Raw genomic sequence first — 282139 nt, forward strand, 5'->3', positions numbered from 1 at the left:
ATTTTCCTGTACACGGGGGAGTCAAATGAGTAGAGTTGGGGGGAATTATCACAAAGATCTCTTTAATGGGGGGAACGGGGAGAATCAAGGAAAAAAAATGTGGTCAGGGAAGCCACAAACCCCCCCCACAGTTGGGGGGAGAAAAAAAATCTGACCTAAAACCGTCTTTCCCAGCTCACTTTAACACATTCACTGCCATAGACGGCTTTAGACGTCAGATTCATTTTTTTCCTGCACACGCAATAAAACAATGTGCAAAAAAGCTTTTTCGTTATGCATCAACTTGGTATTAAAGCAACAACAGTAAATTGCAGCGTTTACTACACATAGTTAAAAAAAAACAACTTTTGTGTAGTCTCCAAGAATATTCAAAACATACGGACATCCAACTTTAACACATTCACTGCCATAGACGGTTTTAGACGTCAAACATTTTTTTTTGTCCTGGACTGGCAGTGAATGAGTTAAAGATTGGTATAAGATAGCCACAGATGCATTATGTCATTTTTCTTTTACTCAATCATATTTAGCAGGCAAAAGAAGTGAGTGACATTTAGGCTCCATTCAGAAAAAAACAAGTCCTAAGAGCACAAACGTTTTTCCGAAAACTCAAAAGGGCTTCAAATGTCCAAAGAGAGCCAGGCTAGTTGTCTGTCTTCATCATTTCTCACTTTCAGCAGATGGGCAAGAGTAATATACAAAAATCAGCTTCACCTAATAAAATCTCTTTCGTTTGTCTGTTTATTTTCCACACATTCTGCTTAGAATGTCATTCCTAATTTCTCATGGCCATAGAGACGTTTTCCCAAAACATTCCCAAGGAAATGTCATAAACTGCTCCAGCAAAGGAGTAATTACCCAACGTTCCGTAACATACAGCAGCCCCTACATGTGATTTGACATGCCCCTGGGTGCTACACCGAACATGTGGTTGCTATGTCACGAAGCAAATGCTTGAACATAAACAAATACGTCGATTGGTTTTGTCGGGAAGAGGGAATTTTAGTGCTACGCTCGCTTTTATCACATACAAACTCGTTTGGCAGCATGAAGTAATGGGTCCTCTCCGGCAAAATACGTCAACATGTTGTATGGCTTGACTTGACAATGCCAGAATAAACACCAGATGAAGAGGCGGCTATAAAATATGTAGAAACACAAGTCGGGCCTTACTATTTAGTCTGTGGGGTTCTTTTCGTCCAATTTACCAGCGTTGCACTGCAGGAGATAACCGGGGCTCGTAAATACTTGGCTGTCATCGTCCCTGCTGTTGGAAATAGAATCTGTTACGACCCTCTGACCTCTTTAGATGAAAAATTAGCAAGGCAAGAACGTGGCATAAAAATACATACGGCAATGAATCAGCACATTTTGAACTCAAACCATACTCAAACTTTTCTTTGGCTACATTTTGTTTTGAACTAAATAACTGCAAAAACACGTCTGCTTAATATGAGATAAAAAATACACTTGTTCTTAGTGTAAATTTACGAGAAACAAGTGAAATTGTCTGCCAGTGCAGTAAGATAATTTTACTAAAAATGTGTAGCTCTATATTAATCTTAACAACAGCAACAAATCAAGGAAATTAAATCTTAAAATTAGATGTATGCACTTCTAAGTAACAAAACAAGCAACTGAATCTTAAAATAAGCCATAAAGACTTGAAAGTTTTTATTTGCATTTGGTTTGACTCAGCCTGGGATCGAACCCACAACCTCCGTGTCTACGGGTAGACACTCCACCACTAGACCACAGAGCTGCTAACCTGTTCACTGGAAAGAGGGCTAATGAGCTTAGTAAGTATGACCAGGAACTTACAATAAAATATAAGAGTATGTTGTAGGGTTGTTTTGGCTTATTGTGCATAAAAATTTACCAATTTTAAGATTTACAAACTAAGTGAGAAATGAGACAAATAATCCTAAAACAAGATTAATAATCTTGGAAATTCTGCTCTTGCAAAGTATATAATTCTCAAAACAAGTCAAAGAAGACTATAGCTTGATATAAGCATTTAAGTCTCGGTTAGATATCTGATTTTTTTTTTTTTTGTGAACATAGACTCTTAGAGCATTTTAGCTTATTATGCGTAAAAATTAACTAATTTTAGGATTTACAAACTAAGTAAGAAATAATAGACAAATAATCTTAACACAAGATTAATAATCTTAGAAATTCTGCTCTTGCATAGTAAATAATTCTCATAACAAGATCAATAAGACTTTATGGCTTGATATAAGTGTTTAAGTCTCGGTTAGATAGCTTAAATTTGCAGTGCTGTCGTAAAGTTTCATTAACGAAACAAGCAAAGTTTTATGTTACATATTCTCAACATATATTACTAGAGGTCACAATGTCTTTTGAGGACCAAAATAAAAAAATCAATTTTTTCACCATCCGCCATTTTGGTTGTTTACTTTCACCTGGAACATTTTCAGGTCGAAATTGGGAAAAGACAACCGAGATGAATGCGACTTCCGACCAATCGGTGCCAGGGAAAGAGGCCTGATGAGCAAATGAGCTGCAGCAGTGCCACCGCACCAGCTGCACGAACTACCACCAATACCAATACCAATTTAAAAAGGCCCTTTTTGTCTTTGACAGGGCTGTGAATTGATGTGCAGTCAGTCCCTATTGCCTCTTGTGTGCTTTGTACCTTCTGTCTTTTGTAAACAGTGCAGCGTATTTGTTTTTTGTGTAACTTTATTAAATATGTTTGTTTTTTTGTGTAGCACTAGCAGACAGTGGGGTGGTTCGGGAGTTTTAACTCCATTTTGCTGAGCTCTTTTTTTTTTTTTTCCTGAAACTTGGGCACTCGCATGTGTCAAAAATTCCTATTAAAATACTGTTTTGTTAACATCAAACTGTTGATTCGCTAGCAAAAAAAAAAAGGGTCATAACAAATCTCCATAAACAAACAGTGTTGTATAATACCACTTGTCTCAAAATGTAGCTCGAGGCTTGTGAGAGCCTTTTTTTTTTGTTTTGCTCCAGGCCGAGTAATCCCCGGGATCTTGCAGCCACAATGAACACACAGAGTAAACAGCCAAGTATCCAGTCCCAAGGCTAACGCTGTCAGCTCAAGGTGCACATCTCCATTCCGTAGAAAGTCACGCTGGCCTTCTGCCAAGCCGAGTGGCTTTGTGGAAGCTATTATCATCGGCCCCCAGCACGCACGCAAGCTTTGGGAGGTCACGACGCTTCTGGGTGCCCTTCATCCTGCTCGTGATGCGCGTTTATCAAGTTTACAGTTGTTCGGGTTGCCATGGTAGCTTTTAGTTTGGCGACAACGTTGCCAAGTATCAAACCAAAAAATGTGCTTAAAAATCTCAACTATGTGGTCTCACTAAATCATTCTCTTGGAAGAACACTTCTAACTTTATTTCACTACTTATAACTTAGCAGGAATACAAATTGTTGAATTAGCATGTTTCTGACAGTGTCAATCAAAATGGAGTGTAAATAAGCCACCGATTGAGGCATGATTTATATCTCGCTGTTAACGGCATTCTGGGGTAAATGTTTACATGGGCGGGATGAAGTAAATGAGGACGTGCACTGAAGAGGTGCTTTTATCCATTGGAAGGAAGTGAATTAGCTAAATATTTAGAGCATATCCTCTTTCGGCGGCCATCTTTTTAAGCAGGAAAAGATTTCTGCAGTCATGCAATATTGACGTAAAACAATAAAGTAGCCTGCTTTATGTTCCCCCGGAGTTGCAAGCTGTGTTTATTTCCTTGAATTTTTTTTGTTTGTTTGTAACTGGGACTAGCTAAACAGCCCGAGAGTATCCGTGATATTATTTATGCCACAGATACGTCACACGAAGCCCTCAATAGATTACAACCATTGTACCAAATTAGTGTGGAGGTTTTTCAATTCAACAACCTCAACTTACTTATGATGATGTGCAAATGAAGCCATGACAGAGATTGCAAGCTGGTGTACAATTTTTAGTATTTTTTTTTATTTTTTATTTTATCAGTGCATCTCAATTATGTTTGATTGTTAGCCGCCCCAAAGGGAAGAAGAAAATATTTTGCGCCCATTCCCAACTCTTCACTGCGACTATGAATATCCTTTTTGAAGTACGTACCTCTGCTGAGCTAATACTCAACAATGAGAGCGCCACTGCCACCTACTGTAGTGGATGTGCAATTGCAATTACGCTTTATTGTTGTATTGCAAAAAAAAAAAAAAAAAAAAAGAGCTAGAAAAATCAACAGAGTTTCAACTTCAGGGTACTAAAGATCTGTTTGTGTTTTACAATATATAAGAGAATGTATACTACACTTTACAACTAACTGAACTTGAATATAACTGTTTGTATCATTCAAACTGTTCCATTCAGGTCAAGTCAAAAGAAAAATGGCTGCGCCTACAGTGGGAGGTACACCCATATATACGTGTTAACAGGTTCCATGTGTGTTTACACCTCGTATTTTCTTCCCCAGTCCTGGTCCTCGAGGGCCGGAGTCCTGCAGGTTTTAGACGTTTCCATCCTCAAACACACCTGATTCATGGACAGAACGATCCTGATCTTTAGAATCACGAGTGTTGGAGAATGGAAACATCTCAAATGACACAAAAACAAACAAGTGAGCTGTGATTGGTCATTACCTGAGCAACTGTGATGTCATTTTCAGTCACGTGGCAAAATGGCCGCCTCCTGAGATGGATGAAAATGGGTGCATATTAGTTTGATTAATCAGAAAATCGTGTGTACACTATAGTGGGGGTGCATACAACATATTCCAAAGAACATTTTTGGGGTGACTTCCCTTTTAAATCAGTCTCAAGTAAAATGACAACAATGGAGTTGTCCCATTTTAAGTTCTCACTGGCTCAGTTGGAGTTGAAAATGTGCATCCATGCAAATTCAGTGATGAATTGCCGCGCTGCTGAAAGTGGTGGGTAACAGCGCAGTGTCACTTCGAAACAAATTGGGGCTCTTTTGACCGCAGCCGGTTGGCTACCTCATTAAATTTGCATGTGAATACAAACAGCTTGACTGCCTAGTGTTGCACAAAATGGCCGCTGCTAATGACCTTTCCGTTGCTGCTGGCTTCGGCAACAGTCACGACCCAAGTGACTGCTGGAAGTCAGTGAGAGAAGAGTGCGCGTGTGGAGTGATCTCGTGGTAGGTGTAACACAAAACCAAAGTGAATTTTAATATATTGGATGCATGACACCTGTAAATTTGAGTCACGTGCACATTATTTAACAGCAAAATGATTTTCTTCAGAAATGTACTTCAGAGATACTTTTTAGGCACTAGTTATTTTTGCCGTGCCCGGCAACTCACTTTCTAGCGTAATTTTGCCGTGAAAGGCTCTGATTTGGTATTCTTGGTCTGTCATAAATCGGCTATATTTATACTACAAGCAGCTAGCTTAGCGGTTAGCATCGCAAAGTCAAGTCAACATAGTCACTACGAAAGCCAAACTTCCGCTCACCGTGACGCCTGTTTTTGTTTTTTGTTTTTTTCGCCTGAAGGTGAGACTTTTCAAATACACAAAGGGAAAAAATAATTTGTTTTAATTAGGTGTTGTCATGTAAACATACCCCCCAGCTTAAGGTAAACAAACACACTCATTGTCTCGTCTCAGTGCCACCTAAGACTGAGCAAGCAAAGTGGACAAGCTAAAGCAAACAGCAGTCACATTAGGCAGGGCGAGCCGGGGACATTGTTATGATTACACGTGCAATAGTCCTGGGGGAGCTGCTGCTAAGTGGTTATCTGCTAATAGAGTTTTTCCTCCCTTAATGGGAAAAAACAATTAAGGGTCAATTCTCAGCACAAAGAAAAACTAATCACACTGAATGACTGACAGATCCTTAAGTTATTTTTTTTCCTCCTTTTCAATTTATTACACTATTTTTCTCTGTTTTGTTAAACTATTGGTTATGGTACATGACTTATGGCTGAACCTCAGTTTTTTTTCTTTATTTTTTAAGACAACAGGTTGTGGTATTTTTCCAAGAACATAGCAATATCCCCTGACAAGCCGAAAGGTACACTTGTAAACTGAAAAATCTCAGCCTTTCTCAGTCAAGCTTAATGTTTTAAACTGAAGCTGATGGTCCTTTTTAGAGTTGCTAAATAAATACACGTGTAGATGAGAAATCAAAAACTCTTTTAGGGTCATTAACATACAAGTTTGTTCAATGATGTCCAATTTATAAATCATCATGTGGTGCGACCAAAAAGAAATAACCAATTTGGGGCTTTCATTTTGAAATACAGACAGAATTTACTTTGTAACATCCACAAAACCATGTCAGGTTTGTACTGTCTCATAACTTTGATGAAAACAAACAAATAAAAGTGAATCTTTTAGCAACTTGTATGTAGTGGTCACATTTGTAAATCAGGTGGTATGACCTGAAAAAAAAATATTAATTTTGTCCAACAAATATACAGTATTTTTTCATTATCATTTTGTGTGGCTAGCTAGCTAGCTAGCTTGTTTAGATGGCTAAATGTTAGCCTCATAACTTGGATTTAAATTGAAAATATGTGGCCATTGTAGAAAACTTAATGTCCAAAACTGAAGAAATTTTCATTATAATTTTACTTGTGGCTACCTAGCTTGTTTTGTTTTGATGGCTAAATGTTAGCCTCATAACTTGGATTTAAATTGAAAATATGTGGCCATTGTAGAAAATTTAATGTCCAAAACTGAAGAAATTTTCATTATAATTTTACTTGTGTGGCTACCTAGCTTGTTTTGTTTTGATGGCTAAATGTTAGCCTCATAACTTGGATTTAAATTGAAAATATGTGGCCATTGTAGAAAACTTAGATGTCCAAAACTGAAGAAATTTTCATTATAATTTTACTTGTGTGGCTACCTAGCTTGTTTTGTTTTGTTTAGATGGCTAAATGTTAGCCTCATAACTTTGATATAAATGCAGGCTGTTTGGCCTGTAGTCAGGCTAACATATCTACCAACACCAGAACTATAAGCGGTGCAGAAGGAAAAACCCTTGACCTCTGAGAAGGAGCAGCTCAACCCCAGAACAAGGCCTTACTGTTCAGTCCCCAACTCCACCCCCCAACACACATCCTCCTGCTAGGCACACCTTTTGCATCCTGCTTTACACACTACAACTACTCAAAGAAATCAGTTACAAGACAAAAAAAAACTCCATTAAGTCAAATAAATAAAAAGTCACTTTTAATGAAGTCTTTCACGCTCACAATCAAGCTTATAGAACATTCATCTAAAACAAGACAACACTGGTCAGTTTTGAATCAGACAAAAAAAAAATATATATTTTTTTCAAAAATCTTTACAATGAGGAGTGTGCTCACCTACAGTCAATTTTAACTCCTCAAACAAGTTCTTGTACCCTGGTGTCAGTGTAAAAAGTATTTTCAGCAACAAACATTTTTTTTTTTTTTATACAAATGTGCAAAATTCGGATTGATGTGAAATCCTTCAGCGCTCAGTGTACAAGTCCAGGATTCTCGGGTGCCCCGCGGTCCCGCCCTCTCGGGTTTAAACGCGGCTCCTCGCTGCTTTGCCTTTTCATTTTTCAAGTAAAGTGCTCCTCTAGCAAAAACCACACGGCATGAGATCAGTCTCGTATTTTTTTGCCACTGGTAAAAATAAATGAAAACACAGACCCAACAGTCCAGCGGGAGAAAAATATGGGAATGTTTTTTTTCCAGAGTAGAAAAAAAAAAAAAAAAAAGTCTGCAACACTTGAGGGGCACTCCTGGGCAAGGAAGTCATACAAACTCCAGTTTGCCGTGGCCGCTGTACATCCCCCAGTGTACGAGGGACAGTATCTTATCATTGCTGATGTCCGCCTGTCTCATCTTATCGCAGGTCAGACAGCAGTTTTCGTGTCCCGTGACGGGCACCATGCACTCCAGGTCCAGCTTGGCCACGTGGCCCTTCTTGGTGTGGTGGCCGTGGAAGCTGTAGTGAAGCCGCGACAGCATCTGCTGCCGCTGGTCCTGCAGCCGCTTGTTCTCGCTGCGCAGCATACGAAGCGCCAACATGATGAGCAGCACCAGGATGAGGCCGCCCGCTATGGGCACGGCGATGACCGCCGCTCGGAACCACACTTCCTTGGCCGACGCCAGCTCCTGAACCCGCGTCACCAGGTTTCTGTTGTTGCTCTCTGGCTGGTACCGGGTATGATCTGTACACAGAGATTGAAAATTAATATGGTAAACACCCATTTGTTACTTGATGAAAAGCTTTTAACTCTTTGAACGCCAAAAACGTTTAATGACGTATGCTAAAATCCTAATGAATGCTGCCAAAAACGGTAATTGACGTTTACTAATTTTTTCTCTTTCCCAATGGGCAGTGCAACGTCTTGTGCAGCACTACCTTGTCATTGGGGCTGTGAAATCCCAAAACAGCCACTAACTATGGCCTACAATGGCAGCATTGTATCTTTTCAATGGGCTAACGGTATATGAAATTACAATGAAACATGACAAATCTGATGAAATGGAACGTTTTCAAGGATGACGTGAATGATCAAAGCCTTTGTCACGTTAAATCTAATACGCACAGCGTCAATACCCCCCCCCCCCCCCCCCCCAAAAAACAAAAAAACAAAACAAAACAAAAAAACGTCAAAGTCACTGTTCTTCTATTTTCACTTATGTCACTGAAATTACATATTTTCGAATGGTGATTATTAAAGAACGGAATGAGGTAGAAACATACTTTTTTCGTGTTTATGTAATTGTAGCGCACAATATTTTGTTGAAAGATAAAACACTTGAAAATGCTCGAAATCGGCTGGCACTTTCGGGGTTGTTTTTTGGATAATGTTTGGCAGTCAAAGAGTCAAGGTGACACTTTTCAAAGGGGAGTCAACCTAAAAAAAAATGACTCTAATGAAATATGAATTAAATAGCAAAATCAACTCGTTTTATCCAACTGAGGGCGGCCATTTTGCCACTTGCTGTCGACTAAAAATGACATCGCAGTTGCTCAGAGATCACATAATGCCCAATCAGGGCTCGGCTTGCGAACGTCACATGACCGACGTCAGACAAACGGTGAGCTGTGATTGGTTGTTAGCTGAGCAACTGTGATGTCATTGTCAGTCGACAGTAGGTGTCAAAATGGCCGCCTCCAAGATGGATAAAACGGCTGGATTTTAAGTCATATTCCACACAAACAATATTAAAGTCAACCTTAAACATTTCTTGACAATAATATGTTCTATGTGACCTCACTAGTCTAAACATGACATCCTGATTAATATATTTGTGGAATATAAGTTATGAAGCACAATTCAGCCACTTTTATCCATCTTGGGGTGGCCATTTTGTCACTTGCTGTCGATTGAAGATGACATCACTCAGTTTAAGCTCACTCAATTTTATCTAAGTGATCAATTTTACCTGTTAACTCATATTCCACTCATGTAATATTAACCAGAATACTGTATTTAGACTAGCTGCATAGAACATATTTTTGTGAAGATTTTTTTTTCAACTTCCCCTTTAATCAGAATGCTTTGTTTACACTAGTGGGGGCACACACAACCTATTAGAATAAAGAAAGTTTTTGTTTCTTCTCCTTTAAAGGAATACCGGACTCACTGAGCCATTTTTAACAGTAAAAACATATTTTGTCTATAATTAATGTGATAACTTTATTTATATCATTATTTTTCGTCATTATTTTTCATGAACAATTAATACCTTTAAATTGACTGAAGATGACATCACCTATGCCGAGGAAATCGGCAACAGCCAATCATGGCTCAGTTTCGCTAACCAAACCCAGAAAACAGGTGATTGGTTGTTACCTAAATTCTCAGCGCAGGTGATGTCATCTTCAGTCAACAGCAAGTGGATTTTTTTTTTTTTTTTTTTAAAGGTATTAACTGCACGTGAAAAATAATGAAGTTATCAGAATAATTCTGGACAAAATAACTTTTTACTGTGTCCCTTTAAATTCCAAATTGAATTATGCGGAGGCATGGTTAAATGATTTAGTTTTATTTTTAGTTTATTTTTCCCTCATCCCTTCAGTGAAAAAAAAAAAAAAAGTATGAAAACCAGGAACGGGGGCAAAAACAAATGAGTCACCTTGTCCCTACTAAAAGTCAAAATTAATTTTGCTTGATACAAATGGGTTTTGTCCAAGACAGGGTCATACTTAAAAAATAAAATAAAATAAAATCCCTCCCCTCTCTGCTTCCCAGAATTCCGACATATCCAGTCCTTCTCAGTGGGAAAACTACAACAAGAAAACTGGCCTTCTCAGTTTTCTCCTAAAAGTCAACGTGAAGTTTTGTAAAGCGAGGAAGTAGAGGAAAAAAAGTAAGGGGGAGGGCAAGGCTGGGCAATGAGACCATAAACCAAAATGTTTGAAGAAACCTACAGCTGAACTTAACGCTTTGTGGATAGAAAGACAGTAAAATGGAAATAAATAAATAAAATTCTGCCAGAGAAATTACTTTTTAATTCACTTTTATTTATTTCTCCCTGAAAGGCAAAAAAAAAAAAAAAAAAAAAAAAAAAAAAAAAAAGATTTCTACTCCTCTTACCTGTGGAGTCCCTTGTGTGTGCCAGATCATGCAGGCCTCTGTAGTTGCACATGTCGTCATGGCAACACTCCAGCGCGGCGGCACCAGCGAGGGCGTTTTGGCCCCTCCGGTTGCTACAGACGTCGCCGGCGTTGGCGACGGGGTCTACGCACCCGTGCGTGAGCGGAGAGTTTGAGCTGAGCGGGTCCAACACCTTGGTGAAGCAGGCGTTCAGCTCGGACTTGCACATGTAGCCCGTGGCCACGCAGTGCGGCGCGTCACAGTAGCACCTTATTTCACCTGGTGGCCAAACACATTCGAGATGAGTTAGTTGCGGTTTAACACATGTCAGGGTTTTCAAGCCCAAGTTGTGTCATTTCAAGATGATATGTTTGGTTGTGTGACTCCAAGCTCCAAGTGCCAAAAAAAAAACAGTGATTCTCACTTGCCATCCCCTCCTCTTTGAATGCAACAAGTTTCAGTGCAGGGGCACATTCATTAGATCAGTGTTTTGCCTGGGAATGATTGGAGCAGCAGGGCCCGGCAGGTCATTTGGAGAATATTTCATTAGAGAGGAGAGGCCCCTTTGTGGGCTGAAGGGAGGGAGGAAGAGGAGGAGGAGGGGGGGGTCAACCTGAGCACGGAAGCTTTTTGGCCCAGTTCACTTTTTATATGAATGGCAGCTTTAAACCGCAGTAGGAACCCTTTGGGAGACAATGCTAAATTCTAACTAAATGCTACATTGATGTCTTAACGTAGAAAATTGTCAGGATGTAACAAATGTACAGTTAGCTAAACTTGTACATAGTTAACTGTTACGTTTGTAGCAGTTGTGCGAGCTACAACTGTTGAAAGTGCGTTTGTAAGTTTTCTACATGCTACTTCGGCACTATTTAAGCATTTTATGGCGGATTTGAGATGTTTCTTATTTATTTATTTATTTTTTAGTGGCAAGCGGCAAAGAAAAAACGTAACACAGACACAGTGCAACATATTTACCTTTCGTGAGAAGAACAGCCATGGCACAGAGTTCCAATTGGAGCCAAATGGAAATAAGACTAAAGTGGCGATCCATTGACGCCAAGGTTGACGCGCAACAAGCGCTTTTGTGTCCACAACTCGCAGCACTCTCGTCCCCTGAGCCAAGAGCAGGACGTGAAAAAAAAAAAAAAAAAGAACACGCTTTACATGGAGCTAGGGAGAAAAATTGGCCATTCCTACTCATTAAAAAAAAAAAAAGTCAACTCGCAATTCCGACACAAGTAGAAAAAAAAAAGCTCCGGGATTTAAAAGCGACCCCACATTACAGTAGACTCAAAAAGCTGCACGTCTACTTCAAGTCCCATGAAGAAAAAAAAAAAAAAAAGAGGATATAATAATCCTGTTGTGAAGCATGTCAAGTTATCAAGATGAAACTGCAACTCAGTCGTTGGCTCTTTCTTTCGCTGCTACCGATGATGTTGAAGCATCATCCAAGTATTCCAATGAGGAGAATTTGTTGAAAATGAGGGACAATCTCGTTTTGTCAGACAGTACGAGCGGACTCGAAGTAGTCGAGATATAACAGAAGAAATAACTGTGGTCTGCTAGAACTCCGCCCCCACTTCGAGCTGATTGGTCAGTCTGTCAGGAAAGTTTGTGACAATCCTCGTGGTTTACGTCCTTTCAAAATAAAGCCCGTTTACTTATGAGCGCGAGTATGTACACCTCGGCGTGTATGTATGAATGAATGAATGAATGAATGAATGAATGAATGAATGAATGAATGAATGAATGAATGAATGAATGACGCGTTTAAAATATTTTCATGGGGGAATCCACTAGGAGTCAAGTGTAGATTTGTGAATATCATATCCTAGGGCACAGCGCAGTCCCTTCAAAATAAAACTATTTTGGTAGCAGTCCTGTGGGTGTTGTACTCAATTTAGGTTCTGATCACAAAAAAACAAAGCAAAAAAACAAAACACTGGGTTTAAAAAAAAAATGATGAGAATGAGTAATCTGAGTTAAAAATGTGATAATTTACGTTCCACAAACATACATATAAACTTCATTGAAGACTATAAATTGTCCATAGGCATAAAAGAAAGTGTGAATGGCTATTTGTCTAAATGTTTCCCTGGGTTTAATTGGTGGACTTATTTATTTATTTATTTATTTATTTATTTAAATATGTAAGCAGCATAATTTAAAAAAAAAAATGTGTTTTTGGACATGTTATCATGTTTTTCTCCTCCAAGGGTTGATTGAACCAAATGTTTAATTCAATAGTAACAATTTCCTTGTGGTGGAGAAATGTGGTTAACCTTTATGAGTTTATTTATCTCAAGTAAAAATAAAAATGAATCATCTGCCAAAAGTTTATGCACTGTGATAGCCTTCTAATGACTTGACTTGGCATTGCAGAGTGAATCTGGCCCTCCAATATGCATGCATCTGGAAATTAAAACCGAATTCTGTTTTATCGTCATTGGTGGACTTTTTTTTTTTTTTTTTAATTTCAAAATAAAACAGTGGCTAATTTGGCCTGATGTTTTCGGTCATCTCACTACATCGCTGAGCTATTGTTACTAAAGTGTGGCCAGTGTTTGTACCTGCAGAGTCATCCTGCTTTGGCAGCCAGGTTGACGCCGGACTGAACCTTCAAGCCTTCAGGCGACCAGGGAGGAGCGGAGCGGACCGTCGTTAAGAGAAATTAGCAATCCAAAAAGGCTCATGGCGCCAGTGAGGCGACAAACGCGCACACTTTACACTCAATTACATGTCACCATCTGCAATGCAAAGTCGAAGACACGGATGTAGCGGTAAAAATGTAATTTAATATCTACAAAATGTTTTTCAACTTAATTAAAATTGATTAAAAGTGATTTGCATGTACTATGAATAAAAAAATGAAGCTTTCACGCGATATGCATGAAGCCAACAGCCAACTGAAAATGAATGAGGATACAGCTTTAGTGCAGAAAAAAAAAAAAAAAAAAAAGTACACATGACAATTACAGCAATTATCTGCAATTCACAGAGGCGCCAGTCCGGGGCTGTGTCAGCTATGCAAGGAGACTGCTGCACATAGAAATGTCTGGAGTCCACCAAATACTACTTTCCGACTTAAAACTATAATTTCTAGTATATTATTCCGTCTCATAATAGATCATATATATACATATATAAGTCTCGACGTATTAGAACGTGGTCATTTTTCTACAGCATACACGTCAGCAAATTCGCTGCATTGTGGTTGCGTTCTATTTTAGTAGGTAATGTTTTTCTACCATCTAGTGGTGAGAATTGGTAGCGCACCATCAGTGTGCTTAACCACTTCTTCCGTTCACAAATTCAACTACAGTATACCAGTGATATAATGCAGATGGAATAGACCATATATTATGTTTATATTTCATGAAATCATTTTAATGTCTCAGCATCTAAAGATTATAGGCAGCAAAATCGACAGTTTAGTGTTTTAATTTCCCTGCTGAGAGGATGTGCGTTAACAAGCTTTCTGCTTTCTGGGGGGTCGTGATGCAAATGACCTTTGCTACCTGTGCCTAGTTTCACTCATTAGGCATCACTTGTAGGTGTGAACCAGTACAGACGGTGAGACCTTGAGAAACAAAAGCCCCCCCACTGCTTTGTGTCTGTTGACATGGTTGGTCGGGGTCTGCAAGGTAACATCTACCTTAGATTACGAACAAGCCAAAACATGCCTCATTCATAATAGACTAAAAGTGGCCATATGTTGATTTCTATCTCCTCCACTTTGAAGATGGAGACACCCCAATGCAAACAAACTTCCTCCAACACCTCTTTGGCTTCCACTCCTCACCTTTGATGTGAGCCATATCAAGGCTAGAACCAGAGACAGGCAGACTGTCTCCACGAGAATAGATTGAATATTTCCTACATTAGACCCCACACTATTGTGCATGCAAACAGTTTGTGGGACAGGAAGATGCTTCATAGCAGCTTTGATGATAAAGACTGACTTTTAAGGTTCTGGATACCAAAGCTTTCATGCAGACTTTATCTTTAATGTGCTTTGTGAGAGAGCTAACTGATGGCACTACTGGTGTGTTTACGTTCACGTAAAGAACTCAAATGACATTGAGAACACATTTAAGGTTCAAGGTCCAATAGTTATGTCCACTTTTTTCTTTTTACATATAAAAATCGGACTTGTTTATGAGCGGCTAACAAGTAGGTCTCCTAGCTAGAGCGGCTAGCGTAGAAGCTAGCAAGCTAGCTAAATCAAAGCTAACTACGGTTGCGAAGTTATTCTCCTTCGGGTATTCTGTAGCAGAAAGATGATTACGTACCATGACGTCATAGAAATCTTTCTTTTGTAACTTATTTATATTTGTTTTTATATAATGTGTTTACTTTACCACTAGATGGCGCTAAATGCTAACGGTCAATATTATCTATCTAATCTATCTATCTATCTATCAATTATTGATGTTTTGTGGACACCTTGCATTTCACAAGCGATCATAATGTGGCTCGTTGAGATATACATAAATGAAGCTCATCAAGAATGCAAGACGACATGACCCTGGAGAGACATATTTTTATTACATCTGTCATATACTTCAGGAAACAATATACAAAGCAAGGATGTGATCACCTGTACTGAATGTGAGGTGTAATTGAGTTATATGCTTGAAGTTGACAGCATGGCGGAACTAAATTTTGCAGCTTGGGGACCCTGTGATTGAACAGTTGGAGGGCAAACAATAAGGATGGGACATGCTTGTTGAATATCTTACTTTATTTAGTCAAACAAAAGCCAACAGGAAAGGGATGTGTAGGCGAATGAACTTTCAACAAGGCACTAGCATCATATCAAACCAAACCCAACACTCCAATAAAATAATCAGGGCTCTCTTTAGCTTAACATGGTTACTATGATACACATAATTCACATTTGAACCTTGTGACCATACACCTCAGCCCAAACCTGCCTGTTTTGCTTCTTGTCCCTTCCTACATAGAGTGCAAATCAAAGTGTAGCTCTCTACAACTCGTTTATAAATAAACCCTTTGAATGTTGTCCACTTTGTTGACTGTACAATGGAATGAACCTGCATTTCGAAAGGGGAAATAAAAACCACGGAACCTGGAGGATGTGGCTCAGAAGCCAGTCAAAGGATGTGGGAATGATTCAAAACAGCCTTTGCGATTGGCTGGCAACCAGTTCAGGGTGTACCCCGCCTACTGCGCGAAGCCAGCTGGGATGGGCTCCGGCACCCCCGCAACCCTTGGGAGGAACAAGCGGTTCAGACAATGGATGGATCGATGATTCAACAACATCCCATCTATTATTTTTATTTTTTTGGAATCGCACGCAACCACACCACCAGGCACTATTTTTCATCAAGACTGGGAGATGCAGGGCCACCAGAAGCTGCAAATACACCACCCGACCATTAAGAGCAGTTGTGTTGGATTTTGCAGGAAGGGGATGTTTCACCATGCCTGAGTGCACTTCAGCCCAAGAGGGCTGAGGAGGGAAGTTCATGGAGGTTTGACCAGGAAAGGAAAGTGAGACCAGTGTCATTCTGTGTCAATCATTGACTCAAAATATTCTTCTGTGATCTATGAAGTGACAACAGGAAGCTGCAGATGAGTTCATGAAGGAAAAGCGAGCTAAAGAATGTAGCCGCCTGGGCGCTGATTAGTTTGGATGTCAAAAGCTTTGATAGACATGGCTTTCCATGGCTTCATTCTACAAAACATATTTACAACATAGATAACATCTACAAGAAATCTACATTTACTTTTTTGTTGTTTTTTCTTTTAAACAAAGCAGAATTGTAAATCACCCCTTCCTCTCCAAACTGCTCCTTTTCCTTCTTTCTTGGCTCTTTGCCGCTCAAACGGTCCAAAGCTAAACCAACAACACCTCCTGTGTGCATGTGTAAAGATGGGCCTCGAGAGTAGGGTGACCATGTTTTCAAATAAAAAAAACAAAAAAAAAAAGAGAGAGGACACTCGGCCTGGCTTCGATCGTGGTACCAGTCACGGTAACACGGTGCACTCCACCTTCCATTAGTCGTGCAATTTTCATGAATTTATAAAACCCCGCATGCCCGGACAGGACATAAAAAAAAAGTGGTGAGGACATTTGGTCACCCTACTCGAGAGAAACCGAACCACCGCTCCGCTCGGGCTTCCAACTATGTGCAATGGGTCTCCCTCCACCTGTACCCTTTTTTTCTTTAACTCTCCTCGAACGCCCGCTTCGACTTGTGACAAAAATTTCTCAAACCATGAAAGAATTCTGGTTCTTCAACTTTTCAAGTTCTTTGATTTGCTGTCTTAGAAACAGTATCCTGTGGGGGAAAAAAAAGAAATGAAGAGAAATGTGTGGATTACAAGACTCACTGCTTGCGCGCTAAAGCATTCTTACCTTTGCTCGCGCAACGTGGCTTGTATTTCGCTGACTCGGACCAAGGAACGCAGGTTTTTGAGCTCAGTGCAGTTCTCAGACATGCAAATGCTGCCCATCGTGTGAGCCTCTTCACGTAATCTTGATGCCTGTAACAACAAATGGTTCATAGTTCATTCACTCGTTTTACTGGATTTTGACTGATTTTGCAAGGCCCAACAGAATATTGTGTTGTGTTGCTATAAAAACGTGGAACCTTCCAAAGTAAAGATTAAAGTCTCTTCTTTCATCAGGAAAAAAAAAAAGTAAATTTGTATCTGTTTCCGTTTTGCAGCAATTAGCATTAGAATATAGCTAACTTTCATCATTATTCACAAACCTGTTGAAAAAGAGCTTGCTGCAACATGGCCCCGGCTGATCTCTTAAAATCTGCTGCCACCTGCTGGCCGTTTTTGTAATAACTACCATTGCTTTAAGTGACCACTTCATGTCAGAAGCTGTATCAAAGCCTTCTGTATGCTCTAGAATTAATTAAAAAAAAAGTATAAATACGTTTTTGGGAGTGGACAATATCAAAAAAACGTATTTATACGTTTTTGGGTTTGAATGAGTTGACAACACACTTCTCTACGGTGTGTCAAATTTCTACATTATAAGAATTTGATTACATTTGAGCAATCGGTACAAACCTGTTTCTCGGCATGCTCAGCAGGCCAACCTTGGACATGTTTGATAAGATTCTCGTTGAAGTGAGCAGCAAGGGCGGGTGTGAAGGAGCAGGCGGGCCGGGATGTCGAGGAGGTGGGCGTGGCGGAGGCAGATGTCGGGGCATTGCTGCTGCTGCCAGGTGCGACGTGGTTGGGACCTGGGGAGGGACTCCGCTGGCTGCTGCGGTCGACAACAGAAGCACATAAGAGAGTGTGAATTGAGATCAGCCTCAAACTAGGTGCAGTTTAGGATGCTCTGTCTGCATTTATCATTGTTAGATGCCACCTTTTGTAAGTTTAAAGGGAAAATGATTCATATCACGCATTTCCCCCAACTACCAGCAGATGGCCACAGAACCCTGCATTGCCTGACAACAGTCACTGCACAAAACATCTTGTGAGCCAACAGAATTCACAAATGTTAATAATGATAATTTTAAAAATAATAATGTATTTTATTCTGTATGGCTTCTGCAAATGGTGATGTAGGCGAACTCTCACCCTTGGCGCTGGAGGGTGCGTGGCGACGCCGTGGTAGCATCATGAGTGTGCTGCTTATCACTGGGGGGGGGCTGCTGGGGTGTGTGCTGGGGATGAGATGACTGCTTGACCGCTGGCGTGCTCACCTAGAAAATAATCAGCAAATGTGCAATATGACAATTTTTATTTTAAGATAGATTTCACTGCAGGTTCAAATGCTCAATTCTGATTAAATACTTCCTACCATTTTTGTGTATTTAACCCCCACAGTTTATGATGTTTATAAACATTTCAATTCAGTGGACACATTAAACAGCCCTTATGCCCAAATTTCAAGTAACTCCTTAATTAAGCAGCAACTAGCTGTTGGAACGGGCTAATAATAGCGCACCTCTGCCTCAATTTGAGCCAGGAAAAACCCTGAATTTGCTATGGCACTTTGGTAGCGGAATCATAAGTTTCATCGTTGCAAGCGAGAGCATCTACTGCAAACAAGCACGCCTCCTAACTGCTAACTTGCCTCAAGCAAACAACTGTAAACTACTCCAATTATCTTGAATCCAAGAAATTCCCGTTCATTATGTACAGCAACATTTGTATTTGCTACCCACCAATCAGCATTTCCCAAAAAGCCAACCAAGGAAGGAACACAAGACCAGATGGAAGTAACTGACCACTTATTCCATGCACATTGTTGACATATTAGTAATGTATTTAAGTAATGTTGTTCATACCATTATTAGCATTCACTATCAAAATTGCAATTGTCACCCTACCTTTGACAGCGAGATGACTTGCTGTGTGCCGAGTAGGGGTTTGAGGGGACCAGCGTTGGCTTGTGGTGTGCTGATGCGAGGAGAAACATAGGATCGGGGTGATGATGCATCGGACGTTAGCGACATTGGTGACTGGTTTGACTGCTGCGCTGCTAATGACAAACCAAAGAAGAAGACCAATTCAGCAGTCGGAAAATGTTATTTTATTTTTGTACAAATATGAGCTTTCCATGGGTTTCCCTTACCTTGGCTGGTGAGTTGAGCCGCTTGCGTGAGAATAGTAGTAATATTGAAAGGTGACGGTCCAGCAGTGAGGATCTTATGAAGCATCGACTGTAATGAAGCTTGTGTGACAGCAGCTGTCAGAACTAAACAAAGGAAAACAAGTTACAACAAGTTATCCCTAGAACACAGAAAAAATAGGACCTCCAAGTTTCGGCAACTCCGCACCTTCGTTGATTTTTGCCATGTCCACACTGGCGTTATTGAGCTGCAAGGCAGTCTGAAGTGCAGGAAGAAGCTGGCGTAACAACGTGGGGTCTTGGAGAAGCGGAGGGGCGGGCGACTGCAGGACCGGGGAGACGGGGACTGTCGAGGACGTTGACGTTCCGGGGGTGCCTGATGTGGGGTTCAAGCTCCCCGAGCCAGAAGATGACGACTGGCTCGCATGAGTTGGTGTGGGTTTCTCCACCTGTGCTGACTCTGAAGTAAACACAAAGTAGGTTTAAGGCTGCAAAGTGCTAGCAACCCTCCATTTGCTATTTAAGGTAACAAAACATATGAAAATTATATTAGTTCCTGTAGTTCCTACTTGTTGCTGAAAATCCAGGGGGAACTGATGTCTGCATCGCCTCCCTTCTGTAGTCCCTGTCCTTGGGGAAACTGTTGACAACCGCAGTCTGTTTTGTCGCCTCTTTTTGTCGCTGTTCTCTGCCAAATAGGAGTGCATACATTCATAACATTATGGATCCAAGAAACCATTAAAAAAACAAAAACAAACTACTCTACTCTAGGGCTGCTCGATTATGGAAAAAATAATAATCACGATTATTTTGGCAATAATTGACATCACAATTAATCAAAGGATTAGTTATTTTTTGGTACAAAACAAGAAAATGTTTAAACAATAATTATTAAACAAAAATCACTAATTATGCAAGTTCCTTTTGGATTAAAACAAAATTGATTAAATTACTTATTAATTTTTTTTTTTGAAAAGGTGCAAATATATAAATTTAAACAATTAAAAAAAATTAGTATTTTTTTTTTTTTTACGATTTATGCTGATTTTGTAATTGTGGAGTGTAATAATTGAAATTGTTACTGAATTTCAATTAATTGCACACAATCAAGCACTCTGGTGAATGGATAACTGCTACCTCTCCAGCCATTCCTTGGGTTTCTCCCACTGGGACACCTCGGTTCGGCAGTTGTAATAATATTTCTTCCCAGATGAGCTGATGTGCTCCGACCAGTCATCACCTGGTTCGTGAGTCTGAGAAAAAGAATCGAATTAAGGAACAGAATCAATCTGACAACAGAAGTGAGTGCAATTAATGATTCTAAAGGGTCTGATGCAAGAGGTTGTAATGTCATTTGTAATCCTGGCAAAGCAGTTCTCACAGATGCTTTCTGAATTTAAGTCAAGAACGGTATACCTTTTTTTTCTTTTTTTCCCCCAGAGATGCCAACACCTCTCAGGAACATTCTAGATATTTTGTCAAAACATTTGCATCCAGCCAAACAAGAACGACCGAACACGGGCAATTGTTTTCTTTATAGTTCAATATTTTGAATAGATTTTATTTGTCTGAATAGTTTAACAATTTAGCTACTTCAACCACGGCTAAACCAGAATGCTTGGCATCTCATTGGTGTCTTCTTTTACCCACATTTTATGATATTGATATGATGTTCACTACTATTGCCACAAACATCAACTTTATGCTTCATGTTTCAAGTGATATTGAATTAAAGTCATCTATAAAGTTAACAATGTTACTCAAAATAACTTCGCAGATTCACAGATGAATTTAAGTAGTTTCGCAAGCACTCTCTCGCACCCGCATGGAGCGCACATTAGGCTTGCTTTTGGCGCAATATATTTAGGCAAATGCAACCCAAATCAGATTTTTGGTCCATATGCGTCATGTATCAGATTTTTATTTTTATTTTTTTAGGGTAGTCTCAACAGCTCAATTTCTGATTTGATCAAATCCGACATGGGTCACTTTCATATGTGGTCCTCGATCACATATTTTTACAAGAAACAATCCAAGCACTTGTATTCACACATAGGTTAGAGGCAACTTACTGTGTCGGAGGGTTTGCTTGGATTTGAATGCGAGTTGGAGCTTTGAAGTGCACCGTGGTTGTGGGAATTTTCATGTGGTGAAAAACTGGTCCCTGCAACACAAGAATTTATTTAATACAAAAAAATCAACATTTCCTTGATGGCTGATTTTTTTTCCCCGCTTGATCATGTTTGTCAAATGGCGTGTGGAATTGTCTTTGCTGTTAATCAAATCATCACAGAACCTCGAGCATATGCCTGCTGAGTTGGCTGACTCACCATGCACCAAAAGCATGCAAGAAATTAGTACGCAAAATGAATCAAGTTAACAGCTATCGGGGCTGCCCAGCTTGCTTGAGCAGCTGTGTGTGTCGTGTGTGACAATGCTCGCAGCTACAATTTCTTAAGTCGCCGAGATTACTTCACCTAAAACTGAGACAAAGCCAGCAAACTGAGGACATAAGCAATTATTACATTTAAGCATCTTAGGGTGCTTTAACAAAGAGTTGCTGATCAGTTTGTGGTTTTGTAAACGATGCCCTTTTCCGTCATACACTGGTTCATACAGTAAAAATTCCAATATTATAAACATGCATCACAACAACAAACCATGTGACAGCACAAGAATGCGAACAAGTTTGATGTGCATACTATGACAATAAAGTGACACCTTTAAAAGAGCGACTCTAGCAAATTATCCTCATTCAGTTTCCTGTTTACAAGCCCCTACATTTACATCACCATTACGACCTTCAAGTTATGTTATTTTGATAACTTTCTTCTTGCATTTTCAGATGCATTTAAAATCACACACACAAAACACTTTGGGCCTTCCTCCTGCCGAAGTTATTGATAATGTTGTTACACTTGTATGGATATGTCTGGTTATAGTGAACCGAGGTTAGATTCCTTTCACACCACACAAACAGTGTTGAGAGTTCCTTTGAATAATGCCTCATGTGAACTACATCAAATGGAACTTTGTTTACAAGGGATTTTTGCAACGTAACAATTCCTCTTGATGAACTTCATGACAGCTTTTAGGAGTTAACAATATGTAATAAACATTATTTATTCATTCAAAAATATTGCTTGTGCACAAAACACTCGTACCCGCGAAAGCCATTTCAAACTATAAAAATCTTTATTACAATGCATAGCTGTACAGTCCAGTTGCTGGTAATGTTCTACGTTTTGTACCGAGCACGCTGGCATAGCAGAAATGTGAAGCTGATGTTTATCTAGTTATGTAGCACAATTTTAAAAACAACAAGATATGATTTTCTGTCATAATGACAACCTGTACAAGAGGCAGGGAAACCAGAAATAAACCCATCCAAAAAAAAAAAAAAAAAAAAAAGTATTTTCTCCATTGGATATTCTAGAACCAGGCTGTCACATTTTATTTTCAGCACAGTATATATTGTCAGCATAGTTCAAAAATGCAAGATAACATCGGTGCATGTATGTTAAGGGGGAAAGTAACAGAATATATCATAAATGTGCCTCAATCGCAACAATTTGCACCTGTACTTTGTTATAAAGTGACTCAAACTGCATAACGATACTTATCAATACAGGCAGCGGTCTCACTTGCTCTCCTATCAGAAGTTCAACATGACTATTTAAAATCTAAACTGTGGATGAATAATTTCTCACCTCCATCACGTTCCCTGCCCCTGGGTGCATGGACAGCCTTTGCTCTGCTGTCACTGTGTTTGTTTTCTGGGCTGTCAGACCTCCGAAGCATTTTGCAGGGAGGGGTGACGTCTGAGTGCTCTCGCATCTTTTCATGCCGGTGATCACCTCCTGGATGGCTCTTGGATGAGTATTTGAGAGTCTGTAATAAATTAAATGAATAAATGATAATAAAAAAACATCTTTACTGGCATGCATCACAGATTGTTCGTATGTTCGTAGTTATCATCATCATGTGTATCTGTTGGAAAAATCTCGCTGCCTGTCTCATTCTGCAAATGATAATATTGCATTACTTACAGGTAATAACGTGAGAGGACAAAAAAACAACAATTCGGATTACGATGTAATATGAAGTAAAGAGTAGGGTGTTGGTTAAAATTCATACAGCTGTTCAGCGTTCTCACACGCATACTAATGTTTATCCGTGCATGTTTGGAATGTTGAAACGTTTGAAGTCGCCTGCTACATTAAAAATTACGGTCGGGCCTTTAATCAGACTGGCTAGTAGGCTAGCTAACGGTAACAAGCTAATTCATGTACGACTGTAAAACTCGCCTGAATCTTCACTCGTCGTCAGGCTGCAATTAATACATTCGTTATAACCTATTCGTATCTGTCGTTGGTCTCCATGAGGTAACGAAGCCGCAATTTCCAGCAAATATCTACTTTTCACTTTTCCGCACTGACTGGGGCCTGTTGAGCTCCCCAGAAGCCTGAACCGGAGTTTCCATTTTAATCTGATTTGCTGCTAGCTAAGCTAGCTTCCAAGTACCTGATAGGGCTGAGAATCTCTTCGGTCGCACCTGTAATAATAAAGAAACAACATATGAATAACAAGTGTCAACGTTGAGAAATGCCTCAAAGTGAACGCGCAACTTTCCAGACACTTATTTTGGTTTCGGTAAAAGAAAAATGGCGGATTATCAAGCGTAGCTATAGGCGAGAGGAAAATGTGAAGTAACGTGAAAATATGTTTACCCATCGCCGAGTCTCGGTTGTTTCCTCGCATACATTACCATCAATGCCGTGTTAGTGTGTTTAGAGTGGGATGTGAAAGACTTGTGACGGCACTGTATTTTTCTCGCTAATTCGGCGACGTGAAATCGTCAAATTGAGTCTAGCTGGTGGGTATTTCGATGCTATAGGCAGCAGCGGTGGAAAGAGCGCCCTCCTTCACTCAGTCCAATCCCCGCACAGCCGCGGTTGTCCGGATCACACGACAAAACGTAGCAGTGCGGTGCTAGCCGGGTTGCCAGATATGACAAATTCAGGGACACTACGGTAATAATATAAAACGTAAAGGGGGCTCACAATGAGCAGTTGTAAACATGTAAAGTACCTGGCACAATATGTTTACAATTTAGGTGCATATTTTATTTTTTAATAATAGCGAACGGAGTAGCATGTATTCGGCACAATGAGGGTATAAATACATCAACCTGGCAACCCCACCAGGAAGCGGCTCTCAACCCGCACTCGAAAGCAACATGACTCACACACTTGAGTCAAACCCGTCAAAAACTCTACATGTGTGAGTTTTGGAAATCGAAAATAATTTAAATCATGATTTAAATAATAAAAATAATTCAATATTAACCTGTAGGCATAGAATATAGCTACGCCTGCCTAGTTTGCGCAGTTACTTGTTGTACACTGCCATCTAGTGGACACTGTTTGACTTTGCGGCAAGAATTCCATTGATTCCTCTATTATTCCACTTTTCTAAATGAAACCATTGAGAATAGATGAATTTATTGTAGAAAATGTTCAAGAGTGATATTGATTTGCTTACAACATAGTGATTGTCTGGATTTCTTTCGCACCCCAGGTGTCCTTTCTTACACGGCCTTTAGGGGGTGGCATCTTACCGCATTGACATCTGTTTGAAAATTAAACATGGTTATTTAGCGTACGTGTTATTTTAAGCATCAAGAATTATGTAAGCATGAATTTGATATTTAAATGGTATAACTGAATAAAGTAATATGTTTCACAAATTCGCAATACATTTTTAGGATTTTAAAACATCATAGTGCGCTCGCGAACAACTCTATCAAAGATCCTGGGATTGGCTATACAGCGCACCAATGAAAATAAAGTATTTAAGTAAACAGTCCGCCTTTTAAAGGTACAGGCCAATGAACGCACGATTGGGGCGGTCCCTGTTGTCAGCGCCTCATAGACACAGACCGCAGATCAGCGGTTGTTTCCTCATATTCGTCACACGCTTTAGTATCAAAATAAACAAAACTGCTTCCAAATCAGCAACCGAAAGATAATAGAGTTTCACGGCCAAGAGCGAGCGTTTTGGGAGGTAATTTAGCAGAAAACCCGCGTTGCACTGTTGTGTGAAAAGTGATGAAGGACCAAAGCACATTTTCTTCAAGTGGAAACTGAAAACTTTTAGATTTCTTATCAAAAGAATGGTTGGACTCTACCGAGGCTAGCGAGAGCGCATGTAAGTCCGATTTCAAATGCAAAGTAAGTAGAGCCGCATTGTACATTGTATTATATTTTCCAGTATCTTCCAATTAAGAAACTCGATGAGAGAAAACGTTTGTCGTTGGTTTTGTTTTTTGAAGTACAATCGTTTGACAAGTATTGAATTGTTTGTTGAATACAGAGGAAATAGACGTTCATGCTTACCCCTTTCATATCATCCTTTTCACGAATTGAACTGATTTATAACGGCTAAAACCGTCAAATCACAAGACGAACGAACCCCCCCATTGCAAAGCATTCGTGTCTTTTATTTGTATCAGCTTTTAATGCGAGTTGAGCTATATTATATAAAGTCGTAACACACCCTTTAACTCACATGCATACAACCAACTAAAACAAGGAAGGTGGGAGTATTTTGAAAAAGTAACTGTGCCCAACAAAGTCAAGTGTAGTGACTGGAGCATGACACGCCAAACCACAAGTGCTGAAAACTCAGCACTTGGTCAGCCTCCCCCACATCCCAACTCAGTCATTTACATACTTTGAGTTCGTATGTAATAATTAAACTTTGTGGGTTTGTCTTACACCATTTTTATAACTTTGTCTGGTGGTGCAATATGGAATGGGTCAGCTTTTTCCTCTACATTATGTTGTATGTGCCCCCACTAGTATAAACACAGAATTCTGATTAATATTTCAATTGTGGAATATGATGCGTTTATCCATCTCAGGAGGCCGCGGCCATTTTGCCACTTGCTGACTACTGAAAATGACATCATAATTGCTCAGGGTAACACCAATCACGGTTCGGCTTCAGAAAACAGGTGAGCTATGATTGGTTGTTACATGAACCTTGAGCAACTGTGATGTCATTTTCAGTGGACAACAAGTGACAGCATTTAAAGAATTGTCATTAGATAAAATACAATGATACTTTCCATCAACTTATGACAGTGTATTCAATAATGTAAGTCAAAAAAAATTCTGAGCATTTTTTAATATTTGTTGCACATTTAAGAGAGAGGAAGAGGAGGACACTTCCAAAACGATATTCCAAATATCTGACATTCTTCTGTCATAACTTCAAAATCTCAGTCGTTTGTCAGTGAGGACTAGTTTTCATACCTCGGTTTGAAGTTGAACTGACCATTCTCTGATCCTCAAGCCAAACCAGCCAAAACAATTACTCTTTCAATGTTTGTTTTTTTTGGATACCTCAGCCTGACAGGAATGTTATGTCATTAGAGTTAATGATGGGAACTAGACAGAAGGGAGGAGCTCAGACGATGCCCAAGTTTTGTCTCATGTTTTGGTTGCCTCACCAGGTGTCTCCTAAGCTCCATACATTGCTCACATTCCAAAGGTTTTATTCCCATTTTAGAGGGTCACTAACTTGACAGAGTATTGTGTCGGAATGCAGAATTCTATGAAGTTCCAACTACTGCAGGAATGCAGTCGTTCGGGTACAGAAGTGCGGAAAAAGACAAGAGTACAGATTGTGGGTTTCAGATGGTAGCTTGGCATCTCTCCATAAGCTTTATTTGTACCATGTAGTACACTAAGAATTCATTGTATTTTCATCGTAAACTGTCCTAAAACAGCAAAGTAAAACTGATTATCATTATTATTATCAAATGACCAGAATGGCATACACAAGAGGGATATGGTAGAATGATGTTCCATTCCATCAATTTCCCTGTGTTTAGTGTGTTTCAGTTACCCATCCTGCTTAATCACTTTTTGTAAAAAAATTCTGATAAAAGGCAGTAAAAGAACAAAAGAGACAATCATTGCATGTTGGGCGCTTCATGATTCATTCATGGAGACCAGGGGCCTCTCGAAACAGTGCCGATTTGTCTGAGAGCGTTTTCATTAGTGGCCTGTGTTTTGTCAGTCAGTAGAAACTCCTTCATGGTCTAAATTCCGAATTGCCGTGTGGCATCTCAAGGATCGTCTTAAAGCTTCTTTGACTCTGATACTGTTTGTACACATTCTCAAGCTGCTGTTTTTGTCTGCTTTGATATTGACTGAAGAACCCGTGTTACTGCCCTATTAGCCATTAAATTGTTCTCAAAACATTTTTTTTTCTGTTGATGCACAATGCTTGAGTAAAAGCCTCAATGTGACCTCCCAACACAAAATCAGTGGGATTCATTTTCTGTTGCCAGATGGCGCTACTTTTAAATTGTCACTACTAAGGTAAGTGCCTTAAAATTGAGTATTTTTCTGGCTGTGGTAAGTTAGTTAGTATGTTCAGTTGGGTTGTCTGTAATAATATGAAGTTGTTAAATGTTTATATTCAGCAGGGTGGAGATGAGGCTAAGCCAAAGAGTTAATTGATGGTACATTGTATGTTCAAAGATGCAAATGACAAAGCTACTGTCTCAGGGTATGATAGTATCATCCACGTTTTTGCTCAACACACCATGTTACGATGCCGGGTGGAAAAAAGTATGTGAACCTTTGGATTTAATAACTGGTTGAGCCTCCTTTGGCAGCAGCAACATCATCCAAACATTTCCTGGAGGAATTTTGGAGTAGTCCTCTTTCAAAACTGTTTCAGTTCAGTAATATGATTGGAATGTGTGATACGAATTGCTTGAATGCTTATTTGGAGACTGTGAGGTAAAAACTGACTTGCCTTCTCCACGGGGCATATTGTCTTCTGTTCAAGAAAAAAATTGAGGTAATTCCAAAACGTTCCCAATAGTTTTTGTTGTCTTTGCAGTATGCCGTGGTTTATCTCCATTTTGTTGCAATGTTTACGCAGGGTTCCTTGACCTTGACGTCACTATGTCACAGACAATAAAGGTACAGATTTAAGGATTACACAGTCTTTCTTCAGAATAATAATTAAAAGAAATTATATTGCAAAAAAAAATCCAGAGACTAAACAATTGGTTTGGAATTAAAATCTTTGACTTGGGAATGTCACCGCCCTGTAAAGCCTTGAGGTGGTTTCCCACCACAGGGACGTAACCGTTCCAATAATGTGCCTTCGTGTAGACAATGGTTTCTTTTTACACGCTAAGCTCTTGCAAAATGATTTTTGACAAATTGTTGTCTAGTCTTGTTTGGGCCGATCGCTATCAAACCCATCTGGCAGCTGTTGAATAGTGTATAACCAAAATCAGTATTTATTTCTCCCCCAAGACACATTGCCTTGGCGGAGGTTCTACTTGCATGTGTTGGGCTGCTTTTAAATGGGATAAATGCATCATAACAAACTGTTTTATTTTCTTGCACAAAAATCCAAATAAAGTAATATATACGCAATCACCTAATGCCAGCACTGTTGTTAGAAATGATGTCTTCTGTGTGTGTAGCTCTGTGATCACCTACATGTATCAGCACAGTGCGTGTGTCAACAACATGTGCAATCACTGAACATTTGAAATCTTTCTGTCACCACCAAAGGTTGCTTCGAGGTCAACTGGGATTAATGGAGTGTGGAAAATGTATCTATAGTTCAGGGTGATGTAGCCAGCTACAGCCATAAACTTCACAAGTGAATAAGTTGGTGTGTCATGAAATGTTCAGTGGCTCACTGTTAGTATCATTCACAGAAAAAAAAAAAAAGTATCCCAGGTAAGGGCTGTGTTAGCCTTAGTTGCTTTCCTGTCAGAAAGTGTGTAGGTCAGGGGTCGGGAAAAAAACAAACAAACAAAAAAAAAAAAGTACAAATTTATATATTTTTAACATATTTATTTAATTTTTTAGATAAAATATTCTATTAATAAATGAATGATTTAAATATAAAAAAAAGAATAATTAAATATTCAAAAAATGTCAGAATCCAAATTTGTAAGTTGTCGGAAAAAGAGACAAAAGGTAGATGAAAAACTTTTTTAAAAATACCTAATAATGTCCAAAAAGTGACCATAAAATGTCCAAAATGATCCTAAGATTAGAAAACTACCATATAATGTACACAAAATTGCCAAAAAGTCAGAAAATTTATTTTAAAAAGGTAGAAAGGAAGATGTTCAAAAAGTAACCAAAAAAATGTCCAAAAATAAAACAAGAAATCCCAAAAAATGAACATAAAATGTACACAAAATTGCCACAGGTGTCAGAAAATTTAGAGCAAAAAAAAAAAAAAAGCAGAACAAAATGTCAAGAAATAACCATAAAATGTCCAAAAATGGAAGAAGGAAGGCAAAAAAAATTACCATAATATGTCCATACTGATTTGGTCATCAGAATGGAATGTACAAAGTTTTTGCGGCTCCAGACACATTTTTTTGTAATTTATTTGGCCTAAAATGGCTGCTGACCCCTGAGCTAGGTAAAATGAGGTCATAGTGTGAGCAAAATGTTTTGTGTTCTTGCATTCTTAAATGAATTTCAAAGTTGAAATCTATTTGGCTGTCACCTTTTTTTCTTTTTTTTTCTTTTTTTTTTTTTTTGCATCAAACATATTTCCTGTATTTTCAATATACTGGGAAAATGGCATCTACAAGTAAGTATAACTCTTAACTTTAAATCCATGCAACTGAAGATGGGAAAACAGTTGCAGTCTTTTGTTTTTTCCACATGAATCATTCATGACAGTTAAATTAAGATTAAGACAAGATTTCCGAAAAATCTGTCAAACTGTAAAGTCGAGGTGAGTTGCAATTGGGTTCCTGAAGCGTGTGGTTGCATTGTTGTGTCTTGTGAGTCCCCTTTGGCATTTATTTGGCATTTAAGTAATGTTAGTCATTTAGATTTTGGGGCATAATTCAGGGATGCACAATTGCCACTTTGTTGTTTTTTTTGCCCCGTCTTTGCGCCAATTCTCAATTTCCTAGCAACCCATATAAAGCCCATGCAAATGATTAGGGATACCAGGAAATGGGGTTACACATACAGCCTTGCTTTCAGTTTATCATGTCCACTTCATGGAAAGGTGGTGGAATGTGTTAATTGGCGTGTTAACAGACAAGAGGCCTTCTGTTGGAGACATTGAGCAGATAAATGTTCCCTTTCCTGCCTTTTAAGTCATTGTTTCATCCTGTTCACTTTTTTTGTTTTGTTTTGAACTACCAATTTCCCTGCGAGCTTTTAGTATGTCTGTGCCTCTTTGCTAATACCGTATCATGTTTTAACCTGCTCCAAACGGGTTATCATCAGGTTGAAGTTCAACAACCGTGAACTTCAAGCTCCATAAAAGAATAATACGCTTGGGTCTTGCCTCACAGAGTTCAATGATAATGTTGTGAAAGCTTCTACAAGAGGTGATACATTGTGAGTATGTTAACATGATGACCTAGTAAAAAATGTTTTTTATTTTTTGCTTGGTTTTCCACAAGTTTCACAATGACTGTATTGTTCCATCCCTGGTGACAGGGACCTGTAAAATGATCTTGAAACGCTGAAATATGCATACCAGTAGCAGTGATGGGGAAAATGAAGCCTCATGAAGCTTCATGAAGCACTTGAGGTATTTTTTATGTTTTTATTTTTTACTCCTGTTGATGGTGCTCTTCATTTAAATACAAGGGCCAATGCAATGGAAATTGATTAATTTCTATTGCATCTTTAAACCAAGAGTGCCATCTAGATGAGTAAAAAATATCACAACTGCTTCATGAAGGTTTCATGAAGCTTCACTTGTACATCACTAACCAGCAATAGTTGAAGATTCGAACAATTTTAACAAATAAACTTAAATCACAGTAAATATTTTGGTCCTGATGTTATACTAGAGTATTTGTGTGTTTGCTATAACTGTATGGGGTGGGTTGTTTTGGACATATAGCTTTCTATATGCTGCCCAATGTTGCTGTGTCAGTGTGTCTTGAAAGGGTCAAGTCTGCGTCATTATGACTTACTTTCGTCATAACTCCCTCGAGTATCAGATGTCCGCCATGGGGTGGAGCAAAGCAGCGGTGGTTTAAGAATGCAGACGGCATGGGGTGAAATAAACAGGCACTTTTGGTATTAGTTATGGGTCAGGAACCACAATTCTGGCGTAGGCTGACTGCCTACGTCAAACTGCCTAAATTATCTCTTCATTCATAAACACTGTACAGCAATTTTGGCACCCTTGTTGCAAAGCCCCTTTTTAGAGGAACAAAGAAGCAAGTGTGCGGAAAATTCCACAAATTCTGCATTACTCATCAGCTCTGTATATACTTGTCGCCCCTAGCATGGTTTCATTCTCCTTTTTTTGTTTTCTTTTGGTATAGTTTGATTATGCGACTGTTAAGCCTAACTTATGCACATCCGTCATACCCCAGCTCTTTCACTTGTGATTCTTAAGAGCAGTCCAACATTTATATCAATTCTGCATATGTTAACTCATTAGCTCCCAAAAACGTATAAATATGTCATATTTTAAGTGTCCCAAAGACGTATTTATACGTTCTTTTGTTGTTGTTTTTTATGCCAGAGCATAGAGAAGGCTTTGATGCAGTCTCTCTACTGCAGAAAATGGTTGAGTGGCAGCAGAGTATAAGAGATCAACCAGGCCATGTTAAAACAAGCTGATTTCCCCACAGTTCTAAGCAGAATTGTGAAAACCGATGAAATTTAGCTATGTTCTATTGCTAATTGCTGCACAGCGGAAACAGATAGGAATATACTTTTTTTTTTCCCTGATAAAAGAAGAGACTCTAATCTCTCTTTTGGTATGTTCCATATTTTTATAGCAATAGAACATAATATTTTGCGGGCCTTGAAAAATCAGTCAAAATCCAGGAAAACACTTAAGTGAAAATGGTTTGGAATGAATGAGTTAATGAACTACACAAAATCATGCTGTTGTGTTTACACACAATACAGATTCTTGTGCATGTGTGCGTAAACAAACATGCAACTTGGATAACCCCACCTTCATATCAATGTACGCACATTATGCACGATAGGTAAATACATATCTTCCCTCGCATCCCATCCTGTGCATTCCACAGGTAGTATAATTCACTCTATTAATAGGTTGGCACCGCATGAAGGTTACCAAGCAACGCTGACATTTTCTAGACCTGCAGATTAGTGAGGCTTATGGCTACCTGCTGTTCTCTCCCTGCATTGCTGCACAAATCCACTATCCTCTGATTAATGTCAGGATGCGTACAGTGTGTAGACGATGTGTGTTCTGATCTCGTAAATAAAGCAGCAAAGTGAATATTGTTTCATTGACTGCATCACCGTCCATGTTTATTTGTCCTCATATGATAACAATCCCCCCCCGTAGCTTTTGTATGGGATGAATGAAATTGCCCATTAATCCTCTGACAACCGATCATGCTGTTAATGTGTGTGAGAGAGGAATGTGTGAGTGGTGACTGACACTGACTGTGGCCTTCTCTCCTTGTTAGTGGGTCAGTGAGACAAAGAGCTGTTGTCCTTGTATAAAAACCAGAAGGACATGGGCCAGGAGAGTAGGTGTAAAACAAGGATGCTGCAGACCATAAATACATTTCTTTTTGAATGGCACATTGCTTGCTTGCCCTACTGTTTGCATTTCCTCTTTGTGGGTTAAAAAGACCACAAATATTAATAATGTCAATGTACGTAAAAATGTGTCTGGGACCAACATTATATTCCTATTTATAATTTTTAAAGGGGAAGCCCAAAAATGATTTCCCAAGAGTCTAAACACAGCATTCTGATTAATATTCCCTTTGAGAAATATGAATTAAGCAGCAAAATCCACCTGTTTTTATCCTTCTCGGGGCGGCCATTTTGCCACTTGCTGTCGGCTGAAAATGACATCACAGTTGCTCAGGTAACAACCAATCACGGATCAGCTGTTTTCCGGAACAGAGTCGTGATTGGTTGTCACCTTTTGGTTGACCAACCACAGTCAGCTGTTTTCTGAAGCTGAGCCGTGATTCGTTGCCTGATTTCTGAGCAACTGTGATGTCGTTTTCAGTCGACAGTGAGTGGCAAAATGGCCGCGCTCTCACGTGGCTAAAAAAAAAACAAAAACGGGTGGATTTTGCTGATCAGAATGTCGTGTTTAGACTAGTGGGGGCACATACAACATTCGAAACATCTGTTTACATGTTAACCATACCTTAGAGATAATACTAAATTACTACTATTTACTACTATTTCAAGCTGTTGTTTTAAGATGACAGCTCTATTTGCTGGTCATTTTAGGTTCTACATATCAAACAGTATGTTTACTGATAGTGTTTGTCAAGGGTTTAAGCATAGTCATTGTATCATTTTTAACTGTGTTAGCTTAGCATTTTCTTATATATCTACCCTCCCCAATTACAGTCTGTTTGGTAGAAACTGCAGAAACAAACAATTGGTGCCAGTGACCAACGTAGTTAGCGCTATATTTGTAATCATAATAAAATTATTCTAATAAGAGTAGGTAAATCCAAGTTGGAGATCAGCAGGCCCTTTGTGAGAGGAACTTGCCTTTCTGGTTTGATCAGGTGAGCAGATCTACCTGGTGGGCAGGCCACTTCCTGTATGGGAGGATTTTGTTTTCATGCACTGTAAGTTGAGTGGGAGTGCCCGCACATGCGTGTCGAGCTGCATTTCAGTTGCAGGAAGAACGTGATCGGGTAGGTGTTGTGTTGTGCCTTACTATTTTGTTTTCCTGATCGCTATCATGTTTCTATTCACGCATTTCCACAATCTTAATATCTAAGCTTATCGGTTTGTGACTGTTTTGCGCCGTCACTTGTTTTGAAGCATGCTCGCAATTGACCTAATTGATCTTGCGTTGCATTGTTGTAACACGCCTCTTTCTGTGACCACAGAATCTTGTTACGCCAGTGTGTCACTGATACATTATTTATTACTGTGTGTTGTCAGACTTTCTAAAAAGCTGATTTTATTTGTTTGGTTGTTTAACAGTTTAATACAATGTGAGTATAACATCTTACTTTTAAAAAAAAATCAGTCTTGTAAAATGTGAAAAGTGATTTTCTCTGTGTCTTTACTTTGATAAGTGACAATTCCTGTGGTGACTCTCGTCTTAATGAGTGAAATGAGTTTGAATGTTTTTAAGGTGTGTAGTTAACCCCTCATGAAGGGAGAATTACGCCATTATGCTAATAATTAGCTGGTGGCCAGTGCTATTCCTGCACTAACATGATGCCTTAGAAGGTCCAGGGAGTTTGGGTGGCATCTTCAGACCACCATTTGTTTCAATGGCAACAGGTTAAGTGTAATTTCTTCCATCTAGTGAAAGAACATTTCATTTCTCTGCTTGTTGTTGATAAATATCTGGCATAAAAAATGAAGACAAGAGCAGCTTTACAACAGTTAATGTGAAGGTTTAAGTATGGTTACATGTGTAAATGGGTAGCGTACATAATATAATTGGTTTCATAATTGTGATTGAGCAACTGTATTCCATGTAGGTTATCATCTCAGTTAGGATTAGTACAAGATAAACCAATCGGAGTCGAGTGAATGTGCTGATCCTCAAGATGGTGAATTACTTAAAGCAAGCTTCTGCTTTGAGATGTAACGGTGAGATCGTGGTGCCCTTTAAAAGGCTGCCGTCATGTGATCAGGATATCAGTTTCATCCATAGTGGCTTGTCTGCTTCTCAGAAAACAAGGCAATTTAGGATAGAAAACCCAACACCCTGATGTCAACACTGGAGGGGTATGTTATAGTTTTGTTGCTCTGTTTTCTATTTATTTATTTTTAATGAACCAATTAACAGTCCAGTAAATCACTGTTTTGTTTTGTTTTCATACTACAACATAATCAGCCCGTCGATTCCAACCTTTTGCTGCTTCTGTCTTTTGCCCAGTCAACTTTACCATCAACCTGGGATGTTATACTGGCCAACTTCTTCGGATTGACACAATATTATTTTTTGGGGCAGGATATACATACATAATGCATTGATAACAGTGCAATCTTTAAAAATGATGAATATAGCATTAGATCTATTAAGGGCTGCTAATTGTAATTGTTGAATTAGGCATGTTTTCAGCCTTTGTTCAACTTTTCCTAGCAGTCGCTGTGTTGTAATAAATCCACTAGATGGTGGTAGAGGCTTTTTAAGACCTCTTGATTTGATGCCCAGATAAGCGTGTCAGACAAGTGAGCAGACAAGTGAGCGTCTGAACCACATGGAAAATGTCCATTTGTATAAATAAATTGTATAATCTGTACTGGCATGATGTTATTTATTTATTTATTTATTTACTGAGACATGTTTCTTTATGTCCCTATGTTTTTATGACCCTTTTTGGCCTTTTAAAAAATTCCCAGGTATTCCTGCACTGTACCATCACTGGCCATTGGAAGGCTTTTTGAATGGAAAAACACCATGTATAATATTGGACAATAAGTCAGGCCTCTTTCCATGCAACAAAAAGGAACGCTGCTGCTCATATTCCTTTGTGGACTACCTTTAGACTAGACAAGAGGATGCCTTCAACCCTTTTCCCATTGTCTGTTACGAAGCACTACAATACTTCTCTCTGAGATAGTAATGGGTTTGGAATGTAATGTACGTATGCAATTAGCACAATTTTGCTAACCACAATACATTAAACAAGACATGTTTCAAGTTTGCACATGCACGCATTACCCGATCATTGATAGAAATGCCAAGGATACCAATATCAATGAGACAAAAGGGTATACCATATCTTGGGAAACATCCTGAACTACTATACAGTAAAAGAAATAGTTAAAGAAACACTCAAACGATACACTATAGATATTAAAAACATGTTAGCGGCTATCGCACTCTGTGATTATGCTCTAAAATCTCCTCTTGCAGGTTTCCATGGCATAAAACCCGTCCGCAAATGCAGTTGGTCTTTGAGGAGAGCTGCTGAGGAACTCGCAGCGCTGTTGCCTCGCTGCCATTTTCCACAGCCCGAGGGGAGGTAATTGGCAGGAGCAATGCCTGCCCTGACCACCGCGGTGGGCCACGAGCCAGGTACCAACAACTACAACCAACCATCCGATACGCCATGGAATGTCATGCAGTTTTGCTTAAGTGTCTTAAAGTAGTGAAGTGTTGAGCTTACGTCTACAGTGATGGCAAAATGAAGCTTTATGAAGCACTTGCGATATATATTTTTTTGACTCCTGTGCTTTTGATTTAAATACAAATGCCTGTGCAATGGAAATTGAGATCTTTAAACCAAAACTGCCATCTAGAGGAGTCAAAAAATATCACACGCTTTCATGAACCTTCATTTGTCCATCACTGTTTCTCGTACTTACAGGGCTGTATGAGTTGCTAGCAGCACTGCCTTCAAAATTGAAGCCCCATGCTAGCCACCCAGAGGAGAGCACCTTCCTCCAGGGCATGTTTGGGGAGAAAAGCCTCCATTCATTGTTCATGGTAAATTCATACAGTAATATTGTGTTTGTATGTTAGATAAGATATACATTTCCGTCCCATTTGAACTGACAGTCCACATCCCTTTCACTCTCACCTCCTAATAGACACAATCTGTCTTTTCAGATTCATAATCGACTGCAGAATTATGAAGAGCGCAAACCCACTCCTGTCTTGAACAATGCTGCAAGTCTGTGCAGTGAAGTAAGTGGTTCAACAGCAAGTAAAGTGGATGCAAGTATTCATGTAGCACAAGTGTATGCCTTTAAAATGTTAGTCCAGACATCTCCAAAAAGGCTCATGGGGATGTAACGATAACAGCAATATCGCAATTTTGAAATTGGCACAATGTCATTGTTGTCATGTCACAATATGATTTAAAAGCTGGTAAAAGATGGTAAAAAGGTGAGGTGTTATTCCATTTGTGCAGTCCTAGCACCCTCTGGTGGTTCATTTATTAGTACGGTTTAATTTGAATTAGGATTTAGTTTTTTGGGCCACTAAAGCAATTATCACTCCCATAAATCACTCATAACTGAAAATATTTTTCAGCATCTCCATCAAAAACAATTACTTTTCTCCACTTCAGCCCAACAACAGCATTGTGAGCTACATAGACTGTGATATTTTGCACCACTGAGCAAATAGGAGCACATACCATGTGACATAGCCAAGACTATTTCTTTGTCACTGCTGTTTAAGGGTGTCACGATTTCGATTTTTTATCGAAATCGATCGAAATTACGTCACGATTTCGAGCATCGAAATAGAAGAGAGGACACACGATTCGATGCCCCCCCCACCCCGCGCCCGCCGCCACCGCCGCCACCGCCACCTCCCAGGAAAGCAAATGAGACGCAGCCATTCAGCTACTAGCTAACGGCACTTGTTAGCTGACTTCTCCTGCAGTCATGATGGCAAGCGCGGACAGACACAGCAATGGTGCTTCAAGCCGCTCCCGCTTCTCTCGTCACCAGTTTGGAAACATTTTGCGTTCCCGGTGAGTTATGTCGACAACGTTCACGTTGTCGATAAAAAGACCACAGTTGCAAGATATGCTATGTGCGCGTACTGTACTCGGCCACGGTGTTACGCCCGGCTCGTCAAGGGGAAGGGAAGTAACACAATAACAGAAAATATAGAGTAGATAAACACGGGTCGACTTTAACATCTGAGTAGTTTTAATTGAAATTTCAGGCAGGGGTTTGACAAGGGAGTGAAAGTGGAAGGTGAACAAATAATAACCGCATTTGACAGAACTGACAGAACGGAGGAGAAACAACAATAACCAATAGGGGTATAATACACGGATACACAATAGCGTCGCGCTGGCACAGTCGTCCAATCGGAGTGTCGCGCTGGCACAGTCGTCCAATCGGAGTGTCGCGCTGGCACAGTCCTCCAATCAGAGTGTCGCGCTGGCGCATTCAAACTGAAGTACCATTATACGGGCACCAGCCGACACAAACACACACATACATACTAGGGGAGCGGAGCCGGCGGCGGGCCCGAGCCGCTAGCCGTAACAACGGGAAACACGACAAACATGACGGGACATTTACGCAGGCATCACAAAGATTTAGATTTATCAAATTCAACTAGAAGTGGGAAAACAACGGTCCAACCAACTATTTCATCCTCATTTACAGTGAAACTTCCACACACTTCAGCTCGCGCGAAACGCCAGATCCATAGGTCTATTTATAGCAGCAGACCTGCAGCCTTGGAAAACGCTGGATTCAAACATTTAATTAGTGTACTTGAACCACGCTACAGTATGCCCAGCAACTGTAAATGTTGGGATATAGTTTGTTCAGGCTGTATTTGTTCCATGACTTTGGTTACAATATATTTTTTGTTGTTGTTGCACATTGCACATTATTTTAAGAGGAACGCACAGCACACTGTTGTAACCAAAAACAGTCAATAGATGGCAGGCACCCACTGTGACTTTTTGTTTTTGTTTTTTTATTTTTTATTTTACACTTCAGTAAGAACAAGACGGTTAACTTTATATTGTAAATAAATTCTTTGAATTTGATCATTCCTGCCTAATGTCAATTATCATATATTACATAAATTTACACAAAAATAATATGGAAATTGCATCACCTATATGTAGCCGATCTTTTGAAATAAGATTTACTGTACAATGAATAGAACCAATGATCATAGACTAGCCTTAGCCTACAGAAGCATATGCCTCTGTGTTATAAAGTGGGGGAGCGGAAAAAAAAAAAAAAATCGAAAAAAAAATCGAATCGTGACCCCAAAATCGAAATTTAAATCGAATCGTGGAGTTGGCGAATCGTGACACCCCTACTGCTGTTATGTACAAAAACACAAAATTGTGCATCCCCCCTGTGGTATCGTTACATCCCTAATAGGTAGATTGCTATAGCTAGGTATAGCCAGCTGGCAAGCTAGCCAGACAGCTAGTTAGCTAGCCAGGTATCAGATAGCTAGCTGGCCAGATTGCTAGCTAGCTAGCTATCAGAGCGCTAGCTATCTCTCTAGATAGATAGATAGATAAAATAAAAATGTTGAATTTATGTTCTCAAAAGATGATAAAAGGTGAAACTATTTTTTCCAGTTGTCCGAGGAACTTAAAGGGCAATCAGTTCCAAAAGAAGTGAATGAGCTCCTCAAGCTATTGGCCAAGCCCCATTTGAAGGTGAAGATTTTAACCTGTGATGTATTATTTTCCAAACTGCTTGTTCTAAAAACCCATAATGCTCAATTTGAACATCTTTATGAGGATATATCTGCATACTGGGATAGTTTTGCTTTTATTATTCAATCTAATATTTGGTTGTTTTTTTTGCTCTTGCTGAATTTGTGTGCTATTTCTCCACGTCTTCTTCTAGAGCCTTCTGTCAGTCCATGACATAGTTGCACAGAAAAACTATGACCCTGAACTACCTCCAATGCCTGAAGACCTCAACGATGATGAGGATTCTGTGAAAATCATAAGACTAGTTAAAAACAAGGAGCCCCTCGTAAGTGACTCGTTTTATCAAGTCGGTTACTTTTGGTGCTGTTTCAATTGAACTATTTTTGACAACTGGTAAGTAACAAAAACACGGAGACCTCATATATATTTAAATAGCAATTCTCCTTCTTCATAGGGCGCTACGATAAAGCAAGACGATCTCACTGGAGCCATCCTTGTGGCCCGAATCATGAAAGGAGGGGCAGCAGACAGAAGTGGTTTGTTTCAATAATTAATAACATTTCAATACTATAACACAGAGTAGTCAATTTCAATGTTTTTTTTTGTTGTTGTTTTTTTTTTTATAGTAAATTTGCTCAAATTTCAAAGTGTAGTCTGTGATTTGTTTTGTGTGTAACAGGCCTTATTCATGTCGGGGATGAGCTGAAGGAGGTCAATGGTATCCCTGTAGATGACAAGAAACCAGAGGAAATTATTCGTATTCTGGTACGTCTTTTTTGTTGTTGTTGTTGTCTTCTCCACTTCCTTTATCAAAATAACCCTTTGTCATTTGTGAGACAAATACTTCCTTCCACTCATCCAGGAATCTATGACTTCCATATCTGTTCTTTCTTGGCGCTTTAACCGCTTGCATGGCTCTATCTAAACCGTGCTTCTGGAAAGTGACGCTATGTCCTGATGATTTTCCAGTAGAACTGAATTTCAAATTAGTAGATATGTATTAGTCACATAACCCACTGTATTTTGTCTCTTCGAATATTCAGGCTCAGTCACAAGGGGCCATTACCTTCAAAGTCATTCCTGCGGTCAAGGAGGATGTATTAATCAAGGAGCCAAAGGTGGGTACACAATTCATAATAGTCGATCTTTCTAGAATACTAGTTGCTTTTAGACTTTAAAGAAAGTAACAACAACCCATTTTGTTTCTGTTTCCTTTTCTCTTCATTCATTCAGATGTTTGTGAAGGCACTCTTTGACTATGACCCAAAAGACGACAAAGCCATCCCATGTAAAGAGGCCGGACTGGCCTTCAAAAAGGGCTCCATTCTTCAGATCATGAGCCAAGATGACGCAACCTGGTGGCAAGCCAAACATGAAGGGGACGCTAACCCCCGAGCTGGCTTAATCCCGTCCAAACAGTTTCAAGAGAGGTGAGAATTACCAAAACAAACAAACAAAATCACCATCACGACTCCGAACCCTCTCTGATCATGTTTATCGTCTGTTTTCCAGGAGACTTGCTTTACGAAGTCCTGCTGCAATTCTCCCCCCAATCCACAGGTCTTCAATTCGACGATCCAGTAAGTTTTTATTGTATAAGATCAGGAATTATGCAACTTTGTAAAATTAATCCAATGTTGTTTCCTGCCTCATTTGGAGGATTGCATCACCCTATAATGTAAATGCAATAAAGCACAATAATGTAGTATTTTCACCAATAATGTAATAAAAGCCTGACTGATATTGTAATAACATAATAATAACAATGTAATACCTTATTACATTATTGGGGATACTATTTTTAAGACTGTTACTGTTACTGACTGTTAAAATTTGAATGGTAAATGTTTCAGCATTGATTTCAACCCACAAAGTGTATTTTTAACACTGTCTGATTAAAATGCATTGAAGTGTTAGTTATTAGCCAGAGTTGATTCTTATTGTGTTAAACCAACTCTGCAGAGAGTTAATCGAAGTACGCTCCGCCCACTTGAGAGCCACAAGAGTTCTGAGAGTGCGAAGTGTTCCAGTTAAATGTACCTGTTCTTTTTTTTCTTTTTTTTATTCATGTTATGTTGTTAAATAATCAAATGCGTGTTACGTTTACTGTTACATCATTGTTTTGGTGTTGTTTTATGTAATAAGGTATTATTACATTCTCGGTTAAAACATTAATCAAAGTAAGCTCACCCAATTGATTAGAACTGCTCGGCCGCGAAGACTTGTGGGATATGTTACAATATATGATATAATAATGTAATAATGTATTACATTGTCGTAAATATGTTATTACAATATCAGTCAGGACTTTGTTATTATGTCCTTGGCGACATTATTACATTATTGGGTTTGATTACATTTTTGATCACGTTAAGTGGAAATTACATTTTCAGGTAATTATTACATGATAGGGTGCTACTATATTTGTGTTGAACAGAATAATGACATATGGAAGAGATTCCATAGCCGAAGTCTGTGTTAATGTAGTTTCCGGTTGTAGCAATGTGCACTTAGTTTGGGTAAAAAAATAAAAAAATAAAATAAAAATAAAAAAAGACAATAAATCAACAAACAATCATTTGTTGATTGGCCTGTGAGTCTCTGTCTGTTCTCGTGTGCCAACATCAGCTCATACTGTGGTTACATAGAAATCACTTTGTAGAGACAATTATTTTGGGAGTAGGTGTATGAGCTATTAATAGTATTTTTTGCTTTTTTAAGATGATGTGCCTGTAGAGTGTGGTAGGTATTTTCCTCTTTTTCCATTTCCCGCAAATCTTATTATGTTTTTGAATTGTAATCCAACCTTTTGGCTAACCTGCTTAATTTCATTTCTTGCTTCATTTGCTGTTTCTCACAGTTGAGGAAATTGAAGGTACAACTCAACTAACACAACTCAGTGGATAGGGTTTTAACTAGGGCCCGGCCGATTAATCAGCCGACAATTATAATCGTCGGCCGATTATTGGCCTTCAAACATCGGCCAATTGGGCCAAATGGCCGATTATTTTCCCCTTAAAATTATACCGAAGAAAACTGAAGTTTCCGACGCTGTGAAAGTGCCCTGAATGCGCCATTTTGCTTGTGTAGCATTAGCAACTAGCAAGTGTGTAGCCTATGTTATTCTGGTTATTCTGTTGTCCCTATGTGTCCTTTAAGCTGTTTAATGACACCCCAGTTGGAGTTAACTGTAAAACTAAATACACGTTAAGAATCACATCCACTGTATAATTAATACATAACTTGCTTCGTTTTTAAAACATCGCTAGCCTAGTGCTAACAAGAAGTTAGCAAATTCTAACAGGAAGTTACATTGACTTCAGGAGTGTTTTTCCTTCAAATAACAAATATCCACACACAAATTTTGTGGGAACACATACCCACAGATGAGATAACACTACGCAAAGGCACAAATTCCCAATGTGTGAAAAATGAGTTATTTTAATATAATTCAATTGCAACTTTCTTCTGTACTCACTTTAAGTGTGTACGGCGTACACGGCACCACACTGCCCCCAAGAGGCCAAAACGCACACGAACAGTCCGTATTCGTTCCTACTGTTTTTTTTTTTTAATTTCAGTTGCTATTATTTTAGTTTATTCTATTTTTGTTTCGCTTTCTTATTATTTTTATTTTGTCATTGTCCTTTCAAGTATGCATTATTTATATTCTTAATAAATAACCGGCGGGCAGATTTATCGGTAATCTGTATTTTTTTTTCTGCCAAAAATCGGTATCGGCATCGGCCTCAAAAAATGCATATGTGTCGGGCCCTAGTTTTAACTAGTGTTGAACAAATGAAGCTTCATGAAAGCTTCATGTGATTTTTTTTTTTTTTTACTCCTCTAGATGGCACTCTTGGTTTAAATATGCAGTGGAAATTTTATCGAATTACACTATACTGGTTTTTATATTTTAAAGCAAGAGCACTACGGGAGTAGAAAAATATTACAAGTGCTTCATGAAGCTTCATGAAGCTTCATTTTTCTCATCACTAGTTTTAACTATTATCATATAGTGGTCATGCAATAAGTGAAACATAACACTTTTTTCTGTAATATAAAAATGTTTTTTTCTTCTCACGTCATTTATTTCTTTATTTATATTGCTCAAACTAGTTATTAACAGAAAACTAGTCAATAACAATGTTGCCCCCTTGTACGCAAATCATCATATTTCCTGACCAATTTTTAACTGCACATTATTTGTAGAATCAGTCCGCATTATTTTGGTCATGTATTTTTTACCCTGCAGTAATCTTGTGATTTTATTCATATTTCAGGCTAGATGCATTGTATGATAATTTTACTGAGGCAATCCCATCAATTACTCAGATCAACAAGTGTTATAATTTGTTGCTCCTATTATTTATTTATTTATTTTTTAATGGGATGTCTTGTACGCTTTGAGCAGGAATCTCAATAACATTGAGTGCGTTTCAAAAAAAATAAAAATAAAATAAAAAATACACTTTTCTTTCAACAAGCCAGTGTTTAGTTTGGAGGGCTGCTCCCTAATTCCGTCCCTTCTGCTGACTTTTCTCTTCCAATACGACACTGTGCCTCTCTCCTGGCCCCTTCTTTCTTCCTTTTCTCATCACCAGAGGATGCTGATTTTTTTAGCGGATCCCGCGGAGGTGAGAGATTTACTGTTCGCTTCTTCTTTTCCTGTATTCCCTTTCCCTTTTGTTCCTCTAACTCAGTGCTTCTCAAATAGTGGGGCGGGCCCCCCCAGGGGGGCGCGAGGCTCCATCAAGGGGCTCCTCGGGGAACATGCTTTTTATTTATTTATTTTTATTTTGTATTCATTTATTTATTTTTTACTGTCCTAGAATAAAGTGCTATTGCACCTCCACTACATTAGGGGGCAGTGGCGCTCTCATTAATGGCAGAGTGTGCGCAGGGAGCTTTCGCTCGGTGGTGTAGAGGTTTTGTTTGCACTGACGTGCGCTTTGCACACACTTTTTTTTTTTAATTCTCTTATACGTTAACTCATTAGCTCCCAAAAACGTATAAATACGTCATATTTTAAATGTTTTAAGTGTCCCAAAGACGTATTTATATGGGGTTTTTTTTGTTGTATTTTTATGCCAGAGTATAGAGAAGGCTTTGATGCAGTCTATCTACTGCAGAAAATGGTTGAGTGGCAGCAGAGTATAAGAGATCAACCAGGCCATGTTAAAACAAGCTGATTTCCCCACAGTTCTAAGCAGAATTGTGAATAATGATGAAACTTAGCTATGTTCTATTGCTAATTGCTGCACAGGAGAAACAGATAGGAATATACTTTTTTTTTCCTGATAAAAGAAGAGACTCTAATCTCTCTTTTGGTAGGTTCCATATTTTTATAGCAATAGAACATAATATTTCACGGGCCTTGCAAAATCAGTCAAAATCCAGGAAAACACTTCAGTGAAAATGGTTGGGAGTGAATGAGTTAATACGGATACAGTGTTATGCAGAGGTGTGCTTATAACGATTTTATAGACAAATGTTACTATTTATAGTTGCGGGGGGGGGATAACAGAAAATAATTGAGAAGCACTGCTCTAACTGAAAATAACAAAAACTGTGTTAGTATGAAATTGCTATTTGAAATGTTTTTTTGTTTTTTTTTGTCATATCCCTTCAATTCTGGAAGACTGGACCTTACAGATGAATAGGATTTATTCTCAGATTTTTAAAAATCTTTCTTTTTTTGTTCTCTTCGTTTTGATGACGATAGTTGGGTTCAGAAGAAGCTTCCGTCTCAGCAGGAAAGACAAGAAGACCAACAAGTCCATGTACGAGTGTAAGAAGAGTGAAATGTACGATACAGCTGACGTTCCCACGTACGAAGAGGTCACCAAATACCAGAGGCAGGGCCGAGCCAGACACCGGCTGGTGATCCTAGTTGGTAAGTAGAGTGCTGACAGACGGAAATGTTCACATCAGCGGACTTTAGAGATGGATCAGCGGTGTGTTTGCGTTTCGACAGGACCGACTGGAGTTGGTTTGAACGAGTTGAAGAGGAAACTTTTGATTTCGGATCCACAGCACTTCAGTGTGACCATCCCACGTAAGTTGACTTGATTCCGTTTATAGAGAATATCCGTCTTTCAAATAAGGAACAATGTCCCGTGACACACAAAAGTATGAGTAATCAACTCTTAATTATTCACCGATACCGATGCCAAGTATTGATACCACTAGTACTTTTGATACATAAGATGCCCCCCTCCAAAAAGAAATGACAGATGATTTAAAATAAACACCTATATATGCCAATATGGCATTTTTCTTTAGATTTGCATGAAAATAAAGGACATTTTCTATTCTTCTTTCTTTTTTTTAAATTATATTTTATTATTATTATTATTTTATTATTATTCTTTCTGATCATATCAGCAGCCATCATCATGAGTACTGATACCTTGAAACCTCGAAAGGCAGGGTATCATCCAGATTCCAATACCTAGTATGGGTCCTCACCCCGCCCCCAAAATGACATTTTTTGTGTATGTATTAGCATTTTTACAAGAGTAATTGATAATTTTATTAAAGTTGTTATTAACTCATTTGCTCCCAAACACGTATAAATACGTTCTATTTTAGATATTACCATGCTCCCAAAGATGTATTCATACGTTTTGTTTTGGGGGGGTTTTAAAACACGTTTTATGTTTTATTCTAAACTGAAGAGAATGGTAATGGCAATGGTTGTAAGTGCAAAAACGGCCAGCAGGTGGCAGCAGAGTATAAGAGATCAAGCAGGGCCATTTTGCAACAAGCTCTTTTCCCCACTGTTTTAAACAGATTTGTGAATAATGATGAAACTTTGTATATATTATAATACTAATTGCTGCAAAATGTGAAAAAGATAGAAATATACTTTTTTTTTCCTGATGAAAGAAGACACTCATGTTTTTATAGCAATAGAACACGATATTCTGTGGGCCTTGCAAAATCAGTCAAAATTCAGTAAAACAGTAAAGGGGGTTGCTTCAGTGAAATTGGCTGGGAGTATGAATGAGTTAATTGTTATTTAAAAATGTTTACTTTAAATTGTAGAAGGGAAATTGACTGTGACAAAAAAATCATATCAGTATTCATTAACCATCTGTTTTTTAAATTTATTTATACTGTGTTACTGTATGTCTATATATGTAAAAATTAGAACAAAATATTGTGCTGGAAAAGCTTTCAAAAATTGTCATAACTATACTAGAAAAGAGTGAAAATTGAATTTGATCTTTCGCCTTATTGTCAGGCAACACTGACTTCTGTAACCGCATTAGAGACAAAACTAATGTCAAAAATCTACACAGGTATTATGCAATAATACATAAAGGGAGTTATTGGAGCCTTCCAGCAATGTTAATAATGACTTACTGGTTTCCTGCCCAACCGTGAGTCAGAATCTTAGAATGAGGTCATCAAACCTCTCTCTCACTTTTTGCTCGCTCTCATGCTCTCCCTCAGACACGAGTCGGCCCAAGAAGAACCTGGAGAATGATGGCGTGGAATACCATTTCATATCCAAACAGCTCTTTGAGACGGATATTCACAACAATAAGTAAGCAAACTCGGAGCTGACATCATCACACCATGGAAACATCTACTAAAACTAGGGATGTTTGATAGCACTTTTTTGCAGAACGAGTGTTCAACTCTTGAGTAGTCACCGGTACCAAGTAAAATTTCCAAAAAAATAAAAAATAATAATGATAATTTTACATAGTTTTTCTCTTAAAATTACATTAAATTAATTCTACTCTTCTAATTTCTAGTTCTTGATTAAAACGGCCACAAGATATGGAGGACCAAAACTGCCAAAATTAAAAATAAATAAATTACTAAATAAATACATAAGTAAATAAAAATGGTTCTAAAAATATGTTTCAAAAATTAAATATAAAAAAATCTATAAATTGAAATAAAAACAAAATATATAAATAAATGAATGAATAAATAAATAAATAAAATAAAGTGAAAATAAATACACAAATAAAAAACGAGATTCAAAAATTAAAAATTAATATGAAAATAAATGTTGAAATAATTACAAAATAAATATATAAATACAATTAAATACCAATCTATAAACCCAATAAGGCCAACCCAAGACGCGCTTAGGACCACCCCCTCATTTGAATAACATTTCGACCTGACAGAGCATCTGCAGCATGAAATAAATAAATGTGAGAGCAGAGCATTTTCATTTGTTGACTGATATAATTCTCTTTATATATTTATTTTTGTATTTATCTCAACATTTATTTTTATTTTTTGAATCTGATTTTTGTATATATTTTTACTAATATATATATATATATATATATATATATATATGATATATTTATCTCGAGTCATATTTATTATTTGTATTTCATTTTAGAATTATATTTTTTTATATCTGTTTTTATTTTCACTATTATTCATTCATTTATTTATGTAGTCATTTATTTATTTTTTATTTTGCAGTTTTGGTCCTCCATACAAGAGGGCGTTCACGACCCTGAAACAAGGCCGGGTAGCTGTCCGTCACTAAAATTATTATTATTATTATTATTTTTTAGCAAAGAAGAATGAGAGAAGAGTCAATGACAATAGATGCTAAATTGCGCCTTTTATGTAGCAATTCAGATTACATGTGTTTATTATGACTGAGCTGTTCCCAGCAATATTCTTATCAATCTACTTTCCCTCTCACCTCTCAGGTTCATTGAGTTCGGCGAGTACAAAGGGAATTACTACGGGACAAGTTTAGACTCAATACGGTCGGTCCTTTCCAAGAACAAAGTGTGCCTATTGGACGTGCAGCCTCATGTGAGCAGCCAATAGAATTCCTCTTACGTGCTCGTCTTTTTCTTCACCGCACATACAGTCACGCACGTTTAACGCCATTTCTCGTGGTCTCCCTTTTGTCGTCCAGACATTAAAGCACTTGCGGACGGCAGAGTTTAAACCATTTGTGGTTTTCGTCAAGCCTCCTACGGTTGAGAGACTGAGGGAGACGAGAACGACCGCAAAAGTCATTTCGGGCAAGGATGACAAGGGATCCGCTAAGTCATTTACGGTGAGTGCGGAATACATGGAGAGAATGGAGTGATTTTTATTTCATTTACATTTTTTTTAATCCCCTTTTCACGCGTGTCCCAGGAGGAAGACTTTGAAGAGATGGTGGCAACTGCCCAGACAATGGAGAATCAGTATGGACATCTATTTGAGAAGGTCATAATTAACGATAACCTCTCGGAGGCCTTTGGCGAGCTGCGCGTGGCGCTCAAGAAAGTGGAGATGGACACGCAGTGGGTTCCCGTCAGCTGGACTCACACCTGAGACTGGAAAAGAAGAAAAAGAAACATGAAGGCTTTCGCAGGTTGCACTTGAGGCCGTTTCCAGGATGCGATGGTGGATGCAAGATGGAGGAGTGCTTCGTTCTTTGGCGGCGTGTTCAAAAGGCCAGACTGTTCCAAACCAAAGCACCTGTCGCATTTCTTCTTGGTTTGACAACTTACATGCACATTTTTGTAAAATAAATCCAATTAGGAGGGAAATGGCGGGTGAAGAGTTTGAGCGTATCTGTTTTATATTTTTATGTTTCCGAAATTATTTCCACTTCAAAGCATTGTTTGGTACATTCTCGTAAAGGGCAGTACATGTTGATTTTTTATTTTTTTTTTATATGAAAAACTTAATATATTTTCTAATACTTTTTAGTTGTATTTTTTTTTCAAGATTTTATATGCATATCGACAAACCAATTTCAGAGCAACATGGTCTGAATTAACTATTACACAATTATATTTATGTTACCCGCCCACAAGCCATATTTTTCTAGCCTCCTAACCGCATTAAATTGTATACGATGACCCCCATTTTGAAACGTCGTACATATTTCACCTTTTACAAGGCAAGCGGCTTCAAACACTTGATAAAGCTCCACAAGTTAAAGTGAATGTTGTCGTCGTACGTAGAGGATATTTTAATAAATACCACTTTAGTGCCTGGTTAGTCATCAGCTCGTTTTCTACGCACATTGTCGTGCTTTCGTGGGATTTTTCAGGCTTCCACAATCCAAAAACATTCATGGTAGTTTAATTGAAGACTCCAATTTGTTTAACAGCAAAAAAAAAACCTATGCATTTTATGTGCCACGTTATGTTTTCTCTAAACTTTAAAAGGAAAACTGAACTTTACTTTGGTTACAGATTGTTTACAGCCTTTGTGCTAAGATTTTGGTCTTAGTTTTGGATAAACTGTACATTCTCAGTTTGTTTGTTTTTTCAGCATACATATTATTCCCACAAGAATTTGTTTGAAAGGGACTTTTTTATTTTTATTATTATTATTATTTTTACTTATTTATTTTTAAGTTTTCTTTTTGTTGTTCAGTAGGCCTAATAATCACACATAAAACTAAAGGAATGTAATCACATTTCCGTGTTGATCCGTTGGATCTGGGTGACTTCTTCATATCTGTACATAATTGAAACTGTTCACACCAGAAAACATTTCTTGCCATAAATATATTGTTCATTGGACTGGGTAATGGCTACATTTTGTATTAAAAGAAAATCCAACCGTTCGGAGTGCCTTGTCTTGACTTCCTGTGTAGAAATATGAAAGGTCATGTCTTGTTGATGCTGTCTGCGTTATGTTAGCTTGCGTCATGTAAATAGCAGTTCTCAATTTGACTGTCAAGGTTTTTAGTCTGTAGGAGGATGTGTATTTTTTTTTTTCCAATTCTGAATTGCCTACAAAATTATGGAGGCCCAAAATTAAAAAAATAAATGACAAAAAGTGTAAAGTAAAAACGGATATAAAAATGTAATTAAAACAATTAATTACAATATATATATATATATATATATATATATAAAATGAAAAAAATATTTTAAAGGAAGACCTATATAGTTTTCCTCTTAAAATTACATGAAATTAATGGCAATTTTCTGCTGTTCTAATTTCTAGTTCCTGATTAAAACGGCCACAAGATATGGAGGACCAAAACTGCCAAAATTTAAAATAAACAAATAAATGACTAAAGTGAAAATAAAAACGGATGTAAAAATATAATTTAAAAAATTAAATACAAAATAAATGTAAATAAATCAACAAAATATACAAATACATTTAAAAAATAAAAAAAATAAAAAACGAGATTCAAAAAATAAAATTAAATATAAAAATGAATATAAAAAATAAATACAAAAATAAATGTATAAATATCACTGATGAATCAAACATAATGAGCACAACCCAAGACATGCTTAGGACCACCCCCTCATTTGAATAAAATTTCGAACTGACATTTTCATTTTTTTTTATTTAATTGTAATTTATTTATTTAGGGACATAGATAGATAGATATGTTATTTCCATTTATATTTATTTTTTGTATTTAATTCACTTCTAGTCATTTATGTTAGTATTTATTTATTTAGTCATTTATTTTTAATTTTGGTAGTTTTGGTCCTCCAAACAGATAACCACAAGATGTGGGAAAAGTGTGTCCATACACCTGTTGAGTTGACATGTTTCCCTTCTTTTTTTTCCTCAACACAGGCTGACAACTCATTTCTTTTCTGCATTCATGCCGCCGTTATCTGTTTCCATTATTATTATTTTTTTTACTCAAATGTATCCAAATTATTTTTGCCACTTCAACAAATTCTAGCTCTGACCCTCTTACCTCAGCCATGTGAGGCACTGATATATTTCACCAAAGCAGCTCAATATCCCTCGTAAATCATCATGCGGACATCTGTTAGTGAGAAGCTGCATGGCACGCGCCTGAAAACACAACCATCTCCCTGCAGCCTTCCATTTAATAGGAACGGACGTGGTGACATTTTTGGCAGTGGCGTGTTGAGGCAGGAGGAAGACATTATTCAACAATGTGTTTTTCCACAGCAGACCCCCCCCCCCCCCCCCCCCCCCCCTTCCCAAATGGCCAGCATTAGGGGGGGATGTTTAATTTGATTTTCCCTTGAAGCTTGTATTTCCATTTCAAAAAAATGTCATGTCAATGAACAGTGGCCTCGACCACAGTTTAATACTCTGCAATTATGCATAAACCACTGAAATAGAGGTCTACTGTTTGCTTATGTGCAAATTAATATTCCCTTTACCACACTTTAATACACTGCAATTATATTCTCATGGCGGTGTGCATTTGGCTGTTATTGTCGCTAGTTGTGTCTTTCTGTCGCTTTTTCAGTCAGCGCCCCCTGCATTACTAAACATAGCCACTAGATGGCACCAGAGCCCTTTTAAACTTTTCTATTTGCACCAGGCATGTGCTGTGTTGTGGCCACCTGGCAAAAATATATTTACTGACTCGTGACTATATTGTGTATTTTTTTTTGTATTTGACATTGCCGAAGATTTTTTACAGAACCGTCGTTTCTTTAAGTTTGGCCTTTACGATCCATATTGTAAAACATCCCAGGCCTGGACATTGAGAAGTACTGTCGAAAAATAGTAAAATACAATTTATCACATGGCAGATATAGCTCATATTACGCAGCAGACGTTGTGGCAACACTGTACTAGCAAAGTGCCAAATATAAACAAAGCAGGCTCAGGTAACAACCAATCACGGCCAGAAAACAGCTGAGCCCTGCAGTAAATGTGATGATGTCATTTGCAGTCAACAGCAAGTGGCAAAATATCTCCCCAAAATGAGAGATGGATTAAAAACGGGTTAATTTCGCGGCTTCGGAAAATGTTTGGGTTGACTTCCTCGTTAAAACTATCTTAACAGAAATCGACAAGGAGTTGGATAGCAGTTACATTTTGATTAATTGACACTAATTAGCTCCACCTTGGGAGAACCGTCATTTGACCTCAAGGCATCCTGACGACTGTCGGTTACCAAACTCTGCGAACAGGTAATGAAAGTCAGTCTAGTAGTTTGTTTATTTTTTATTTTTTTTTTTTTTTTGCACAAGTACCATTAACTCACTGCTGTTGTTTGTATGAAATCAACAACATGGATAGAATGACACCTATGATTGTTGGAAACATGAAAAGCAAGAGATAGAGAGACACTGTTTGGTAAGGCAGACGGGATAAAATTTACAGGTGCTCTATTTGATTGACACACACGTGCTGAGAAGCCCGTAATGCTAACACTCCCCTGACATTTTCCGCAGCTTTCCTGCGACTAGGAAGCTCTTGTCGGAACCAGCACCACCGCAGTACGTGGGCCACAAGCTAACAACAAGCCACATTAAGGTAAGGTAAAAAGGTAATACATATAGTGTTGTTTTTGGAGTCACATGTGGGTGCATACGTCATCATCCCTGTACCATCAAAATATTGGAGAGATTTTGAAAAAGTATATATGTGAGAAAAAATGGTTAATCTTACAGTTGATCCAAAAGCTGTAATCACAAATAACAAATCTTTAGCCTTTGGGATCAATCTTATGCTCCTATTTTGGCAAATTTTATTAGCATAAAACAAGAATTTCCAAATCCATTCCCAAGTTTCATATATTTCTGGTGGAATTTAATTTGGATATTAACTCCTTAAAGTTGACAAGAAAAGTTTGTATTCATTGAAAACTCTTGGTGAATTGTCTTTTGTTGACCTTAATTGAATTTTTCTGTGCCTTATGTTATTTTGTTTCATTGTGTATTTTTTTTCATTAAGAATTGTTGATTGATGTTTGTTCTCAATACTGTGGGTGTAAACATGATGGGAACTTTGATCTAATGTTGTGAATGTTAAAAGCAAAGTTTCAACAACAACAAAAATGAGGGTAGAGAATATGTTCACTTCTTCGTAGGGTTGTGCAATTAATTGAAATTCAATTACAATTTCAATTATTTTACTCCACAATTACAAAATCAGTATAATCGTAAAAAAAAGATTAATACAATTTTTTTAGATGTTTAATTTTTCCATTTACACTTTATTTTTTATTTTTAAAATAACAATTCTATCTATCTATTAAAAATATATAAAATTTTGTTTGGTCTAAAATAAATGTATATAATTATAGTGTTTTTGTAGTGTTTTTTTTTTTTTTTTTTTAATTGGTCTTAATATTTTTAAAACGTTTTCTTGTTTTGTACAAAAAAAGATTGTCCTACTTCACAGTGCATCAGCTGTACTCTAACTTCAAGTTTTTGCCAACATAAATAAATATGTTTTGTAAATATTTATTATTATAAATTCTCTTTGGTCCAAAAGGAACTTAGATAATTATAGTGTTTCTATTTTTTTTTTTTTTAAATGGTCTTTTATATTTTTAAATGCTTAACCATTTTCTTGTTTTGTACCAAAACATAAATAATAGTTTGAATAATCGTGATTTCACTTATTTGTATGTATGTATTTATTTATTTATTTATTTTCCCCCATAATTGAGCAGCCCTACTTTTTCGTGTGAATTTGAACTCCGGGCTGGAAATTTGGTGAAGACCAAGTAAGAAGCCAGACCACCAATTACGATTCGAGTCATTTTCAGGCAATTACCTCGAGGGTTTCTTGTTTCCAAACGAAACGTGTTAAGCGTTTACGTGCCTTTCTTAATGATTGCTGTGAGGCTCTGTGCAGGTGCAAACATCAGTGGTGGCCAGTGTGATTTTATTAAAAAAAAATATTATTATTATTATTATTATTATTATTATTATTAATGTGAAGAAAAATTAGATACTAAAATTTTCCCTTAGATATGGGGGTGGCCAGAGAATGATAAGGGGTGGCCATGGCCACCCCTGGCCACCATGTAGCTCCGCCCCTGTCTGGTAACCTTTTCCTGCGACACACCCGATGATCTCTCACAACACACTAAAACACGCTACGGCACATTGGTTGGTAATCACTGAGTTATGGTTTTACCGACTTTCAGTCTAAAAATCCATCTCCTTAAACCTTTTAAAAGACTCTATGCCCCTTTAATAACCCTATTAAAGTAACATTGTTTTTCCAAACTGTACCTGCATGTTCTATCAAAGTTAACAGCCCCAGCACAGCACTTAAAAATGGAGCCGTGCGCAGCTGCGCAGGAGATGAGCGACGCTCGCACGAAAACACCACGTATGGATCTCTTTTGATCGGACAATGATTTCGCCAGATCTGCTTAATAACTTCCTGGCTGCATGTTGGCGCATTAGCCTAAACGTGAAGGATTTATGCCATCTAATCCTGTCGAAGCGTGACTCTTTCCTGTTGGATTGAGTCCACGTTGACACCGGGCTAATGAGATGAAGATATGACGGTGAAACATTCACTGGGTGCGCATGAAATGGACGAATACTGTACGGTCGTCGTCCTGAGCGTAGCTGTATTTTTTTGTCGGTGAGTGTTTTGAGAGTGACATCTGTTCCATCCTAATTTCAAGAATCCCGAGCATCTTTACCCAGATGTTTTGGAGTTTTGTCGGAGACTCAAGGGAAGCCTGGGGGAGGGTGTTGCCAGCAGTCTCCGTACTGGACACATTGATACAGAACCAAAAGCCAAAAGATTTGTTGCCATTGGACCAGATCCTCATTTCCACTTAACATCAGGAGTGAAATTTCCACTGTATTTATTTATTTTTTTTATTGGCAGAAAAAAAATGGAAGCAGCAGTATGTGTGACTGAAAGACAAATTATGACTTATTTGTTGGATTACAATGAATTTATCTGCAGTTCAGCCTTTTTATTGTCTAGCAGTGACTGGAACACTACATTTCTCAGTGGGAGGTTCAAGTGCAGGATTTACCATGTGTCAAATATACTGTATATCATAAACATGAAGATATCAGAGTTTTTGCCTTGTTTTAATTGTTTCTGGTTCTTAAACTTGGGTTCCATTTAACCTGAAGAGTTTCAATCTCGGGGTGAGGCAGAGTTCATGTATGACGGAACGTTTGGTGTACCACAGGGTTCAATTCTGGGACCACTGTTGTTTTTATAGTATCTGCTGACCCTGGGTTCCATCTTAATAAAACTGCGGTAGATGTTTTAAAGTGTCTTCTTAAGAGTTGAGTTGAGTGATGGCATCCTAACTGAATGATGTGCAATGCCAACTCGTTATCTAGCAAAACTACATACATACTACTACTGCCCATAGCCAGCTGGGATAGGCTCCAGCACCGCCCGTGACCCTTGTGAGGAAGAAGCGGTTCAGAAAATGGATTGGATGGATGGATGGATGATGATAATGATAGACAGTAGAATGGTTGTTATTATTATTATTATTATACTGCAGTGAATGTGGACCAGTAAACCCGCTGTCCAATGTACAATTTTTTTTTTTTTTTTTTTAAGTTAATCTCCCACACAGACCAGAGACCAATCGGATATTCTGTCATGAGGTCTGTTGTGTGTGCTACACCTGAGTGATGTTAAATCCCATCTGTCCCACCCACAGTCTGTGGAGACTGACGAAACCGGTTCGGCATATGTGTGGGAATCAATTTAACCGGAAATGTTCGAACCATGAGCCTCTGTTTTTGTCATGGTGTTTCTTGTGTGTGTGTTTTTTTTTTTTTGTCATGATCCCATTCTTCCCAGGTACATGAGTTGAACAGCCACTCATTTACAGCAATAGTTTTTGTTGATAAATTCTCTTAAATTAATATAATGATAAAATTAATTCTCTTCTTTAACTGACAGTCATTCTCTGGATAGATTTTATTTTATTTTATTTATGTATTTATTTTTATTAGAGTATATTTGCACCCAATGTTGTGCCCAGGCTGGGTTAAAAAAAAAATAAAAAAATAAAAATATTGAATTGATTTTACTTTTTGAGCTTGATAGATTCATAAAACCATTTACTGTTCACATAAATACAATTTAAGTCTCTTCTTACATTTATGAAAGAACCTGACTTTGAGACAGTTCAGAATCTTTTTTTTTTTGAATTTATATTTACAATTATTGAACTCGAATTAAATAATTTCCATCTCCTCCTTGCTGATGTCAATGTTTGTTACAATTTAAGTGATTATAAACGTGCATTATGTTCATTAATAACCATTTAAAGGGATACTTTACTTATTTAGCCATATTTTGCAGTCAAACATTTATATTTTGCCTCTAAAAAATTTGATATTTTCATTATTTTCACGTACAATTTGTACCTTTTTAAAAACACATTTTGCAACTTGCTGTCGACTGAAAATGACATCACAATGCTCAGGTAACCAATCACAGCTCAGCTTGTGAATGTCACATGACCAAAACGAGAAAACAGGTGAGCTGTGATTGGTTACCTGAGCCCTTATGTCATTTTCAGTCAACATCAAGTTGCAAATGTGTTTTTAAAGGTGCTATTTGTAAATGAAGGTATCGAATTAATTACAGACAAAATAACTTTTTATTGCTATGATGTAAATAAGTGAAGTATCTCTAACAGTTCCCTCAGCAACATTGTTTGGAATTTAACTCATTCACTGCCATTGATGGCCAAACATGTCAAATATCCATTTTTCCTATGCTGGCAGTGAATGAGTTAATGTTTGTGGTGTTTTTCTCATGTCCTTGATATTTAAGAAGAATTGATGTTCCATAATTGATCAATATTGGATTGAAGTGAATCGAATCGGGAAATAAATCAAAACCAAATGAAACTGAACTCTTGTGAATCGAAATCGACTCAATTGAGGAAATTAGAATCGATACCAATACCCAAGTAGGTCATCAAAGATGTCCAACTCTTCCTGTCGAAAAGCTCACACAAAAAGTGTCATATGAGTACGATTAATTGTCTGTCAACATTCAAGACCAATTATTTCAATGTTAACAGTTCACGTTGGTGATGTGGTGTTCAGCATTTCCAATTAGACATAACAAAATGATAAATCTATTTCCCAGCTAGTCCGCGTGCCCTTGAGGTCGTGCGCGGCTAAAATTGCCGATGAATCATGTCGCTGGTCAAAATTTGCATTGTAAATTTGTTTTTGTTAGATTAGTCCCTGTAATTTGCTCTTCTTTCTATGCTCCAGGAAAGCCTCAGATGTTGTTGACCTGGGCAACTAGCAATTAGAATCATGTTTAATGTATTTTAATTGTCTGGGATTTTTTGCGAGTGTGTGTTACATTAAAGAAAATCTGTGGAAAACAGTTATTTTCTCAGTCCGATTGGGCATGAAAGGGGAAGTGCTGTTTGGCAATTCAGTGCAGGATGTTTTTTTTTTTTTTTCCCACTTGATGAGACTTTTATGTACAACGTCGCGATGGTCATGGGGAACACTGGGTTGGGCCGCTCCGGTTGCAGCCACAACAAAACATCGTGGCCCACTGCGAGCCAGCCCATCCGCTTCACACGGCCTCCACGCGATGGGTCCAGAATAGTCCAGGCAAAACAAATCAACTGAATCGTGGATGGGCACAGCACGAAACAAGTTGGCTCGCGCTTTCGCGGTGAGGATTTGGCCCAGTCTTCCCGTCTTTTCTTTCCCTTTTATATGTTTTATTTCTGTATTGGATAAGGGTTCTGATGTTACAGATCCATACACGTTTCCCTTCATTTGAACCTGGATTTATATTTATAACCTGCACACACAGTGGTTCCTACCACAATAGTTATTTGCTTCTCTCATTCTCAGACCGTTTGAATTTCCTCTCCTTGCTTTGTCGCACAAACATTCTTATATTTAATTTGAACTGAGAGGCATTCTTGTTTCGCCACTCGCTCACAATCCCTTTTTCTGTTGTTTGAAACTGCGTGACCCCACTGGCACGTTACCTCTTTTAGTGTTTTCGATGGTGTTTCTGCTTTGACCATGGACTGCTCACAAGCCGATCGAGAGGGCTGGAGGGAAAAAGAGGTTTTGTGTTTAAAAAAAAAAAAATATATATATATGTATGTGTGTATATATGTCAAGTAATTGCATAAAGTATATGTCAAGTAATTGCATAAAGTATATGTAAAATAAGTGTGTATATATATAGAGAGGGAGAGAGAATTTATTTTATTTTATTTTTTTAGAGGGTGGCAAATTTGAGAGAAAAAAACTGGAGAATTTGCAAGTTTATAAAGTGGCAAATTTGCGCTGAAAAAAAAAGGCAAATTTGCAGGTTTATAAAGTGGCAAATTTAAGAATTTTTTTTTGAAAATTTGCAAGTTTATTAAGTGGCAAATTTGCGAGATAAAACTGGCAAATTTGCCACTTTATAAAGTAGCAAATTTATGAGTTTTTTTTTTTTCTTAGAATATTTCCCCCGCTCGCTTAAAAAAATTTTTTTTATACGTGGCCCTAATTACGCCTTCGTATCCTATAACAAGCCATGGACACAATAAAATTATTCAAATTTTCCCATCAGAAAAGTTGAGCGGAACTGATAAAGAAAACATCCAGGTATCTTTTTGTCTTACCGGCGTATTAGCACTCCCAATGGTAATGACATTACCTTGTATCTTCCCACTCACTTCCTACATCCATTAGCCGCATCCTATGTTTCTTTAAATCTTTTATTAATACATTCTGCGAGATGTTCTGCGGGGAGTTGCAATCTGCAAACGACCGCGGGGACCAGCTGACCTCAGGCAGGCTTGCATAAGCCAGAAAGTCAGGTTTAAAGTAATGAGGATCCCAGATTCTGTCGCACATCGTGGGGACAAGATCATCACTTTGCTGAAGTTTCATGTAGCAAGACTGCCACTTTGTACTCTGTGGAAAATAAGGAGGCATTAGCTTGTACAGTATTTATAGTCATTCTTAAGGCAGTAAGCATGTCACACTTATTTTAAGTATCTTCTAATAGGCTTGCAAGGGGTCTCACCTACTGGAATGTAAGGTAGGAAACAAATATATATGCAAAAAAAATAATATACAAAAATAAGAACTGAGAGCAGGGCTGGATTCAGGTTGCCTTGACGAAAACATTTGACGCAGAAACCTCGACCAAGAACCTTGAGCAGGCTCAAAAGTACAAAGTAACCACAGCGAGCAGAGCTGGATACAGAACACATGAAAGAGCTTGCATGGAAGAAACTTCCCCATGCTGAGAGAAACCTCGGCTAAGTCACCTCGGCGTGCTGACAAAAGTGTCATTCAGTAACTTTTGCTCCGGCAATGCACAATTTTATATGACAGAATAAAGGCCTATATGACAAAATAAGAGTGACTCTGCAAACTTAAGCAGGGCTAATAATTAGGGATGTAACGATATCCAAACGTCACGATACAATATTATCACAATATGAAGGTTACGATACGATAATTATCACGATATTGACTATTTAAAAAAGATCACAATATTCTAAAAAAAAAAGTTCATTGATCGCTTCACAAGAAAATTGGGTTCCCCTTCATCTGACAATTAGCCTAGATTTTAAACATTACATTTTAAACGTAGAAGGCCAAAATATCCCTAATGAAAATTAAATTGCACTAAAACTAGCCACTAGAGGGTGCTAGAGCTTCACAAATGGAAATCAACCTGACTTTTTTTTAACAATGTGTTCCTTTTAAATATTGTGAACATAACGACGACAATATTGTGGCAGTTTTAATATCACGATATTGCCCTGACAACATCAACATTATAACACAATGACCGCATGAACCAACCCAAAATTCATTCATATTTTGTTCAGTAATCTATCCAACTGTTTGTAATGATTTCTAGCCATTAAAAAAAAAAAAAGTGCATTTTCATATGCACTAAGAATATCTCCCTCAATCAGCAGTTTTAGTTGCTGTTGAAGAATACTTCACTTTGTAAAGCAGAGTTCACACATGCTGATTTTTGACATTTTTCTTAATGTAATTTTTTTTTTTTAAACATGTGACCCCACACATTTCAATGACAAACAAAAAAAAGAAAAATTGGTCTTATTCCTGTTATGTTGTGTGGTGTACCAACACAGCACACCACACACAAAATTACACCAGTAGTTGTACTCTGACAGTTATGTGTGTGTGTGTGTGTGTGTGTGTGTGGCAAGTGCGACAGTGTCACAGCACATCCAAATGAGGGGGGGTGGGGGGGGGGGGTTGACTTAAATAAGTAATAGAAAAAGCCAGGCAAATTGTTAGCTTTTATTAAAATAACACCTTGACCTTTAAAACTTTTAAAATTCAGTGAATTGATGGAGTTTAAAATATGTAATTCCCATCATGAAATTTTACCAATTAACATGCAAATCCAATAAAAAAAAGGGAAAAAAAAGAGAGGGAAAGTGAGTACAAATGAAGAGAACAGATATTTTTTTTTTTTCCCCCAAACCTAAAATACAGAACAAAATAAAAAGAACGATGTATTTCAACTCAAGGTGTCAGTTTGTGGAAGAATCTGGAATATAAAACTAAATCATCTCAGGCCATTTGTAGTTTAAAAAAAAAAAATGTATGAAAGCTCAATTATTGGAAAAAAGTATTTATAGCACAAGGTCATGCTGTTGAATCATTTTGTTTAATTGTTACCATGAAAGCATCTTGACTGCTTACTGTCATTTATTTTGTGTTGATAATGATTATTATTATTTTATTATATTTTTATCAGGGGCAGATATCACAAGTTTCACTTCTTTCTGTCCCCTTTCTTTTTTACAGAATGAAATGAAAAAAATTTAATTGAACCGAATTAAATATTAAAAAGTGAAAATCTAAAAAATAATTTGTAACTAGTATATGTCATCAAGTCTGCTATGTACTGTAAATTGTGGATTTCAAATCTTGCCTAAAATATAAGGCACAAGGGCTCACTTGATGATGATGATGATGATTGTTGATGATTCCAGTCACCATGTCGTTATTCAATCTAGCACCTGAGGGACATTTTCCTTGATTTCTCGAGGGTATTCCATCACTCCAGAATCTTTGAGAATCGATGCCAAGGCAGACGGAACGCTGAGACGAACACACCTGATATTTTTATTTGTTTGCAGACAGACGGAGAGAATGAAAAAAACACATTTTGTCTGTCTGGCCTCATCTTCACAAGGGAATCTCCGCAATGTGTAGCCAGCATCCTCACTTCCTGATCTAAATCATATTGTTTGCTCATCATTCATACAGTAAATACATGATCAAAATGAGCCCCAGGACCCGAGGCCTCACCTGTAACGTATTTGTGGTTCACTCCCGTCTTTAACTCTTTGACCGCCATAAACGTTTAAAAACGTTCAGTATAATCCTAGGATTGGCCGCCATAGACGTTAATTGACGTCTACTATGTTTTTTTATGGAAACGGGTGGAGGAAAGCCTTGGGCAGCTGTGCTCCAAGCATCAAGCCGATCGGGTTACTATATGAGTATTCCTGGCCACTAGATGGCTGTGATGAGTCTTTTGGACAAGATCGGGTAGGAGACAACAGTAGAAGAAGAGAGGCTGAGCTCGAGTGTTGAGGGGGAGAGAATGGCTAACTTGGCTAAGGGAGTCAAAAAGGCTACAAATGGCAATCAGCTCACGCTTGATCCTTATTTTCAAAGCTCAAAAGCATCGACCAGTGCTCAAGAGCACAGTGATGACGGGGTTAAGTCATAGTTGAAGCGGTGACGCGGCCGTTTGAATTTTTAATCGCTATTGCCATCTGTGGCGGAAAAAAAATGAATCTGCATTTTCCCATCTTCACATGCACATCGTGCATATGATGTCACATCTGCAGACAGAGGGCGAGAAATTCATATTTTCTTTGAAGTGCGTAAGAAGTATGTAGAAGAAATGGAAGAAGAAAAAGTAGTAGTATGGGCAACTAATGTGTGACGATGTCGTTAGTTTGCTGCCACCTCTCTCAGAAAAAATGTAGGGACCGTTTCCCTCGCTAGCTTGTAGTTATTTTTAATTTCCTTATTGACAAAAAATATTTCCTTTTTAATAATGGAAGAAGTTTTTAAATGATTTATATCATTTATTTATATCACAAAAAAAATGGTATTTCAACAGGGTTTTATATTCACTGTTTTTTCCCCATTTAAGTCGCTAAAGCTTTGCATATTAATTGATCAAGTAGAATGTAACGAAGAAATTTAAAGCACAGTAACCCCCCCCCCCCCCCCCAAAAAAAAAAAAAGTTTAGACACATAACCCACGGGCCGGATCAGGCCCAAAAAAGGGCTTAATCCGGCCCGCGAGATCATTTTGAAAAGTAATAATAATAATAAGAAGAAGAAATTGTAATGTCGGACTAATTAATCAGCCAACCAGTGCGACCACAATCTAAACATATAAATTTGTAATTTTCACAAGCAGTCCTCAGATGAGCAATGCAACTTGTACGGGGGATCGTCCTGGATGTCATTTTACACACAACTTAGTTTTTTTTTTCTAATAACAATAATAATAATAATAATAATATTATTATTATTATTATTATTATTATTATTATTTTAAATCATAGACCGGCAAAAAAATCTATTATTAGTAAGGATTGGTGTCCTTTTAACGTCATTAATTTAACTGCGCCACACAATGCATTCTGGGAACAATATATATGCAAAACAGGGTGGATTTAACACGTCCGGAAAGTGTTTCCGCGTTCCGTTTGCATTTGTGTTATTTTTCGGAACAATATGATTACAGTTGAGCTCCGTAATGTTATGGCTGGTCCACAAAAATCTGCGTATAAATGACGGCAAAAGTTCTATACCGTTATTTTCACCGATGCGGCCCACCTGGCAATATATTTTCCTCCATGCGGCACCTGAGCTAACATGAGTTTGACACCCCTGGTTTAGACCTTCATAAATATATATATTTTTTTTTTTATTGTCAAAGTCATTGTAATGTATTATATCACTGATTTAGTTTTTGACTTCTGTTATTGCTATTCCATAAATAGGGTGCCTTAGTCCAAACAAGCAGAACAACGTTTCCTCTCGTTTTTACTTGATACAGAGACATGAGGCAGCCTGTCGCATTGTGAGCCAAATGGAGCGACTGGCAAATGCACAAGGGTATACAACAACCATCTCACCTTACTCCAAAGACATTCGGACAAACATGGCTAGCATCAGTGACACATCATTATTAAAACGTTTGTCGTCTCCTTCCTCGCGTCTCACCACAAATTCTCGGTTTTAATACACAGACCATTCCTTTCCGCAGGATACTTCCCGGCGAAAATAGACACATCACGCACAAATATCATGTTAATCTGACAGGAACCGCAATGGAGGTGTCCCGGACGGAATGACAGACAAACGGGAAAGAAGATTTCGGACTTGCTTGAGGATTTAAACCAGACTTCTTTTCAGTCTGTCTGCAATCATTTGAATTCGTCACAACATTAGCAGCCGTTCGCTTCTTGTAATCTGATGACGTCGCGGAAATGAAGCCGATATGTTCCAATACAATCTTTCTGTGACTCCAAATAAGTCCGATCAGAGTTTAAACGACAAAATGATCCTGTATTGAATGAAAGGCGTTTGCTCTAGTGATCTTTATGCAACATTCACTGTTACTTCGCCAAGTTCCAGCACGAGAAAACCTCACAGGAAATCTTACCCAATATTCAATTTCCACCTGCCTCAGGTGGGACTCTGCCCGAAGACCAACTTTCTGTCAGCAGGCCTTTTACCCAGACCCCAACATCACACATTTTGTGGTTAGTCAGTTTTCCTGTCTGCTCCTGTTAGCCGCTAATAGGCTTGGCGCTGCGTCGTTACACTGCAATTACGACGTGGGGCTTGCCAGTTCGTACGACAACTTCTAAAGGTGCCGCATCCAACACTTGTGCTTTAATGGAAGGCTTTTAATAAATGAGCTCATTTTCAGACAAACTGGCAGACATTCGCTACGTACTAAACTTGTCTGGATAACCGCATTGCAGTCTATGAAGCATTCTAGGTTTTATGAATCACAGCAACATTTTAGACATTTTATCCTCTGCCCAAGAAGGGCTAAAATAGTGAAGAAAAGTTGTTTTAAACCTCATCGTGTCGTTGCGATATCGATGGACTAAGGATTGCCGAAAGTGTTTTTTTTCGTCAGTATTAATTAGGTTTAGGATTTTAGGGTTAGGAGTTTTTTTGTTTTTTCCAAGGTTAGATTGTTGTACTCCAGCTCCGTAGACTCGGGCTGGGTATTGCCGCCAACCTCACGATACAATACGTATCACGATACAGGGGTCACGATACGATACGGATCGCGATATATGATCTTCAAGGCGATACGTAGCCCGATATTTTACATTCAACAACAGTCATATGTACACCTAAATATGTTCATTACGCTGGATGGCGAAAATGTTTTTGTTCGTAGCTCTTCTGGTTTACCACCAAGCGGCATGCCTGGTCGAAATGTGTACGCACTTAAGAGCAAGGAGCAGTTTTCACAGACACACCGGGAAAATTTATTAATAGGCATGAGCCTAATACAGCTCTAAAATGTGCTTATTTGAAATATTTGGGGAAACAAAAACAGATTTTTTTTTCATGCAACACATTTTATTCAGTTTTTTTAAAAAAAAAAAAACAAAATATAGGAAAATTGGTACATTGAGACACGTGCCATGTTAAGTTTAGAAGTAAATAAATGTTGATATTCTTCCTCTGCTTTCATTTTTCTTAGCAGGACACATCGTACAATCACCGGTGAGCTATTTTTGCATTAATTGAAGGCAATTAACTTCAAAGACGCTGCTGGTTTTTATTTTTTTAGGTACAATGCAAGCTGCAAAGGTTAACTGCCTATTTCAAGTTAACGAGCAATATCGATTCTGACGCCTGCGTATCGATACGCGTATTGTAATGAGGCCCGCAACGATATATTGCCGTATCGATTTTTTTTTAGCACACCCCCTACTGTAGACGTTACACTAAAAAACAGAGTCACCGTACCGTACTGCATTTTTTTATGCCCTGAAGATGTGGTTGGCGTAATCATGAAATCATCTGAAGCTCTGGCCAACTGTGAGTCAGAAAACAACACTTTCATAGTTTAGGTTTTACCAGATTACACCAAGGGACAGAATAGATGGATAACGAACGGTCTGACATTGGACCTGCGGTAGTGGGTAGACGTAGTAGTCTAGTCAACAGGCAGAAGTCATTTGATGTGAAGTTTTCTGGGTGGTGGACAATGAGCAGATGCCTCAAGGTTTCAGACACTGAAACACTATCTAACCCGGTGATATCCAGACCATTTATTCTCCTTCCATCCATCAAGTGTTTAGTCACTTGCACACACTTTTACTCTTTGCCACTCTGTTTCCTCAAGTGGGTCTGCGGGTTTGCTTTTTTTTTTTTTTTTTTTTTTTATAATTCCTGTTGATCAAGGCCCAAGACTTAGATTGATCTTGCTGTTACTGTTTTGTTTTTTAACCACTAAACAAAAACAAAGACAGTTTGAATTTCCTGAACGTTTTTAGTGCGCTACCAGCCGTCAGTATGTTTTTTTTTTTTTTATTAGTTGTCTGATGGTGATAAAGATGGATGTTATGTTTTTCTTTCAGCCCTTTTCTATATTTCTTTTGCTGTCCAAACCCACGTTAGTGATGTTTTTCACATATTTCCTCATAGTGTTGCGTGTATTTTAAGTCTGTGGGGTATTTCTGGTAGCAAACATAACACGCACGGAGGCCTTGTGGAGACGGAACACACATTTCATTGTTGTAGAATGTTTTTTTTGTGTTTTTTTTTTTCCCCCAAAGTCATAGCAAAGTTCCATATTTATACATCCTCTTGAACATTTTTTGCGTGCTAATTCGTTATCCTCAAATCCTCTTCTTTAATTTAGAAAGTCATCACTCATCAGTATTCCAGTTTTCGATACGGTCATGCCTCCTGAAGTCATGGTCTGATTAGGACGAAGCACTCGTTGGCCGCAGCTCACGGTTTCGAGCCATCTTTTTTTTTTTTTTTTTCCTTTTAATTTTAGTTCCACAAGGCCACTTCTGCTTTTACGTTCCAGGAGCACTTCTTGCTCACCTAGAGGACAAAGAACTTTCTATGCAAAAAAAGTGGAGAAATAAATTAAAAGTACATTATTACTACACGGTGGGACCCACTCTTGGAAAGTGTCCTGAACTGTAAATAAAAGTAATTTCAATGTTGCGTTTGCTCATTGAGCACCAGATAAATTCCACAGTTCCTAAGTGAGCCGTGTGCAGCTACAACTACCAAAGCAGATGTGCCACATGGTATGTTCTCATTTGTTTCTGACGTTTTTCTTACAAAGATGAACTAACCAGCACTGCCTGCCTGTCCTTTTACACCCATATGTTACTGAAGAAAAGACCCGGAGTGCTGGGTGGAGTTTTTGGTACTTCATGAATAGTGGAGAGTAACTCTTGAAATTTGTCGCGGCTATGTGAAGTCAAACAGACGATGATGACATTTTCCAAGAATCGCTATCGGCTGGCGGTTTTACATTTGATGCCATAAAACATGCAAGCCGGAGCAAAACTCAGGCCCGCACATCAATGTCGGAGTCCAATCTTGGAATCCTGTCAGCACCACTTCACGCTCTTGTCTCGTGTTTATCTTCAACTCTGGCCCCATCGCCACTCTTGTGCAAGTTCCTGTTTCTCCCAGGCCCGTTGCTCGCGTCGCATTGCAGGGTCCTCGAGGTTGAGAATTTTTTTGACAAGTGAACAAACCATCACCATTGTCTTAAGTAGTCCATCAGCTTGACTAAAATGCAGTATGTAAGGTTTATTATAGTGTAATTAGAAAAAAAAAATAGGGGTTTCAATTAGTTAATGTAAATTTCCTTTAATGCCACTAATTTTTTTTTTTAAACGCACGATTCACTCATTCACTCCCATTTTACTGGATTTTGACTGATTTTGCAAGGCCCACAGAATATTGTGTTCAATTGCTATAAAAACATGGAACCTATCAAAAGAAAGATTAAAGTCTCCTCTTTCATCAGGAAAAAAAAAGTATATTTCTATCTGTTTCCGTTTTGCAGCAATTAGCATTAGAAGAGAGTTTTCACGAATCTCTTCAAAATTGTAAGTAATTTAGCTTTTTTTTTTCTAGCTGGCCCTGGTTGATCTCCTTTACTCTGCTGCCACCTGCTGGCCGTTTGTGTAATAACTACCATTTCTGCAACCGTTCTTTGCAGTTGAGGCTGCATCAAAGCCTTCTGTATGCTCGAGCATATATAAAAAAAAAAAAGAAAGTATAAATACGTCTTTGGGACACTTAGAACATTGGAGAAAAAAAACGTATTTACACGTTTTTGGGAGCAAATGAGTTAATGACCACCATTTACTTGGAAAGCCTGTACTGCAACATAGCAGACACATCCACGTCAAAATTTTGCAGTAGTAAATTTAATAATAATGCATATATTTGTGGAGCCCGCGGTCAAGTATTTTACAATTTAAAAGTGTGCAGAATTTCACAAGTTATTTCTTGTTAACGATTAGCTAGCTCTTAATACGAAAAGAAAAATGTGCTGAGTTGTCACCAGTGTCTTAAAAATGCAACTATGCCATCTAGTGACAGAAAAATGATCAACACAAATCAATATCACACTCTGTTTTTACAATAAAGCACATCTTTTTAATTTGAACTCAATTTTATGAATAATTAAACTACTGTATCAATGACTAAAAGCCATATTTCTACTAGCTTAACATTTCTTCCACTTTTATATTAACAAGACTTAGAAAAAGTAAATACATTTTATTGTATGTTTAAAAGTTATAAAATTTGTGATTGTGAGTTAACTATTGAAGTCATGCTATCATGCTATCAGTTACATTTGGAAACATGGTTGCCCCACAGCGCTCTTGACCCGAAACTGTTCATATTTCAGCAGGACAATGACCCTAAAGCACTAATCCAAGATATCAATGGAGGGTCTGTGACACAATGAACAAACAGTAGCTCTGTTCGATTTTTATCAGTAGACATGATTTTCCTACTTTTTATTTTCATACTGTGTGTGTGTGTGTCTCCTTCCCTCAGCCAAAGGGCCTTCAACTACCATTGTTCTGGAATGCTTAGTGGGACATCAAGCTGAAGCTTTAGGCCCAAAGCCCAGCGATCATTCAGACCTTTTCGCCTTGCCGCTTGTCCCTGTCTGTTCTGTGATGAGATTTGACAGCAGCCTGTAGGCTGTCACAGCATTCCTGCGCACAGCTGCTCTTAAATCACAAAAGGGGATGAATCAAGTGGTGTTGTTGTTTTTTTTGTTTTTTTTCCGCCTGGCCTGGCTGTGGACTGCAGCAAGTGCGGCGACTGCGCACGAGGCCATGTGCTCTGCGGTCTTGCGCGTAAATCATTCCAATTCTCCGTCACTTATCAGTTTTATGTAATGATGTGTTTTTGTGTATAAATGAGCACACTCGACACCAGTCAGGCCCATTTTCCATTTCCTGCAGTTCCCCAGAGCTCCGACTTTGTATGTCAACATCGTGCAACGTATTGAGGCCGATAAGGAAACGTTGAGCCAATTTGACTTGACTGTTGAAGTGGTTTGGAATCATCACCAGGCCGCTGGGACATATCAAATGTCTGGTGGAACATCTGAATTGTTGCTCTAGTGCTTAAGAGAGCTGAAACATTAGAGGAGACACATTATCTTGATTCTTAAGTAGGTTTAATATTGCGTATGCGGGGGAGCATCAAAAGTGTAACTGCTTTGTTTTCTTGCTATGCAAATACGAGTTCAGTAAAGTTAGACGTACAGTAAATATTTGTATGAAAATCACTTAAACCACCCTTTGACTCTCATCAATTGCTAAAGAAACTTAGTCCTTTCTGATCCATAAATCCTGTCCATTTTTACCAAGCTCCACCCTTTTGAAGTTTTTTGAAGATTTATTGACAATTATATGTTCTGTAAAGCCCCTACTAGTATAAATACGGTATTCTGGTTAATAATGCATTAATGGAATATAAGTTAATCAGCAAAATCCATATCCATATCGGAAGGCGGCCATTATGCCACTTGCTGTCGACTGAAGATGACATCACAGTTGCTCTGGTCTCAGACAACGATCAATCACAGCTCACCTGTGTTCTTGGAGCTGAGCTGTGATTGGTTGTTACCTGAGACCTGAGTAACTGTGATGTCATCTTCACTCGACAGCAAGTGGCAAAATGGCCGCCCCCTGAGATGGATAAAAATGGCTGGATTTTGCTTTTTAACTCGTATTCTACAAATGCTATTCATTATTTTTCATGTACAATTGGTACCTTTTTAAAAACACATTTTGCAACTTGCTGTCGACTGGAAATGACATCACAAGGGCTCAGGTAACCAATCACAGCTCAGCTTGTGAATGCCACATGACCAAACCTAGAAAACAGGTGAGCTGTGATTGGTTACTTGAGCCGTTGCGATGTCATTTTCAATCGACAGCAAGTTGCAAAACGTGTTTTTAAGGTACTATTTGTACGTGAAAAATAATGAAAGTATCTAATAATAGACAAAATATTAACTTTTTATTGCTATAATGGCGAAATAAGTGAAGTATCCCTTTAACTCATTTGTTCCCAATAACGTGTAAATACGTTTTTTAAGTGTCCCAAAGACATATTTATACGTTTTTTTTTGTTTTTTTGTTTTTTTATGCTAGAGCATACAGAAGGCTTTGATGCAGCCTCTGAACTGCAAAGAGCGGTTGCAGAAATGGTAATTATTACACAAACGGCCAGCAGGTGGCATTAAATCTCTTCTAATGCTAATTGCTGCATTTGCAATTGCTACACGTGACCTCCAAATATCAGCCTCCATCCCGAGCTGAGATTTTCTTTCTTACGCTTCTTTTCAAATTACAGACTTCCAAATTTATGCTTCCTGCTAAATGCCCCGCAAAGCGTCTCCCCGGGATTATCAGGTAACAGGACAAAGCCCAGAGATGGTGTATCAAAGTCTTTCTAAAGGAGGATTGTTTTTCAACCGAGCCGCCACTCTAAATGAGCACTATTGAAGTTGAGGCTGAAGAGTTAGATGAAATGTATTTTGGTCTCAGGTTGCCCCTAATGGAGGAGGCCCAATTTATTGCTTTAACATAAAATGACATTGCGCTCCCACCGTGCCTCTGGCTGCACTGTTAAGCTCACAGCAGGTGACTGCGACAGATCAATCAAACTCGCACTGTCAACACCGCCTCGAGACAATTCAGACACAATGAGCGAAATGAAGTTCTTTCCAAATAGTAATGAATATATCTGGGGCACCACATCTGTCATTGATCTAGATTAAAGTCCATCACGTGAAATTAATACAGTAACACAGAACCATGATAGTGTTTAACACAGTTTTGTACATCCTGGTGGCTGACTGATGTTCAGAAGTGGCAAATCCAAAACCAGAAACTGCCAGTTTGGCTTTAGACATTGATGCTAGCTAGCTAGCACCCTAGCAGGTAAACGAGCACAATGGGAGCTATAGCTAGCTAGCTAGCTAGCACCCGGGGCTAAAGTCAAACTGTTGTTGGTTAACTGCCCCAAATCAACTTCAGTGAGTAGATTGACTGCCAGGAACCACTAGAGAGCACTGTTTTGTCGTTCAGACTGTCTATCTGCTGACAGAAATATGCTGCCACAGAAATAAGTATTTTGCTAAGAGAAAAGGAAAGTGTAAATATGTTTGGAATCCTTTAGTTTTGTATGTTTGCAGTATTTTTATTCCACACAGTATTCTATAAACATTTTGAATCAATAGAATAATTTTGCAGCATTTATTGCAGTAAGTATGCTATAGATGCAAACAATTACTTGCCTGCACAGTCCCAGGGGAGACCGGCATCATTCTTGCACTCTCTTTGTATGAATTTCCAAGAGTGGAAAATGTGATGCTGTCAGGTGAGCAACAACAGCAGAGACGTGATACATTGTCCCATCTGTCATCCGTGCTGAGATATAGAACACGATGCATTAACACGGCAACACGGGGGGGGGGGGGGGGGGTGCTCGCTGTCTTTCTTTGCTTCCTCTCCACCCTCCCATGCTTTAAACATCATAGCGCTGAAATGACGGATGATGTAGCAGGTCAAAGATGTTAACTTACTGAAGAGCTTGACATAGTGCCGCATTTACCTGCCTGGATGATTTTTTTTGTTTTGTTTTTGTTTTACTGTAACTTCTGTTACTCATTTTCATATCCACAATATTCATTTCCGTTCATCTGTATCAGGCATAGTGATGTAATTCAGAGTCTAATGTAGTTCAGCTGCAGTGCCTTGACTGTTGTGGCTTTTCGGGGTCTCTCACCGGTGGTTCTACATTCGTGGAATGCCCGACCCCCCCCCCGCCAACCACAGGTCGTTACCTCTGATGAGCCTCTGGTCCCTAATTCCCCGACCACCTGGGTCTTTAGTCAAATACATTTATCTACCTCTGTCAACGTCTGCCTGACCACATAAAGGAGAACTATCTGTTCAGATTTTCTGTGAATAGATTTCACGCCTGGGTTAAGTTTGAGTAGAGTTCATTAGCGTGCACCAGGGTTCACGACCCGTTACGTGTCTGTTTTGGTATTGATGTAACAGCATCCAGTTTCAACTAGTTTTAGGCTATATGATGTCTGGGCTATATGATGTCAAAATCTTTTATGCTATATGATGTTTGTTGATGTCAGGAACTAACTGTAATTACGGAGTCAACAGCCAATCAGAAAATTCCATGTCAGTACTGGTACTCACATGTCTAGCCACAACCAATGAGATTGATTGACTGTCTATTTAAGGGTCCGAGAATTGTGCGTGTTTTGCCGGATTATTGTCCACCTGTTCCTGTGTACAGCGTCTCTGAGTTTCTGTGCCTCTCGATGTGACTAAAAAGATAAAATCCCATCACTTGAAACTTCAGTAGCCAAATGAAGTAGTGCTGCTCTTCTAAAGATGGTGAAATTCAGCAGAGTGCAAAAGAGAGGGCACCTGTTGCTAATTATGCCCATTTTTTGTTGTTCACTGTCAACTTGATCAACAACCCTTGTAATCTGTCAGCATTTTTTGACATCTTAGTAAATCTTACTAACTTGTTGACCAAACTGGATCTATCGTGTCGGCTGTGGTAATGAAGTATTCCACTTTCCTCTCTTTCAGCCGTGCACGCGCGACAGTTGATACCTTACCAGCCAAACCCAGTTTAAATAACAGAGCACGGGTTTCAAAACACAAGCAGATGGCTTCTGCCTTTTGAATGTCGTCTCTGTGCGATAGTAACTCTATCACTCCTAATTACGTCTCAAATGCGCCATTCAAATGGTGGGGGATATAAATCGGGTCTTTAAAACCACCCTTCATTCCATTCTTCTCTGTCTGACCTCTCTGCCATAACCTTTTTTCATTCTTTCTATGATTTGCACATGAATAAACAACTTTTGAGCATATTATCCGCCCCCTTCAACAAGACTAATATCGACAGTGATTAAAGTGCCAATTATTATAGTCAGCTCTTTAGGTTGTAAGTGGAAGAGGTAGGAGAACGTTATTGACTTTGAGTAATGTATGCTGAGGTTCAAGATTCAAACAAGAGTACGTGTTGTGGCCCTTAGAGCCTGAATGCTCACAGCATGGTCCCTCCCGCCCCGGGGGAAAGCGGTTGCCTGCTGATCCGGCGCTGCAAACTGAAAAACGAGCACGTTGGTGGCAGAGCTGGAGGCCTTAATTTCAATTAGAGGCCATTGCTAGGAATGTACGAGCAGGTTTATTTAGTCAAGCTCGGTGATCTGTTTTTCTAAGATCTCGATTATTCCCTAATGAACACAAACACATGGGACCATACAGGAAAGGATGCCTGGAAAAAAACAAGGGTGGGTCCTCTTGCACCTGTCTTTCTTGTTCAGGGCCCGGTTGTTCAAAACTGTTAACTTTAACCGGTAAAGTTAACACACCTAAGGACCGCCACTATCTTTTTAACAGTGTGGTTAACTCTGCTAATGATGTCCTTTTGAGCGCAAGACAAAAAAAAAAAAAAAAAAAAAGTCCGATGGCTTGACTTTGACATTGGCGAGTATTCTGATGAAGAGTTGCGAAAACGCTACACCGAGTCAAAAGAGAAATAATAAAAATGTATTTTTCAAAGATTAGTTCTAAAAATGGACAGAGAGGGGCTTGCCCAACATTTAGTGGGCGGTGATTCTGTGATGTTTGCGTTCACGTAAATAATCAAACACTAAATGGCTGCTCTTTATTTAATTGAAATTAATTTAAATGTTTTTTTTATTCATTTGAATTTAAAACTAATTACAAATATTCATAATAATTACAAAGATTAAAAATACATACATTTTAGATGTAAATACAAAAACAAGACACATAATACTATTAGCAAAATATTACACAAAAAATAAAAATCAGTCAAAAATACAAATGTTAGACAAAAAAAAGATAATATAAAATCAGACAAAAGCATACAATATTATGCTACACAAATATTGGCAAAAATATTGCACAAAATATTCACTGAAAATACACAGTAGAAAAAATATTTAAAAAAATTATTTCACAAAAATTCATAAATTGCTTCAACCATTGATTGAATGTTTTCCTGTTTTTTTTTGTTTTTTTTTTTTTGTTTTTTTTTTGCGATTGCCAGGGGTCGTTTGGATAGTATCCATTCCACTTTCTTTCGCCGACCCGGAAGTAAACAAAAGAGGAATTGTCGGTGCTAACCAGTGGCATAAACGGCCCGGTTAACTTTGACGTTAACAAACAGCGCAACTAACCATGTTTTGAACAACGCATATTTATATTTTGTTAATAAAGTTGCTTTGAATCGCAAATGTCTTCAGTATACTACAAAAACAAAAGGATCTGAGCTTTACATACATTCCATTTTATTTGGTTGTTAGGCATGGCTAAGGGCGGGGGGGGGGGGGGTTAATGTCAAATTTAAGGAAGTGCCATCGACGAGAGGACGCTCACAGGTCAGGACGTTAGGCCTGATGGATCATGTTGAGCGGTTTCAGTGGAAGCAGTAAGCGGCACGGCAGGGGAGGAAAGGTTGAAATCGGAATGTGTGCTCCTAGACTGCAGCCCAATAATTCTTCACTGCGGAAGCATTTAAAAAAAATAATGGCGTGATAGCAAAATGACTTTAAAAAAAAATAAAAATAAAAAATGCGTTCAGTACTGTACCTTGAAACTTAAAGTGCGTGTTTGCCCGTGGAAAAGACAGCCAAGTGCACAAGGTCACGTGTGTTATTGTATGTAAGATGGAAAAAACAAAAACGGATGCACTTTGGATTCAGATGAAAATAATGCAATAAAACTCATGAGTATGCAAACTCGGAATTTGAATATTTATGAGATTGACATAACATGAAATTAGTTAGAGAATGTGAGTTGTGCCTCATTGTCATTTTGAATCTTTATTCCCAGAAAAGAATGGTATCAAAAAATATCGATACTAAATCAATCTGGGATTGATATTAGTCAGTTTTGCTCCTGTACGCTTTGCAATTTTGCCAAACAAGCAACAATTAAAGGCTTTGGGGAATTTTTGTTTACACATAATTTATTATATTTTTTATTATTTTGTACAATGAAGGGGAGAAAGTTTTGTTTTTGTATTAGATTGCCTGAGCACTTTTGTTCATATACTTGAAAAAGAATTGTTTTAGTATCCTGAATGTTTTTTATCATATTTTTGTAAAGCGATAATTGAACTTTTCTTCTAAAACAAAAAACAAATTCAGAGAAGTTTAAATGAGGGATACATCTTATTTTTTTATTTTTTTTTTTATAATAGCTTCTGAACAATACATAGAAATTTGATTTGCGCTTATCACTTTGCACTTTGCTTAAAAAAAAAGAAAAAAAAGACATTGACCATGTGTGTAGGGAAAACTAGAATTTGCTAACCAATAAACTTTAATCGTAATTATGATCCAACTTTTAATGGTTTTAATAAAAAAGCAAATGTCACAAAAATGTGTGAAGGTCATAAAAATTAATTTAGAAGTGGAAATTTGTTGATGGTCCATCTAGCTTAATAATTGTAAACTTGCGATATTGATATTGATACTGGTCCTGTCTTTACTCAAAAATAGTCACAAAGGAAGACCACTATTGATAAATAGAAATTGTGAAATGGAATCTTTTGGTGAGAAGTGAACTGAACTGATAACGTATGATGCAATGTTCAAACATTGTATTGTGTATATGTGTGAGCGCGTCTCGGTGAGCTTTCCTTCTCATCTTCAGCGCTCGACTTGCGTCTCCTGCTCTCATCTGCTCCCAGTTAACATCTTGAACGATCTACTACAGCGGTGCTCTCGTGTCATGAAACACACACTACTCCCTTTTCTCGCCATAGCCTTCTGTTGTTCCTTTCTTTCTCTCTCTCTCCACTTTTGTCTGGCACACGAAGTGGAAGATGGTTTTTCACTTTCTCCCCCTCCCCTCTCCTTTTCAACCACGGAAAAAGCCCCACGCGTCCAGCTGCATCTCGGTCAGGCCACGGAGTCGTTAAATAGTTTGAAAAATGAATGTCTCAATGGCATCATTCTTGTCTGCGCCCCATCTCGTTTTTTCCATGTCTACTTGTTAACTTGTGAAATATTTGAGGTGTCTGAGAACTTCATTACGCCGAGCATGCCAACAAACAGTGCAGAACATCTTTTCTCTGATCTCCAGCTTGCCCTGGAAAGCGTCAGTATTGGAAAAAAGGTTCCTTCCACAAAGCAGTCTTCCAATCCCGTGTAAGTGGTGCCCCAGGATGGAGGCTGGTTGCCCTCTTGAGTGACTCATGTTTTATTTTATTTATCAGTCGTTTTCAAAATCCAGTTTCAATGTCACTTGTGATGCACGACATTGAAAGTGTACATAGCGAATTCCCACTACTTCATGATGAAATGAAACCTCACCACTTTTCTATGCACATTCACTGAACCCTTCTTCATTAAAAAATAAATAAATAAATTACCGGTGAACAAAATGCACAGCGAGAGTAGCCTTCAGATACAATTAAAAACAGCAGAGGCCCCAGAATTGAACCCTGTGGTACACCATACATTCAATTATACATGTGAATTCATATTGCACATATTTGTCCAACCATTTTTTTTGCCCGACCATAGTATGAAGTCATTACAATAGAGCTGTCAAAATTAACCGATTAATCGATGATGAAATTAATCGACAACTATTTTAATAATGTAATAATGTTCATTTTCAATAAAGCCCTTTTTTAAATTCAAAATTATCCATATCCGATGAGTTCAGCATATCAACAGTAATTGTCCCCTGCTTTCTATAGTCCTTCACAAAATCAAATCAAATCTAATCAAAATACATTTTCAAACATCTGTTTTTACTTTGAAAACAATGACCCTACGCTAACGTAGTACATCAACTAGTTAATCAAATGTAATCAGGGGGAAAAAATGCTTTTGTAAAACACTTTCATACAAAATGAAAATGAATCGGTTCTAAAAACATTCAACAATAATAAAGAAATCACACGACGTCCAATCACAAAACTCGACTACTGAGAGCACCAAATTCCCTGCAGCACAGATAGGCCAGTCAAGTACATCATGAATACACTTTAGAAACACTGTTGTAGTTATTTTCACCACTGACTTGAAAACTTGTTTTTGGACGCAAAAACCTGTATATCTGATAATCTGCCATTATCGTATCCTTACTAGAAGTGGAGCCAATACCAGACATGCTTTTGAGGCTCTTGCCTGTGTAAACCCAGCCCACAACCTTGAAGTTGTAAGCACACCAAAACCAGACACACTTACCCTGAACTTGGCCATGCGTATTTTCAGACAGTCTAGGCTGAGTGTCTGCAAACGACTTCCTTTTCTATCCCGCTCGCTGTTGCGCTTTCGTTGTAACGTGTCTTTACAAACGGCAGTCTTGAGACATCAGGCTTTGGTCACAAGATCTTCATTATTTGTGTCATCTGTGTCACCATTTCATGAATTCTTTGTCATCTTGTTTACCTTCTCTGTATGTCTTTGGCCAACATTCCCAGTATTTCCTTTTTTGTTTGTGTGAATCTTAATTTCTTGCGGCCGAGGCAACTACTCCACCAGTCAAGTCCATCTTTCATCACTTGCACTTTGTTGTGTGCTGAGGCCCTGCCCATCTTTCATCTGTGCCGGACATGTCTTGGTCCCAGTTGCCTCTATTTTCACTTTTGTGGTTTTTCACCCTGACCGCCAACTTGGCTCCGGGCCGGTGCTCTCTTCTCACCACACCCTGGGGAAAGTAGTACACACCTAAACCATTTCAAGTTCCTTCCTCCGACATGTTGCTGAATGCCGTAATGTGGCTTGGAGGAATTCTTGTTGCCCTTCACATACCCTGTTGTGGGCACTTCTTGACCCCAAGCCTCTTAAGAGTCTGTTTGCTATCATACCATGAAACCGCCATGCGATTCGTGCACGCCCATGTGCTATACTTTTATTTTCACAGATTGATTTGGCTCCTGAGAACACCTGAAACATGATAGTGACAATTTGTCATTGTAAGTCTCAGTGTGGTTAAACAGTATAAATAAGTTCAACAATTGAGTGTTCTTCAGAAAAAGAGGTAATCTGTCTAATTGGTTAAACATCATGGTTTTCATTAATCATTTTCTTTCAACTTGATTCAAATGTTCTACTGTGGCAAATCACGGTTGACTTCACCTGAATTAGTGGAGTTTGGTTGTGTTCAGTAGCTGTGATTTATTGGTCTAATTTTTAAGACCATGACTTCATGGCACATTGTTTTTCACTCTTCTCTCTACTGCTACTCTTGAAGTTGGGAATAATAGTTGGGTTTGGTAACCACTAACTTGGCCTGATCTTTTTGTTAGTGTTCATTTTAATACGATTTACATTTGTCAAGTTACAAGGATCGTTTCAGACCTGCGACAAAATGTGGCAGAACTTACATCAAGCAAGTTTGGTGCACAATGAGGTCGAAAACCTGTTTTGAACTCATTTTTTGGCTGCATAATCCAAAACTGATCTCAGTTTTTCTTCTGTCATGGCATGTTTTTGAGCTACAGGATCCTCATTTTCTTAAAAACAAGTCAATATGCATCTATGTAAATAAAACTCTAAACACGTTTTTTAATATTTTGTCCTTCATCCCCCAAAGTGTATTTACACGTTTTTAATGTTTTAATGCAAGAGCATACAGAAGTTTTGATGCAGCTTAAGACATGAAAAGGTTTCTTAAAGCAATGGATGGTAGTTATTACAAAAAACGGCCAGCAGGTGGCAGCAGAGTATAAGATATCAACCAGGGCCATGTTGCAACAAGCTCTTTTTGTCAGTTTTTTTTCACCAGGAATGTGAATATTGATGAAACTTAGCTATATTCTAATGCTAATTGCTGTGAAACGGAAACAGATACAAGACTTTTGGTTTTTACTCGCAGCGAGGAGAGCAGAGCTGTCAGTTACAAACTGGCAAATATGCTCTGACAATTTTCTTGTTTCCTCTCTTTTTATTTGGGATTGTTCCCTATCCGGTTACGAAAAATGGCGTTGCACTACTAAGGGGTGGGGAAAGCGCAATAGTGCAACGTCTGGTACAGTTCATCTGAAGAAATGGGTGCAAAGTAATTCACTTAAAGTCTATATGAGTGTGAAGCATTTTCGCAAATATATAATAACTTAGATGCACTTTAAACGTAACAGTAAAAGCTAATGCCCACAGTCTCAGCTTGACCACTCGTATGATGTGAGAACATTATAGACTGACAAGCCTACTGTGGCTGGCTCTGTTCCTCTCATTTGGTTGTTCTCAAAGCCCGGTGACGTCGACGTTAATCGTGCCATGCTGTTTTCGCATTTGTTTTGTACGTCAGGTGTTGACGTGTTCAATGCGACTTGGTTGGTCTGTGCTCTCATCACTGTTGGAATTCTCCCACTCAGTTCATCTTAGCATGTCCTCCTCGTAGCACGCAATCTCTTTTGTGCGCCCACTCGGCTTTTTTTTTCATCTGGTTTTGCTATCAGCCATTTTCCCTCACCGTGCTTGCTCATTTTTTTTTTTTTTTTTGGGTAACGTGTGCTTTTAGTGTAGATTCTTGCATTAGTACATGTATTAAGCCAAAGGTTGCATTTTTGTGAGGGCATTGCTGCAGATGATTGGACAACAGTTACCATGGGCATTTTGATATTTTTATTTATTTTTTTTGAGTTGAGTTGAGTAATGCCTTTCATGACTCAATTTACACATCTTGCAAATCAATAATCACCATTGAAATGAATTGAAATTCTATTATTTCAATGCACCAAAAAAAGGAAAAAATAAAAACAAAACATGACACGTCTCATTACATGACTTTCATGAAGAAAAACAGCATTGTATTGTTATAAGAATTCTTTTAGAAAGTGTTTTCTGTGGGTTGGGACAAGCTGAAACAGTTGTAGTGTTGGGCTGTGGCTACGCGAGTGACATCGGTAGCATGGCTGGTTAGTCTTCGTGTGGGCGTCTGGACGTGAGTTTTGGCCTGCTCTGGTGTTCTAATTTTGTTTTTGTGTGTTTGTACCATTCGATAAACGTCTGAAAGTGCATCAGGGCCTGGTGCTTTACTTTTTTTCCCATCAACTCAAGCGGTGATATGTCTGAAACATTTTTTTTAATCTTAAACACAAAGTAAAAACTACACCTACAACAGAAGTTGGGGCTCTAACTTATAATATGACTGTGAAATCTTGTGAATTTGACTGTGGAATAATGTCTCCAGTAATTAATAGGCCTACAATTATTATTCCAATATTCCAAATTATTCCACAGTTATTCCAAATCGAGCGCACCGTCGGAACTGGCACATTTTGGTGATTGAAGGTCGGCCAGCCTCTGTAAACGTTTGGTGTTTGAGTAAACTTGCAAAAACTGTGGCTTATTTCCACATTGGGAAAATTTGTCACATTCCTCGTTTGCATTTTTTCACAAAAAAAGTCAGTCCTGGCATTCCAGAAATTTGTATTTTTGTCAACCTTGATTCGTATGGTCCAGACAAAGAGGCTTGGGTGCATATGTGTGTGTGTCTCCCTTTTTTTTTTTTTTTTTTTGGATCAAGTACTGGAAAGTCAGTCAGTCATGTTCTTTGATGGTCTTTTAATGAAGAACTATTGTCAATTCTTGCACTTGTGACAATTAAACCACACCAGAAGCCGCTGCTACAATGCTATTTAAAGGATGGGAATGGATTTGGTCGTTTTGGACTGAATGTTTAGTGGTTATGGACTTCCATTTTCATTAAAGTAATATAGGATCAATGCTCGTAAAGTTGTGTGTCACTGTGCAATGCCATCGTATGCAATGGCCTGGCTGGCTCCAGCTACGTTCAGTCAACACAGCAATACCACTTGAGGGTCCAAACATCCAGACACGCCAGCCGCTGGATTTGCCATTATAGACCTACAAAGTAACATCAGTTCCGAGCTATAGCAGTCGCAGATGACATAGCCAGCATTATTATTGTAAAAGCTCCAAGAGGATGATTGATGTCTGTGGATTTTCTTAATGAGGGAGCCGATAATTGTGAAGAGACAGGAAAGTCTTTTGATCGATACGGTTTTGTGATGAACTTACAGTAGTTTTTCCATGAATGGCAGTCATCGGAATGAACTATTGGCAATTTGACATGCCATGCTTTTCTCATCTGTGGCAAGCAAGCTTCCTCTCTGACACAATTAGGGCAGTTGAATCACTGCTTCTCTGATTCACTTTGCCTGGATGTCTTTACATGCAAACACTTACAGGTTGCAGACTGTCCTGTTTGGATGAATTGAATTACACGACATGATATTTTGACTGTGCCAGATATATACTATGCATATTGTCTATGTTGCCTGTTTACATCAGCATGGAAAGCAAGGGAAGAACGTAATGACACAACCAGAGCGCTCCTAATGAGATTAAAGCAGGCAGCACACATGTTTGTGTTTTATAGATCAACTCTTGCTTTCAAAGCAATACATCTTTTGCTTGATGGATTAGACCTTGGTGAAATGGGAACATTGTAGAAGACGTCGGAGCAACATACTTAAAAACGGAGAACGCTGTGCTATGTAGTTTTTCGTACTTTTTGCATGTACTTTTCATTTCATTTTCATTTACATTTCTTATTCCGATGCTCGCCAATGCCATAAACTGACAGCAATACGGATTATCATTATAGATATATGTTGTGTTATGTTTGACAAGGATGTAAATCATTGGCACTAAAGTATAACATGCAGACAAGCTCCTGTGTTTGTTTATCTGTGACAGCGCTGTCTGTTCCTAATATCACCCTGCACATAACTCTTCTTTGGGAATTTTACTTAATGTGCACAAACGTGATATAAATGTAAACAATCAGACTACTCGCCGCTGCTCTTATCTCAATTTTAGCAATGGCAAAAGGCCTGGTCAGACTATTTCTTTGAAAATAGCCATGTTGTATTTTGTTGTTCTTTGTGTGATGTGTTGGCCAAATTTAAGAGACACAGATCGCTTACTAGCTTTCTCAAATAGAAATCTGTCAGACGTAAGACAATTCATACGACATAATAAAGGCCTATATGATCAAATAAGAGTGACTAATAGCATAGCAAATGATAACATCTTCATCACAGGTACATTTGCGCAAGGCTGGAAAAACTAAGAGTGGCTAATACATCATCATCAAACATCATTACAAGGGATTTTACAGTTCTTCTGGGAACCACAGCTTCCAGGTTTTGTTCCGTAAAAACAAACATTTTTTTTTTTTTTTTTTACACATGGTTTTACTGTATATCTAAATATTAGCTGTAATATGAATTTGTCAAATGCATGTTTCTTTTGGCACAAACAAAATGTACCAAAGAACCTACAGACTAAAAGTTATTCTAACGCCCCAATAATTCGAATGTTTTTTGTTTTGCAGTTTGTGTTTAAAATACAGTAATTTGTGAATTCTCCCAAACAAATTGATCTCTTACTGTTAAGTTCATAGTTTTACAATGTAACGTAAATTATAATTAGTATTTTCATGTCACGATTTTACAGAAATTCACTGTTGATTCCACAGATATTTTTTACAGTATTACTGTATTGTCCTTTTAAAATTTCGTCTGACCCTGAATTAGGCACAATCTTTTTTTTTCGACTAATACTCAAATTGGACTGTATTTGTCAAACTCCGCTACTTGGAGCTAGCTGACATGTAAATATGAAAACATGTACGACTTTTTACAGACACATCTGAGGAATTTCCCAGGTCCTAATCTTCCAATGTCTTCCTCCCGTCATGTGCAATCATTGTTTGTGGCCCTCAGAGCAAAAAAGTTTGGACACCCCTGCTACAAGGAAAACACGAAACAATCAACAGAGATAGAGTTCTCTCCGTGACACAACAGCCTCGTTGCGTGCACTCTGTTTATGCTGGACTGTGTGTCCAGCTTGGTCACGCTTTTAGCAAGCAGAGGATGACTCGGCTCACTTTACATGATGATTCATGGGAACTGTATGGAAAGAAATAGACACACCTTGGTCAGACATTACTAACAGATTTACACACTTGTATTCACCAACACTTGTGAAGGTTGAAGTGGCTCCCTAAGTGCGTTTTCACAGCAGCTGGGTAATAGTTTGTTTTAACATTAAGCTTTAAAGAAGAGAGGGAGGTGGCAAAAAAAATGAACGTAAGCTGCTCTGTCGCAGGGACGTCTGCGTTACATTACCTGGCAGCCTCTCCTGGAATCCCTCTGGCTCACTGTAATTATCATAATAATGACCCACAATTTTCCCTTTTCTCAGTGTACTTGTTAATTACTAGCAGAAGGTCAAGTCCAGGGTTAAGGAAATAAAAAGGGGAAACCAGAGCCTGTTTCAGTGCGAGTGGGAGTCCAGGTATGAGCGAAGTGAAGGGGAGGTGATTTACTTTTATTAGTTGCAATCACAACTCATTTAATCAAGCAGGTGGAAATGAATGCAACAGGTCCTTTTGGGGCAACTGGATTTTTGTGCAATGCATCACCTGGTTAAAAAAAAATCACTTCGAGTGCACACAAGTCATTATTTCCCCTTTAGTAATATTTTCATTGTTTTTTTTTTTCGTTTTTTTTTTTTTTTTTTGTAGCAAGTATTTAAAAAAAAAATATATTATAACAGTAGTCAACCCCAAAATTTTCTTTTATGTTCGCATGCTGGAACCCAGAGGCAGCAGATAGCATGAAAACAGCAGAGGCCCCAGAACTGAACCCTGTGGGACACCATAGGTTGCGTAATACACGTGAATTCACATTGCACATATTTGTCCAACCACCTTCTTTTTTTTTTTTTTTTTTTTTTTTGCTGACATGAAGTAGTGGTGGGTTTATCGATATCAAATCGATTGTCCTTTTCATAAAACCAAGAATCGATTATTTTAATATCTTTCTTCCCCTTAAATTAACAAAATATAAATTTAACGGCCAACTGTTTTCGTATCTTAATTTTTTCTTGAAATTTGCTGTACAAGTTAAATGTATTTTCTTACATGTATGAAATACCTGATTTATTGAACTTTGACAATTCAGAAACTTTTTAATTTATATTTACTATTATTGAATTAGAATTATAAAAACATTTTCAACGTAGCCTTTCTGATGTGTAACACTAAAGTGATTATAACACGTGTTACTTTCATTAATAAATAAATCATTTATTTTTCTATCTGTTTCCGTTTTGCAGGAATTAGCATTAGAAGTTTCATCAGTTTTCGCAAATCTATTTAAAATTGTAAGTAATTTAGTTGTTTTTTTTCTACATGGCCCTGGTTGATCTCCTTTGCTCTGCTGCCACCTGCTGGCCGTTTGTGTAATAACTACCATTTCTGCAACCGTTCTTTGCAGTTGAGAGGCTGCATCAAAGCCTTCTGTATGCTCTAGCATAAAAAAACAAACCAAAAAAAAAAAAAGTATAAATACGTCTTTGGGACACTTGGAGCATTAAAAAAAAACGTATTTATACGTTATTGGGAGTAAATGAGTTAAGAATTGCTGTTCCATAATTCATCAATATCGGATATTGAATTGAATCGTAAAAAAAATCAAAATCGAATCAAACTGAGTTCTTGTGAATCAAAATCGAATCGATTGAGGAAATTAGAATTGATACCCGGCCCTAGTATGAAGGGATTATAATTATAATAAAGAAATCACATGACGTACCATCACATCATCCACAAGTCAACTACTTGCACAGGTCAAGCACCCAATCACCTGCAGCCAATGACAGCCAGGTGATGCCAATCATCATGAATCATACGAGTCTGGTGCGTGTCTTGAATCCGAATCCGAGGTTCGATCGAACCCAAGTTTAAAAACCACTACTATTGACTGAGTATATGGAATACGTCTATTTTCGGAGGGATTTAATGAACGATTGGTGGGAGGTTGCTATGCCATCATGACACACTCCCAACACCAGATATGATTGGACATAATTGTATTTTAATGTCCAGGAGGCCCATAAGCACTTTGCGTTTGGTTTTTCCATGGTCGACATCTGGTGTGAAGAATGCCAACATGTGTTTCCACTACACTCGTCTTTATACCTCTATACATCGTGGTCAACACAGCAGTCGGCACGAGTTTATTGTCGCCGTTACACGTTTGCTGTTAAGTGACATCATGTCAAAACACGCTTGCGTTTGTTTTCCCTTGTCGCTCTCAATTTCCAGGGAGGAACATGTTTGTCAAAGCGCCGCAGTGTTCAGCAGAGTTCAGAGGGTGATGTTGTGAGCGGTCGTTACGCGCCACAAGCGGAATGGAGCGCCATTGCTTAATTTCGCTTGTGGCTTTGGAGTCACAGAGTGGCTTCAGTTGTGGCATTGGATGAGGTAAGACGATACCGTACGAGGATATTTCTGTTCTGGTCTTCTTTTCGAGAAAGGCCACACATAGGAAGCACCAAACACTAAAATGTGTGATGAGCCGACCAAGATGACACACAATCCCTATTTTACACATACACCTGCCAAAGGTTTGAGGATAATCCTGTAGTGGAAAACGTTAAGATATGAAATTAACAAGTGAGCCAACACAGTTTTTTTTTTTTTAACTAGTCACATGAAACCCTCAGTCTTAATCATAAAAAAATATTAATACTAATTTTTGAGTACTTTAAATCTATACATCTGTACCTTTTTAAAAAAAATAAAATAAAATAACTAATTTAATAAATTGTTTCATCCAAAAGTTGCATAATTATAGTGTTTCAAATAATTTTGTCAATTTTTTTTTTTTTTTTTACATTTAAACATTTTCTTGTTTTGCACTAAAAAAAATAAATTATCGTTCTACTGCACAGTGCATATGCTGCACTCCAACTTCAAATTTTTGCCAACATAAATAAATATATGTTATTATAAATTCTGTTTGGTCTAAAAGGGACTTACATAATTATAGTGTTTCTATTTATTTTTTTTTAATTGGTCTTAACATTTGTAAATGTGTAAATATTTTCTTGTTTTGCACCTAAAAGTTTTTGCATAAATAAATAAATAAATAAATAAATAATTTACATAAATATAAATAATTGATATATGTATATGTATGTATATATATATATATATATATATATATATATATATATATATATATATATATATATATATATATATATATATGTTTCTATTTTTTAATGGTCTTAATATTTTTAAATGAACTTTTTTTTTTTTTCTTTTTGTTGAACATTTTCTTTTGTACCAACAAATAAATAATCGTTTAAATTATCGTGATATTGCCAAAAATAATTGTGCTTATTATTTTCCCCGTAATCGAGCAGCCCTACTATGAAGTATGCATTTTTCCTGCTAGGCAAAAAAAAAAAGGCAGGCTGATCTCTTTTTCTCATTTTCAGTTTTCAGTCTCCTGCACACATAAATGAATTAAATAAAGATTCAGCATTCGTGTGAAAACCTGACCAATATTACCACTTTGAGGCATATATTTATAAGCAGTTGCAAGAATAAAGCGGCGAGCATCAGCTGCATATGGAACTGATTCTTTGACTAGCTGACCACAACTAGACAGCCCTACACAGTCCAAGATAAACTATTCTCGCCTCCTTTGGATTGAGGCTTTCTGTGCATTCATCTCTCTGCCCGCCATCTCGACTTTTTTTTTTTTTTCTGTTCTTGTATCTTGGAACTGCTTAAACAGTTGGCAATGGGAATCAGTGCCTGAATCTTTCAGTATATATTTTGCTTCTCCTTTTCCAAGTACATTTTTGATTTGAGCCACTTGATGTTTAAGCGGCGTCTCATTTCTAATTGCTAGCGTAGCACGGCCAATTCATCAGCGCACAGTAACGGTAATCGTGCAGCTTTTTTTTGAGGTTCTAAAAGAGGCAATTTGCACTGACTTTAGGTAGAAGTCCACTGCATTGCTGCTGTACTCACACTGACATGCGTTCTTGTGTTGAAGGCTTTGTGTATACGTTGTAACCGCTTATTTTAGTGAATCTGTAAACGCATCGTTGACTTATACAAGTTTAAAATGATCCAAATGATAGGTAGCTAACCCATACATCCATTCTCCGTAGTTATCCTCACTAGGGTCACGGGCAGCTGAGAGGCTGAGAGGCGGGGTGCACCTTGAACTGGTTGGCAGATTTTCACAGTCCTTTATTAATCCCACGAAGGCAATTAAGAAAAGAGTACAAGCAACAACTTCTCATTAGTATTTATGTTCAGCTAGATGCTCAAAGGAGCGCCACAGGGGACGTTGATGTCAAGTTCAGAAAGTCAAAGTTGGACCCCTGCTGCTGCTTACTTCTTCCAAAGCATTTGTCAGCCCTCCAAGAGAGCTTGAGCGTAATGAAAATGATGTGGTGGTGTATGTTAGACTACTTGGGCACGTCAAATGATTGACTTTTTTTTTAAAAATGCAGGTATTTATAATGTCTGAGAGAGATATTGTTCATTATTTGAAGAACATATGGTCTGAAAGAAATCATTTGAAAAAGGTCTGATGCCAGTTAGAGCTTGAACTGAACTGAATTTTAGCGCTTTATATATTGCTTTTTGTTTTGCACCTCTGTAAGCATTTCAATATGAATCCCGAGCTTTTTAACCCTCTTCTGACTTTGCCAAATCTCATGATTATGATTAATTTATACTAACAAACACTATAAATACATATACAACAATATATAAGATACATCTATCTCTCTCTCTATCTCTATATATATATCTATCTATATCTCTATCTCTATCTACATATCTCTATCTCTAAATCTCTATCTCTAAATCTCTATCTCTAAATCTCTATCTCTCTCTCTCTCTCTCTCTCTCTCTCTCTCTCTCTCTCTCTCTCTCTCTCTCTCTCTCTCTCTCTCTCTCTCTCTCTCTCTCTTATTTATATATATATATATATATATATATATATATATATATAATATATATAAATATATATATATATATAATATATATTATACACACACACCTTTGTCGCAGCATTTTGGTTTCTTTTTTTCATCGCAGACATTTGGCTGCTGTATCTATTCTGAGTCAGCCTGCTTCTTGCCAGATTGTGATCAACATAATCTTCCCTCCCTTCAAAAATTCCCAGCCCTCTCCTTCGTTTTGGCTTGCCGGGATGTCCTCCCGACTTGCTGTAATGCATTAAGTTGGATGTAAATCACACGTTTAAATGAGCTTTAAAAAGCTCCTTGTAAAGAGTTGTGAGGTGTCAAAAAAGAAAATAAGTTGGTAAATGTGTCCACTGATAACAAGGTTTGTTTTTCTTTCTGGTAGAAAAAAAAGAAAGACGTAAAGTGCGGTAATAAAATGGCCCGCTCGCTTTCCAGAGAACTGGGTTCATGACCCAAGCTGTTCTTGTTTGTATTCTAAATGTGTAGCTCTATAATCACCATAGCCACGTGCAATAAAAGTTGTCAAAGTGGTGTTCTTAAACTGCATCAGCGTTTCAACGTTTGATCCAAGCCATATGTGACGAACGCAATATGCGTTCTTCACACCATGTGAGCATTCTTGGTCTGCATGCAGAGCACGTCTCTCGCCTTCGTGCTGACAGCCCTTTGTCATGATACAATCTGGGTTCAATTCTCTAACTGTTATTTAGTTTACCTACCACTGGAGTGCCCAGGGGAGACAATACGAATATCCACTGTACTACTTGGTATCGGTCAGCTGTTAATGGGATGAAAAAAAGCAAACAAATCGACGTCAACATATGATATGTAAATGTCAATCAATCAACTTTATTTATATAGCACCTTTCATACATTCAAAATGCAAATCAAAGTGCTGGACATCCATAATACAAAAAAAATAAAAAATCCCCATGATCGTACCTACAGACACACCCAAAACCCAACAAACACATGAAAACCACAACATGGTGGGGCACAGAAGTACCCTGTAAGGAAAGGCACCCATTCATCTACAGTGTGGAGGCTCCCCCATGAGAAAACACTGGAGCTAAAAATGTAATAACTACCAAATAAAAACTTTTCAACACTAAAAGAAAACGGTTCAACACGATAGAAAAAATAAATAAATAAAAACAAAGCTACAAAACAATATAGATTAAAATAGTTAAATAAATAGGGATAAAGAAAAAAAATCAATCTAAAAAAATCTGTCATCTCTTCTGTCTTCATCTAAACATGCACAGGTGGGCAGTGGATTACATGTATCTGCTTTAACTCACATGGTGGGTTTATATGTAACCCTGAAACGAGGCTCTGTCAATACCTTCCCCTCAGGTTGACCTGTTTCACGGATTCCTCCACCACTGCCGCCTTTCAAGTTCGGCCAATTGTTCTATTAGGCACACAAACATCTGCAAGCCTCACCACTGTCTTTTTTTTTTTTTCCTGATGTCTTTGCTAGTTTGCATCTCCACACCAATCCGAAGACCTTGAGGAAACTATTATCTAGGAGGAAAGCCATTAGGTGTTGAATAGGTTGTGAAAACAATGAGGATGACATGCTAATGGTAGTTGCAAAGTGGCACAAACCGGAGGTTCCTTTGGTCTCATAAGTGTTTTTTTACTTTCTCCTTCTGTAGTCCTCTGATGAAAGTAATAATGGAGAAGGTCCGTTAAAAGAGCATGTCATCACCAACGAGACTTTAAAAAAAAAAAAAAAAAAAAAAAAAAAAAAATTCAGTTGCTAAAATATTAGCATTCTTTTTGGATGATGAGAATAACAGGGAGGAACGGTTATAAGGTTGCAACCTTGACATATGTGACAACGGAACAACTTACCCATGACCCTCAGCGGGATCAGCGGTAAAAAAAAAAAAAAATGGATGGATGGAGCTGTGTGATTTAGACCGTCCTACCAATAATCCATCCTGCAGAAGATCATTTATGTCGCTAAATCCCTGCCAACCTGGAGTCTGGTTTTATTACAATTGCTATTATGTGTTGGCACCAATGGATAATCAATCCCCTTTTGTGTTTAACTCATTCAGTCCCAGCTGTTTTACTGGATTTTGACTGATTTTGCAAGGCCCACAGAATATTGTGTTCTATTTGTTATAAAAACATGGAACCTACCAAAAGAAGGTTGAGCATCTCTTCTTTCATTAGAAAGAAAAAAGTATTTTTTTATGTTTCCGTTTTGCAGCAATTAGCATTGGAATATAGCTAAGTTTAATCATTATTCACAAATCTGTTTAAAACGGTGGGGAAAAGAGCTTTTTACAACATGGCCCCAGTTGATCTCTTATACTCTGCTGCGACCTGCTGGCCGTTTTTGTAATAACTACCTTTGATTCAAGCGTTCTCTTCAGTTCAGAGGCTGCATCAAAGCCTTCTGTATGCTCTAGCATACAAAAACAAAAACAAACTAGAGCTGCGAGCAGCTATAAAGGGCCCTCGCAACCCGGGCCACGTTGGGGTATTTGCACGTCGGGGTACTGGCATGTTGGGGTACTGTCAAATAGGAAACCATCTAAATTTTAAACGTTTTTGCCATGCTTTGTGTTTGTAAAGTTTCATGGAAAGGCCAAAAATGATGCACAATTAACAAAATAAAATCAAAATGGATTGGCACATGGCTATATAGAATACTTTTTGAATATATTAGGCATGCCTGCCAATATTCACACATCTAGCTGAATCATATAATCGGAAAGACTTAATAAAAATGTCTAGAGGGCGCTATTGAAGCATTTATTGCAAATTTAATAAGAAATCTCTAAAATATTCATGCTTATGACAAGCCTGATGTGTGTGTAAAGTTTCATGAGTTTTTGCACATGTTTAGACCAAAAAAAAAAAAGCAGCATTTTACTTGGCAAACAATGCATCGCCATGACAACGGCGTGCGACAAAATAAATAACTTTCGATAACTTTGTATCTTAAACATCTTAAGATGAAGCACACCAAGTTTGAAGACAGTCGGATAAATTTTGTAGGAGGAGTTCGTTAAAATATGACCCCTAAAAAAGGCCACAAAAAATGGCTACAAATCCCAACGTAAATCAAAATGGCGGACTTCCTGTTTGGTTTAGCAGATGGTTCCAAGAGACTTTTTTGTACATCGTGGGCTCTTATGTATGCCTCTAAATTATCATAGCGCTAGGTGAAACGTACAACGGGGAATGCTTCGTTAAAGAGGAGTTTTTTACCTCAAAATGTGATGACCGGCCCCTACGGGACTTCCTGTTGGGTTTAGCACATGGCACCAAGAGACTTTTTTGTACATCGTGGGCTGTTAAATTTGTCTCCAAATTTTCGTAGCTCTAGCTGCTTCGTACAACTGGGAATGCTTCATTAAGAGGGAGTTTTTTCCTTTGCAAACTGTGCATGCCACGGCAACAGCGTGCGACGAAATAAAAAGCTTTCAATAACTTTTCATCTTCAACATTTTAAGATGAATCACACCAAGTTTGGAGATGATCGGATAAACTCTGTAGGAGGAGTTCGTTAAAATAAGACCCCTATGAAATGGCCCAAAAAATGGCAACACGTTCCAAAGTAAATCAAAATGGCGGACTTCCTGTTCGGTTTAGCATATGGTTCAAAAAGAGTTTTTTGTACCTTGAGGGCTGTTACATATGTCTTCAAATGTTGGTAACTCTAGGTGAAATGTACAGCCGGGAATGCTTCATTAAATAAGAATTTTGAAACACAAAATTTGATGCCTCGCCTCTGGCGGACTTCCTGTTAGGTTTAGCATATGGCACCAACAGGCTTTTTTGTAGATCATAGTCTGTTACATATGTGTACCAATTTTCATGGCTCTCAATTAAACGTACCACCGGCAATGCTTTGTTAAGTAAGAATTTTGAAACTGTAAATTTGATGCCCCGCCACCGTCATATAGTATGTCAAAAACTTTTGATTTTTTACCATGATGTTGTCCCAGGTGTTGAGATGGTACAGCCCAAGTTTGAAGTCAATCGGGTTAACCGTGTAGGAGAAGCGGGCAAAAGTATGACCCCTGTAAATGTGCAAAAATGGGCCAAAATTGGACATTCAAATACTCATACCTCACTTCCTGTCTATTTTAGGGTACACATATCAAAGAGGTTTTTGTTCATCTGGATGTGCTACAGGTGCCATACAATTTTCGTTGCCATAGGATAATCGTAGCGGGACAGGGATCCGTTAAACCTATGTAGGTGGCGCTACAGAGCCATTTTTCTGTTATCATGTATGGCGACTTTAAAATATCGAATTTTTCGCCAGACCCGATCTGCGTGTAAAGTTTGGTGAGTTTTCGTTCATGTTTAGTGCCTCAAAAATGTGGTTGTTTGCGGAAAAGAATAATAACAAAGAAAAAGAAGAAGAAGAAGAATAATAATAACTAGAGCTGCGAGCAGCTATAAAGGGCCCTCGCAACCTGGGCCACGTTGGGGTACTTGCACGTCGGGGTACTGACATGTTGGGGTACTGTTTCATAGGAAACCGTCTAAATTGTAAATGTTTTTGCCATGCTTTGTGCTTGCAAAGTTTCATGGAAAGGCCAAAAATGATGCACAATTAACAAAATAAAATCAAAATGGTTTGGCACATGGCTATAGAATAATTTTTGTAGGTATTAGACTGATAGGTGTGCCTCCAAATATTCACACATCTAGCTGAATCATATAATCAGAAATACTTCATAAAAGATGTCTAGAGGGCGCTATTGAGCCATTTATTACAAATTGCACAACAAATCTCTAAAATATTCATGTTCTTGAGAGGTCTGATCTGTGTGCAAAGTTTTGAGTTTTCGCTCATGTTTAGACTTTCCAAAAAAAAAAGCATTTTTCTTTGCAAACAATGAATCGCTAGAGCAAAGGCGTGACAAACAATTTAAATAACTTTTCATCTTAAATATCTTCAGATGAAACACGCCAAAGAATGAAGACAATCTGATAAGTTTTGTAGAAAATATGAGGCCTATAAAAGGCCCCCAAAAATGGCTACAAATAGCAAAGTAAATCAAAATGGCAGACTTCCTGTTTGGTTTAGCTTATGGCATTAGAAACTTTTTTGTCAGTCTTAGGCTGATAGGTATCCCAATTTTTACAAATCTAGCTGAATCATACATTTCCAAAAGCTTCATAAAAATGTCTATAGGGCACTATTGAGCCATTTATTGCAAATTGCACAAGAAATCTCTAAAATATTCATGTTTATGACAAGTCTGATGTGTGTGTAAAGTTTCATGAGTTTTCGCTCGTTTAGACAAAAAAAAAAAAAAGCATCATTTTACTTGGCAAATAATGCTTCGCTATGGGAACGGCTTGCGACAAAATAAAAAAAACTTTCGATAACTTTGCATCTTAAACATCTTAAGATGAAACACACCAAGTTGGAAGACAGTCGGATAAATTTCGTAGGAGTTCGTTAAAATGTGACCCCTAAAAAAGGCGTAAATCAAAATGCCGGACTTCCTGTTTGGTTTAGCATATGGTTCTAAGAGACTTTTTTTTGTACATCGTGGGCTCTTATGTATGCCTCCAAATTATCATAGCGCTAGGTGAATCGTACAACCGGGAATGCTTCGTTAAAGAGGAGTTTTTTAGCTCAAAATGTGATGCCCGGCCCCAAGGGACTTCCTGTTGGGTTTAGCACATGGCACCAAGAGACTTTTTTTGTACATCGTGGGCTGTTACATTTGTCTCCAAATTTTCGTAGCTCTAGCTGCTTCGTACAACTGGGAATGCTTCATTAAGAAGGAATTTTTTCCTTTGCAAACTGTGCATGCCACGGCAACAGCGTGCGACGAAATGAAAAGCTTTCAATAACTTTTCATCTTCAACATCTTAAGATGAATCACACCAAGTTTGGAGATGATCGGATAAACTCTGTAGGAGGAGTTCGTTAAAATAAGACCCCTATGAAATGGCCCAAAAAATGGCAACACGTTCCAAAGTAAATCAAAATGGCGGACTTCCTGTTCGGTTTAGCATATGGTTCAAAAAGAGTTTTTTGTACCTTGAGGGCTGTTACATATGTCTTCAAATTTTGGTAACTCGAGGTGAAATGTACAGCCGGGAATGCTTCATTAAGTTAGAATTTTGAAACACAAAATTTGATGCCTCGCCTCTGGCGGACTTCCTGTTAGGTTTAGCATATGGCACCAACAGGCTTTTTTGTAGATCATAGTCTGTTACATATGTGTACCAATTTTCATAGCTCTAGATTAAACGTACCACCGGCAATACTTCGTTAAGTAGGAATTTTGAAACTGTAAATTTGATGCCCCGCCACCGTCATATAGTATGTCAAAAACTTTAGATTTTTTACCATGGTGTTGTCCCAGGTCTTGAGATGGTACATCCCAAGTTTGAAGTCAATCGGATTAACCGTGTAGGAGAAGCGGGCAAAAGTATGACCCCTGTAAATGTGCAAAAATTGGCCAAAATTGGACATTTAAATACTCATATCTCACTTCCTGTCTATTTTAGGGTACACAGATCAAAGAGGTTTTTGTTCATCTGGATATGCTACAGGTGCCACACAATTTTCATAGCGGTAGGACAATCGTAGCGGGACAGGGATCCGTTTAAGCTATGTAGGTGGCGCTACAGAGCCATTTTTCTGTTATCATGTATGGCGTCTTTAAAATATCAAATTTTTCGCCAGGCCCGATCTGCGTGTAAAGTCTGGTGAGTTTTCGTTCACGTTTAGTGTCTCAAAAATGTGATTGTTTGCGGAAAAGAATAATAACAAATAAAAAGAAGAAGAACTAGAGCTGCGAGCAGCTATAAAGGGCCCTCGCAACCCGGGCCACGTTGGGGTACTTGCACGTCGGGGTACTGGCACGTTGGGGTACTGTCAAATAGGACAAGACCATCTAAAATGTTTTTGACAAGCCTTGTGTGTGCAAAGTTTAATCAAAACGCAAAATATGGTGTGCAATTCCCAAAATAAATTCAAAATGGTGGACTTCCTTTTAGGTTTAGCATACGGCTACAGAATACCTTTTGTAGGTCTTAAGCTAATAGGTATGCCTCCCAGTTTTCATAAATCTTGGTCAAGTCATCTTTAGTTGCGTATCGCTTGAATCATACAATTGGAAATGCTCCATAAAAATGCATAGAGGGCGCTATTGAGCACAACGTTGGGTTACTTGCACGTCAGGGTACTGGCACGTTGGGGTACTGTTACATGGAACAAGGACCATTTAAAATGTTAGTTTTTTCCATGGCTTGTCTGTGCAAAGTTTAATGAGAAAGGCCAAAAATGATGTATAATTCCCAAAATAAAATCAAAATAGCGGACTTCCTCTTTGGTTTGGCAAATGGCTACATAATACTTTTTTGTAGGTCTAGCATAATCATACAATCGGAAATGCTTCATAAAAATGTCTAGAGGGCGCTATTTATTGCAAATTGCACAATAAATCTCTAAAAATTCATGTTCATGACAAGTCTGATGTGTTTGCAAAGTTTCATGAGTTTTCATGTGTATAAAAAAAAAAAAAAGCAGCACTTGACAACTATTACATGGAACAAGGACCATTTAAAATGTTCGTTTTTTCCATGCCTTGTCTGTGCAAAGTTTAATGAAAAAGGCCAAAAATTATGTATAATTTCCAAAATAAAATCAAAATAGCGGACTTCCTCTTTGGTTTGGCAAATGGCTACATAATACTTTTTTGTAGGTCTAGCATAATCATACAATCGGAAAGGCTTCATAAAAATGTCTAGAGGGCGCTATTTATTGCAAATTGCACAATAAATCTCTGAAAATTCATGTTCATGACAAGTCTGATGTGTTTGCAAAGTTTCATGAGTTTTCATGTGTATATAAAAAAAAAAGCAGCACTTGATAAACAATGCATTGCTATGGCAACAGCGTGTTACAAAATAAAAAACTTTCGATTACTTTGCATCTTAAACATCTTAAGATGAAACACACCAAGTTTGAAGACAGTCGGATAAATTTTGTAGGAGGGGTTCGTTAAAATATGACCCCTGAAAAAGGCCACAAAAAATGGCAACAAATCCCATCATAAATCAAAATGGCAGACTTCCTGTTTGGTTTAGCACATGGTTCCAAGAGACTTTTTTGTACATCGTGGGCTCTTATGTATGCCTGCAAATTATCATAGCGCTAGGTGAAACGTACAACCGGGAATGCTTCGTTAAAGAGGAGTTTTTTAGCTCAAAATGTGATGCCCGGCCCCTGGGGGACTTCCTGTTAGGTTAAGCACATGGCACCAAGAGACTTTTTTGTACATCCTGGACTGTTACATATGTCTACAATTTTTCGTCGCTCTAGCTGTTTCGTACAACTGGGAATGTTTCATTAATAAGATTTTTTTTCCTTTGCAAAAAGTGCATGCCACGACAACAGCGTGTGACGAAATAAAAAACTTTCAATCACTTTTCATTTTCAACATCTTAAGATGAATCACACCAAGTTTGAAGATGATCGGATAAACTCTGTAGGAGGAGTTTGTTAAAATATGACCCCTATGAAATGGCCCAAAAAAATGGCAACACATTCCAAAGTAAATCAAAATGGCGGGCGTCCTGTTAGGTTTAGCCTATGGTTCAAAAAGAGTTTTTTGTACCTCGAGGGCTGTTATATACCTCTACAAATTTTGGTAACTCTATGTGAAACGTACAGCCGGGTATGCTTTGTTAAAGAGGAGTTTTTTTAGCTCAAAATGTGATGCCCGGCCCCTGGGGGACTTCCTGTTGGGTTTAGCACAGGGCACCAAGAGACTTTTTTGTACATCTTGGGCTGTTACATATGTCTACAAATTTTCGTAGCTCTAGCTGCTTCGTACAAATGGGAATGCTTCTTTAAGGATATTTTTTTTCCTTTAAAAACAGTGCATGCCATGACAACAGGGTGCGACGAAATACAAAGCTTTCAATAACTTTTCATCTTCAACATCTTAAGATGAATCACACCAAGTTTGAAGATGATCGGATAAACACTGTAGGAGGAGTTCGTTAAAATAAGACCCCAATGAAATGGCCAAAAAAATGGCAACACGTTCCAAAATAAATCAAAATGGTGGACTTCCTGTTAGGTTTAGCATATGGTTCAAAAAGAGTTTTTTGTAGGTCATAGCCTGTTACATATGTGTACCAATTTTCGTAGCTCTAGATTAAACGTACAACCGGCAATGCTTCGTGAAGTAAGAATTTTTAAACTCTAAATTTGATGCGCCACCACCGTCATATAGTATATCAAAAACTTTTCATTTTTCACAATGATGTTGTCCCAGGTGTTGAGATGGTACATCCCAAGTTTGAAGTCAATCGGGTTAACCGTGTAGGAGAAGCGGGCAAAAGTATGACCCCTGTAAATGTGCAAAAATTGGCAAAAATTGGACATTTAAATACTCATACCTCACTTTCTGTCTATTTTAGGGTACACACTTCAAAGAGGTTTTTGTTCATTGGGATGTGCTACAGGTGCCACACAATTTTCATAGCCGTCGGACAATCGTAGCGGGACAGGGATCCGTTTAACCTATGTAGGGGGCGCTAAGGAGCCATTTTTCTGTTATCATGTATGGCGACTTTAAAATATCAAATTTTTCGCCAGGCCTGATGTGCGTGTAAAGTTTGGTGAGTTTTCGTTCACGTTTAGTGTCTCAAAAATGCGATTGTTTGCGGAGAAGAAAAAGAAGAAGAATAAGAAGAATTCCTACAAAAACAATAGGGCCTCGCAGCGGCACCGCCGCCGCCGCTGCTCGGGCCCTAATAATAAGAATTCCTTGAAAAACAATAGGGACCTCGCAGCGGTCGCTGCTCGGGCCCTAACTAGAGCTGCGAGCAGCTATAAAGGGCCCTCGCAACCTGGGCCACGTTGGGGTACTTGCACGTCGGGGTACTGGCACGTTGGGGTACTGTCAAATCGGACAAGGACCATCTAAAATGTTTTTGACAAGCTTTGTGAGTGCAAAAGGCCAAAGATGGTGTGCAATTCCCAAAATAAATTCAAAATGGCGGACTTCCTTTTAGGTTTAGCATACGGCTACAGAATACTTTTTGTAGGTCTTAAGCTAATAGGTATGCCTCCCAGTTTTCACAAATCTAGGTCAAGTCATCTTTAGTTGTGTATCGCTTGAATCATACAATTGGAAATGCTCCATAAAAATGCATAGAGGGCGCTATTGAGCACAACGTTGGGTTACTTGCACGTCAGGGTACTGGCACGTTGGGGTACTGTTACATGGAACAAGGACCATTTAAAATGTTAGTTTTTTCCATGCCTTGTCTGTGCAAAGTTTAATGAAAGAGGCCAAAAATGATGTATAATTCCCAAAATAAAATCAAAATAGCGGACTTCCTCTTTGGTTTGGCAAATGGCTACATAATACTTTTTTGTAGGTATTAGGCTGATAGGGGTCTGTCCTAATTTTCACAAATCTAGCAGAATCATACAATCGGAAATACTTCATAAAAATGTCTAGAGGGCGCTATTTATTGCAAATTGCACAATAAATCTCTAAAAATTCATGTTCATGACAAGTCTGATGTGTTTGCAAAGTTTCATAAGTTTTCACACATGTATAGATAAAAAAACAAAGCAGCACTTCACTTGGCAAACTGCATCGCTATAGCAGCAGCGTGCGACAAAATAAAAAACTTTTGATAACTTTGCATCTTAAACATCTTAAGATGAAACACACCAAGTTTGAAGACGGTCGGATGAACTTTGTACGAGGAGTTCGTTAAAATATGACAACTGAAAAAGGCCACAAAAAATGGCAACAAATCCCATCGTAAATCAAAATGGCAGACTTCCTGTTTGGTTTATCACATGGTTCCAAGAGACTTTTTTGTACATCGTGGGCTCTTATGTATGCCTGCAAATTATCATCGCGCTAGGTGAAACGTACAACCGGGAATGCTTCGTTAAAGAGGAGTTTTCTAGCTCAAAATGTGATGCCCGGCCCCTGGGGGACTTCCTGTTGGGTTTAGCACATGGCACCAAGAGACTTTTTTGTACACTGTGGGCTGTTACATATGTCTACAATTTTTTGTAGCTCTAGCTACTTCGTACAACTGGGAATGCTTCATTAAGAGGGATTTTTTTCCTTTGCAAAAAGTGCATGCCACGACAACAGCGTGCGACGAAATAAAGAGCTTTCAATAACTTTTCATCCTCAACATCTTAAGATGAGTCACACCAAGTTTGAAGATGATCGGATAAACTCTGTAGGAGGAGTTCGTTAAAATATGACCCCTATGAAATGGCCCAAAAAATGGCAACACATTCCAAAGTAAATAAAAATGGCGGACATCCTGTTAGGTTTAGCATATGGTTCAAAAAGAGTTTTTTGTACCTCGAGGGCTGTTATATACCTCTACAAATTTTGGTAACTCTAGGTGAAACGTACAGCCGGGTATGCTTTGTTAAAGAGGAGTTTTTTTAGCTTAAAATGTGATGCCCGGCCCCTGGGGGACTTCCTGTTGGGTTTAGCACAGGGCACCAAGAGACTTTTTTGTACATCTTGGGCTGTTACATATGTCTACAAATTTTCGTAGCTCTAGCTGCTTCGTACAACTGGCAATGCTTCTTTAAGGATATTTTTTTTCCTTTGCAAACAGTGCATGCCATGACAACAGCGTGCGACGAAATACAAAGCTTTCAATAACTTTTCATCTTCAACATCTTAAGATGGGGGGGGGGGGTGCTCGCTTTGCTGGACCGCGGTTGACGGCTTCTCTCTTTGGTGGTGGTCCTTATGCATGCCAGATCCGTCGCACCAGCATCTACTGAAACTCAACAGAAGTACCCTCTCCCTCCCACAGCCCCTTGAATCAGTTGGTGCTGGTGTCTGTGGTTCTCACTTTTCTTTATCTATCCTTCCCTCCTTCCTCTCTTTAGTTTTTCCTCTGGTCACTTGAGATCTTAATTTATTAGAAGTATGAGGTTTCTGGGGTTGGCATAAGACTCCGGTTTTGTAACCACGCAGGAGGGGTCTTGTTGGTGCTGGACTTCACTTTGATGGATTGGATGTACTGGCTTCTATTGATCTCACTCTGCCTTATCGATCCTTCCCTCCTTCCTCTCTTTAGTTTTTCCTCTGGGCTCTTGAGATCTCGCTAAATTTGCTGGAATTTAGAGGCTTCCGGGGTTGGCGTAAGACTTTGATTTTGTAATCATGGGGAAGGCAGGAAGTGTTTGGTCGGTGCTGGATGTCACTTTGATTTACCTTTCTTTTCTCTTTATTTCTTTTTTTTCTGACCTTTTCTCTGGTCTCCTGACCATTTAAATCTCACGACTCTGGCAAGATTCTGAAGTACCTGGTTAAGGCGAAGGGTAATGGGATATTTATAAGGTTTTAGGTGAATGAATGAGTATAAATTTATACGTATTTGCACGCACGCACGCAAACGCACGCAAACGCACACACGCAAACGCACGCACGCACGCACGCAAACGCACGCACGCAAACGCACGCACACATACACACACACAAAAAAAAAAAAAAAAAAAAAAAAAAAAAAAAAAAAAGGAAAAGAGCAATGATGACAAGACGTTGAATCGGTAAGACTACCGAATGAACAATTCTGAGCTCTTCAAAAAAAAAAAAAAAAAAAAAAAAAAAAAAAAAAAAAAAAAAACATCAACATCTTAAGATGAATCACACCAAGTTTGAAGATGATCGGATAAACACTGTAGGAGGAGTTCGTTAAAATAAGACCCCAATGAAATGGCCAAAAAAATGGCAACACGTTCCAAAATAAATCAAAATGGCGGACTTCCTGTGAGGTTTAGCATATGGTTCAAAAAGAGTTTTTTGTAGGTCATAGCCTGTTACATATGTGTACAAATTTTCGTAGCTCTAGATTAAACGTACAACCGGCAATGCTTCATGAAGTAAGAATTTTTAAACTCTAAATTTGATGCGTCGCCGACGTCATATAGTATATCAAAAACTTTAGATTTTTTACAATGATGTTGTCCCAGGTGTTGAGATGGTCCATCCCAAGTTTGAAGTTAATCGGGTTAACCGTGTAGGAGAAGCGGGCAAAAGTATGACCCCTGTAAATGTGCAATACTGGGCCAAAATTGGACAGTCAGATGATCATACCTCACTTTCTGTCTATTTTAGGGTACACACATCAAAGAGGTTTTTGTTCATCTGGATGTGCTACGGGTGCCACACAATTTTCGTCGCCATAGGACAATCGTAGCGGGACAGGGATCCGTTTAACCTATGTAGGTGGCGCTATGGAGCCATTTTTCTGTTATCATGTATGGCGACTTTAAAATATCAAATTTTTCGCCAGGCCTGATGTGCGTGTAAAGTTTGGTGAGTTTTCGTTCACGTTTAGCGTCTCAAAAATGCGATTGTTTGCGGAGAAGAATAATAATAAGAATAATAATAATAAGAATAATAATAAGAAGAATTCCTACAAAAACAATAGGGCCTCGCAGCGGCACCGCCGCCGCCGCTGCTCGGGCCCTAACTAGAGCTGCGAGCAGCTATAAAGGGCCCTCGCAACCTGGGCCACGTTGGGGTACTTGCACGTCGGGGTACTGGCACGTTGGGGTACTGTCAAATAGGACAAGGACCATTAAAATGTTTTTGACAAGCCTTGTGTGTGCAAAGTTTAATCAAAACGCAAAATATGGTGTGCAATTCCCCAAATAAATTCAAAATGGCGGACTTCCTTTTAGGTTTAGCATACGGCTACAGAATACTTTTTGTATGTCTTAAGCTAATAGGTATGCCTCCCAGTTACAAATCAAGGTCAAGTCATCTTTAGTTGTGTATCGCTTGAATCATACAATTGGTAATGCTCCATAAAAATGCATAGAGGGCGCTATTGAGCACAACGTTGGGTTACTTGCACGTCAGGGTACTGGCACGTTGGGGTACTGTTACATGGAACAAGGACCATTTAAAATGTTAGTTTTTTCCATGCCTTGTCTGTGCAAAGTTTAATGAAATAGGCCAAAAATGATGTATAATTCCCAAAATAAAATCAAAATAGCGGACTTCCTCTTTGGTTTGGCAAATGGCTACATAATACTTTTTTGTAGGTCTTAGGCTGATAGGGTTCTGTCCTAATTTTTAAAAATCTAGCATAATCATACAATCGGAAATGCTTCATAAAAATGTCTAGAGGGCGCTATTTATTGCAAATTGCACAATAAATCTCTGAAAATTCATGTTCATGACAAGTCTGATGTGTTTGCAAAGTTTCATGAGTTTTCATGTGTATAAAAAAAAAAAAGCAGCACTTGACAAACAATGCATTGCTATGGCAACAGCGTGTTACAAAATAAAAAACTTTCGATTACTTTGCATCTTAAACATCTTAAGATGAAACACACCAAGTTTGAAGACAGTCGGATAAATTTTGTAGGAGGGGTTCGTTAAAATATGACCCCTGAAAAAGGCCACAAAAAATGGCAACAAATCCCATCATAAATCAAAATGGCAGACTTCCTGTTTGGTTTAGCACATTGTTCCAAGAGACTTTTTTGTACATCGTGGGCTCTTATGTATGCCTGCAAATTATCATAGCGCTAGGTGAAACGTACAACCGGTAATGCTTCGTTAAAGAGGAGTTTTTTTTTTAGCTCAAAATGTGATGCCCGGCCCCTACGGGACTTCCTGTTGCGTTTAGCACATGGCACCAAGAGACTTTTTTGTACATCCTGGACTGTTACATATGTCTACAATTTTTCGTCGCTCTAGCTGCTTCGTACAACTGGGAATGCTTCATTAATAAGATTTTTTTTCCTTTGCAAAAAGTGCATGCCACGACAACAGCGTGTGACGAAATAAAAAACTTTCAATCACTTTTCATTTTCAACATCTTAAGATGAATCACACCAAGTTTGAAGATGATCGGATAAACTCTGTAGGAGGAGTTTGTTAAAATATGACCCCTATGAAATGGCCAAAAAAAATGGCAACACATTCCAAAGTAAATCAAAATGGCGGACGTCCTGTTAGGTTTAGCATATGGTTCAAAAAGAGTTTTTTGTACCACGAGGGCTGTTATATACCTCTACAAATTTTGGTAACTCTATGTGAAACGTACAGCCGGGTATGCTTTGTTAAAGAGGAGTTTTTTAGCTCAAAATGTGATGCCCGGCCCCTGGGGGACTTCCTGTTGGGTTTAGCACAGGGCACCAAGAGACTTTTTTGTACATCTTGGGCTGTTACATATGTCTACAAATTTTCGTAGCTCTAGCTGCTTCGTACAAATGGGAATGCTTCTTTAAGGATATTTTTTTTCCTTTAAAAACAGTGCATGCCATGACAACAGTGTGCGACGAAATACAAAGCTTTCAATAACTTTTCATCTTCAACATCTTAAGATGAATCACACCAAGTTTGAAGATGATCGGATAAACACTGTAGGAGGAGTTCGTTAAAATAAGACCCCAATGAAATGGCCAAAAAAATGGCAACACGTTCCAAAATAAATCAAAATGGTCGACTTCCTGTCAGGTTTAGCATATGCTTCAAAAAGAGTTTTTTGTAGGTCATAGCCTGTTACATATGTGTACCAATTTTCGTAGCTCTAGATTAAACGTACAACCGGCAATGCTTCGTGAAGTAAGAATTTTTAAACTCTAAATTTGATGCGCCGCCACCGTCATATAGTATATCAAAAACTTTTCATTTTTCACAATGATGTTGTCCCAGGTGTTGAGATGGTACATCCCAAGTTTGAAGTCAATCGGGTTAACCGTGTAGGAGAAGCGGGCAAATGTATGACCCCTGTAAATGTGCAAAAATTGGCAAAAATTGGACATTTAAATACTCATACCTCACTTTCTGTCTATTTTAGGGTACACACTTCAAAGAGGTTTTTGTTCATTGGGATGTGCTACAGGTGCCACACAATTTTCATAGCCGTCGGACAATCGTAGCGGGACAGGGATCCGTTTAACCTATGTAGGGGGCGCTAAGGAGCCATTTTTCTGTTATCATGTATGGCGACTTTAAAATATCAAATTTTTCGCCAGGCCTGATGTGCGTGTAAAGTTTGGTGAGTTTTCGTTCACGTTTAGTGTCTCAAAAATGCGATTGTTTGCGGAGAAGAAAAAGAAGAATAACTAGAGCTGCGAGCAGCTATAAAGGGCCCTCGCAACCCGGGCCACGTTAGGGTACTTGCACGTCGGGGTACTGGCAAGTTGGGGTACTGTCAAATAGGACAAGGACCATCTAAAATGTTTTTGACAAGCCTTGTGTGTGCAAAGTTTAATCTAAACGCAAAATATGGTGTGCAATTCCCAAAATAAATTCAAAATGGTGGACTTCCTTTTAGGTTTAGCATACGGCTACAGAATACCTTTTGTAGGTCTTAAGCTAATAGGTATGCCTCCCAGTTTTCATAAATCTTGGTCAAGTCATCTTTAGTTGTGTATCGCTTAAATCATACAATTGGAAATGCTCCATAAAAATGCATAGAGGGCGCTATTGAGCACAACGTTGGGTTACTTGCACGTCAGGGTACTGGCACGTTGGGGTACTGTTACATGGAACAAGGACCATTTAAAATGTTAGTTTTTTCCATGCCTTGTCTGTGCAAAGTTTAATGAAAAAGGCCAAAAATGATGTATAATTCCCAAAATAAAATCAAAATAGCGGACTTCCTCTTTGGTTTGGCAAATGGCTACATAATACTTTTTTGTAGGTCTAGCATAATTATACAATCGGAAATGCTTCATAAAAATGTCTAGAGGGCGCTATTTATTGCAAATTGCACAATAAATCTCTGAAAATTGATGTTCATGACGAGTCTGATGTGTTTGCAAAGTTTCATGAGTTTTCATGTGTATAAAAAAAAAAAGCAGCACTTGACAAACAATGCATTGCTATGGCAACAGCGTGTTACAAAATAAAAAACTTTCGATTACTTTGCATCTTAAACATCTTAAGATGAAACACACCAAGTTTGAAGACAGTCGGATAAATTTTGTAGGAGGGGTTCGTTAAAATATGACCCCTGAAAAAGGCCACAAAAAATGGCAACAAATCCCATCATAAATCAAAATGGCAGACTTCCTGTTTGGTTTAGCACATGGTTCCAAGAGACTTTTTTGTACATCGTGGGCTCTTATGTATGCCTGCAAATTATCATAGCGCTAGGTGAAACGTACAACCGGGAATGCTTCGTTAAAGAGGAATTTTTTAGCTCAAAATGTGATGCCCGGCCCCTGGGGGACTTCCTGTTGCGTTTAGCACATGGCACCAAGAGACATTTTTGTACATCCTGGGCTGTTACATATGTCTACAATTTTTCGTCGCTCTAGCTGCTTCGTACAACTGGGAATGCTTCATTAAGAAGGATTTTTTTCCTTTGCAAAAAGTGCATGCCACGATAACAGCGTGTGACGAAATAAAAAACTTTCAATAACTTTTCATTTTCAACATCTTAAGATGAATCACACCAAGTTTGAAGATGATCGGATAAACTCTGTAGGAGCAGTTTGTTAAAATATGACTCCTATGAAATGGCCAAAAAAAAATGGCAACACATTCCAAAGTAAATCAAAATGGCGGACGTCCTGTTAGGTTTAGCATATGGTTCAAAAAGAGTTTTTTGTACCTCGAGGGCTGTTATATACCTCTACAAATTTTGGTAACTCTAGGTGAAACGTACAGCCGGGTATGCTTTGTTAAAGAGGAGGTTTTTTTAGCTCAAAATGTGATGCCCGGCCCCTGGGGGACTTCCTGTTGGGTTTAGCACAGGGCACCAAGAGACTTTTTTGTACATCTTGGGCTGTTACATATGTCTACAAATTTTCGTAGCTCTAGCTGCTTCGTACAACTGGCAATGCTTCTTTAAGGATACTTTTTTTCCTTTGCAAACAGTGCATGCCATGACAACAGCGTGCGACGAAATACAAAGCTTTCAATAACTTTTCATCTTCAACATCTTAAGATGAATCACACCAAGTTTGAAGATGATCGGATAAACACTGTAGGAGGAGTTCGTTAAAATAAGACCCCAATGAAATGGCCAAAAAAATGGCAACACGTTCCAAAATAAATCAAAATGGTGGACTTCCTGTTAGGTTTAGCATATGGTTCAAAAAGAGTTTTTTGTAGGTCATAGTCTGTTACATATGTGTACCAATTTTCGTAGCTCTAGATTAAACGTACAACCGGCAATGCCTCGTGAAGTAAGAATTTTTAAACTCTAAATTTGATGCGCCGCCGCTGTCATATAGTATATCAAAAACTTTTCAGTTTTCACAATGATGTTGTCCCAGGTGTTGAGATGGTACATCCCAAGTTTGAAGTCAATCGGGTTAACCGTGTAGGAGAAGCGGGCAAAAGTATGACCCCTGTAAATATGCAAAACTGGGCCAAAATTGGACATTTAAATACTCATACCTCACTTTCTGTCTATTTTAGGGTACACACTTCAAAGAGGTTTTTGTTCATTGGGATGTGCTACAGGTGCCACACAATTTTCATAGCCGTCGGACAATCGTAGCAGGACAGGGATCCGTTTAACCTATGTAGGGGGCGCTAAGGAGCCATTTTTCTGTTATCATGTATGGCGACTTTAAAATATCAAATTTTTCGCCAGGCCTGATGTGCGTGTAAAGTTTGGTGAGTTTTCGGTCACATTTAGTGTCTCAAAAATGCGATTGTTTGCGGAGAAGAATAATAATAAGAATAATAATAATAAGAAGAATTCCTACAAAAACAATAGGGCCTCGCAGCGGCACCGCCGCCGCCGCTGCTCGGGCCCTAATAAGAAGAATTCCTACAAAAACAATAGGGCCTCGCAGCGGCACCGCCGCCGCCGCTGCTCGGGCCCTAATAAGAATTCCTTCAGGAACAATAGGGACCTCGCAGCGGTCGCTGCTCGGGCCCTAATAATAAGAATTCCTTCAGGAACAATAGGGACCTCGCAGCGGTCGCTGCTCGGGCCCTAATAAGAATTCCTTCAGGAACAATAGGGACCTCGCAGCGGTCGCTGCTCGGGCCCTAAAAACGTAAAAATATGTCTTTGGGAGCAAATGAGTTTAAAAAAAAGATGATTTGGATTCAAATGGTGACTGCACTACTACTGAGTTTGAATCAAATCACTATTCTGTTTAATGACACAAAGCGATAACAATAGACAAACAAAAAAACTTCCTAACCTGGTGATCAGGTATGGACTGGGAACAAATTTTGGCGTGTGGCGGCAGCTGACATCCAGCGATTACTATTTGTCGGGCCACAGCAGGATTACTATTGACGGTGGTGGTGGGGTGGGCCGCCAGGTGTATGCAGCCCCGGGAGAAACCCCCATTTAATGTACCCATCCCTGTCAAAATTATTAGCTGCCATAAATTGTATAAAAACTATAATTGTCCTCTTTAATATTTTGATAGCTCACTGGACCCATCTTAATGGTCAGGGTTATGAAAGGAAGCGCACCAGACATAAGTAGCCTTTTTCTTTTTTCTTTTTTTTCTTTTTTTTCCCCTTCCCAGTGACGAGTAAACCACGTTGAAATAATTAAAAGTGTATATTGTGTGTTTATGCTTTGTTGGGGCTGAACTGATTGAGCTTGATGGATAATACCTATTATTGGTAAGCATTGTCTTTTGTGACAAGCTCTGCCTTGTGTCCACTGTTCAAATGTCTCCTCTGTTTCAACTCAATTTTTGGAGGCCAAAATAGCGCTCGTTTTCATGATGGCTAAAACGTTCTACCACTTATCCAGGAATCTGGGACTCGCATCTCTGTTCTCAAACTGAACACTTTCTTCACTCCTAGAAGTCTTTCTTCTTCATGCAAAGAACAAATACGTAGATTAGCACCATCATCCAATATGATGGTATGGCATGGTATTCATCAAATTTTATTTCATTTGTCCACTTTTCATTTTATTACGTGATTCTTTGTGAATGACTGCTCTAGAAAATGATGCAACGCACTTTTCCCAAGTAGCCTAGACCACAGTGCTCAAATGAAATATTTCATTTGGCAACATCAGCAGGTCAGAGGCAGTATTGAAGAATTGTAGGCGCTAGGAATGACACAGTGTTGCTAAGTTTAGATACCGTGAGATGTTCAGATCTTGCAGAACCAACAACCCAGTTTTATTTACTTTGTCTGTTCCGTTATTAAGGCTGGGAAACAAAGGGTTAGTTACTATAAAATAGACAAAATAGGAAAAAAAACATAGGAGAATTAAATAATAATCAATAATTGGTTCCCAAAATATGTTTAGATTTTGTGCTAATGTTATTGAGATTATATGTAAGATAAAGTAATCACTCTCAGGTCACTTGGAGTCTAACTGGAGGACAAAAAGGTTGATGAACTAAGAAAAGAAAAATATATAAATGTTTTCATGAATTCAGGTGGACAATTTGAAGCCAAAGAAATAGGGACCCAAACAAAATCTTTTTAATCTGATTAACCACACTTTTAAATTTTGATTAATCACGATTAATCAGCTAAATTACTTGCATATTTGCGTAATATAAAATAAATACAAAATACCGTAATATTTTGACATTTATATAACGTTTTTTTTTTTTTTTTTATCTGAATGTCATTTGCAAACATTAATTAAATGCATGTAGGCAATAACATGCATGCGTGTATTGCTCAAAACGTAACAGCATCATATCAATTGGGTGCATTTCAGGAATTATTAATTAATTAAACACAAATTACTTTTGTTTTATCTAAAGTCCCGTCATGGTGTTTGTTGTTGTTTTTTTTTTTTAAAGCAAAATGTACCACCGAGCACACCAACTGGAGTCACCCCGCTCATTTTGGAGCAACAGGCGTAGGAAATGTCGTGCATTGACCTAATCACTGACCTGCGCAGCCTTCAATGTAACCATCCGCAGTTACATTCAAGGCTCAAGTGTGGTAAAAAAAAAATAGTGCGATTAATATGCGTTAATACGTGATTAATGCGATATTTTTCTGTGATTGATTAATCTATTAACGCTTTAACTTTGACAGCCCTAATATTTATATTCACACTCCATTTGTAAAGACAGCAAAATAGCCACAACTGTGTCGATGAATAATTACAAAGGGACTAAATTCACCTGCTTTGAAATACTGAATGATCTTTTCAGAGTTGTCACTTTCAGACGTGCTCAACTTTTTCTGCTATGGCTAGAAGCAAAACTAGCATCCATCCATTGCTAGTGTATTGCTAATGGTCAGTAGTTTGGGAAGGCACAGATTAGTTATAACTCAGATGATAAAACCATCCCATGTGAGATTTTATTAGTATAGGCTCCCATATATTTTTCCAACTTTGCTGGGTTACCTTGCCCGTACGCGGGATCCAGCTAGCTATTTACTGGGAAACAATTCCAACTTCAACAACCTGTACCGCATACCTCACCGTATTATCTCTACTCCTACTATCATTTCATATTTTTTCAATCACAACACTGCCAAATTTCTCCTACTCCTGATTTCCGTGCAGCGTCTGGCCTGAAATGACTAATGGCAAAAAATGATAGTCCTGGTAAAGTTCCATTTTGGACAACAAGTGGATGGAAAATGGCAAATCAGTGTGCGCTTGGGCGGCCACACTTGATATGTAACGCAGAACTTGGGAGGCTCGTGCAGATGCGGTACTTTGGCACTGTCCAGGCAGCGGCCTCAAAGGTAAACGCACGTGACACCTATTTCCAAAACAATCGTATTCAAAGGGCAAATTTTAAAAATTGAATTGTTTTAATTGACTTTTTCTCATTTTTGGTCACAGCTCCAAATTTCAAAGAATGAAGCTGTTGGATATTTGGTGCACAGGCTCCATCTTTTATCTTTTTATGGCCCCCATGTTGCGAAAAAGTCTCATTGTGCTTTTTTTTCTTTTTCCTTTCTATTCTCTAAACGGTGTATCCTGAAGATTTGCTTTGCCAAGACCTTTCGCAGTCCGACAAGTCCAGATTTCTTCGAGCTGACAACCATGATGTATATTGTTTCCTGTGTTACATATCAAAGAAGAGACAGCATGCTGTTGATAACTGACAGCAAAGCAGCAACTGAGAAATTGAGGAATGGTCGACTGCCTACGCACACGTGTAGCTCCGCACTTTTTCCTTGTCGTCGTTACACGGATTGCATTGAACTTTCAACCGTCTCCCATCTCCTCATGTTGTATGGATGTTTTCCAAATCAAAAGCAAAACCTTTTGCCATCCATAAAATTGAACGCTTATCCTGTTCATGAGCTAGCTCTGTCTTTAAAAGGGAACCAAACCCGTTTGCGGACTAAGAAGCACAAGATTTAATCATTCGACTAAATGCGAGGATCTGTAGCAAAGAATAAAAGCTTTTGTACATCAACTTCTTGATGTGAAAGAGATTCGCAAAAAAGGCTCCAGATCAGCTCACAACTTGGAAAGCAGTTTACTGTGTTACGGTTTCTACAATCTACTAGCAACTTTCTAATACTATACATCCCTTCAATGTTGTACAACCGAGTAAAATAGAAATTGACTTTGACGAAATGGAGAAAGAACCAGTCCAAAGAGGCTCAGAGGGACAGCTTGGACAGGGCCAAATCAAGTTGGGCCTCAGGGCTATGAACTAGTTTAATCAAAGCATACCGCAGAGACCCCTTTTGTTGCCATGCCAAGAACAGAGGCGATGATGGAGGTGGGGGTCGCCCTCTTGATAAAGGAATATTGATCTTGGCAAGAGGATTTCATGTCTTGCTCATGCTGCTTTCTTTGAGAGATTTCTTGGTTATGAAACCGGCGTGCGTTTTTCCTGATTGGGGCTATTCTTGGTAGAATGGATTTCTCCTCTTTTTAACCTCTTTAATAATTTCTATAAAGAGTTTGGATTCTTTCCAGTCTCCCTTTTTGCTCCCTGAATACTCAAGTAGCAAGGTCTGTGTTTCTCTAGTATCTGTCTGGCAACCAAACCTCCCCACTGAATAAGTGTTTGGGTTGGTTTGCCGTCTGTTTAACACGTGGCCGCACTTTCCTTTCTGTGTTTTGCCCGTGCATTACCGTATTATCTATGCTCAGTTTGGGACTATCTTACTAAGTTCCCTAAAGACAGTAATTCACGTTCTTCTCGGTATTCACTAATATCAAGTGCAGATGACTTTTAGTCAATTATCACAATGTTTCATTAGGCTGAGGATGTTAGTTAGTGAGGGCAACAAAACCCTTAGGCAATGAAAACCATACTTCCAATAGATAGGCACCAGATAGACACCTAACAACGTGTAATAAGGGGAGCACAGGGAAAATGTTTTTGCCAAACGTGTGTACCTTAACTCTTTGACCGCCAAAAACATTTAATAACGTTTAATAAAACCACGATGTATGCCGCCATAACTGTTAAGTGACGTTAACTACTTTTTTTTTTTTGTGTGTGTGTGTTTTTTTTTTTTTTTTAATATATCAGCGGTCAGTGCAACGTCCAAGTGCAGCACATCCGGGTCAATGAGTTGTGAAATCAAAAACACCCACTAACTATGGCCAGCAGATGGCAGCGGTAGCTGCTCGGGCCCTAACTAGAGCTGCAAATTACAATGAAACATGACGCAATCCGATGAAATAGAACGTTTTCAAGGTTGATGTGAATGATCAAAGCCTTTGTAACATTAAACCTAAAATCTACGGAGCGTCACTAAACAAAAAATATTAGTATCAAAAGTCAGTTATGTTCAGTTTTCGCTCAGTGTCACTCAAATGACCTATTTTCAAATGATTACTAAAGAACGGAATAAGGTAGAAACACTTTTTTTTTCGAATGAAAGAATGGAATGCGAACTTTCATGTGGTAGCCATGTTTATGTAGCAAAAAAACACACAATATTGGCAATATTTAAAAAAAAAGATCACAATACTGTTAAAAAAAAAAGCTCATACACAATATTGTTCTTTTGTACATAACAGCAATGCACATAAACCACCTACAATCTCTAATAACAATATTGAGGCACTTACTTGCTAATGCAAGCACACATTGATCGCTTCACAAGAAAATTAGGTTCCTCTTCATCTGACACTTAGCATAGATTTGAAACAGAAGGCCAAAACATCCCAAATAAAAATTTAATTGCACTAATAAACTAGCCACTAGAGGGTGCTAGAACTGCACAAATGGAAATCAACCTGACTTTTTAACAGATGTGTTCCTTTTAAATATTGTGAACATGGCGATAACGATATTGTGGCACTTTTAATTTCACGATATCACGATATTGCCCTTATCGTGGCATCCCTACGAAATTGTGTCCCCATTTTAATTTGGAAAATCTGGTTGTCCTACTACAGTGGATGCCAACCAAAATCCTTACAGGTGATCTACTGCTGAACAAACCTGATTAGCAGCCAACCTTTTTATGTTCCAAGACATAAAAAGCTGTTGTAAGCCAATCCCCGAAATAAGACACAGCCATGCAATTTTCATTTAGCCGTGTTTGGCTAAAATTGCAACATGGGCAAAGATTGAAGGATCCGAGTCAGATTTTCTCAGCATCTCAAACTCCGCACAGAACCTAACCTAAGTTTAACTGGGCACTGGCAGGCCGTGACACAAATTTAAGAATGGAACGGTTATTCCTAGTCTGTCTCCGATGTGGCTTAAATTGGCCTTGGAGGGATTTGGGTTAAAGGGACATCTTATTTGGCATGTTTTTTTTTTGTAGCTGTCCGACATCATTGATGTGGTGCTGGTCAGACATGGCAGTGGCAATTATCATTGGCCACACTTTCGTCCAGCCATGGAGAAGGAGCAATCTATCCAATTGCCTGGCTTGTTCAGAGAATCTTTCTCATCATGTTTTTAATTTATTTTCTGCATGAAATTGTCATCCCTCTGGCAGAATAGAGTTGGTCCACCTTTTACTGTGTTCAATTAATAAATTTGGTATTTTACTCATCAAAAGACACTCTTGCCTTGATTAGCTTCACTTTCCAATGTTGAACATAAACCTAAGTCCATTTTTTTTTTTTTTTACCTTTAGTGTGACCAGATTTTCAAAATGAAAACTCTACAATTTAGCTGACAATCAAATGTACAATAAATTCTCATCAAGAACTATTTATAAAAAAAAATGAATCGCTACTCTATCAGGTGGTAGCTAATGCTAAATGTTGTCTTGGTTGAAAGTTAAACAGCTGTAAATAATCAATGCACTCTCCATTATCCAACTTTTTTTTTTCTGCTTTTAATGCTATAGAATGCTATAGGCTAGTAAAACTTGCCTTGATTCTTAGACACGGAAGTGAAAAGTAGTTCTAGTTCCGGTATGACGAAAACACGGCTGCTAGCAATTTAACCATTAAATTCCAGTTTAATTGGTTTATCGTATTAATCACTATGATTGACTTGCACATGGTCTGAACAATTGGCTTGCTGACTATACTGAAAAAATAAATAAATAAATTAGGACGCCGGGATGGGACATGCGTAATAATCCGCCGGGACTTGGGACACGAGGCTCAAAACGGGACTGACCCGGTTAAACTCGGCATGTCTGGTCACCACCGAACCTCCCATGTGCCCAACCCATGAGTTCAATAACCAACAGCCTCGCCTTTACCCATTTTGCAACCGACATCCAACAACCATCAAGCAAGATTTCTGTATTCCAGTTGAGGTTTAACTGAAATGAGAGAATGTCAAAAAAAGGGAAGAAAAAACAAAACAAAACGTGAGTTATAATAACATCTTCGCTAAGCGAGTACTCGCTGCATGGCTTTTCAGCCTGTTGGATGTGGTTTTATGATTTAGACTTGGCCCGTTCCGAACAGTTTGAAACCCTAGAACCTACAGATGCTTTTGTAATGCTACTGAGGTTGCAGTGGGATAGGAGAAGCATTTGTTGTGCTCAGGTTTTGGTAGTTTTCTCTTCATATCTCAGTGATGCAACGTCTGTAACATCAATTGCCAAAAAAATGAGCTCGGAGTATTACTTGGAAGCGAGCGGATTCCTGTGCACGGAGATGCTTCCCGAGCCAAGTGATGAGAAGAAAGCACATCCTGAATGGATTAAAAAAAAAAAATGTGTCCCCAGGATGCCATCCAATCAGATTTATCTCGGGAGCACTGCTCCGAGACTCGAGTTTCTGTCCAACATGTTAACAGAGCAATAATCGGGCGCGTTTGAAAAATATGCACCAGGAGATTGTATTTTCCCTATCATTCATCAGACTTTATAAACCAGAAAATCTGTACATCTGCTGTCAAATGGATGCCAAGGTTATGTATGAAAAAAACATGTTCGTAATAAAAGATGTTTTTTTACCCCTCCCTGTTAAAAGTGGACCTCCTGTTCGATCTGATGTTTATTTCACCACGTAGGGATGTAACAATATCCAAACATCACGATACGATATTGTCACGATATTGTGGGGGGGATTGGCGATATTTAAAAAAGATCACAATATTGTAAGAAAGAGCTCATACTAAAAAAAAAAGCACAATATTGTGTTTTTGTACATTACAGCAATGCACTTAAACCACCTACAATCTCTAATAACAATATTCACAGATCGCTTCACAAGCAAATTAGGTTCCCCTTTATCTAACAATTAGCATAATTTTAAACATAGAAGGCCAAAACATCCCTAATGAAAATTAAATTGCACTAATAAACTAGCCACTAGAGGGTGCTAGAACTGCACAAATGGAAATCAACCTGACTTTTTTTTTTTTTTTTAACAGGTGTTCCTTTTAAATATTGTGGCAGTTTTAATATCACGATATTGCCCTTATTGTGACATCCCTATGTATAAGTCAACACTTATCGACTCACCTATTAAATTTGAGCCTTAAATTCATATGAGCAGTGATTGACAGGTGCAAGTCAATGAACGTAGCTGGTAAAAACTAAATGTAATTGTTTCATTGCCTGTCAAATGTTTTCCTGCGTACAGCTCAAATGACGTTGAAGATCAAATTTCAAGGTAGCAGTGTGATGTCAACACTTGTATAAGCAGTTTCCCCTTGTGGTGAATGTGAAACGTCTTGGGTGGGGGGTCTGTGGATGTCAAATGAGAAGAGAAACCAAAGGATAAACGGCACAGACAACATAAGCCCAAGCTTTACTCACAGTGGAACAAAGTTGACCCGAATGATCAGCGTAACATTATATTCTGCACGTGCAGATATATTGGTTTTTGAATAAACAATATTTTCCTGCTTCAGTGGATTTCAGTGGTTCTCTGCTTCGGCCCCTCTCGCTTAATGTACTAGCGAACTGTTTGGAGAAGAACATGCACAGAATAATGCAAAGTAATTATAGTTTTGCTCGTGGAGTATCTGCCCAGTCAAACAGCAGGTTGAACATGGAGTGGAAACGTTTTTTTTTTTTTTTTTTTTTCCAGCCTCTTGACTTTCCAGTCCATCTATAATGAGAAGGCAGGGAATAACCTACACACAGACGCATATTGGGTATCAGATGTGTTGGTTTCTAAAGATTTAAGCTTAATTATAGCTAAAATAATTGACATTCGTCACGTTTGGGTCAAGTTTTTTTTTTTTTCTTGTAGCAACTCCTCTGATTTCTATTTTTTTTTTTCACACTGACTCACATTTGCCAACCTTAAAAAAAAAATAGCACCTAATATCACAAAGACTCAGAATGGTGCACTGGTTTATGACTGACACAATGGCACTGAAATCATGCTAACCTTACACATTGTGCTGCTTTTCCATGGCATGCTAGGTTTTAATAAAAGACCTCCCTCTTGCCTATATAAACACATGTGGCACGTTACAGAAATGGCTATGACTCAGAGTTTCACCCCAGATGGCTTACTGAACCCCCCCAAAAGAGCCTCCCACCGAAAAATAATTAAATGTTTTAGCAGTTTAGGCATGAAACAGAATAAACAGATCAGGCATGAGATTCACATTTAGTACGCACCATATGTTTGATGTCCTTTTTGTAAGCTAATGGAAATGTTAACACTTAACACATTGGTGTCACAAATCACTTCATAGGGATTAATAATGTGCCAAAGTCTTGAAATTAACTTAGTGGTTTCTCATTCTCATTTGTGGTTGCCAGAAAATGGTGGAACAATATTCTTATCCAGGTGGAGCAGCAATCGGCTAGCTTAAATGATATTTAGCACGTTTTCTTTTTTTAGAAGAATATGACAATAATGGCGTAGACCGTAATGTAAATGTCAACGATTTCATTTACAATGCTGAAATCTATTTAGTCCTCATTCAGAATGTGAATGGCAGTTTGAAAAAAATCCATTTAACATAAACGCCTCTGTTTGATGAAGGTCCTTTCCTTTGCTAGCACAAGCGCTAAATGTTGTTCTTCACATACCATGGATGTCATCAGAACTTTTCTTCATTAACTCATTAGCTCTCAAAAACGTATAAATTTGTTATATTTTAAATGTTTTAAGTGTCCCAAAGACGTATTTATACGTTGTTGTTTTTTGTTGTTGTTGTTTTTTTTATGCCAGAGCATAGAGAAGGCTTTGATGCAGAAAATGGTTGAGTGGCAGCAGAGTATAAGAGATCAACCAGGCCATGTTAAAACAAGCTGATTTCTCCACAGTTCTAAGCAGAATTGTGAAAAACGATGAAACTTAGCTATGTTCTATTGCTAATTGCTGCACAGCAGAAACAGATAGGAATATACTTTTTTTTTTTTTTTCCTGATAAAAGAAGAGACTAATCTCTCTTTTGGTATGTTCCATATTTTTATAGCAATAGCGGGCCTTGAAAAATCAGTCAAAATCCAGGAAAACACAAGTGAAAATGGTTGGGAGTGACTGAGTTAACAAGGTCAATTTCGCAACCCTTCCTACCTGTCATGCTAATGTAAATATTTTCAAGCACGCCCTGTAATTTGGAGGACATACATGGACAAGGACTAATGAAGCAGAGACCAAAGAAAATCCCTGTACAATGTTTCCGTGTTTCTTCTTTTCCCAGGGGGCTATTCTTAGAAGTCAGACTGGTCAAAATATCTTTTAAAAGTGTGTATCTGAATCAAGAGAAATATTGCCAAGCCGTACCAATAATGCTTTCAAATGTATGCTACTTTTAAAAATCAGCGTTTGTTGTAATAAGTTTGACTTCACAAGATGTATTTTATCTTTGGCCAGGTAGTTAGTCATCTTGAATTATTAAAAGTTGTGTTTCTAATGAGGGTCGTAACAAAGTCTGACAGTATTACAGCAAAGGCAATCCACAACGTCAGAATTTTTACAGGAAGAGTCAGCTCATAAAGATATATTTTATTGTGGTAGTGACGATGCTAGTGGGACAGGAACTGCTACTTTTACTGTACCGAATGGTGATTGTGAAGGGCACGGCTGGGTTGCTGGGAGAATAATTCAATGTTCTTCCATTTGTTGGCAGATTTCACAATAAACATGCTGCCAATCATACACAAGAATAATTGTGTGCAGATTGAGACGAGATCATCATTTCAGTAGCCATACTGACATTTTTTTTGCTTGGGGGTGTGCCATGAGATTTCAGGCATTCAGAGAATTTTCAATTCAGATCAAGTGCGGCCTCCATCCAAACAAAGCAAATCCAAAAGCTATTTTTTTTAGATTTCTTGTCCTGTCATTTAAAAGACACCAATGTTTTTGGATGATCTAAAATAGTCAATAAACAGCTGTAAGAATGATACATTCCATCATATTAAAATCAGCAGAGGCAATTATGAGTGCTTTCCCAGACATTTTATGACCGTCTGCCTGATGGATTTTTGTCACTGTAAGCGCCTTCGCAACCTTGACTGATCACTCGTGTTGCGCCGTCGCAATCGCATTGCCCAACGCATACCGACGTTGCCGTAAAAAGCTGATTGCATATGGCAGGTCATTTATTCAATTCAACGGAAAGAAACAAAAAGTAGTAAGCGACATGGACCTTAAGCTTGCTATCAAGGATATCAAATAATGGACTTTCCACAGTGGCCGATTGTTTGTGTCCATCAATAATACATTCACGGCTGCCAAAGATGTAAAAGCCAGTCTTGATGACTAAATATTGGAAGGAGGTTACAGTTGAATTAATAGTCACAACTCCACCTTTGGTGTCATCTTTCTTCCTCAGTTTTCCCCTCTCGGGATGTGATGGGAAATCCATCTGACTGACAGAAAATAAGGTTTATAAGGTTTGTTTTTTTTCTGTTGCATACTAATACCAATTGGAGTATAACTTGCATCATCTCCTGTTTTATCACATGTTGGATACACTGTATGTTAAAGTAGGAAGATAGCAAGCCAAACTTGATATGAGTAGGGCTCGGTTTAAAAAAAAACAAAACAACTAAACTTAAAGCGATGTGAAACCTTTCTTCTGAAGTACTCATTTGCTCCCAATAACGTGTAAATACGTCTTTCCCCCATGTTCTAAGTGTCCCAAAGACGTATTTATACGTTTGTTTGTTTTTTGTCTTTGATGCAGCCTCTCAAATGCAAAGAACGGTTGCAGAAATGGTAATTACACAAATGGCCAGCAGGTGGCAGCAGAGCAAAAGAGATCAACCAGGGCCATGTAGAAAAAAAGCTCAATTACTTACAATTTTTAATATTTGTGAAAACTGATGAAACTTAGCTCTCTTCTAATGCTAATTGCTGCAAAACGGAAACAGATAGAATCATACTTTTTTTCTTTTTTTTTCCTGATGAAAGAAGAGACTTTAATCTTTCTTTTGATAGGTTCCATGTGTTTATAGCAATTGAACACAATATTCTGTGGGCCTTGCAAAATCAGTCAAAATCCAGCAAAACAGCCGGGAGCGAACGGGACTGCTTCTGTGAAAATGGCTGGGAGTGAATGAGTTAAAGAACGGCGGCCATCATTCATTCCATTATTGACTGTACATCTGCTCTTTTCTGCAATGACATTGCCGTCATTGAAATGTTGACCTTGTCCGTGTCTTCAAGGGGAGAAAAATGACTTCTAGCAAGGCTGCATGTCTGCTCTCACTAAAGATCATTAGTGATAGATCAAGTTGTGTTTGTGCTAGACCGACTCGGCCTGTCTTGGCTGAGAGGAAAGGGTTGACCTTTGACCCGCAGTACTTCAGTGCGACCATCCCGTGAAAGTCGACGTTATTCATTTCCTGAATATGACGAGCATCTGCTGCAGATCCTTTCTTTCTCTCCTATTGTTGCTTCTCAGTTGTGTACTTTTTGTAAATGATTATGTGCTTTATACCATAACGCTTTGGTCATATTTGTTAAAGTTTTATAGTTTGGCAACTAGCCTGGGAGTGGGGACCACAATTCCTCTTTGTGCTATCTGCTTCAACTTCATCAGCGAAATTGCTGTTCCATTCAGCGCTGGATAAATTCACGTAAACTTAATTCAATTTATTTAATGATATACACAGTTGCTACGTAATGTTTTGAAACTAACTCAGAATATACATTCATTTTTTACTCATTACGAACAAGTAAACGATAAGGGTGATATCGTGATATTAAAACTGCCACAATATCGTCGTTGTCATGTTCACAATATTTAAATGGAACACATCTGTTAAAAAAAAAAAAAAAAGACAGGTTGATTTCCCTCTGTGCAGGTCTAGCACCCTCTAGTGGCTAGTTTATTAGTGGAATTTAATTTTTATTAGGGATGTTTTGGCCTTCTATGTTTAAAATCTATGCCAATTGTCAGATGAAGGGGAACCTAATTTGCTTGTGAAGCGATCAATGTGTGCTTGCATTAGCAAGTAAGTGTCTCAATATTATTAGAGATTGTAGGTGGTTTATCAATCAATCAACTTTATTTATATAGCACCTTTAATACATTCAAAATGCAACTCAAACTGCTGGACATCCATAATACAATAAAAAAAAAAAAAAGACAAAAGAACAACACACACACACATCCCCATGATCCTACCCACAGAAACACCCAAAACCCAACAAACACATGAAAACCACAACATGGCGGGGCACAGAAGTACCCTGTAAGGAAAGGCACCCAGGAGGAGTTCATCCACAGTGAGATGGATGAAGATATGCATTGCTGTTATGTACCAAAGCACAATATTGTGCTTTTTTTTTTTTTTTTTTTTTGTATGAGGTCTTATTTTTTTTTACAATATTGTGATCTTTTTTTAAATATCGCCAACCCCAAATGTCTTTCATTTCCAATTACTGTGCCTGTTTTTCCAAAAGGCCAGTTAAAATATATCTATAATGTTATGATAATAAAAAAATGCTCTTAAATGTGACCTGCAATCGGGTGTTTAATAAAGGCCAGATCAAGTCTTGGCTTTCACTGAAAGAAAACAGACTCGGAAACTGTCTCATCTTCTGCTTTAGAATGTTTGCTGCCAGTGGACACATGGATGTGTTTAACACTTGCTGTTGTTTGAAATTAAGCCGAAAAGCATTACCCCTTTTATTGAGTTTGGGGAGCCCGTAGCAGCATTCTAAAACGCCAATAAGTCATTACGATTGAGGGTTCACATTTTTTGATTCCAATCCAAGCTTACTGTTATTTTCCATGAATTGGGAATAACCATTATTTTGACAAACACTAATTATATTCTGCACCACAGAACAGATGTCAAAGTAAAGCATGGCGTTTTTTTTTGGGGTTTTTTTGGTTGATCTGTGTTTTAAAAGTTTTACATACTTATCTCACCTTTAGCTTTTCTAATACTCCCGAAACAGAAATGTGAGCCCCCGTGACCTTAACAAATTCACCAATGGTGCCTCCATGTGTCACCACTTTCCATTTATTTACGGTAGGCCCATAATGGGAGCTCTTAATCTCCATGTGGATAAAATGCTTGGTAAAGCATTGGCCAAAACACAGTCAACTATTTATTTTGATGACTGCAGGCAGTTATTTACACAACAATACATACAAGGGTTGGCATGGCCTAGCATGCAGATTGCCCAGTATTGAGCCCGACAGTGTGGGACTGAAGAAAACTCCACTTTTTGTCTACAAACTCACTCGCGAGTCAATTTTATATCCATCCATCCTACTTATTCATTAGGAGCATGAATCAGGATTTTTTTTTCCAGTTTCATACTTAACCCCCCACCTGCTTTAACTCAACTCAACTCAACTTTATTTATAAAGCGCTTTAAGAACAGGCGTTGCTGTATACAAAGTGCTGTACATAAACATCAGTTTTGCAGTAAACAAGAACAAAGCAAACATTTTGAAGTGTGAATACAGGGTTGTTGTTTTTTTTTTTTTTTTTTTTTTTTTTTAACAAGTAAATACATTATACATCAGTGAACAAATAAGAAGTAGTTAATAAAGAGATAAATAAGTAGACAAAACATCAAACTCATCCACACCACAAAACACTAAGAACAAGTCTCATGTTGCGCCAAAAGCCAAAGAATACAGATGTTTTAAGACATCTTTTAAAAGAGGATAACGAGGGGGACTGCCTAATATTTAGTGCTATACAAATTTATAAGTCACTTGTTGCGATTTTTTTTTTTTTTTTTTTACTCAAATTTAGAAAATACTATTCAGTAAACTTGCACGTGTACACTGTAAGATTTGTATGAAAAGGTATTATTTATATATCTGAAACTTAAGTCTTATAACAGTGAGCCACTGTATTTAACAAATAGGTTGTAATTTGTTTCATGTTTGAACAGCATAGAAATAAAATATTAAGACTTAATGCTACATTAATATAGCATTCTTCCATGCTTAAGGTGTGAAAGTTAGATGGTTTGTTGAATATTTTTCCATCAAAAATGGATGTTTAGAAATCGATTCGGCTGCCCATTGAATCGATTTGAGAATTGCGAGCTGTAGTATCGCGATATATTGCCGAATCGATTTTTTTGTATTTTTATTTTTTTTTAAACCCCTACGTCAAACTATTCAACCAGCGTAGCAGTGAAACCAGCTGTCAGACGAGTCCTATACTTTTAGCTCCTGTTCAAACACAACCTCCCTGCCGCTGTGTGTTTGTGCGTCTCTGTAACTCAGTGTGAGTTGGTGCTGACAGGACCGGGCCTTGCGCTGGTAGCGGATCTCCAGACGTTGGCCTCAAGGTCTCCTGCCTCTGCTTCCTCTTCTCCTTCAGCACGCTTTCCGCATTTGGCCGCGTAACATATGTCGGCGAAATATAGCTTGCATGTATGTTGAAAATGATCGATGTCTTTAAAAGATGATCTTACACAAACGTCTGAAGAGGAGAAATATGGAATCAGAATCCTGCCAATGCTCGAAACCTCGTAACTTCGGTTTGAATCTCCGAAAACATTTTTGTATGACTGAAAAAAATGTTTTGAATCTCCAAAAAATTGTTTTGAATCTCCAAAAATATTTTTTGAATGACTGAAAATCACTGAAAAAGCTTTAAAAAAAAAAAAAACGCTAAGAAAAGACATTTTTTTTTAAAAGTATGAATTTACAGTGTTTCACCCACAAATTTTCAGAGATTCAAAACGGTCACCAGCCAAGTTTCAAAAATGGCATTTTGGCATTGTTCTCCCTAGGCATTTATTTGTTGCCCATTTTTGAAACTTGGCTGGTGACCGTTTTGAACCTCTGAAAATTTGTGGGTGAAACACTGTAAAGTCATACTTTAAAAAAAAAAAAAATGTCTGTCTTTTCTTAGCATTTTTTAAAATTATTTTAAAGCTTTTTCAGTGATTTTTCAGTCATTCAAAAAATATTTTTTTGGAGATTCAAAACATTTTTTCAGTCATACGAAAATGTTTTCGGAGATTCAAACGGAGGTTTCGAGTATTGGCAGGATTCTGATTCCATAGAAAAATGCATTTTGGGTGCGTTTGTGAAAAACATATTCAGTATTGAAGCAAGCGCAAATAGCACTTATATGAAGGGAATTCTGTGGTGTCGAGTGGTTGCGTCAATTTGGCAACGTATATTTCGGACGGTGCGGTATATGTCGAGGCATGCAATGATTTTCAGGGTGTGTGACAGCTGTGATGTGGATTTTTTTGTTGTTGAAATTACAAGGCAGAGAAGTAGATGATGAAATATATTGTTTGTGTTATGGATCTTTACATGCAACAAAAACAGAAAACAGAAAATATGAGAATTTGAGTCAAAACAACTTGATCAAGTTACAATCCATACTCTCACTGAGGACAAACCTCCCGTGACATGCCTTCGAACGCATCACTCGATGTAATGTATAATAAGCAGGGCAGAAAGTTGTAAGTTATAAACAGGCTTCTGTATTCCCTTAAATTATTTTCAAGCTGTGTCCCAACCAGAATAAAATGTTCTTACATGACCAATTATCATAAAACTTGACTTTAACATGCTGTGCCAGTCACACTTGAGGCCGACATTGGTCATGAGCCTCACGCCATCCCGTGAGCTTCAAATTCTTTCCACGTCCTTTTTCTGCTTGTAGGTTTGCCTCCTTTTCTCCCAAAAAGGAGTAGTGCGAAAAAGAGAAGTTTGCTCGTGACCAGTTGTTGGGCAAAAATCCCAACAGATAGCGATTTTTGGCATTCAGGGACTTTGCAGTCACAGTAGAAGTGACAGGTGTTATTGATTGAAAGCGTAAATGTCCGAGATTATATAAAAACAAGCTGGGCCAAAATGTCTGGTTTTTCCATTTTGTGACGGAATGTTATCTTCAGATCTGTCAGCGGTTAAAAAGTATAATCTTGAAGATTTGTAGGATTTTTGTAAATCATCTAGCTGATGGATTTCCTTTTGTCTGACAGGACACGAATCCAAAAGTTACTTCCAAAGAACATCAGTTCAAATGCTAATTTGTTTGAGAATATTATCGAGGTATCGACGCTTACCTTCGTTTTAGTCTTTGGTAATTTAATGCATGAGCCTTTGGGGATGATTTTAAATGTGACTTTTAGTAGATTGATTTTGATATAAACTGGAATAATGACGGCGCGCCCGTGGTGTTTTTTTTAAATGTTTCGCACAAGTAACACACATTAAAAAAAATAAAAAAAAATAAGAAAAAAATACTGAAACTAACTAAACTAAAGCTAAGCATTTATTCAAGAACTAAAACTAATTAAAAAAAAAACTGAACCACCCTGAAAAATAATTAAAACCAACAAAATTTAAAAAAACAAAACTCAAAACAAAAATGAAAAATTCCAAAACTATAATAACCCTACCGCCATATTACAAATAAATTGGTTTATATACTGTAGCATTTTTCTAAATATGCAAAAGCACAAATAAATTATTTGTACAATTTTTAGGACTAAACACATTATGTGGCCCTTGCGTCCTTCTGATTTTCTGTATGTGGCCCTCAAATGAAAAAGTTTGGATACCCCTGCATTAAACATTAAGAACTTATAAGACACTACTCGTCTTATTTGGGACCTCAAGATGATTGGAAAAAAAAGATCACTCACCTGAAATCGACTTCCAAATCATGTTATGCTTGAAAACATGTGGCTTTCACGCCAAACGCAAAACGAACAGAAACACTATCTGCACCCCATGCCTATAGTATGCAGGTGATAAGGTCACCCCTTACACACCTTACTCCCAGCCCAGCGGCCATCCAGATGAAACTAATTAACTCTTGTTCACTGCTGCTGTGACGTGACAGTTAGGGGGAGAATGTTGCTTTTGGTTTTGATGGTTTTCCCAGTCTCACGGGCCCCACCGCATGCTTGCTGTCTTGCCAGTCACCCACTCCGAGGGCGAAGGTTAGGTCCGAAACACACAGTGGGGATGACCTGACAACTGGTGGGACACCACAACGTGTGATAGGCAAGAGAAAGGAAAGCTGTCAAGGACATGCTAACAACAAGCTAAAGCGGTGCAGGAATTGAAAAGAGAGTGGTGACTATCCTCCAAAGATGTTCACAGGTAGGAATTCCATCCAGCGATTAGCACGGGTCGTTTCTCAATGTGAAGTATCTCGTGAACTCGCCAAGTTTTCCAAAGAACGTACTCAAGAACGTTCTTCCCTCCGATTCTGATGGATTTTTCCGCCATTTTTGGGCTCTTTAATAATAAAGTGAAAATATTGCTCTTAAAAAAAACCCAATTGTGTCACAATTCAATTCAAAATCCAGATCCTGTTTTTGTCCATACACATTCCCAGAAAGTAGGCCAATGATCTTTCTGGAAGAGAAGCTGATGTTGGGCGAGGTGTTTTAGACATACCTGTATTCAAACCCAAGTCTGCTTTTATGATAAAGGCCGAGGAACAGTAGCCTCATTGTTTCCAAGACACGGTGTGACTTTAGCAGTATTGTTTGAGCTGGAGATGTTTCAGAGTGGATTTTTTTTTTTATTTTTTTTTTTACAAAAAGCACAAATGTGTTTGAAGCAGCGTTGTTGCAGGACAGCGGGTAGAATGATTTGATTCAACTCCAAAGTTCATTTCCAGAACTTTATTTTCCAACACCATTAGACTTGAGCAACTTTGCCTGATTATCAATTAGCATGATAGCTATATGTTATTGTTCTGACTGACCAACTTCCAGAGGGTGAATCATTGTACTTAAAGGCCCAGTATGCCGGTTTCACTCAGGAAAATGCACTTTTTAAATACAGGATGTACACACTTTAACTTTCTCTCAGTCTACACATCTGGGTTTATGTTAATCTTTGGTGGTGATTTTGTCCTAAACCCCCACAACCCCAGCCTGTATTTTGTCATTTTGTGTTTATATTTTGGCAATATTTGAAAAAGATCACAATATTGGGGGACAAAAAAGGCTAATTCTAAAAAAAAAAAAAAGCACAATATTGCGCTTTTTTTCCATAACAGCAATGCATGTAAATCATCTTACAATCTCTAATAACAATATTGAGGCACTTATTTGATAATGCAAGCACATATTGATCGCTTCACAAGAAAATTAGGTTGACAATTAGCATAGATTTTAAACATAGAAGGCCAAAACATCCTTAATGAAAATTAAATTGTACTAATAAACTACCCACTAGATGGTGCTAGAACTGCACAATGGAAATCAACCTGACTTTTTTTTTTTTTTTTTTTTACACAGATGTGTTCCTTTTAAATATTGTCAACATGACGACGATATTGTGGCAGTTTTAATATCGCGATCTCACGATATTGCCCTTATCGTTACATCCCTAATGTCCACTGCAATCATTTCTGGGTCCGAAGTGGTTAATTTGTGCATTTATTTACAAAAGTAGGGAACCGTGGCAATGTGATCATTGTGCAACGTGGCGTCGTAGTTAGAGTATTAGACTTGCCCGCCAGCAGTCCTGACCTGTCTACAAAACTACAACAATTAATCTCCTGTGTTCCTTGATGCTTATTGAATGTTGTTGAAAGGAAATGTGATGTAACTTTATTTTTTAAACAACATTGCAACTTCATTTCGACAACTTACATGCCCATTTTAAATTTATATAATTTTCTAAACAATTTCTAATGTCGATAGCTATGCCTATAATTATAATGTCTTGCTAGTATCTGAACATGGTGAGCAAAAATGTTCAACTGTCATGTATCTCAATTTGTTGCCCTTGAGTGCCACTCAAGTTGCACGAGTTTGAATTTTAGAGAAACCCCACTAGGTCCATCTATCAGCTGCCCCATAGAGGCTCAGTCTAAAATTGCACATTTAGGTAAACAGAGCTGACACCGTTCGTCTTGTAAATGGCAGTGCTGGAAAGAAGTACAGTAAATTTCCGTCTCTCCTCTCACATATGGCCCATCTGCATTCAATTTGAACAATATAGAAAGATTTTGCTTCTCTATTAGATATTGTAAATTGTATTTTGGTTGCAAGTTATTTTTTATTTTTTTATTTTTTGCAAGGACCAGTTCTACCGGCACTTGAATTGTCCACCAGACTATACAGCTGGCCTCTGTTTGATGAAGTTCCAAAAAAAAAAAAAAAAATCCCCCCCACTCGTCAGTCGACCAACTCGGGTTGTCTAACCTTCACATTTCCCCTTTCCACAGTGCTCACTTTGATGGCTGCGTGTATTGTGGAGGGGGTAAATTTGGTGAACTCGGTGAGGAGGAAGTTGCAGAGAAGGTCAGGAAAAGGTAAAAACACTCACTCAGGCTGGGGAGAGACCATTTATCCACCACTTGCTATTTTTTTTTTCTTTCCCTAAGCTGTTCTCTCACCCTGTTTTTTAAATTGTGATAACGAGACCAGTTGTTCACTTATGTTCAACATACTGATAAACTAAAGGTTGACAACCAGACTTCCTCTTTGTGGTTGAAGACTGCTAACTTCTTCTTCTTCGGGGTTTTGTTTTGGCTTTGGATGAGAGACGGGATATTGTATTTCGAGTTACCATTATATCTCAAATGTTTGTCTTGTAACCGAATTGCCCTCCAAGGGAGTGATGCTGCCTGGGTACGAGTTAGAGATTGGAGATAACAAATCGCCTTCTTCCACTTTATTGTTCTACGTGTTGTTCCGAAAACGCATGCTGGCGTGTGAGCCAAGCTCAGCAATGGCTTCTCCAGCTCAGACATGGATACTAACGTTCATCAACTCAAAACAGCAGCGTCTGCCTCGTTCGCTCTCATTCCAAAGACTCAAATAGTCCAACTTAATGCCTTCTGTATTTGAAGATTTATGTTAAGTAAAGCTAAACCTTAGTTGCAGATGCTGCAGTTTTATGTTACCCATGTTATATTGCAGCACGGTCTCATGAATTGCTCTTTTTTTTTTGGGGGGGGGGGGGCTTTTTAGAATATTTATTTTTATTAGGGTGTCAAAATTAGTGTTCATTTTGAGTTAATTTAAAGTTTCTTTAATGGCTGACGTGAATGATCAAAGCCTTTGTAACATTAACTCATTGACTCCCAGCCATTTTCACTGAAGCAACCCCCTTCGCTGTTTTAATGGATTTTGACTGATTTTGCAAGTCACATAGCCTATTGCATTTTATTGCTATAAAAATATGAAACCTACCAAAAGAAATATTCGAGTTGTATATTTCTAAATTTTCCGTTTTGCAACAATTAGCATTAGAATATAGCTAAGTTTCATCATTATTCACAAATCTGTTTAAAACAGTGGGGAAAAGAGCTTTTTTTTTGCGACATGGCCCTGGTTGATCTCTTATACTCCGCTGCCACCTGCTGGCCGTTTTTGTAATAACTACCATTGCTTCAAGCATTCTCTTCAGTTTAGAGGCTGCATCAAAGCCTTCTGTATGCTCGAGCATAAATAAAACGTATAAATACGTCTTTGGGAACAAATGAGTTAAATCTAATTTAACGATGCGTCACTAAACAAAAAATATTAGTATCAAAGTCACTGTTGTGGAGAAAATGTATTTTTTATTTTTTATTTTTGCTCAATGTCACTCAAATGACCTATTTTCAAATGGTGATTACTCAAGAACAGAATAAAGTAGAAACTTTTTTTTCGAATGAAAGAATGGAATACGATCTTTCATGTGTTACCCATGTTGTTTATGAGTTAAAAAGCTCGAAATCTGCTGGAATTAGTTTTTTTTTTTTTTTATTTTTTTTAATAACGTAGCAGTAAAAGAGTTCAGAGCCACCTTGATAAGCCAATATGATTGTTTTCCCATCCTCAGGTAAATGCCTTTGATCATATAATGTACAAAGCAAGATGAAATAATGGAAGCATTATGTCATGTCTGTAGGTGAAGGTCTTTGTGGGCATGTTACCTTGAGCTTTATTGCGCCATTAGAGGCCAGATGGAACAGGAGAAGGAACTTTGCCCAGAAAATCTGGGGGTGCGTGATGTCTAAATAGTTATATAAGGTAAAAGAAGATATGTATTAGTCAATTCAACTGCATCCTACTTCCCCATCATTTTTTGCCTCTGTCAAAACCATTTCAATTAATATGCGCACTCTTAACTGTCATCGTTCAACGTGCAGTTATCTCGGGGTCGGAAACTTAGTTCTAGGGATTACAAATCAGTGTTCACCGCAGACGATAGAAAAATGTCTCGTTTCATTGGTTTTGAAACGCGCTCTCGCCATGATAGCTTTCCATCGGGGCTTCCATTGGAACATCTTTTGCGCAACTTCAAATCCAACACATGCGAATGTAAGTAGCAAAACATTGTTTCTCCATCATTGAGCCATACGCCATACAAATGGAATGTGGTTGAATGTCCAGCAGGGCTATGAGAGTCCAGCAGCGCCGTCCCTGCTGACCCACCGGCTAATGACAGTAAGTGGATTACAAGAAGGCCCCGGTCACTGCTCGCTAATATTTAGTCCACTAAAGTTACCCCCATGTGGCAGAGAATAGAGCGCAGGAGCATAAGGTAGCCGACTCGCTAATTTATTTACAGAGAAAGTCAAAGAAGTTGATGGCAGCCAAGAAGAAATGACTGATTCAATTATTTTTAATTTTCAAGCGCAGTGTCAAGCTTCTACGGGCAATGTCCAATGTTTTAGATTTAGCCTGCGGATAACTTATATTCCAATTATATTTGAGGAACTCCAATATTAATGGTTTTTGTGGGAATTGAAATTGTTTTGAAATCAAAACAAATCAGTGGTTGACATGCGGCATCGAATGGACTGTGGTTGACTATAAAGGTTCCATAAGTATATGAAATATAAAAGCAATTTTGAGCGTTTTTAATCATTAAAAAAAATGACAATTCCCTCCTTTCGTTAAATAAATTATGAATATATTTTGTAAAATAAGAAAAGTGGCACACTAAGTTCAACAATGCACTCACATGAAACCTTTGAGGAATATAATGTTTATCTTAGAGAAAGGCTTTGTACGTGAAAGGTGTCACTTTATTTTTGGCGTGTTCTGGGAAACATCTTGACACGTTAGGTGGAGGAGCACCTGGAAAATCAGGATCGACGCCATAGGGGGCTGACGGGGGCTGCAACCTGACCATGACAGTGGCAGATGTATCCTTTAGACAAGACCTGGCCCATGAACCTACTTACTACACAAACCATGTTTTGACACCCTGTCAGTCTTTTTTTTTTTTTTTTAAATGTAGTAGTGCTGGGGTGGGTCTAGATATGAGGAGCGCAAGGTGGCTGCACATGTGTAAACTCGCTGTGTCTGTTTATGTTTCTAATCAAGCACTAGTTCACCCGGCATTACCCACCTGGGATGTGTGATGGGAAGCCGTGTGATTTATGGGATAGAACAAAACAAACAAAATCAAGAGGGAAAAAAAAATTCCATTTGGGCTACATGACGAGGGCGACCAGACGTCCCGTCTTATCCGAAATGTGTCCCGCCTCCCGGCTGATTTCGCCAGCCGCGGTGTTTTGTCACGTTTTACGCATGTCCCGTTTCAGCATCCCGGTTTGTTTGATTCATGCTGCTAATCTAACTACATCTAATTGCTAACAGGCATGCGATTGTCATATCAGAACTAGAAGTACTTAGAATCATGGGAAATGTAGTCCTGTTGTGGTCTCCAGTCAGGCCAAACGCAATCTGAGCTTTTCTGGCAGCACATTTCCACTTGTATAATGTTGGACTGGCTCAACGTAAATGGCAGAGCGAGCATCCCATAGCTGCCGTGGCCGAGCAAAAATAAATTAATAATAATAATTTTTTTTTTTTAAATTAATAATGGTGTGCATGTTGACTTGTTTAGTGCTGTTGAACTGCCAACCAAGATAGCATTTAGCACTAGACTAAGTGCAATTTCTCGAAATTGCGTGGGAATGCTGAAAGTTGAATGCCAGTAGCTGAAATGCTTATGAAGTAAATGGAAAGATAAATTATGTGAAAATTACAAAGTTTTAACTGAAGTTGAAAGATACATGAATAAAAAATAACTGAGCATTATCACAGAGCTGGCAATGATGATCAGTTGTATGTATGGAAGTGGACTTGGAAAGTGGGACTTCAATGTTAGTCCCATTGAAAATGAATGGGCAAAAGTTGATATTTAACATCAAATTGTGGGAGTACTGTAACGTGGAATTAGACGATATATATATATATATATATATATATATATATATATATATATATATATATATATATATATATATATATATATATATATATATATATATATATATATACCCCGAATATGTGAATTTTTGAAGCAAGTTGAAATTTGAACGGTATAAATCGTAAGTATTATGTGGGAGTTGTTTTTCGTCAAAAAAGTGAGAATAAAAATTTGAATAACATATGCAGGATGCTTTCAGCATTCCCAGAATTAGCAAAAGCAATAACACAACCACCGTCCACCAGATTGACCAGCAATTAAATTTGTCATAGTTTCCCACAAGAGACAATTTGTTGTATATTTCATTTTCAGTAAAATTCTAGTATCCAGGTTTTTAATTTTGAAAATCTGGTTACCCAACCCGCAAAGATATTTCCAACATATTCAGACATTGGTTTTTTTTTACATTTTACGAACCCTGACATTCGCACGCATTTGTCACTCGGTGAGATACAGGGAACTTTTCATTTATGGATTTATTTAAATTTCCACTTTTATGATTAAAAAAAAATAAATGATGCTGACACTGAGAACTCCCTGCACTTTTTACTTAAAATTAATAAAAAAATAATAATAAATAAATAAGAAATTATGTTGAAATGTTGGGAAACTTTACAGTAGAAAACTAGGGCAATATTTACTTGCTTTATTTTTGCACATTTTAAAACAAAGCTGTCAATTCTTTATATGTTCAAAATTAAAGTAATGTATTTATTTTTTTGACCAGACAGGGGTCCTGCCCAGATCAGACACGGTGGATAGAGGACAGATTTGCGAAAGAAAAAAAAAAAAAAAAAAAAAAGTCCACACAACACATTAAACTGTCAATGTGGCTGTAACTCCCAAGAAAGAAACCATGTGCCGGGGTCCAAGACAAACAAACTGTAAAGTGGTTCACCTTTGCCAACTAATAACAGTTAGCTTAACACTCAAGGGTGAGGACTTTGGGATATCTGAAGTGTTTTGGGGGAAATGCAGTACAAGGTCTTGGATGGAAAAATGGTAACTAATAGGTACACGTCTGACATGCAGGGTGGATTTTTAGTCAGAATGGTCACAAACGTGAGTTTCTCGCTGTGTTAGCAGGTGTTGATGTGAGATTGTGATGGCTTGGAAAGCTGTTTGATTTTGGCTCTAGACAAAAAAAACAAAAAAAAAACGAGTGATGAGGCACTAGGGCTGCTTCATGGCCAGATCGAGACCCGAGAGAAAGGATAATCTCCAAACTGGATCCATCTGAAATGTCCACAGGTTCAAAGTCTGCTTGGCTGTCTGGCACAATGTCAACTCTGTCATCCTCCAGGGAACCCGCCGAGAAGCCCGAACCCAAATCCTCTCCTCGGTCTGTGCGGCGGATCTCACACGCAGGCTGCAGACAGACTGATTAGTCTGCCGGGCGTTCTAATTAGACGACATTGTTAGACTTGGAACAGCACAGATGTTGCTCGGGCTAGTTGAAAGAAGCCTGTTGAGAAATCCATTTCTCAAATTCATGCATGTCAAGGAAGGATATTATTTCACAGTTGTCATTTCCCTTTGGGGTCGCTACTGTTTGGGCCTTTTTGTCATTTGTCCTGCCTTTTTTTTTTTTTTTTTTTTTTCCTGTGCGTTCGGCTTTTCATACATGGACAAGCTGCACTGAAAATCAAATTCTTGTGAATATTTGAGAGTGAACACAAATGTTTCTAGATGATACCATACTTGACAGTATGTGCTGCCATCCCTTGACGTGTGACCGTTTTTGTTTTGATACGTATTCATGTACTGTAGTAAGGCTGGGCCGTCCAAGAGTTTTAACGGTTTCAAATATCGGTAGCGTAATGTTCATCTTTTTTATTTCATTAGATTATTATTGTGCCTTAATTGTCAAGGAATGACTTCAAGCTTTTGATTGTATGAAATTGCTTCATAATTGGGGATTATTGCACCCAGGGTAAAAAAAACAAAAACAAAATGGTAATTAGTAAAAAAAGAAAATTAAAAAATAATAATAAATAAAAATAATAATAAAAAAAATAATAAAAATAATAATGAAATTTAAAAAATGAAATTAATCTTAGGTTTTTTGTTGTTGTTGTTGTTTTTAAATAGGATGGGCAAGAACTAATCTAATCGGCTGGATCAAAGTTTTGCACAAAATCGGTGATCGGCTGGAATGTCTTTATTTGCCCCATTGATCATGACATCATTGATTGGCTTACTAAAATAAGACATTACATGTCATAGTTGATGCTTGTCAGCGTTTTTTTTATTTTTTTTTATTTTTTTTTTAAGCATTTCAATTGCTACCAATTATACATGCATGGATCGACTGAGTAAATACGAACGTTTGTTTTTTGTTTTTTTTTTAAAAAAGGTATTGGTCCATCTTATGATTGAGTTGATGATCGGTTACCATTGATCGGTGATCGGTTGAAAAATCCTGATCGTGCAAAGCATAGCGAGTATCGATACCCGGCCTTATTTCAAGTTATCAATACTCACGAGTCATGACGATTGTCGGTACCAGTAACGGCCACCCTCTTGTGGCCATTTTACGATCAGGAATTAGAAATTTAAAAGAAAAAAAAATATAGAAAATTGCTATTAATTTTATGCAAATTTAATTGACATTGCTGTATTGGGATATATCGGAATTTCTTTAAAATTATCTCACTGTTTTGGGGGGAAATTAAAATTTGTGTGCTGACCATTACATCTCTTTGTGCCTTTTCGGTGGGTGTGTCATCATTTCCAAGAAGTAGTGTTCCTCCCTGGTTGTCTTGTTCCTGAATCTGCTTCTAACCAACTTACCACTCTTATGTTCTCTATTTTTTCCCATTACTTTCCACTCAACAGCTATCGTCACATTTCCGCCATTATATGCACCCGTGTGTTCACTATTCCAAAAGCGGACCTCTTTTCTCCATCCCTCCCCTCACTCCTTGTTCTTGCCTTGCCCACTCCTTTCTCACCCACCTTCCTCCTCCGACAGGGGATTGAGGAACAAAGAGCTCCTGATGTCTTCCCAGAGCGAGGTTAAAATGCAGAAGTCAGATTTTGTTAGAGCTTCCCTGGGTTTAACCGAGTGAGGCTCAGCCAAATGCGGAAAGTATCTCCGACCCAAAAAATAATTACACTGTTGGAGGTGAAGCAAGGGAGACAGATGAGTAAGGGGGGGAGACGATGTATTTTTTTTTTTTTTTTTTAAAGGCGCTGAATGTTTAAAAAAGTAGAACCAGCTGTTATCTCGGGGCGAGCTCAGGCTACGTAATGCATCTAAAAGATTGAATTATTGCCTGCTCAAAGTTGCTACAGAAGCCTTATCTGTTAGATGAATGCGTTTCTCACATTGGTCAGACAAAAGACATGAGGAAAAAGTACAACGGCCATGTTGAGAAAAACTATATTTACATTTGTTCAAAGAAAAGAAGCGAATGCAAAGGTGAGCCTGCATTTGTTGGATCTAGTTTTCTGTGCATTATGTCAATTTCGTTATTTTTTGCTGTAGACTTAAAAAAACAACACATTAGGAGACTTTCGTTTCCATTTTTTTTAATGTATTTATTTGCAAGTGATCTGAAGAAGACACAAATCCCACTTCACCAAAATCCTCCAGGGGGCAGGACAATCTACAATCTACTGTTAGCAGGAGAGTTACTGAGTTTACACTTGAAAAATACAAACCACTCATTAGCAAGAAGAATAGGAAGATGAAAGTCAGGCTGGAATTAGGAAAGTCTCAGAAATTTGGGGGATGAACGTTTATTGACTGGTAAGACAAAACATTTTTCCAAGTCCATACTGTGCCCCCCTTTAGAGCAGCACAGATTAGCGTTGTTGTTTTTTTCCACTCCACCTGTTTTTCCATTTTTTCCATCTAAAAAAAAAAAAAAACTCGTGGCGCTATGTAGTGAGCCGCCAGGCTTCTTATTTTGTCTGCCTTTGTTGGTTCTTTTTCATTTTTGTAACTGTGAAGTCAAATTCCGGTGAACAGTCATGGACTTGAATTACAGCGTAAATTATTTATAATATGTCATTATGTAACTTTTTTTTCATAGCAGTCTGTTCTGTTCATTTCATAGTTTCTTTGCTTCATTGCTTTGACTACTCGTTTTGTAAGTTGGATTATTTTTTTTTTTTTTTTGTCTAATCAATGGGACCTTTTCTTTAACCAATCAGATTTCGGAAGTGTCCTCCTCAAAAGGCCATAACACCTTTTAAACATGACTCATCTCCATTTTAGCATGACCTAAAAACATGGTTACATCATACTTGTATTTCTTTTGTAAAAATAGAAAATGTCTGCTCATGCAAGATCACTCATGTTAGGCAAGTGAAATAACTGTTTCATGTCATATATAGAGACGTTGTCATTGGTTTTCCTCGATGGCTCCATATTCATAACTCTTGTCTGTCTATATTTGACAGGCATCCATCCACCCCAAAGAAAGCGCTGGCAGTAAATGATTGTAATTTGAAATACATACACTACGCTGTATTTGAAAACCACAATTGCTGGTTCATACGCAAGAGAGCCTCAAGATAGTTTATTTTTGTAAAAAAAAAAAAAAAAAACAAGAATATAAATTTAACAATATCATATTTGATCTACAGAGACTCATTTGGGCACAATATATTGGTTGTTTTAATTCATTCCTTTTTTGTGTGTTGACTATGATGACAGCTATAAACGTACAATATTTACATACATGTCGGCAACCAAAAATATTTAATAAACATCCATCCATCCATTTTCGTGACCGCTTATTCCGCACAATTCCGTGGGTAACGAACCCAAAAAATTATTCAACAAATGTGGAAAAAGGTTCGCGATACGTATATATAATAATAATAATAATAATAATAACAACAACAACAAAAAACAGGAGAAAATGGGGTAATAAATTCTGAAAAACAAAAGTGGGAAATACCCAAAATAATTAAAAATACAATGAAAAAAACAATGCAAATATACTAATCCACGGGTTCCTGAACTGTAGGTATGCAAGGGTCGACTGTAGTTTTAAATTGTAATATCACAAGTCACCACTAGATGGCAGACATGGCTTAGTTCAGTTTAGTTCAGTTTACACTGGGTCTTTTTTTTTTTTTTTTTTTTTTTTTTTTTTTTTTTTTTTTTTTTTCAAACAAACCCAAAAAATTATTCAAAAAATGTGGAAAAAGTTTCGGGATACGTATATATGTAATGATAATATTGACAAAAAAAAACCCAGGAGAAAATGGGGTAATAAATTCTGAAAAATAAGTGAGAAATATCCAAAATATATAAATAAATTAAAAAAAAATGAAAAAATAAAATGCAAATATACTAATCCACGGGTTCCTGAACTGTAAGTATGCAAGGGTCGACTGTAATTTTCAATTGTAATATCACAATTCACCACTAGATGGCAGACATGGCTTAGTTTCGTTTACACTGGGTCTTTTACTGCCTTATATCATAATCTGAGTCGACTTAATTTTTTTTTCTTTTTTTTTCAGATTTTGAATGATATGAAGGACAAACATAATACCCCCAAAATAACATTTTGAGTGACATTTTGTGGGGGGGGGGGGGGGGGGGGGGATGCACAAAATGAGTTGGTTTGCTGTTCAGCGCTTTTGTACCATCCTTGAATGCGAGAGAAGAGAGCCCTTTGCACTGGGAGCTTTCTGATTACACCATAGTTGACTGTTCTTCATCGGGGCACCTTGACTTAGGAACAACCTGCTCAAGGAGATAAGGCATGCAAAATCGCACACATCTGTTCCATCGCTTCATAAAAGTCACTTTTACAGACTGCCTTTTATGTGATGTCATCTTCTCCAGTCTCTGCCAATATCCAGTAACTTTGCACGATCATCGAAGAGTCGTGATCCCGCGTGCGTTTTAAGAAAACAGCTTGCAACATGTGCTTCGCCTCTCGACAGGGAGGAAAACGGTAGTTGGTGCACATCCTCTTTAGCCTATGGCGATGTTTATGTTTATGAGTGTTAATGGCCTGTTGTGGAAGTTTGCGAGCGGATGCAATCACGTCGGGAGGCAAGTGTCCTCTGTGCGTTACCGTGTCGTTTAATCAAGGGCTGAACGCGTAAACATCGCGGAGCAGTTGTGTTTATTATGTTGAATTAAGCTTTGAGGTTAAGAAGAGCCAAGGTGCTTCAGATGAAGGGGCAAAACGGTTTGGCTTTGTAAAAGATCAAGGAAGGGGAAGCGTTTCATTTCAATCCTTTAACGAACAGCAACTTTGTTTTAATTACTAGCTAATAGACATCAGGCTTAGGATTTCCTTCTTCACAGCTGAACAAAAAACAATTCTGAAGTTGTTCCTGAAGCTCTTCATATTTCATATAAATAATGAATAGGGCCTTCAAAAAGTTTATTTTATTTTGCCTAAGTCTAAATAAGAGCTTGGATGTTTAACTCATTCACTGCCAGTCATTATAGAAAATTTTTACATTTCCAATACTCACGTGATATTACATTCAATAATTATATATAAACCGAATCTACCAAATAACAGAATAGACTCCCTACTTTTTGTCCCGTCCCGTTCTTTTATAATTGACAGCAGAAAAATGTAGGTTTGCCAAAATACAGCCATTTCTCCCATGGACTCAGAAACTGTGTTTATTTCCTATAAAATGGGGCAATGATGTCATCTACCGGTGGTTGGGCATCAGTAAAGTTGTTTCCAAGTTTGATATTTACAGTGGAGCATGCTCAGATTCGCCCCCATTTAGCACCGCTCTAAAAAATACAATTGACAAGTATACTTGTCAAAGGCAGTGAATGATCACCTAAATATAGAATATTTTATACAGTCAGCCCAAACACCAAAGTCACAGTAACAAAAGTTTCAACAGTTCTCGTACTAGTAAGGCAAGTTATTCAAGAGAGTAGTCAGAAGTACAATGTGACCAATTTGTCGAAATGTAACTTAAGGGCTTGAATAAAGGCATCGGGAATTCATGAATTGGAGTTTTGTTGATATTGTCAGCTCAAATGCAGCTTGAAATCATATTCTTATAATTGCAATGTTACAAAAAGCATTAATCCAGTTATATGTAGTGATCCTAAATTGATCCCAATGAATAAAAGTGGTCTAAATACTGGATGGATGTTTTTATGTAGTATGCAAATTGGGGCATTTAATGTTGGTCATACATACAGAATGTGCATTTGTTGTCAAACATCAATTTGAATTGATAAATATTGCTTTTTTTGTGTCAATTAGAATAATTTAATTACTGATGATGGTGAATAAAAATATTTTCTACTTGAAATCTTAAACCTAAATTACTTAAATATGTAATAATTTTTAGATGGTTATATTCAATTCAGAATAGTTACTGTAAATCTGCATTTATTTATTTTATTTTTTTTAAAGTTGCACTTTTTTATATATTTATTTATTTATTTATTTTGGGGGGGATATGAAACACAATGTGTACGGTTATAATAAATATACACCGGACAGGATATTGCAGAAGATTCAACAAAACGGCTATATGTTTTGAATTTATTTCAACATATAAGAACGTCTGTATTATTCCTAGATTTATTTTTTTATACTGTATTTCTAAATCAATATTCATAAAGCTTGTGCACTTAACGTTATGGCCATTAATTGCAAATAATAGTAAAAAAGTAAACATGATTTAAAAAAGAAAAAAAGAAACGTCGTTATTGCGACAAATGTAATGGAAAAGCGAGTATTTGTGACGTAAAATGAAGTCACTTGAGAAATACGAACGGAGACTCCAGACTTCAGTTGCGCAACTTTATTGACGTTACGGTAATGCCGTCATCGGTAACCATGGCGACTAGACTATAACAGGAAGTGTGCTGTATTGACGGCTTTCACAATACAGCGTGGCAATTGATGCGGACTGCAAGTAAAGGTATGTTTGTATAGTATGTTTCTTGGACATAATGCATGGAAGATGGTTATGAGTAACTTTACACGGATTTGGTGAAGTTTATGAGGTTTTTTTTTTTATGAGTAAACTACACATTAGGACTAGTGCATGCGTTGCTGTTGTGTTCTACTGATGCAACTATATTATCCCAGCTTGGTTTTTTGTTTAGCTGTATCCTAGCAACCAAAGTGGGAAGGCTGTCGATGCACTTGGAAAGTACTCGACTCGGATGATTGCTTGTATCAGCTAGAATTAAGTGTTAACAAATATTAGGTACGTTTGCTCGTGAGTACATTTGTAGATATATTGAACGTACATTTGTAACTTATTGAGTACAATCAAGTGTAAGATTTGTTACTTTTTTTATGATCTCTTACTGATTTGGTCATAGTTAACTGTTAATGGTACAGTTTAAAGGAGCTTAGTTTAAATTATCTACTACTTTTAACAACCTGCTACTTTTTAGAACCTGTTGACATTGCGGGTGATTTTCACGTTTTAAAGAGGAAGTCAACACAAAAATGTTATTTACAATGTTTTTTGTGCCTCTAAACAGCATGCTGATTAATATTGCGTTTGTGGCATATGAAATAGGGGTGTTAAAAAAAAAAAAAATCGATTCGGCGATATATCGCGATACTACATCGCGCGATTCTCGAATCGATTCAATAATCGGCAGAATCGATTTTTTTTTTTTTTTTTTTTTTTTTTTTTTTTTTTTTTTTTTAGGATTCACACCTTGAGCATGGAAGAATGTTATATGAACGGAACATTAAGCCTTCATATTTTATTTTAATGCTGTTCAAACATGAAACAGATTACAACCTCTATAAGACTGAAATTTCAGATAAATAAATAATACATTTTCATATAAATCTTACACTCTACAAGCTTACTGATTAGTATTTTTGAAATTTGAATGAAAAAAAATCGCAACAATCGACGTATAAATTCGTATCGGGATTAATCGGTATCGAATCGTGACCTGTGAATTGTGATACGAATCGAATCGTCAGGTACTAGGCAATTCACACCCCTATGAATTAAGTAGCAAAATCTTTTTTAACTCGTTCACTGCCAGCCCAGTAAAAATGGATCTTTGACGTGTTTTGCCGTCAATGGCACTGAAAGAGTTAATCACATCTTAGAATTTACATTAATCACCTAATCAAAAAGGCTTTTTCACCATTTTTTTGAAGAACAGCTGTTGTGTGTTAATTCTTTCTACATTTATGAGCACATCTTGAACATTTTTTGATCCACTGCACACTCGCTCATCCTCCTATTTTAATCATTTAATTACTTTAAAAATTAGATTTTTTTTTAAATATAAATTTCCTCCATAATACAATAACAATATATCCCAATATAGTATTTTACCTTAAAATTGCATGAAGTTAATAGCAATTTTCTGCTTCTAATTTATATTTCCTGTAAAATGGCCACAAGGGGGTGTAAGAGTACATATACTTTGATTTATTTTTTTTTAACAAAAATTAGAGCTGTCAAGTGATTATTTTTTTATAACCATTAACTACCACTACATTTCAGATTGGTGAGTATGAGAAAGATGCTTCCAGTAATGACTGCACACTTTCACTTTCACTTTCACTGTCACTGACACTCCCCTCAGTACTCAACCAAACCCGAATTTCTAACCTGTAAGGTGGATGTCAACAGTCGCAATGATGCACATATGACCACAAAAGTGTCAAATGTCAGCTAACTAGCTAGCAGACTGTTTACTATTGGGCTGCTAGCACGAGGCTAGCGAGCTGAAGCTAGCAATTAGTTAATGGTTATAACTGTTAACTGCCAGCCCAGTAAAAATGGTTCTTTGACGTGGCACTGAATGAGTTAACCATCTCAGGGGGCGGCCATTTTGCCTTGCTGGTGACTAAAAATGACATCACAGTTGCTCATGATCTTCTTGTATCGATGTCATGTCTGCGCCGTTGTAAAGCCCCTTCCAGATGTTTTCAATACTTGTCTCTGTTGGATCTAAAATCTCATAATTTTGTTTCTGTTTTATTGTCTCCAGCATAATGGGTACATTACTGACCAGGGTCGCCAAGTGGTCCTCAGTGGACAACAGGCTGGAATCGTCACCAATGAATGAACTGCTGCTGAGAGAGATCATGCTCTTTGTGGAGGACTTCAGCTCCTTGCACCCAATGGAGTCAGAGCTCTTATTTGAGGAACCACTGGAGTGGACGAGCACTTTAGAGGCATCTGACTTTGAAGGAGATTATAACATGAAGTCAGTCAGAATCACAAACTTTCAGTATTATATGTTTGTGCAATGTACGCTGTCACTATATTTTCAAAATGTATTTGATGTCTTTCTTCAAAGTGGAACTGTGTAAAATGCGGTAATCTAACACAAATCATGTAACTAAGATGATAAAAGTACTTTTGTGTTGTCTCCTCAGAGAGACAGGAGAAGTCGAGTCGGTGGAAAAAGATGAGAATGGACTTTCAACGTTACAGCTCACTCCTCCGAATGTTTCTGTGCGTAACTTCAACCAGCTTTCCTATATCATGAATATGGAAAATGATAAGAGACCGCATGAAGCAAAGACATGCATTGAAGGTAAATGCATCGACCATCGACATGGTGCATGGACTATTTACGTTGCCGAATATATTTATTTCAAAGTGAAGCCTTTTCAAGAAACACAGTCGGCATTTTCCTCAATTTTGACTGATTTTGCGAGGACCGCAGAATATTGTGTTCAATTGCTATAAAAAACAAAAACAAACTTGGAACCTACCAAAAGAAAGATTAGTCTCTTCTTTCATCAGGAAAAAATATATATATTTCTATTGTTTTGCAGCAATTTGCATTAGAATATAGCTATTAGCTAAGTTTCATCATTATTCAAACCTGTTAAAAACACTGGGAAAAAGAGCTTGTTGCAACATGGCCCTGGTTGATCTCTTATACTCTGATGGCACCTGCTGGACGTTTTTGGTCAAAACTACCATTGCTTTAAGCAACCTCTTCAGGTCAGAGGCTGCATCAAAGTCTTCTGTATGCGCTAGCATTAAGAAAAACAAAACACAAACGTATAAATATATTTTGGGACCATGGTGATATTTAAAATAGAACATGTTGATACGTTTTTGGGAGCAAATGAGTTGACTTGTATTAAATCGTGTGAGAGTCAGTTTCGAGGGTTCGACGGAGGTCAAGACACACATAATCCCTTCATACGCGATGGCGCCAAAAAAAAAAAAAAAAGAACTAGGGGTGTTAAAATTCGTACGTTAAATTTAGGTTCCTTTAAAGCCACATTTTTATTTATTTATTTATTTATTTTTAATGACTGCCCCTTACTTGGAAAGCCTCTACTGGGGGAATTCAAGTCACAATGCAGCAGCATGCCCACGTAAAAATGTAGCAGTAATAAATGTAATATATTTGTGGAGACTGGGATCAAGTTGTATTTTACAATATTAAAAATGTGCAGAATTTCACAAGTTGCTTCATGTTAAAGATTAGATGGCTCTTAACATGAAAAGAAAAATGCACTAAGCTGTTAATTAAAATGTAATTATGCCATCTAGTGGCAGAAAAAGGACCTCAACACAAATCAATATCAGGTTTTTTTTCACAGTACATCTTTTTAACTCGATTTTATGAATTATGAAATTACTGTGTGACTAAATTATGCAGCCATATTTTTATTAGTTTAACATTTTTAACAATTATGTTAAGAGTATGAAGCTTGGAAATTATTGTACATTTAGAACATAAAATTTGCAATTGTAAGTTAGCTATTGAAGGCATGCACTTAATTACAATTACAAAAAAATGACACCCATAAAAGAAACATATGGTGTTCCACAAGGTTCAATTCTGGGGTCTTTGCTGTTTTCATTGTATCTACTGTTTGGCGATTACGAATAGGAAACAAGTGAGGTTCAGTACCTCCAACAAGGTTAAGAAGATCTGTTTTTTTCCCTTCTTGCTCAGAAAACCGAATGCCTTTGGTGAAGATTCTTGGTCCAGTCTACGGCAACATGCAGAAGGCCGTAAAAGGACAATCAGTTGACGCTGACTCAGAACTAAAGATCCAGATTTTCCGTATTCTAAAAGATTTGGATAAACAGATTGTTCGCAAGATCCTCAAAGAAATATCAGAGTGGGTGTCCTCTTTTTCTATTAACATAACTGCAGTATGTTTTAAAAAGAAGCGCCTGACAATCTTTGTTTTTTTTTCAGTAAGTTCCGGCTCAATCCCTCCTTTGTGGACAACGAAATGGAATTTTTACAGAGTTTTTGCGGCCCAGGGGAGAATAAGGTGTTAAAGTTGGTTAAATACACATCAGGTTTGAATTATATTCATATTTCACTGGGTTACAAATACTAAATATTCCACACCGAAAAAGCCTGTGAGCTGCTGCCACTTACTACAGGCGCACCATTATATCATCACGAGAAGATTTATGTTGCCATGTGCATGAGAAGAAATAAAAGTCTGACATTCTTAAATTATTAAATTTATTCTCCTGAGGAAAATTTCTCCTGATGATGGTTTGATTTGTGTTATAGAGACTATATGTAAAAAAATAGCTTGTAAGCGAAATTGCTTCTTCCTTGGTTTGATTTCTCAAATGTATTAGTGATAATATATTTGATGACATCATTCCTTTTATGGCTCACTGTGTGGTTGCTTAGTATTAAATTCAAATATCTAAATGCAACCTTTTGTCTCGTTCACATTTCTCAAGATTATGAATTTCAAAATGGATGCCGTGCCCCTCTATGGAGACAGATGGAAGGTGAGATGTGTTACCTCATGGTCGAACCTTATGACACGGAGACGCTCCACATCACCTGCAGCAGTGCTGGAGTTTTTCTCAACAAGGTAACGTGTGATGGACTTCAGTCAGAAGTTGTAAATATGAATTATAGTTGATATTCTTGGCACATTCGTTGACAAGAAAAAGACAAAAATGGAAGCGTGAATACCGTCTAGTGTAGCCCAGGGGTCTGCAAAATGCAGCTCTGGAGACACATGTGGCTCTTTAGTCCCTCTCCTCTGGCTTCCTGTCGATCTAAAAAATAAAATAATTGTAGAAATGAAAAATATATATATTTTTTTTTACATATCTTTTTTGATGAAATTCTTTAAATGAATTAATGATTTAGTTGCATTTTTAAGTTTTCAGAAGAGGCGAAAGGTAGTTGAAAAAGTTTTAATTATTACCTAATAACCTTATGAGTTAAAATTGTCCAAAACATGACCATAAAATGTCCGAAAAGGAAGAAGAAAAAAAGAAAATTACCATTAAATGTCCATGAATTTGTCCAAACCGTCAATTTGCTTTAACAAAGGCAAAAAAAAAAAAAGTTTCAAAAGTAATTCATTAGCAAATGTCCAAAAATAAAAGAAATCCTGAAATTTGCAATTAAATGCCCAAAAAATTGCCCCAAAAAGTCAGAAAATTGATTTAAGAAAAGGTAGGAAAGAAAACATTTCAAAAGGTACCTATCAAATGTCCAAACACAAAAGAAGAAATCCCGAAAATTACCATATGTGCACAAAATTGCCCAAAAAAGTCAAGAAATTGATTTAAGAAAAGGCAGGAAAAAAAATATTTCAAAGGTACCTACCAAATGTCCAAACACAAAAGAAGAAATCCCGAAAATTACCATATGTGCACAAAATTGCCCAAAAAAGTCAAGAAATTGATTTAAGAAAAGGCAGGAAAAAAACTATTTCAAAGGTACCTACCAAATGTCCAAACACAAAAGAAGAAATCCCGAAAATTACCATTTGTGCACAAAATTGCCCAAAAAAGTCAGAAAATTGATTTAAGAAAAGGCAGTAAAGAAAACATTTAAAAAGTAACCATAAAATTCTCTGTAGCCTAATCGAGGACTACACAGAATAGCACAAAGATGTGTTTTTGTTTTGTTTTTTTGTTGTTTTTTTTAAATGCCGGTTTTGTGTTCGACAAGATAGGCTTATATTATTCAGCAATGAGGTAATTTCAACAACTTAAAGGCTTCCATACACCAAACATCAACTCCCTTCAAATCTGTTTTTAATCATTTTAAAAGTTAATTTTCACGCTCGCTGCAACGTTGACTGACTTTGCTGACAAGCCAGAGGTTTCCTGTCTCTTGTTTCTTCACCTGGAAATATTTCAGCCAAAGTGGACGGGGCGGGGGTGTAGAAACCTGCAGCCTGGCACCGAACGGTTGACATTGATGCAAATGAAACCTCGAAATACGGTAGTGTCTTAAACCTAATTTAGCGGTTAACATGGCTTTACACTTCCCTTCGGAGGCTGCCTGGAGATTCTCTGAGCTTTCTTGGCCAGTGCGCGACTCCCAAACTGGCATGTGGGTCGCATTAGGATTGCGGTTTGGGCAGAATTAATGAAAGTGTTGTTTTTTTTTTTACTATGTGCTCACGCAGGGTGTCGAGCATGAGGGAGACGAGCATAACTATGAGCGAGCGAGTGAAGTGTACAAGAACGTGGTGACTCTGCTGACGAGCAAATCGCCGCTCTTTGCCGAGAGCTTGGAAGCACAGGTACAGTGGAAAAGCTGGCAAAAGCATTTAGTAGAGACCAGGATTTGATGTCACACTTTTTACACTCAGATATATTTCTTGGAATCAATACGTCATTTAAACAAAATGTGTACCAGATGAAAGGCCAAAGTTTCAGGTATGTACTTTGTGTTCATGTCATTTCGTTAACAATCAAATAGTGTGTGTGGACAGTTGACAATTTTGACCCCGCCATTGGGTAAGTTGTCTCACTATATACTGTAGGTGAAGATGTCAAATGTGATTTTGCAACTAATACAACAGGGGCATAATTGTTTTCTTTTTATATATATATATATATATATATATATATATATATATATATATATATTTGAAAATGAACTTTGTCACGTGACAACTAAACCTAAAATGACTTAACGTAGTCAAATGTGATTTTGCAACTAATAAAACAGGGGCATAATTATTGATCTTTTTTTTTTTTTTTCTTTTACTTGAAAATGAACTTTGTCACGTGACAACTAACCCTAAAATGACTTAACGTTGTCAAATTTGATTTGGAACTCGTACAACAGGGCATAATTATTGATGTTCTCTTTTTTTTTTTTTTTTTCTGTTACTTGAAAATGAACGTCACGTGACAACAAACCCTAAAATGACTTAACGTAGTCAAATGTGATTTTGCAACTAATACAACAGGGGCATAATTATTGATGTTCTCTTTTTTTTTTTTTTTTTTTTTTTTTTTTCTTTTACTTGAAAATGAACTTTGTCACGTGACAACTAACCCTAAAATGACTTAACGTTGTCAAATTTGATTTGGAACTCATACAACAGGGCATAATTATTGATGTTCTCTTTTTTTTCTTCCTTTTTTTTTTTTTTTTTACTTGAAAATGAACTTTGTCACGTGACAACTTACCCTAAAATGGCTTAACTTTGTCAAATGTGATTTTGCAACTAATACAACAGGGGCATAATTATTGATGTTCTTTTGTTAGCGAGCCACAGGTGTCATGTACTGAAGGTTGGATCCCAAAGCGCAGACACAAATAAGATTTTAACTATTTATTCACCTCGAGAGACTTAGAACAAACTTGGCTAGACGAGAAACAAAGAGAATTGCACAGAGGGACAGAAAGCAATAATCCGGCAAACACAAACACTTGTCAGAACGCTACTACAGACAGTGAATCGATCTGATTGGTTGTCACTAAGTAAAGGATTAAAGATTGACATCACACAGGTTCTGACGTCACATAACATCTTTCCAATTGAAACCAGATGATGGTTACATCAGTTCAAAACAGACACTTGACATCACGGTCATGAACCCAATCTTAAGAGGTCATGAACTCAGACTTAACCCTGGCGTGACCCCAGACATGACAACAGGAGAATGGTGTTAAGGCTTTAGGAAAAGAAATGACAGCATTCTTAACTTTTTTTTTTTTTTTTTTTTTTTTTGGGATCGAGCATGCCATTATGACTCAAACAGTGAAAAGAGAAATGAAAATCTTTTATCACACTACATTTGCACTAAAATATATAGTTTAGCAAAACTGGTCCAAAAAGATATGACAGACTGATGGATACAGTAGATGACTTTTGACGTTAAATGAACAAAGCAGAAAAGGAGGAAGCAGACTTTTCCTTCTACATTTAGTGTTTTGGATTCATTTTGACATCTCAGCAAGATTGGAAATTGGGCATGCTGTGTATTTGCAAGCGAAAAGAAAAATCTCTAAATTGATACCAACTGTTGTATGCTGGAATCTGTGGTAGGAAAGACACTGACAGTTGTTTTTTTTTGTTTTTTTTGTTATAGGCTGTCAGTGGCCTACGATTCACAACCATGCTGAATTTACATCAGTAATTGTGATCAAGTCGCCGAATACCACAAAATGACAAAGTGTCAATGACTACATTTTACCTGCTAAAAATATTTACCGTTACGCGTTGCGGGCGTCAGTCCTGCTTCATTCAAGCTACGCCTCTGGGCTTCTTGTGTTGGTTTACTTGCAGTAAGTTACTGGTAATGGTGCTTTTTATTGAGGCATGTCAAAGAAATGTGAGCGTTCCCTTCTGTTGAGAGCGCGTGGATTTTGTCCATTACACGTATAATGGAATTAAAGGAGGTCAATTAGTTTGAATAAAGTCAGAGACTGCGGGTCTGTGGTTGGTTGGATTGACTCGAATATTTCCAATAGTCGGTCACTTTATGTTTAAGCGAAAACAAGTCTTTGGAAAAGTGATTGGGCCTGCTTGTACGTGGACGCTGTCCACTGAAATACATCTTAATTCTTTTCCTCAGCCCTTGAAAATGTTAAGCCCCTAACAACCAGTGACAGTCTGAGCTATTTCTGCAAGGCAGGTGTCTGTGATTAAAACTCTGCTGCCTGCAAACTATTCAACAAGTCACATGTGTCTTGTTGGCATCTATACATGTGGTTCCAAGATTTTTTTATTTTTATTTTTTTTAAATAGAGACCCTCTAAACTTAGCCGGAAAAATAATAACGGAAAAACTATGACACAAAGCCATGATTCTTGTCTGTGCCAAGCCAGTCCCAGTTTTTTTGTTATAAAAGTCTTCTGAAACAATAACTTAGAGATGTTGTTCAGTTAACACATTCACTGCCATAGACGGTTTTAGACGTCAAAGATTTTTTTTTTCCTGCACTGGCAGTGAATGAGTTAACAACAAACCACAGTCGGTGAATTATTCCTACTAAAATAAGTTGATAAAACACAATGATCGAGTGGTTGACAAATTTGTCTGAGTTTTGAGGTTGATGGTTCAAATCCTTGGCCTTTCTACAAATATTCCGAGTTCCTCCCAGATTTCAAAGACTCAAAGCCAGGGTTATCAAATTCATTTGAACTAGGGGTGGGAACCTCTGGGTACCTCACAATACGATACGATGTCCGATACAAGGCACACGATAACGATTATCTCATGATATGACGATACCGCGATTATCGATATATTGGCCGGGTAATAAATCCACAATAATGTACAATAAAACTACTCAAGACATAAACTGAGTTCCTCTTAACAGCGACAACTTCCTGTGAACAAATTTGTGTCTTAAACATTATTGTCATGCAACATGTCAGTCAGTTGCATCGTCAATTGTTTCATTTTATAAACTGTGACACAATTTATTTTTTGTGTAACATTGCAAAAGTAAATAAATAAAATGACTTAATTATTAAATCCAATTATATCAATATTAAAATTCCTCGGAAATTGTGTGCTTCAAAACGTCGAAACATAAAATATATTTTAAAACGTTAAAATTAATATATAATACACATTTTTCAAAGAAACGTATGCAAATCTGAATCAGTTGTAAAGTAAAAGTAAGCTCATGAGTCTTCTTCGCCTGAACACTTGCGTACATTTCCCTGCCACTCTTATGAGGGGCTCCCCCTAGTGGCCTGCCAAGTAATTGCACAATAAGTAATGAACAATAGAGCCGTTATAGTAGCTGAATATTAACTACAAATATCGCGATACTTGCGTAAACGTATCTAACCTATCGGGAGACAAAGGATCATGATTTATCACGATATTGATATATCGTCACACACTTTTTAACTCACCTTTCACCGAAATTTGATCTCAAGTGGGCCGGAGCAGTTTGTCTGTGGCCTAATAAGCTGTAAATAACTACTGTATAGGTCAAAAATATTTCCTGTTTTTTTTGGTGCAATAATTACAATTGGGCCATTCTCACGTCACATGACATTCTCACAAATGTGATGTCACACTTCAGTATCTCTTAGATATTTTTGACTGTTTTAGAAGATGAATAAAACTGATACATTTGTGTTTGTCTTGTTTTTGTTCTTTGCCCATTGAAAAGAATCTTGCAGATCCTGCACGCGCACGAAAATTAAAGGATGCTCAGACCCAACTGTCGCTCAAAAGGATTAACAAGAGTTCTCGTTCTCAACGGTAGGATCTCGTTTGCACCTAACTGTGTACAATAATTGTAATTGTCCGCTAAGAATGCTTACTGCTTGTTGTTGGACTCACTTTTGCTGAAAATAACATGAGCTTGAGATGAAAGTGAGTCAGTGTGTAGTTACCATATATGGTTTGATTACAGTCATCAATGCAGTCACCCGTTCTGCTCAATTAAAGAAATGACCTGCAGTAAGGAAATGCTTTTTAAAGTAACACTATGTAGTATTTGACCTTAAAATGAAAACATTTTGATGGTACACTGGCTTGAAATAATGACAATACTGCGCTCTGTCATCGCCATGGCAACACTTTTGGTGGACAAAAATACGGTGTGAACCTACCTGAACTGAAAAAATATAGAAATAACAAAATAACTATTTTCAAATTACAACTGGGCATAATAAATCTTCATTTTGCGTCTTAACAGTGAAGAAGAGAAAATTTCTGAACTTGATGATGCAGTGAAGGGAGCCAGGAGCAGGACTATATCACGGCTCTCGGAGTCCTCGTATGCGGAACAACTGTCCTCGATGAAACTGTGAGTGTCCTTTTTGCTTTTCCTCGAACACGAGACAGAACACGAAACATTTGTGTGTTTTTGTGTGCAAGAACACAAAAATCTTATTTTCTTGAGTAGGACACCGTTAAAATTTTCGATATATATATATATATATATATATATATATTGGGGATGTTACGATAAGGGCAGTATTGTGATATTAAAACTGCCACAATATCGTTGTCGTCATGTTCACAATATTTAAAAGGAGCGCATTTGTTTAAAAAAAGTCGTTGATTTCCATTTGTGCAGTTCTAGCACCCTCTAGTGGCTAGTTTATTAGTGCAATTTAATTTTCATTAGGGATGTTTTGGCCTTCTATGTTTAAAATCTGTGCTAATTGTCAGATGAAGGGGAACCTCATTTGCTTGTGAAGCGATCAATGTGTGCTTGCATTAGCAAGTAAGTGCCTCAATATTATTAGATTGTAGGTTGTTTATATGCATTGCTGTTATGTACAAAACCATAATATTGTGCTTTTTTTTAGTATGAGCTTTTTTTTTTTTTTTTACAATATTGTGATTTTTTTAAATATCGCCAAGGCCCCCACAATATCGTGATAATTATCGTATCGTGATATCGTATCGTGATGTTTTGATATTGTTACATCCCTTATATATATATATATATATATATATATATATATATATATATATATATATATATATATATATATATAAACAAACAACAGTGGACAAAAATGGTTTTCTATTTCTAATATTTTCAGTTTTTTATTTTATTTATTTATTTATTTATTATTTTTTTCCCAGTAAATCCCAATTACAACCAGCGGAGGTTTTCAGTGAAACTTCATCTGAGAGTGGTCAGAGTTATGAGGAAGAAGAGCAGCCAGCGCGCCATCAACGAAACACAGATCATCCCTCAGAATACTGGCAGATCCAGAAACTGGTCAAGTACCTTCGGGTAGGGGATTATTTGTGTTTATTCGACCTGTTTCAGTTATATCAAGCTGCGAATCAGGAAGAAAGAAAAGATGAAGTGTAGATTAAAAGGGGATGCTTCTTTCAGATTGAAGTGGTTGGCTGTGTTGGTGGATTCCTGTGTTGTGAGACAGGCCTGTTGGTTTGCCTTTGCGAGCCAAGGCAGAGGGGAAAGAGCTGTCTAACGGGACCAGCTGTAGGCAGTGTTTGCCCACGCCGCAGAAGTATAAAAATGAAGCGCGCCTGTGACAAGTCTGACAGGGCCATATGGGGAATATTAATGTGTCAGAGAGGAAAAGGGGAAGGAAGAGAGACAAAAAACACGGGTAACCCAGACTACTCGAGTTCGGGGATTGCTCATCCTCAATCAGAAGATCCTTTTGTCTGCTTATTTTGCGAAGTTATACAGTCTTCATGCATTTTATATTACCAAAATCACTGCATAACAACCTCAAAAACTCCTCCATAATGTTGTGAATACAAAAGTTGTATGATTGTGCTTAACTTATTCACTCCCAACCATTTTCACTGTGGCTTCGCTTCCGGCTGTTTTACTAGATTTTGACTGATTTTGGAAGCCCCACAGAATATTGTGTTCTATTGCTATAAAAACATGGAACCTACCAAAAGAAAGATTAGAGTCTCTTCTTTCATCAGGGAAAAAAAGTGTATTTGTATCTGTTTCCGTTTTGCAGCAATTAGCATTGGAAAATAGCTAAATTTCATCATTATTCACAAATCTGTTTAAAACTGTGGGGAAAACAGCTGGTCGCAACATGGCCATGGTTGATCTCTTATACTCTGCTGCCTCCTGCTGGCCGTTTTTGTCATAACTACCATTGCTTCAACCATTTTCTTCAGTTCAGGCTGCATCAAAGCCTTCTGTATGCTCTCGCATAAAACATAAAAAAGACGTATAAATATGTCTTTGGGACACTGGTAATATTTATAAGTTTTTGGGAACAAACGACTGTGTTGCAAGTAATGTTCTCGATAGGTATAAGGTCAGGGGAGGATGATGGGTGAGTTTCTCCACCAAAAGACACGTCAGTGCAACATAGCATCTTGTAATTAATGAATCGACACGAACAACAAGCCAAACGCAACAAAACATTGTGTGTTATGCAGATGGTGATCTGGAGAATGATGTCAAATGTTGGGATAAGGCAGATGGATCTCGAGCATTTGCCTTTTAAGGCAGGGAGAGCAGTTGTCTTGTGATTATCCTTTTGCATAGTTTCTTAGTAATCATTTGCATAGTTTTTGCTACACATTTAATATAATATGTAGATATGATTAAAATTGAAATAGTCTATTAAATTAGGCACATGCCATTCATTTGCAAAATGGATCTGAGGAGTCTGAGTTTCCAATAACAGCACACGTTTTGATGATAAATGCCTCTAAAATATACAGGCATGTTTTGCCAGGTGCTTTAGGCCTTATTACTTAACACTTAAGAATGCCACATGTACTACATCAGGCATGAGTACCTAATAGATTTCATTTTTCACAATACATTTATCAGTGCATGTATAAAAGAGCCACTATTAAAAAAATAAGTTTGAAGCAAATAAAAAAATTAGCCACAAGCTATCATTTTTATTTTTCCAGTGTAAAATGCTCACTTGCATAAAAAACAAAACAAAAACAAAAATATTATTCAAGGATGACACAAAAATGCTGAGGAGCAAACCAACTCATTTTGTGCATTTCTTCCCCCCCACAAAAATCAACTCACACAAAATTTTTTAGTTAGGCCTAACTGGAGTCGTATCAGACCTGGTGTAAGCGCAACTAAGCCATGTGAGCCATCTAGTGGCGGATGGTGATATTACAACTCGAGTCAACCGTTGCACACTTGTAGTTCGGCACCCACAGATTCACATATATACTGTGATTTTTTTTTAGTACATATATATATATATATATATATATACACATATGCACATATGCACCATAATGAAAAAAAAAAAAAAAGAGTGCCTTATAGTATGTGAGCATGTGTAACATAATAAGAGGAAATGCCCACTCTAAAGTAGCAGTCGCTTGCAAGCAACAGGGGGTGTAAATGATATGAAAGGAGTGAATTCAGTCAGGAGGGAAGGGGAAAAAAAAAAAAAAAAAAAAAACATAGTGGATTTGTATACTTTATACTTTTGGGTCGTGCGTGTGTGTTCCTGTGTCAACAAGCTTCTGCACAGCAGGAAGCAACACATCCCAAGCTATCTATCTGTCTTCAAACCACACCAGGCAGTTATTTATGGGCTTTGTCCAGTACTCGTTTTTATAATATCATTACCATCAGACGCTGAAACTTACCAAGAGCCAAGTTAAATACCTGTTTTATTTTAAGAAGATCTTTATCCCCCTGCATTATAGACAGATGTTTGTACTACAGGAAGTTTCATACTTTTTTATGCCACACAATGATGCTCTGTTTTGTGTATAATGCAATTTATGTTGGATCATTTGCCCACGTAACCTGTTGGTTTTTATTTTACGACCACAAGACGGCACAATCACGCCTGCCAAACGGTTACATGGCTTACGCAAAAGAAGTCAGGAATGATTATGTACTAGCGGTCTATTAAGTATATTTGTAACGTATGTATAAAAAAAAATGGGTTTTTTTGTGTTTTTTTTAATATTAAAGCAAATTGTACGCCAAATGTGTTCAGGATTTGTGAGTTATGAAAGGACATGAACAAACTTGATCCCACAACAAAAATACATCCGAAGTACTTTTTTTTTTTTTTTTTTTTTTATGACATAAAAACACCAATTCTGCTTGTCTGGCTGGTGGTTTCACCATCCCCAAACACTAACCATAGACTAGAGTTTAAAGTGGCACATGACGCTCACTATCCATCCACAAACACAACTAAGATTATGGAGCTGTGCAGTATGGTGAGAATATAAAATAAATGACGCCAGATAGGTTAACTTCTCTACTACAAAATTTAACCGTGTTCTATTTTCTATTCTGGATTGTTTTTATTTCAATCTATAATAATCACTTTGAGGAAAAAAACAAAGCTCCTGTTCGGTTTCAATTGCAGGTTTAAAATAAATGAGGCTGTTTAGCAACTGTCAAAACATATTTATCGTTTCAAATGCCAGATCCACATTAGTTTTGGGGGTTTGAATGCTAATAGTGTTTTTTTTTTTTTCTTGGAGCGGTACCTAATGGCTTCTGGTCTTGGCACTAGAGTCGGAGTGCAGCCCTGTGTTAGCAAATAATATATTTCCATCAGCTCCCGCCACAAAGCTAAATAGCGAACGGCTCGGGTTGTTGTGGGCGATACTAGTGAGGGAAAGTGAGGGTGTGAGATTTCACTTTTTTTTTCTTAAAATATTTGTTGGTAATGTTTTTAAGTTAAGCTGTGTGTGAATTCATATATGTATATACGGAACATGGTGTTCCACAGGGTTCAATTCTGGGTCCTCTGCTGTTTTCATTGGTTTTATCTCAAGAAAACAGCTGTAGTTGTTCTCAAGTGCTAAACAAGGGTTGACACTACTGCTCATAAACCCGCCAAAAGGCCTTTTTGCTTGGGACACATCTTTTGTCTCATCAGTCCTGATCGGATTTATAATTCCAGGCAGGCGACCAGACAGCCACTTTGCTGAGTCTATACGCCTTGATGAACTTTGACCTGACGCAAGAGACGTATCATCTGGCCATGCAGGACTCCGGTGGCCTCAAAGTACTCACGAACATTCTGCATTTGGATGAAGTCAATCTCCAAGTGAGTCATTTTGTCAAGTCTTGACTTGGATTGCCTGCTCAGAGCCAATCTTTTGTGTGCCAATTTGTATTTTACACCAAGATGCTTGGTACATTGCCTACCCTGAAAGCCCCTCCAGCATGTCTTCTACAAATGTCATAAAATTGCTTTTCTTTTTCCATAAAACTAACACATTTCTTTTGTGATTTGTTTGATTTTTAGCTTGGATCTCTGGAAATCCTCCGAGATATCAGCCACAATGCCCAAACCCGCCGCTGCATCGTTGACAACGGAGGCTTGCGAAGCATCGTGAATGTCCTGGACTCACGAAATAAAGATGTGAAGGCCCTAGCTGCTGAGACCATTGCTAATCTGACCAGCTTCCGCAGGGCAAGGAGAACTGTTCGAAAGTACAACGGTATTAGTAAACTGGTATGTATTTGCCCAAAAAAATTATACAGATCATGGTGCATTGTTGGATTGACCACATACAAAGTAGAGAAGAATTTATTCTCTGCCAGTCAGAATCTCAAAATCTTTAACTCATTCACTGCCTTTGACAAGTATACTCGTCAATTGTATTTTTTTAGAGTGGAGATAAATGGGGGCTAATCTGACTATGCTCCACAGTAAATATCAAACTTGGAAACAACTTTACTGATGCCCAACTACCGGTAGATGACATCATTGCCCCATTTTATACGAAATAAGCACAGTTTCAGAGTCCATGGCTGGCTGTATTTTGGCAAACCTACATTTTTTATACTGTCAATTATAAAAGAACGGGACGGGACAAAATGTAGGGAGTCTATTCTGTTATTTGATAGATTCGGTTTATATATAATTGAACGTAATATCACATGGGTATTAAACATTTTGAAATTTTCTCAAATGGCTGGCAGTGAATGGTTATTTCATGATTGTCAAATTCTCTCGTACACACGAAATATACTTTGAATAAAATTTACTCCGAATATTTTACTTTTTTTTTAAATTATTATTATTTATTTATTTATTCCCCCCCCTCCCCCCCCCCCCCCCCCCCCCCCCCAAGTGTAAATTTGACTTTGTTTAGAGTAGGAACAAATTGACTCTTTAGAGTAAAATTTACAGGTTTTACCGTCGAAATACATAATCAAAAGATAGCAGTTCACCTGTCCTTCCTTTTACAAAGACCAGATTGGGTGTTGAAGCCAATCAGAATGCCCCTCCTACATCCTTTGACCTGCATTCGTGTTTGTTGACAGAGCGCCCAGTGATTAAAGCCGCTACACTGTTGTATATTTTCCTCAGTCTCAAAATCAGATGTTCTAATGTGCGAGTCGCTCAAACGGGCAGATGAATTTCACGATTTGGTACAAGACCACCTTTGAACCGGACAGTGATAGTCTGGCCTGTTCTGTCTCATTAAGAACTATAGATTGAAACGGAATGATTGTCAGGCTGTTTTATGTACATGTTTGTTCCAACTTCCATCCATATGTCTTGTATTTTGTCTGATCAGGTGAAACTGCTGGACTGTGCCCCCGATTTAACAAACGTGGACCCAAAGCTGGAGAAAGATGTTGAGGTGGCCCGCTTTGGGGTTTTAGCGCTGTGGAGCTGTAGCAAGAGTCCCAAAAACAAAGAGGCCATCCACAAGGCCGGCGGCATCCCTCTACTGGGACGCCTGCTCAAGTCTCCACAGATGAACATGCTCATCCCGGTGGCGGGAATCCTGCAGAACTGCGCCGACGAGGTGACGACGGTTCATCTTCAGACTTGCTTATTGGCAAGATGACGGTCTGTGAAATGTTTTGTTAATGCAGGAAAGTTGCAGAAATGCAGTTCAATCGGACGGCATGATCAAAGATTTGGTTCAGAACCTCAGCAATGACAATGACGAGCTGCGGATACATTGCGCAAACGTCATCTTCAAGGTAGATGTTTGATTTTGTTGGGAAATCGAGAATCCAAATCAAAGACCATACATGCATTTTCTATGCTGCTTATCCTGTTGAGGTAGCATACCTCAGCTATCTTCGGGTGAAAGCAGACTACACCTTGGTTGCTAATCAATAACTTGACATGTCTGAATTGAGCATACACCCATTGTGACTGCACAGGAGATATTGTGATTTCATGAAATGTTACCCATGTATTTCTCGTGAGCAAAGCATCCTTAGTAGGGACGGACCGGGATGGCAACAATCGGCATCGGCCTTATGACGAATCTGAAAGCCGATAAAGCTGGTATCTCACTGAGTGGTCAGTGCTTGCGAACATAGCGAATTTAGGGTTTTCATCATATTTTAATTTTACAATATATTCAGATGTTTTTTTGTTTTTTGTTTTTTTACTGTCTGCGAAGATCGTTTGAAATCTTGTGAACCCTGAACCCCGAATTACCTACAGTCATATTTTGCATGCATTTGTTGCTCAGTGACATACGGGGAACTTTTATTTATGGATTTATTTGAACTTCCACTTTATAAAAAAAAAAAAATGATGCGGACATTGGGAACTCATTTTTTCTATATTTAAAAATAAAATACAAAAATCCACACAAAAACGTGTAAACACGTTTTTTTTACTACTGTGGCCCTCCCTCCCAAAAACGTATTTACACGTTTTTTTGTTTTTTTATGCAAGCGCATACAGAATGTTTTGATACAACTTCTAACATGAAGAGGTGGTTTAAAGCAGTGGTAGTTATTTAATAAAACGGCCAGCAAGTGGCAGCAGAGTATAAGAGATCAGGCAGGGCCATGTTGCAACAAGCTCTTTTTGTCAGTGTTTTCACCAGGAATGTGAATAATGATGAAACTTAGCTATATTCTAATGCTAATTGCTGCAAAACGGAAACAGATACAAATAACCTTTTTTTTTTTCCTAATGAAAGAAGACACTAATATTTCTTTTGGTAGGTTCCATGTTTTTATAGCAATAGAACACAATATTCTGTGGGCCTTGCAAAATCAGTCAAAATCCAGTAAATCGGCGCGAGAGTGAAGGGGGTTGCTTCAGTGAAAATGGCTGGGAATGAATTAGTTAATAAAAAAAAATAAAATAAAAAATAAAAAATAAGAAATGATGTTGAAATTATGTAAAAACTTTATTTACTGTAGAAAGTTTAGGGAACTGTTTACTTACTTAGTTTTTAATTTAGCTTAACACATGCTGATGACCCTGCAATTTTGGTTATATTTTGTAAACAAAGCTGTCAATTCTTTGTTTAAAGTTCAAAGAAAACTTTTTTTTTTTTTTATTTTGACGCTAATATATTCTCGATTACAGCAAATGAATAACGGCTTGAAATATCGGTTATCGGTCTCCTTGATTATTAATAACCGTATTGATATCGGCCTTGAAAAAAAAACATATCGATCTATCACTAATCCTTACTATAAAAATATATCCATCATCATCATCATAAATATAAAATGTACGTGCCTTTTTCAATTACAGTGTGCAGAAAACAAACGGACCCGCACCTTAGTGAATGAGAGCCGAGGTCTGCAGGCGTTGGTTTCACTTCTGGGCAAGACGGAAAACAAAAAGCTCATGGCTGCCGCCACCGGAGCCATCTGGAAGTGTTCCCTCAGCCCGGAGAACCTCGAAGTGTAAGCTTGCGACATCGTGTCCCCTTATTTTCTCCCACTGGTACACACATGCATACGCACATGCGTTATTGTCATCATCTCACGGCGTTTAACTTTTATAGGGGGGCACGATGTATCACTGTTTCCACTAGCGTGATGATGTCTTTACTATTGTGTCTGAATGATGTAATTTGCTGCGTAAAATGTTCTGTGGTCTTTTACTCCCGTGACTTGAGCACAATTCGCACCAGTTGACAGACTTTGCCAAAGCACGAATAATTGAGTACATTAAGTGGACATTCAATTGCTGTTTGAGGTGAGCTTATCTGAAAATTCCTCCTCCCGAGTGAATAGTTGAAATGGCAGAGAGGAATTTATAGATTTTAGAAAAAAAAAAAAAAAAAGGCTGAGTCGCTCTTAAATGCAACTTTCAGCACTTCATATATCATACGTGACAGAATGATATCCTACATTTAAAGTCTAATTTAAGTCTTCCCCCAGTGTTGCTGAGTGTATGCTGCCACAAGTTAAGCAAATCTTGCTTTACAGAAGCAGAAACATCAACCAAATGTTTTATGTTAGTTTAACTGGATTTCTCCAAAATATGCCATTGAGAATTCAGATGTAGACTGCTATCATTTTCATTGATTGGCGCTACACAATCTTTTAACATAAAAAAAGCGGAAAATAAATTCCCAGACCGCAACTTGGATTCGTATAAAACAAGTCAACTGCACAAGCTTTGATTAATTTGTCAGTTTAAAACACTCAGTGCCAGTGCAGGCCATATGCCATCTCTTCGTGCTTTTCAAAATAGCACATAGCTTCTATTGATAGCCGCGACAGGAATAAATCGCTTGTACGTCTTATTTAGTAACACATATGTACAAACATGAAACTTTCTGGTTGCCCTCACAGTAAATCACGCTGTCACAAAGTTATCTTAATGATGGTGTCACAGGACTCAAATATGAATGGGCCTGTCATTTTGTAGCTCTTGTGGACAGTTTGGGTGTGAAAGAAGGGTCAGATGTGGTCACATCTTCACAAGGAAGTCAGCAGGGTGCAGAGCAATTTTTATTTTTTATTTTTTTTAAACTCTGCCTGATTTGAAATAAATGTCAAGGTCAGGCAAGAGCTTTGTGACCAAGCTATTACTGTCAAATTGTTTTTCAACAATAAACATAAAAGGCAGAGACTTTTGTTTTTTTCTATATTTTTATTTTTTTATTTATTTTTTTGCTCTTTGGTTATAAGTGCATGCTCGAGAAACAGACCTTGGTCGTTGCATTTTTTTTTTTCTGTTTTTTTTTTTTTTTTTTTTACATCGTTGATGTTCTCCACGGTCTGGACAGTGTACTCGTCTAGGGGACTCCCACTTAAGACAAGAGGAAGCATGTGTTAGCCATTTTGTCTGATTAATGTTTCATCAAAGTGTTTATTTTAAGACAATATTGTCTACCATAAGCTTATGATTTTCAACGAACCTGCCAAAGCACGGGCAACGCGGGCCAACATTTTATGTCGTTTGGGAATGGCGGGGAAAAGGCATCTGCCAGTGACGTGTGGAAACAATGGAACTTTATTTAGTGCAGATTTATGAATGCATCAATATGTGACCCAGTCAGTCTGTACACAAAGGTGTTATGGACACGTGTGAAAGTGTTAGCAAAAGAATGGAGAAAATGGAAAATTCCATCTGCCAAGTTTCATGTTTGGTGTCCAAATTAGTTCTGGAATGGAATTAGATCGGCCAGCTAATTGATTACATGTCATTCGGCAGCAAAAAGACTCAAATAAAAATGCATAGGAAACACAAGTTACAATATTGTTTGTGTTTTGCTAGTTGAAGTCGGCTGTAACAGTTTTGCTCTGACCAACCAATTAACTCATTTGCTCCCAATAACGTGTAAATGTTTTTTTTTATGTTTTAAGTGTCCCAAAGACGTATTTATACGTTTTTGTTTTTGTTTTTTATGCTAGAGCATACAGAAGGCTTTGATGCAGCCTCTCAACTGCAAAGAACGGTTGCAGAAATGGTAGTTATTACACAAACGGCCAGCAGGTGGCAGCAGAGCAAAGGAGATCAACCAGGGCCATGTAGAAAAAAAACCTCAATTACTTACAATTTTGAATAGATTTGTGAAAACTGATGAAACTCTCTTCTAATGCTAATTGCTGCAAAATGGAAACGGATAGAAACATACTTTTTTTCCTGATGAAAGAAGATACTTTAATCTTTCTTTTGATAGGTTCCATGCTTTTGTAGCAATTGAACACAATATTCTGTGGGCCTTGCAAAATCAGTCAAAATCCAGTAAAACAGCCGGGAGCGAACGGGATTGCTTCTGTGAAAATGGCTGGGAGTGAATGAGTTAAGAGGGTAGAAAAATTCAATATAATTGAGGATTACCTCACTGGACTAATTATTTCTCTCAACCAAGCAGTAAGAATGTTTTAACTTATGAGCATACATCCATCCCCTACCACCATATTGACTTGACAACGTAAGTCACTCTACTGTTGGTTTTGTCACTTTGTCACTTGTGATTTAGCTTACCAAAATAAGCACAATTTACTATTCCTGTACCTACTGTATGTCAAAAGTTATATCTGTGATTACAAGATTATACTGAAGTCAGTTTATCGCACTTGGCTTGCCTTTAAGGTGAATTTCACCCAAGTTAGCTTTGGCAGCTCTGTCTGTTCATTAGCAATGTTTTTTCTTGCAAGAATAGTTTATGCTTCTATGGACATGGACCAAACCGAAATGACCTTGGCCCTGTACAATAGCTTAAGCGACGGGATGCCAGCAACCGTAACTGTGAATAAAGATAGTGAAACTTAACTGTACATCAGGGGTTTGTTGAGGTTTGCTTCGACCACATTATATCCCTCTTAAATGTGTGCTGTAGTTTTCTACCGAGTCCAACTGGGAAACAAGGCAAAATCACAAATTAAAAAAAAATAAAATAAAAATAAAGACACATATCCTTGCTACCTGTATAATAGAATATTGTGTGTGAAAACAACAAGCTACACGTTGTACCCCAAAATAAATTCCCCTTTATCCTTGAAAGGTTTCAGGATCATAAAGTCCTGGAGACTCTGATTGGCCTGCTGACGAATCAGCCTGAAGAGGTGCTGGTTAATGTGGTGGGAGCCCTGGCGGAATTTGCTCAAAAGCCTGCAAACAAGATCACCATCCGCAAATGTGGAGGCCTCAAACCACTCGTCCACCTGCTTGTCGGAAGAAACGAGGCATGGCCGACCACGCTTTTCTAAACATCCTTCTATCATTTTAAGTGTATGAACTGATCAGAATTCTTGTCCTTTCACCAGGCACTGTTAGTGAATGTAACCAAAGTGGTGGAGGCCTGTGCCGAGGATTTGGACAACATGGCGTAAGTCTGCATCGTTTAATTTCGTTGTTCCATGCCAAATCACCCAGTGGGTTAAACCAAACGGATTTTGATTTGAATGAAACTTGGTGTACTTGTTGATAGTGATGGAACAACACTAAATCTCAAGTTTGAGGTCAATCGGAGAAGCGGTTTTGGCGCTACGCCCAGCGATTTATTACATTTTCAGCAAAAAGGGGCGTGTCCATCTTTCTTTGAACTACTGAAAACATGTATTGTTGGAAAGGGAATTCAACATCATTTTTTTCCAAAGATGTTGTTTTTTTGTTTAGCAGGAATCAAACTGAATATTTTTTGGAAGTTGAATATTCATTTAATGTACATTGAATGTTGAAAATTGTGTTCATGGCGAACTCAAGGTCAAAAGGTTACTAAAATATAATGAAATCTTCTAAATGATTGTCAGATTTTGATCATTTATGAATTCCCTTTCCAGCCATACCTTGTTTGTGAAGGTTGGCCCAGTAGTTCCTGTGGTAAGGCTTCAGATGTAGGTGGCCACGCCCCTTTTCGCCAAAAATGTCACAATTCGGCAGGCCACAGCTCCTAAACAGCTCCTCCGATTTACTTAAAATTTGAGATTTTGTGTTCTATAATCACTATCAACAAGTACACCAAGTTTCATTAAAATCTAAATCTACTTGGTTAAAAATGTTGGGGGTGATTTGGCATGGAACAACCCATACTATCAATTGAGAGCATTATAATAGCTCGCTCATTTGATGTGGCTCCATTGTTAACACGATGTGGGGTGTCCCTTTTGAATGTTTTTTAGCAGCTTACTCATGTCATCACTGAAATAACTTTAAACTACACTCTTGGTCATTCAGTTCCTCGGACAAGAGAATGACAAGCAAATGCTGGATTGAAACACTGTGTCATTAACTTGTCACATGTTGATGTTTAAAGAAAGCTATGGAGCTTTAATTTGTATTTTGCAGATATGTTTCTCTTTGATCCCCGGTTTAATAATAGTTTTGTTTAAGGCTTTGCTTATTTTACCTGCTTCTCTAAATGCGGGTTGGTTTAATTCCTGGCATTTTACTGGAGCTTTGTGGCCACTGTCAAGACAAATACATGTAAAGCCTTCCCCATTTCCAAGACAACACGGCTGGGAATGCACGGCGACCCGCAGTCAAATGCAGTATTTACTCTGTGTTCATTTAAAAACCTTGCCCTCGATACAGGAGAGTAGTGCGGACCTTCCATCGGTGCCTCGTTGCTTTTACAAGGCCAAAGAAGCATTTCTGAGTTAGGATGCAAATAAAACTGGCAAGCTCCGGTTCACATAGTTAAAAGCTGACACATTGTTGTCATATCAGACGTTCGGCTACCCCAAAAAAGTGAATCATGTCGGATTAAGGCAACTAAATGTTCTCCATGTGTTTTCTCACAGTATGTATATTTAGGCCAGAACATATAATTACTTTTTACAATTGCAGCTGTAAACAAAATTTTATGTCAATAGCTGTTTTGTTTTTATTTTAGCATTGTGTGTATGTACAGTAGGGATGTAACGATAAGCGCAATATCGTGATATCCTGATATTAAAACTGCCACAATATCGTCGTCGTCATGTTCACGATATTTAAACGCAACACATCTGTTAAAAAAAGTCAGGTTGATTTCCATTTGTGCACTTCTAGCACCCTCCGGTGGCTAGTTTTTTTTAAGTGCAATTTACTTTTCATTAGGGATGTTTTGGCCCTTCTATGTTTAAAATCTACGTTAATTGTCAGATAAAGGGGAACAGAATATGCCCGTGATGCAAGCCATTATGTGGAGGAACTCAATGTGTGCGTGCATTAACATAACATAATGATAATAGCATGACAATAATAACTAGAAAAATTTCCACGGATATTTTGGACGTGACTGCTGACTCTTGCAAGGTGGAAAGCAGAATGCACTGAACAGTTTGCCAAATGTTAGTGTACTTTACCTCTCAATCAGTCAGCAAGCTAGCATTAGCATGCTAAGCTAATGTAACATTAGCATTAGCATGATAACTTAGCATTAGCATGCTAACCTAGCATTAGCATGCTAATTTAGCATTACCATTAACATGCCCAGTTAGCATTAGCATTAATATGCTAACTAAGTGTTAGCATGCTAATTTAGCACTGGCTTGCTAAGCTAGCATTTAGCATGCTAATGCAAAAAATTGCAACAAAATGAGCTAAAAATCATATTGGTCGGTTAATGTATGTGCAAACAGCGTGGCTTGGAAAAAGGTGCTTAATTTGTGGCTCTTTTTCCCCCTTCTCCATTCATTCTTGTGGGGCTTTTTGGTGGGTTTTTTTGGGGGGGAATTGCGCCGCCATGGTAACTCGGAATTCCGGGGGAAAAAATGGTTCCCCGCCGAGTCAGGTCGAGCCGCATCTTTTGATACCTCATTTGTGCCGGTACGTGCTTTGCTTCGCAAGCAGTCACATAATAACATAACATAACATTGATGTAATGTACAAAAGCACAATGTTGCGCTTTTTTTTTTTTTTTTAGTATGAGTTCATTCTTTTTACAATATCGTGACCTTTTTTAAATATCGCCAACCTCCCCACAATATCGTGATAATTATCACATCGTGAGCTTCATATCGTGATGTTTGGATATCTTTTACATCCCTAGTTAGCAGACCACCACGTTGTGTTACAAGCCATTAAATCTTTCATTCAAAAGCAGACAAATCTCACTTTCTCAAATATCACGATCATGGAAGTCTTTTTGGGTCAAGCCCCAATTTTTTTTCCATGAAATACTCCAGTTGCATTTTCTCCAATGAATTCTGTGTTGCTACAAGAAAGAACACACACTGTTTGATACCTCCAGGGTCTGCGGTCAACTCCTCTAATCCATCACTGTCAGCTGCAACTTCTATGCTAATCTGTTTCATACCTGCTTCACAGGGAGACAGAGCTGTTCTGGCCGCTGATATGACGCTTCCTTTTTCTTCTTGGTCTTCGGTGCAGATTTAAGAGGCCCCACAGACTGGAATCTGATGTTATGATCATTGGAGGCTGATTTATGCGCAAACGGAAGACAGATGGCGCATGAGCGTTCATTCATCGCCAGTCACGGCAATACTCTGATTACGAGGGTGTTTGAGCAATTATGACAAAACGTTCAATGTTGGCCCTGTTTGGTGCAAGCTCAACACGGGGAACGCGCATGTTGTTATTTACGCCACACAGCGGGTGCATTCTGGATTTTGACTATGTGACATGAAATACAGCTCATGCTTAAGTAAACTTCATATAAGTGCCATGAAATATAAAGCGACCTGTCTGTGGCTGTGTTTGATTTGGAAAGGGGTCACTTTTTTGGGGGGCTTCGGTTAAAAACAAGCCAACATACTAAAAATTAGTCTCGGCGTCTATATATAAATCTGTTCATGAAGCACTTTACACAGATGTCAGTTAACCTCTGACCTGAGCTTTTCTGTAGTGCGGGATTTGGAGTAAGCGCAGCAGCTGAGTGAGTTTTACGCCTGGGGAGGAAGTGAGTAGGACTGGGGAATGTGTTGTGGTGAAACGCTGATGCTGAAAGTCATCCATTTTTATGGAGCCCGCTGAAACATCGCTGAACTTGGCCTTCCTAACTTGAAATTGAGTTGATTGACCAGGTTTTTCAGATCAAAGCGGTATTTATTTTGGTTGTAGTTTGCAGCAGTGTAGAACTGTACGACACCATAATGAGAGCAATTATGGTTGCCTTCATGCTACATGAGAATAAAATAAATGAGGAACAGCTCGAAACTCAATGCAGTGCTTCTCTGCAATGTTGTGGCTGGTGCACATAATGTGTATACATTTTTATAATAAACATCACATTCGCTCATTCCAGTTATCCCTCAGATTTTGCTGGATTTAAGTGTGGGCTCCGTTTGGGCTATTCCAAAACAATTATTCTGACAAAACACTTTTTTTTTTCTTTTTTTTTTTTTTGTGTCTGAAAGATTTTCTAGCAAAAATGAACCAGTACCGTATTTGGGAACAGTCTTCCCGACCTTTACGAAGGCCACACCTCCAAATGGAGTTAGTGATGATTCTTGATTGCATTTGACTAACTTCTCACGTGAGTGTTTTTCCTTCCCAAGGATCATACAGGAACTTGATGCAATCCGCTGGGTATGGAGCTTGTTGAAAAACCCAGACCCACAGGTTCAGTCCAGTGCCGCGTGGGCCCTTTGTCCATGTATTGAGAACGCAAAGGTCAGTTTTAGTTAGTATGTTTGTGAGCAATATTACACAAGAACTGCACAACTGATTTCCACACGAAAACAAGTTTCCACAAAATATGGTAAATACTTTTTAATTTATAGCCCTGTTGACTCATTATAGAACCATTCCCTTGATCCTACAATATAAATAGCAGAATGCCATCTGCATAATGTCTTCAAAAAAAAATAAAAAGTCCCCATGAACCCAAAATAGCCTACATCTAAAGACAAATGTGCCACCACACTTTTTTTTTTTTTTGTAATGTATTTTCTCTCTGTACCATTTGAGTCATGATAAGAGTTCCACCCATTCTTGATTCAACATCTATAATTCAACCAGGAATTGACCTTATATGACCGAGAAAAACAAAAATATATATATATATACAGTGTATATAAATAAGGTGCTCACGCCTGGTTTTGTGAACAACCTTAGTGGAGGTCTGCACTTTGTTGCGTGTCATCCACATTTCTTTTTTATCTTCGTCCCGGGTCTGCACATAGCGAAAACAAAACCTTGTGTCGACGCAGTTTCTGTTCCAGAATGAAGTGTTACGTGAGCATTCAAGTCCACTCGCATAGCTGAAGCGCCTTTATATATCACCACGCTTGTCTGACTGCAACCTGCTGCTGGGAGGTTAGCAGAGACAGGCCGGTGTCAGGCGGGGCTTACATGAACCACGGCCTAATAAGAAGCAGAACAGCTCCTTTGGCACACCGAGGTTGTTGAAGTGGGAAGCAGGCGGGGAGAAAAGACCAAGTAATATCCTGTGGTGTTGCTTCTTATTCCCGCGCTGAAAATCCTGACTCAACATGCTACCTATTATTGAGATACGGTACATGTGCCAAGTGGACAGCGCAATATCATTTTCAAATTGGACGAACTCACACATCCAGTCTTAATAATGTAAAAAAACATATTTGTGAATGTTCCTCAGAGCTGGTAAATGTAGCTGATATACACTACATAGCCTGTCCTCAGAGCTAGCTAAGTAATAATAGCTAATATAAGATAGCAAGCTTGTCCTCCGAGCTAGCTAGGTAATAGTAGCAAATACAAGCTAGCTAGCTTGTCCTTAACGCTAGCTAGATAATAGTAGCTAATACAAGACAGCTATTTTATATTAGAAATGTACAAACTCCTCAAGGTAAAAGGAAGACATTGAGGACTGTTTAGTGCTAAGCTAGCACATAGGCCATTTATAAACCTGAGTCTTTTTAAGTAGCATCCTCAAAGCAATCTGATTGGGCACTTTGTAAGTGATATGGTTTTCTCGCCGTGCCATGACAAGTCCTAATATTTCATAATTGAGCACTTGGATTAAGAAACATAATAGTTTCCATGTCCCAAAGACTATTATTAATATAAATATAATTAGTTTAGCTGCAGCCATGGAAAATGATCCATAAAGTCTGTTTATTAACATCATAACCGGTAATCCCCCTGTTGCTTTATCTCTAAATATCATTGTTTTACTGGATTATGACTGTTATTAATGCAAACAATGTCAAAGAGAAAATCCGTTCATACGGCCCAGATGGGTGTCTTTGGGTGAAATCCTCAGAAGGGGGATCAGAAGCCCTGCTAAGGCGGCCTCATAAAGTTTGACAATGTTTAACTGCACGTATGCTGGCACTTTTTAGGATTTTTTTTTTATTTTATTTTTTTTATTGAGTAATCTTTAAATTGCACAAGCTGTTATGTGTGTTACCATATCAGCTTTTGGTACAATTTTCAGTCAATTTGACTCATTTATTTTATTTTATTTTATTTTTTTTACTGATGTATCTTGTAAATGTTCCCTTTTGACATTGAACCAACTATCAACCACTGAATAATTCCATTGTTTTTAGTCTTCAAATCAAGGGTTATTCAGATAAATTTGTGCCTAATCATCAAGTGTGTTATAATTCAAATGAGCGCGCTATTGGACATTTCTTGAGAGGAACCTAAAACACACAACAGATAGCCTTATCCATGTCACTTGATCCTTGGTTAAGAGCCTCATTATACAGCATCTGGGGGTCCGTCCTTGCCATGAAAGAGATTCGGGGCCAGTCACATCGCAGCTGGTTGCTTGAGAGAGCTTCCGCTGTCGCTGGGACTCCCGGGCCAGCCGTCATCAGTATTCCTGACGGAGAGCTTCCTGTGTGTGTATGGAAGGGTTAGCTTGCTGGCCTTGGACGCCAATACCAACTCCCTACTTTTCTCCCCTTCATTGCACAAATTGCTCATCCCCTGGCAAAGCATCACAGGAGCCATCGACTGCATCCTGGCCAGAATGCAACTAAAGCTAAAGATGGTCTTCAAAACACAGCAGCACGGCCACGGTTCTTAACTCATTTACTCCCAATAACGTATAAATACGTTTTTTTAATGTTCTGTGTCCCAAAGATGTATTTATACGTTTTTTGTTTTTTTATGCTAGAGCATACAGAAGGCTTTGATGCAACCTCTCAACTGCAAAGAACGGTTGCAGAAATGGTAGTTATTCCACAAACGGCCAGCAGGTGGCAGCAGAGCAAAGGAGATTAACCAGGGCCATGTAGAAAAAAAGCTCAATTACTTACAATTTTGAATAGATTTGTGAAAACTGATGAAACTTAACTCTAATGCTAATTGCTGCAAAACGGAAACAGATAGAAACAGACTTCTTTTTTTTTTTCCTTATGAAAGAAGATACTTTAATCTTTCTTTTGATATGGTCCATGTTTTTATAGCAATAGAACACAATATTCAGTAAAACAGCCGGGAGCGAACGGGACTGCTTCTGTGAAAATGGCTGGGAGTGAATGAGTTAATGTCACTAGAAACGACGCTAGATTCTGTTTGACTTTATAATATTGTACCTATAATGTACGTGTCATTTTATGTTAAAATAGTCATTGTATGCTATCATCTCCATTATATGGACACTTATCTTAATTTGTCATTCCAATGTTTTGTCATTAGAGCATGTTTGACACAGCTGCCAGAGTGCATTGGCTAGCACAGCTTGTGCGCCCTTAACATTTTAAGGAGACTGCGCAAACATTCCCACAGACACACGCCAACATAAGTGTAGAAAATCTTCCCATAAAAGAGGAGGCTGTATCCTTTTTAGATTTAGACCTTGCCACTTTGGTCTATTCTTCTGCAATCTAGTGAGTTGTATTTTTAAAAGAGTGCCCCGATGTGCCAAGCCCCGCTGAAGCCCGTGCCCCTGCCAGCTCTTCCGCTGTGGTTCTTTTAGTACTCCCTACCAGACTCTTGGTTTGGTAAAGCATTGCTACATAAGTGGGTAAAAGCCCTTGCGGTACCTGCCGTGGCCATGAATTTGAATTGTGAGGCTTCTCTCACAATTCAGCAGTTCTCTGGGGGAAAAGGGCTATAAATGTCACCTCGAAGCTTTAAATTCCATGTGGCAACTTGGGGAGACTGCTGAAGAAGTTGTAGAATATTTCAGGCTGATTGCTTTTTTTGCGTGTAAAACAGTTCTATAGAAGGAAAGTCTTTTTTTTATGAAAGCTAACAAAAGGTGTTCGGTGGCTAATCCAGGTTACTCAAATGATAGTTACATCGCTGTCTTTTATTATTTTGTATCATTTCATCTAACAATCAAGCACTTTTTTTTGTCTTTAGGAGTCCGGAGAAATGGTGAGCTCCCTGATGGGTGCAATGGAGCTGGTCATTGATTTGCTAAAGTCAACCAATGACGATGTGCTGGCGAGCATGTGCGCCGTCATTGCCAAAATCGCCAAAGACAAGTACAATTTGGCAGTGCTGACCGATTATGACGTGGTCTCGCTGCTGGCCAAGCTGACTGACAAAGTAAGCGCACGACAACTCGGCATTCGCTCTCAGATAAACAACTGTCTGAAGAACCGTTAAAGTGGAAGTCAACCGCAAACATTACTTGACAATAGTATGTTATATGTGACCTCACCAGTCTAAACATTACATTCTGTTGTGGAATATGAGTTATGACGGCCATTTTGCCACTTGCTGGCGACTGAAGATGACGTCAATGTTGCTCAGGTCTCACAGCTCCGCTTCAGAAAACAGGTGAGCTGTGATTGGTCGTTGCCTGAGCCTTGAGCAACAGTGATGTCATCATCAGTTGACAGCAAGTGGCAAAATGGCTGCCCCTAAGATGGATAAAAATGGCTGGATTTTGCTGCTTAACTCTTATTCCACTCACACAATATTAACCAGAATACCATATTTGGACTAGTGGGGCTACAATGAACATATTATTGTAAATAATAATAAATAATAATAATAATAATAATGAAATTGTGGGGTTAACTTGCTCTTTAACTCATTCACTCCCAGCAATTTTCACTGAAGCAACCCTTCTTCGCTCCCGGCTGTTTTACAGGATTTTGACTGATTATGCGAGTCCCACAGAACATTGTGTTCTATTGCTATAAAAACATGGAACATACCAAAAGAAAAATTAGAGTCTCTTCTTTCATCAGGAAAAAAAAAAAAACTAGATTTGTATCTATTTCGATATTTCAGCAATTAGCATTAGCATATAGCTATGTTTCTTCATTATTCACCTTCCTGTTGAAAACACTGGCAAAAAGAGCTTGTTGCAACATGGCCTTGGCTGATCTTTTATACTCTGCTGCTACCTGATGGATGTTTTTTTGTAATAACTACCATTGCTTTAAGCCACCTCTTCATGTCAGAAGCTACATCAAAGACAAAAAACATTTTTTTCAAAATGTATAAATATGTTTTTGGGAGTGAACGACGAAGTATTAAGAAACGTATATACACGTTTTAGGGTTTGAATGAGTTCAAGGCTGCTGCTTTGTATCCTTCATAGCATCCATCCAGCTAATGAGACCTGTTGCTAGGCAGTAACTAGAGCTGGTCTTTGGACTCATCCGTCCTGTTCTCCACACAGCCCAGTGACCTACTCCGCTGCCACCTGGCCCAGGCCATCGCCCAGTGCTGCACGTGGCGCAACAACAGGGCGGCCTTCGGTGAGGCGGGAGTCGTGCCCCACCTGGCGTCCTATTTAAAGTCACAGGACATGAAAGTTCGCCACAGTACTGTGATGGCCCTGCACCAGCTGTCCAAGGAGTCAAACAATTGCGTCATCATGCACAGCGAAGGAGTAATGAAGGTCAGTCACGGAGTAATTCATCTCTGATTTTTGTCTCGATGTATTTTGGTAGTCTCTAATTAACAAAATTTTAGTCATGTGTTAAAACTAATAAATCTTCCACATCCTTTAACTGAAGAAGCAGCTACAAAAGTGTTTTTTATTCAGCTGAGGAAACACGGCTCGACTGTCGAACCGTCATGGGAATTCAGTAAAGCAAACAGCGCAGTGTGTGCAAAGTGTCATTTCTTTGGTCGAGCCTACATGCCATTACAGTGCTAGTCAAAGGCTTGTAGCTGGTGGCAACCGTTGCTAAGGCCGGTTCCTGGACATCAGCGTGAAATGCAGCATCAGGCCGAGCTATGGGCTTTGAAAAGAAAAGCTATATTCTCACTGAGCATAGGCAAAATTAATAAGTAGCAGATTAGATTGCGTGGTTGTACGCAAGGGCCACTATTAAAAAAGCTAAAACCAATCTGTCAAGCAATTATGTATTTTAATTATTTTGAGAAACTACACTCAACCTTTCCAAGTAAGGGTGATTAAGGTCAATATTTGGCTTTTTCATGATTTTCGGGTAACCTGCAGCCCCGTATCCTCGAATAGTTATGCTCCTAATATTGAGGACCAAAACAAGAGCAGTTTACTTGGGGATCTTAGTTTAATTTCTCAAGAATAATATTTAAAAATAAAAAAAAATCATAGATGTGAGTTAAACGCGACTACATGCAAAATTATGAAAATCTGTCACTTTCTATAGCTGTTATAATATATAGTTTTCTTGAGTTTTTCTTCCTCCCACACCTTTTCAGGCCAGGTTTTAGTTAAGTATTGTTTAGAAAAATTGATATGTTGATGTTGATTGCTGCCTGAAATAAATGAACACATTTTTAAAAAATGAAATGAAATATGAGAATGTTAGTTTATTATGGTTTAAACTTATGATGTATTCACAAATTTGACTTTGACACCTTTTTGCTTCTGCATCTGAACTCGGCATATGAAAATAAATGTTGTTACTATTTTATTTACAAATTGCAATATTTGCATTGCGGGCCTTGTGTAATGTTATTTTTTTCTGTTTGCCGCGTGCCGCTAATATTGTATGGTGGGCCACAAATGGCTCCCTGGCTGTAGTTTTGACACCACTGGTCAATAACAGAAGTTACAGGAAAAAATATCAAAAAATCAACCACATTTTATTCAGTTGTTGACAGTGCATGCCTCATTCCCACACACAAAGAACATTTAAAGTACTATTTATGTCCAAACCAAAGTCAAGCATTTTTTCCCACGTTCATAAAATTGGTACAGTCTAAGTGTTTCAGCACTTAACTATAATTGGGTTTACTTCACTGAACATTGGCTGTTCCGAAAACAATTACGTCCAATTTGCCAAATTCTTGAACTGTTTTATTACACACAATATGAAGTTACCACACCTTCGTTTTCATTATCCTGTGTCTGTACTGTGTGTGCTTTTTTTTTTTTTTTTTGTACAAAAGCGTGTGCAAATGCATGAAATACCGCCCTCTGTAATCTGTTTCAGTATTTGACCTTATTAATGTACCAGTGAAGGATTGCAACAACGCTCCATAATGTTATTTTAGGACTTTTAAAGAGCTTAACTGCACCGAGTGTTGCATTTGTTGTTAATCTCAGACATGGAACGCCACCACGGGCGGCCTCATTGTTCAGTCTCAGCCAGCATGAAACGTACCCGAGGAGACACGACACTTTGCGAGCATGTCAATCACCACCGTGCATTGGAATGATCCGCTTCGATGACATACAGGCACTCAACAGAAAGAATTTGTTCAAAAACAACATCATTATCGACTACTGATATGAGAGTCTGTGTCTAATTTACGGTGTGGTGTAAATTTATAAAGCAGCTCTTGTGTTATTGCAGCAGTATTTCAGTGAGCTTTTTCTGTGCCGTGGAGAAGCTCTCCAAACATGTTCACCCCCTTGTAGTGTACAGTTTCAAACGAGCGCCGAGTTCTTTGACTGCAGAGCTGCTTGAGAACGTAACGTTCATGCTGTAGTGCACTTAATGATGTGTGTAGCAGCGCCCCGAGGCTCGCAAAGGAAATTAGGCATCCAAAAGAAAGCAATTTTGCTCTGGAAAATCGATTAGCTGGCTTTTTCTTAGTTGTTTTATTCCTTATAAAATGCTCAAATATTGTCCTTTCATTTATGCTAATTTAGTGGATGCAGGTTGGCGTTCGCAAACCTTTTTAACGCGGATGCTAAAACGATATTTTCTGAGGAATCTATTGGGCTCTAAGATTGTAAATCGATCAAGACACAGGATCCTCTCAAAGGAAACGCAGAGAATTTCAGCCAGAGAGTTGGATTTCCCCACGCCGTTTGATTTGACATCCACTCTTGGTATCTCACAGTTTTATACGGATGCGCTTCATTTTGTGTGTGTTACATTGCTTCCAAAACGTCGGATTGTTTGCTCAAAGCATGAATTCTCATGGACACTTTCAGACAGCTGCTGTCATGTGCTGAAGGTTGGATCCCAAAGTGAACACACAAATAAGGTTTTAACTATTTATTCACATCGAGAGGCGTAGAACTAACTTGACTAGACGAGAAACAAAGAGTTGCACAGAGGGACAGAAAGCAATAATCCGGCCAAACACACAATTCTCAGAATGCTCCTCCAGACCGTGAATCGATCTGATTGGTTGTAGCGAGTAAAGGACTAAAGAACGACATCACATAGGTCCAGACATCACCTAAAGGATTAAATATTGACATCACATAGCCTAACATTAGCTGAAACTAGATAATCGTTACATCGGTTCAAAACAGCTCAAACTTAACAGGTTATGAACTCAAACTCAAACCTAACCCAGGCGTGACCCCAGACATGAGTCAAGACCCAAACATTACCCCTGCATGACCCAAGTCATGACAGCTGTTTGGATTAAGTCAAGTCAACTTTATTTATATAGCACCCGATCATGCAAAGAAACAACTCAAAGTGCTTTACAAAAAAAAAAAAAAAAAAAAAGAGGCTTTTTCATGGGAATTTGATGAAAATCAGTGTTCGAAGTCAAATATAGATTCCTCTTATTAGACTTACCAGATAGGTGCAGATTTTCAAAATAAAAAACCGAGACATTACAATTTCACAGAAATTCAAATAGTACTGTATATTGTCCCATAAATTCTCACCAGGGACTATTCATAATAAAATGTACTTGCTCGTCAATCTGGTAGCTGTTGGTTGTGTTGTCTCATTAGCTAATGCTAAATGCTATCTTGGCGATGATGTTTCAGTTTGCTATCGATATTCGAAATGGATTAACAGGCTGGTCCCTCTAAATTGAGGGCCAGTCTCTTGGGGTAAAATGTAGGAAAGTCATAATTAAAAAGCACTGCGTCGGCCGGCCCGCCGGGCATCTGCCCTCTATGCCAGATGGCCAGTCCAGTCCTCAACGCCCGCTTAATCCCAGACATCTGGTCACCGTATCTGTAACTGAATGTATGCAATGTAAAGGAATTGTTAAAATGATTTTGTGCGATTGAATTCTTCAGTTTAATTTGAGTAAAAACGATCCTTGGACATGATTTTTAGTAGGGATGTTCGATACCACTTTTTTTTCAGACCGATAAAGACACCGATACTCAGACCCTCAGTACTCACCGATACCGATACCAACTGCCGATACAGTAGTACATTTTGACGAATAAAAACAATCACTAAAAGATATTTTTAGACAAATACATTTCCTTTAATTTTGACCAAAAAAAAAAAACAGCACAGTCACTCTTCAATAGTATTAACGCTCAAAATAAAAGTAGTAGTTTCAAAATTCACAATTTTGAAGTATTTCCAAACCGGTTAAGTTTTGGTGAAAAACTGCTGCAAGCTAGCGCCAGTTACAGGCAAGGAGGACTCACTTAACGTCTTCCCCCTCTGCCATCGGCCGCTTGCACTCATCTGCGTCACGAGTACTCGAAAAAAGGCTGGTATCGGCCCGATACCGATACCTGGTGTCGGTCCTCGCTCATCTCTAATTTTTAGGATTCCGAATCAAGCTTCACAAGTAAAGTTGGCCATTAAAAACCGACCCTTGCTTCCTCCTCTTGGGGAACTGAAGGTAGTGGACCAGTCTGGCTTGAGAAAGTCTGCAGGGAATGTTGTTGACCTTAACTTGCTCTCACCACCCGTGCTCAGCTAAACTGGGCTGCCTGCTGGTGCCCGCACATCCGCACGCACGGATCGCAGGAACGCCGCGAGCCATAATGGAAGATCGTGGAAGTGGAGGTCTGAACTACCTGCAGCCGGTCAAACGCGAGCGCACTTAACACCGTGACACCTCCATGTGCGATAGAATATGTGCACCAGAGTGCACAGCCCTCCCAGACCGCCTGAGAGGGAAGGCGGGCGGGCAGTTATATGAAGCGTGTACGCTTCATTTCCCTTTCGTCTCCCGAGGTCAGTGGAGTTCTGTAAAGTGCAAAAACCTCCGAAGAGCGTGATTCCCAATTTCAAACGTAGCGGAAAGTCTTCGCCACAGTCGGGGGAATATCTAACAAGCGGTGTTTTATATTCTACGAGATCCCAGCTGGGAGGGGAAGAGCAAGCTTGGGGCAGCAAAGAGAGACACGCTTATCTTAGCCGAGCCGCGTGCTTCCCGAGAACTTATTTGGCCGCGTCTGAATAACACGCAGTGAAGTTGGCAACATCTCCGCCTCTGGCACTTCTCAGGCATCCTCTCTTTTCACAAAAGAGACTTGTTAGCGAGCTGCATGTTTTCTCCAGCCTGTGGATGTGAGTTTGCTCACCGAGGTGTTTTGGATGCTATTTAAAAATCATATAAAACCAAAGGGCAAATGTTTCGCATAATCCCAACACTGTTCGTGCCTCTGAAATGAAGTGAGCAACATCCATGACTGTTTATATCCACTGTTCTGTATAAAACCCTTTTAATGGCATACGTACCTGGCTTCTTGTTCTTTATCATTGTGTAGTAACTGGTGGGAATGTCCTTTTTGTGCAGAGACGTTAGCATGTCCACATATGTAAACACTATGAGACACAGGTTGGGTTCATTGGTGAACAATTCAAAAACTGTTCCATTTGTGTATTCCCCATCTCTTTTCAGCTTAAGGAAGTATAAGGAAGAATTCCTTTAGTTTTGCTAGATAGCTAGTTGTCCTGGGCTAGAATTGCTCAACAACTTGGCATCGCAAATCATCCAGGTAGGATGCTGACTCCCACTCAGCTCTATATTTACAGATCACTTCAAGAAAAAAAACACACACAAAAACACCGCTGTTTTCTTAAGATTGGACCCAGGGGCAGCTGATACAAGGAAAACAACAGAGGTCCCAGAATTGAACCCTGTGGAACACCATATTCATCCGACCACCGTTTTTTTTTTTTTTTTTTTTTTGCACCACTCCCACTAAACTCAAAAAGACTGAATGAGATATGTTTCATTCAATAGGAAATTAATTATATTAAAGTTAAATCAATTAAAAAAAAAAAAAAAAAAAAAAGTGATCGATCAGTGGCTCGTAAGCTTCACGGACCTGATGAGTCACTTCAATGAAGACAACAAAAAAATGTCTACTAGCACTAACGAATATCGCCACAAAAATGCTATAATAGCCAACCAATAATCAGTTTTTTCTTTGTTTTTTGTTTTTTTAGTGAATGCATGATACATTGATAACAGTGATTCTCATCTGGTGGGTTGGTACTCAAAAGTGGGTTGATGACCCATTTTAGATGGCGCAAGGACTATTAATAAGTTAAATGGCGTTGCATTCAGTTTTTGTTGTTGTTGTGTTTTTTTTGGTACAAAATGGTTTACCAACATGGAACATATTATGTAAGTGGTAAATTGTAAATGGACTGCTTTTTATATAGCACTTTTATCTACACCATATGGTGCCTAAAGCGCTTTACAATTGTTGTGTGCTGAAAGGTTTGTGATCCCAAGGTGCAGACATAATTAAGTCTTTATTATTTGTTCACATTGAGAGGCAGAAACTACGAGAGCGGTACACAGGAACAGTTGAGCAATAATCCGGCAAAACACACACAATTCTCAGACCCTTAAATAGACAGTCAATCAATCTCATTGTTTGTGGCTAGACATGTGATGTACAGAAAGAAAGACAAAACAAAATGGCTGACGTAGCATACATTCAAAGGCTTTTTTTTTTCTTTTTTTTTTTTTTTAAATACAGCAAATGAGTAACTTTGTCACAATCATGTGCCTAACTTTTTTTTTTATCAAGGCTTTTACCTTCAGTGCTTATTTCGGGGATGTATTGTTGTCACTTGAATATCAATGTAAACAACCCTTTAGAAAATAAAGTGTGGCTTGGGAAACCTCAGTGGCTTGCCATCGCGGATTTAGGAATAAATTTAGCTTCATCCATTGCGCCAGAGTATTTATGCTTACATTTACTTTTATTTTGACTCGATCCCTCAGCCAGCCGTAAACGTAATGTCGTGATTTCACTCCAGATAAAACAGGGGGTGGGTGGGGAAGCTCATCTCCCAAAAACACATGGCACTCAGTGGTGGTTTGTATATCTAAATATAGTGAAATTGTTTCTTTTCACATGACACAAAACTGAAGAGTAAGCAAATCCCCGAGCTGTTCGAAAGCTTGAAATGCTGGAAAACGCAGGAGCGTGTCACAGTGCAATCTATAACTTGCTCCATTACGCACGCCGCTAATAGCCAAACAGATATCATCTGAGTGGTGTGGTTCATGCTCAGGTTTGATGTCAAGCCTTTTCCTAGTTGCTGCATACAACATGCAGACAAGTGAGTCTGATGTTTGTCTGTGTTCCTCGTGCCAACTCCCTCTTGTGTTGTGTACTCGTTGCAGCCTCTGATCCACTTCATGGGCTCTGATGATGAGAAGGTTCGCAACGCCGCCGCCGACTGCGTGCGCAACATTCGTCTGCTCTTTCCAGGCCAGGCCCGGGCCAAAAAATCAACACCATGCATCTAATTGAACCAGGTGGCTATAAATAAAATCTTGTGATTAAATCCAAACGCCGGGCTCGTGTTTATTTGCTGTTGTGCTTAATCTTTGTTTCAGATCCGTTACCTCATGACCATGAGGTAATGCGCGTAACGATGACATCATCGAGATAATTGTTGTGCAAACATTTTTACGACCGTTTACTGTGCCCATCTGAAGATTTCAACAATTGGATGCATATACTGTACTTATTGCACTTTTGGGTGTGTGTATTTTTGGGTTTAGAAGAGAAAGCTTGTGAGGAGTAACAAAAATAAACACAGACGGACAGGCCTTGAGACTAGCTCAGTAGGGTCGAAAATATAACTAGAATGCAAACATGTAATTGGCACAAATCTGGGATTTTATTAGTACATTAACGTCGCAGTCAAGCCTGATTCTTCACTCAAAAGCTGCGTCAGACCCCAATGTATACCCTAGCATAAAAAAAGCCTTATGACGTAAATATACGTCATATGTAGTAAGAGTTAATTTAAGTCAATTAAAACTCATAAACAAATTCGTTTTCATTACTCTTGAGCAACCGTTTGTGAACTTCCAAATGTTCAACTTCAGTCAGGTTTATTGCATCACAGCTTCATTCAATTCAGTCAAATTCTGAATTATGACTGGTATTGAATTTCAGAGGCTGCATTTCTTAACTTACTAAATAAATTTAGAAATGTTCTGTTCAACTTACTTAGCAATGGATGTTGTTTATTATGTTGCTTGGATTTCTTGTTTAAAAATGTTTCCCAGAGAAACTGAAATGTCTGTGAAACGTGGTTCTTTCCAGCTGATCTTTTTATCCCCTAGTTTGGTTAACTAGCTCGCCCGCATTGAGTTTGAGTGCAGCGCAACAGAATTTGGCCCATTTTTTTTGCCAGTTCTGCTCTGCCACAGAAGCTACTTTGGCCCTTAACATTTATATTAGCTGTGTGCAAAAATAGTCAAAAAAAAAAAAAAAAAAAGCAGAACTTTGGATCTACATGGCCAAAATCTCCATCACTCTTTGAGGTTTAAACCACTCCCAGCTGTTAGACGGGGTCAAGTGGAGGAGCATGATACATGGTGGGCAGTGCATGAATGAAACAGCTTCCTACCCAAAATACTAGAAACTGGAGGAAGCCAGAAATCATTTAAAAAAAAAATAAAAAATAAAAACCGCTTTAAAAGTTTTGTTTTTTTTTCATTTCAAACCCATTATGATTGTTTTTTTTGTTTTGTTTTTTTGTGTGTGTTTTTTTTAACACTAATGCCTAGTTACATTTTTACCCTGTTCAGCTTCGGATCGGAATCAGTCTGAGAAACATGAAAAATAATAATAGGCAACAGAGGGAGATAGAACGGGAAGCCTGGTGGTTCGCTAATTAGCGCCCCAAGTTTCTTGAGGAAGGGGTGAGGGGAAAATCATATCAAATTAAATCTAACTTTATTTATATAGAACTTTCAGACATAAAAATTAGGGGTGTTGAAAAATTAGTGCATTAATTTTGAGTTAATTTACAGTTCATTTAATGCCACAATTTATTTATTTTTTCCTAACGCATGATTAATGACCGCCCCTTACTTAGACAGCCTATACTTGGGGAATTCTAGTTCCAATGCAGCAGGCATTTCCACGTCAAAATTTAGCAGTAATAAATGTAATAATAATGCTTATATTTGTGGAGATAAGTTGTATTTTGCTTTTTTATTTATTTCATGTTAAAGATTCGATAGCTCTTAATATGAAAACAAAAATGCGCTGAGTTGTCACCAACATCATACAAATGCAATTATGCCATCTAGTGGCAGAAAAATGACTAACATATATATCAACATTATCACACTCGTTTTCTTACAGTAAATCTATTTTAACTCAATTTTATGAATTATGAAATGACTGTTTCAATGACTAAAAGATGCAGCCATATTTCTATAACATTTTTTCCATTTTTATGTGTACAAGTTTGAAAACTTAGGGGGAAAAAATTATTGTACATTTAGAACAGATATCAAATTTGCAGTTAATTGCAAGTTAACTATTGAAGTAATGTGATTAATTACGATAAAAAATTTTAATCGTATGACACCCCTAATAAAAACGCAACTCAAACTGCAATTAAAACATCCAAGGTACAACATAAAAACAAAACGCACCCCCCACAACATCCTCAAGAATGTGCTCGCACATACAACCACAACGTGAAGAACTATGGTTACATTAAAAAGTAGATGGCGGGGCACAGAGAAACCATGTGAGGAAAAATTGATTTGTGAGAATTTAAAAAGAAAACCTCACAGTAAATCATGAAATCTCACTTTTGCCTACTCATTGTGGAGCGCAAGGGAAATGCTGGCAGGATGTAGTAAGATGGTAACATAGCCTGGTCTCCTTCAGGCCTTTTGGTCGTCAAGCCACAGCTGAGAGTATTAGTCGGGCCGCAAACCCTCTTAGAAAAAGAGAAGTGCCACTTTTTCTGGCTCGCTGTCCGACGCTGCGACATTATTCAAGGGAAATTAGAGGTTAGGCCTCCACGCCTCAGCATAGGCAGCAATTACGTCCAGCGTTGGCCTTCCTGGTCACCTTTCAACATCCCATGTTTCTCATTGCTTCGCATGGAAATAGCGGAGGGATATCCCTGCTGATGTTGTCCCGCCCCTTTGTAGGGAAAATGAGAGCCTCAACTGCCATGTCTCGCCATTGGCCTGACTTTCACCTGGGGCTCCAAACAATTTTGGAACTATGAAGGAACTGCTAAGGTCAGCGAGAATTGTTTCTGGCATGATCTTCTGACTAGTCAGAAAAATTAATTGCCAATTAAACTAAATCAATTAATCAAAATGTGGCCTAAGGTGTTGTACGAAATGGAAATGGCGAACATAAGTCAATTAACTCATTTGCTCCCAATAACGTGTAAATAGTTTTTTTTTTAAATGTTTTAAATGTCCCAAAGACGTATTTATACGGGGGTTTTTTTGTTTTGTTTTTTTATGCTAGAACATACAGAAGGCTTTGATGCAGCCTCTCAACTGCAAAGAACGGTTGCAGAAATGGTATTTATTACACAAACGGCCAGCAGGTGGCAGCAGAGCAAAGGAGGTCAACCAGGGCCATCTAGAAAAAAAGCTAAATAGAATTTTAAATAGATTTGTGAAAACTGGTGAAACTTAGCTCTCTTCTAATGCCAATTGCTGCAAAACAGAAACAGATAGAAACTAGATACTTTTTTTTTCCTGATGAAAGAAGAGACTTTAATCTTTCTTTTGATAGGTTCCATGCTTATATAGCAATAGAACACAATATTCTGTGGGCCTTGCAAAATCATTCAAAATTCAGTAAAACAGCCGGGAGCGAACGGGATTGCTTCTGTGAAAATGAATGAGCTAAAAAGGTTTCAGATTGTTGGTCCCAGTGACAACCTTAAGCCCTTTTCACACTGCACTTATCAAATGCACCGTCATCAAACCCAATATGTGGTGAGAGGCGGGGACCGCAGAATGGAGCGGTAATTTAAACTGTAAACCGATCAATTTCACGTTGCCCCTCGACTCCTTCACACTGAGCAAGTGCAGTGTGAAAAGGGGCTTACAGGTGTCAGTGTCATGTAGAATTGAAGTCTAGAGTGGGAACGCTCTCAAGCACCGCCTCCAGGACTTACAACGGTTCTTGCATGGAATCTGTTCAAAATTATGCTCCAAAAGATAAATTTTTACTATATTTAGGTGCCACTTTATCGGATTTAGAAACTGATGCTTCATCCCAGGGTGATGGATGCAGCTATTGTGCCGCATATTATGGGCCTGTAGGTGTGTGGGCGGATCGAGTAAAGCTAATTTTCTTTCGAGGTTACCCACATTTCCCTCGATGCTCTCCAGAAATATTTCATGAAAATAGTGAATAGAGTACAGGTTTTCTCAAAAGATTCGAAACAGCTTTTCAATGCCTGAGAAGCATTTTTTAATATAAGATCACAGCAGTTGGCGGCGGTGTTGTCTTGCTACATTGCCATGAAAAATACGCGTGCGCACAACAGCCCCTCTGAGCCCCGTCCAAGTTGGTGAGCAGCAGAACACAGCTCCTGTTCTCCACCTGTAAATTAGCCTCTCTATCATTGCAGGGCGCTCCGGCGGTGGGAGCGTCTGGTGTCGCGCTCACCCGGTGTTTGTTCAGCGGCCCGCGCATCCGCTTCCTCGCAAATTCTCACGACGCCTAATGAGATCTCCTGCTATCCCCCGTTTTTTTTTTGTTTTTTTTTTATTTTCAATTGACTCTCATGCCACGTATGAATCCTGTCATTCACTTCCATAAAGTGTAAATATCAAGCAAGCTTGACAATAAATAAACATAGGAATGAGTGAGTAAATACCGCAGCATCTGGGTTACATTTCAAGGATACAAACATTTCCATTAAGGCCTCAGTAATGTTTGTTATTATCCGACTAAACATGACAGCTTTGGCCTTTAAAGGGATACTTGACTCACTGAACAATTTTCAGCAGTGAAAAGTTAATATTTTGTCCAGAATGAATTTGATAACTTCATTATTTTTCATGTACAATGAATACCTTTTAAAAAGTAATTTTTCTACTTGCTGTCGACTGATGATGACATCACCTGTGCAACAGCCAATCATTGCTCACCCGTTTTCTGGGTTTGGTCAGTAAACTGAGACATGATTGGTCGTTACTTCCTCAGCACGTGTGATGTCATCATCATTCGACGGCAAGTAGAAAATTTCTTTTTAAAGTATTAATTGTACATGAAAAATAATGAATTTGCCACATTAATTATAGAAAAATTTACTTTTTACTGCTGAACAAGGCTCAATGACTCAAGTAAGCCAAGACATTTTTTTTATACATAAAGAAAATTATTGTAACAGACTATTTGAAACAAAGCTGCCAAAATAAAAAATAAATACATGAATAAAAGAGAAAATAAAAATGTATATAAAAAATATAATTCAAAGATTAAATACAAAAAATAAATCTAAATGGAAATAAAAACAACAAAATATATATATATCACCAAATAAATAAAAGTAAAAATGTGTATTTTTTGTCTTTTAGCATTTATTTGTATTTATTTATTTATTTATTTTATTGTTGTATATTTATTTATTTAGTCATTTATTTATTTTTAATTTTGGCAGTTTTGGTCGTCCTGACAGTACCGCCCTAAAAATGTTGTAACAATGTATGCTAGAAAATACCATTCAGGTCCAAGAAGTCTTAACTGACAAGTACCGTGTGCATAAAGTGGATTCAGATGTTGCCAAAATGTCTAAAAAGGGACACAAGTGGTCCCGCGTCTTGTTTTGTTTACTCAGTAAACATTTCCTTGGCTAGTTTATAAGCGCAATAACGTCTTATTTTATGTCTGTAAATTAAACCTTAACTGCCTTGTTAGTGATTTGCAACATGCCCGTTGATTGCGCTTGAGCTCTGATTGTTATATTAAGCATCAGCTTTTTAGAACGGCCTCGGGTTTTATATGGTTGTCAGCTAACAGATCACATCTTTTCTAATGCACCTGACCATGAAATTGTGAAATTTTAGACGAACCTCTGATTTGACTGTTGCTTGATTGGTCATAAAAGGCCTCACAGCATGTGCATGTCTTCGTATTCTTGTTTACAAACTTGCAGTACCTTAGAGGACTTTGATGAGTTGTGGTGTATTTTTACCTCTGCCAAAAGGTTACGTTCCCAATACTGTTTGTTAGCATACAACCTTGCGATTAGATTTTGGTGACGATTTGACCTTATTTTCACTAGTCACTGTTACAGTCTACTTGCATTGGGGCCTAGTGGTGCAGTGACCAAACATATCCAGCAGGTAGAGAGCTCTACCTACATGAATGTCATAACTTACTAGTTACTCTAGTTATCTTTGTGTTTATTCGCTTTGTGTACCTTTTAAATTGGCGCAAATTAGCAAAGCAATATGGCGTTAATTGTATTTTCATCTGAAGCTGATTTGTGATGTTTCTCCTATGATGAATTTTATGAAATTCAAGTTTACATTTCTTACGTTTTCATTTTGACGTTAATTAATGTACTTGCCTCTGCACAATACATCAAGTCTTTACTCACTGCCAAGTTGCAGTTTTTCCCAACTCACTCAAGTATTCAGAAGACCTGACAAGGAAAAGGTAGGTCGACCAGAGTAAAAGAGGTGATGACATACGAATAGCTGCAATGTTTTCACTTTACCTTTTTACCGTGGGTGATATAAATGACTTTTTAATTTGTTTGAATATGAGTAATTCGTTCTACACATTTTGTTTGACTGAATTAGACTTGGGTTAGTTTTACAAAGAAAACATGGTAAATCACGCAGGCAACCATCAGTCCTGGACATGTGTGTGTTTAGTAGTCATTTGTTGTTGTTTTTTCCATGGGAAGCCATAAATAGAAAGACAACAGGCACGGGAGGGTTAAGAAATGGGTGTTCCGACTTGCAATTATGCCACACTGTAATTTAAAGTACCGATCCCAGCAACTTCTAATGACATTCGGGTTTGACTCTTGATTGCTTTCAGTGCACTTTTTCACTCGCCGATTTGTGTCCCAAATGATTAAAAACCCATCTGAAAAACAGTAATTGGGTCATTTTAAACAACCTGCAAAGTTTCTTCCGCAGTCACTTTTTCCGCCGTGGCGGGCAGACCAACGAACAAATATGTCTGTGGCTTTTAACCAGCAAGTCTGCGTGCTGCAATGTATAATTCCAACTTGGTTTACACAGACTTAAATCCAGAGTAAAAACATCACCTTAATTGAGGGTCACGTTGTGGAACAGAGACGAGATTTTAAAAAATAATTAGGATTGTAATGTCTTGAGGTGGAACGATGTGAACAATGAACATCTTTCATAGCCAGATCTTTGAATGATTGAGTGACTCAGAAACAAGCGCATGCGGAAGACCATCCTATATCTCTCCTGCTCGTACGGGGGAAACGTCTGCACTGTGAACATGGGGAGTTATATTTACCGTATTTTCCGCATTGTAAGGCGCACCTTCAATGAATGACATATTTTCAAACCTTTTTCATATAAAGGCGCTACAGTAGAGGCTGGGGTTACGTTATGCATCCATTAGCTGGTGCTGCGCTAAAGGGAATGTCAACAAAACAGTCAGATAGGTCAGTCAAACTTTATTAATAGATTACAAACCAGCTTTCTTGTGAATGGGAGGAACAATCTGAATGCTTTTTAACTCATTCACTCCCAGCCATTTTCACATTTCGCAATCCCGTTTGCTCCCGGCTGTTTTACTGAATTTTGACTGATTTTGCAAGGCCCACAGAATATTGTCTTCTATTGCTAGAAAAGCATGGAACCTATCAAAAGAAAGATTAAAGTCTCTTCTTTCATCAGGAAAAAGAAAAGTATGTTTCTATCTGTTTCCGTTTTGCAGCAATTAGCATTAGAAGAGAGCTAAGTTTCATCAGTTTTCACAAATCTATTTAAGTAATTGAGCTTTTTTTCTACATGGCCCTGGTTGTTCTCCTTTGTTCTGCTGCCACCTGCTGGCCGTTTGTGTAATAACTACCATTTCTGCAACCGTTCTTTGCAGCTGAGAGGCTGCATCAAAGCCTTCTGTATGCTCTTGCATAAAAAAAAATAAAAAAAAAACGTATAAATACGTCTTTGGGACACTTACATTAAAAAAAACGCATTTACACGTTATTGGGAGCAAATGAGTTAATGTTTACATTGACTGATGAAAACCCACTTCGGCAATGCTTAGTCGGTCAATTTTTCAGTTTTCAGACGGATATTTCGTCAATACTGATGGAATGCCCACCTTTTAGTACTGTTGGTTGCAGCTGAATTCCAGTATCACGTCACACAAATCCTAGCTCAAGTTTGTCTGTGGGAATTTCTGTCCATTCAGACAAGAACCTGTGGGAAGTCGGATCATGAACGAGGGAGACTTGCAGTCAGGTACAATTCTCTGGTTTACAGGTCTGGAACAAACACACAGTCCAACACAGGACTTTTTTGGGGGGGGGGAGAATGTGCCTTCCTTCAAGAAAGGCTCATAAAAAGCCTCAATGAGTTCTCCTCTCTAGGGAAGGTCGTGGCAGGTAACACGAGTTCACGTCAGGTGAGTAGGAAAGCCCAGGAAACTTGAGAAAATAAACCCTCTCTGACCTTAATTAAAGTGATTGCACCACTCGACTACTCCGAAGAGAACATGTTTGCACAAGCTGTTAGTAAAAGTTAACTTCCCCCGTTAAATGAAAATAAGCGCAAATAAACAATAATTACACAGATCCCCAACTCTTCTTATGGGTCCTGCTGCTTAGTCACCTCCTTCGAATCACTACCTTGGATAAACCCCAAAGGAACACACAGCTGAGGACCTCGGAGCTTATGACTCATGAGCACATTACGTGACAGGTTTTTATAATGGAAGTCAATGAGAGGGTTGATCAGATGTAATCAGCAACCGCGCGGTTATAAACAACCAGAATCCACGTTTTTTGGGAATGTTGCAGCGTAGATCGTGTTTGGGGTTGATCCTGATGGAATAATTGTTTCAGGAAAAATGCCAGTCTTGTAGTTGATAGCAGCTTTTGCTGTGGGCAGTTTGTGCAATTAGAGAATAATATCTTGAGTGTTCACTTCAGAAAGGTGTGACGACGAACAAAAACCTCGGGTCCAAGGGGTCACCGTGTTGGTGGCTGATTTTAATCAAGATAAACCCCCTGCTTGTTTTGAATGATATGCCACTCAGGATGGTCACAGTCAAAGGTCAAACAAGTGCATATTTTCATTTCTTTTTAGTGAACTCTTCTAATTTGAGGGATTATTGATCAGACTCGCAACAACAACCCCGTAGATTTCAAAGGCGATCCGATCCGAGATGGAAGGTTAAAGGTGTACTATTCTTTCCTATTTCTCTCACTACTTGTGGTATGTGATAAGCGTTTGTAGTTTGACAGCTGGTCATCATCTGTATGTGCTACAGACATCCACATCCTGTTGTGAGCCCAGTGACACCAGCAAGCACCCAGTCCAGGGTACACCCCGAATGCACACCTTTCAGATTACCAGATTACCGTATTTTTCGGATTATAAATCGCAGTTTTTTTAATAGTTTGGCCGTGGGTGCGACTTATACTCTGGTGCGACTTATGTGTGAAATTAACACATTATTATATCATTTCACGTGTTATTTTCACACTAAACCGCAAGAGGGCGCTCTTGGCCTGCGTTGATAAGTTCAACATTGCCGGTAGAAGAGGACGTCTACCTCCCGAGTTGGGGGAGTTGTTTAAATGTGACACCGAGGATGAAGATTTCATTGGATTTAGTGATTTGGAGTGAAACTGATAGTTTTTAAACTTGTTAGCATGTTCTTTATGCTAGAGATATGAATAACTCTTAGTGATGGGAACATAATTCACCCACGGAACGTTGGGACGAAGGGAAAGTTCCGGGTGGGAAGGTTTTGTTATGTGGAAAAGGGGAGTTAGCCTGTTAGCTTCTAGCTGAGTGGGGAGTTGCTGTTAAGACCTCAGAAGCTGATGTCAATAAAACGCCAGCCTTTGGCTCCATGCTTCAACACTCCGCCTCCGACTTCCGTCACTGCTCGCTACAAACTCTTAATATGTTACGTCGTTACTGACATCACCAGGCATGTCAGTCATGTAACGTTATTATACCGTACACTTATTCAGCCTGTTGTTCTCTTTTATTTTTATTTTAAATTGCCTTTCAAGATGACATGTATGTTTTTGGTGTTGGATTTTACCAAATAAATTTCCCCAAAAAATGCGACTTATACTCCAGTGCGACTTGTGTTTTTTCCTTCTTAATGATGCATTTTTTTGGCTGGTTCGATTTACAATCCGGAGCGACGTATAATCCGAAAAGTACCCATTTTTTTTCTTCAAAGATGGTGAAGCCATGACCCGCCCTCCTCTACCTCTAATTGGCTGGTTACTCTGTTTTCATTGGTTAGATTGGTTAACGTTAGGCATGAGAACTGATGAGCCAATCAGAGGCAGAGTAGGGCGGCGCCGCCGGTTAGACAAGGTTAAGACATCGCTAACAATTTTTAGTAAGCAGTACATAAACGCATATATTTGGAAAAATACAATTTTGATTCTTGATAGATGGGTGATTTTAGTATTCTCATCATGACAGTCATTTAGATATGTACATCAACGTTATAAATAACAGCAGCATGGGTTGTGTTTGGTTTGATTCTGGTGGAATAATTCACTTTGACGGAGGAAAAAAACAAAACAGGATTTCAGCATAGTTTTGGCTTCAGATGGCTTCTCTGATTACACTAAATCATTGTATTGCGTTTTACACTCAGATGGACATTTTTCGGACGATTTTCCTGTGCTGTCATCACGTCTTTAATCGACTAATGAATACAATCCACCCATCCATTTTCTGCACCACTTATCCTGCGTAAGATCGCGGGGAGCTGGAGATGATCCCAGTGATTTTATGCTTGAACACCATGTTGAAGCGGTGCGAAGAGTTTTGGAACACCTCCCTGGTTCCAGACGTGTTCCAATGAGGAAGAAATGTCTTGAGACTGGGTCATACGCGCTTGCTTTTGAATTTTATACTGCCTTTGATCATCAGGGCTGCGACTGACCTCGAGCCTCAACTTGACTTTTGTCAAGCTGTGGAGTTCACCCAGGACTGGTCACCAGCACTGTTGGGAAAGTAAAGTGATTCAAAATTAATATTTTTCCAGTAATAACTCAAAATTTGCAGTAATGAGTTACACTGCTCATTACTAATGAGTAGTGCATCTCATTGCCATGCTGTCGATTGGCTTTTGTTTTTTTTGTTTTTGCTTTTGTCAGAGTTCTAGTTTTGAGTGGGTTTTGTTTGAGTTTGTCATGTTCCGTCAAGTTTCTGTTGTAATCTGTTATGTTCTGCTTTCCTTGTGTGTCTCCCATTGTCTCGTCAAGTATTGTCCTGCCCACCTGTGTTTGTTGACTTCCTCGTGTGTGAACCTATCAGAACCCTCTTTGCCACTTTTGTCTTGCCCAGCTGTGTCTCGTTGTGTCAATTAGTATGTGTGTATTTAATCTCTTGTTTCCCCTCTGTCTGTGTCGATTCATTGTTGTTTTCCTCCCGTCATGCTGCCAGTTCTGTTCCACGCCTTGTCTCGTTTTACCTTGTGGGACTTTGTTTTGGTTTCTTAGTTTATAGCTCCTTTTTGCCTCCTCGTTTTTGTTTCTTAAACTTTTTTTTTTTTTTTTTTGACCGCATTCTTTGCCTCTCTTCCATTTGGGTCCACCACCACACCCCTGATGTCATTACTTCAAATTTTGAGTAATAATGTTATTTACTTCTTTTTTTTTTGCAAAAGTAATAGTTACATTTTCATTCTGACCTGATATGGAAATTATTATTGTATTTATTTATGTATTTATTTATTTTTTGGAAACAATTTGTAGGCTACTTGTCTTTTTTTTTTTTTTTTTTTTTTTTTTAAATCGTTAGTTGGTTATTTTCAGTTCAAGTGACATCTTTTGTGTCCTAAACCTACGATAAGAAACTTTTTTTCCTGTTATGCTTTATTACACTAATGTGTAAAAATCTTATAAGATTGAGAGAATCATATAATTTACCCGAATTGAAAAACAAAATTTCAGACAAAGCAACTAATATCGTCTTAGTGAAAAATTATTTCAATCAGATGAAAATGGTCACGGTTAACTTTTTTTTTTTTTTTTTTTTTTTTTTTTTTGCAGCGACGCGCGGTGCCTCGCCCCCGCCCCCTCGAAGCCTTCCCCGCCCGCCGACCCTGCCCATGAACCGGCCTAAGCCATCCCCAGTATGTTCGCAGGCTCGGCTTGTGTGCGAGGAAACATGAGCAGGGTGATATATTCAGAGTCCCGGGCTGAGCGGCGCAGGTCGCCGGATAAAGCTGCAGAGGAGCCGGAGCTCCGCGAGTTTGGCCACGAGACCTGCACAGGGGAACATGTGAGCGGGGAATGGGCCGGACGAGACGGGATTACTGCTCGACACCGCCGACTGACTCAGGAGGAGCCCGGGACAGGTAAGCAAAGCACGCGAAGGTTCTTTGAACGCTTCAAATTTGGCATGCAGCGAAACTTGGAATTGACACCTGAGTGGAATTATTTACATTGATAAACAATATAGGACATGATGCACTTGAGAACTGAACTAATTACGTATTTCCAGGACAGTTCCGTTTACATTGAATGTTTACGTTAAATGTTCTATATCAGTCTATTTGATTGCACTCATGCACATTAGTTGCACATTTCTTCCTGAGTGTGACAAGTGCAATAAATGCAAATACTCTGCAACCTGCAGTGCTGATTGTGATGCATTCAAAATGCGCAGTTCAATTAATTCACTTTACTGTACATGAACATAAAGCATTTAATAAAAAATATAATAGCCTACTTGGGCCATACACTAGTTAATTGTAGACTGTATTGTTGTTGTTTTAAATCTGAATGAAAAACATGTTGAATGATAGCTTTAAGTATTTAAAAAAAAAAAAAAAAAAAGTTCAATACTGGTTTGTGGCGCTTGAATCAAAACATCAAAAATTGTCTGATTTCCTGACGTACGTGAACCTGACAATAAAAACAAACTTTAAATGGCTGTGAAATAACACAGCAAATGATGCGGCGAATGTTATAACGCATTTTTAATAAGCACTGGTTTAATTTGTACAAATCCATTTGTCCTTCCCAGGAGCGACGCTTGCGCACTGTGACGCACCCGAGGCGATATTTTCATTTTTGCGCAACTCGGGGACTATCTGGCCGAAGATGAACGCCATCGTGTTTAACAAGCTGAGCGGCCAAGTTCTGTTCGAGGAGAAGGCCAACGAGGTGGAGATGAGCAGCAGAAATTACTTGGAGGTCATGGACGGACGTCAACATCCGGACCTTCTGTCCGGCAACCAGACCATCATGGACAACCAGGCCATCAGACACAGACGGAACGGGTGAGTCGATTACTTGCACTTATTTCAACCAGAATTGTGACAAGATGACTTGATATATCCGCAGTAAAGCATATCTTATTAATTAGTGATTTTTTTTTCCTGGTGGTGTCATAACTAGGTCAGCCTTATTCAGTAGCTGCCTCCTACTTTTTCTCCATCTGCTTCCAATAAATACATTTGCCCTTCAACTTTCTGTGTGGTCTAGTTCATCACACAAGGACCATGTGTTAGTTTTCCAAGTATTTTTATTTATTTTTGTGACAAGGAGCAGGTGGAAGAAAAGATTATTTATCATATATATTTATTTTATTTTATTTTTTTATTATTATTTTTAATTGAGCAAATAAGAGAAGGTTCAGGATGATGACCTTAAATGGAAACCTTCTATGTGCTTGTCAGGTGTCTCTTTAAATGTAGATCGATGCAATGTTGAGAAGAGGGAGTAAAATGTACTTTTAAGATGTTCATTCCAATCTAGATTACAAGGAAAATATTTGGAGAACGCCAACCCCAGGCTGAGGTTAGACTAAAATGTTACATGTGCAACGCGCAAGCTCTTTAAGGTGATAAGGGAAGGACCCAGAGCACTGCACTATACTGACATCTACAGGTTTGGGGAATCTGAATATTCTGTATGGCGCAGGTGCTTTGCTTGGAACAGACATTGTTGAATGGAAAATTATCATTTTTTTTATAGTATTTTTTTATTTTATTTTTTTTGTGGTGCTCAACTTCAATTCCAGGATTGGATGAGAAAATTGCCATCACATCGTGAGGCTTACTTTGCATGTCACAACTGATAATGACATACTCGGTCCACCTGGAAGCTGTGAAACATGACTTCATAAATAAAAATTCCACTGAAAAAGTCTTTGGACCACATTTTACATCAAGCTGAAGTGTTAAACGGAGTTTGACGTTTGAGATAAATGCCACTTGGAAAACTAATCTGGCTTCAAGAGCTGTCTGATGTCTTCTGCTTTTTAATGGGAAAGACAATAGACAATTAAAATGACATATATAATTACAGGTGGACAGATATGTTCTTTTTTTTTTTTTTTTTTTTTTTTCCCCCTAGGGCTGATACCAATACCATTAGTAGTAGTCAACGACCGATATTAGGAATCCATAGTCACTATTTTTTCTTATTTATTTATTTTTCTGCTGGCGTCAGGTCTAAACCTCATGAATCACAATTTGGCAAATTTAATATTTTTCCAAAAATTTAAATTTTTGGCTCGTAGGTCAGTACACTGGTCTTTTTTTTTTTTTTTTCTTTTTTTTTGTGACCAATTAAGTGTTGAAAACGGCTAGCTGTCGATGATGCAATGTTAATGACTGAACAAACATCCTGTTTTTGGAGTTACCTTAAAAGTGATAATTTAGAAGCTACAAGGTTTTGGCCTGACGCCAACTATATATAAATATTTTTTTTTTAAATCTAAGAAAAAGATCAGGGAGCTCCCACGGTCACCAGCATGTCTTCAAAACTTAAATGAAAACATAAAATAAGTAAAAAGTGTCCTATTGTTTTCTACAGTGAATGAAGTTTTCCAAAATGTCCAAATATCTGAAATATTAATATTTTCACTTGTTTTTTAATTTCAAACAAAACGTGCAGAGTTTTTTGAGTGCCAACAGCACGTCATATAAAATTAAGTGATTTTTTTTTTTTATATGAATAGTTTCCTGTAGTTAAAACCATTTTAAATTGATCTGTTATCGACCTTAATATTCTTTTTTTTTTTTTTTTTTTTTTTTAAAGGCCGATATTTGTCAAAATGCTGAATATCGGCGCCGATAATCAGTCTATCCTTACATAAAATTTAATTTAAATGTGTACGCTATCACCAGACACTTTTCGACACAATTCTGATGTGTTCTTTATTAATTTAACTATGTTTATTATTGTGGGTAGTGTACTTTAGAAAATTCTGCTTAAAAGCTAAGTACAATAAAAAAAAAATCGCTTTTTAGTATGATGAAGTGCACTTTGACACCACTGTAAACTATAATCTGAAAAAAATAATAAATAAATGTGTAAATGAATATTTTTTTGGCAGGCAGTGTCAATCAAAAGAGAGCATTTGTTTCTGCTTCGACTCTGGTTGTGGAACTGCAAAGATGTCGATGTAACTTGTATGAACAACATACTGGACTGTAAAATTCAACGCGTGTCCCCATCAGGGGTCGTCCCGGCGGCAGCAAAGTGCGACACAAGCGTCAGGCCCTGCAGGACATGGCGCGGCCGCTCAAGCAGTGGCTGTACAAGCACCGGGACAACCCGTACCCCACCAAGACCGAGAAGATCCTGCTGGCTCTGGGTTCGCAGATGACCCTGGTGCAGGTGGGTGACCTTCAGTCTTCGGTCAAGCGCACGTGCGAGCGCGCCGCGCTGCGTGTGTGTCTAATCAGCTCTGGGGGAAAAAAAAAAAAAAAGCTGGACGTGAACTTGAGTTTTGGAACTGACAGGCCGTGAGGAGAACATGTTTTTACAACTTGAGCTGTTTATTTTATAACACTCGCGCACCCGTGGATATTATTCCGGACTTCTTCCAATTTTTCTGTTCACACTCAAGCTTAGCGGTTCGGTATATCAGTACGCTAGATCCAGCAGATGGCAGTATTTGTTTTGCATGTTGTATTTTATATTTAATGCAGAGTATGTCATAAATGTGTATCGTATGCTAGTTTGAGAACAGCAGTTTTCCGTTTAATTTCTTTAGCGTGCGACAAATACTGCATAGCAACAAGTGGGTTGTAAATGTACTTGCTAAAAATCTTTAGCTACTGACTTGCTGAATTAGGCATGTCTTTGTTGTTTCGTAACATATGTTGCACATAAGACAGTAATTTATAATAATATATAATCATAATTTATAATAAGAAATTAGTCATGTAATTTTCCTTGTAGACTAGCTTCTTACATTTTTGATGGAAAATTAGTGATGATTAAAATGAATTGATAATTAGATGGATGGATATTATTTGGGATGAGTGAGTCCCGGTATCCGGTATTGGTATCGGGCCGATACTTGTATCTCCTGTGGCCGTTTTATTGATCAAGAACTAGAAGAATGAAATACATTTTAAAAACGCCATTAATTTCATGCAATTTCAAGGATTTTTTATGTTTTGAGGAAATTGTATTAATCAAAAGTACTACTGGTATCAGTACTTGGTATCGATACTGGAGACTACTCAACCCTTTTTTTTTTTCTTTTTTTTTTTTTTTTTTTTGCTGATCAGTGATCGAGTATTGGGGAGGGGGGAGAACAATCACCGATTCGATCAGAAGATGGAGCAATATATTGATTTTAAAAACTTTAATACTTAAAAAAATATTTTAAAAATAACAATGTCTTATTTCATAGAACAAATTAAGACATGACAGCTGATTGCCAATTTTGCATAAAATGCAAAATGTTGTCTGATCCCGATCCAGGTGATCAGATTGGTGTAACGTCTACTAATTATTATCATTATTAGCTGTTGCGCCCCCTACTTGCCTTACATTGCATCATCCTACTGACCATTAAGAAGAAAGTAAATGTGGCTCTCATATAATATAAAAAAAAAAAAATACAACATCTGTTGCAGAATATTCACTTTAGCTGTGAATCTCGGTCTGGTTCTCGTTTCTGATGGCCTAATGGAGGTGTTTGTTTTGGTAAAGATGCTTTTTAAAGTGCGGAGGAATGCTTCACGTTGGACGATGGGATGCTTTTAACACTCAACAAAAATATCACCATTATTGAGAGCAAAATGACTCAAAGGCAAATTTTGCAAATTGTCTATTTATTGTTTCTCAAATATGTTTGTTTTTCAAAAGAGCACATTTTGATGTCATCGACTTTGATTAGTCCAGATGAGATCGTTTTGGAAAAAAAAAAAAAACCTGTTTGAAGAGGTACATGTGCTTGCGGTTTACGGTTAAACATTCCCGATTGGACCTCAAACGCTTTTGGACGAAGCAATGTGTGATGTCTTAGTTAATAAGAAACACAATACTTCCATCACAAATAAGTACTTCAGCATAAGGCCTGCGTCCCTGCCCCTTCATAAAACACTTGAAGTCAATTGAGTGTGAGCAGTTATTCTAGTATAACATCTAATAGTCTTCTTTCCCAGTAAAAGGAAGAACAAGCTCAAGTGTCCTTTTTTTTTTTTTTTTTTTTTTTTTTATTGCAACTTGAGGTCAGCGTTGGAACTATGCGTTATTGAAAGGAGGCCAAGCGAATCCAGAATAAAGATAGACGACGTCCATCTAAGTCAACATTGATCAATAAGAGATGATTTTTATTGGCGGTCCAGCATGTGGAGGGTGTTAGGTGCAGAAAATATGAGACGAAACTGTCTGGAATTCCTTTTAGTAACTGGCCTGTTTGAACAGACGTTTTTATGAAAGTCTTTTTTTTGCGTCGAGTCAAAACAGTAACGGTTGTATTTCCGGACTCTCCTTTTCATTCGTCTGTCAGGTGTCCAACTGGTTCGCCAATGCCAGGAGGAGGCTGAAGAACACGGTGAGGCAGCCCGACCTGAGCTGGGCGCTCAGGATCAAGCTGTATAACAAGTACGTTCAAGGAAACGCGGAGAGGCTGAGCGTCAGCAGCGATGACAGCTGCTCGGACGGTACGACCGCACGTCACTCTTTAACGCTACACTCCAAATGTATCGGTCGTGTTGTAAATCACAACGGGGCATGAAGTTGTTTACTGGAATTTGACTGATTTTGCAAAGCCAAACAGAATATTGTGTTATATTGCTACAAAAAAAACACATGGAACCTACCAAAGTATTATTTTTTCTGTTTCCGTTTTGCAGCAATTAGCACTAGCATATAGCTAAGTTTCCTCATTATTCACAAATCTGTTTAAAACAGTGGGGAAAAGAGCCTTTTACAACATGGCCCTGGTTGATCTCTTATACTCTGCTGCCACCTGCTGGCCGTTTTTTTTTTGTAATAACTACCATTGCTTCAAGCATTCTCTTCAGTTCAGAGGCTGCATCAAAGCCTTCTGTGTGCTCTAGCATTAAAAAACAAAAAACAAAAAAACGTACAAGTACGTCATTGGGAGCATGGTAATTAAAATAGAACGTATTCATACGTTATTGGGAGCAAATGAGTTAATATTCTGGTTAAGCTCAAAATTCATGCGTGCGTGCGTGTGAATTCGTGTAAATTTGTACTCATTAATTAACCTAAAACCTAATAAAAATCCCATTACCCTTCACCTTAACCGGATACTTCAGTCTCATACATACGATGGCCACTGCCCATATAAGGAGATCCTGTAGTAGGATTAAGATTAGAAAATGAGTATCCCAGGGGTCTTATCCATGGTTTTAGAAATGCAAAATTCGGGTTTTGAGAGGGTTACACAGACTTAAATCAATTTACTTGTCAAACTACTGGCAAGCACCAAAAGCACAATGTATTTTTTTTATGGTAATTTGCAACCTTTTTTATTGCTTGTAGTCAAATTACAGCTTGTGTGACACTGCTTCCTTTCTGAGGAACATTTTATTCAAATTCAATAAACTCTTGGAAGTTGAACAAGCAGTTCCAGGAGACCGATCAACATTTAATTTTGTTTGGATCTTGAAACTGGTGCTTGGCCTACATTTTAGCTAGTCGGTTAGCTTGTCCACCTTTTAATAATTTTTCTTCCACCTCGTTCCACATTCCAAAGGGTGAAAGGAAAATTCAAATTCTACAAATGACTGCTGATTGACGATCAAACTTTTTAAGTTCAGTGTGTCCTTTGAAATTTTCGAGTCCCAAATTAAAGGAAATACTTAACTTATTTTGCCCATTGTAGCAATAAAAAGTGAATATTTTGTCTAGAATTAATTTGATACTTTCATTGTTTTGCAACTTGCTGTCGACTGAAAATGACATCACAAGGGCTCAGGTAACCAATCACAGCTCAGCTGTTTTCTAGCTTTGGTCATGTGACATTCACAAGCTGAGCTGCGATTGGTTACTGAGCCTTTGTGATGTCATTTTTAGTCGACAGCAAGTTGCCAAATGTGATTTTAAAGGTATTAATTGTACATGAAAAATAATGAAAGTATCAAATGAATTATAGACAAAATATTCATGTTTGACTGCCAAAAATGGCTAAATGAGTAAAGTATCGCTTTAAGCTAGCCTGCCTGTGTACTAGATACCCAAGTGTGCTGTCTCTTTCCTCTGATAGTATAATCTAGCTTTCAGAACATGCTAATAGAACACAGAAAGCTGTTCTGAACACAGTATATACCATATATTGTATGATATGGCAAGTGTGTGACCTAGCTTAGAGCCACTGAGGCTAGCGGGCTGTAACACGCTGTTATTAAAACACCCTGCTGAGCCAACATCTGTCCCAAAGTCTGCAATTGTGAATGACTAACTTTCTCTCAGCTATGTACTTAACTGCAAACACACGCTGCTTCCCGAGGTAAGAACTGCCTCTTGCTAGCCACTGACAGGACAGAAAACATTACGCGGGGAATAAATCCATAAACAAAAAACATACAGCGTATACTCGGCATAGTGAGAGATTGAACGGAGAGGAAGAGCGCTGCGGTGTGAGTAATCTTTAATTACGTCCTTTGAGAGGCCGAGGTCGAGCGTGCGGCGGCGAAGGAATGTGCGCATGTTGTTTGCATTGTGTCCGCCGCATGCCATTGTACCACCAGTGGCTCGCTCTATCTCCCGGACTCTTCCCCCTGTCACATTATGGTTATGAAGCTTTCCGCAAGCCTTATCCCACATTTGACCCATACTCCGAGAAGGCCCACCATTATTTTTAAAGTCTATGCTTTTGCTCCAGGGACTATTTATATGAGTACATGTGACCCCGCTGACCTGTTGACCATTCTTCTTGATGAAGTTGTATCGTAGCTACTCTTGCGCACCCAAAGAAAATGTTTGAGATGTTTGGATGTTTATTTAGAGAGGTGCCAGACTTGGATGTCGGCCATGAAGATCAACACGGTTTGGATGGTTTTTAGAATAGAAAGTGGATTTTAACTCTTTGACTGCCAAACGTTATCCAAAAGACCCCAACGGTGCCAGCCGATTTAGAGCATTTTCAATCATCTTTCAAAGCAAACAGAATATTGTGCGGTATGATGACATAAATGTGGTGGATACTATATGAAAGATTGGATTCCATTCTTTCATGAGAAAAAAAAAAAAGTGTTTCTACCTTATTCCGTTCTTTAGTAATCATTTGAAATTAGGTCATTGGAGTGACAAAAGCGAAAATACAAAAATATTAAGAGAAAATATTTTTTTTTGCACAACAGTGACTTTGACACTAATATTTTTTGTTTAGTGACAAGGCAGGGCAGCACAAGACGTTGCGCTGCTCATTGAGAGAATAAAACGTAATAAACGTAAATTAACGTTTTTGGCAGCATTCATTAGGATTTTAGAATACGTCATTAAACGTTTTTGGTGGTCAAAGAGTTAAGAATCTTTGCTCAGACTGCGAACATACAGCGAGTACCTTTTATGAGCTGTAATTATAATTTGGCCTAGACTAAATCCAACCTGCCCAAACTACAAAACGACCCAGATTGGAGCGTTTGATTTCCCTCTTGATATCTGATTTTCCAGAACATTGTTTTTTTTTTTTAAATCTACTTCCCCTGCTTCTTTCATCAGGGGCCTCATTTAATTTGATTACCTTAGCAGTGCCACGGATAGTGCTGTAAGCTTTCTGCAGACGGAAATAGAGGGGCAATGTGCTTGAAATGAATCGGAAACAATCTCCCATCCATTATGGCTTGCTCTCACATTTCTCAGCTGCTTTATTCTCTTGAGTGGGATGCCAACGGAAATTAAACATTCGTTCATTTTTATTGAGCTTTTCATCATTTTTTTAGCACTAGACAAGTGCGCATAAACAGACTGCCTTTAACCATTAAAATGACTAGTAATTAAAATTTAAAATAACATACTAGTCACGTTCATGGCATCACAAAGTGTCATTAATTTTATTTATTTTTTTAAACCACACATTATGGTAATAATTACCAGTGATTTCATCAAGCTGAGACAAACATAATACTGCAGTTTTTTAACTGACACCAGGGTGGTATTAATCCAACAATTGACTCACATTCTGTATTGAACTTGTTTGACTTTGCTGCTAAAGTTTTTACATTTGCATTTGTTCATGTAGATTAATCCATATTGTGATAATGAGCAGTTACAAATGTACGATAAACATGCTTTATGTTTGAGTGAAATTCAGAAGGAGACTAAAGACAAAAACAAACTCTCCCTAAATAAATATATATATATATATATATATATATATATATATATATGAGCTGTCAAACGATTACATTTTTAATTCAGATTAATCACATCTTAGAATTTTGATTAATAACTATTCATCACTTAAATAAAAAGGCTTATCAACTTTTTTTTGCCCACGCCAAATTTGAAAAGCACCTGTTATGTGTCAATTCTGTTTTTAATATTTAATATTATTAGGGCGTCTTCAACATTTCTTGATCCACTGCCCGCTCTCATCCTCCTCTTTTGTTCTAATACATTAATTTCTTGCATAATTTCAAATAAAATAAAATGAAAAAAACTAGCAATATTTTGACTAGGACAAATATTCTGAATATCATACGCAAACATGTAATAAATTTAAAATTACTTTCCATTTGAAGACATTACAACATTAAATGTCGAAAAAATTAACACAACAGGTGCTCTCTAAATTTGGCGGGCAAAAAATGTTGATTAAAAAAGCATTTTTAACCAAGCGATTAATCTTAATCAAAATTCTAAGATGTGATTAATCTGATTAAAACGTTTTATATAATTTTTTTTTTTGCCCTGTGCATTACAGCATCATACTACAGAATTATTCTTTTTCCCTTACAGTGACCAAAATATTAGAAACTGCTCGCAGTCATCGTGCAATTTTACACCACTGTGACCACAACTACAATAAAAATATTTTAGAATAGATCTTGTTGTATTTCACCAATGTTGAATATTTTGTTCAATAAAACAAAGGTAGACTTGTCAATATATCGTACTAATATCTAGATTTTTATTGAGCAATAGAGGACATATTGTATATAGCACAATTACATGTCCTAACCATGTTTTGAAGATTGCTAAGTGTCTTTCTTGGCATCATTTGTCAATGTATTAGATGGCGACAACCCTCAAAGGACCCAGAACGGCGCCGTGGAGCTCACCAAGCCCATGTACCAGAGCGTGATTAAGAAGGAAGGCTCCGCCATGATGGGCATGGGCATGGGCATGGCCATGGGGATGGGGATGGGAGCGGGCCTCCGCTCGGCCAGCGAGGCGGCCTCGCTGGCGGACGACTACGTGTCGCCGCCCAAATACAAGAGCAGCCTGCTGCACCGCTATCTCAACGACTCGCTGCGCCACGTCATGGTGGCCAACGCCGTCATGGACGCTCGCAAGCGGAACCACTCGGGCTCCTTCAGCTCCAACGAGTACGACGACGAGCTGCTCTCGCCGACCTCCTCGGAGGCCGAGGCCAACTTTGTTTATCGCGCTGGTAAGGAGCCACGTTTCTTGCTTGCATTCCTTCTTCATCTTTCACTCTTTGTCCCCGCCTTCCGCACACTTTTGTTTGACTTTCTGCAGCTGCGATGTTATTCCTCCGCCGGTTAATCACACTCACATCCCATCTGCCTTGTTATATTTGATACGCCGCTTGTGTCGAGGAATGCGATTTTCTTAATGCAGTTATGAGTCCCAGTGGCGCACATGTTCACACATTGGAGCGCACACGCTCACAGCAGACAAGGAATTCCCTCCAGCCAGCTTCCTCTGACCAGGCTCGAACAAGCCAGACACAACAAGGCTGTATGGAACATGTTCTCCCCTAAGACTACTGTTTGGCCTGCTTTTCATCCTCTCCGCAAGGCCCTGTGGAGAAAGTAGGCAAACACACTTAGTTTCCTTGGAACTTCACAGGCAGCATTATTTCGAAAATGGTGCTAACCTAAATCAGTCAAAGAAAAGCTGACCAGATTTTCAGAATTAAAAACCAGGACACTACAATTGCGTTGAAAATCAAATCCATCCATCCATTTTCTGAACCGCTTACTCCTCACAAGGGTCGTGGGGGTGCTGGAGCCTATCCCAGCTGGCTTCAGCTCCTGAACTGGTTGCCAGCCAATCGCAGGGCACACAGAGACAAACAACCATCCACACCTAGGGACAATTCGGAACACGTCTTTGGAATGTGGGAGGAGACCGGAGTACCCGGAGAAGACCCATGCAGGCACGGGGAAAGCATGCAAACTCCACCCAGGAAGGCCGAAGCCTGGACTCGATCTTGTGTCCTCAGCCCTGGGAGGCGGACATGCTAACCACTCATGCATCGTGCCGCCCTGAAAATCAAATATAAAATAAGTTATACCAAATTTGGTAACACTTTATCATAACTACCCGTTATAACTAGTTAATAGACCATTAGTAAACTGTTAATTAATGAGTTATTAATGACTCATTAAATGTTTGTTAACTGTTTGTTAAGGTTTTAAAATGATGTCTATAAATAGTAAAAATGTCATTATTAAACTGTTAGTTATTGCGCTCTAAATGACTTGTTAACTGTATATTAATTATTCATAACTATTTTATAAATTAGTAATACATCGTTAACAAGCTATTAGCAAATTACTTACTAATGACTTAAGTATTACTTCATAGTTTGTATAGGTTATTGGGACGTTATTATAATGTTGCCACTATTCCTCATTTATTACATGTTAGTAAATGTGGAGTAGTTGCAACTTTAGAATAAACGTCCCAATAACATAGAGTAATAACTAATATTTAAAGGAAGGCTCCTTTAATTTTACATGTATGGCTTGATTGGCAGTAAATAGTTAGTATAGCTACGAAACATGCATAAGAGCTGAAGAATACACTCCTATATTGATTTATTTAACTTTTTTCAACATAGAAGTACTTCCGTGTTGCAACGCCCCCAAATGGTGACGTCACTAGTGTGTATACTCGCTTGGGGAACAGTAGTTCACGCAGACATAACAACGAGGAAGACACAAACGTCAGTTATGCCTTACTGTATTGCAAAATTTTGCAAGGCGTCGGCAAGGAAAAACCCGCGAGACCCCCCCCCCCCCCCCCCCCCCAAAAAAAAAAAAAAAAAAAAAAAAAAAAAAAAAAGCTACTTGAGTAGACAATGGTTTGTTTGCTAAGTGCTGTCAACCTCCCGAAGGACAAGCAGGCGTGTGCGCAGCGAACATTTCAGGCATGAGGACTTCGAATATATGTTAAAATTTGAGATGGGGTACGCCACACGCCTAATACTAAAGCCCAACGCAGTACCGAGTATCTTTAAAGAACCAGACGTGGGAAATAATCAAGCCGATGGAGGAGCCGCAACTGCTAGCAACACGGAGCCTTCACTCTCACAACAGTCGGCACACATCGAGGTCTTACTACGGCCACTGAAAGATCTCGGAGAAGCGAAGCAAATTTAAAGCGAAAGGTAGGCATGTTTCGGGGGTGGGGGGGCATTGGTTATTATACTGCACGGACTGTTTTATTTCATAATTCATTTGAAGGTGGCCAACGCAGGGGCACGTCGGCACGTTACCGTAATGCACAGTATTAACAATCGTTGGGGCGGCTGGCTTGACTTCGTCTTTTCGAGTGGCGGCTGGCCTGACCGCATCGGGACGCTACGCAAAAAAGAAAAAAAAAAACAGCTAGGGGAGGTTGGGTGCTGTAACGACGATACATTTAATTTTACTATTTTTTCTTTTTCCTGAAATATTTCGTCAGTTCCACACGTTTTGCATTGCTCGTACTGTGTGTCACTTTACCTGTTGGATATTTGCTCCTCCAAGACTTTTCTTCTTCACATCTTTCATCGCAACCAAAGCTATCCTGAGAATGTCTATTTAGTATTGCCATGTTGAATGTCTGATGTTCCAGGATGCAGTTGAGATTGTCCGCAAGGAACCGATCCTCGAGTTCTTTCATTTCCAGACAGCACACATTCATTAGCGGATTGTCCATTCCTGTGCAGCTCCCGCACCACCCCCCGCCTGATTCACTCGTTCGTCAAAGTTTATTTTGTGCCCGAAAAGACCATCTGGCGCCACAACTTTCACATCCAAGGCAGACTTTCCTTCGGTAGTGTTATTTTGTCGTGTTGGCTCGAAGCGATAAGGTTTAATCCTTCCGGGTTTGACGCTAGATGCACGGCTGCGTTGCATAGTGCTTCCATAGTGTAGCGTTTACACACTAGTGACGTAAACATCCGGGTTATTTAGTCACGTGTAACAAACATGCCGGCGTTCGATTCATTTTAACAATGGTTTAAAAGTTATTAAATGTACATAAAAAAATAATCACGTCACCAAATTAATTATTGAAAAAGTAGCAACTTTTTGCTGCTAAAAATGGATCAATAAGTAAAGTGTCCCTTTAAGTAGTAGATTAACTCACTTCTTTACAGCAGTTGTTAATAGTTTGTTAACCATCTACTAATACTATACCAGTGAAACTTTGTAGAAGAGCACACGAGTGGAAAAAGTTCAATGGTACAGAAAATTGATATTTAGGCATAGTAAGGCATAGTAATTTTCTATTTTAAATTTCACCTTCAAATTCTGTACTTTCAACTTGTTCCACCTGTTTGTTGTTTGACAAAGTTTCATAGGTATTAGTAGATGGTTAACATCTACTATGTAAAGAATTAGCTAATATATAAGTTAAGTATTAGTAAGAAGCTAATTTATACTATTGGGATGTTATCGTAAAGTTGCAACTGTTCTTCATTTACTAACAGTTAATAAATGAGGAATAGCTACCACTTTAGAATAACGTCCTAATAACAGATATAAACTATTAACTGATACTTAACAAGTCATTAGTAAGTAATTTACTAATAGTTTGTTAACTTAGTCTAACTAATTTATAATATATAGTTACAAATGATTAATATACAGTTCACAAGTCATTTATAACTCAATAACTAACAGTTTAATAATGACATAACTGTTTATAGTCATAAGTATAAATCCTTAACAAACAGTTAACAAACATTTAATAAGTCATTAAAAACTCATTAATTAACAATCAACTAATGATCTATGAACTACTTATAACGGATAGTTATTATAAAGTGTTACTACCATAAATTTAATTGTTAGTCAGAAGGGTGATTGGCGGTTAGCTAATGCTAAATGCTATTTAGGTAAACAGTTCAACAGCAGTAAACAATGCACTGCATTCACCATTATCCAACAGTTTTTGCTCGGTCCTGGCAGCTATTATAAGCTCTCTGTGCCATTTATTTACCTTATAACATTAGAAATAGGCCGCCAGAATATTAGGATTAGGCTAGTACACTCTAAAAAGAAAATTATTGAACCAATTTAAGATTAAACAGAGACCAACCAGTCAATATATTACATTTAATAAACTCATAATTAATTAAATTTAATATGTACACTTTGGATTAATTTAGGATATTTACTTTGGATTAATTTAATTCAATTGTGAGTTGGTCAACAATTCTATGTTTAAACAAGTCTCGTTTTGGACTTTAGGACTATATTTCCCATGATTGTCAGACACGGGAATCAGTTCTAGTTCCAACCGGTATGACCAAAACATGCTTGCTAGCAATTAGAAGAGTCAAGTCAAGACATCTTTATTTATATAGCGCTTTCAAACAGATGAGAATGCGAATGTGTAAATAAATTGAATTGGTGTATCGTACAAATTGCTATGACGCCAACAGTTGACTTGCTGACTAGACCAAAAAAAAAACCAAAAAAACGGGACACCCGGACAGAAGCTGCATAAAAGTGAGACAAAACAATGGGGGATGGCAAAATACGGTGGGACTCGTGATACGGGACTGTCCCCGGTTAAATCAGCACGTAAGTCAAGGATCCGTTACTTTTGGATGTCCAAACTGGATTCTCCATCTCTTCCTGTTAGCCAGTAGAGCCAAATGTTTTCCGCTAAGCTAACAGAAAATAAAAACAGATCATATCCAAACAGACTTTTATTATCATAATAATTCTTTATAATTACATTCTTCCCTGTGATTGACTGGCAACAAGTCCGGTGTGTCGTCTGCCTCTCGTCCGGACTCAGCTGGCGTCAGTTCAGCTCACGGCAACCCTGAACAGCGGTATCGAAAATTGTTGGATGGATCTAATAGTGCTTTACTGTACAAAAACCCACAAAAATAAAAGGAACATTTTGCCTTATGTACCATTTTAAATACCATGAGTAGAAATATTTCATCTTCCAGTAGTTTTATGAGTGTCACATAAAATGTTATTGTAATATTTTTCTTCATAATGGAAAACAATCTACTGACCAAGATAAAGCTTCAAATAGCCGGGTTTCTTGTTTTATTGGAGAAAAGAATCGGAGTCAGCAGAAAGCCATGATCCTTCCTTTGCTAAACAAAGTGCAATTGATAATATTGCTGCATTCTACACTGTCATTTCCCAACTCGTATTGCACTGTAGTAGCTCATCTAAACTGTTTTTTTTTTCTTCAATTCAGCCTTCAAAACAAATAGTCGTTCATTGTGGTGCACATGGACACGTTCTGCAGCAGTGAGCGGCTCTTTTAGCAGCTTGTTTTGTTCAACGTTCCTCACATGGACAAATGTGGTTTTTATTATCGGAGCAAGGGGCTGTCTGGTGTTTGTGCATGTGTGTTTTATTGTGAAAAATAGTAGAAATCCATTTGGGTTGAAAGATGGGGAGGAAAGTAGAAATGAAGCGTGGCTTGATTTTAAATGGTGGAATCCAAGTCAAGGACGATTTCATTGGACTGTCTGGATGTTTCTAATAAAGAGTAGCTACTTCGTATTAATGCTTAATGTGATATTTTGCTCTTGATTATTATTGGTTTTGCTGTTCTTGGCATAAATGCTAGAGAAAGCTTTTACTTCGTGGAAAGTTGTCTTGAGGACAGGTGCCTCACCAGTTTCGAAAAATCTGATTTTAAATGGGACAGGAAAAAAAATGACTTATTAGTATTTTGTTGTCAGTTCTCCAAATACACAATACTTTATATGTCGTGAACCCACATGGTTATCTCTGACTACAGAGGGCAGTCAGACGTGGTAGGAGATGGAGGGTGTAGATTTACCCCGATGGAAAACTAAACTTCTGCCGGCTTAAAATGACTCACGCACGCACGCACGCACCTCACCATTCACAAGCTGCGCGCACAACGTCCAGTACAAACACGCACACACCTACAGTCCAAAGCCTTTGGGGAATTTCATTGAAGGCAAGGAACAGTAGAATTCCATCGCACATGCCAGGGGTTCATGCCAAATGACCCTTTAATGGGATATTAAATGGCAGGAATCTGGCTGAATGTTTTTCTTCTTGCTCGGTTACTAGATTTCACCCCGTCCGGTATCATGTAGATCATTATTCGCCAAGTGAGTCCCAACGTTCTTGCTAGAGGAGACTGAGTGATCTCGGTCAGACGCATTTACACAAGTTTGACGGAGGCATATTTGGCTAGAATTTCGACTATACAGACTCAGGTTGATGAATACAGTAGCCAGATGGTGAATGTAATTGCAAGTAACTCCATTGATGTGGAAAAGAGGTTAATGCCTGAAGCAAGTTAGTGGCCGCAGGCAGATATCTCGTATTATAATAATAATACTGGTTTAATGGTGTATAGCAGGGGTGTCCAAATTACGGCCCGGGGGCCATTTGCGGCCCGCCATACATTTTTTGGCGGCCCGCGGCAAATACTAAAAATAATTTTTCAATGCTGTTTCAAAAAAAAAAAAAGAGGGTGGATTAAAACATTTCTAGCTATGCAAAGACACAAATTTGCAGCTAATAATTCAGTTTCAGAAATAAAAATAGTTTCATTCACTTGTTGCTTAGTGACAAGGTCCAATTTGTGAAAACATCACATTAGGTTAACGGTTCTTAAGTGTGGTCAGTTGACGATCGATTGTTCTCGTGGTTCAGAATGTCAAATTGGGATTCAGCTGCTGCTCAGTGGAGAGGCGTATCTCTTATAGTGGCACACAGGGACACAGGGGTCACTATTTGCCTTGTGACTGTTAGCAGTTTTCAATAAATAACTACATTATATCAACAATTTATAATTGCTTCACTGATTTTTACCATGTTTAACTCATTCACTGCCATTGACGGAACAAGACGTCATATGATGCATTTTTTGCTCGTCTGGGAATGAATGTGTTAATAAATAACTTAAAAAATAAAAATAAAAAAATAAAAGTGGCCCTTGCAGCTTTCTATTTTTCTGTATGTGGCCCTCAGAGTAAAACGTTTGGACACCCCTGGTGTATAGCTTTTAAATTAAAAAAACAAACAAAAAAACTAATATAGATCCACAGTATATACCGTCTGTCTTTCCCACGAACAAACTGGTGTGCCCTTTTGTCACCGCATTGTAGTCTGCAGTGACGTAAAAACAACAACAAAAAAACTCGAGTGTCCTTCTGGGAGTGGCGGATCTAACAGTGGGAACGACTGAAAGTTGGCAGAGTTGTGGTATGACCCTCTTTCTAACCGTCACTCCTGCGGCGATGTTGACTGGCCGACGCAGACATTGTTTATACGAAAGTCATACCGAGCCCTCTCAACCTGATCATTTTTAAATCATCAACTTGACACGCCCACCATCAGGTCATCGCATCCAGAGAGCACAGCTGCTTTTTGCCCTCGTCTGTGAGGGAAACTAAGTGTTTCCATTCCATAGTCTGCAACAATAGGCTGAGATTAAGGAGAGAAGGAGCTTTTATGAGAATGTAGTTTTTCCCGACAAATGTGACGTCTAGTGACTAATACAATACAATGAATACCATATAAAAGTACGTAAAAAGCTTATTAGACTACCTCTCATAAGAGGCCGTTTGATTTTATTAATTACCAACTTTGTTAGTTTAAGACAGCTGTGTCATTAACTTTATTCTAATACATTTGTTTAGCACTGTATAATAAATTGACATTTTACCTTAACTTTTGACATGACCATCTGATTTCACCATCTAACTGGAGTTAGAATCAATCAATTTGCCAGAACCTTGCGGCGTCCACTGCTCAAATATAAGTCCAAATCACCAAGTTAATGAAACTTGGTCTGCATGTTGATAGTGGTGCCACGACACTAAATCTCAAATTTTAAATCAATCGGAGCAGGGGTTTTGGAGCTACGGGTCGCCAAATTTCCAGCAAAAGGGGCATGGCCACGTTCCTGTGAACGTTTATATCTCAGGAACTGCTACTAATCTTCACAAAAACATGTATTGTTGGAAAGGGAATTCAACAAGGATTCCAAATCATCATCAATCATTTAGATTGGTGAAAATATTCGTGACCTTTTGGTTTAGTTGACCTTTTACCTTTTTTTTTTTTTTTTTTTTTTTTTTTTTTTTTTTGTGTGTGTGTCAAAATTCGATGGGCCGTAACGACCTAATCCCTGCTCTGATTGACCTAAAATTTGAGATTTAGTGTTTTGCCATCACTATCAACAAGTACACCGAGTTTCATTAAAATCAAAATCTGCTTGGTTAGAATTTTTGTAGGTGATTTGGCATGGAATAACCTATTCCTTCCCATAATGGCATCAGCTTGAATAGATGTTCGTTTTGCATTGAAATATACAAGTAGCCGTTCTCAGTCCACAAGTCTACAGACGGCAGCTTGTGTCACTCCAGCCTTATAAACAAGCATCCGTGCAAATAAAGGCCTACGCTCGAACAGACACCTCCTTCAAATGCACACTAAGTACTCCCTGCAGTGAAACACGTAAACACTCCTGGCCACTATTTGAGTCAAGACACTAATGCTCAAAGCCACTCATTTGTACCTGCTTTGGTGTCCAACCTAGTGGTAAGAGTTTCATCTTTTGAAGCATCCCATTTGCGGTGAAGTCATTGCGGTGTGACGCTCGTTGTTTACTTTTCAATCCTCCGTGTTGATCATTTTTGTATGACTCGCGTTGTCAGGCTACATGGCATAAACCCTGATCTTCTTCATCATGGTAATGATAGTCTGTTGTTTGTCCATGGCATCCCTGCAGCAGTCTGGATTGCCACACACACACACACACACCCAAAAAAAAAAAAAAAAGAGGACAGCAGCTTTGACAATATTTACTTCTCTTGTCTTGTCCTTCTGGCTGATTTACTGGAGCCCTGATTACAACTGTGTTTACTGCTACACGTAAACACAGTGACAACTTGGCAGCCTTTAAACATCGGAAATAAGCTTGTTTCTTCATCTTGCTCCGACTAGTTCTTCACTTTTTGTTTCTAAAGCCTCCTTGACGGCCGACAGTGTGACATCTGCCAGACACACGCGGCAACAAAGCAGTGAAGTGTGCAGCGGAGTCTTTTTGTAAGCAGTGGCTCAGTAAATGTCAGACAGTGTAAGCCTGCCGAATTGCCATTTCATTTGCACCATGTTTAACTCATTTGCTCCCAATAACGTGTAAATGCGTTTTTTTAAAAATGTTTTAACTCATTCACTGCCAGTCATTATAGAAAATTTTTACATTTCCAATACTCACGTGATATTCCATTCAATAATTATATATAAACCGAATCTACCAAATAACAGAATAGACTCCCTACTTTTTGTCCCGTCCCGTTCTTTTATAATTGACAGCAGAAAAATGTAGGTTTGCCAAAATACAGCCATTTCTCCCATGGACTCTGAAACTGTGTTTATTTCCTATAAAATGGGGCAATGATGTCATCTACCGGTGGTTGGGCATCAGTAAAGTTGTTTCCAAGTTTGATATTTACAGTGGAGCATGCTCAGATTCGCCCCCATTTAGCACCGCTCTAAAAAATACAATTGACAAGTATACTTGTCAAAGGCAGTGAATGAGTTTTAAGTGTCCCAAAGACGTATTTATACGTTTTTTTGTTTTGTTTTCTCTCAACTGCAAAGAACGGTTGCAGAAATGGTAGTTATTACACAAACGGCCAGCAGGTGGCAGCAGAGCAAAGGAGATCAACCAGGGCCATGTAGAAAAAAAGCTAATTTACTTACAATTTTAAATAGATTTGTGAAAACTGATGAAACTTAGCTCTCTTCTAATGCTAATTGCTGCAAAACGGAAACAGATAGAAACATACTTTTTTTTCCTGATGAAAGAAGAGACTTTAATCTTTCTTTTGATAGGTTCCATGTTTTTATAGCAATAGAACACAATATTCTGTGGGCCTTGCAAAATCAGTCAAAATCCTGTAAAACAGCCAGGAGCGAACGGGATTGCTTCTGTGAAAATGACTGGGAGTGAATGAGTTAATGTCTTTGGCTAAATGAGTGCAACTGACTGATTCACATGGGCAGCATAAGTGAAATGGCTACAAGGACAAATAATAACTCAGAGTTGGCAGTATGCAGGCGACAGACCGCTCTTGACATTGTTAAACATACAGATGATTACCGAAACGTGAAATTGAGCGAGCCCGAAGGCATCAGCGGTCCCTCGGTGTCGCACCTCCTAATCAAGACCGTGGCTTGCTTTCAAATCAGAAACCGCATCAGGAGATGTCGTTATCTCGCGCTGCGGCCGCCCCTTCCTCTTTGAGTCGAAGCAAAAAAAAAACCTCGCGTCCAAGCGTTCACATCTGCGCATCCAGCAATTTGAAAGAGACTTCGGTAAAAGTTGCGTCATCGCAAAGGCGGTAAAACCGGTTAATATGTTTTCCATCCGATGGCCTATGATGACAGTAACCCCTGACTCATTTCGGCTGCCTGAGACATCCAAGGGACTTTATAATTGCACAGTGATCTATTCAAGTCTTGACCTACAGTTGCAGGTTAGTGTCGAGCGGAATGCCGATGAGATGTTTCAGTGGAAATCTGTTCACCTCATTTCCTCCCTTTTAGATGTTGAATTTGGAGTGGGTAACATTTTATAATAACTCTCCGTTATAACTAGTTCATAGATCATTAGTTGATTGTTAATTAATGAGTTGTTAATGACTTATTAATTGTTTAACTGTTTGTTAAGGATTTATACTTATGACTATTAACAGTTAATATGTCATAAACTGTTAGTTATTGAGTTATAAATGACTTGTTAACTGTATATTAATCATTTGTAACTATATATTATAAATTAGTTAGACTAAGTTAACAAACTATTAGTAAATTACTTACTAATGACTTGTTAAGTATCAGTTAATAGTTTATATCTGTTATTAGGACGTTATTCTAAAGTGGTAGCTATTCCTCATTTATTAACTGTTAGTAAATGAGGAACAGTTGCAACTTTACGATAACATCCCAATAGTATAAATTAGCTACTTACTAATACTTAACTTATGTTAACCATCTACTAATACCTATGAAACTTTGTCAAACAACAAACAGGTGGAACAAGTTGAAAGTACAGAATTTGAAGGTGAAATTTAAAATATAAAATTACTATGCCTTACTATGCCTAAATATCAATTTTCCGTACCATTGAACTTTTTCCACGCATGTGCTCTTCTACAAAGTTTCACTGGTATAGTATTAGTAGATGGTTAACAAACTATTAACAACTGCTGCAAAGAAGTGAGTTAATCTACTACTTAAATATTAGTTATTACTCTATTTATGTTATTGGGACGTTATTCTAAAGTTGCAACTACTCCACATTTACTAACACGTAATAAATGAGGAATAGTGGCAACTTTATAATGACGTCCCAATAACCTATACAAACTATGAAGTAATACTTAACAAGTCATTAGTAAGTAATTTGCTAATAGCTTGTTAATGATGTAGTACTAATTTATAAAATATAGTTATGAATAATTAATATACAGTTAAGTCATTTAGAGCTCAATAACTAACAGTTTAATAATGACATTTTTACTATTTATAGACATTTTAAAACCTTAACAAACAGTTAACAAACATTTAATAAGTCATTAATAACTCATTAATTAACAGTTTACTAATGGTCTATTAACTAGTTATAACGGGTAGTTATGATAAAGTGTTACCACACGTGCTAAAGCGTATTTATACGTTTTGTTTTTGTTTTTAATGCAAGAGCATACAAAAGGTTTTGATGCAGCCTCTGACCTGAAGAGGTCTCTTAAAGCGGTAATTATTACAAAAATGAAACGGCCAGCAGGTGGCAACAGAGTATAAGAGATCAACCAGGGCCATGTTGCAACAAGCTCAACAACAGGTTTTTGAATAATGCGGAAAGCTAGCGATGCTCTAACGCTAATTGCTTCAAAATGGAAACAGATACAAATATACTTTGTTTTCCTGAAGAAAGAAGACTTAATCTTTCTTTTGGTAGGTTCCATGTTTTTATAGAAATAGAACACAATATTCCATTGGCCTTGCAAAATCAGTGAAAATCCAGTAAAACAGCCAGGAGCGAAGGCGGTTGCTTTAGTGAAAATAGCTGGTTGGTGAATGAGTTAATTATAAATATATTAAGAAACCGCCATTTGCTGTGACGTATATATCTATGCAAAACAGCAAATATTTTTTAAATATTTGATGATTAAATAATATTTCGCTTATTAGAATTCTGAAGCCCTGTTGTTCTTGTTTTCATGGGAAAAGGCCCTCTACTTTTCAGGCAGCATGTAATTTTTTTCAATAATTGACACTTAAGGAGGATGAGCTCACCACCCTGCCAGAGGCTTGCCACACATTGTAAATATAAAAGTGTGCGTTTATTTGTGGTCGTAACATAGCCCTTCCCATGGTTTGCACAGCAGCATCAGGCTTGTTTATTGTTGTATGTTGCTAACAACAGCACCACATGGGAATGATGATAGTGGGCCTCGCTCATCCCAACAGGTGTAACCTCATCCTCTCTTTAATTTGTCAGCCCTGGTTTATTTTCCCCTCATTTTCGCAAGGTTTTACGGTATGTTTTTTTTTTTTTTTTTTTTTGCCCTCTTCATGCCCTCCCACCATCACCCCGCAGGGATGTTAAGTGAGCTAGTATTTTTGGACTTACAACCCCATGCCAGAAACCATCAGACTTCTTAGTTTTCCCCTTCGGTGTTGCGTGAAACCCCACTGTCAGTGGAGCCCAAAGGCAACAACAACGTCTACCCCAGTCTTCAGCAGCAAAGCAGGGAAGCAAGGAAAAAAAATAGCAGGAAAAAAGATTTTAAAAAAAATAATAGTTGCTAGTCATTTAGTGGAGATTTGTATAGTTTTTGGCAAAGCTGTTGTTTTAAACTATCAGAATTTTAGCTGTTTTAGGCACATAGCTTTGGAAACAGAGTTTTAAGTGAGGGGGGGTGGGGAGTGATTGGATGGTGGAATCTGATCCACTAGTTGTGGGATACCAGAACGAAGACAGGTGCCCCAGTCCGCCAGAAGAATAAGCAGGCTTTATGTTACTTCATATGACTTCTGTCAAGCACTGTGCAGTAACAGTAACTGTGAGGATCACATTTGGCTCGTTGGTTATATCGCTGTGGCTTTCTATGGCAACCTTTAGCACTCTTAGACCAGTTGAAACCGGTTAAAACCATGGAGTCACATATAGGAAAAGACATTGGTTAGGTTGCATCATCCCCTGTGTGGGTGTGACCAAGACAGTATAAGAACAGGAATTATTTTGGACATGTATTATACCTTCTTCGATGTCTGTCTGATAAGGCTCCATGTGTATACGATCTTCCTGGCATCATTAAATAGCCTAAGTGGAAAAATACTGTTAATTAATGTTAGTATAGTGATCATTAAAGGTAAAAGAACCCGCAGAATTTAACCCTGCCAACTGCACTCCCTGAAATTAGGTCAGACAAACAAACCCAAATATGCCACTTAAGTCAGTTAGTTAGTGTTGGTCTGTATGAAACCCTGTCCATCCATAGTTTTTTGTTTTTTTTGTTAATGAAGTCAGTTTCTTTTCAAACACGCCTGTAGAAAACAGAACATCCATACTGTTTGTGATTGGTTCCAGAGTTATATGTCTGATAGAGCTCAGGGGCATCCAGTCAGACTGTGTACCTGTTACCAAGGGTGTCCCTCAGGGGTCAATTCTAGCTCCAGTGTTGTTTTTTTATGCCCATCCATTCTTAACGTTGAATTGTTCCTGGTTCATTCTCCTTCAACTAATGAATAAAAAGAAAGAGGCCAACAAATACTCCTTTGCCGACTGTTAATATATATTTTGAGTGTTAGCAAACTGACATATCTGTAAAATCACTTTTGTGTACGACAAGCTGCTCAACCAAATTTGGCTATTCTGACTAATAAATTGTCTTGGCCTGTCATGCTGGATGTTCTGAAAGGATCGTGTGGCTGCCTCACACACGCTGCAAAACACTTTAAAAGGTGGATGGAAAGACACACACACCCGGCGACCGTCTACCCGCACAAATCCACACTTTCGCCCCACATGTCGCGTGTCTTTCATGTCGCTGAAGTCGACCGACTTGCTACCGTTGTCGCTGCCAACGACGAGCCAAACACTGAGCTAATATATCATGGGGGAATATAAACATTGCATGAACGAACATTGGCCCTATAATTACACCACTGTGATGATGGTGATCGTTGCCAATCCACAGTCTAGCACAGCGAACAGATGGAAATGGAATGAAGAGGATGCATTCACTCTTCAAATATTGGCCGTGTAGTACCTCATTGAACCTACACGACTCCCAATAATAACAAGTTGAAGAAGCGCTTGGATGCATTAAAAGCCTTCATAAAAATATTTTGGAATTGTAGAAGTAGTGCTGATTCTCAACAAAGCATAAAGTCAAACATTGACAGGAAGACTTGCATTTATTTTGGCAGGGAGCTACACGAACAGTCCATGTCCAGTACCTGGATCCAGGGGTGTTACAGCACTTCCTCATGGAGGTGAACAAGTCGAGCACAGAGAAGTGAACAATGTCAATAAAGGAAAATGCCTCTCTGATAAAGCCAAATAAAGACCAAGCACTGATAGGACATCAGGGATAATCCACGGACTTGAATTGGAATGCTTTAAGAGACTTTCTACACTTGTGCAATGTGCATACGTTCCTCTCAACTTCTGTCGGATTTGTGTGAAGTCGGATTTTTCCCTATGGAATATACAATGGAAAGGAAATGTACTAACATTCATTGCAGCAGTGTCTGTGCAATAGTGGAGCACAGAGAAGTATGAAAAACACTTCCTGAACCATGAAATATATGAGAGAAAATTACGTGTTTTTTTTTGTTTTGTTTTTTTGTACCTTAAAATAGTATTTATTGGTTCCTTTGAATGATTTTTTTTATTTAATCAACCTCTACATATGAATTTTGATTTGTGTCATATTTGATACATCCGGTCACAATGCTTTAAATTCATATATTTATAACTGTCAAAAATCTAATAATAAACAGACATATCAAACATTAGAATTTCCAAAAATTAGAACATTTCCCACTCTTAAGTAGGGATGTAACGATAAGCGCAACATTGTGATATCATGATATTAAAACTGCCACAATATCGTCGTCATGTTCACGATATTTAAATGCAACACATCTGGTAAAAATGTCAGGTTGATTTCCATTTGTGTAGTTTTAGCGCCCTCTCATGGCTAGTTTTTTAGTGCAAATTAATTTTCATGAGGGATGTTTTGACCCTTCTATGTTTAAAAACTACACTAATTGTCAGATGAAGGGGAACGTAATATGCCTGTGAACCGAGTAAATATGTGGAGGAACTCAATGTGTGCGTGCATGCACAGCATAACATAAAAATAATAAATCATAATAATAGAAACATATAACATCGCTGTTATGTACAAAAGCACAATATTGTTTTCTTTTCTTTTGTTTTTTAGTATGAGCTTATTTTTTTACAATATTGTGACTTTTTTTTTTTTTTCGCCAACCTCCCCACAATATCGTGATAATTATCGTATCGTGACATTTGGATATCGTTACATCCCTACTCTTCAGTATAGGTGTCTCTCCTTTCTCAACTGGGGTGATCTTGCAAGGTCGCTGGAATAGCCATCAGCTGGGTGATACTGCCCTCTAATGGATTAATCTGTGCAATGCATGTGTCAGATTATATACATTAGGGTTTTAAAGGGGGGGGGGATATGACACCCATGAAATAGATGGCTCAAAATGTCTTGTATGATACATTTGGCTTTATTTAACATTGCAATACAACGTGGCTCAGTTCCGAGACGTTTTTCGGTTTTAAACAACAGCATATAAATGACTAAAAATAAAACTGCACTCTGAATGTTTTAATGTCTGTAAATCATGTGTACCTGGTCAAGACTGAGCTATTAAAGGCTCCCGTGGCCTTAGCTGTGTGTTTGGGTAGCTTAAAGAAAGCGACTGGCGAGGATATCCAGATGCTCTGCTATCCATTCGGTGCCTCCTCAAAGCCAAAAGTGTATCATCATACTCACTGAAAGCAAAACACAATTCGAGTCTCGAGTTCGTCACTCAACACGGAACACGCGCTGACATGCACTTGGTCATCTTCTTCTCTTGAACAGCATATTGAAATAAACACACCGCTTGCCCTGAAGAGAACGTTGGTTAGATTGTCTAATGACGACGTTATTGCCTGCTAATGATTTACATATGAGATAATGATTGCTTCCATTTTAGGAGAGAGAAAAAAAACGAGAACGTTCACTGACTCACGTTGCGTTCTTTCGTTTCCACTCAAGTCTTTCACGCTCAGTCGTTTTCTAAATGAGTTCCTCACAATTACACTGGCGGGGGCCAAATTGTTTTTGAACTCAATATTACAGAATGGAGTCTATGAGTCACAAGTCTCGATCTTATTAGCTAATTTCTTTCCTGATGGCTTTTTTGGAAATATTCTTATCCAAACGATACACACAAACCAACACACTACATATCACTTTCATTTAAAGTTAACTATTTTGTGTTTTTTCTTTCAGTAACCACAGAGCATGGATCAAGTAAATATGACAAGTGAGTTCACCATCTTTTACTTGCATATCCATATTATTGATGTGGAAACTCTTGTGTAAAAAGATGCAAAAACTATGTAAACATGTAAAGGTGGTTCTTAAAGGCGCAGTCTGCAGGTTTCACTCAGGAAAATGCACTTTTTAAAATACAAGATTTAAATTACTTCTCAATTTACAGATCTGGGCTTTTCTTAATGTGTGGGGGTGATTTTGTCCTAAACCCCTACACACCCAGCCTGTATTTTGCTATTTTGTGTTTGTTTTGTAAACAGCGGGACGTTCCACTCACTCATTCACACATGTGAGTGAGTGAGTGAGTGAGTTAGTGAGTGAGTGAGAAAAAAAATAATCTGTTCGTGCTTTCGAATTGCCGCGGGACTGACGTCACGCAGCCGACACGTTCACGTTCCGTTTGTGACACGCCACCCCCCGCTCTGCGATTGGCTGGAGTGTCTTTACACAGAAACGTCCCGCTGTTTACAAAACAAACACAAAATGGCAAAATACAAGCTGGGGGTGTGGGGGTTGTGGGGGGAATGCTGTATAACGGAACTCATGGTGTTCCACAGGGTTCAATTCTGGGGCCCCTGCTGTTTTCATTGTATCTGCTGCCCCCTGTGTTCCATTTTAAGAAAACAGCCGTGGTTGTTTTGTACGGCTTTATAAATAGCGTCCTAACTGCATGATTTGCAATGCCAAGTTGAGCAATTCGACTCAAGCACAACTTTCTATCCCTCAAAACTAATGATCACTTCCTTAAGATGCATTGAGATGGGGAATACAGATTCTGTTCGTTTTGTTCACCAGTAAACCCGATACCTATGTATTAAATTTGGGAAAAAAAATGTTTTTCAATAAAGAAGGGTTCGATGAATGCACATAGGAAACTTGTGAGGTTCGGTACCTCCAACAAGGTTAACCCTGTTTTATAATAAGATATATATTTGATATAGATTAGATGTCTTGTATTGTCTCTCTTTTTACAGTTTGCAAATAATGTTATGTCTTTTATATTAGTTCACCTAGACTGAAAAGGCACACCAAAACCGAAAAAAAAAAAAAAAAAGAGCAACCATGCATATTTCCCACATCTTAATCTGTGCTTATTGTTTACCCCCCCTTCATGGCCCACGTTTACGTGTCATCAGCGGTGGCGTCAGAGCCGAACACAAGGAAAAGGCGAAGGGCAAAGATGAGACGTACTGGAAGGAGATCAATGCCGCCATGGCCTTGACCAACTTGGCGCAGGGGAAGGACGGCGCCCCCGGGACCACCAGCTGCATCATCCAAAAGTCTTCCCATATAGCAGAGATCAAAACTGTTAAAGTGCCACTCGTGCGCAATTATTAGCTCCAAGTTGAGCCTCCTCACTCTATGCAAACATTCCTGTTTCGGCAAACTATTCGTACGAGGACTTTTTGAAGGACAAAGAAACATTTTCTTGTTAAAAAGTGTCTTCAATAGGACTTGAAGTTGTACTGCAGTATTCCAAACAACGAGACACTTTTTTTTGTAATATTAACTTATTTTTTGATGACTTCTTTCCCCTATTTTTTATGCTCAATGTGTATTTTGCCAAAGTGACTTTTGCTCTTGTCAATGCAAAATACTAGTAGTGCCTCTTTGGAATTTGTGAAGGATTATTTGACCAATGTTTAGAGTCACTGTCGTGATACAGGAAGTGGAAGTGTGCCTTGAAAGACCCAGTGAGGTCATCAATCATTATGCACGCACAGACATATCGTATGTTAACACTTTGTTACAAAATAAGCAGAAGGAACTCCTTGAAGGTGTCCTGCGTGTTTTGACTGGAGTCCTCCATTCGACTGTAAACTCAAGCATGTTTTGTCGGTGCCGGCTGCCCCAACAATGACACTTAAGTACGCAGATACGCAGCGCTAACGTGAGCAACGCGTCGATAAGGAACTGAAGGGACGCAAATCAGCCTTGGATTGTGTTTGTTAGTGACGACGCTCCCTCTTATCGGAACAAAACATGCAAAAGCTGGACCCTAATCAAGTTACGTTCACACGTGCAGTGACACAAACATGCGCATGCTACAAACTTGACCCGTGACATATAAAGGGATGTTTTTTTGTTTTGTTTTTTGTCATTATCAGTGTTTTAAATGTGCGGCATTGGTTTTTCACGTTTCTGTTCTCACAAAAAGATATGAGGGGTGAAAGAAAACAAAAAACAAACATGACAACTCCCCCCAGCCTGCTTCATCCTCAGCTGTTTAGCATTACATTCAAATTGCTGTTTACAAGAAGCCGGAGGACAAGCTTAAACATTTGACTTTTTACCCCATGTCTTTCTTTCTTTGTTTGTCTTTTCATACGTTTAGTATCTCAGTTTAAATATTTTGTTATTGCTAATCTGTACATGTGCGGTTGTTACAGTGTGTTTTTGATCAGGCTTCTGTACTTGTGTTGTACGTAAGACAACCACATTAAGGGCTTCTTTGACATTTGATGAAAAGAAGCTTTTTCCTTTTTTTTTTTTTTTTTTTTTCTAAATCGAAAGTACCAAATGATTGCAAATTCAAGTTTGACAAACTGGAGAAGCTAAAGCATTTTTTTTTTTTTTTTTTTTTTTTTTTTTTTTAAGATATCTTCAAGGTACTGTGTCATCATGAAGGAATATTTGAGCCACAATGAAAAGAAAAAGAAATTATTAAAATTGTAGTCCTATGAAATAATTTTTAATACATTGTACTGTAGTCTTAGGGGGGGAAATCATAAACTAAGTCACTATATATATATATATATATATATATATATATATATATATATATACATACTTTTTTTTTCCTTTTCAGTGTGGCCTTAATACTTCATGTCAAAATGTACATTCCATTGTAAATTGTGCAGTTTTGTTGTTGTTTTGTTTTGACAACCCAGACTGTGATTATGGTCAAGGATGGAGAGGGAGCGATGCTGCACAAAGTAACTTTTTGACCTTTCTTTATGAATGTGCAAACAGTTAAAAAGATGCACTTGTAGACATGTATTGTCATTTAATCAGAAGCCTTTATTGGTAACATGCCTTTTCACATGAAGTCAAAGAAATGAATCTGATATTTTTCATCTTGGCGTGCTTATGGATGTATCATGAAATGAATCACACGAGCTAACCCCAAGGCACTATTTACACAGTGGGGGCCACATGTGTTTTTTATACACCTGACCCAGACAGGGTAGCTGCAGGGTAGCAGTTTGGGCTGCTCCTTGTGTTTCTAATCGCAACCCTCGCACCTCACACGATACCCGCTCTCTGGGTGGAGATTGTTCAAGGGAGGAGGCCTTTTTTTTTTTTTTTCGATTCTACCCGCAACCCATCCTCAAAAGTGACACTAACAAAAGTTTCTACTGCTAAAACGTTGGTGCTGTACATGTCTTTACATCCCATGACAAATGAAAGGCAACAACAGTTTATAAAGCCTATAAATTATTATTACTGACTTTGTAAAAATGAAGAAATTTGTGACCAATAGTTTGGTTCTGTTTTGTTTTTGTTTTGTTTTTTTTTACTGTTAAGTTATATGAATTTATTTCTCCTTTTCTCTATTTGACAGAGACTGGATTTTCAATCCAATGACATGCATATCTCATTGTATTTTTATTTCTTGTAAAAAAATTATTTTTCAAAACGGTTTTTACTTGGTCAAAGCATTGAATAAACCTCAGAATTAAAAAAAAAAAATGTTCTTGTTATTGGTAAGAAAACTTTCTCATTTAATTTTGGTTGACACAAAATCAGTTCACAGGTGTCAAATCCAGGTCCAGAAAGTAAAAATAAAATAAATGGTTTTCAACATTCTAACCCGAAGTTCCATTCATCCATCCATCCAGTGAGAAGACACAATGACACAGCAAAATTAAACTCCCAATCAGACTGCAGTGAGGTCATCTGTATGTTGCTTAAAAATCCGTAGGGCTCTGAAACTTGGCTCACTGACTGGAGTCCAGGTTTCAAAGCAAACATGGTGAAGCAGCGTTTAGCTGTTGTGCTGCATGCAAATGGAATATGTTGCCAACAGAAGTGAAAATATCACGTTTAAAAAAAAAATAAAAAAAAAAGAGGTTTAAAATCATCATGAAGAGAATTAAAATCATCGTGACGTGATTTGAAGTCCTCATGACGAGATTTTAAGTCACCATGACAAATTTTAAAGACGTCATCGCGATCACAGTTGAGAGATTCCTGAAGTAGGACCTTTGTGGCAGCATACAACTTTAAATTTCGTCATGACAACTTCGTTAAATCTTATCTTGCCTTATTTTGTTTTCTTCGCTAGATGACCTAAACACGACGTCATAAGTATAAATGCATTTAAATCCAAGGCAAAAACGATGTTTTTTTTTTTTTTCACTTTTTATCAAAGTTCAAATCATTGATGATTTTTGACAATGATTTGTCAGAAATGGTTATGTAAAAATATGTCAATGCAAGTAGCCAGTAATTTTATCCAAGAATGTTTTGTTTTAGTATAAAGGTATTTCCATTTTTTCCAGTATAAGGAACAAATATTCACTTATGTCATTTTCCTTTGTTGATGATGACACTTAACTCTTGATTCCAACACTCGGCCACAACTTGAGGCTCGTCACTAAATAGGGCGTGTTTGTTTATGACGCACGAGGCGCGGCGGTTTTTAAGAGCTAAACAAACTAATCATGACAAGCAGAGCTGAATGTATACAGTGGCGAGCTGCGTCTGGCTCATGCCGCACATTAGTGGTTTGAGCGCCTGCCATTACTATCTCCTGTGTATTTTTGCTACCTTCAGAGGCATGTTTGGCATCATTCTTTATTTGTGTAACCCGGGATCGGATCATAATCAATCTTTCGCGAGTTCAAGAGGGCAGCAGCAGCAAAAAATAAAGGTTTGGAAATAAAGATTTCTTAAAGTTTGGGGTTTTTCTATATCTGCTGTTGTGATGTGGATACCTAAGGAAGTCTGAACATATAATTTGAAATCCTGTGGTGCTGAGCATCCTGTGTGATACCGTCAGTAGCCTCTATGGCTTTTGTGCACCGTCTGGGTCGAAAGTCTCCCTTTGGTGTCCTTCACTTTCAACAGTCAAACCTGAGCAGGAGCCATGAACCTTTTTTTTTTTTGCACCAGAGAGAACACGAGAGCGAAAACAAGATTGTAAGAAGGATGTGACAGACACATGTTGACAGGAGCCCGTCCCAGACTGGTAGCAGAAAATGCCACAAACTGGACGTCGCAGCATCCTGTGGTTCTTTTGTCAGTCAGCGCCAGTGCAGGCTGCCAAAAGTCCAAACATGCAGGCCTGCTTGTTTTCCTCAGCGTGCCCCTGTGGATGGCCAACGTGAATTTTTTTCTTTACTTCTTATCGTTTACAAACGTAGCAATTAGGGCCACGTACATTTTTTTTTTTAAGGGTGGGGGAAATATTCTGAGAAAAAAACTGCAAATTTGCCACTTATAAAGTCGCAAATTTGCGAGAAAAAAACCTCATAAATTTGCAACATTATAAAGTGGAAAATTAGCGAGTATTTTTTTTTGTAAAAGTAGCTAAGTTGATATGGCGAATCTGCTGCTCTCTGTTATTCACTTGCATTTACCTTAAGTATGCTAGCTTCTGATTGGTTAGTGTTAGTCAGCTGATTGGGGATCAGGAACTGTTGTCGCGCTAGCTGCCGTGTATGACAAGTAAAGTTTAAATAAAGAATGAATCTGTCTCGATCCTGCCTTTTCATTTGATAAACAGTGTCCCATTAACTACCAACGAATGCTCACATTAGACTATAACTACGCTATGTGTATTTCTCGTAAGTTTCTCGCAAATCTAACACTTTATAAAGTGGCAAATTTGCAAGTTTTTTTTCTCTGAATATTCCCCCCACCCTCTAAAAAAATATATTTATCGTACAAATTGAATCCCACATATCATCCATTGAAAAATAACTAGTGGCATTACAGTTCATCAAGGATTTATCCAGAAAACTTGATAAGCCTAATAGTCAGTGATGGACTGGGAACAAAACTGGCCCGGGAAAATATTTGTCAACGACATACGTCGAATCCTATTCGCCGTTCGGCAAGAAAAGCCTGGCGGCCCGCCAGGCCAATAAAGCGCTGGGGGAAACCCTGGGCTCATGTTTCGTATTTTCATTCATGCCTCTTGTCTGATTTGAAAAATCAGACAACTGCCGGTGGGGATCCTCTTTGCTCCGCCTGCCATTTGACAGACTCCAGGTTTCACCTTGGCAGGTCGCTTGGCCCAAAAGTGAACCTCAAACCACGAAATAAAACCCAAGAAGGTCTTGAAAATAATTTCGCGTTTGATGAGGAAATATAACTCCTGTGGCATGCTGAAGTAATTAGCCATCATGATGTGAAGGATGTCGTGTTCATTAAAGCTTATACCTGCCCTCAAACACAAAATATGAGAAAAACTGCTGCTGCTAATTGTTAGATTCCTAAAAGAATGGCCTGATTAAATATGGCCCTTGCAATCACTTTGGGGATTTGAGCTGTTTTGGATCAGCCATAACTTCATGGATGTCTGTGAAAGGTGATGTGTGCCGGACATTGATCAGGTCACGGATATTGTGAAAAGCAGACATAATCAAAGTGTGGACAAAGGGCCAGACATGTATTATAACGCAGCAGATTAATTACACTCTGAAAATTAGCATCCCTTAGCAAGGGAAAGTCTGCAGTTTGAGTTTGTATGCCTTTGTGAAATGTTGAGGGGAAAAAAATCTGAGGCTGTGGATGATGAATAACAGTTTTTATTTTTTTATTAATTTAATTTATAAATTTATTATGTATTAATTAACTAATATTCTATTTATGTAAATGAAGGGATGAGCAACTCACATTTTAACCCAATAGAAACAAACGTCATATTTCTTAATTTAAAAGCACCACTTTATTTTGGGGGCATTTATTTTGGTAAGAGGAAGTGTGGATCTTCTCTGTCTTACTTGATTTCCTTTTAGGAACGTCCCTTAAGTGATAATGACTTTCCGTCGAAGATAGATGTCATGCTAATTGTGAAATGGTTATTTATTTATTTATTTATTTATTTATTTGAGGAGTGTGAATCCCAGCGTGAACTGAGGGTCTGACAGCTCTACCGTGTTCATGCTTCAAGTTTTGAACTGTCGTCTTGGTGCGTCGGTAGATGCTTAGTTGCTTACTACGTACTATGGTGGAAGAAACGCTAATGCTAAGCTAACGCTAAGCTAATAGCTACTACCCATGAGTGGCATTACACGGCTTAATTTAAGGGAGAAACTTGATTGTACTTGTTTTAAGGTATTTCTAAAGCAAGATGTAGGTTCACAAAAAATGTAGCCACTATGTTTTTGGAAAATTGTGTGACATTTGGATGTTAAATGCTCATTTTGATGCAATGTGAGGTTAAATTGGAATTGAATTGAATTTATTTAACTACCTGTTGGGTTCCACGAGTATTTTCTTACTGAAATGATACATGTTAATCATAAAACTTGGTTAATGAATTGAAGATGAATAGAGTTATTGCATGGGTTGAAAAAAAATTCATGGGTAACAATTTTGGAAAGAATGCATGTAGATGACTGGTATCTAATGTACATTTTGGTGAAGAATGTCAGTAATTGAGAACTACCGTAAAGCTATGGCTACTAATAAGATTGAATTGATGACAATGGACTTTTATTTAGCTGTATACAATAACAGCAATTATTGTTCTGCAGGCAAGTTTTGTGACCTGGTACTGATTCCAGAAGATTCAAGATGGGTAGAATTCTCCTTCGATTAAGATGGCGAGCCTGTGCCCAGAACTACAACTGTGAACCAGGGACGACCTTCTTGTCTACTCTCCTTGAGAGACCATCATGTGGTAACAACCCTAACTACCATCATCACAACACTTCTTCAGGACTACATAAAAGAACACTGACTGACTGACTTGAATTGAACACTGAACATTACTGACCTCAGTAGGACTAGGGGATTATTTTTTTATTTAGATGCCAGCTGGTAAATTGTAAGTATTGTTTTGTTTTATTTCCTACGTTAAATACAGCTGTTTTTGCTGCTAATATCTGCCGCCAGCTATTAGTTTTGCACACCCACTTTTACCCCTATTGTAGCCTTTGGGAATCTAGAAACTGGTCCAACTTACTTGAGGCCTAAATAATGTTATTCTTGAGTAGTCGAGGGCTACACATTGACTTATGGATCTTCTGAATTAACATGAGTCCTTGTATGCCTTCAAGTGAATTTTTAAACAAAGAGTCAGACTTTACTTTTGCTTTTTTTACTAAAAATCCATATTTTTTTTTATCCTTCAAGGGGAAATTCATTTTACAGTGGTGTATTTTTTTTTTTTTGCGCACCACAATCACAGAGAGAAGCAGACCACACACATGCAGGCATGCAATTTCTTTTTGTTCGTGGATGAACTCGAACCGTGACCCTGCGGCTCCAAAGGCCTTACAGATGAGCTACTTCCGCCGCTTGCACGCAGACCTTAATGGGAATGGGATGGACAATAAATGAAGCATGACAGAGAAAAAAAATTACTGAACTGAATGACTGAATGTCTTTACTAAGACATGCACTACAATATCTTTTAAGACTGTGCTGGTTGTTTATTGGAAGATAGTTTCTAATCTCAACTTTCTACCTAGCCCATGAGTCACTCCATCCAAACATGCACATACATATGCACACACACACTGTCAACACGTACTATATTAATGTTGTCACTATATATATATATATATATATATATATATATATATATATATATATATATATATATATATATATATATATATATATATATATATATATACTTTGTGTCATTGAACTTTAAAGTACATGTCAAATTTCTTTTTAATCACACATATCTCAAAATATGCCCTAAGTCCATTCTGTTTGCTCAATGGCTGCGAGTCCTCCACTTTGGGTGTTGTCAGAAACTGAGGCAGCACAATTTAAAAATAAAATCAAATATATGCCATGATTATAGGATGGTTGTTTTTGTATACTGTGTGGTGTTACTTTGCCCTCCAAAATTCATCTTCCGAAGTCTATAGGACTGACAGCTGTATTGAGTCTGTGCCATCAACAAGTGCACATTTTGGTTTTGTCGTATTTGCATTACACAATATTGTATAGATTGTTCTTCCTCAGTCACTGTTTAAGAAATAATGATAATAATAATTTTAAAAAACGTTCAGAGATCACATCTAGGTATTCCACTCGGATAAGCGATACAGAGAATTAATAATGTGTTAAAAAAAATTCTGCTGAATGTTAATTACGTATTAGGTTTTACATAATCAGGATTTTTCGGCTGATCCCTGATTTTGAAAAGGGGGGGCATAACCGATCACTGATTGGATCAGCAGATGGCGCAATATACATATTTAAATACTTTTAAATTTACTTTACAGTTGACTGTCGCCATTCATGGAGAATCGTCAAAAAATGCTGATAAACATGAAATATAACATGTAATGTCTTATTTTGCAGAGCCAATCAATTACATCATTGATCGATTGGGCAAAATAAGACATTATAGCCGCTCACCGATTTTACATAGAAAGTTAAATACTATCCGATCAGTGTAAAGCCAAGCAACTAACGTGTAACTTGTAATGTAATTTACTTTTAAAATAAAGTAAACATGAAAGTTACGTTTTTTTGTCTCTATTTTGGAACAAATGTTACAAAAAGTCATCATAGCCAGAGAAAACACACATGAACTGATGAACCCTTTGATGCTCAGAACTACAGCTCCATGAAGTATGTTGAAATCATGTATGAACCCAGTATATCTTGTAGAACGAATGTTAAAAGAAAAAGCAAATACGTATACCTAGAATGAATCCTTTGAACACAGTTTGAAGTGCATCAAAGTGTGCCAAAACATTGTCTATGGGGATCAGATAAGGATTGTAGGTACGCCAGCACACCTGCACCAATGTAGATAATTTAAAAAAAAATCTGCTGACGTTACATTGAAATCCCATATGTTGATTTCACTGATGAACCCATACCATGATAGAACCTGGCTGCTCGCTAATAGTATGGTGGGTCATTTTTAATTTTGGCACACACCTCGATCCTTGCATCCAAAAAAGACATAAAATACAGACTGGTCCGACCACAATCACGTTTCCACTGTGACGGTCCATCACAGATGCCGCACCACTCCGAGACAGCTCTCCTGGACACATTTAACTTAAAGGCTTCCTTTTGGCACAGATTAGTTTGATCTGGCATTTGAGGATGTAGCTACGTATTGGAGTGTTTGACAAATATTTGCCAAAGTAATCCTGAGCTCATATGTTTGGATCAGTTTGAGATGTGCCCTTGCCCTTTAAGCACAGAAATTCCTCGATCCTAATCATTTTCTCGTGTATCTGTTGGCAGAGCGGCATTTGCTCCACGTGTTTGAAGTCACATCATTGTTTAATGATTTTACCTCATTACTACTTCCACTTCCCAACTTTATGTGGAAAATGTATCAATGTGTGTGAGTGTGTGGTGGTGGTGGTGGGGGTGGCGGCGGGGGGTTGTTAAAAAGCAATAAAATCAACATGGGGAAATATAACTAGAGAATGCAATTTCTCCAGAAATTGCATGTGAAAGCTGAGAGGCTGATTGAAAAATTGTGGTGTGATCCGGAATGACACTGAATATTGTGGAATGATATGTGACCTGTAATTAGCTAAACAAGTTGGAATTATTTGAACGGGTCAAAAAATGTTGAAACTGGAGGTCAATATGTAGACATTTTGAATGTTTGGGCTTTTGAAAATTTGTTGAATTTTGAATAATATATGAGATGGCTTTCAAAGTCCGGTTCTCGAGGGCCGGTGTCCTGCATGTTTTTGAGGTTTCCCAAATCCAACACACCTGCTTCAATGATCAGGATTATTATCCTGCAGAGATTGCTGATGAGCTGATCATTTGAATCAGCAGATGAGGGACACCTCTAAAACATCCAGGACTCCAGCCCTCCAGGACCGGACTTCGACACCTGTGGACATAGTGAAGTTGGAATTGGAAAGAAAATCTCTCATTTCCAATTCAATTTAATTGTGGGAATGTTGAAAGTATCCCACATATGTTATTATGATTTTTATTCTCCTCACTTTTTTTCCGAGAAACAACTCCCACCCACATAACACTGCTGATTTACACCGTTCAAATATCAGCTTGCTTCAGAAATTCATGCCTTCCGGGGTATATATCGTCTGATTTCACATACTTACAGTACTCCCACAATATAACGTTAAATATAAACTTTTCCCCATTCATTTTCAATGTGAATGACATTGAACTTTTCATAAGTCCCACTTTCCATGCCCATCTTAACAGATTGTAGTTCAATTTTTCTTTTTATTCATTTATATCTCAACTTCAATTAAAACTTTGTAATTTTCACATAATTTATCTTTCAATTTACTTCATAAGCATTCACCTTAGTATTCAGCTATTAGCTTTCAGCATTCCCACGCAATTTCTCCAGAAATTGCACTTAGCCTAGTTTGATAAGTGTAACTTTTGTGTCAAGCGGTCACGTGACGGCGCACTCAGGTGGTGAAAGCTTGCCACAGGTATGTTGTTGTTTTGCTTAAAATAATACCAAATGATTTAAAACTGTATGCAACTAATGTCGAATTGTAGGGGCCGAATGCAGTGGCTGTCGACCGAGTGAGATGGAGCCATGTCGGGTTTGCAAGATGAGCTGTGATTGGTCGTTACCTGAGGCCTAAGCAACTGTGGATTTTGCACTTATTTCATATTCCACAAACACAATATTTATCAGAATAACATGTTTAGACTAGACTAAGTGCAATTCCTGGAGAAATTTTGTGAGAATGCTTAAAGCTGAATGCTAAATTTTTGAATGCATGTGGAATGCTTATGAAGTAAATTGAAAGATAAATTATGACCTCCTGGTTACTGGACAATGCACTTTACCAACTGTGCCACCGAACAGTATCAGACACCTGGTAATGTGGGAAGTGGGCGTGGAAAGTGATATTTAGAAAAAGTTCATTGTCCGTCCCATTGAAAATGAATGAGGAAAAGTTTATATTAAATGTTAAACTGTGCAAATACTGTAATGTGGAATCAGACGATATATATACCCCGGGAGACGTGAATTTTTGAAGTTAGTTGAAATTTGAACAGTGTAAATTGGAAGTATTATGTGGGAGTTGTTACGCGGCAAAAACGTGTCAACATATCCCACAATTAGGGGGCTGCATATAACTTATTATTGGGCCTCATTTTGCGCAAGTGGATGCATTGCGATCATCGAGTGCATGTTAGCGCTCCGACAGGCACGTAGCACGTAGTTCAGTTTGTAGTTTGTGTAAGTGGTCGCAATAATGTGGACAGTTTATTTGGATCTTAATGGCATACACTGTGTATAGAGTAGGCCAAGTGGCCACATTAGGACCATGTTTTTCCTCTCCAGTATTTCCATCGGGCTTCATGGAAGCAGCAGTTGTGCCGCTGAGGAAAACAAGGAGCCACAAGCACTCATAACATAATGACAGCTATGGGATCACAAATAAGGCACGGACAAGAGCTGGCCCCAGTGGCTCTGTGTAATATTTCATCACAGAAAGGCTAAATAAATTCTGCGGAACAGTCAAGTGAAACCACGTCAATGCAGCAGATGTAAGAAATGGCAGCTGCCGGAGGAATGCGGTTTGGCCGCATGTGATTCCTGCAGGGTCCTCTCGACGTTAACGCTTTGTGTTTGCGAACACAAAGCTACATTGTTGAAGGAACGGAGCTTGAATCCGGTTGCTCGTCCGTCTCCGCCATGTGCGTGCGTATATACGGTATCTGTGAAATGCACAAGGTCTAATCCCTTTGATCGATGGAACCGTCCCGCGTAAAGCCGAGCGCCATGTGTTCAGAGCTGGTGAAAGTGTCTGGACGTGTTTTAAAAACGATGGCATACAGCTGTATTAAACACAGATGCGCGCACACATTTCATCTATTTCATTAGAGCATACTGTATTGTGATATTTAGCCAGCCAACTCATAGAGACAGATTTAGGAGCTTTAAAGCTCACAGGCAGCTTTGTATAGAAGTATAACAGCCAGTTTTGAAGGCTAGCAAATAAACAGGCCTCACATTTCGTAAGAACGCAGCCAGAGCCAAAACTGTAATGTTACCATAAATCTGCAATCGAATGGGCATACTGAGCCAATGTGGCAGCTCATTCCTCCAGATGTTGCTTATGGAACTGTCTGGACGTGCAATCTAACCACGGCTGAGTTGCAATTTGATCAAGTCACTTTCCGATTTCCATTCGACTTTTGTGGACAGAAACATCTAATCCTGTTCTGCTTCGACTAGCCACGGCATCAAACAATCAGTCTTCATGTACGGGCCGTTAATGTCGGGAGGAGGCAATATTTGAAGTGATTATTCACCGGCTGTACCAAGAAACTGTTAAACAAGAGCTGTGGTGTCTCTTCACTGAACGTAAATTGCAGGGGAAAGCAAATATATAGCCTGATGTCTGGGTTATTATTGACAACACTGCTTTATACAGTAAAGTTAGGAATCTCTTGATTTGGTGATTGGGATTAGACAGAATTGAAATCAGGCACTGGAGAAGGGTAGAAATGAAGAGTCTAACCCACTATTTTTTTTTATTTTTTTTATGACAGCATTACTCTTAAGAGCATGTTATATTTCCTTGATTAGTATTAATTAGGGATAGACAGATTATCGTCTGGGCCCATTATCGGTGCCGATATTAGGCATTTTGACGAATATTGGGATCGACCTTTTAAAAAAAAAAAAAAAAAACGACTGTCGATAAAATATCTTTTCAGTTAGCTTTATAAGAGATGCTGCTGACCTTGGGAATGCTCTGCACTTTTTGTGATTGTTGGAAATTATAACAAAGATGAGTAAAAATATATATATTGGTTTGTCGTTGGTTTGTTGCAGGGTGGTCACTATTTAAAAAAAAAAAAAAAAGACTCCCTTTTTCATTTATCGCTCAGTTCCTTAGACCCCAATATTAGATTTGGCAGAGGCTTGTTTTGTTGAGTTACAGTTATAATTCTTTAATAAAAATAAATATAAGTTTCCTCCTTTGAACATCATTAAGCATAAAATTTATACATGTATTTAAGGCACGTTTATGTTGAATTAATTAACAAATTTAAAACATCATGCTGTTTCTACTAAGTACTGTCGAAAATGTTCTCCAGTTTTGATACTGTAAATGGATAGGATCGTATGGCGAGGAACTTTTCTTGACAGGAGCAAGATGGCGGCCACACGGCTTCAAAAGTCTTGGCCTATCGGCTATCCAGTCATATATTCAAGCGTACTCGCAAATACGTTCAAACGTACTCGCCAGTCAAAAATATTTATTCCACATTGGCAGTTCCGCGCTTCCATAGTATTACAATTTAGTGCACAATCAAAATGAATATGTAGATGTTATTCTATGGGTCAAGTTACAATAGTGTTGCTTTAACTCAAATCTATTCTAAAGGACAGCAGTCAGTCCTTGATATCCAGGGGCAAAGGTTAATCATGGCATCTCATGACCTACCTCAAACATACATGTGCTACTGTCTGATGCTGGATTGGATGAATGTAAATATTTGAACACAGCACCACTGCCTGCTGGCAAGCTGAGCTCAGGCATCCCGCATCATAACCGAATTTAGGGGCCACTCTAAGATCTATGAGCAAAGGACTGAGGTTTGAGCTGTTTGGAAGTAGAACCGTTGTAACACCATCTGTTCACAGCCCCAGGAAGGCACAGGACAGCGGTCGGGGTGACGACCCATTCTAATATAACAAGTCTACTCCTGGTCCAGTGTTTGCAAGAGCTCGTGTAAAATAAGACTGGGGAGGGCCGAGACAAGCTGCAACTCAGCGGGGTAATAACATGAGCCACATTGCAGCAGAAGGTGGTGAAGTGTAGCCAAAATAGTACTGTAGCTACCATCTTACCAAGTCACACATGCAGGGAGCCATACATGATTGCCCACATCCACAGACATCTGGTTGGTAATTCGGAGGCATCTAAAGGTGTCAGTTTCAACTCAAAAAAAGTAGCTCAACATCTCCACTCCTTAGAAAAGCAAAACCCAGATCAGACCAAAACTCTTGAAGCTTAATTTTACCGTATACAATATACATTATTATCCTGTAATACTGTTTACAAGTATTATGCTCTCAAAACTGGCTTAAATTTCCCGACAGGCTGAAAGCGAGACGATGTCCAATCTCGACTGGAAAACGTAATTTTCTGAAATTCAAAACTTAGTTGAGTTGCAAAAGCAACAGTTTGTAGTTACCCCAAATCTTTTCAGTGCTTGCTTATAAGAATACGGTGTATGTTCATGAAATATAATTTGCAAGAAAATATAACTTTCTTGGTTGTCAAAGAAACCTTGGAATCATTATCTTTAAATTAGAGACTGAACATGGAAACTACTACAATTTACATTCTTAACTCTCTTGGTATCAACCGTAAAAGAAGTTACGACTAATAAAACTTCTTTGGGCAGTTTTGCCCATTCTTCTTAGCAGCATCTCTCAAATTACATGAGGTTGGACGGAAAGTGACAGTGCATGGCCATTTTGAGATCTTCTGGGTTCTAGCTGGTTCCACTCAAGCCTGACAATGACGGCAGGGTGCCCAGGTCACCAAACAAGAGGTCAATCTTTGTCACATCATTTGAGAGCAGTTTGTCTCTCATGGTCCTGAAGTCCTTCAGTTGCCTTTGTTGCCGTTGCAGTGGTTGTCCTTCTGGAAGATATTCTGCTTTCTACAGAGAAGCATTTGACCTCTGTCAGAATGACCATCAGTTCTTGGTTCACCTCCCTCTGCTCCCCAGTGACTCATCTTGGATGGCGGCCAGCTCTAATGCTCATCTGTAGTCACTGGGATCATCAAAGCAGCAACACAAATTCTTCACCCATCCCCAGATCTGTACCGCCACAATCCTGTTTAGAAGAGCTACAGACAATTCCTGTCAATTCATGGGGCACTGAATTGCACTGTCAACCCAAGTATGATCAATGGAAACAGGGAGCCACTTTTGAGGTTTTGAGCTAGTAAATTTGCTAAAACCTCAAAGAAAACAAAACTTTTTCCACATTGTTACTGTACCTGTACTTGAACCTGGACAAATAACATCAACAGTCTTGCCATTACAAAACACTTGTCTTGCTGCTTCTCTCACATCATCTGAGTGAAATAAAACAATCACAACAAACTGGCGAGTTGAAACAAAGTTGAAATTAGTTGAGAAAAACATAGAAGTGAAGTATCATATGTTTGTGTGACCGGGGTACAACGTCCTCAGGGAGCGTTTTATTTGACTTGAGCTTTGCAGGTGGGAGAGCGGGACATAGTGGTTGGCTCTTTGTTTTCACATCCAATTGTCCACTGTTTGTTAAAATACACTACATTTCCTTATGTGTTCTGTATTAAACCTAAACACGGATTATAGTCACATTAGAGAGGACTGCAAATGGAAATGTAAAAGCATAAGGCTGTGAACGCCAAAGTGTTAGTCGTAGAAGGGTTTGAACCGCTGAATGTATTCAAAATGATCTTCCTGGCCGAGTTTGAGTGGCCTTTGTGAAACACCAGCCGATCTTCTACTGCCTTCCAGACCTTTCTTGTCTCTTCAAAGTGAGGGGAATCAGGGTCCCTTGGTCTTAGTGGTTTACAGTTAATTTCTCTGGTCCAACCTCAAAGCAAAGATCGGCTCAGCTAAGAAAAATAAGCGATGCAATTATAACACAGTGGGTAGATTATTTACATAAAATAATGAATTTGTTTCTATACACGCCAATCATTTTACCCAGAAGGCAGTTTATTAATGTGGATTCTTTTTTTCCCACTGGGGGCAGTGCTCCAGTGGAGCATGTGTAAAGTCAATGACAATGTTTGAGGCACATGGAAAACTAACACCCAGGCCATGTTGATACAAAGTGATTAGTTTATTATAGCAGCTGAAGGCCTGACTACATAGGTCTTTGGTATTTCCATGTTGCAGAGATCCGGATGGGTACCCTGACACACGGAATGACGACGTTCTTGTGGAATCTGAGGATGCGTGTGACCAGATGGCACAGCAGCATCATGAACAAGCGATATGGCACTGGTCAATGTGGTTATCTTTGCACTTGGGTACCAAAAGGCATCCTTGCACCAAAAACACCACACCCCTGCTGCTGGCGTGTCCTTGGCCCAGATGTTTATTGCAAAAGTAACCCGAGGCCAGAATGAAAGCATCCCCTACTGTGAGAGGAATTTTCTTTTAGCGGGTGAGAAGTCCTCATCCTTTACTTCCTTTTGGGCATGTACACGGCACTGTTTTCAAAAAATAAAAACGTGGGTTACAAAACAACCATTTTGGTCTAAATTAGATTGAGGGAATATCAAAATATAGCAAAACTCAATTACAGCCTCGTATAGCTGATCTACCTTACATGGGCTCAAGGCTAAAGGTTCACAGCAGACTAGGGTGGAGGTTTCCAGCTCACGCAGCCTCTGATTATTAAGTTAAAGCTGTTTGGTAGATGGGGAGACCATATAACCCTGCTAACCGGATATGGCTAGGCCTATGTGCTGACAGAATCACTGATAAGATTTCTCCCTAATGTTTTGATTCTTTTAACATTTTCTCACGAGAATTTTGAAGGAAATTGTTCAAAACTGAAGCCCTAACTTACATATTCCAATAGTGTATGTTCATACAGCAACTAAATCATCGCTACATTTGGACAAACTGGCATACAAAGATGAATTGCAGTAGTAAAATAAATGATGCTATATGCTATGTATTTGACTGTGTGTTTGTCTATAGCAGTGCACTGTTTAGCTACTTTGTTCAACATTTGTTACTAAAGCTAGCAAGAGCCTATGTCATTCACTCTGATTCTTTTTTGAACACTCCACGAAACTCTAGCAGCTGAACCTACTGGTCCACTTGTGATAAATAATTCTATTTTACCCTTCACGTTACAAAACATAACTACATATTGTAATTTTCTGTTTGAAAATGCTAAAACTTTGATGCTACTGAGTAAGCTAGCGAGTAGCAAGTTATGAACACTACCACTACCAGATATTTTTCCTCTCTCACTTGCAAATGTTTGGGTTTTAAAACTCCACAAGTGCTGTTTGTCTTGTCAGTGACAAGCACAAACCACACAAACTTGTTTGGTAAGCAAAGCCCACACACATTGTTTTTCTAATATATCTCTAAAAGGTGAGCTAACGGCCTGTAGCACGACACCTATACCCACAGCAGGTAGCATAGCTCAACAGTTCAGACCACCTGAAACTAGACACCACAGCTGCCTGATTAAATGTGCAAAGGGCCCGAAATGTAAACGGGTGCAACAATGTGAACACGCTTCCACACAATCTGGTCATTAGCTCGCTGTCGTCTGGTACTTTAAAAGTAACCGAAGAGAGACGAGAGCCAGATTTCAGACAACTTCACGAAAAGGGTCATTTTCCGGCACCTCAACGAATAACAAACAGGGATACAATCAGCAGACCTTCAGGTGGCAGGAGTCCCCTCCGCCAAAATTACGCCAGTTCATCTAAAGAGATAATTTGATTCACTGTGTATGAGACTATCACATTCTCCTTTCCAGAGTATCTAAGAAGCTGTCCTTATGGTAAACATATTACGTTCCCAAATGCATGGCAGAAAATCTTTCCAATCACCCTCTATGCTTTTAAAAGCCAGCAAGGCACTCAATCCAGCCATAAGCATGACAAAGTGAGTGACGCCTGGAAATCCGACACTTTATGAAATGATGTCTGATGTCTAGTAACATTTTTAACACATGGCAGCGCTGACTGCTCCCTTGAGAACCTTGTCCGAGCTTTGTCCATATGTGCCAGAGATACTGGCAAAGCAGAGGAGCAAGAGGGACAAGGCTTTATTAACGGATGATTTGTTTTTGACAATTTGTGCTTGGATACACGTACAGAGACTGACAGAAGGACAAAAAACATTCCGTCAAGTGGTCACCACGCATGTGCTCCTGACTCCTCGTTCGAAAAAGTTCCGATACTCTGTTTAGTCTATCGTTCACATCAACAGCCTGATGTGAATGGCACATAGGCTTCATTGGCATAGTGCCTACTTGTAGCTAAATGTAGTATGCTTATTCACATTTCTGAAATCCACAAATGTTGGTTTGATATACAAGTATGCTCAAGAACATTTTGATAAATATAGAGGAACTGACGATTGAACACTTTCAATGCCGGCATTCTCAACCAAACTGGTTTAGCAGTCATGTAATAATTTATTTTCATTAAGTTAAGTCAAGAAGCTTTAAACCTGTAAAGCAGGGGTTACCAAAAACATTACCTAAACATTAACTCTTTGAGTGCCCAAAACGTAACGATTAGTAAAATCATGATGTATGCCGCCATTTTTTTTTTTTTTTATTAAATCAATGGGCCGTGCAACGTCTAAGTGCACCGCAGCCTGGTCAATGGGTTGTGGAATCAAACACACTCACTAACTATGGCCAGCAGACGGCAGCATTATATCTCTTTTCAATGGGCTGCAGGTGTATGAAATTACAATGAAACATGACGAAATCCGATGAAATCTGATGAAATAGAACGTTTTCAAGGATGACGGAAATGATAAAAAGCTGTCATATTAATTTTTTTTGATAACACGTGGCAGTAAACGAGTTAAAGAACCTTAAAATAAGGCTCTTATCAGCACCAATACCTGATATCTGCACTCGCCCATCAATACTTAGAAGTGTTCCTATTTTTTTAGGCAGATAGACTGATAGTTACTAATTTGGTTTGTAACATGTCAGAACATTACATACGTAAAAATGTTGATCCCTGTTTTCCAAAATAAAAGCAGATGTTTGCAAATGTGCTAATTATGAGATTGAGATCTTTTTAAATTAAACAAGATATTCAAACGATTAATGGAGTATCAAAATAATTATAAATGAATTTGACAATTGACTAGTTGTCGGAATCAAATAATCGTTGCACTAAATCGTAATCCTATTGAATCTAAGCGAATCGTTCCATTTTAAAATCAAACCGTCCTTGTATCAGATCGCACCCCATTTATCGAGATACGTATCGAATCATCTTGATGTTAGAGATTTACACCCCTACTTACTATATATGGTCCTTTAAAAAATAAAAATTAGGGACTGATCAACAGTTCATGTCAAGGCACATATAGAAAAACAATAGATTGGTCACCAGTCAATAGGTTGGCATAATCATGCGCGTCATTAACGTTTATCAATAGCATTATTAAATGTAAACGGAAAATGTAAAAATGGAAGTTTTGTTCTCTTCTTTATGTAAATGTTGCATGCTTCTCATCACTATGCTGTTAGCCAAGTTACGAACACTCCCTGTGAAGTGCTTATGTGTTGTGTAAAAAGCCCATAAACATCACTTAATGGTATCCATGTTGGCCAACAACGTAATCACAAACACCCATCCATTTTTTTCAACTGCTTCATCTCATTAGGCAAATCTGAGCTGTGAACTGTTGTCCTGTGCAGAGCGTGGATCTGGTGGCGACACCGTCCCGGCATGGAGGTCTTGTGCTGACGTCATGGCCACAAAATCAACTATGGGCTCCAATCCTGCTGTGCACTATGTCCAGGTGTCTAAACAAGGCAAACCTCACCCTCACGTCAGAAAAGGTTGAAGCATCCTTCAATTGTTCAAATTTACCTTCTGCAATAAAACTGTTCCATTTCTTCACAGGTGCTAAAGGATAGAAGATTGGCAGGATTTGAATGGATTTGTAATTGTAAGTTATATAAAACTGTATTAAAGACTACTGCGTGAAATGAGTCTTTTTTTTTTTTTCTTTTTTTCAATCAACAATCAACAGTAGATGACGTCATTTTTCTACTCTCAATTATAAAAGAGCGGGACGCAGCAGAAAAGTGGGAGTGTATTCTGTCATTTGGTAGATTTCTAAAATGTCTGGCAGTGAATGATTTTTGTACAACTTTATTTTCCTGTGTATTTGTCTCCTCCTGGCTGTTAAACTGTTTTATATTATTTGTTCAATTAAAAAAAAAAAAAAAAAAAAAAAAAAAGGGATTCTCCGGAGTTTGCGAACTCACAAATACCGCGAGAATTCAGCTTGGTGGCAAGGTTAACTGGTTTGTGCAAAGGAGTCATTTAAAAATGTTTAAACTTTAAATTCTGGATGTACTGTTCGATACACATGTCAAATCTTCCCTCTAGTTAGTTTATTCGCTACGGCGTTTATTATTTTAGCTGGTTAGCCCGCGATTTAGCTGTGACCCGGAAGTTAAACATCGACCAGGAAGGGAAATTAGGAAGTGTTTGACCTCGCGTTTTGTTTGAACGTCGAGCACGTGGTTTAACTTACGGTAGTAGTAGGTAATTTTTGATTGTTTACATGCACAGAGGCGTCCACAATAAAGGAATATTGTCTCCACGTCGGCTGCTGCCCGTCTACCTGCTCGTCATCCGACGAAAGAAAAGTGGCGACGTGTTGTGAAAAGGTAACTGGCGCTCAACTTTTCCACGTTTCCACTGCAAGCTCCTCTAAAAGTATATTTTTGTTTAAAAAAAAGAACCATCGTCTCATATTTAACTCGATTAGATCATAACATTTAGATGCGTTTACACAATCTTAACGAGCTACGATAATATTGTCCAATGTAAAATCTGTTTATTAGTCTACTTGTCAAAAAGCGAGAAACTGTGAGATAATAAGCAATACAAAAAAATAACAGCGGGATTAAAGAAAATCAAGTATGAGCATTTGAAAATGTTCAAATGAGCCTTGTCCCAGTTCCGACCTGAAAGCGTTCGATGTGAAAGTAAACCTATTATTATTATCGTGTCCTCAAAACTAATTTTGACCTCCAGCAAACTTGCATTCTTGCTATATGACTTCATTTATTGTTTTTATCTTATTTCATAAGCATTTCATACAGTTCAGTAGTTCACCGTATAATTTAATGCAGGGACATAGCGGCGTACGTTGTGTTGCGTGGAGTTATGTCGAATATTTATTTATGAATGAAGAAAGCTATCTAGTTCTATACTCGAGTAACTCGTGTTTTAGACGGTCTGTGTTTCCGAAGGGGTCGCCATTGTAGAGTGACGTCACATTGTAGTCCGTCGGTGAGGGGTTCTTTTCTTTCTTTTTGTTCGACTTAACAAGTTGATTTTACGGTACGGAGGTGACATATGGTGGGAGCAAACGTTCGCCTTCCCTCGCAAAGATTGCGAGATAACGCAAAAGTTTTTTAGTTTTTTTTTTAATTTTTTTTTATTATTATTAACCAGGTACTTCCGGGTCACCTTCCGTGTGATCAAAAGCGACGAGGATGGAGAGTGTATTTTCCCACTGCTTTGTTTCCTTGCGCCATTCTCGTCGCTTTTGGTCACACGAAAGATGTCCCGGAAGTACATTAACAGGTTTAAAAAAAAAAAAAAAAAAAGCGTTTGCGTTCTCTCGCGAACGCAAAGGGTTTTTTTTTTTGTTTTTTTGCAATGAAACGCGATATTTGCGAGAGAACGCATTTTTTTCTCTCCCTACCATGTTATCTTAGGGGCTCTGTCGGTTTCCGAGTTCAAACGCCGTGCACTTCGCGATTTGAAGTCGGAAAAATCCACTGATCTGAATATATGACTGGATAGCCGATGCCAAAACACGCCCGTGCAAAACTAACTCGAGCAAACTACTGTAAAAACGATAAGGTATACGAACGATGAGACACATACAGCTCGTAGGTAGGTTAGTATAAGGTCGAGGGGCGGGGTGGTGGGACTTGATATATATATCAACGCTATATGCTGCTTTAAGACTCCTTAATTTTATTATTATTATTATTATTATTATTATTATTATTAAATCACAGTTCATTAGACCCCAATATTAGATTTGGCAGAGGCATTATTTTTTTAAATATATAATTCTTTAATATAAAAAACAAAAATATCCAAGTTTCACCCTGTAAACGTGATTAAACATATAATTTATGCATGTATTTAAAGCAAGCTGTAAAATGTCTGAAGTGCTCTTGTTTATGTTTAACAAATTTAAAGCAACATAAATCATGCATTTTCTACTAAGTACTGTCTGAAATGTTCTCCAATTCCGATACTGTAAACGTACAGGATCATCTGCCGAGAAATGTTTTTTGGGAGTAGCAATATGGCGACCGCGCAACTTCAAAAGTCTTGTCCTATCAGCTATCCAGTCATATATTTAGATCAGTGGAAAAGGCCGACTTCCGACCATCCTGGCACAAGTCTTGCCTGTTTATGTAATTTGCAATAAAGTTAAAAAAAAAAAAAAAAAAGGTCCAGAGGGCGGGGCAGCAGTGGAGGAGGCTCGGTCTTGTGCGGGTGATGGGCGTGAGAAGGGTGGAGTCGGCAGAGTGGAGTGAGCTGGTGGGGGCGTGGCTTATTTTGGAGCTACTGACCTGCTTGTTCACTGCATGGATCCCTTGCATTCTATAAAAAAAATATCAAAAAAATTTTTTTAGTCAAAACTTCAATAATATGACATTTAGCAAGTAGTGACACCAATATTTAAGAGTTTTTCAATTGTATGAAAGACAAGTGTTTTATGCAAATGAGCACATGCGATATGCAAATGAGCATTACTCACTGCTTCCGTTTCTGTTTTCTTGACAGGATGGATGCTGTTTGCGACAGGGATGAGTCTACGGTCTGCACTACAACCATGCAATTGGAAATCTGCCTTTAGATGGGTGAGTGTACTTTGTTTTTTTACACTGGATGCCATGCTGTGTGCTTGAGGAGGCGTGTCTGATGCAACTTAGCCATTTTGTCAGTGCACTTTGACTTCCACTTGATGTACTTGCACACACCAGAACATTCAATTGTTATGAACATGTGCTTTAAAAAAAAAAAAAAAAAAAAACACGCACATTGATCTGGCCCAAATTATTGAAAAATAAATTATTTAGAAACTATAAACAACTTACAAACAAAATAAAAAACATTTTTATTTTTCAAATGTATTTAAAAAAAATCTTTTAATTTGATATTATGTTGCCTACTTAGAAAAAAAAATAGTTTGTAAAAAAAAAAAAAAAAAACATCTTCAAAGCACATGTCCATGAGCATTGAATGATGTACTTGTTGTCTGGTTTCATGTGTGGCAGTGTTGTGCAGTAGATGAATTGTGTTTGGCTTATAGAGAGATGGGTCAGCCAGTTGGTTTTTGGACTTGGACTGCTTTTGCTTGCGCTCGTGTAACTAATGACTCTCTAAAATGGCCTTTGGTACACGCTAGTTGTTGTCTTGACTAATGGTTATGTTGTTAGGAGATAGACTAGTCATGAGTTGTGTACCTAATCAAGTGTCCAAATATTAGGTACATGCTCACTCAGTCTTATTTCTTGACTATGAGGACATAGTGCTGTGTCATGTGGTCTGTGAACTTCAATCTGCCTTTAGACAGGTGCGTGTACTTTGTTTTGTTTTACACTGGATGCAATGCTGTGTGCTTGAGGAGGTGTGTGTGATGCAACTTAGCCATTTTGTCAGTGTACTTTGACTTCCGCTTGATGTACTTGCACACACCACAACATTCAATTGTTATGAACATGTTCTTTAAAAAAAATCACATTGAAAAATGAATTATTTAGAAAATATAAACAACTTACAAACAAAATAAAAACATTTTTATTTTTAAAATGTATTTTAAAAAAATCTATTATTTTGATATTATGTTGTGTACTTATAAAAATAAATAGTTTGTACAAACAAACAAAAACAAAAATCTTCAAAGCACATGTCCATGAGCATTGAATGATGTACTTGTCTTGTTTCATGTGTGGCAGTGTTGTGCAGAAGATGAATTGTGTTTGGCTTACAGAGAGATGGGTCAGCCAGTTGGTTTTTGGACTTGGACTGCTTTTGCTTTCGCTCATATACCTAATGACTCTCTAAAATGGCCTTTCCTACACGCTAGCTCAGTGTCTTGACTAATGGTTATGTTGTTTGGAGATAGACTAGTCAAGAGTTGTGTACTTGATCAAGTGTCCAAATATTAGGTACATGCTCAGTCTTATTTCTTGACTATGAGGACATAGTGCTGTGTCATGTGGTCTGTGAACTTCAACATGGTATTCAGGGATGTGTGCTACTTCAAATGTATGTAGAAATAGTTTCAAATTTGCTTTGAATTGTTTTTACTGATTATTCCATATGCTAACCTTTTTTAACGGTCTTTAACTGAGGCATTTTAATGGCAATTTGGCATCATTGCTTACTGAGTCTTTATTTTTATTTTGTTATTATTATTATTATTATTTTGAGGGGGGTGACCTTGGTAGCATTGGACTTAGCTGTGACCCTTAATTTGCTGTGAATGAGCATGACTGACTCGTTTTGTTTTTGTCTGACAGGATGAAGGAGTCTTGGACGAACACGCAGCCAACAGACTCAAGACTTGAGGACATGGCTGGATCTGCGCTTCAAGCTGCTTTTGGGCAGGTGTGCGCTACTTGAAGGCAAATGTTGTGTGCTTGAGGTATGTGATGTCACTAAGCCATTTCTCAGTGCGCTTTAACCTCTGCTTGATGTACTACACACACAGTAGAACATCATTCAGTGCTGTTGAACATGTGCTTTATTAAATGATTGTTTTGGAAAAATATCACTAAGGTATTTTGAAATCAATCATTTGATGTTATTTTTGCCCACTTATGTAAATAATAGTATGAAATATTCCGCACATGTCCAGAAGCATTGAATGATTTTCTTGTCTGTTGGTACATGGAGAGATGGATCGCTTGTGCTCATGTGACATCACACACACAACATGCTTCCATGTATAGCCTGTCAACCAGTTTTTGTAACTTAATTCCAACATTGTTGCTGTGTCCAAAAAATTGCTTGTCTAAAGTCAAATATATTGTTCAACTGGAATGAGTGTCTCCGTGTTTTATTTCTTAATAGGATTTTTCAGTTCAGTGTCGTGCGTTCAGGTGGTTGTATTCTCAGGTCTTGAATGGATTTCAAGTGAACTGTTCAGGTTTTCCTTGAAAGACTTTTGGCCTAACGTCCGAGCCTGCTTTTTCGGTTCATTCTCAAGGGCAGATTGCGTGATTTTGAGCATGAATCGAGGAAGCCTGTTTGGACCAGAGGCCAAAACATCTTCAAGAAAAACCTGAACAATCCACTTGCAATCCATTCAAGGCATGAAAAATGTTTTTTTGCTACTATTAAACTTCAACATGCAAATTGACTGACATAGTTCCACCCACTTTAGAAAAAAATTGTAATTTATTTGCATAATTGACCACTCCCTCTCAGAATCATCCAATTGGATGGCAGTATACAAATAAATTTGCATAGCCACACCCACTTATGCCTTCGAAATTGGGTATATTGCCTAATTTGCATAGCCGCACCTTCTTATGCAAATTGTTTGGCCTAAAAATTTGCATAAACCACGCCCTCTTATGGGGCCAACCAATTAGATTCTCGCACTTAATACAAAACCGACCAATCAGACGGCATTCTGCTCAGTAATTTGCATAACTCCACCCACTGTCGAACTTGGCCACACCCCTTTTTCTATAAAATTTAAGTTTGTTATGAGTTTATATGCAATTTGTCAACTTTATTTTTACAGAGTATGTTGAACCTCAAAATAACATTAAGATGCAAATTTGTCAACTGTTTTTGCAGAGTACATGGTAAATGGAAAAGTCAAACTAGAAAAAAAAGATGCAAGTTGTCAACTTTATTTTTTGGCAGAGTACATGTTATATGTTCAAAAAAAAAAAAAAAACTAAAAAGTTGGCTGACTTGATTGCTGTCTCCTTGTCACCAGGTCAAGTTGTGGGCCAGCAGGAGCAGATCATGCAGACCTAAGACAAAACAGTGACTCAAGTCAATTTGTTGTGCAGCAAATGTTTTTGAAATGTGATGAAACTCACCAGCACAGAAGGGGATGGCTCACACCACGCTGCGTCGCCAGGAAGCCCGCCATGTTCCTCGGCGCCTGGGGCAGAACAAACATTGGAAGACAGAGGAGAAGCTCGCAGAGTCGACAAGCTTACCTTGAATCGCGTCATCTTCAAGCTGATGGCATCAATGCGGCACCAAGAGAAGAGTCACTGCCTGGTGAAGTGGACGCGACTGCAGCAACAGGTAGTGAAGTGCATTTTTTTTTTTTTTTAATAAATACAACAAATATTTGACAGGATGAAACCCACCAATGCAGAAGAGTCAGTGACGACAGCTGCATTCAGAGGAAGCTAACCACGAAGAAAACAATGACAAACCGTATTCCAACCAGTCCAGCTTTAGTTTATTACGTGTCAACAAGCCGCCGTGCAGGGGAATAAAAAAAAAGGCGAAGATGATGTACATGTTTGTCTTCCCCACAGGTGCAGGATCTTGGTGACCAAGCAGTTTCTCCATGATGGCCAATTCAAGACAGTGTGATTCAGCTTCTCCAGGGCCCAGAAATGCTTTGGCAACACAGTAGTGGATATAATCAGAAGAAAATCAATGTTAACGTGTCAGCACAAACAAAAATAACCAAAAAAAGGTAAATGTACCTTTTAGAGCAAGTTTGGTCCTCTAGAGCCCCTATCCAGCCAGTTTTCCATGTTTCTCTCCACTAACACACCTGATACATGATCGTTATCAGGTTTATGCAAAGCTTGCTGATTAGCTGATCATGAGATTCAGCTGTGCTGACAGAGGGACACATGGAAAATTGGCTGGATAGGGACTCTCGAGGACAGAACTTGCAGACCCCCGTTAGAGGGTCCAGAGTGAAGTGCAGTTCAATGCAGCTTTAGTACAAAAAAAGATGTTCAACTATGTTGATCAAATGTTTGTCAGCCATTTTGTTTTGCAGCATACTCACCCTCCAGCCATGGCCGGCCTCATACACGATTACTCAGGCTGCTCTGATTGAAGTCAAGATGCCATTTATACCTGCACGCAAAAAAAACAAATTTACAACAAAAAATATATATATATATATACATACACACACACACACACACACACACAGGGAGGATGTCAGTGCAAGTCACCTGACATGTCTTGACCCTTCTTCAGTCATCTTCACAATTTGCTGAAACAAATTAAAACGTGATCATCACATTAACTTGTATGAGTGTTTGTGTCTCACCAGTGACGAGAGCAGGGCTGCGCTGGACACTGTCAATGGCCTGCAGCATGCTGGCTGGGCTGAAAGAAATTGTGACATTACATAGTTAGCTTCCAAACATGAAAGCACATTTTGCCAGTGTAGTGGGGGGAAAAAAAAAAAAAAAAAAAAAAAACATCCAAAAAGATAGGGGAAGTAAGCAACTTGATTTGAAGGGGACTCCATTCGATTTAAGATGCATGCATATGGACAAATTAAAAAAAAAAAAAATCAGATTGATTGTCATTGAAGTTAATGCACAAACGCTGGCAACTTACCTTGTGCTCAATGGTGCTCTTCTCCAGACGCTGGAAAGGGAAAAAGTATCGTGTTATTTTTTAAGAGCTTCCGTTGGGCATTTAATGACTAAAAGCTTTAACAAATAAGTATTTTACTTACCGCGAGCATTTATTGCCAAACGTCAAAGGCGTTGGTATTATTTTATCACACGGGTTGACCGTGAGCGAGCAAACATTTAGCAAGCACGCTAGCAAGGTTTTTGCACGCTGAAAAGGTGAACATGTTAAAAGTTACGACTACGAGTGTAAGAATAATCTTTAAACAAACCTCTTGTCAAAGCTTTTGGTCATCTTGTCACGATGAGTGGTGAACAGCGGGCGGAGGAGGTCGACGTTAAGCTGTCAGACTGGTGAAGAAAAGAGATCGCTCGCTTAATTAGTTACAGCTTATATAGATTTCCGGTAACATGTTTTTTTTCAAAAGCTTTATTGAACCAAGAGAACAAAAAAAAAAAGTCAATTACGTGGAGACGGAAAATCCTGACAAAATCAGCTAGTTGGCAGACGCAAGGATCGAACCCTGCTCGTCTATGCCGGTGCCCGTGACGTTAACCATTAGGCCAAACAGACTTTCTGGCGTTGGTTGTTGTAGATCGTAATTATGCTATGCAATTCCAAATGTGGGCCAAATTACAGTCAATGATTCTATGAATAGAACGAACAACGGCGAGTTTCTCAATGCCGAGATGGTCGAATGGTATACGACATTGCCTTTGGTTAACTTGTTCTCGTGTTCGATCCTCGTTTTCTCCAACCTTTCGATTTCATCGTAATGTTTGTTAGTTCGAGGGCGCACCAGCGGGGATCGAACCCGAATCACCTGAACCGGAGGCAAAGTTTTATACCATTCGGCCATCATGACTGAAGGTGTTCGGCGTGTAATGTTATGCATTTGTAGGACTTCTACATGTGTATGTCCACCCAATAAATGTGATAAGATTCAGAATCTGTTACAGACGATTTAGTCGAGTGGTCTACGACAACGCTTTCGGTGTCGGCAGATGCGGGTTCGATTCCAGGACCTTTCTGCTTTTGCGGAATTAGTTCTCAAGTTATTGAAAATGACAACCGAGAGCAAGGATCGAACACGCTACCTCCAGCATGGAAGGCGTTGTCTTATTCCATTCGGCCATCTGTTCATGGTGTTTCAGGCGAAAATAAATGAAGGTGATGAGTACGCTTCTTGCAATCTCCGGAATTTGATCGCTCAGGGGCACCCCCAACCTTCTCCCCTCCTCACCAGCCATTAACACCATCAGATAATTCTTTCTTTAATTGTTTTTTGTATGGGTATTACTTTCAATTCCCGCATCCACATCCGGGTAGTCAACTATTTAATCTACTCAAGTAGAAATCCAACGTTCCTTTTTATCTATTAACAGCTCACGAACAAATCAAACCTATTCCCACCGTGAATGTAGTTACTCTAGTCAACCACAGGACGGCAGTATTGCATCGTACCTCAATTGCTTCGCCGTCTTCCTCTTCCACGACGATTTAGATTGACCACCCAAAAGGATTCTCAACGATTCTTGTTTTGTTTTGTGTGTTTTTTTGTTGTTTTTTTACTGTTTTTCTTTGGCGGCTTGAATGATGAGCGATTTATAACGACACGCTTATTGTTCTATCACATTATTGAACAATTCCAAACGAGCCGAAACCCAGATATAATAACCTGAAACGTCACCCTTCCAGGGAGTGCGCCATCTGCTCAGGACATGTGGTACTGCACCCAAGCCGTTTTTTTTTTTTCCCCTCAAGCCACTCATGGCCTCATTGGCATATGTGGAGGACTTTTTTTTCTTCCCCCCTCACAACTTTTGAACCCAGTCTTTTTCAACCCTGGTCCTCGGGACATTTCCATGTCTCCCTCCATATTCCAAAGCAGGTGATGATCATAATCAGGCTTCTCGAGAGCTTGCTGTTGAGCTGTCATTGGAATGACATGCTTTGGGAAATGTGTTGGTCAAAACAAACCACACCACGTCAGGATCGATAATATTTTTTTTATTTGTACAAAATCGAGATCAGAAAACACAGATGAACACAGAAACACACAGAAAAACAGAAAAAAATGCTTTCACATTGTGAGATGGTCAATTTTTATTTTTATTTTTAAATAAAACGCCTTACTATACATGGTCGTTATTAAAAAAAAAAGAATAAATAAAACGCCTGACTATACAAGGTCGTTTTTGTGTGTGTTTTTTTATTTAAATAAAATGCCTTACTATACATGGTCTTTTTTTGTGTGTGTGTTTTTTTTTTGTTTTTTTTGTTTTTTTTTAACGCCTTACTATACATGGTCGTTTTTTTTACAAAAATAAAACGCCTTACTATACATGGTCGTTTTTTTGTGTGTGTGTGTGTGTGTTTTTTTTTTGTTTGTTTGTTTTTTATAAATAAAACGCTTTACTATACATGGTCGTTTTTTTGTGAGTGTTTTTTTTTTTTTAAATAAAACGCCTTACTATACATGGTAGTTTTTTTTTTACAAAAATAAAACGCCTTACTATACATGGTCTTTTTTTTTTTTCCAAAATAAAAACGCCTTACTATACATGGTCGTTTTTTTCCCCAAAATAAAAACACCTTACTATACATGGTCGTTTTTTTTCACCCCCAAAAAACGCCTTACTATACATGGTCGTTTTTTTTCTCCCCCAAAAAACGCCTTACTATACATGGTCGTTTTTTTTAACCCCCCAAAAAACGCCTTACTATACATGGTCGTTTTTTTTTCCCCAAAATAAAAACACCTTACTATACATGGTCGTTTTTTTTCACCCCCAAAAAACGCCTTACTATACATGGTCGTTTTTTTCCCCCCGAAAAAAACGCCTTACTATACATGGTCGTCCCCCCCCCCCCCCCCCCCCCAAAAAAAAAACGCCTTACTATATATACATGGTCGTTTCCCCCCCAAAATAAAAACGCCTTACTATACATGGTCGTTTTTCCCCACCCAAAAAAAACACCTTATTATACATGGACCTTTTTAAAACAAAAAACGCCTGACTATACATGGTCGTTAAAAAAAAACAAAAAAAAAACGCCTTAATATATACATGGACATTAAAAAAAAAAGGCCTTACTGGTCGTTTTTTTGTTTGTTTGTTTTTAAATAAAACGCCTTACTATACATGGTCGTTTTTTTTAAAAATAAAACATGGTCGTTTTTTAAAACAAAAATGCCTTCCCATGCACAGTCGTTTAAGAAAACCACCTTACCATGGATGGTCCTTTAAAAAAAAAAAAAAAAAGGTCGGTTTCCACCTACTAGCACACCTGATTCATATAATCAGCTCATCAGCATGCTTGGTAACAATCCTGATCAGGTGTGTTGATCGGCAGAAATATCTAAAACCTTCACGCAAACAAAAACACGCAAACAAAAACTTGAATTTAACCAACTGCTGTTTAAAAAACAACAACAACAACAACACACCTTACTATACATGGGCTTTTTTAAAACAAAAACGCCTTAATATATACATGGACATTTAAAAAAAAAAAAAAGCCTTACCTACGCTTATGGTTGTTTAAAAAAAAAAATGCCTACTATACATGATCGTGTTAAAAAAAAAAAAAAAGTTTCTCCGGAGTTTGCAAACTCACAAATACCGCGAGAATTAAGCTTGGTGGCAAGGTTAACTGGTTTGTGCGAACGAGTCATTTAAAAATGAAATGAAATTAAAAAAAAACACACACACACACACACACAAAAGCCTCGTAAACACACATAAACCAAAAAATAATCCGTTTATAAATGCATACGATGAGTAATGGCAGCGGCACCAAGTCTAATGGAGTCGCGACATGTCCCGAGGGAAAGAGGGCAGGCAACGGCAGCCACCGACACCGTCGCATAAGCGGAAGTGACGTACATGAACCGCTGCCTACGCGAAAGTGAAGTCGCTGGTGTCGCGGCATAAGCGGAAGTGACGTCCCCGATGCCACGACACATGCCGCTGCCGCTAAATGCGCTAGCGCTTACTGCAAAGATGTTTAAACTTTAATTTCTGGATGTACCGTTCGATACACATGACAAATTTTCCCTCTAGTTCGTTTATTCGCTACGGCGTTTATTATTTTAGCTGGTTAGCGCGCGATTTAGCTGTGACCCGGAAGTTAAACATCGACCAGGAAAGGAAACTAGGAAGTGTTTGACCTCGCGTTTTGTTTGAAAGTCGAACACGTGGTTTAATTTACGGTAGTAGTATGTAATGTTTTGATTGTTTACATGCACAGAGGCGTCCACAATAAAGGAATATTGTCTCCACGTCGACTGCTGCCCGTCTACCTGCTCATCATCTGACGAAAGAAAAGTGGCGACGTGTTGTGAAAAGGTAACTGGCGCTCAACTTTTTCACGTTTTCACTGCAAGTTCCTCTAAAAGTACATTTACAAAACAAAAAAGAACCATCGTCTCATATTTAGCGTTAGCGTGTCCTCATTTAACTCGATTAGATCGAAACATTTCGATGCGTTTACACAATCTAACGAGCTACAATACTATTGTCCATTGTAAAATGTGTTTATTAGTCTACTTGTCAAAAAGCCAGAAACCGTGAGATAATAAGAAATACAAAAAATAACATACAACGGGATTAAAGAAAACCAAGTTTGAGCATTTGAAACGGTTCAAATGAGCCTTGTCCCAGTTCCGACCTGAAAGCATTCGAAAGTAAACCCATTATTTTTATCATTATTATTTTTTATTGTCCTCAAAACTAATTTTGACCTCCAGCAAACTTGCCTTCTCGGTATATGGCTTCATTTATTGTTTTTATCTTATTTCATACAGTTGAGTCGTTTACCGTATAATTTCATGGGGATAGAGGCGTACGTTGTGTTGCGCGGAGTCATGTCGAATATTTATTTATGAATGAAGAAAGCTATCTAGTTCTATACTCGAGTAACTCGTGTTTTAGACGGTCTGTGTTTCCGAAGGGGTCGCCATTGTAGAGTGACGTCACATTGTAGTCCGTCAGTAAGGGGTGCTTTTTTTTCTTCTTTCTTTTTCTTTGCTCGACTTCACAAGTTGTGTTTTTACGGTACGTTTGCCTTCTCTCGCAAAGATTGCGAGATAACGCCTTTTTTTTTTTATTATTATAAACCAGGTACTTCCGGGTCATCTTTCGTGTGATCAAAAGCGACGAGGATTTACTCGCTCCATTCTCGTCGCTTTTGGTCACACGGACGATGACCCGGAAGTACATTAACAAGTTCTCGCAGTATTATTTTTTTTTGCTAGTGAACGCGATATTTGCGTCATTTTTTTTTATTTTTTCCCCCATTTGCTGGCGTATTTTTTATTTTATTTTATTTTTTGATATTTGCGTCATCTTAGGGGCTCTGTCGGTTTCCGAGTTTAAACGCCGTGCACTTCGTGGCTTGAAGTCGGAAAAATCCACTGATCTGAATATATGACTGGATAGCCGATGCCAATACATGCCCGTGCAAGACGTTGAAGTCACGGGGCGGCCATCTTGCTCCTCCTATCTCTCGAGCAAACTACTGTAAAAACGATAAGGTATACGAACAGATGAGACATACAGCTCGTAGGTAGGTTAGTATAAGGTTGAGGGGCTGGGTGGTAAAAAAACAACAACAATGCTATGTGCTGCTTTCAGACCCCTTTTTTTAATCACAGTTCCTTAGATCCCCATATTAGATTTGGCAGAGGCATTTTAAAAAATATATATAATTCTTTAATTTAAAAAAAATATATCCAAGTTCCACCCTATAAACGTCATTAAGCATATTATTTATGCATGTATTTAAGTTAAGTTGTAAAATGTCTGAAGTGCGCTTGTTTATGTTTAACAAATTTAAAGCAACATAAATCAGGCTGTTTCTACTAAGTACTGTCTCAAATGTTCTCCAATTCCGACACTGTAAATGTACAGGAGCATATGCCAAGAAACATTTCGTGGGAGTAGCAATATGGCGGCCTCGTGACTTCAAAAGTCTTGTCCTATCGGCTGTCCAGTCATATATTTAGATCAGTGGAAAAGGCCGACTTCCGACCATCCTGGCATCAGTCTTGCCTGTTTATGTAAATTGCAATAAAGTTTAAAAAAAAAAAAAAAAAAGGTCCAGAGGGCGGGGCAGCAGTGGAGGAGGCTCGGCCTTGTGCGGGTGATGGGCGTGAAAAGGGTGGAGTCGGCAGAGTGGAGTGAGCTGGTGGGGGCGTGGCTTATTTTGGAGCTACTGACCTGCTTGTTCACTGCATGTATCCCTTGCATTCTATAAAAAAATTTCAAAAAATGTTTTTGGGTCAAAACTTCAATAATATGACATTTAGCAAGTAGTGACACCAATATTTAAGAGTTTTTCAATTGTATGAAAGACAAGTGTTTTATGCAAATGAGCACATGCGATATGCAAATGAGCATTACTCACTGCTTCCGTTTCTGTTTTCTTGACAGGATGGATGCTGTTTGCGACAGGGATGAGTCTACGGTCTGCACTACAACCATGCAATTGGAAATCTGCCTTTAGACGGGTGAGTGTACTTTGTTTTTTTACACTGGATGCCATGCTGTGTGCTTGAGGAGGCGTGTCTGATGCAACTTAGCCATTTTGTCAGTGCACTTTGACTTCCACTTGATGTACTTGCACACACCAGAACATTCAATTGTTATGAACATGTGCTTTAAAAAAAAAAAAAAAATAACACGCACATTGATCTGGCCCAAATTATTGAAAAATAAATTATTTAGAAAATATAAACAACTGACAAACAAAATAAAAAACATTTTTATTTTTCAAATGTATTTTTAAAAAATCTATTAATTTGATATTATGTTGCCTACTTAGAAAAATAAATAGTTTGTAAAAAAAAAAAAAAAAATCTTCAAAGCACATGTCCATGAGCATTGAATGATGTACTTGTTGTCTGGTTTCATGTGTGGCAGTGTTGTGCAGAAGATGAATTGTGTTTGGCTTCTAGAGAGATGGGTCAGCCAGTTGATTTTTGGACTTGGACTGCTTTTGCTTGCGTTCATGTAACTAATGACTCTCTAAAATGGCCTTTGGTACACGCTAGTTGTTGTCTTGACTAATGGTTATGTTGTTAGGAGATAGACTAGTCATGAGTTGTGTACCGAATCAAGTGTCCAAATATTAGGTACATGCTCACTCAGTCTTATTTCTTGACTATGAGGACATAGTGCTGTGTCATGTGGTCTGTGAACTTCAATCTGCCTTTAGACAGGTGCGTGTACTTTGTTTTGTTTTACACTGGATGCCATGCTGTGTGCTTGAGGAGGCGTGTGTGATGCAACTTAGCCATTTTGTCAGTGTACTTTGACTTCCGCTTGATGTACTTGCACACACCACAACATTCAATTGTTTTGAACATGTGCTTAAAAAAAAAAATCACATTGAAAAATGAATTATTTAGAAAATATAAACAACTTACAAACAAAATAAAAACATTTTTATTTTTAAAATGTATTTTAAAAAATCTATTATTTTGATATTATGTTGTGTACTTATAAAAATAGTTTGTACAAACAAACAAACAAAAAAATCTTCAAAGCACATGTCCTTGAGCATTGAATGATGTACTTGTCTTGTTCCATGTGTGGCAGTGTTGTGCAGAAGATGAATTGTGTTTGGCTTACAGAGAGATGGGTCAGCCAGTTGGTTTTTGGACTTGGACTGCTTTTGCTTTCGCTCATATACCTAATGACTCTCTAAAATGGCCTTTCCTACACGCTAGTTGTTGTCTTGACTAATGGTTATGTTGTGAGGAGATAGACTAGTCAAGAGTTGTGTACTTGATCAAGTGTCCAAATATTAGGTACATGCTCAGTCTTATTTCTTGACTATGAGGACATAGTGCTGTGTCATGTGGTCTGTGAACTTCAACATGGTATTCAGGGATGTGTGCTACTTCAAATGTACGTAGAAATAGTTTCAAATTTGCTTTGAATTGTTTTTACTGATTATTCCATATGCTAACCTTTTTTAACGGTCTTTAACTGAGGCATTTTAATGGCAATTTGGCATCATTGTTTACTGAGTTTTTATTTTTGTTATTATTATTATTATTTTGAGGGGGGTGACCTTGGTAGCATTGGACTTAGCTGTGACCCTTAATTTGCTGTGAATGAGCATGACTGACTCGTTTTGTTTTTGCCTGACAGGATGAAGGAGGTCTTGGACGAACACGCAGCCAACAGACTCAAGACTTGAGGACATGGCTGGATCTGCGCTTCAAGCTGCTTTTGGGCAGGTGTGCGCTTCTTGAAGGCAAATGTTGTGTGCTTGAGGTATGTGATGTCACTAAGCCATTTCTCAGTGCGCTTTAACCTCTGCTTGATGTACTACACACACAGTAGAACATCATTCGGTGCTGTTGAACATGTGCTTTATTAAATGATTGTTTTGGCAAAATATCACTAAGGTATTTTGAAATCAATCATTTGATGTTATTTTTGCCCACTTATGTAAATAATAGTATGAAATATTCCGCACATGTCCAGAAGCATTGAATGATTTTCTTGTCTGTTGGTACATGGAGAGATGGATCGCTTGTGCTCATGTGACATCACACACACAACATGCTTCCATGTATAGCCTGTCAACCAGTTTTTGTAACTTGATTCCAACATTGTTGCTGTGTCCAAAAAATTGCTTGTCTAAAGTCAAATATATTGTTCAACTGGAATGAGTGTCTCCGTGTTTTATTTCTTAATACGATTTTTCAGTTCAGTGTCGTGCGTTCAGGTGGTTGTATTCTCAGGTCTTGAATGGATTTCAAGTGGTTGTTCAGGTTTTCCTTGAAAGACTTTTGGCCTAACGTCCGAGCCTGCTTTTTCGGTTCATTCTCAAGGGCAGATGGCGTGATTTTGAGCATGAATCGAGGAAGCCTGTTTGGACCAGAGGCCAAAACATCTTCAAGAAAAACCTGAACAATCCACTTGCAATCCATTCAAGGCATGAAAAATGCTTTTTTTGCTACTATTAAACTTCAACATGCAAATTGACTGACATAGCTCCACCCACTTTAGAAAAAAAAAAAAAATCAATTTATTTGCATAATTGACCACTCCCTCTCAGAATCGACCAATCGGATGGCTGTATGCAAATAAATTTGCATGGCCACGCCCACTTTTGGCTTAAAAATGGGGTATATTGCCTAATCTGCATAGCCGCACCTACTTATGCAAATTTTTTGGCATAAAAATTTGCATAAACCACGCCCACTTATGGGGCCAACCAATTAGATTCTGGCACTTAATACAGAACCCACCAATCAGACTGCATTCTGCTCAGTAATTTGCATAACTCCACCCACTGTTGAACTTGGCCACACCTTTCTTTTATAAAAGAAACTTAAGTTTATGTTACAAGAGTTAAAATGCAATTTGCCAACTTTGTTTTTTTTTTTTTTACAGAGTATGTTGAACCTCAAAATGCCAAACTCAAAAAAAAACGTTAAGATGCAAATTTATCAACTGTTTTTGCAGAGTACATGGTGAATGGAAAAGTCAAACTAGAAAAAAAGATGTAAGTTGTCAACTTTATTTTTGGCAGAGTACATGTTAAATGGCAAAAAAAAAAAAAAAAACGAAAAAGTTGGCTGACTTGATTGCTGTCTTGTCACCAGGTCAAGTTGTGGGCCAGCAGGAGCAGATCATGCAGACCTAAGACAAAACAGTGACTCAAGTCAATTTGTTGTGCAGCAAATGTTTTTGAAATGTGATGAAACTCACCAGCACAGAAGGGGATGGCTCACACCACGCCGTGTCGCCAGGAAGCCCGCCATGTTCCTCGGCGCCTGGGGCAGAACAAACATTGGAAGACAGAGGAGAAGCTCGCAGAGTCGACAAGCTTACCTTGAATCGCGTCATCTTCAAGCTGATGGCATCAATGCGGCACCAAGAGAAGAGTCACTGCCTGGTGAAGTGGATGCGACTGCAGCAACAGGTAGTGAAGTGCATTTTTTTTTTTTTTTTTTATAAATACAACAAATATTTGACAGGATGAAACCCACCAATGCAGAAGAGTCAGTGACAACACAGCTGCATTCACAGGAAGCTAACCACGAAGAAAACAATGACAAACCGTATTCCAACCAGTCCAGCTTTAGTTTATTACGTGTCAACAAGCCGCCGTACAGGGGGGAAAAAAAAAGGCAATGAAGATGATGTACATGTTTGTCTTCCCCACAGGTGCAGGATCTTGGTGACCAAGCAGTTTCTCCATGATGACCAATTCAAGACAGTGTGATTCAGCTTCTCCAGGGCCCAGAAATGCTTTGGCAACACACTAGTGGACATAATCAGAAGAAAATCAATGTTAATGTGTCAGCACAAAAAATAAAAAAAAAATAAAAAAGGTAAATGTACCTTTTAGAGCCCCTATCCAGCCCGTTTTCCATGTTTCTCTCCACCAACACACCTGATACATGATCGTTATCAGCTTCTGCAAAGTTTGCTGATTAGCTGATCATGAGATTCAGCTGTGCTGAAGGAAGAAGACATGGAAAACTGGCTGGATAGGGGCTCTAGAGGACAGAACTTGCTCTAAAAGGTATATTTACCCCTCTTTTTTTGTGCTTGGAGACCCCTGTTTTAAAGGGTCCCCAGTGAAGCGCAGTTCAATGCAGCTTTACTACAAAAAAAAAAAAAAAAAAAAAAGATGTTCAACTATGTTGATCAAATGTTTACGTCAGCCATTTTGTTTTGCAGCATGCTCACCCTCCAGCCATGGCCGGCCTCATACACGATTACTCAGGCTGCTCTGATTGAAGTCAAGATGCCATTTATACCTGCACGCAAAAAAACAAATTATTTAAAAAAAAATTTTTTTTTTAAATATACAGGGAGGATGTCAGTGCAAGTCACCTGACATGTCTTTACCCTTCAGTCATCTTCACAATGTGCTGAAACAAATTAAAACGTGATCATCACATTAACGTGTATGAGTGTTTGTGTCTCACCAGTGACGAGAAAGTGACAGTGCTCTTCTCCAGACGCTGGAAAGGCAAAAAGTGCGTTAAAAAGTATCGTGTTATTTTTTAAGATCTTCCGTTGGGCATTTAATGACTAAAAGCTTTAACAAAAAAGTATTTTACTTACCGCGAGCATTTATTGCCAAACGTCAAAGGCGTTGGTCTTATTTTATCACACGGGTTGACCGTGAGCGAGCAAACATTTAGCAAGCACGCAAGCAAGGTTTTTGCACGCTGAAAAGGTGAACATGTTAAAAGTTATGACTTCGAGTGTAAGAATAATCTTTAAACAAACCTCTTGTCAAAGCTTTTGGTCATCTTGTCAAGATTAGTGGTGAACAGCGGGCGGAGGAGATCGACGTTAAGCTGTCAGACTGGTGAAGAAAAGAGATCGCTCCCTTAATTAGTTACAGCTTATATAGATTTTCGGTAACAAGGTTTTTTTCAAAAGCTTTATTGAACCAAGAGAACAAAAAAAAAAGTCAATTGCCTCGAGACGAAAAATCCTGACAAAATCAGCTAGTTGCCAGACGCAAGGATCGAACCCTGCTCGTCTAACCCGGTGCCAGTGACGTTAACCATTAGGCCAAACAGACTTTCTGACGTTGGTTCTTGTAGATCGTAATTATGCTATGCAGTCACAAATGTGGGCCAAATTACAGTCAATGATTCTATGAATAGAACGAACAACGGCGAGTTTCTCAATGCTGAGATGGTCGAATGGTATACGACATTGCCTTTGGTTAACTTGTTCTCGTGTTCGATCCTCGTTTTCTCCAACCTTTCGATTTCATCGTAATGTTTGTTAGTGCGAGGGCGCACCAGCGGGGATCGAACCCGAATCACCTGAACCGGAGGCAAAGTTTTATACCATTCGGCCATCATGGCTGAAGGTGTTCGGCGTGTAATGTTATGCATTTGTAGGACTTCTACATGTGTATGTCCACCCAATAAATGTGATAAGATTCAGAATCTGTTACAGACGATTTAGTCGAGTGGTCTACGACAACGCTTTCGGTGTCGGCAGATGCGGGTTCGATTCCAGGACCTTTCTGCTTTTGCGGAATTAGTTCTCAAGTTATTGAAAATGACAACCGAGAGCAAGGATCGAACACGCAACCTCCAGCATGGAAGGCGTTGTCTTATTCCATTCGGCCATCTGTTCATGGTGTTTCAGGCGAAAATAAATGAAGGTGATGAGTACGCTTCTTGCAATCTCCGGAATTTGATCGCTCAGGGGCACCCCCAACCTTCTCCCCTCCTCACCAGCCATTAACACCATCAGTTAATTCTTTCTTTAATTGTTTTTTGTATGGGTATTACTTTCAATTCCCGCATCCACATCCGGGTAGTCAACTATTTAATCTACTCAAGTAGGAATCCAACGTTTGTTTTATCGATTAACAGCTTACGAACAAATCAAACCTATTCCCACCCTGAATGTAGTTACTCTAGTCAACCACAGGACGGCAGTATTGCATCGTACCTCAGTTGCTTCGCCGTCTTCCTCTTCCACGACGATTTAGATTGACCACCCAAAAGGATTCTCAACGATTCTTGTTTTGTTTTGTGTGTGATTTTGTTTTTTGTTTTTTACTGTTTTTCTTTGGCGGCTTGAATGATGAGCGATTTATAACGACACGCTTATTGTTCTATCACATTATTGAACAATTCCAAACGAGCCGAAACCCAGATATAATAACCTGAAACGTCACCCTTCCAGGGAGTGCGCCATCTGCTCAGGACATGTGGTACTGCACCCAAGCCATTTTTTTTTCCCCCCCCTCAAGCCACTCATGGGCTCATTGGCATATGTGGAGGACTTTTTTTTTCTTCCCCCCTCACAACTTTTGAACCCAGTCTTTTTCAACCCTGGTCCTCGGGACATTTCCATGTCTCCCTCCATATTCCAAAGCAAGTGATGATCATAATCAGGCTTCTCGAGAGCTTGCTGTTGAGCTGTCATTGGAATGACATGCTTTGGGAAATGTGTTGGTCAAAACAAACCACACCACGTCAGGATAGATAATGTTTTTTTTATTTGTACAAAATCGAGATCAGAAAACACAGATGAACACAGAAACACACAGAAAAACAGAAAAAAATGCTTTCACATTGTGAGATGGTCAATTTTTATTTTTATTTTTAAATAAAACGCCTTACTATACATGGTCGTTTTTTTTACAAAAATAAAACGCCTTACTATACATGGTCATTTAAAAAAAATAAAAAAATAAAAACGCCTTACTATACATGGTCGTTTTTTTTTCCCCAAAATAAAAACGCCTTACTATACATGGTCGTTTTTTTCCCCAAAATAAAAACACCTTACTATACATCGTCGTTTTTTTCCCCAAAATAAAAACACCTTACTATACATGGTCGTTTTTTCCCCCAAAATAAAAACACCTTACTATACATGGTCGTTTTTTTTCACCCCCAAAAAACGCCTTACTATACATGGTCGTTTTTTCCCCCCCGAAAAAAACGCCTTACTATACATGGTCGTTTTCTTCCCAAAATAAAAACGCCTTACTATACATGGTCGTTTTCTTCCCAAAATAAAAACGCCTTACTATACATGGTCGTTTTTTTTCTTTCAAAAAATAAAAACGCATTACTTTACATGGTCGTTTTTTTTCCCACCAAAAAAACGCCTTACTATACATGGTCGTTTTTTTTCCCAAAATAAAAACGCCTTACTATACATGGTCGTTTTTTTTCACCCCCCAAAAAACGCCTTACTATACATGGTCGTTTCCCCCCCCCCCCCCAAAAAAAAACGCCTTACTATACATGGTCCTTTTTTTGTCGGAAAAAAAAGCCTTACTATACATGGTCGTTTTTTTGTCGGAAAAAAAAAGCCTTACTATACATGGTCGTTTTTTTTGTCGGAAAAGAAAGCCTTACTATACATGGTCGGGTTTTTTTTCTGAAAAAAAAAAGCCTTACTATACATGGTCGTTTTTTTGTCAGAAAAAAAAGCCTTACTATACATGGTCGTTTTTTTGTCGGAAAAAAAAGCCTTACTATACATGGTCGTTTTTTTTGTCGGAAAAGAAAGCCTTACTATACATGGTCGTTTTTCTGGTCGAAAAAAAAAAAGCCTTACTATACATGGTCGTTTTTTTGTCGGAAAAAAAAGCCTTACTATACATGGTCGTTTTTTTGTCGGAAAAAAAAGCCTTACTATACATGGTCGGTTTTTTTTGTCTGAAAAAAAAGCCTTACTATACATGGTCGTTTTTATGTCGGAAAAAAAAGCCTTACTATACATGGTCGTTTTTTTGTCGGAAAAAAAAGCCTTACTATTCATGGTCGTTTTTATGTCGGAAAAAAAAGCCTTACTATACATGGTCGTTTTTATGTCGGAAAAAAAAGCCTTACTATATATGGTCGTTTTTATGTCGGAAAAAAAAGCCTTACTATACATGGTCGTTTTTATGTCGGAAAAAAAAGCCTTACTATACATGGTCGTTTTTTTGTCGGAAAAAAAAGCCTTACTATTCATGGTCGTTTTTATGTCGGAAAAAAAAGCCTTACTATACATGGTCGTTTTTTTGTCGGAAAAAAAAGCCTTACTAGACATGGTCGTTTTTTGTCGGAAAAAAAAGCCTTACTATACATGGTCGTTTTTTTTATCGGGAAAAAAAAGCCTTACTATACATGGTCGTTTTTTTGTCGAAAAAAAAAAGCCTTACTATACATGGTCGTTTTTATGTCGGAAAAAAAAGCCTTACTATACATGGTCGTTTTTATGTCGGAAAAAAAAGCCTTACTATACATGGTCGTTTTTTTGTCGGAAAAAAAAAGCCTTACTATACATGGTCGTTTTTATGTCGGAAAAAAAAGCCTTACTATACATAGTCGTTTTTTTGTCAGAAAAAAAAGCCTTACTGTACATGGTCGTTATTTTTGTCGGAGAAAAAAAAGCCTTACTATACATGGTCGTTTTTTGTCGAAAAAAAAAGCCTTACTATACATGGTCGTTTTTTTGTCGGAAAAAAAAGCCTTACTATACATGGTCGTTTTTTTGTCGGAAAAAAAACCCTTACTATACATGGTCGTTTTTTTTTTCTGAAAAAAAAGCCTTACTATACATGGTCGTTTTTCTGGTCGGAAAAAAAAGCCTTACTATACATGGTCGTTTTTTTGTCGGAAAAAAAAGCCTTACTATACATGGTCGTTTTTTTGTCAGAAAAAAAAGCCTTACTATACATGGTCGTTTTTTTTGTCGAAAAAAAAAAGCCTTACTATACATGGTCGTTTTTTTGTCGAAAAAAAAAAAGCCTTACTATACATGGTCGTTTTTTTGTCTGAAAAAAAAGCCTTACTATACATGGTCGTTTTTATGTCGGGAAAAAAAAGCCTTACTATACATGGTTGTTTTTTTGTCGGAAAAAAAAGCCTTACTATACATGGTCGTTTTTTTCCCCAAAATAAAAACACCTTACTATACATCGTCGTTTTTTTCCCCAAAATAAAAACACCTTACTATACATGGTCGTTTTTTCCCCCAAAATAAAAACACCTTACTATACATGGTCGTTTTTTTTCACCCCCAAAAAACGCCTTACTATACATGGTCGGTTTTTTTCTCCCCCAAAAAACGCCTACATGGTCGGTTTTTTTCACCCCCCAAAAAACGCCTTACTATACTTGGCGTTTTTTTTCCCCAAAATAAAAACACCTTACTATACATGGTCGTTTTTTTTCACCCCCAAAAAACGCCTTACTATACATGGTCGTTTTTTCCCCCCCGAAAAAAACGCCTTACTATACATGGTCGTTTTCTTCCCAAAATAAAAACGCCTTACTATACATGGTCGTTTTTTTTCTTTCAAAAAATAAAAACGCATTACTTTACATGGTCGTTTTTTTTCCCACCAAAAAAACGCCTTACTATACATGGTCGTTTTTTTTCCCAAAATAAAAACGCCTTACTATACATGGTCGGTTTTTTTCACCCCCCAAAAAACGCCTTACTATACATGGTCCTTTTTTTGTCGGAAAAAAAAGCCTTACTATACATGGTCGTTTTTTTGTCGGAAAAAAAAGCCTTACTATACATGGTCGTTTTTATGTCGGGAAAAAAAAGCCTTACTATACATGGTCGTTTTTTTTGTCGGAAAAAAAAAGCCTTACTATACATGGTCGTTTTTCTGGTCGAAAAAAAAAACCCTTACTATACATGGTCGGTTTTTTTTTCTGAAAAAAAAAGCCTTACTATACATGGTCGTTTTTTTGTCAGAAAAAAAAAGCCTTACTATACATGGTCGTTTTTTTGTCGGGAAAAAAAAGCCTTACTATACATGGTCGTTTTTTTGTCGGAAAAAAAAGCCTTACTATACATGGTCGTTTTTCTGGTCGGAAAAAAAAGCCTTACTATACATGGTCGTTTTTTTGTCGGAAAAAAAAGCCTTACTATACATGGTCGTTTTTTTGTCAGAAAAAAAAGCCTTACTATACATGGTCGTTTTTTTGTCTGAAAAAAAAAGCCTTACTATACATGGTCGTTTTTTTTGTCGGAAAAGAAAGCCTTACTATACATGGTCGTTTTTTTTGTCGAAAAAAAAAAAGCCTTACTATACATGGTCGTTTTTTTGTCGAAAAAAAAAAAGCCTTACTATACATGGTCGTTTTTTTGTCGGAAAAAAAAGCCTTACTATACATGGTCGTTTTTATGTCGGGAAAAAAAAGCCTTACTATACATGGTCGTTTTTTTGTCGGAAAAAAAAGCCTTACTATACATGGTCGTTTTTTTGTCGGGAAAAAAAAGCCTTACTATACATGGTCGTTTTTTTTTGTCTGAAAAAAAAAGCCTTACTATACATGGTCGTTTTTATGTCGGAAAAAAAAGCCTTACTATACATGGTCGTTTTTCTGGTCGGAAAAAAAAGCCTTACTATACATGGTCGTTTTTTTGTCGGAAAAAAAAGCCTTACTATACATGGTCGTTTTTTTGTCAGAAAAAAAAGCCTTACTATACATGGTCGTTTTTTTTGTCGAAAAAAAAAAAGCCTTACTATACATGGTCGTTTTTTTGTCGAAAAAAAAAAAGCCTTACTATACATGGTCGTTTTTTTGTCTGAAAAAAAAGCCTTACTATACATGGTCGTTTTTATGTCGGGAAAAAAAAGCCTTACTATACATGGTCGTTTTTTTGTCGGAAAAAAAAGCCTTACTATACATGGTCGTTTTTTTTCCCAAAATAAAAACACCTTACTATACATCGTCGTTTTTTTCCCCAAAATAAAAACACCTTACTATACATGGTCGTTTTTTCCCCCAAAATAAAAACACCTTACTATACATGGTCGTTTTTTTTCACCCCCAAAAAACGCCTTACTATACATGGTCGGTTTTTTTCTCCCCCAAAAAACGCCTACATGGTCGTTTTTTTTCACCCCCCAAAAAACGCCTTACTATACTTGGCGTTTTTTTTCCCCAAAATAAAAACACCTTACTATACATGGTCGTTTTTTTTCACCCCCAAAAAACGCCTTACTATACATGGTCGTTTTTTCCCCCCCGAAAAAAACGCCTTACTATACATGGTCGTTTTCTTCCCAAAATAAAAACGCCTTACTATACATGGTCGTTTTTTTTCTTTCAAAAAATAAAAACGCATTACTTTACATGGTCGTTTTTTTTCCCACCAAAAAAACGCCTTACTATACATGGTCGTTTTTTTTCCCAAAATAAAAACGCCTTACTATACATGGTCGTTTTTTTTCACCCCCCAAAAAACGCCTTACTATACATGGTCCTTTTTTTGTCGGAAAAAAAAGCCTTACTATACATGGTCGTTTTTTTGTCGGAAAAAAAAGCCTTACTATACATGGTCGTTTTTATGTCGGGAAAAAAAAGCCTTACTATACATGGTCGTTTTTTTGTCGGAAAAAAAAAGCCTTACTATACATGGTCGTTTTTTTGTCAGAAAAAAAAGCCTTACTATACATGGTCGTTTTTTTGTCGGAAAAAAAAGCCTTACTATACATGGTCGTTTTTTTTGTCGGAAAAGAAAGCCTTACTATACATGGTCGTTTTTTTTGTCGAAAAAAAAAAAGCCTTACTATACATGGTCGTTTTTTTGTCGAAAAAAAAAAACCCTTACTATACATGGTCGGTTTTTTTTTCTGAAAAAAAAAGCCTTACTATACATGGTCGTTTTTTTGTCAGAAAAAAAAAGCCTTACTATACATGGTCGTTTTTTTGTCGGGAAAAAAAAGCCTTACTATACATGGTCGTTTTTTTGTCGGAAAAAAAAGCCTTACTATACATGGTCGTTTTTCTGGTCGGAAAAAAAAGCCTTACTATACATGGTCGTTTTTTTGTCGGAAAAAAAAGCCTTACTATACATGGTCGTTTTTTTGTCAGAAAAAAAAGCCTTACTATACATGGTCGTTTTTTTGTCTGAAAAAAAAAGCCTTACTATACATGGTCGTTTTTTTTGTCGGAAAAGAAAGCCTTACTATACATGGTCGTTTTTTTTGTCGAAAAAAAAAAAGCCTTACTATACATGGTCGTTTTTTTGTCGAAAAAAAAAAAGCCTTACTATACATGGTCGTTTTTTTGTCGGAAAAAAAAGCCTTACTATACATGGTCGTTTTTATGTCGGGAAAAAAAAGCCTTACTATACATGGTCGTTTTTTTGTCGGAAAAAAAAAGCCTTACTATACATGGTCGTTTTTTTGTCGGAAAAAAAAGCCTTACTATACATGGTCGTTTTTTTTTGTCTGAAAAAAAAGCCTTACTATACATGGTCGTTTTTATGTCGGAAAAAAAAGCCTTACTATACATGGTCGTTTTTTTGTCGGAAAAAAAAGCCTTACTATTCATGGTCGTTTTTATGTCGGAAAAAAAAGCCTTACTATACATGGTCGTTTTTATGTCGGAAAAAAAAGCCTTACTATACATGGTCGTTTTTATGTCGGAAAAAAAAGCCTTACTATACATGGTCGTTTTTTTGTCGGAAAAAAAAGCCTTACTATTCATGGTCGTTTTTATGTCGGAAAAAAAAGCCTTACTATACATGGTCGTTTTTTTGTCGGAAAAAAAAGCCTTACTAGACATGGTTGTTTTTTTGTCGGAAAAAAAAGCCTTACTATACATGGTCGTTTTTTTTATCGGGAAAAAAAAGCCTTACTATACATGGTCGTTTTTTTGTCGGAAAAAAAAAGCCTTACTATACATGGTCGTTTTTATGTCGGAAAAAAAAGCCTTACTATACATGGTCGTTTTTATGTCGGAAAAAAAAGCCTTACTATACATGGTCGTTTTTTTGTCGGAAAAAAAAAGCCTTACTATACATGGTCGTTTTTATGTCGGAAAAAAAAGCCTTACTATACATAGTCGTTTTTTTGTCAGAAAAAAAAGCCTTACTGTACATGGTCGTTATTTTTGTCGGAGAAAAAAAAGCCTTACTATACATGGTCGTTTTTTGTCGAAAAAAAAAGCCTTACTATACATGGTCGTTTTTTTGTCGGAAAAAAAAGCCTTACTATACATGGTCGTTTTTTTGTCGGAAAAAAAACCCTTACTATACATAGTCGTTTTTTTTTTCTGAAAAAAAAAGCCTTACTATACATGGTCGTTTTTCTGGTCGGAAAAAAAAGCCTTACTATACATGGTCGTTTTTTTGTCGGAAAAAAAAGCCTTACTATACATGGTCGTTTTTATGTCGGGAAAAAAAAGCCTTACTATACATGGTCGTTTTTTTGTCGGAAAAAAAACCCTTACTATACATGGTCGTTTTTTTTTTCTGAAAAAAAAGCCTTACTATACATGGTCGTTTTTCTGGTCGGAAAAAAAAGCCTTACTATACATGGTCGTTTTTTTGTCGGAAAAAAAAGCCTTACTATACATGGTCGTTTTTTTGTCGGAAAAAAAAGCCTTACTATACATGGTCGTTTTTTTGTCAGAAAAAAAAGCCTTACTATACATGGTCGTTTTTTTGTCGGAAAAAAAAGCCTTACTATACATGGTCGTTTTTTTTGTCGGAAAAGAAAGCCTTACTATACATGGTCGTTTTTTTTGTCGAAAAAAAAAAAGCCTTACTATACATGGTCGTTTTTTTGTCGAAAAAAAAAAAGCCTTACTATACATGGTCGTTTTTTTGTCGGAAAAAAAAGCCTTACTATACATGGTTGTTTTTATGTCGGGAAAAAAAAGCCTTACTATACATGGTCGTTTTTTTGTCGGAAAAAAAAAAGCCTTACTATACATGGTCGTTTTTTTTGTCGAAAAAAAAAAAGCCTTACTATACATGGTCGTTTTTTTGTCGAAAAAAAAAAAGCCTTACTATACATGGTCATTTTTTGGTCGGAAAAAAAAGCCTTACTATACATGGTTGTTTTTATGTCGGGAAAAAAAAGCCTTACTATACATGGTCGTTTTTTTGTCGGAAAAAAAAAAGCCTTACTATACATGGTCGTTTTTTTGTCGGAAAAAAAAAAGCCTTACTATACATGGTCGTTTTTTTTTGTCTGAAAAAAAAGCCTTACTATACATGGTCGTTTTTATGTCGGAAAAAAAAGCCTTACTATACATGGTCGTTTTTTTGTCGGAAAAAAAACCTTACTATTCATGGTCGTTTTTATGTCGGAAAAAAAAGCCTTACTATACATGGTCGTTTTTATGTCGGAAAAAAAAGCCTTACTATATATGGTCGTTTTTATGTCGGAAAAAAAAGCCTTACTATACATGGTCGTTTTTATGTCGGAAAAAAAAGCCTTACTATACATGGTCGTTTTTTTGTCGGAAAAAAAAGCCTTACTATTCATGGTCGTTTTTATGTCGGAAAAAAAAGCCTTACTATACATGGTCGTTTTTATGTCGGAAAAAAAAGCCTTACTATACATAGTCGTTTTTTTGTCAGAAAAAAAAGCCTTACTGTACATGGTCGTTATTTTTGTCGGAGAAAAAAAAGCCTTACTATACATGGTCGTTTTTTGTCGAAAAAAAAAGCCTTACTATACATGGTCGTTTTTTTGTCGAAAAAAAAAAGCCTTACTATACATGGTCGTTTTTTTGTCGGAAAAAAAACCCTTACTATACATGGTCGTTTATTTTTTCTGAAAAAAAAGCCTTACTATACATGGTCGTTTTTTTGTCGGAAAAAAAAGCCTTACTATACATGGTCGTTTTTTTGTCAGAAAAAAAAGCCTTACTATACATGGTCGTTTTTTTGTCGGAAAAAAAAGCCTTACTATACATGGTCGTTTTTTTTGTCGGAAAAGAAAGCCTTACTATACATGGTCGTTTTTTTTGTCGAAAAAAAAAAAGCCTTACTATACATGGTCGTTTTTTTGTCGAAAAAAAAAAAGCCTTACTATACATGGTCGTTTTTTTGTCTGAAAAAAAAGCCTTACTATACATGGTCGTTTTTATGTCGGGAAAAAAAAGCCTTACTATACATGGTCGTTTTTTTGTCGGAAAAAAAAGCCTTACTATACATGGTCGTTTTTTTCCCCAAAATAAAAACACCTTACTATACATCGTCGTTTTTTTCCCCCAAAATAAAAACACCTTACTATACATGGTCGTTTTTTTTCACCCCCAAAAAACGCCTTACTATACATGGTCGGTTTTTTTCTCCCCCAAAAAACGCCTACATGGTCGTTTTTTTTCACCCCCCAAAAAACACCTTACTATACTTGGCGTTTTTTTTCCCCAAAATAAAAACACCTTACTATACATGGTCGTTTTTTTTCACCCCCAAAAAACGCCTTACTATACATGGTCGTTTTTTCCCCCCCGAAAAAAACGCCTTACTATACATGGTCGTTTTCTTCCCAAAATAAAAACGCCTTACTATACATGGTCGTTTTTTTTCTTTCAAAAAATAAAAACGCATTACTTTACATGGTCGTTTTTTTTCCCACCAAAAAAACGCCTTACTATACATGGTCGTTTTTTTTCCCAAAATAAAAACGCCTTACTATACATGGTCGTTTTTTTTCACCCCCCAAAAAACGCCTTACTATACATGGTCGTTTCCCCCCCCCCCCAAAAAAAAACGCCTTACTATACATGGTCCTTTTTTTGTCGGAAAAAAAAGCCTTACTATACATGGTCGTTTTTTTGTCGGAAAAAAAAGCCTTACTATACATGGTCGTTTTCATGTCGGGAAAAAAAAGCCTTACTATACATGGTCGTTTTTTTGTCGGAAAAAAAAAGCCTTACTATACATGGTCGTTTTTTTGTCGGAAAAAAAAACCCTTACTATACATGGTCGGTTTTTTTTTCTGAAAAAAAAAGCCTTACTATACATGGTCGTTTTTTTGTCAGAAAAAAAAGCCTTACTATACATGGTCGTTTTTTTGTCGGGAAAAAAAAGCCTTACTATACATGGTCGTTTTTTTGTCGGAAAAAAAAGCCTTACTATACATGGTCGTTTTTCTGGTCGGGAAAAAAAGCCTTACTATACATGGTCGTTTTTTTGTCGGAAAAAAAAGCCTTACTATACATGGTCGTTTTTTTGTCAGAAAAAAAAGCCTTACTATACATGGTCGTTTTTTTGTCTGAAAAAAAAAGCCTTACTATACATGGTCGTTTTTTTTGTCGGAAAAGAAAGCCTTACTATACATGGTCGTTTTTTTTGTCGAAAAAAAAAAAGCCTTACTATACATGGTCGTTTTTATGTCGGGAAAAAAAAGCCTTACTATACATGGTCGTTTTTTTGTCGGAAAAAAAAGCCTTACTATACATGGTCGTTTTTTTTTGTCTGAAAAAAAAGCCTTACTATACATGGTCGTTTTTATGTCGGAAAAAAAAGCCTTACTATACATGGTCGTTTTTTTGTCGGAAAAAAAAGCCTTACTATTCATGGTCGTTTTTATGTCGGAAAAAAAACCCTTACTATACATGGTGGTTTTTTTTTTCTGAAAAAAAAGCCTTACTATACATGGTCGTTTTTCTGGTCGGAAAAAAAAAGCCTTACTATACATGGTCGTTTTTTTGTCGGAAAAAAAAGCCTTACTATACATGGTCGTTTTTATGTCGGGAAAAAAAAGCCTTACTATACATGGTCGTTTTTTTGTCGGAAAAAAAAAGCCTTACTATACATGGTCGTTTTTTTGTCGGAAAAAAAAGCCTTACTATACATGGTCGTTTTTTTTTGTCTGAAAAAAAAGCCTTACTATACATGGTCGTTTTTATGTCGGAAAAAAAAGCCTTACTATACATGGTCGTTTTTTTGTCGGAAAAAAAAGCCTTACTATTCATGGTCGTTTTTATGTCGGAAAAAAAACCCTTACTATACATGGTCGTTTTTTTTTTCTGAAAAAAAAGCCTTACTATACATGGTCGTTTTTCTGGTCGGAAAAAAAAGCCTTACTATACATGGTCGTTTTTTTGTCGGAAAAAAAAGCCTTACTATACATGGTCGTTTTTTTGTCGGAAAAAAAAGCCTTACTATACATGGTCGTTTTTTTGTCAGAAAAAAAAGCCTTACTATACATGGTCGTTTTTTTGTCGGAAAAAAAAGCCTTACTATACATGGTCTTTTTTTTTTGTCGGAAAAGAAAGCCTTACTATACATGGTCGTTTTTTTTGTCGAAAAAAAAAAAGCCTTACTATACATGGTCGTTTTTTTGTCGAAAAAAAAAAAGCCTTACTATACATGGTCGTTTTTTTGTCTGAAAAAAAAGCCTTACTATACATGGTCGTTTTTATGTCGGGAAAAAAAAGCCTTACTATACATGGTCGTTTTTTTGTCGGAAAAAAAAGCCTTACTATACATGGTCGTTTTTTTCCCCAAAATAAAAACACCTTACTATACATCGTCGTTTTTTTCCCCAAAATAAAAACACCTTACTATACATGGTCGTTTTTTCCCCCAAAATAAAAACACCTTACTATACATGGTCGTTTTTTTTCACCCCCAAAAAACGCCTTACTATACATGGTCGGTTTTTTTCTCCCCCAAAAAACGCCTACATGGTCGTTTTTTTTCACCCCCCAAAAAACACCTTACTATACTTGGCGTTTTTTTTCCCCAAAATAAAAACACCTTACTATACATGGTCGTTTTTTTTCACCCCCAAAAAACGCCTTACTATACATGGTCGTTTTTTCCCCCCCGAAAAAAACGCCTTACTATACATGGTCGTTTTCTTCCCAAAATAAAAACGCCTTACTATACATGGTCGTTTTTTTTCTTTCAAAAAATAAAAACGCATTACTTTACATGGTCGTTTTTTTTCCCACCAAAAAAACGCCTTACTATACATGGTCGTTTTTTTTCCCAAAATAAAAACGCCTTACTATACATGGTCGTTTTTTTTCACCCCCCAAAAAACGCCTTACTATACATGGTCGTTCCCCCCCCCCCCCCAAAAAAAACGCCTTACTATACATGGTCCTTTTTTTGTCGGAAAAAAAAGCCTTACTATACATGGTCGTTTTTTTGTCGGAAAAAAAAGCCTTACTATACATGGTCGTTTTCATGTCGGGAAAAAAAAGCCTTACTATACATGGTCGTTTTTTTGTCTGAAAAAAAAAGCCTTACTATACATGGTCGTTTTTTTGCCGGAAAAAAAAACCCTTACTATACATGGTCGGTTTTTTTTTCTGAAAAAAAAAGCCTTACTATACATGGTCGTTTTTTTGTCAGAAAAAAAAGCCTTACTATACATGGTCGTTTTTTTGTCGGGAAAAAAAAGCCTTACTATACATGGTCGTTTTTTTGTCGGAAAAAAAAGCCTTACTATACATGGTCGTTTTTCTGGTCGGGAAAAAAAGCCTTACTATACATGGTCGTTTTTTTGTCGGAAAAAAAAGCCTTACTATACATGGTCGTTTTTTTGTCAGAAAAAAAAGCCTTACTATACATGGTCGTTTTTTTGTCTGAAAAAAAAAGCCTTACTATACATGGTCGTTTTTTTTGTCGAAAAAAAAAAAGCCTTACTATACATGGTCGTTTTTTTGTCGAAAAAAAAAAGCCTTACTATACATGGTCGTTTTTTTGTCGGAAAAAAAAGCCTTACTATACATGGTCGTTTTTATGTCGGGAAAAAAAAGCCTTACTATACATGGTCGTTTTTTTGTCGGAAAAAAAAAGCCTTACTATACATGGTCGTTTTTTTTTGTCTGAAAAAAAAGCCTTACTATACATGGTCGTTTTTATGTCGGAAAAAAAAGCCTTACTATACATGGTCGTTTTTTTGTCGGAAAAAAAAGCCTTACTATTCATGGTCGTTTTTATGTCGGAAAAAAAAGCCTTACTATACATGGTCGTTTTTATGTCGGAAAAAAAAGCCTTACTATATATGGTCGTTTTTATGTCGGAAAAAAAAGCCTTACTATACATGGTCGTTTTTTTGTCGGAAAAAAAAGCCTTACTATTCATGGTCGTTTTTATGTCGGAAAAAAAAGCCTTACTATACATGGTCGTTTTTTTGTCGGAAAAAAAAGCCTTACTAGACATGGTCGTTTTTTTGTCGGAAAAAAAAGCCTTACTATACATGGTCGTTTTTTTTATCGGGAAAAAAAAGCCTTACTATACATGGTCGTTTTTTTGTCGGAAAAAAAAAGCCTTACTATACATGGTCGTTTTTATGTCGGAAAAAAAAGCCTTACTATACATGGTCGTTTTTATGTCGGAAAAAAAAGCCTTACTATACATGGTCGTTTTTTTGTCGGAAAAAAAAAGCCTTACTATACATGGTCGTTTTTATGTCAGAAAAAAAAGCCTTACTGTACATGGTCGTTATTTTTGTCGGAGAAAAAAAAGCCTTACTATACATGGTCGTTTTTTGTCGAAAAAAAAAGCCTTACTATACATGGTCGTTTTTTTGTCGGAAAAAAAAGCCTTACTATACATGGTCGTTTTTTTGTCGGAAAAAAAACCCTTACTATACATGGTCGTTTTTTTTTTCTGAAAAAAAAGCCTTACTATACATGGTCGTTTTTCTGGTCGGAAAAAAAAGCCTTACTATACATGGTCGTTTTTTTGTCGGAAAAAAAAGCCTTACTATACATGGTCGTTTTTTTGTCGGAAAAAAAAGCCTTACTATACATGGTCGTTTTTTTGTCAGAAAAAAAAGCCTTACTATACATGGTCGTTTTTTTGTCGGAAAAAAAAGCCTTACTATACATGGTCGTTTTTTTTGTCGGAAAAGAAAGCCTTACTATACATGGTCGTTTTTTTTGTCGAAAAAAAAAAAGCCTTACTATACATGGTCGTTTTTTTGTCGAAAAAAAAAAAGCCTTACTATACATGGTCGTTTTTTTGTCGGAAAAAAAAGCCTTACTATACATGGTTGTTTTTATGTCGGGAAAAAAAAGCCTTACTATACATGGTCGTTTTTTTGTCGGAAAAAAAAAAGCCTTACTATACATGGTCGTTTTTTTGTCGGAAAAAAAAGCCTTACTATACATGGTCGTTTTTTTTTGTCTGAAAAAAAAGCCTTACTATACATGGTCGTTTTTATGTCGGAAAAAAAAGCCTTACTATACATGGTCGTTTTTTTGTCGGAAAAAAAACCTTACTATTCATGGTCGTTTTTATGTCGGAAAAAAAAGCCTTACTATACATGGTCGTTTTTATGTCGGAAAAAAAAGCCTTACTATATATGGTCGTTTTTATGTCGGAAAAAAAAGCCTTACTATACATGGTCGTTTTTATGTCGGAAAAAAAAGCCTTACTATACATGGTCGTTTTTTTGTCGGAAAAAAAAGCCTTACTATTCATGGTCGTTTTTATGTCGGAAAAAAAAGCCTTACTATACATGGTCGTTTTTTTGTCGGAAAAAAAAGCCTTACTAGACATGGTCGTTTTTTTGTCTGAAAAAAAAAGCCTTACTATACATGGTCGTTTTTATGTCGGAAAAAAAAGCCTTACTATACATAGTCGTTTTTTTGTCAGAAAAAAAAGCCTTACTGTACATGGTCGTTATTTTTGTCGGAGAAAAAAAAGCCTTACTATACATGGTCGTTTTTTGTCGAAAAAAAAAGCCTTACTATACATGGTCGTTTTTTTGTCGAAAAAAAAAGCCTTACTATACATGGTCGTTTTTTTGTCGGAAAAAAAACCCTTACTATACATGGTCGTTTTTTTTTTCTGAAAAAAAAGCCTTACTATACATGGTCGTTTTTCTGGTCGGAAAAAAAAGCCTTACTATACATGGTCGTTTTTTTGTCGGAAAAAAAAGCCTTACTATACATGGTCGTTTTTTTGTCGGAAAAAAAAGCCTTACTATATATACATGGTCGTTTTTTTGTCGGAAAAAAAAGCCTTACTATACATGGTCGTTTTTTTTGTCGGAAAAGAAAGCCTTACTATACATGGTCGTTTTTTTTGTCGAAAAAAAAAAAGCCTTACTATACATGGTCGTTTTTTTGTCGAGAAAAAAAAAGCCTTACTATACATTGTCGTTTTTTTGTCGGAAAAAAAAGGCTTACTATACATGGTCGTTTTTATGTCGGGAAAAAAAAGCTTTACTATACATGGTCGTTTTTTTGTCGGAAAAAAAAAAGCCTTACTATACATGGTCGTTTTTTTTTGTCTGAAAAAAAAGCCTTACTATACATGGTCGTTTTTATGTCGGAAAAAAAAGCCTTACTATACATGGTCGTTTTTTTGTCGGAAAAAAAAGCCTTACTATTCATGGTCGTTTTTATGTCGGAAAAAAAAGCCTTACTATACATGGTCGTTTTTATGTCGGAAAAAAAAGCCTTACTATATATGGTCGTTTTTATGTCGGAAAAAAAAGCCTTACTATACATGGTCGTTTTTTTGTCGGAAAAAAAAGCCTTACTATACATGGTCGTTTTTTTTGTCGGAAAAGAAAGCCTTACTATACATGGTCGTTTTTTTTGTCGAAAAAAAAAAGCCTTACTATACATGGTCGTTTTTTTGTCGAAAAAAAAAAAAGCCTTACTATACATGGTCGTTTTTTTGTCGGAAAAAAAAGCCTTACTATACATGGTCGTTTTTATGTCGGGAAAAAAAAGCCTTACTATACATGGTCGTTTTTATGTCGGAAAAAAAAGCCTTACTATACATGGTCGTTTTTATGTCGGAAAAAAAAGCCTTACTATATATGGTCGTTTTTATGTCGGAAAAAAAAGCCTTACTATACATGGTCGTTTTTATGTCGGAAAAAAAAGCCTTACTATACATGGTCGTTTTTATGTCGGAAAAAAAAGCCTTACTATATACATGGTCGTTTTTTTACAAAAATAAAACGCCTTACTATACATGGTGGGGTTTTTTTTGTGGTTTTTTTTTGTTTTTTTTTAAAATAAAACGCCTTACTATACATGGTTGTTTTTTTGTGTGTGTGTGTTTGTTTGTTTTTTTTTTAAATAAAACGCCTTACTATACATGGTCGTTTTTTTACAAAAATAAAACGCCTTACTATACATGGTCGTTTTTTTTCCCCAAAATAAAAACGCCTTACTATACATGGTCGTTTTTTTTCACCCCCAAAATAAAAACGCCTTACTATACATGGTCGTTTCCCCCCGAAAAAACGCCTTACTATACATGGTCGTTTTTTTTCCAAAAATAAAAACGCCTTACTATGCATGGTCGTTTTTTTTCCCAAAATAAAAACACCTTACTATATACATGGTCGTTTTTTTTCCCCAAAATAAAAACGCCTTTCTATACATGGTCGTTTTTTCCCCCAAAATAAAAACGCCTTACTATACATGGTCATTTTTTTCTCCCCCAAAAAAACGCCTTACTATACATGGTCGTTTTTTTTCCCAAAATAAAAACGCCTTACTATACATGGTCGTTTTTTTCTCCCCCCAAAAAACGCCTTACTATACATGGTCGTTTTTTTTCCCAAAATAAAAACGCCTTACTATACATGGTCGTCCCCCCCCCCCCCCCCAAAAAAACGCCTTACTATACATGGTCATTTTTTTTCCCCAAAAATAAAACGCCTTGCTATACACGGTCGTTTTTTTTCCCCCAAAATAAAAACGCCTTACTATACATGGTGGGTTTTTTTTCCCAAAATAAAAAGGCCTTACTATACATAGTCGTTTTTTTTCCCAAAATAAAAAGGCCTCACTATACATGGTCGTTTCCCCCCACCCCCCAAAAAAAACGCCTTACTATACATGGTCGCCCCCCCCCCACCCCCCCACCCCCCCAAAAAAACGCATTACTATACATGGTCCCCCCCCCCCAAAAAAAAACGCCTTACTATACATGGTCCTCTTTTTTTCCCCTCAAAAAAACGCCTTACTATACATGGTCGTTTTTTTTCTCCCCAAAATAAAAACGCCTTACTATACATGGTCGTTTCCCCCCCCCCAAAAAAACGCCTTACTATACATGGTCGTTTTTTTTCCCTAAATAAAAACGCCTTACTATGCATGGTCGTTTTTTTTCCCAAAATAAAAACGCCTTACTATATATACATGGTCGTTTCCCCCCCAAAAAACGCCTTACTATACATGGTCGTCCCCCCTCCAAAAAAAACGCCTTACTATACATGGTCGTTCCCCCACACCCCCAAAAAAACGCCTTACTATATATACATGGTCGTTTTTTTTATCGGGAAAAAAAAGCCTTTCTATACATGGTCGTTTTTTTGTCGGAAAAAAAAGCCTTACTATACATGGTCGTTTTTTTGTCGGAAAAAAAAGCCTTACTATACATGGTCGTTTTTTTGTCAGAAAAAAAAGCCTTACTATACATGGTCGTTTTTTTGTCTGAAAAAAAAAGCCTTACTATACATGGTCGTTTTTTTTGTCGAAAAAAAAAAAGCCTTACTATACATGGTCGTTTTTTTGTCGAAAAAAAAAGCCTTACTATACATGGTCGTTTTTTTGTCGGAAAAAAAAGCCTTACTATACATGGTCGTTTTTATGTCGGGAAAAAAAAGCCTTACTATACATGGTCGTTTTTTTGTCGGAAAAAAAAAGCCTTACTATACATGGTCGTTTTTTTGTCGGAAAAAAAAGCCTTACTATACATGGTCGTTTTTTTTTGTCTGAAAAAAAAGCCTTACTATACATGGTCGTTTTTTTGTCGGAAAAAAAAGCCTTACTATACATGGTCGTTTTTTTGTCGGAAAAAAAAGCCTTACTATACATGGTCGTTTTTTTGTCGGAAAAAAAAGCCTTACTATTCATGGTCGTTTTTATGTCGGAAAAAAAAGCCTTACTATACATGGTCGTTTTTATGTCGGAAAAAAAAGCCTTACTATATATGGTCGTTTTTATGTCGGAAAAAAAAGCCTTACTATACATGGTCGTTTTTTTGTCGGAAAAAAAAGCCTTACTATTCATGGTCGTTTTTATGTCGGAAAAAAAAGCCTTACTATACATGGTCGTTTTTTTGTCGGAAAAAAAAGCCTTACTAGACATGGTCGTTTTTTTGTCGGAAAAAAAAGCCTTACTATACATGGTCGTTTTTTTTATCGGGAAAAAAAAGCCTTACTATACATGGTCGTTTTTTTGTCGGAAAAAAAAAGCCTTACTATACATGGTCGTTTTTATGTCGGAAAAAAAAGCCTTACTATACATGGTCGTTTTTATGTCGGAAAAAAAAGCCTTACTATACATGGTCGTTTTTTTGTCGGAAAAAAAAAGCCTTACTATACATGGTCGTTTTTATGTCAGAAAAAAAAGCCTTACTGTACATGGTCGTTATTTTTGTCGGAGAAAAAAAAGCCTTACTATACATGGTCGTTTTTTGTCGAAAAAAAAAGCCTTACTATACATGGTCGTTTTTTTGTCGGAAAAAAAAGCCTTACTATACATGGTCGTTTTTTTGTCGGAAAAAAAACCCTTACTATACATGGTCGTTTTTTTTTTCTGAAAAAAAAGCCTTACTATACATGGTCGTTTTTCTGGTCGGAAAAAAAAGCCTTACTATACATGGTCGTTTTTTTGTCGGAAAAAAAAGCCTTACTATACATGGTCGTTTTTATGTCGGAAAAAAAAGCCTTACTATATATGGTCGTTTTTATGTCGGAAAAAAAAGCCTTACTATACATGGTCGTTTTTATGTCGGAAAAAAAAGCCTTACTATACATGGTCGTTTTTTTGTCGGAAAAAAAAGCCTTACTATTCATGGTCGTTTTTATGTCGGAAAAAAAAGCCTTACTATACATGGTCGTTTTTTTGTCGGAAAAAAAAGCCTTACTAGACATGGTCGTTTTTTTGTCTGAAAAAAAAAGCCTTACTATACATGGTCGTTTTTATGTCGGAAAAAAAAGCCTTACTATACATAGTCGTTTTTTTGTCAGAAAAAAAAGCCTTACTGTACATGGTCGTTATTTTTGTCGGAGAAAAAAAAGCCTTACTATACATGGTCGTTTTTTGTCGAAAAAAAAAGCCTTACTATACATGGTCGTTTTTTTGTCGAAAAAAAAAGCCTTACTATACATGGTCGTTTTTTTGTCGGAAAAAAAACCCTTACTATACATGGTCGTTTTTTTTTTCTGAAAAAAAAGCCTTACTATACATGGTCGTTTTTCTGGTCGGAAAAAAAAGCCTTACTATACATGGTCGTTTTTTTGTCGGAAAAAAAAGCCTTACTATACATGGTCGTTTTTTTGTCGGAAAAAAAAGCCTTACTATATATACATGGTCGTTTTTTTGTCGGAAAAAAAAGCCTTACTATACATGGTCGTTTTTTTGTCGGAAAAAAAAGCCTTACTATATATACATGGTCGTTTTTTTTGTCGAAAAAAAAAAAGCCTTACTATACATGGTCGTTTTTTTGTCGAGAAAAAAAAAGCCTTACTATACATTGTCGTTTTTTTGTCGGAAAAAAAAGGCTTACTATACATGGTCGTTTTTATGTCGGGAAAAAAAAGCTTTACTATACATGGTCGTTTTTTTGTCGGAAAAAAAAAAGCCTTACTATACATGGTCGTTTTTTTTTGTCTGAAAAAAAAGCCTTACTATACATGGTCGTTTTTATGTCGGAAAAAAAAGCCTTACTATACATGGTCGTTTTTTTGTCGGAAAAAAAAGCCTTACTATTCATGGTCGTTTTTATGTCGGAAAAAAAAGCCTTACTATACATGGTCGTTTTTTTGTCGGAAAAAAAAGCCTTACTAGACATGGTCGTTTTTTTGTCTGAAAAAAAAAGCCTTACTATACATGGTCGTTTTTATGTCGGAAAAAAAAGCCTTACTATACATAGTCGTTTTTTTGTCAGAAAAAAAAGCCTTACTGTACATGGTCGTTATTTTTGTCGGAGAAAAAAAAGCCTTACTATACATGGTCGTTTTTTGTCGAAAAAAAAAGCCTTACTATACATGGTCGTTTTTTTGTCGAAAAAAAAAGCCTTACTATACATGGTCGTTTTTTTGTCGGAAAAAAAACCCTTACTATACATGGTCGTTTTTTTTTTCTGAAAAAAAAGCCTTACTATACATGGTCGTTTTTCTGGTCGGAAAAAAAAGCCTTACTATACATGGTCGTTTTTTTGTCGGAAAAAAAAGCCTTACTATACATGGTCGTTTTTTTGTCGGAAAAAAAAGCCTTACTATATATACATGGTCGTTTTTTTGTCGGAAAAAAAAGCCTTACTATACATGGTCGTTTTTTTGTCGGAAAAAAAAGCCTTACTATATATACATGGTCGTTTTTTTTGTCGAAAAAAAAAAAGCCTTACTATACATGGTCGTTTTTTTGTCGAGAAAAAAAAAGCCTTACTATACATTGTCGTTTTTTTGTCGGAAAAAAAAGGCTTACTATACATGGTCGTTTTTATGTCGGGAAAAAAAAGCTTTACTATACATGGTCGTTTTTTTGTCGGAAAAAAAAAAGCCTTACTATACATGGTCGTTTTTTTTTGTCTGAAAAAAAAGCCTTACTATACATGGTCGTTTTTATGTCGGAAAAAAAAGCCTTACTATACATGGTCGTTTTTTTGTCGGAAAAAAAAGCCTTACTATTCATGGTCGTTTTTATGTCGGAAAAAAAAGCCTTACTATACATGGTCGTTTTTATGTCGGAAAAAAAAGCCTTACTATATATGGTCGTTTTTATGTCGGAAAAAAAAGCCTTACTATACATGGTCGTTTTTTTGTCGGAAAAAAAAGCCTTACTATACATGGTCGTTTTTTTTGTCGGAAAAGAAAGCCTTACTATACATGGTCGTTTTTTTTGTCGAAAAAAAAAAGCCTTACTATACATGGTCGTTTTTTTGTCGAAAAAAAAAAAAGCCTTACTATACATGGTCGTTTTTTTGTCGGAAAAAAAAGCCTTACTATACATGGTCGTTTTTATGTCGGGAAAAAAAAGCCTTACTATACATGGTCGTTTTTATGTCGGAAAAAAAAGCCTTACTATACATGGTCGTTTTTATGTCGGAAAAAAAAGCCTTACTATATATGGTCGTTTTTATGTCGGAAAAAAAAGCCTTACTATACATGGTCGTTTTTATGTCGGAAAAAAAAGCCTTACTATACATGGTCGTTTTTATGTCGGAAAAAAAAGCCTTACTATATACATGGTCGTTTTTTTACAAAAATAAAACGCCTTACTATACATGGTGGGGTTTTTTTTGTGGTTTTTTTTTGTTTTTTTTTTAAATAAAACGCCTTACTATACATGGTTGTTTTTTTGTGTGTGTGTGTTTGTTTGTTTTTTTTTTAAATAAAACGCCTTACTATACATGGTCGTTTTTTTACAAAAATAAAACGCCTTACTATACATGGTCGTTTTTTTTCCCCAAAATAAAAACGCCTTACTATACATGGTCGTTTTTTTTCACCCCCAAAATAAAAACGCCTTACTATACATGGTCGTTTCCCCCCGAAAAAACGCCTTACTATACATGGTCGTTTTTTTTCCAAAAATAAAAACGCCTTACTATGCATGGTCGTTTTTTTTCCCAAAATAAAAACACCTTACTATATACATGGTCGTTTTTTTTCCCCAAAATAAAAACGCCTTTCTATACATGGTCGTTTTTTCCCCCAAAATAAAAACGCCTTACTATACATGGTCATTTTTTTCTCCCCCAAAAAAACGCCTTACTATACATGGTCGTTTTTTTTCCCAAAATAAAAACGCCTTACTATACATGGTCGTTTTTTTCTCCCCCCAAAAAACGCCTTACTATACATGGTCGTTTTTTTTCCCAAAATAAAAACGCCTTACTATACATGGTCGTCCCCCCCCCCCCCCCCCCCCAAAAAAACGCCTTACTATACATGGTCATTTTTTTTCCCCAAAAATAAAACGCCTTGCTATACACGGTCGTTTTTTTTCCCCCAAAATAAAAACGCCTTACTATACATGGTGTTTTTTTTTTCCCAAAATAAAAAGGCCTTACTATACATAGTCGTTTTTTTTCCCAAAATAAAAAGGCCTCACTATACATGGTCGTTTCCCCCCACCCCCCCAAAAAAACGCCTTACTATACATGGTCGCCCCACCCCCCCACCCCCCCAAAAAAACGCATTACTATACATGGTCCCCCCCCCCCCCAAAAAAAAACGCCTTACTATACATGGTCCTCTTTTTTCCCCTCAAAAAAACGCCTTACTATACATGGTCGTTTTTTTTCTCCCCAAAATAAAAACGCCTTACTATACATGGTCGTTTCCCCCCCCCCAAAAAAACGCCTTACTATACATGGTCGTTTTTTTTCCCTAAATAAAAACGCCTTACTATGCATGGTCGTTTTTTTTCCCAAAATAAAAACGCCTTACTATATATACATGGTCGTTTCCCCCCCAAAAAACGCCTTACTATACATGGTCGTCCCCCCTCCAAAAAAAACGCCTTACTATACATGGTCGTTCCCCCACACCCCCAAAAAAACGCCTTACTATATATACATGGTCGTTTTTTTTATCGGGAAAAAAAAGCCTTACTATACATGGTCGTTTTTTTGTCGGAAAAAAAAGCCTTACTATACATGGTCGTTTTTTTGTCGGAAAAAAAAAAGCCTTACTATACATGGTCGTTTTTTTGTCGGAAAAAAAAGCCTTACTATAAATGGTCGTTTTTATGTCGGAAAAAAAAGCCTTACTATACATGGTCGTTTTTATGTCGGAAAAAAAAGCCTTACTATACATGGTCGTTTTTTTGTCTGAAAAAAAAGCCTTACTATACATGGTCGTTTTTTTGTCTGAAAAAAAAGCCTTACTATACATGGTCGTTTTTTTGTCGGAAAAAAAAGCCTTACTATACATGGTCGTTTTTTTGTCGGGAAAAAAAAAGCCTTACTATACATGGTCGTTTTTTTGTCGGAAAAAAAAGCCTTACTATAAATGGTCGTTTTTATGTCGGAAAAAAAAGCCTTACTATACATGGTCGTTTTTATGTCGGAAAAAAAAGCCTTACTATACATGGTCGTTTTTTTGTCTGAAAAAAAAGCCTTACTATACATGGTCGTTTTTTTGTCTGAAAAAAAAGCCTTACTATACATGGTCGTTTTTATGTCGGAAAAAAAAGCCTTACTATACATGGTCGTTTTTTTGTCGGAAAAAAAAGCCTTACTATACATGGTCGTTTTTTTGTCGGGAAAAAAAGCCTTACTATACATGGTCGTTTTTTTGTCGGAAAAAAAAGCCTTACTATACATGGTCGTTTTTTTAATCGGGAAAAAAAAGCCTTACTATACATGGTCGTTTTTTTGTCGGAAAAAAAAGCCTTACTATACATGGTCGTTTTTATGTCGGAAAAAAAAAGCCTTACTATACATGGTCGTTTTTATGTCGGAAAAAAAAGCCTTACTATACATGGTCGTTTTTTTGTCGGAAAAAAAAAGCCTTACTATACATGGTCGTTTTTATGTCGGAAAAAAAAGCCTTACTACACATAGTCGTTTTTTTGTCGGAAAAAAAAGCCTTACTGTACATGGTCGTCATTTTTGTCGGAGAAAAAAAAGCCTTACTATACATGGTCGTTTTTTGTCGAAAAAAAAAAGCCTTACTATACATGGTCGTTTTTTTGTCGGAAAAAAAAGCCTTACTATACATGGTCGTTTTTTTTGTCAGAAAATAAAGCCTTACTATACATGGTCGTTTTTTTGTCGGAAAAAAAAGCCTTACTATACATGGTCGTTTTTTTGTCTGAAAAAAAAGCCTTACTATACATGGTCGTTTTTTTTGTCAGAAAAAAAAAGCCTTACTATACAGGGTCGTTTTTTTGTCGGGAAAAAAAGCCTTACTATACATGGTCGTTTTTTTGTCGGAAAAAAAAGCCTTACTATTCATGGTCGTTTTTATGTCGGAAAAAAAAGCCTTACTATACATAGTCGTTTTTTTGTCAGAAAAAAAAGCCTTACTGTACATGGTCGTTATTTTTGTCGGAGAAAAAAAAAGCCTTACTATACATGGTCGTTTTTTGTCGAAAAAAAAAGCCTTACTATACATGGTCGTTTTTATGTCGGAAAAAAAAGCCTTACTATACATGGTCGTTTTTTTGTCGGAAAAAAAAGCCTTACTATTCATGGTCGTTTTTATGTCGGAAAAAAAAGCCTTACTATACATGGTCGTTTTTATGTCGGAAAAAAAAGCCTTACTATACATGGTCGTTTTTTTTGTCGAAAAAAAAAAAGCCTTACTATACATGGTCGTTTTTTTGTCGGAAAAAAAAGCCTTACTATACATGGTCGTTTTTATGTCGGAAAAAAAAGCCTTACTATACATGGTCGTTTTTTTGTCGGAAAAAAAAGCCTTACTATTCATGGTCGTTTTTATGTCGGAAAAAAAAGCCTTACTATACATGGTCGTTTTTATGTCGGAAAAAAAAGCCTTACTATATATGGTCGTTTTTATGTCGGAAAAAAAAGCCTTACTATACATGGTCGGTTTTATGTCGGAAAAAAAAGCCTTACTATACATGGTCGTTTTTATGTCGGAAAAAAAAGCCTTACTATATACATGGTCGTTTTTTTACAAAAATAAAACGCCTTACTATACATGGTGGGGGTTTTTTTGTGTTTTTTTTTTTGTTTTTTTTTAAATAAAACGCCTTACTATACATGGTTGTTTTTGTGTGTGTGTGTGTTTGTTTTAGGTTTTTTTTAAATAAAACGCCTTACTATACATGGTCGTTTTTTTGTCGGAAAAAAAAGCCTTACTATACATGGTCGTTTTTTGTCGGAAAAAAAAGCCTTACTATACGGTCGTTTTTTTGTCGGAAAAAAAAGCCTTACTATTCATGGTCGTTTTTATGTCGGAAAAAAAAGCCTTACTATACATGGTCGTTTTTATGTCGGAAAAAAAAGCCTTACTATACATGGTCGTTTTTATGTCGGAAAAAAAAGCCTTACTATTCATGGTCGTTTTTATGTCAGAAAAAAAAGCCTTACTATACATGGTCGTTTTTTTGTCGGAAAAAAAAAAAGCCTTACTATACATGGTCGTTTTTATGTCGGAAAAAAAAGCCTTACTATACATGGTCGTTTTTATGTCGGAAAAAAAAGCCTTACTATACATGGTCGTTTTTTTCTCGAAAAAAAAAGCCTTACTATTCATGGTCGTTTTTATGTCGGAAAAAAAAAGCCTTACTATACATGGTCGTTTTTATGTCGGAAAAAAAAGCCTTACTATATATGGTCGTTTTTATGTCGGAAAAAAAAGCCTT

General features: G+C 37.8%; 6 protein-coding genes and 3 long non-coding RNA genes across 37 annotated transcripts; 5 read left to right on the forward strand and 4 right to left on the reverse strand.

Moving 5' to 3' along the window:
• Positions 1 to 7162: 7162 nt before the first annotated feature.
• Positions 7163 to 12068, reverse strand: bambia (BMP and activin membrane-bound inhibitor (Xenopus laevis) homolog a). Its single transcript, XM_077509552.1, has 3 exons — positions 11518 to 12068; positions 10540 to 10818; positions 7163 to 8160 (listed from the first exon to the last, which is right to left on the reverse strand). Exons 1-3 carry the CDS (start codon positions 11741 to 11743, stop codon positions 7742 to 7744), a joined length of 924 nt encoding a protein of 307 aa, XP_077365678.1. The 5' UTR covers positions 11744 to 12068; the 3' UTR covers positions 7163 to 7741.
• A 3000-nt stretch (positions 12069 to 15068) lies between these two features.
• Positions 15069 to 24080, reverse strand: waca (WW domain containing adaptor with coiled-coil a). Of its 6 annotated transcripts, none has more exons than XM_077509201.1 (13): positions 23842 to 24080; positions 23636 to 23666; positions 22822 to 23002; positions 21184 to 21275; positions 20249 to 20364; positions 19681 to 19799; positions 19320 to 19571; positions 19115 to 19237; positions 18870 to 19018; positions 18115 to 18239; positions 17596 to 17794; positions 16928 to 17055; positions 15069 to 16850 (listed from the first exon to the last, which is right to left on the reverse strand). In XM_077509201.1, exons 1-13 carry the CDS (start codon positions 23880 to 23882, stop codon positions 16781 to 16783), a joined length of 1626 nt encoding a protein of 541 aa, XP_077365327.1. In that variant the 5' UTR covers positions 23883 to 24080; the 3' UTR covers positions 15069 to 16780. The 6 variants fall into 6 exon arrangements, with proteins under 6 accessions (XP_077365327.1, XP_077365328.1, XP_077365326.1 ...); XM_077509202.1 differs by having other exon boundaries at positions 17596 to 17791; positions 18870 to 19021; XM_077509200.1 differs by having other exon boundaries at positions 18870 to 19021; positions 23842 to 24079.
• A 1032-nt stretch (positions 24081 to 25112) lies between these two features.
• mpp7a (MAGUK p55 scaffold protein 7a) lies at positions 25113 to 49818 on the forward strand. 7 transcript variants are annotated; one of them, XM_077508807.1, is made up of 20 exons: positions 25113 to 25344; positions 36005 to 36166; positions 36459 to 36577; positions 36701 to 36778; positions 39168 to 39248; positions 39442 to 39573; positions 39703 to 39784; positions 39928 to 40013; positions 40292 to 40366; positions 40482 to 40678; positions 40761 to 40828; positions 41970 to 41990; positions 42109 to 42123; positions 43853 to 43885; positions 44974 to 45144; positions 45226 to 45306; positions 46710 to 46803; positions 47948 to 48056; positions 48163 to 48306; positions 48390 to 49818. In XM_077508807.1, the coding sequence occupies exons 2-20, from the start codon at positions 36130 to 36132 to the stop codon at positions 48567 to 48569; spliced, it is 1803 nt and encodes a 600-aa protein (XP_077364933.1). In that variant the 5' UTR covers positions 25113 to 25344; positions 36005 to 36129; the 3' UTR covers positions 48570 to 49818. The 7 variants fall into 7 exon arrangements, with proteins under 7 accessions (XP_077364933.1, XP_077364934.1, XP_077364937.1 ...); XM_077508808.1 differs by having other exon boundaries at positions 25113 to 25321; XM_077508810.1 differs by lacking the exon at positions 25113 to 25344 and adding an exon at positions 33739 to 33815.
• A 2049-nt stretch (positions 49819 to 51867) lies between these two features.
• On the forward strand, positions 51868 to 178355 carry odad2 (outer dynein arm docking complex subunit 2). 10 transcript variants are annotated; one of them, XM_077509417.1, is made up of 25 exons: positions 51868 to 52126; positions 52236 to 52319; positions 52391 to 52472; positions 126233 to 126319; positions 140168 to 140386; positions 140559 to 140719; positions 142106 to 142274; positions 142355 to 142461; positions 142864 to 143000; positions 144561 to 144677; positions 148525 to 148616; positions 149056 to 149166; positions 149958 to 150111; positions 153734 to 153880; positions 154082 to 154291; positions 155364 to 155597; positions 155668 to 155778; positions 157307 to 157461; positions 160521 to 160701; positions 160783 to 160844; positions 164959 to 165073; positions 168704 to 168892; positions 169980 to 170201; positions 177056 to 177190; positions 177272 to 178355. In XM_077509417.1, exons 5-24 carry the CDS (start codon positions 140172 to 140174, stop codon positions 177179 to 177181), a joined length of 3015 nt encoding a protein of 1004 aa, XP_077365543.1. In that variant the 5' UTR covers positions 51868 to 52126; positions 52236 to 52319; positions 52391 to 52472; positions 126233 to 126319; positions 140168 to 140171; the 3' UTR covers positions 177182 to 177190; positions 177272 to 178355. The 10 variants fall into 10 exon arrangements, with proteins under 10 accessions (XP_077365543.1, XP_077365540.1, XP_077365544.1 ...); XM_077509414.1 differs by having other exon boundaries at positions 52236 to 52292; XM_077509418.1 differs by lacking the exon at positions 52236 to 52319.
• Positions 178356 to 188295: 9940 nt separating this feature from the next.
• mkxa (mohawk homeobox a) lies at positions 188296 to 218313 on the forward strand. Of its 3 annotated transcripts, none has more exons than XM_077509449.1 (8): positions 188296 to 188500; positions 188920 to 189230; positions 189902 to 190157; positions 192345 to 192504; positions 194636 to 194789; positions 199334 to 199711; positions 216080 to 216113; positions 217261 to 218313. In XM_077509449.1, the coding sequence occupies exons 2-8, from the start codon at positions 189008 to 189010 to the stop codon at positions 217460 to 217462; spliced, it is 1407 nt and encodes a 468-aa protein (XP_077365575.1). In that variant the 5' UTR covers positions 188296 to 188500; positions 188920 to 189007; the 3' UTR covers positions 217463 to 218313. The 3 variants fall into 3 exon arrangements, with proteins under 3 accessions (XP_077365575.1, XP_077365574.1, XP_077365576.1); XM_077509448.1 differs by having other exon boundaries at positions 188923 to 189230; XM_077509450.1 differs by lacking the exons at positions 216080 to 216113; positions 217261 to 218313 and adding an exon at positions 213969 to 215140 and having other exon boundaries at positions 188923 to 189230.
• A 4738-nt stretch (positions 218314 to 223051) lies between these two features.
• Positions 223052 to 242091, forward strand: LOC144009627 (uncharacterized). Of its 2 annotated transcripts, none has more exons than XR_013280987.1 (6): positions 223052 to 223154; positions 223834 to 223979; positions 236694 to 236837; positions 236902 to 237677; positions 239827 to 239903; positions 241569 to 242091. It is a non-coding gene; the product is annotated as an uncharacterized LOC144009627 (long non-coding RNA). The 2 variants fall into 2 exon arrangements; XR_013280986.1 differs by having other exon boundaries at positions 223070 to 223265.
• An 851-nt stretch (positions 242092 to 242942) lies between these two features.
• Positions 242943 to 245041, reverse strand: LOC144009628 (uncharacterized). The gene is made up of 9 exons (XR_013280988.1): positions 244904 to 245041; positions 244736 to 244842; positions 244615 to 244644; positions 244319 to 244377; positions 244221 to 244261; positions 244049 to 244119; positions 243387 to 243644; positions 243108 to 243309; positions 242943 to 243038 (listed from the first exon to the last, which is right to left on the reverse strand). It is a non-coding gene; the product is annotated as an uncharacterized LOC144009628 (long non-coding RNA).
• A 3522-nt stretch (positions 245042 to 248563) lies between these two features.
• On the forward strand, positions 248564 to 255567 carry LOC144009438 (uncharacterized). 5 transcript variants are annotated; one of them, XM_077509174.1, is made up of 5 exons: positions 248564 to 248984; positions 251070 to 251146; positions 252795 to 252883; positions 254370 to 254580; positions 254826 to 255567. In XM_077509174.1, exons 2-5 carry the CDS (start codon positions 251075 to 251077, stop codon positions 254859 to 254861), a joined length of 408 nt encoding a protein of 135 aa, XP_077365300.1. In that variant the 5' UTR covers positions 248564 to 248984; positions 251070 to 251074; the 3' UTR covers positions 254862 to 255567. The 5 variants fall into 5 exon arrangements, 2 of the variants coding, with proteins under 2 accessions (XP_077365300.1, XP_077365301.1); XM_077509175.1 differs by having other exon boundaries at positions 248565 to 248984; positions 254408 to 254580; positions 254826 to 255566; XR_013280923.1 differs by lacking the exon at positions 254826 to 255567 and adding an exon at positions 254049 to 254160 and having other exon boundaries at positions 248566 to 248984; positions 254261 to 254408.
• Positions 254723 to 255994, reverse strand: LOC144009441 (uncharacterized). 2 transcript variants are annotated; one of them, XR_013280927.1, is made up of 6 exons: positions 255903 to 255994; positions 255735 to 255841; positions 255501 to 255631; positions 255354 to 255424; positions 255197 to 255267; positions 254723 to 254922 (listed from the first exon to the last, which is right to left on the reverse strand). It is a non-coding gene; the product is annotated as an uncharacterized LOC144009441 (long non-coding RNA). The 2 variants fall into 2 exon arrangements; XR_013280928.1 differs by lacking the exon at positions 255197 to 255267.
• Between the last annotated feature and the right edge of the window lie 26145 nt (positions 255995 to 282139).

The sequence above is a fragment of the Festucalex cinctus genome, chromosome 20, assembly GCF_051991245.1.
Source record: "Festucalex cinctus isolate MCC-2025b chromosome 20, RoL_Fcin_1.0, whole genome shotgun sequence".
NCBI lineage: Eukaryota > Metazoa > Chordata > Actinopteri > Syngnathiformes > Syngnathidae > Festucalex > Festucalex cinctus.

What these genes read in the sequence shown, in the direction of transcription:
- bambia (XM_077509552.1), bottom strand. Translation starts at nt 11,743, where the DNA reads ATGAGTAGGAATGGCCAATTTTTCTCCCTAGCTCCATGTAAAGCGTGT. An exon ending in GGCTGTTCTTCTCACGAAAG is followed by an intron (nt 10,819 to 11,517) that starts GTAAATATGTTG and finishes TTTGGCCACCAG; the next exon opens with GTGAAATAAGGTGCTACTGT. An exon ending in ACACACAAGGGACTCCACAG is followed by an intron (nt 8,161 to 10,539) that starts GTAAGAGGAGTA and finishes CTCTGTGTACAG; the next exon opens with ATCATACCCGGTACCAGCCA.
- waca (XM_077509197.1), bottom strand. Translation starts at nt 23,872, where the DNA reads ATGCGAGGAAACAACCGAGACTCGGCGATGGGTAAACATATTTTCACG. An exon ending in CATGGCAAAAATCAACGAAG is followed by an intron (nt 19,238 to 19,319) that starts GTGCGGAGTTGC and finishes TCCTTTGTTTAG; the next exon opens with TTCTGACAGCTGCTGTCACA. An exon ending in GCCACGTTGCGCGAGCAAAG is followed by an intron (nt 16,851 to 16,927) that starts GTAAGAATGCTT and finishes TTTCCCCCACAG; the next exon opens with GATACTGTTTCTAAGACAGC.
- mpp7a (XM_077508807.1), top strand. Translation starts at nt 36,130, where the DNA reads ATGCCTGCCCTGACCACCGCGGTGGGCCACGAGCCAG. An exon ending in TATTAATCAAGGAGCCAAAG is followed by an intron (nt 40,367 to 40,481) that starts GTGGGTACACAA and finishes TCATTCATTCAG; the next exon opens with ATGTTTGTGAAGGCACTCTT. An exon ending in ACGGATATTCACAACAATAA is followed by an intron (nt 46,804 to 47,947) that starts GTAAGCAAACTC and finishes CTCACCTCTCAG; the next exon opens with GTTCATTGAGTTCGGCGAGT.
- odad2 (XM_077509412.1), top strand. An exon ending in AGCAAAGACATGCATTGAAG is followed by an intron (nt 140,720 to 142,105) that starts GTAAATGCATCG and finishes CTTCTTGCTCAG; the next exon opens with AAAACCGAATGCCTTTGGTG. An exon ending in AAGAGTTCTCGTTCTCAACG is followed by an intron (nt 148,617 to 149,055) that starts GTAGGATCTCGT and finishes GCGTCTTAACAG; the next exon opens with TGAAGAAGAGAAAATTTCTG.
- mkxa (XM_077509449.1), top strand. Translation starts at nt 189,008, where the DNA reads ATGTTCGCAGGCTCGGCTTGTGTGCGAGGAAACATGAGCAGGGTGATA. An exon ending in CGCAGATGACCCTGGTGCAG is followed by an intron (nt 192,505 to 194,635) that starts GTGGGTGACCTT and finishes TTCGTCTGTCAG; the next exon opens with GTGTCCAACTGGTTCGCCAA. An exon ending in CAACTTTGTTTATCGCGCTG is followed by an intron (nt 199,712 to 216,079) that starts GTAAGGAGCCAC and finishes TTTTTCTTTCAG; the next exon opens with TAACCACAGAGCATGGATCA.
- LOC144009438 (XM_077509174.1), top strand. Translation starts at nt 251,075, where the DNA reads ATGCTGTTTGCGACAGGGATGAGTCTACGGTCTGCACTACAACCATGC. An exon ending in TTCAAGCTGCTTTTGGGCAG is followed by an intron (nt 252,884 to 254,369) that starts GTGTGCGCTTCT and finishes GAAACTCACCAG; the next exon opens with CACAGAAGGGGATGGCTCAC. An exon ending in GGATGCGACTGCAGCAACAG is followed by an intron (nt 254,581 to 254,825) that starts GTAGTGAAGTGC and finishes TCTTCCCCACAG; the next exon opens with GTGCAGGATCTTGGTGACCA.